This window comes from Anolis sagrei, chromosome 2, assembly GCF_037176765.1.
Source record: "Anolis sagrei isolate rAnoSag1 chromosome 2, rAnoSag1.mat, whole genome shotgun sequence".
Taxonomy (NCBI): Eukaryota; Metazoa; Chordata; class Lepidosauria; order Squamata; family Dactyloidae; genus Anolis; species Anolis sagrei.
This window is the reverse complement of record NC_090022.1, coordinates 25,937,275-26,174,117: the sequence shown is the minus strand read 5'-3', so window position 1 is coordinate 26,174,117 and position 236,843 is coordinate 25,937,275. Positions and strand designations below refer to the sequence as shown.

The 236,843-nt window shown below is 42.7% G+C and overlaps 7 protein-coding genes, 1 long non-coding RNA gene and 1 pseudogene across 12 annotated transcripts; 7 read left to right on the top strand and 2 right to left on the bottom strand.

Annotated features, from left to right (window-relative positions):
* Positions 1-15,042: 15,042 nt before the first annotated feature.
* LOC132766721 (uncharacterized) lies at positions 15,043-15,893 on the top strand. The gene is made up of 3 exons (XR_010909421.1): positions 15,043-15,220; positions 15,314-15,386; positions 15,678-15,893. It is a non-coding gene; the product is annotated as an uncharacterized lncRNA (long non-coding RNA).
* A 15,881-nt stretch (positions 15,894-31,774) lies between these two features.
* LOC132766722 (zinc finger protein OZF-like) lies at positions 31,775-35,780 on the top strand. Its single transcript, XM_060761030.2, has 2 exons — positions 31,775-31,926; positions 34,182-35,780. The coding sequence occupies exon 2, from the start codon at positions 34,244-34,246 to the stop codon at positions 35,186-35,188; it is 945 nt and encodes a 314-aa protein (XP_060617013.2). The 5' UTR covers positions 31,775-31,926; positions 34,182-34,243; the 3' UTR covers positions 35,189-35,780.
* Positions 35,781-43,499: 7,719 nt separating this feature from the next.
* On the top strand, positions 43,500-66,536 carry LOC132769490 (zinc finger protein 271-like). 3 transcript variants are annotated; one of them, XM_067463410.1, is made up of 5 exons: positions 43,500-43,726; positions 45,422-45,597; positions 48,774-49,725; positions 52,214-52,219; positions 62,675-66,527. In XM_067463410.1, the coding sequence occupies exons 3-5, from the start codon at positions 48,792-48,794 to the stop codon at positions 63,010-63,012; spliced, it is 1,278 nt and encodes a 425-aa protein (XP_067319511.1). In that variant the 5' UTR covers positions 43,500-43,726; positions 45,422-45,597; positions 48,774-48,791; the 3' UTR covers positions 63,013-66,527. The 3 variants fall into 3 exon arrangements, with proteins under 3 accessions (XP_067319511.1, XP_060622540.2, XP_060622539.2); XM_060766557.2 differs by lacking the exons at positions 43,500-43,726; positions 45,422-45,597; positions 48,774-49,725; positions 52,214-52,219 and adding an exon at positions 60,405-60,714 and having other exon boundaries at positions 61,925-66,536; XM_060766556.2 differs by lacking the exons at positions 43,500-43,726; positions 45,422-45,597; positions 48,774-49,725; positions 52,214-52,219 and adding an exon at positions 60,405-60,714 and having other exon boundaries at positions 61,920-66,536.
* A 14,761-nt stretch (positions 66,537-81,297) lies between these two features.
* Positions 81,298-92,026, top strand: LOC132765634 (kyphoscoliosis peptidase-like). Its single transcript, XM_067464774.1, has 9 exons — positions 81,298-81,352; positions 82,046-82,087; positions 82,458-82,514; positions 82,736-82,818; positions 84,045-84,153; positions 84,599-84,716; positions 85,176-85,364; positions 88,872-89,062; positions 91,040-92,026. Exons 1-9 carry the CDS (start codon positions 81,298-81,300, stop codon positions 91,942-91,944), a joined length of 1,749 nt encoding a protein of 582 aa, XP_067320875.1. The 3' UTR covers positions 91,945-92,026.
* A 4,265-nt stretch (positions 92,027-96,291) lies between these two features.
* On the top strand, positions 96,292-112,594 carry LOC132769491 (zinc finger protein 11-like). 3 transcript variants are annotated; one of them, XM_060766560.2, is made up of 6 exons: positions 96,292-96,465; positions 103,321-103,464; positions 103,785-103,846; positions 104,000-104,081; positions 107,489-107,752; positions 108,255-112,594. In XM_060766560.2, exons 3-6 carry the CDS (start codon positions 103,823-103,825, stop codon positions 111,425-111,427), a joined length of 3,543 nt encoding a protein of 1,180 aa, XP_060622543.2. In that variant the 5' UTR covers positions 96,292-96,465; positions 103,321-103,464; positions 103,785-103,822; the 3' UTR covers positions 111,428-112,594. The 3 variants fall into 3 exon arrangements, with proteins under 3 accessions (XP_060622543.2, XP_060622542.2, XP_067319510.1); XM_060766559.2 differs by having other exon boundaries at positions 96,292-96,664; XM_067463409.1 differs by lacking the exon at positions 96,292-96,465 and adding an exon at positions 100,807-101,068.
* Positions 112,595-123,725: 11,131 nt separating this feature from the next.
* Positions 123,726-140,563, top strand: LOC132765635 (zinc finger protein 420-like). Its single transcript, XM_067464773.1, has 4 exons — positions 123,726-123,749; positions 133,700-133,826; positions 134,229-134,441; positions 136,756-140,563. The coding sequence occupies exons 1-4, from the start codon at positions 123,726-123,728 to the stop codon at positions 140,091-140,093; spliced, it is 3,702 nt and encodes a 1,233-aa protein (XP_067320874.1). The 3' UTR covers positions 140,094-140,563.
* A 9,228-nt stretch (positions 140,564-149,791) lies between these two features.
* On the top strand, positions 149,792-164,856 carry LOC132769492 (uncharacterized). Its single transcript, XM_067463408.1, has 9 exons — positions 149,792-150,240; positions 153,404-153,487; positions 155,194-155,415; positions 158,081-158,103; positions 158,187-158,299; positions 159,626-159,658; positions 162,000-162,085; positions 163,824-163,938; positions 164,227-164,856. The coding sequence occupies exons 1-9, from the start codon at positions 149,908-149,910 to the stop codon at positions 164,820-164,822; spliced, it is 1,605 nt and encodes a 534-aa protein (XP_067319509.1). The 5' UTR covers positions 149,792-149,907; the 3' UTR covers positions 164,823-164,856.
* A 3,325-nt stretch (positions 164,857-168,181) lies between these two features.
* On the bottom strand, positions 168,182-183,238 carry LOC132769493 (E3 ubiquitin-protein ligase TRIM39-like; annotated as a pseudogene).
* A 2,408-nt stretch (positions 183,239-185,646) lies between these two features.
* LOC132769495 (uncharacterized) lies at positions 185,647-236,456 on the bottom strand. The gene is made up of 7 exons (XM_060766563.2): positions 236,155-236,456; positions 223,613-223,676; positions 219,245-219,371; positions 214,644-214,757; positions 211,176-211,429; positions 198,078-198,351; positions 185,647-187,950 (listed from the first exon to the last, which is right to left on the bottom strand). Exons 1-7 carry the CDS (start codon positions 236,454-236,456, stop codon positions 186,359-186,361), a joined length of 2,727 nt encoding a protein of 908 aa, XP_060622546.2. The 3' UTR covers positions 185,647-186,358.
* Between the last annotated feature and the right edge of the window lie 387 nt (positions 236,457-236,843).

Below are 236,843 nucleotides of genomic sequence, written 5' to 3'. Positions count from 1 at the left end.
CTTGTCCTCCTATAGGAAATCTGGAACTCCCAAGGACCAAAACACTGTAGATAACTCAAAATAGGTTTTATTGTTCACAAAGAGTTATCCCTTTAAGGCAATAAGCTGGAAGTTTCAAAGGGGTAAAGGGAAATATATGTTAGTCTCTGGTTGTCTTGGGTCCAAGGTGTTTTGCAGCTGAGAAGCTTTTCCAGGTCCCTCTTTCTCAATGGCTGTGAATGTCGGAGCAATCCACAACCCCAGTCCAAATGGCCTATGTTTGAAGACACAAAGTCTTCCTCTGGTGCCAAAGAACTGGTTTGAAGGTGCTTGAGACTTCCCAATGTCGTCCAGGTTGATCTGAACATGAAGCATAAGTCTCAAGGGTAAGAACCTCAGAATTGGTGCTGAGAGGTAACTTAATCAAGGGCTTTTAGAGCCAAGTCTCTCTCACGTCCATCTGAAATAAAGTTTGATGGTGGAATGAAAAAGGAAACACTGTCCTGCTCCAGGAAGAGGTGGAGCCAAACAATTGAGCTGAGGAAGCAATTCAACTGGTGCAAACACAGTTGACAGCTATAAATAACCAATCAATCCAACTATACATTTACAGGGTAAAAAGGCAAAATCAGGCATGATACAACAGTTCAAATCCAGCAACTTACAGTTCTACATATAGGTGGCGCCACTCGCGCCCTCACAAAGGGAGGAAGGACACTTTTTTTCCAGCATGACTTGGAATGAAGACATTTAAGAATAGCAGTATCATTATCCAACTGCTGCTAGGAATTGTCACAAAATAGCCTGGAACAACAGTAACATTGCTTAGATTAAAACAACAACAACAGAGGACAGCAAACAACTTTCCCGATCAGTTGGATGGAGATACCAAGTATTGGGGTCCAGCAATCTCTGGTGAGTGGTGCTTTCTATGGCTAATACTGCAGGCATCTGCAACTGCAAGGGCAAGGCAAGCATGAAAAGGGGAAGGGAAGGAGGCAAGCAAAGAAGGTGTCGCAGGGGAAAGTGGTTTCTCACTGAAGTGGCATCCAGAAAGCACACAATTCCTCTGTTATTCCAGCTCCACTGGCTGCCAGTCTGCTACCGAGCACAATTCAAAGTGCTGGCTTTAGCCTACAAAGCCCTAAACAGTTCCAGCCCTTCTTACATGTCCGGATGTATCTCCCTCTATGAACCATCATGGAGGTTGAAATCTTCAACCTTCCTGTTTTGCAAGTGGAGTTGGGGGGGATGAGAGACAGAGCCTTCTCAGAGGTGGCTCCCTGACTCTGGAACTCTCTCTCCCCAGTGAGATTAGATCAGTGCCCTCCCTCCAGGCACTTAGAAAGAGAACAAAGATGTGATTATGGAACCAAGCTTTTGACCTGTAATGCAATACAAGAAGAAAATATGTACTATGTGTAATCAAAATCTGAAATGGCCCAGTCTACGAGTTTAGTAAATTGTAAAGGTTGTCCTCTGTCATTAAGTCCAGTTGTGTCCGACTCTGTGGATCAGTGCTCATCTCCATTTCTAAGCCGAATAGCCGGCGTTATCCGTAGACACCTCCAAGGTCATGTGGCTGGCATGACTGCATGGAGTGCCGTTACCTTCCCACCAGAGCGGTACCTATTGGTCTACTCACATTTACATGTTTTTGAACTGCTAGGTTGGCAGAAGCTGGGGCTGACAGCGGAAACTCATGCCGCTCCCCACATTTGAACCTGAGACCTTTCAGTCAACAAGCTCATCAGCTCAGCGGTTTAACCCACTGTGCCACCGGGTCCCCTCTACGAGTTTGGATCATGTGATTTAAATGTTTTTTATTAGGTGTTTTTAATTTTTATACTTCATGTTTAAATGTCCTATTATCTTACGAGAATTTGTCCTATTGTATTGTATGCTTAGTCATATGTTATTGGATTTATGATTTGGTTTATGTATATAAGGCAATGAATTTTGCCATGATTTTTGTAACCTGCTTTGAGTCCTCCCAAGGGTGAGAAAAGCGGTATATAAATACTGTAAATAAATTAAATAAATTAATAATCCAATGAAAGAAGGAGACAATGAAAGGCTGGAAGGTGGATGGATAAATGTCGCAAGTGGAGAGGGCTGAAGAAAGAGCAAGGTATATGTTATGGTAGTTGGTGGTGACAAGACATTTCCTTTTGCTTCAGGTAGCAGACAGCTTGGATTGTTGTCACTTGATCTTTACACAGGAGTGGGCACAGCCACGTGGGCAGATGAATGATTATGTATTTAAGTGACCTATGTTCGCACTGTTTTTATTTTAAAGCCATGACTAAGTTTTGCCACGGATTGATCCGCATTCAGAAGGAGGCCACTGATGTTTTGTAAGATAGAAGTTTTGTAATATTTGTGGCTATTCTCAAGTGTGTAGGTTAAGCACAAGTGGAGTTTGTGGCTCAACTTGCCTTGTAGCTTTGTAGGAATGCCCTGCTAACGCGAGTGATTAATAGAAATAACAATGACTGTGTGACAATCACTAATATCATCAATCAAATGGGTCAGGGTAAAGATGATGATTACTACCATATTTCTTCAATTGTAAGATGCCAGTGATTGTAAGATGCACCCTAAGGTTAGTACCACCGGCAGCAACAACAATACACCTCAAATTCTAAGATGTGTCCCATTTTTAGAGATGTTTATATAAGAAAAAGTGTATTTTGCAATTGAAAAAATGAAGTATTATTATTGCTATCATGATCTTTATCATCACCATATTTATTTATAACCAGTTTTTCCTCAAAATTAGGACTCAAAGCATCCACATTTTCCTGAAATCTTAGTGTGTGCTATGCCACTTCTCCAAATTACACTATGTAACACAATTTTTGTTCCTGGGTTGCAAATGTCATTTCCTAATTGGTTTGATCATAAAAACATGGAAAAAGCTTATTAAGCTGCAATGCTTTGGTTTTTGCACAACATCCTTAGGGGTTACACTCCCCCTGACGGCACAGGTTTGCAGCTTGGGAGTGATCCTAGACTCATTGTTGAGCCTGGAACCCCAGGTTTCAGTGGTGGCCAAGGGAGCATTCACACAATTAAAACTTGTGCACCAGTTGCGCCTGTACCTTGGGAAGTCAGACTTGGCCACAGTGGTCCATGCTCTTGTTGCATCCCGAATAGATTGCTGCAACACACTCTACATGGGGTTGCCTTTGAAGACTGTTCGGAAGCTCCAACTAGTCCAGGTTGCTCACTGAAGTGACATACAGAGAGCATACAACCTCTGCTATGCCAGCTCCACTGGCTGCCAATCTGCAACCAAGCACAATTCAAAGTGCTGGCCTTAGCCTATAAAGCCCTGAATGGTTCCGACCCAGCTTACCTGTCTGAACGTATCTCCCTCTATGAACCATCACAAAGTCTAAGATCGACAGGAGAGGCCCTTCTCTCATTCCCACAATCCTCACAAGCGCAACTGGTGGAGATGGGAGACAGGGCCTTCTCAGTGGTGGCCTCTCGCCTGTGGAACTCTCTTCCCAGTGATATCAGATTGGCTCCCTCCTATCCTTTAGAAAGAAACCTGGTTATGGGACCGTTCAAACAGTAGAGACAGCTATCAAGAATGAGACCCAATTTGTGTGCATGACAATGGACTGATTGTAAACCTGCATGATTTTAAACAAATGTTTTAGCAATTTAATGCCTTAATGAATTGTTTTAATTGCTATTATTATTTATTACTGTTATTGGCATCAAACAAATGCCTGTTGTGAATCTGCTCTGAGTTCCCTTTTAGGGGTGTGAAGGACGGGATACACATAGGCGGAAAAAAAATTCCTTCAGCACATTTTGCTATAGTTTTTCAATGACTATCTCATAAAGTCTCAGCCAATTCAACATAGTTTGTGGCAGCCACAAAAACAAAGTTTCTGCAGTATAACAACTACTGTCAAAGTAAGTACTGCACGATTAAATAGGAAATAACACTTTCAAACCAGGAACACAACGTTTTTTCAAATTTTGTTATGTCCAAAATATTTGAGCGGTGCTCATTCTCCGTGTGCAAAACACGTGACCATCCTTGACAGCCACATTTCCAAAGCCCTTTGGATGACACCATTTCATGCAATTACAGCCCAGGAATGCAAATCTTGATCAAAAGGTCACACCGCCCTGGTGTACAGGTATCAAACAAACAAAGACATAAATATATCAAGCACATCTATATATTGGATCTAGACTAAACTTGGAGCACAGACAAACAATGTCTTTCTCAAATAACCCAGGCAGCGCCAGGTCCTCAGGCTAGTTTCTTAATATAATGCAAAGCCTTACATGGGCAGGCTGACAAACCCTAATGAAATAAAATTTCCTGCCAAATGCACACCTTTCATAAACAACTATAATCATATTCACCATGTTTCAGGAGTCGCATTCTGCTAGCAAACCTTTTTCTAGTAGCAGAAAACACTGGAGTCATCATAGGTTGGAAATGAATTGAAGGCACGCAACAGCATGTATGAACTTGAAATCGATCATGTTCAAATGTACCAATGATCTTTTACCAACTTTGCCAGCTGGACTGCCCCATGTGGTGGGAATTGATGCACCTCTTTCCCAGGCTGGGAGAAAATAGGCTCAATTGGAGGATCTGGACCTAACTCTTGTAGTCCTCAAGGCTGTGCAGATATTGGCCAAGATGCAGTGGAGAAAGGAAACTAAACTTTAGTATAGGAACTCCTTTCTAAGATAGGAAAGTTACTCAGAGAGCTTATCTATCTACATCTTGGAAGATCAAGAGATGACTCTTAGGAAAGGACAACGATGGAGAAAAGCAATCCTTCGGAGTATCAGTTTGCATCACAGAGATCAGGATAGGCGGACAAAAGAGCGAAGACTCCTCAGGTCACTCAAATTATCTAATCCTATTATTGCTACTTGCTAGGAGGCACTCTTCAATCTTAAGTGTTAAGTGTTGTTGCATTTCCAACAGCCAGATGCTGGAAGTTTCCTTCTACAAGACTGTTGTTTAAAAGGGGGCTTTAATAATAATATTGTTGTTGTTGTTATTATTATTATTATTATTATTAACAACAACAACAACAACAACAATAAACAGAGTTTGGGAACACAATACTGCTGACCTCACGATCATGTTAAAAAACAAAGTATAGATTGTCGGTTGCAATCCCAGATGACAGCAGGATTGCAGAGAAACAACTGGAAAAGCTGACACGATATGAGGATTTAAAGATCGAACTGCAAAGACTCTGGCACAAGCCAGTCAAGGTGGTCCCAGTGGTGATCGGCACACAGGGTGCAGTGCCTAAAGACCTTGGCCTGCACTTAAACACAATCGGCACTGACAAGATTACCATCTGCCATCTGCAAAAGGCCATCTTACTGGAATCTGTATGCATTATTTGCTGATACATCACACAGTCCTAGACACTTGGGAAGTGTCTGACGTGTGATCCAATACAAAAGCCAGCAGAGTGATCTTGTCTGCAGTGGACTCATCTTGTTGTGTTTCAAATAATAATAATAATAATAACACCAACAACAACAATAATAATTTATATTCCACCCTATCTCCCCAGAGGTACTCAGGAAAAACAAACACAAAAGCAAATATTCAATGCCTCAACAACAATAAGTTCAAATATAATAACACAGAATAACCCCACACAAAAGACAACTTAAGCGTATCACGGAATCATAGAATCCTAGAGTTGGAAGAGACCTCATGGGTCATCCTGTCCAACCCACTGCCAAGAAGCAGGCAAATCACATAACAACTATAAATAAAAACGTAATCTATCGAAAATTATAATTAACATAAAATGTGAACATAAAATTTCCAAATTAATTTACAAAAGCACAACAAAGGTCCAAAGGCGGGTGCATTAAATGCATGCTGTACTTTTAAGAAAGTCCCATTTTTAATTATTTTCAGTGTATATTTTCAATTATTGTTAATAATATGATAGTAATGAATTTTAATAACACATTTTTGCATATTTTATTTATATTTTATATGGTTTAATTTGTAAGCCATCTCATAAAGAATAATAGTGATGATGATGATGATGATGATGATGATGATGATGATGATGATGTCCCAGTAGTGATTGGCACACTGGGTGTAGTGCCTAAAGACCTTGACCTGTACTTAAAAACAATTAGCGCCGACAAAATTACGATCTGTCAGTTAGAATCATAGAATCATAGAATCAAAGAGTTGGAAGAGACCTCATGGGCCATCCAGTCCAACCCCCTGCCAAGAAGCAGGAATATTGTATTCAAATCACCCCTGACAAATGGCCATCCAGCCTCTGCTTAAAAGCTTCCAAAGAAGGAGCCTCCACCACACTCCGGGGCAGAGAGTTCCACTGCTGAACGGCTCTCACAGTCAGGAAGTTCTTCCTAATGTTCAGATGGAATCTCCTCTCTTGTAGTTTGAAGCCATTGTTCCGCGTCCTAGTCTCCAAGGAAGCAGAAAACAAGCTTGCTCCCTCCTCCCTGTGGCTTCCTCTCACATATTTATACATGGCTATCATATCTCCTCTCAGCCTTCTCTTCTTCAGGCTAAACATGCCCAGTTCCCTAAGCCGCTCCTCATAGGGCTTGTTCTCCAGACCCTTGATCATTTTAGTCGCCCTCCTCTGGACACATTCCAGCTTGTCAATATCTCTCTTGAATTGTGGTGCCCAGAATTGGACACAATATTCCAGATGTGGTCTAACCAAAGCAGAATAGAGGGGTAGCATTACTTCCTTAGATCTAGACACTATGCTCCTATTGATGCAGGCCAAAATCCCATTGGCTTTTTTTGCCGCCACATCACATTGTTGGCTCATGTTTAACTTGTTGCAAAAGGCCACCCTATTCGGATCTGCACGCATTATTCGCCGATACATCACACAATCCTAGACACTTACAAAAACCAGCATAGTGATCTTGTTTGCTTTGTACTAATCTTGTTATGTATCAAATAATAATGCCTGAAAATTGGTTCACAATGCTTGGAAAAAGAAAACAACTTGTGATGATACGTGTTTCTGGGAGTAATTCTGGGAGTATATTGACAAAACATTCTGAACACATCCCCACAGACAAATCACAACAGCACACAATTACAAAAATGACACCAATGGGGTCTTAATTCTGAGATAATAATAATAATAATAATAATAATAATTTTATTTTTAACCCGCCCTCTCTCCCTGAAGGGCGTCAGGGCAGCTTCCATAAACAAAAGCAGCAAAGATTCAATGCCATGCACAGTATAAAAGTGCAAACATTGAAAACATACAATTAAAGCATACAATTAGAATGGTATTAAACAGCTAAAAAATATACATATAAAAGCATATAAATAAGTCAGTCCAGCATCATAAATAATACAATTCCACAGTTAAAATCAATATAACGTTGTAACAATATAGCTCTTTGATGAATTAAAGAAGGGTAATAATAATAAAAGCTGGCACATGACACATTATCTGAAGATATATAACTGATTTTCTGATTCCTGGATAGAATTCAAATTATGGGTGATCCAAAATTCAAATTGGATGGACAAAGAAACTGAGAAGACAACTTTCGAGTGCTCTAGTGTTTTAGTAGCAAAAGCACATACTTATTTCAGGTACATAGATCATTTAAGGAGAGACATTGTGATCATCATTACAACAAATCTGCATATTCATATTTGAGTTAACACCCCATGCCATCAGTATAAATCGTAGTCACCTACACAAGATTATATGCTGTTAAGCATTTCTAGATGGTCTAGCTCCCAGTCCATTTCCTAATAAGTTCATCTGCAGTAATAGATAGACATGATGGAGGTGTCAGAGATGGAAAGCCTCCTTCTCCTCCTCTCCTTGTTGGGTTTCCCATTTCTCTATCTGAGGAGCATCACCATCAAATATTATTGCAAAGTTGGCTTCTTGTTTTTCTTGGTAGGTTTTGCCTGTTTTTGGACCATCATCCTCTGTGCTTACAAGGGACGCAACATGGACAATGCAAGGTGAGCAAATTGGATCCATGTGTGAAGAGAATCAATAGGAGTCTAGTGTCTAGATCCAGGGAAGTCATGCTACCCTCTATTCTGCTTTGGTTAGATCACACCTGGAATATTGTGTCCAATTCTGGGCACCACAACTGAAGAGAGATATTGACAAGCTGGAATGTGTCCAGAGGAGGGCGACTAAAATGATCAAGGGTCTGGAGAACAAGCCCTATGAGGAGCGGCTTAAGGAGCTGGGCATGTTTAGCCTGAAGAAGAGAAGACTGAGAGGAGACATGATAGCCATGTATAAATATGTGAGGGGATGCCATAGGGAGGAGGGAACAAGCTTGTTTTCTGCTGCCCTGGAGACTAGGACGTGGAACAATGGCTTCAAGCTACAAGAAAAGAGATTCAGCTGAACATTAGGAAGAACTTTCTGATTGTGAGAGCTGTTCAGCAGTGGAACTCTCTACCCTGAAGCGTGGTGGAGGCTCCTTCTATGGAGGCTTTTAAACAGAGGCTGGATGGCCATCTGTTGGGGGTGATTTGAACGTGATTTTCCTGCTTCTTGGCAGGGGGTTGGACATAATGGCCCACGAGGTCTCTTCCAACTCTGTGATTCTATGAATTGTACCATAGCACCTTAGCACTGAAAGTCGTCTTTTGTTTATAAAACAGGAGTTTTGGATGGTGAGCGTAACAGAAGATATATGGTGGCTGGAGTGCCAATGGGGTGGTAAATTTAGTCAAGATTTCAGGCCATTTTTTAAAGGAGATGGCAAAGGTGATGAACCATATGGCCTAACAATAGCCAGCTCTTTGGACAGTTCCTGAGAAGCTTCAACTTCAACCCAGAGGAGCTTTGTCCCTCCAATGGCAGATGCCACCATCCTTCGCTGGAAGATACTTATTGTCAGAGGATAAGTTCTAAACTTTTCAGTGGATGCCTGAAACCTTGGCTACTTCTTGTTGTCTATGGCCTTCAAGTCAACTTTGATTTATTCCCAAAGCAAGTTGCATCTAATAACTTCCAGATTATTTTCATTGTGTCAGAAGTAACTTGAGAATATACTGCAAGCCGCTTCTGGTGTGAGAGAATTGCCCATCTGCAAGGACATTACCCAGGAAATACCCGGATGTGTTACCATCCTGTGGGAGGCTTCTCTCATTCCTGGCATGGGAAGCTGGGGCTGGCAGATGGGAGCTCACCACATCTCACGGATTCAAACTGCTGACCTTCAGGTCTTTAGCCAGCAAAAGGATTTATTTATTTATTTATTTATTTATTTACGACATTTATATGCCACTCTTCTCACCCCAAAGGGAACTCAGAGTGGCTTACAAGTTATATATAAATACAATATATTATATTATTAGCATAACGCAATATTTGTACCATACATCCCCATATTGTACTATACCACTATACTGTAATATTATTAGTAATATTGCATGTAATATGAAATATATAATTATTATATCATATTATTATTATTAGTAGTAGTAGTAGTAGTAGTAGTAGTATTATATTGTATTACAATATAACATTATTATCAATATTATATGTGTGTACAATATATTAACCCGTTGTGCCACCGCAGCTCTTATTTGACATATTCCAAAGTGTTTCAAATTCAATCTGTTTAGAACCCAAACCTACGCGCAATTCTTTGACATAAATTCTCATGAGAAAAAACGTCAACTATGAATAAGAGACGTCAAAGTCACCTTGTGATCAACAGCTCTGCACAGGGCCCATTGCTTCTCTGACTGAGTCTATCCATCGGGAACGCTGTCTTCTTTTCTTACTGCCTTCCACTTCACCATGCTTTATTGCCTTTTTAAATGAGTCATCTCATTTTGTGATAATAATGGTTGAAGTATGATAACCTCAGTTTAGTCATCCTAGCTTATAGGTTGAGTTCAGACCTATTTATTTGTCTTTTTAGCAGTTCATGGAACCTGCAGACTTCCTCTTCTGCAACACATTCTAAAGGAACTGATTTTCCTTCCTATCAGATTTTTTTTCACTCTCTAGTTTTCACAACCATATAGAAATGGGGGATGTGATAGCATAGATTATCCTAAATTTAGTATTTAATAATATATCTTTACACTTCAGAATCTCATCTAGTTCCTTCAAAGTCAGGCTGGATCTGCACTACCATATCATGCTTACTTACTTAGGTGATCCCTCATTGTCCGAGTATGAGTATCCGTCCGATAGATGACTTCCATTCCAGTGGGAAGCTTTCCCATCAACAAGATGAAGTATCATAGTGATGAAAATGGAAAATAAGCTTGGGGCAATAACACATCCCTTTTTGACACCTGATTCCACTTTAAATGGGTCACTTTGGGAGCCAATGATGTCCAAGTCTATTGCCATCATGTTATCATGGAGGAGCCACAGGGTGTTCACAAAGTTGTCAGGGCATCTGATTTTTTGGAGGATGGTCCAGACAGCACTGTGAGTTAATGTGTCAAATGCCTTTACAAGGTCAATGAATGCCATGTACAGAGATTGATTTTGTTCCCTGCATTTTTCTTGGAGCTGTCGTGCAGTGAAGATCATGTCCACTGTTCCTTTGGAGGGCCGGAAGCCATTCTGGGATTCTGGGAGGGTGTCTTTTGAGAGGAGTAGAAGGTGATTTTCAAGGACTCTTGTGAGGATTTTCCCAGCTGAGGTTAGAAGGGAGTTTCCAGTCTGTTCTTTCCCTTTTTTTGATGATGATGGTGGCCATCCTTCTGGGATTTTCTTGGTCACCCACACTTTTTCAATGAGCTGGTAGAGTTGTTGTGTCAGCTCAGGTCCACCCTCTTTAAAGATTTCAGCAGGGATCCCATCAGGTCCACTGGCTTTGTTAATTTTTTTGTTGGCTGATGGCGTTGCTGACTTTCTCCAAACTGGGCAGTGCTGCAAGCTCATCCCTGGTTTGTTGTTATAGGATTTGTGAGAGAACCTCTTCGACCATGTTGGAGCTGTGATTCAGGAGGTTGTAGTAGTGCTCTTTCCAACGTAGTCCAATTGATTTTTTGTCCTTCAGAAGTTTGGTTCCATCTGATGAGCGTAGAGGCTGTAAGCCATGATTTCTTGGTCTGTAGATGACCTTTGTGGCTTAAAAATCCCTGAGCATCATAGGTATCTGCCAGGTGTTGGATTTCTTTGGCCTTCTTTGTCCACCAAATGTTCTTGAGTTCTCTGGATCTTCTTTGGACTTCAGCTTTTGCACTAGTATAGATCTTTTTCTTGGCAGCGCAGCTGGTGTCTCTCTGCCATGTTTGGAAGACTTTCATTTTCTTGTCAATTAACTACTGGATCTCTTTGTCATTTTGGCCAAACCAGTCTTGATGTTTCTTGGTTTGGTATCCAATGGTTTCTTTGCAGGCTGTGATGATGGAGGTTTTCAGTTTGTTCCAATGTTCCTCAATATTTTCAGGGTGTTCTATGGGTAGATGATCCTTTAGAGTTGTCTGGAGAAGGGCTCGTTTGGAGGGCTCTTGAAGGGCTTGGATGTTTATTTTTCACCTTGTCTTTCTTCCTTGGAGTCGGCGTTTTGAGGGCAATCTTGAAGGCCATAATGGATCAGATTAATCTGTGGTCTGTCCACTCCAGCATTCAATAGAGCATGTCATGGCTCTTGTGAGAAGCACATTGCGGCGGTCTCTGGCACATGTAATTACATAGTCTAAGGGTAATGCTTTGACCAGGGGTGATTCCATGATGTCTTTATTTTTTTTTCTGGCGGAAGAGAGTGTTAGTGATGACAAGGTTGTGTTCTACACATTTGGTGAGAAACAGGATGCCAATCAAGTTACTGATTCCAAACCCATCTTTTCCTATGGTCCCTGGCCATAGGTCAAGGTCTTGTCCAACTCTTGTGTTAAAATCCCCCAGGAGGATGATTTTGTCCTCCTTAGGTATCTCTGTTAGGACGGTGTCCAGCTGACAGTAAAAAAAATCTTCGATGTCTTCATCAGCATCTAGTGTTGGTGCATAGGCATTTATGATGGCTGCCTGATTAAAAATACAGCTATTTCATTTTATTCTTCTGGCAGGATTTTTAGCAAGCTACTGGTTCTCATTAAGTATTTCTTTGGCATCAAATTCAAAATCCAAGGCCTTGAAAACCTTCCAGATGAAGACTGCTATGTGATGGTGGCAAATCACCAGGGATATCTTGATTTCATCGGTAGGTTCACAGTAAGTTCTGTTTTTATCTATTTAGAAATCAGCAGCCTTCACACCCTTTGAGGTTTTTCCGCCTAGGTTCCCTCTCCTGCTTCTTCTTCTTCTTGCCCTCGTCAATTTTTCTAGGGCTGACTTCCTTCAAAGCAGGAATAAGCACACAATCTCAAGATGCAGTAGGGTTCATATACTTTAAGAATCTGGTATTTCAGCTATAATATTGTGGTAGGAAGATATAATTTGATATTTCTATTATGGTTAAGGTGACGTAGTGATGATGTTAATGTATGTAGAGGCATGTTTCTTTGTTTGCCTGCATTTGAAGATGTATAAAAGGGAAACCCTTTATCCTCGCTCTGGTTTGCTTTTGGAGGAGATTCCACACCAGGGTTTCAGCTGAAAATAAACGTACTTTTCTGCCTCATACAAAGGATTGCTCTTGGTATTATCTCTCCTATCAGCCATAATATCACAACCTCTGATGATGCCTGCCATAGATGTGGGCAAAACATCAGGAGAGAATGCTTCTAGAACACGGCCATACATCCTGGAAAACTCACAACAACCCAGTGATTCCCGCCATGAAAGCCTTCGACAACACAATAGTCTCTAGATTTGCTAGGTTGTTCCAGCCATTCTACGATATGCATCTCTTGGGCGTTACTGTGGATTTGCATTGGGGGACCTAGCAAATGGCTAGAGACAGCATTGTGGAATAAAGCGTGATTTGTTGTTGTGCTTTTTGCCTTCTGGGGATAGTTCACTGAAAACAATAAAAATGTCATTGAGGTTGCACATGTGACCTGCTGACTACCCTTTGTCCATACCTATATCGAAACCATTATGAAAAGAACACATTGAAGAGCCTTTGTTATTACTAAATATAGGCAGTCCCCAATGCGGTTAGCTGCTGGTCCAAAGAAGGTTGGAGAAGACTTCATCTGCAAGGATTCACATCGGCCCCTTGTCCTTGGAAGGGGCAGCGGTGTTTGATAACAACTCCAGCCATACATACACACAGAAGCTTTGGATAGCATAGAGAAGGGTTAACACCCCTGTGTTGTTTGTTTTGCTGTCTATGCCCCTGTTCAGAAGATTTCACCTCACTTTCCATCTCTGTGATAATTGGAATATGGAAAAAATGGCTTGTCGTGGAAACAAGGATGGGTGATAAAGCTTCAGTGGAAATCCCTTTTCCTATGATAACTCTTCCAGGAGTGAATTTCCCATCCTCAGCCCTATTCTTAACTATGAGGCATTTGTAAGTCTGATGTTTGTAAATTGGACTGCCTGTAAGTGTAATGGTAGAAAAATGGGTGAAAGGAATAATAGAAATCCTATTAGAGAGATCAAACATGCCATGCTCATTTGAATCTCAGTATTTTATATCTTTGGTGTTGGGCATCATGTATCAACCATACAGATTATCTAAACCAGCATACAGTGTATTGAAAATCAGTTTCTGTACTTCTCTGGCCAATCATGAAAAGTAGAAAAGTCACTCTTTTTTTTTTTTGACTCCAAGTCATGTAAACTCCTAGCCACCCTATCAGGTAAAAGATATATATTATACTTGTTATTGATTGAGAAGGTGCTATAACATGTATTCTCTCCAGACTCACATCTTTATGCTTTTTTCCAACAGCACTGTCTGAATTGCTTCCTCCACGATGTGTTCCCCTTACTAAAAAGGAGTTTCGGTTTGTGGGATTATTAGGCCTAACATTTTGGCTGTGTGGCTTCTTCTTTATTGACCGCGAGGAGAAATCCCGGGCCATCAACACCATGTTATACATACAAAAAGCCATGGTGGCAAAAAGGGTGAGCGCATCTCTACATATTTGTGCACACATATATGCATAGAGAGAGAAACAGAAGGGAATTAATGGTATTTGGTAAAGTATTAGCAAAATGGGTTGTTGTAGGTTTTTTCGGGCTGTGTGGCCATGGTCTATTTATTTATTTAGCAATTTTGTATACCGGTCTTCTCTCCTCTATCAGGGGACTCGGGCAGATTTCCAACAATAAAATCACAAAACAATCATTAAAAACATCATATAACATATTCAATTAAAATGTTATAACAGCAAAATGCAATCACATAATAACAATGGTCAGTCGTCATAGTGAATTCGTTGTCCATCATTCATCGTTCATGGTCTAGAGGCATTCTCTCCTGACGTTTCGCCTGCATCTGTGGTAAGCATCCTCAGAGGTAGTGAGGTCTGTTGGAACTAGGAAAATGATTAGCAAAATGATATAACCAAAGGTTGGAAAGTTACTTTTAAATGCGAATTAACTACCATTATAGTTCCAAGAGTCTTCAATAGTTAACTAGTATTATAACTAGAATTTTAAAAATAGTGTTTTGCCTTTCCTCACAAGTAAGTCTGGTTATTTGCTGTCAAGTTGTTGCAGTGGATTAAAGCACTGAGCTGCTGAACTTGTTGATCAAAAGATTAGTGGTTCAAATCCAGGGAGCGGGATGAGCTCCTGCTGTTAGCCCCAGCTTATGCCAACCCAGCAGTTTGGAAACATGCAAATGTGAGTAGATCAATAGGTACCAATCCATAAGGAAGGTAATGGTGCTCCATGCAGTCATGCTGGCCACATGACCTTGGAGACATCTACAGACAACGTTGGCTCTTTGGCTTAGAAATGGAGATGAGCACCACCCCCCAGAATTGGACACGACTAATGTCAGGGGAAATCATTACCTTTACTTTATGTTTAATACTTGTATTTTACATAATGTTTTATAATGGTTTGTTTTTAACTATGTTGTGCCCCTCCTCGAGCCTCAAGAAGAAGCAGGTAAGAAATAATTTTTATTATTATTATCATTATTATTATTATCATTATTATTATTATTATTATTATTATTATTATTATTATTATTTAGGTATTATATGGGAAGGCATGACACAAAGCTGAATTTACTACCTCATTTTCTTTTGCAGTTCCGGGTCTTAATATTCCCTGAAGGCACCAGGAACCACAATACTTCCATGTTGCCCTTCAAGCATGGGGCTTTTCACCTCGCTATACAGGCCCAGGTGAAAACCATTGTGTCCTTGCATGATTTTCTGGGTCGATACATCTTATCCATTCCTTCTTCCTCCTTCTCACTATATTTCTGTCCTCTACAGGTTCCAGTCGTGCCTGTGGTGATCTCTTCATATCATCATTTCTGCAGTACAATACAGAAAACATTCACTAAAGGTTAGTAAATGAAACACAGTAAAAGACAACCAGCTATCAAATATCAAAGCTGATATCCACCATCATGTCTCTTGGGATCTCAAAAGTTAGCATGGTGTGGTGATTTGAGCGTTGGACTACAACTCTGGAGACCAGCACTCCATTCTTTGCTCAGCCATGGAAAACCACTGGGTGACCTCAAGTGAGTCACAACCACTACTCCATGCTGGATCTTTCGTTTTGGCAGTGGGCACAGACAATCATATCTCTCTTTTCTAATCAGCCTCTTCCTCTCTCCTTGTCTGCCCCCAGGGGAATGCACTATTCAGATTCTGCCCAAGGTGGAAACGCAAGGCCTGAAGGCAGACGATGTTCCAGAACTCACCAAGTTGGTGCGGGACACCATGTTGAAAGTATTCTACCAGATTTCAGAGGAGGTCAAGCAGTGAAACCCAAAGATGATGTTAGTGATTGTTTGCACAACTGTAATAAACCACATATTCTTGTCAGATGTGCTTCTTCATTTGAGATTAGCAAAAACAGTATAAGAAAAAAAAATGTGAACTTGTCTCTGCATCCTGAACAACAGGATAGGAACATTTTGCCTTTTTCAGGAAACCCCTATCTTTTTGGAGCTGCCTGTTGTCGAACATGACACCCTCCACCTTGGAGATTTATAGTACATCAAGTACAACCATGAAACCCAATGAAACCATTCCTTCTCTTCCACTATCCAAACTGTACCCACAAACTCCATGATGGACCACCACCACCAGATCCCCAAAGGCTAATCCTCCACTCTATGCATTTATTCCTTTTTTAACAGCACACAGAGATGCTCTGATTTGGACCAGTGTGCATGCAAACGAGGTCTGCGATAGCAGATCTCTCACTCAGGAGCCTTGATTTCCCCCTTGATGAAATATCCGCCTTCTATATCAAATATATCTCCTCTATATGAAATATATCTACAATTGTGTCCCCTTCTATAGACTTTCCAGTATCATTTCCTCGATCTATGATTTCTGCAATAAGATGATAGATAGGCTAAGCGAAGGCCGAGGGGACAAGGACACACACACACAAGACAGGACAGTGGTATATAATATACCACTGTATATTATATATATGTTACAATTACAATGTTATATTTATTATGTATTGTTATTAATTTATTATTATTAAGGTTACTTTTGCTGCCACCATTTATTGATCCATAGGCCGCCTCCTTGCTAAAATGTTCAAGAAGACACAAATTCTTCAGATGAAATAAACAAGAATGCGAGGTTTATTTTGTTCTTGAATGATAAAGATATGTAGTGGTTTCAATCGTCAGGCTTTACTTGTACAGAGAATGGTTTTATATCATGAGTTTCTTGAAAACAATGTTCCATACACAGGAATACAAACAGGTTGTTTTAAACCTTTTGAATTCTCTTTCCACACCAGCACTCTAAACCTATAGAGGCTCAATATATTTCTTACTCCTTCTCCCTGAAGACTTTAATTACTTTCCTCAAAAAGGTATCCATCTGATAACAGTTCCCAAAACTCCTGCCTTCCTTCTTTCCCCTTTCAAATCTCCTAAACTAAACTCTTCAAACTCCAAATTCCAAACTTCAAACTGACAAAACTCTGGCTGTATAGATCTTACTTTTTCCCCTGACTCTGCCCATCTCCAGACTGCACTTCCAGCTATGAAGCTGCCTGATCTCTCCTTAGCTTTTTCAAGCCAGGCCTGTTACTGCCTGTACACCAACTCTGTAAAGTAGGCTAATCCGTTACACCTTCTCATAACCCTGTCTATCAAAATGCATCTACACAGTATTGTTTCTGCCAAAGTCGGTCATGGAGGTCATCACCACTTAATGACCTCCTACTCAGATGCCACAAGCCTCATAGACAAAAGAGAGCCATTGGAATTTCATTTAATCACCACCATATCTGCTGATCCTGAGATGCACAAATGTGCAGTGGTTAACAGAAAGGAAAAGACACAACATGACAACTTTTTCAATAGAAAAATCTAATTTATTATAAATGCATTGTATCCTTTGACTTCCCCCTCTACCTTGTATTATCAAATATATTCTATTTCTAGAGGACTTGCTATTAAATATGTTTTATTTTCTGAGGCAAGCGACATTGGCCTCTTCACTTCTGCCTGATCCAGGTCAGAGGCAGTGACCTCCAGAAATGCCATGCTGTGCCCCTGAGCAGTGGCACAGCCTGGATGGACCATCCAACCATTATGGATATACACATCAAGTGGGTGTGAGTCAGCTATCAATGAACAATATTCAAGCACAAAAAAAATATTTATCTAACACACCTTTGACCATTTCTTTATTTGGTCAGCCTGAGAACGGACTTGGGAAATCATCACCCATTGTTCCTGGCATCCTGGACTCTGTATCTACATCATCGTGTCATCTCCATGTCTGGGCACCCATTGTCTTCAACATATGGACCGTGTTTCCTGGATACTCTCTATGCCCAAGGAGATACATCAGCCACCTGATTGGCCGTCCCAGGGGTTTCCCACCTGGCAAAGAGGGGATCTCATCCATGTCACCAGAGCCTACACCAATCCAAGAGCGGGCCGGCTTGTTCCCACCTCCTGACCAATCAGGAGGCTGGCCACCCTCCATGCCCAACTAATCACAAACAGCGGAAGTGAAAATTAAACGAAGATAATACTAATGCATGAATTTTTACCATATAAAAGTGGTTACACGCTCCAGTACGGTTATGCTTGTACATTTTGGCATTCTTTGCTGTACATTGCATCCTTCTGCAGATTGAAATTAAAGCCTCTGTCATTGTCTTCAGTGCTGATGAGTCTTACTTCATCTGGGAACATTTAGCTGGGCTCACTGGGCACGGTCTCTCGGTATCCGTCCTGCTTAGATCTTTAAATTTCAACTTCATGCCCACCACTAACTTATCATTGCAATGACACAGCAAAGCAATACTGCCAGTGCCTGGATTATCAGCAACATGTTGAAAAGCCCCTTAGGGGTGAAAGCAAGATTTTGAACCAGACTGAACCAAGCAGAAGTTGGTTTTCTCATTCTCAGTTAATGCAGACCCATTGCAAATGGGGTCTACTAAGCTTACTTTGATAACTCACTGACACCATCTCAAAAAGCTGGAAGGAGGTAGGAGCTTTCTAAGGAACTTTGAGAATGACTGGTTCGTTTTAGCATGAGTTTTCATCTCTTCAAGCGCATCAATGGAGTTGCAGCACTGTTGAGGGAGGTGCAAGTCAGAATATAACAGATGCTTATTGTGATTCAAAACATTCAGAGATGGCTGAATTGGAAGGTGTTCCAGTTCCAAACTATTAATATTCCAGTCTTCATCACTGCTCATGTACCAAATAAGTTATCTCAGAAGAAATTCCTCAGAATTCCCACAAAACTGATTGTCTTCAGCATTAGGTAAATGTAAAGATTTTCCCCATTACGTCTAGTTGTGATTGGCTCTGGAGGGTGGTGCTCATCTCAATTTCTAAGCCGAAGCGCTGGCATTGTCCATAGACACCTCCAAGGTCATGTGGCTGGCATGACTGCATGGAGCGCTGTTACCGTCCCACCCAAGCAGTACCTATTGATCTACTCACATGTGCATGTTTTTGAATTGCTAGGTTAGCAGAAGCTGGAGCTAACAGCAGGAACTCACTCCACTCCCTGGATTCAAACCACCAACCTTTCAGTTAGCAAGTTCAGCAGCTCAGCAGTTTAACCCGCTGTGCCACCGGGAGCTCTTCAGCATTACTTCCCCATTTTTCTTGGGCATTGCCCTCAGGAATTGTCTCAGTATTTATGATGTTGTTGCTTAATATTGCTTATATTGTAGTGTAGCTGAGACTTCAGTCTCAGAAGTGCTGCTGGACTTCTTTTTTATCTCTCCACACTTTACTTTTTATACGAAACAGGTTAATTCTGTGAAGAATTCAGATTATGACTCTAATGTTAATAGTTACCCCTTCACCTATATTAAAACAATAACAAAAACATCTGTAGTGATGAAACCTGTGTTTTCAAAAGCTTGTACGGATAATGTGGTGTTTGTGGGTTGGCCTAATAAGTCTATTGCAACAATACTGTGATAAACACAGCTATGGTTACCTACTGCCTCTGCAAAAGGCAAGCTCGGAAAAGACCTCAGGGTGAGTGAGGACACCTTGTAGGAGGAACAGATAGAAACTTTCAGCTTTGGGCAGAAGCCAAAAGGAGCAATCTGCATCTGCATAACCGTGTCTCGGGTTAAAGCAACCCCGGGGCTGTGTGACTCTACAAAAACAGAGGGACTTGTTTGGTTATGTTGTTTGTAGTTTTTTAAACTAAAGACTGTTCTGCCTTCTCAGTTATTATGATAAATAACTCTTGGTCAAAGACATCTTTGTACAGTGCTGTAATTTTTAATTTTAAATATGTTTTGATGGACTTTAATTGTGATTTTTAAAAGCTGTTTGTGTTTAATTCTATTTTAATGGTTGCATATTTATATATTTTAAATTGTATAAGAATGCTTTTATGTCAAGCTGCTTTGAATGTTCTTTGGGGAGATAAAGCAGGGTAATGATGAAGATGATGACTTTCGAATTCAGACTGACAGAGTTTTGGAGCACAATATACCTTACCTCACATTCGTGTTAAAAAACAAAGTATGGATCGTTGATGTAGCAATCCCAGGTGACAGCAGGATTGATGAGACATAACTGGAAAAGCTGACACAATACAAGGATTTAAAGATTGAACTACAAAGACTCTGGCACTAGTCAGTAAAGGTGATCCCAGTGGGTGCAGTGCCTAAAGACCTTGGCCTGCACCTAAACACAAAATTACCATCTGTCAGCTGCAAAAGGCCACCCTACTAGAATCTGCATGCATTATTTGCCAATACATCACTCAGCCCTAGACACTTGAGAAGTCTCCAACATGTGGTCCAATACAACAGCCAGCAGAGTGATCTTGTTTGCTGTGTACTTATTTGTGAATTTGATAAGCATGCCTCCTATTTCATAGTCCAAGTCAGTTGAATGTTGAAAAGCACTGAGCCCAGGACAAAACACCCCTGTGATATCCCCACTGGTCACTCTCTCCAACATGAAGAGGAACCATTGGGAAGCACCCTTTGGGTTCGACCAGTCAACCAGTTCCCAACCCACCTCACAGTAGCATTGTCTAGCCCACATTCTTTATGAGAATATCATGGGAGACCTTGTCAAAAATCTTTATAACATGTGATGGTTTTCCTGGGCTTGAGTTGTCAAGTCCTGGCCTTGTTGAAAGGCCTGGTTCTGGCCTTGCTGAGAGGCCTGAGGTTTCTCATGAACTGAGTGCTTCTCCTGTAGATTCTCAAAGTCAAATTCCTGAAAGGGGCCCATGGCAGCCTTTCTCTGAGAAATTGTCTTCTGAGGATGATTTGCCAGGTGCAGAAGTTAATGAGATTTTGAAGATAGAAGACAAGACTTTTGTGAACTAAGAGAAAATTCTCAGGCTTGTCGAAAGTCAGCCCATCTGCTAGAAAAGAGATAAAATACATCCTTATCCAGTTGTAAAGGCAAACAGAATGTTTTCCTTTCATTTCATGAGACAGGAAAAGCTTTATATGAGACAGGGAAGGGATTTTAGCTCAGTCTGGTCAACGTTGAATTTTCATAACTATCTTGCTTCCAAGTGGATTTCTAGCTTCATTTGCCAGGTTCCTGTTCTGGGTATTGGATCTCCTTGTTGTCTTGTTCCTTTGGATTTTGCATCCTTGGGTCTTGTGGCTTTACCTTTATATCTTGAAGTTCATGAACTATTTGTTACCTTTGGAATATACTGTTTTAGACTATACTATTTCTGTCATTTTTATTGTTTTGCTTACATATATCCTTCAATAAACTGCTTGCTGATTTTACTATACCAGTGTGGTGTTTAAGGACAGAGGTGTCCCTGCTCTGGGATACATAAGTTGTGTGATAGGAACTGCCACCACAGTTATGGGTCCTGCTTCTATACTGTTTTGTCGCCTTTGTGGAATAAAGTCCTTAATCAATGGGAACTGGGGTGTGTTTGCCTGAAAGTGTCTGAAACTTTAAATAAGAAATGTAATCAAGGAATGCAATTAGGGGTTGTAAATCAAGGAGAAAGCTCCCTTTCTCACTTATATATTGAGCCACAGGATGGAGTCAGGGCTGGATAAGTTCTATACTAGTGAGGGTATTATTATAAAACTAACATCATAACACAACAAGAAAAGAGTGCATATATTTGTGTCATGTTTCTACTTTTGCCAGGAATATTTGCAGCTGGCCAGACAAATGAAGTTGGAACAAATTACTCTTCAGACATGGTATCACCTACGTATTTAGCAGGGGTATTCAGAAAGATACCCCTCACAAATCCCGGTGACATTGCACACCTAATCTCAAGACAGGTAACAATACTTTCAGCTTTCAAGGATTACATTTCAACCTGCTTTCTGCAATCTAATCCCTCATAGTTTGCAAACAGTTTTTCTGTTGCCTCTCTAGGATGAAAATGAGAGATAGAACTGAGAATTAGGCTGAGATTTACCACAACCCAAATCTCTGGATGACCTCAGCATTGAATGTCTGTAGAAGTTCTCCTGCCTATGCAATTTGTCTGCTGCATTTTACACTAGTTGTAATTTCTTAACACTTTTCAAAGGCAGCCCTATATGGATTGCATTGCAATAGTATGAGGGAAAAGTAAGGTATGGATCCCTGTGGCCAAGTTGCCCCGACTACAATTGGAAGTGTATCCCGGCTGACTCTGATGCCCAAATCTAGAAAATGTAAGCATGGATGTAACATGCTTGATTTAACTATGTCCACATTATCCGATGCAGCCATGGAATATCTGAAATAGAGCATTTTAGAGCAGTTCACAAATAGTGACCAGTAGATCAAAAGGAGACATAGTTTTAGGAATGGATTACCGTGCCTCAACCTCGAGACAAACAAAATGGGATCCTCAGGTCCCATGGGTGTTATTGTCTGTATAATGGTCCTGTAAGTCCTCAACAAGTGAGTCTAGTGCCCATGCACTAGTTCCCATTGTGTTCAATCTCAGTATATTGTCCAGGATGATGGCATTAGATGATTCATTCTTGGGAAAGGGATATGGCAATTAGGAAGAACAGGAGCAGAGCTTCCCCAAATTCCAGGTAAGATGCCTAAGTGGTTGTGAATATATTGTCCATGTGGCTGGCACAAAACAAGGTTGGCAAAATTCAGAGTCGGATAATCCCTTGCCCAGCCAGTTCCATTGATCCTGGAGATGATGGTTGTTTGAGTCCATTGATGAAGTGATTACTCAGAGGACACAAGAGGAAATCTGGGTCATGGTGTGTCAGTGAAAGGTTATCGAAATGTTATATATAAAATTATAAAGCACAAAAATATTAAACACACATACATAAGGGTCCCGGTATCCACTGACCAGCGGATTCTGGGGGCAGCAATTGCCCAGGACTTTGGGGTTTGGCATTGATCCAGGGATTGGGGGCTTAATAGGGAAGGAAAAAGAGAAAAAGGGAGAGCTTGTTTAGGCAGGGAAACTCAGCCAGGGATAATGGGGTCTGTAAAGGCAGAAGCTGGCCACCGTGGTGAAGAGAAAAGAAAAAGCGAGTCAAGGAGGATACAGAGAGGCAAGCATAGATTAAAGGGATACTTTTTATTGGGAAATAAGTTTCACAATTTGAGGCAGAAAAGGGGTTCAAAACAAATTATCTCCTGGAGCCAGCTCTGCTGCAGGTCCTCTCCTGGTCTTCCGCCAATTCATAATTTTCCATGGAGAGTGGGGTCGTTGCTTGACATCACATCCTTGGAGCACTTCTGGAGGCCAAAAAACTGGCAGGGCTTGTTGTTGAGCAACTTAGAGTGGCTGTGGATAGAGAGGTCCAAGCCATTGTGGGTTGCCTGGTGAGAAAAAAACCCCAGTATTCCAGAATAAATATCACCAAGTTGAAGAGAAAGCCACCAAGGTTTTTATTTCATTCCAACTGAAAAGGATGACAATTGCAGTAGCCTGCCAAAAAATCGACATGCCCGCTGGGCAGAGAAATACAAAATATATAGCCTTCAGATTCAAAAGTTCCCATGCTCACCCCTCTGAGTTGGCTTTGTTATGATTGGCTGTGACATCAGCAAGCCAGCAGGAGACCCAATGACGGCTCTGGCCCTGCTTTTGGCTGCTCAACCAATGAGGTGGAAGGGAGGCGGGTAACAAGGAAACAATAAAGAAATGTCTTGTTGACTGGATTAAGAATGGTCGGTGTTTGCCAAATGGCTGGGTGATAGCTTTTTGGCTCTCAAGCCTGGCCTAGATTATTGTCTGATTCTCTGAATTAAATTCTTGTCTAGCTCCTAGAGGCTAGGTCCTTTTATTATACTGTCCTGCAATATGGAGTTCATTGATAAAGTTGATGCTAGTTTTGGGAGGTCAGGATGTGACACAATGGGGAGGCTGTGGCAAAATCTCTGGTTCCTTGCAGATAGGGAAATGCCCTTTATGTTGGGTAATCCGGTATGCCCATAGACCTTATTGTTCTGGATGGTCTGGCTATCAGCCCTCCAACGTCCAGATTGATAGAGTCATTTATTTATTGTTCATGCAAATGGGTCTTTGTTGAGTCCTTTGTTTACGGAATTACCAGCTCAGGGAGTTTGGAAACTTCAAGAGCCATGAGCTGCTGGTTCCTGAAAAAGGTTGCTTTCCTTCATATTTTTCATACAGGCATACATACATATAGGGAATAAGGAATTGGGCAGGGGAGCATACACAGAGTTCATAGGAAGAGGGGGAATCATGCAGAGTCTAACGGGAAGTCATGCCAGCCCCCTAGAGTCCATAACAGTTCATAAAGTTTGGCAAGAGTTTATAAAAGTTCCTAGAAAGTTCATGAAAGTTCATGGAAAGTCCATAAGAGTTCATAAGAGTTCATGGGGGTGTATAGAAGGCCCTAGGAGCACTGAGTAGCTGGAATCCATTCATAAAACAGGAGTTTCGTTCATTAAAAAAGGAATCTAATTAATAAATAATAGTCAAATTGGTCAGATGCTAGTTTGGGTTACAGGGGCGCTGCCATGTGGGGCCATGGTGCTATGGAAGAAGCCTTAGGTTCCCACATGGAGGAGAGATCATTATGAGATCATTCCAGCTTGGTGTCCTTGGCAAAACTATGAATTTCCTGATTTTGAACGATCTTTTACAGAGTCCTGGGGGGGGGGGGGGGGTCTGAGGCTGCATTGTGACTGCCACCACCATTACGAGGCTTCTGGCAGTGTTGCCATATCCTGCTCACTTGCCTGAGCACCTTGTGATTGCCATCAGAAACCTCACCAGGGAGCTACTTGTGGCTGGTGACACAGTGATGGTTCTATTAGACTGGAATGGGCCAGATCAAGCCCAATCAAATTGTCCACACCTCCAAAACTCAGGTGTCACTCCAGAGCTTCCTGGAAACTCCAGAATAAATCCTGTTTCCCCATGACCCACATTAACAGCTGGATGCATCACTTCTGCTGCAAATCCAGCTTTGTATTTTGTGGACTTTCTGCAACAACTGAGAGGTAATGAATACAGTTTGACACCTCTTGAACTGCCATGGCTCAATGACATGGGATCATGGGAGCTATAGTTTGGTGAGGCACCAGCATGATTTGGCAGAAAAGGTTAAAGAACTATAGCTCCCATGATTCCATCGCATTATGCCGTGGCAGTTCAAGTAGTATTGAAGCTCAGTGTAGATTCACCCCAAGCCACACAAGGTCTAAGGCCCCATCCACACTGTTATTATAATGCAGATTGAACTGCATTATATGGTCATAGAAATCAGCCCAATTGAACTGAGATTGAACTGCATTATATGGTTATAGAATTCAGTCCAACTGTATTATATGAATCTGCACCGATCACATAATACGGTTCAATTTGCATTATAATGGCAGCATTGAAAGAAGGATCAGAGTATAAAAAGGAGGAGAAAGAAAGGGAAAACATTAGAATTTATTTTGCTGTAATGTATTACCGGGCTTGGCCTCCTGTAAGCCGCCCCGAGTGCCCTCTGAGGAGATGGTGGTGAGGCATAAATAAAGATGGTTATTATTATTATTGTTAGGAGCGATGAAAAGCTGGCCAGTTCCTACAAAAAAAAATGATACCAATCAGAAGTCATCTGACAAAATGTCAAGCTTGAGAAGAAACTAATTGGCAATTATTTTGTCTTCCAACTTATTCAGGAAAGTAATAATTAGTAAGCTGTTGCCTTACATGTGATCTCCTTTCAAGACTGATGTTTGGAGCTAGATTACTATGTTGTATATAAGAGCCAGAGAGCCTAATTGTAGTTTTGCAAATCCTAGCTAGGGAGGGGAAGAAACATGGGGATTATGTCTAAGGAACAGCAAGTAGGTGAAAGAGGAGTGCTAAATCAGGTACACAGTTATGATTTGAGTGCCATGTGTGCCTTAAACAAATGTGTGCATACACAAATTCTCACAGAGTTTCCCCCTGTGTTTCTCAAGTTGGAATGCAGTCTTTTTCTTAGAAAAAAAGCATTAGGTACGTGATGTTTGGGTGAAGTCATATGAGCCCAACTTCCATAGTTTTACTTTAATTTGCCTCAAGCATCAGTCTGAAGACTATACATAAAGGCTGATGTAGTCCAGCATTCTGGTCACACAGTGACCAGGCAGTGATCTATGGTGAGGCCACAAGCACAACTACCACATTCATCTTATTTATTTATTTATTTATTTGGTTTACTTTTACCCCGCCCTTCTCACCCCGAAGGGGACTCAGGGCGGCTTACACATCCAAGGCACAATTCGATGCCCATAGCATACATAATACACAATAATAAGCAATAAAACAAAATAACAAATTAGCAAACAACAACAACAACAATACATTGCATCTAAACCCGTTAAAACCAATAAAACCAGTAAAATTTCATACAAACCGATACAACCGCTTCTTCCTTCTTGCCAGTCAGTGTTCGCTATCTCATGGTTCAGAGTTTTCTTCCACATTTATCAATCCACATATATCAGTCCTGCCGGTCCTAATTGCCTGGTTGTCCTATCTAGTTAGCAGACTGCCCGAAGGCCTGGTCCCACAACCACGTCTTTGTCTTTCTCCTAAAGGACAGGAGTGATGTCGATGCCCTGATATCCACTGGGAGTGAGTTCCACAGGTGGGGGGCCACCACTGAGAAGGCCCTGCTCCTCGTCCCCACCAGCCTTGCTTGAGAAAGCGGTGGAGTCAAGAGCAGGGCCCCCTCAGATGATCTTAAATTCCGTGGTGGGACGTAGAGGGAGATACGTTCGGACAGATACGCTGGACCGGAACCGTACAGGGTTTTATAGGTCAAGACCAGCACCTTGAATTGGGCTCGGAACTGAACCGGCAGCCAGTGGAGCTGACACAGCAGAGGGGTGGTGTGCTCTCTGTATGTCGCCCCAGTGAGCAGCCTAGCTGCCGCTCGCTGGACCAGTTGAAGTTTCCGAACCGTCTTCAAGGGCAACCCCACGTAGAGCGTGTTGCAGTAGTCTATTCGGGATGTAACAAGAGCGTGGACCACTGTGGCCAGATCAGACTTCCCAAGGAACGGGCGCAACTGGTGCACAAGTTTTAATTGTGCAAAAGCTCTCCCGGCCACCGCTGAGACCTGGGGTTCCAGGCTCAGCGATGAGTCCAGGATCACTCCCAAGCTGCGAACCTGCGTCTTCAGGGGGAGTGTAACCCCGTCTAACACAGGCTGTAACCCTATTCCCTGTTCGGCCTTACGACTGACCAATAGGACCTCTGTCTTGTCTGGATTCAATTTCAATTTGTTAGCTCTCATCCAGTCCGATACAGCAGCCAAACACCGATTCAAGGTCTGGACAGCCTCCTTGGTGACAGGTGAGAAGGAGTGACAGATCTGGACATCATCTGCATAGAGATAACATCGCAGTCCGAAACTCCGGATGATCTCCCCCAGCGGCTTCATGTAGATGTTAAACAACATTGGGGACAGAATTGAACCCTGTGGGACTCCACATGACAACGGCTGTGGGGCCGAACAGGTGTCACCCAGTAACACCTTCTGGGACCGTCCCTCAAGAAAGGACCGGAGCCACTGCAAAGCAGTACCCCCAAGTCCCATATCTCTGAGGCGTCCCAGAAGGATACCGTGGTCAACGGTATCGAAGGCCGCTGAGAGGTCCAGCAGAACTAACAGGGACACACTCCCCCTGTCCAGCTCCCTGCGCAGATCATCTACCAAGGCGACCAAGGCTGTTTCCGTTCCATGTCCCGGTCTAAAGCCAGACTGTGCCGGATCTAGATAATCAGTGTCTACCAGAAATCCCTGGAGCTGTGTCGCCACCACACGTTCCATGACTTTGCCCAAGTAGGGGAGATTGGAAACTGGCCGATAGTTGTCTAATTGAGTGGGGCCCAGTGATGGTTTTTTCAACAGCGGTTTGATAATAGCTTGTTTCAAGCTCGCTGGAATTTTGCCCTCCTGCAAGGAGGCATTAACCACCACCTTCACCCACTCTGCCAAACCCCCTCTGGCTTCCTTTATCAGCCAGGATGGGCAGGGGTCTAGGATGCATGTGGTGGGTCGCACCTCTCCAAGGATCCTGTCCACATCCTCAAGCTGAACCAATTGAAATGAATCCAACGAAACCGGACAAGCAGATGCTCTCGTTACATCCTCAGAGACTGCATTTAAAGTGACGTCGAATCCAGACCGAATCAGCGCAATTTTATCAGCGAAGAACCGAGCAAATGCTTCACAGCGAGCTCCTGAGCTGTCAGGGATCTCGCTTTCCGGCGGATTTAACAGACTCCTGACAACCCGAAAGAGCTCAGCTGGACGGTTCTTCGCCGATGCAATATTGGCCGCAAAGGATGTTTTTTGTGCTGCCTCTATTGCCACACCATAGGACCTTAAGAAGGCATTCAGGTGTGTTTGGGCTGATTTAGTCCAAGCAATTGGCATATAGATATACTAGAGTAAACATTTAGCCATCATGTATCTTTCTGGGATCATCTCCAGTCATTTATAAAGATGACTGAAGCTGCTGTGAGTCTTCTTTGTGGACGGAAAAATCAGGGTATAAATATAATAATAATAATAATAATAATAATAATAATAATAGATCGCACAGACAGACTACAAGCAGAGGCATAACACTGTTGCTCAGATGATTCATTGGAATTTGTGCCACAAATACCATCTGCCTGCGACATAGAAGTAGTGGAATCACAAGCCTCAAAAAGTTACAGAAAATGAAAAGCTACTCTGGGACTTCTGAATTCAGAATGACAGAGTTTTAGAGCAAAATACTCCTAAACTCACAATCTTGTTAAAAAACAAAGAATGGATCATCGATGTTGCAATTCCAGGTGACAGCAGGATTGAAGAGAAACAACTAGAAAAGCTGACACGATATGAGGGTTTAAAGATCAAACCGCATAGACTCTGGAAGAAACCAGTAAAGGTGGTCCCAGTGATGATCGGCACACTGGTTGCAGTGCCTAAAGACCTTGGCCTGCACTTAAACACAATAAGCGCTGACAAAATTGCCATCTGCAAGCTGCAGAAGGCCACCTTACTGGGATCTACATGCATTATTCACTGATACATCACACAGTCCTGGACATTTGGGAAGTGTCCGACGTGTGATCCAAAACAACAGCCAGCAGAGTGATCTTGTCTGCTGTGGGCTCATCTTGTTGTGTTTCAAACAATAATAATAATAATAATAATAATAATAATAATAATAATACCTAAGAAATAAGTCAGTAGCATTGTACACTTTGACAATGAACTATTGCTGAAGATATTTTGGATTCAGTCCATCAAATCACTCAAAATCCAGGTGAGGTCTGACCAACATAGAAAAAAGTAGAACTATGACTTCTTTTTATACTTCTTGAGTTCGGAGTAGAGCAACTGCTTTGGCAGATGGTGATCGGGCATTCGGACAACGTGGACATCCCAGCAGAGTTGATAGCGGATGAGCATTGCTTCAATACTGGTGATCTTTGCTCCTTCCAGTACGCTGACATTTGGCTGACATGTTAGTTAAAGTGTTGTTAAAACTGAATTACTTGCTTACTTACTTAGGCGATCCCTCATAGTCCGAGGATGATGGTCCTCTAAGTGTAGTATCCTGGCGGTGAGTTCGTAGGTGACTGTGGAGCCCTATTCTTGATCTGCATCTTCTCCCACAGTGAGGGCATCGGTTTCCAGGTGTAGGTCAGTCCCAGTTGGGGTTGGCTTGACGCGCCTTCCTCTTGGCATGTTTCTCTCTGTTTAAACAGCTCCACTGGCTGCCGATAAGTTTCCGGTCCCAATACAAGGTGCAGGTTGTCACCTATAAAGCTCTAAACGGTTCAGAACCTGCCTATCTATGTGGCTGCCTCCTCCCTTACGAGCCCACGCGGACCTTAAGATCTTCTGGGGATGCCCTTCTCTTGCTCCCGCCTTGTCTCAGGGCGGTGGGGACGAGAGAGAGTTGGTTGGGACGAGAGAGAGCGAGGGCATTCTCAGTGGTGGCCCCCCGTCTCTGGAACTCCCTCCCCAGGGAGATTAGGCTGGCACCCTCCCTAGCCACATTCCGTAAGGAATTAAATACGTGGATGTTTTGTTGTGCTTTCAATTGACGACTCCTATGACAAATGGCCTGTATCATGAATTTAATTGTCATTCATTCTGATGTTCTATATTATATTAACTGATCCTGTTAATTGGCTCTGTTTCCATTATTTTTCCTGTGCCTTTATACATTGTCATCTACCTTACTAAACCACTTTATCCTTTAACTAGTTCACATAGTGGTTTTCCTCCCCCCCCCCCCACCCTCCAAAATTAGTCTGCTGTTATTATTGTTGCTAGCTATTTTTGTTATGTTATTTTACGCTGCTTTTATGTTTTAATTGTTATTGCTTTATTTTAATTGTATTCTGCCTGGGCTTGGGCCCCATGTAAGCCGCCCCGAGTCCCTTCAGGGAGATGGAGGCGGGGTAGAAAAATAAAGTTCTTCTTCTACTTCTCTCTTTTGCCCTCCATTCATGCCTTTTCAAATTCTGCAGCACTGCTGGTCACAGCTGACCTCCAACTGGAGCGCTCAAGGGCCAGGGCTTCCCAGTTCTCAATGTCTATGACAGAGTTTTAAGGTTGGCTTTGAGCCCGTCTTTAAATCTCATTTCCTGTCCTCCGACATTCTGTTTTCCGTTCTTGAATTCAGAATAGAGCAACTGCTTTGGGAGACGGTGGTCAGGCATACGGACAAGGTGGCCAGTCCAGCCGGGTTGATGGCAGAGGACCATCGCTTCAATGCTGGTGGTCTTTGCTTCTTCCAGCACACTGACACTTGTCCGCTTGTCTTCCCAAGAGATTTGCAGGATTTTTCGGAGGCAGCGCTGATGGAATCGTTCCAGGAGTTGCATGTGACGTGTGTAGACTGTCCACGTCTCACAGGCATACAGCAGGGTTGGGAGGACAATTTATAAGCTTGTTTATAAAGCTTGTTTGTTGCTGTTCATTCGTTCAGTCATCTCCGACTCTTCGTGACCTCATGGACCAGCCCACACCAGAGCTCCCTGTCGGTCGTCACCACCCCCAGCTCCTTCAAGGTCAGTCCAGTCACTTCAAGGATGCCATCCATCCATCTTGCCCTTGGTCGGCCCCTCTTCCTTTTGCCTTCCACTTTCCCCAGCATAATTGTCTTCTCTAGGCTTTGCTGTCTCCTCATGATGTGGCCAAAGTACTTCAACTTTGTCTCCAGTATCCTTCCCTCCAGTGAGCAGTTGGGCTTTATTCCCTGGAGGATGGACTGGTTGGATCTTCTCGCAGTCCAAGGCACTCTCAGCACTTTCCTCCAACACCACAGCTCAAAAGCATCGATCTTCCTTCACTCAGCCTTCCTTAAGGTCCAGCTCTCACATCCGTAGGTGACTACAGGGAATACCATGGCTTTGACTAGGCGGATCTTTGTTGCCAGTCTGATGTCTCTACTTTTTACTATTTTATCGAGACTGGACATTGCTCTCCTCCCAAGAAGGAAGCGTCTTCTGATTTCCTGGCCACAGTCTGCATCTGCAGTCATCTTTGCACATAGAAATACAAAGCCTGTCACAGCCTCCACATTTTCTCCCTCTATTTTCCAGTTGTCAATCATTCTTGCTGCCATAATCTTGGTTTTTTTATGTTTAGCTGCAGCCCAGCTTTTGCGCTTTCTTCTTTCACCTTGGTTAGAAGGCTCCTCAGCTTGTTCATAAAACTGAATTAGGTCTCCAGGTGATGCAGCCTTACTGGAGCATCTTCATCCCTGGCAGTTCGAGCGGCGGCCACGAGGGGGAGCCCGTTCATTCCCGGCAGCCAAGCTCCTCTCGTTGGCCAAGAGGAGGGCCGGGCTTCCTCGTTTCAGGCTCTGCGCCTAAAGCAAGCCAAGCAGCAGAAGCAGCCTCCCTTCTCCTCCATTGAAGCCAGGAGGGACCTTCCCTTTATTCCTCATCCGGAGGAGCAACGCACAGCCAGGGTAGGAGCAAGCACTTGGAGGGATGCCCTTTGAGGATCCCCCTTTTTTTCCCTTTGATGCCAAGGAGGGAGAGGGGCGCCTATACTGCAGGGTTAACGCACTTTGATCCTGCTTGAACTGCCATGGCTCACTACTATGGAATCATGCGAGCGGGAGTTTGGTGGCGCCAAAGCTCTCTTTGGCAGAGAAGGCGAAAGACCTTGCAAAACTACAACTCCCACGATTCCATAGCATTGAGTTGAAGTGGGGCCAAACTCCATTCAGTTTGCAATGTAGGAACATCCTCAGCTTTGGCACCATATACTCATCCAGGTTCTGAATGCTTTAAACTGGATTATATGGCAGTGTAGACACATAGACCGTGCTGTGGCGCTGCTAGTTAGTAGCCAGCTGCATTAAATCATTTCTGACTGAGAGGTTATGAGTTGGAAGCCAGCCCGGGTCGGAGTAAGCTCCCGACCATTAATAGTCTTGCTTGCTGTTGACCTATGCAGCCCGAGAGACATTTGCAGCTGCCAAGTAGGAAATTTAGGTACCGCTTTATGCTGAGAGGCTAATTTAACTGATTTATGCTAGTTAGTATCCAGCTGCATTAAATCACTTCTGACTGAGGAATCATGAGTTCAAAGCCATCCCGGGTCGGAGTAAGCTCCCAACCATTAATAGTCTAGCTTGCTGTTGACCTATGCAGCCCGAGAGACATTTGCATCTGTCAAGTAGGAAATTTAGGTACCACTTTATGCCGGGAGGCTAATTTAACTGATTTAGGCTACTTAGTATCCAGCTGCATTAAATCTTTTCTGACTGAGTGGTCATGAGTTCGAAGCCAGCCTGGGTCAGAGTAAGCTCCCAACCATTAATAGTCTAGCTTGCTGTTGACCTATGCAGCCTGAAAGACATTTACATATGTCAGGTAGGAAATTTAGGTACCGCTTTATGCCGGGAGGCTAATTTAACGGAGCTATGCTAGTTAGTATCCAGCTGCATTAAATCTTTTCTGACTGAGTGGTCATGAGTTTGAAGCCAGCCTGGGTCAGAATAAGTTCCCGACCATTAATAATCTAGCTTGCTGTTGACCTATGCAGCCCGAGAGACATTTGCATCTGTCAAGTAGGAAATTTAGGTACCGCTTTATTCCGGGAGTATAATTTAACTAAGTTACAACGCCATAAAACCTTCCAGAAGCATGCAGAAGAATGAGAAAGTACTCCATCAAAGGATCCGATGTCACAAGTGGACAGTGAAGCGACAGCTCCCCCTGTGGCCGGAACCGAGCATACTCTCATGAAACCGGAAAAAGCTGGAATGTTATATATGAGTGGTTGTAAACCTGTGGGTCCCCAGGTGTTTTGGCCTACAACTCCCAGAAATCCCAGCCAGTTTACCAGCTGTTAGGATTTCTGGGAGTTGGAGGCCAAAACATCTGGGGACCCACAGGTTGAGAACCACTGCTATATATGTTGTATGTCTAAATGGCATTGAATGTTTACCATGCATATGTGCATTGTAATCCACCCTGGAGGGTGAGAAGAGCAGAATATAAATACTGTAAATAAAATAAAATAAATATAATCCAGTTTGAAGCAGATTATCAGTATTCAAAAGATAGATTATATGGTCACTGTAGATCAGGAGCCCCCGGTGGCACAGTGGGTTAAACCGCTGAGCTGCTACACTTGTTGACTGAAAGGTCACAGGTTCTAATTCAGGGAGCGGCATGATCTCCCGGTGTCAGCCCCAGCTTCTGCTGACCTAGCAGTTTGAAAGCATTCAAATGTGAGTAGATCAATAGGTACCGCTCCAAAGGGAAGGTAATGGTGCTCTATGGAGTCATGCTGGCCACATGACCTTGGAGATGTCTATGGACAATGCAGGCTCTTTGGCTTAGAAATGGAGATGAGCACCAACCCACAGAGTCGGACATGACTGGACTTAATGTCAGGGGGAAACCTTCACCTTTACCTAGATCAGGCATGGGCAGACTTGGGCCATCTAGCTGTTTTGGACTTCAACTCCCACAATTCCTAACAGCGTATTGTGGGAGTTTAATCCAAAGTATGTGGAGGGCCCAAGTTTGCCCGTTTCTGCTGTCCTGTATTTGTCAACTTCCATACAGTTTGAGGTACATGTAAGAGATATATCTCTTTTGTTTTTGAGATGCTTAGTATCCAACTGTTAGTGTTCGTTCTGGATAGATATCTATTAAAAGCAGGTGACTTTCATTTTCTGAATGTGCAAAATTACTCTTTTCTCAGGTACAGAAGAGAAAATTGAACCATGGAAGACAGATTTCGGAGTTTTTGAAAACAAAAGCATAATGCTAACCACGAATCCTGAGTGTAGCCAACCACCTGAAAGTAACTGCAGGGGTAAAACTGGAGAAGAGAGGATGCTGCGGACAAGATCCACAAAACCCGTTCGAGGCATCCGGAAACGCAAAGACTTTGTGGTCTATCAGGGAACCCAGGCGGAGGAGAAGCCCAACATCTGCATTGAATGCGGGAAGACTTTCAGCCAGAGCTCCAGCTTGGTCAACCACCGGCGAACGCACTCCGAGGAAAAGCCGTACACGTGTCCGGATTGTGGGAAAAGCTTTGGGGTCAGCTCCAGCTTGAATAGACACCAGAGAATCCACACCGGGGAGAAGCCCTACAAGTGCAACGAGTGTGGCAAAAGGTTCAACGATAAATCCAACTTGACGCAGCACTGGCGGACTCACACAGGCGAGAAGCCTTATAAGTGCGTCGACTGCGGCAAATGCTTCAGCCGCAGCTCCCACAAGAAGCACCATCTGCGACACCCGCTGGGCAAGAAGCTCGTCAAAGGCACGCAAACCGATGGCGGCTGTGCCACCGCTGACGGGAAGCCCAAACCCAAACGGAAAGCAGTGGTGTTGAACAATTGCACTGAGTGCTGGCAGAGCTTCAGCCAGAACGCAGATCTGGTCAAACACATGCGCATTCACACCGGGGAGAAGCCGTACCAGTGCAGCGTTTGCGAAAAGTGTTTCAGCGTCAGCTCCAACCTTTTCCGGCACCAGAGGATCCACACTGGGGAGAAGCCGTACGTGTGCTCCGAGTGCGGGAAGCGGTTCACAGACAAGTCTACCTTGGTTCAGCACCGGCGAATCCACACTGGGGAGAAACCCTATGCCTGTAGGTTTTGTGGCAAGAGCTTTAGTCACAGCTCGCATCACAAGAGGCACGAAAAGATCCACAAAGGAGAGTACCCCTTGTTGTCTTACTCAGCTTCCCTGAGCTAGCACAATACTCAAAAGAAGAAATCTTATGCACTTTGGTGAATATTTTCTCCAGAAGCATGCTTTCTACTTGGAAAACTTACAGCAGAAGCTTGAGGATGGGGTGAAATAGGATAATAATAACAACAACAACAACACTTTATTATACTAACCTATCTCCCTGAAATAGGATGTTGTTGTCATTCTCCATGGGGTTGCTGGACTTCCAAATATCAGTTCAGCAAGTTTGAATATTGGGCTATGACTCTGGAGACCAGGGTTCGAATCCCCACGCAGCCATAGATAAGCACTGGGTGATCTCAGGAAACTCACACTGTCTCAGCCTCAGAGAGGGAGGCAGTGGCAAACCTGGTCTGAATATATCTCACCAAGAAACTCTTGTGGTAAGAGGTTGGAGGCACACAACAAGCCACAAAACAACAAGAAGTTTTGGATATGGTATATGTATAGGATAAGAACATCCAGTTCACCAAGGGATTTTCAGGGTAATCACAGGAAAGGTTTTCTTGGAATATAGGAAATTGGATATAAGGTTCCTGCATTGAGCAAACCCCTCAAATATAAAGGAGTAGAAATAAAAGCTAGTACATCAGGATGGCAATATCAGTTAGAGTATTTCACCTGGGATGCTAGTTGACTACATGTAAGGAGGTGTTTGCTTCTTAAACCAATAGCTCAGGCATGGACAAACTTGGACCCTCCAGGTGTTTTGGACTTCAACTCCCACAATTCCTAGCAGCCACAGGCCCTTTCCTTTCCCCCCTCAGCCGCTTAAGCCTGAAGCTGTTAGGAATTGTGGGAATTGAAGTCCTGGAGGGCCGAAGTTTGCCATGCCTGGTATAGCTATACCCCAGTTAACAAAGTAGACATGTTCCTGTGCATTACTTCTTTTAAGAGAACAATGTTATTAGAGGTAGAATTAACATGGAAAGAACGGGAGTTGTTTCTTACACCTCAAAAAAGAGGAGCAATCCACATCTTTCAGTTATTCAGAAATTCATGGTGTGCACTTAGGAAATGAAACTTTGAGTCAGATAAATCTTTCATTAGTAAACAAAAGTGTTTTGAACTTTCTAGAGACCACCTGAAAGCTCACTGAAAAATACATTCAAAGTTGCTATTTTCATTTTTCACTGTTTTATTTTTCTGTTATAATAACAATTATTATTATTATTTTACTGACACAAAACCACAGTATGTCACAGCAAACGAGATCTATATGCTGGATTTTGTATCACAAAATCACAAGTCGAACACTTCCCAAGAGTCTAGAACTGCGTGATGTATTTTCGAATGATGCGTGCAGATGCAAGTAAGGTGGCCTTTTGCAGTTAACAAATTGTGATTTTGTCAGTGTTTATTGTGTCCAAATGCCGGCTGAGATCTTTTGGCATGGCACCTAGTCTGCCAGTGACCACTGGTTTATGCCAGAGCCTTTCCAGTTCAATTTTGAGGTCCTAATAACGGCTGAGTTTTTCCTGTTGTTTTTCCTCAACGTGACTGTCACCTGGTATGGCGACATCAATAATCAAATTTCTTTTCTACAATCGTGATGTCTGCTGTATTGTGTTCCAAAACTTGGTCAGTCTGGATTCAAAATAATAATAATAATAATAATAATAATAATAATAATAATAACAACAACAATAATAATAATTGTATTTTGTCAGGATGGATTCCAACAAACAAAAAACACAAAGGCAAACATTCAATGCCTCAAGAAAAGTACAAAAGTACCACCCAATCTCAAAGCAAGCCAACATCAAACAACTACTGTATTTTCTGGCATATAAAACTACTTTTTAACCCAGCAAAATCTTCTCAAAAGTCGGTGGTCGTGTTATACACTAGGGGTTGTCTTATAGGGTGGGTGCTGAAACTGGAGCCGCACTGGAAAATCTGCGATCACCGCTCATGGTGGGGGGAGTTCAAAAACAGCCACGGCCGCATCCCTACTTTACGCAGCTACTGTATGAAAGCAACAAGAACAGTACTGTACAAGTATAGTAGAAGAAAATCCACTCACCAAGATTTGTGGAAAGAAGTGACTTAATGCAGTCCTGATGATGAGGTGAGGGGGCGCCTCGCCGGGAAGGTATAAGTGAAGGGTGGAGCAAGCTGCAGGCATCTGGGATGCCAAGGGGTATGGAAAAAAGAGATAGAGCCGCACTGTGCCCAGAAAAACATGCCTCTTTCACCTGTCTGGCCCGCCCTTGTATCTTATTACCATACCTCCTTCTCTGCCTCTCATCTTGCTCCTGAGGATTGCAGTGAAGCGGCGCAGATCTGAGAGTCAGAGAAGGAGGTACAATAATAGGAAAATTACCATATTGAAATCAAATCTGCTGGGGTTTTTTGTTTTTATTTAGTGTGCATTGGAAGAGGGGTAGTCTTAACTGGAAAAGTTGGAAGTCATCTTATAGACACAGTCTTATATGCCAGAAAATATGGTAATTATAAGACCTAAAATTACATAAATAAACAGTAAAATTATATCTAGCCATAAAACCATGAAGCTTAATTTACAAATGCCTGAATTTGAAACAAATTCATTCATTTTACCAGGCTGGGGTTAGCTGTTGAGACAGGCAGTTCTGTACCCCTCTTTCCTCTCTGTTTTATTGTACTCTCCCGCTCAGGGATTTTGGAGGTGACTGCTGTTTACCTTTTCTGTTGTAGGCTGGCACACACACCTACAGGAGGTTCAGTGAAAATTGAATCTCCCTCTTTCCCAGGCCAAATTTTATTGCATTGTTTACTGTAAATGCACAGCTGCAACCTACCACTTAGGCCTCTTCCACACAGCCATATAACCCAGAATATCAAGTCAGATAAGTCACAATATCTGCTTTGAACTGGATTATCTGAATCCACACTGCCATATAATCCAGTTCAATGTGGATTTTATACAGCTGTGTGGAAGGGGCCTGAAAGTGTGTTTCTTCAGTCCTTTGCCTTTCCCTCAATGCTGCTAAAAAGTGTCCAGTTAAACAGAGGATGAGGAAAGAAAGTGAGGCTGGTTGGATGCAAAAAGACTTTCTTTGTTAACTGAGGTATTATTTACTTATTTATTTATTTATTTACAGCATTTGTATTCCACTCTTCTCACCCCGAAGGGGACTCAGGACACATCACAGAACACATACACGACAAACATTTAATGCTGTTAAACAGACAGGACAGACAAGGTATTAGAGGTATTATGTCAGCATTTTTTCCAACTCCGGCATCCTGGAGGCTGTGCTTGATTCCAGCCGGGGGGGGGGGGGGGGGGTGTCACTCCATCCTCTATGAGGAAGAGTCCATGATCACAGACCTCCTCCTTCCTTTGATCACAGGCATTTTCTGGTATTTCTTTTATGGTGCCGTAAAATGCCTCCCCGCTTAAGCGGTACCTAATTTCACTACTCCCAGCACACAGCTGTTTTCGAACTGCTTAGGTGGACAGTAAGCAGGGCTGAAGGTTGGAGGCTCATCCTGACCTGGGCTTCAAACTTCCAACCTTCCGATTGGTAAGATCTATTGCTGCTGGCGATTGATTGGTTGAGCTAAAGCCCATAATGTGGCCTCCTAGTCAGAATCTGAAAAAGTCCAATCCAAGAAAGAGCATCTGACTGAATACAGATCAGAGATGGTTGTCTTCCTACTGAGGTTGCTCTGATGTCAAATCACCTGCTAAATCTTCACAATGATCTTCTCTATTGAACACCCTTCTTCTAACCTCAAATATTTCCTGATACTTGGGAGGAGAAATACGGAAGACCTTATGTATAAAGCTGTGCAATGACTATGGTCCCAATGCATTGTAAAGCATTTCCTCGATATTTTGAAGACTTGAGTAATGCTTATTCTTTCCACACTTTTGAAACTTTTGCTCCAATTTTTCAATGGGGCAGGGCAGGAGGACAGAACTGGGTCCAGTAACAAGACCAGTCCCAAGATGAACTTTAGTCACATCTTTCAATGAAAGCGGACATATCAGCTCCCCAAATGAACTGGGTTTGGATTTACCTGTTGAAATTCTCCAAGGATGTTTGTTAGATGAAACTATCAAATGTTTACTGGGTTGTTGTGTTTTTCAGACTATATGGCCATGTTATAGAAGCATTGTCTCCTGACGTTTCGCCCACATCTATGGCAGGCATCCTCAGAGGTGAGATCTGTTGGAAGATACCTGCCATAGATGCAGGTGAAATGTCAGGAGAGAATGCTTCTGGAGCATGGACATACAGCCCAAAAAACTTACAACAATCCAGTGATTCCGGCCATGAAAGCCTTCAACAATAAATTGTGTTGTGCTTACTGTTTATGTAAGATCTAGTTTTACAGTCATGCCGGTCACATGACCTTGGAGGTGTCTATGGACAATGCCAGCTCTTCAGCTTAGAAATGGAAATGAGCACAAACACCCAGAGTCGGACACGACTGGACTTAATGTCAGGGGAAAACCTTTACCTTTACTAGTTTTGCAAATGGTTCTCATACACTTGAGTATTACTTATGACATGGACTTCTCTGCCTCCTTCACATTGCAGCATCAGAGTTTACCAAACAGTGGCATGTTGTCCTTTTGTTTTTCTAGCACACAATAGACCAAAAGCCCTTGTGTTCTTTCTACCTGCCCTTTTAAGCACTAACTGTTCTCTTTCTGTAACGGGTTTGGTTGGTTTGAATGAACATGACGGCAGTGTATAAATGGATGGATTACCTTCACCTCTGTCTTTGCATATTTAATTTGCATGTGCTTAACGAAATGTGCGTCAAAAAAGAAAAAGAAGTGGAGGATGCATGTTCCTAGCTTTAGGCTATGTTGCATTTCTTTGTTAAGGTTGTTTCGTGTAATTTTTATGATGAGTTCCCCAGGCCCCCTTGCAAACATTTGGTAATAGAGGAGCCAATCTCTTGCATCATAGAATCCTAGAGTTGGAAGAGACCCCAAGAGCCATCCAGTCCAATCCCATTCCGCCAGTCAAAAACACACAATCAAAGCATCCCCGAAAGATGGCCATCCAACCTCGGCTTTAAAACCTCCAGAGAAGGAGACTCCACCATGTTCCAAAGCAGCGTATTCCACTGAGGAACAGCTCTTACTGTTTATTATTACTATTATTATTATTATTATTATTATTATTATAGATTGTTGTAGGTTTTTTTGAGCTATATGGCCATGTTCTAGAAGCATTCTCTCCTGACGTTTTGCCTGCATCTATGGCAAGCATCAAAGGTTGTGAGGTCACAACCTCTGAGGTTACGACCTCTGAGGACGCTTGCCATAGATGCAGGCAAAATGTCAGGAGAGAATGCTTCTAGAACATGGCCATATAACCCCCAAAAACTTACAACAACCTAGTGATTCCGGCCATGAAAGCCTTCGACATTATTATAATCTGGGATCAGAGAATGGGATCATAGAATCAAAGAATGGGAAGAGACCTCATGGGCCATCCAGTCCAACCCCCTGCCAAGAAGCAGGAATATTGCATTCAAATCACCCATGACAGATGGCTATCCAGCCTCTGTTTAAAAGCTTCCAAAGAAGGAGCCTCCACCACACTCCGGGGCAGAGAGTTCCACTGCTGAACGGCTCTCACAGTCAGGAAGTTCTTCCTCATGTTCAGATGGAATCTTCTTTCTTAGGGCTTGTTCTCCAGACCCTAGATCATTTTAGTTGGCCTCCTCTGGACACATTCCAGCTTGTCAATATCTCTCTTGAATTGTGGTGCCCAGAATTGGACACAATATTCCAGGTGTGGTCTAACCAGAGCGGAATAGAGGGGTAGCATTACTTCCCTGGACCTAGACACTATGCTCCTATTGATGCAAGCCAAAATCCCATTGGCTTTTTTTGCCGCCACATCACATTGTTGGCTCATGTTTAACTTGTTGTCCACGAGGACTCCAAGATCTTTTTCACACGTACTGCTCTCAAGCCAGGCATCCCCCATTCTGTATCTTTGCTATAGGGACAGGGGATATAGGGATATAGGGACAGTGTGGCCCAAAGACTTCCGTAACATTTCTCCATTGCACCAATGGTTTAGCTACGAATGCACCAAGCTTCTGCTGACCACCTTTACCCACAACTTCTCCACAAACCACACAATACTTACAGAGCGCACCTTGCACATGAAATGAGTAGGTTTACCATGGAAATCTGCTGAACTATTTGTGTTGAAATCTGGCAATGGAAGTCTGTGGATTTTGCACCAATTGAGCTTTCACTTGGTCATCAGAAACAGTCTTGTTCATCTAAAGCAGTGTTTCTCAACCTGGCGGTCGGGACCCCTGGGGGGTCGTGAGGGGATTTCAGAGGGGTTGCCAAAGACCATCAGAAAATATATATTTCTGAGGGTCTTGGGAACCCCTTTGGTAGAGAAGGCTGAAAATCTCTCTGCTTGTCCTTCTCTTCCTTTTTGGAAACAGGTGGCGAATTCCCCCACCAAAAGCCCTCCTCCTGTAATTAAATAAATAAATATATATATATTAAGAGCATTTCTATCCCGTCCTTCTCAACGAAGAGGGACTCAGGATGGCTCCCAGTGAAATCGAGGAGGAATTTAAAAGGGTCTGGCCCTGAAGGAGTGACCCTGCGGACCCACCAAAGAGGGCTCGTTACAATGGTGAGCAAAGAGAAGCCACAATTCAAAAACATTTCCTAAGTTCCCAAAAGAAATCTCACCAAAGTTGAAGGAAGTGCCACTGAGATGATTTTATTGGGATTCAGCTGAAAAGGATGCAAAGCAGCAATCTTTCGCCAAGCTGAGCACACAGTGTACACAAATAAAAGCCTTTTTTATACAGAAACAGAGTTGTCAGGTTTGAATTTCCTGCTCCCTGCCCTTCTGGTGGCTTGACGTTTAGGAAGAGGCTTGGCCGCCTCCTGAGTGCCTGGGCCAATCGCTGGGCTTCTGCCGCCTCGGCGTCCTGACGAATCAGGAGAGAGGGAGGCGGGACGAGAGGGAAACAATGGATTCTTGAGAGGATTATTGAAGATAGGAAATTTCCAAGTGGCCAGTGAGTCCTGGGGGCCTGCGAGCCAGCCTTTCCTATTGTCTTTGATTGGCTGTAATAAATGTTGATGTTTGGCAAGCCCGCCAGATCCGGATTTTCTGGGTGCTGAGATATAGAAACAATGAGGGAATTTTGGCTGAAGTTTCAGTGGAAGGAGATTTAAATGAGTAACACATCAGGACAAATGTACACACTAACATGGGAAGGGTCCTTGTTGTTAGGTTCTTGTGGATTTTTTCAGGCTATATGGCCATGTTCTAGAGGCATTTTCTCCTGACGTTTTGCCTGCATCTATGGCAAGCATCCTCAGAGGTAGTCCTTGTTGTTGTTAGTGTCTTGGCAAATTGACCAAGGCTTAACCCTTATTGTCCAGTCTGGTGTCCTTGTCTTTAGCAAAACTATAAGTTACTATCTTTGGGGGGGGGGGGGGTCATGTTCAACTTCACCAGCAGGTACCATTTGGTGCCAAACAATATACAGTATAAAATACATTTAGCCTACATCAAAAACAGTTCTAAATACATGAAAACAATATGCCATTTCATGTCATCCTCCAAATAAATAAAAACAGCACAGTAAATAAAGAACAACACTCAGAAAACCAGGGAATTCCAGCCATGAATCAATCAGGGCCAGCTAACACCTTCCAACAAAGAATCTTTGTTAATTTTAACAATATTAATTTTATCAATATCTGTATGTATGTATTTTTATCCTTTACAATTTTAGCTTGTAAATCGCCCTAGAGCATCTTGGATGGAGGGTGATTAATAAGTAATTAAATGATGATGATGATGATTTCCCCCAGGCAGGAAGCAGCCAGACTTTGAAACTGCTAGGCCAATTGCAACATTCATACTGGCCTCCAACAGACAAAGAGTTCTTTCTCCCACCCTGGCCATTATTCCACAGATATATAAACCCCACTTTCCTAGTTTGCAACAGACCTCACAGCCTTTGGGGATGCCTGCCATAGATGTGGGCGAAATGTCAGGAGAGAATGCTACTGGATCTTGGCCATACAGCCAGGAAATCTCACAACAGCCCTATTTACAAGACGATTCATAACGGGAGCAACATTACAGTTAGTGAAATAGCAAAGGAATTAATGTCATTGGTTTGGGGTGAGCACAACATGAGGGGTTGCATTGGGAAGGTTGAGAGCCACTGATGAGAAGTCCAATGACACAGCTGGCTGGCTGTCTGTCTGGCTGGGTTCCTTCCCCTCTTGGGCCCGCTAGAGGGCCCCGGCGTGGCTGCTCTTGCTGCTGCTGCCGCCCGTCCTTTGTCTGCCGGGCCGGCCTTTCGGCGGAGGATTGAGTTTCCTGGGTCAGAGGGAGGAGGAGAGGAGAGGAGAGGAGGAGGCGGCCAGCCAGCCAGCCTTTGCCTCTGCCTTGGCCTCCTCCTCCGCTCCCATTGTGGCTCCATGAAGCGGAGGGCGGCGAGGGACCCTTTCCTCCCTCCCTCCCATTGAGGACCCCCTGCTTCCTCCCTCCGAGGCTGTGCCCTCTGCTTTCTGTGCATTGCAAGGTAGGGCAACAGGCAAGCCCCCCACCCTCCCATTTGCAAGGGGTAGGGAGGAGCTTCCTTTTTGTTAGGTTTGGTTCCCCCCTCACCCCCACCCCACCCCAATGCAAGGTTTTCAAGCTTTCTTGCATCAGGAGAAGGGCCTAGGGTGCAGCTACACTGTGGGATGGATGCGGGTTGGTACCGCTTTAATGGCCCACGACTCCACGCTAAGGAAGCCTGGCACTAGCAAAGAAAACATAAGGGTAAACTTGGGCCCTTAAGGTGTTTTCGACTGCAACTCCCACCATTCCTAACAGCTTCAGACCTTCTCCTTTCCCCCCTTTTGGACTGCAACGCCCATAATTCCTAATAGCCTCAAGCCTTTTCCTTTTCGCCTTTTTGGACTGCAACTCCCATAATTCCTAATAGCCTCAAGCCTTTTCCTTTTCGCCTTTTTGGACTGCAACTCCCATAATTCCTAATAGCCTCAAGCCTCCCCCCCCCCTTTTGGACTGCAACTCCCACCATTCCTAACATCCTCAGGCCCTTTCCTTTTCCACCTTTTGCACTGCAACTCCCACCATTCCTAACAGCCTCAGACTCTCTCCTTCTCCCTCTTTTGCACTGCAACTCCCACCATTCCTAACAGCCTCAGGCCCTTTCCTTTTCCACCTTTTGCACTGCAACTCCCACCATTCCTAACAGCCTCAGACTCTCTCCTTCTCCCTCTTTTGCACTGCAACTCCCACCATTCCTAACAGCCTCAGGCCCTTTCCTCCTCCCCCCCCTTTAGGACTGCAACTCCCACCATTCCTAACAACCTCACACCCTTTCCTTTCTTCACTTTTAGACTGCAACTCCCACCATTCCTAACTGCCTCAGACCTTCTCCCTCTTTTGGACTGCAACTCCCACCATTTCTAACAGTCTCGACTCGGGCCCTTTCCTTTTCCTCCCCATTTTGGACTGCAACTCCCACCATACCTAACAACCTCACACCCTTTCCTTTCCTCCCTTTTAGACTGCAGTTCCCACCATTCCTAACAGCCTCAGACTCTCTCCTTCTCCCTCTTTTGGACTGCAACTCCCACCATTCCTAACATCCTCAGGCCTTTTCCTTTTCCACCTTTTGCACTGCAACTCCCACCATTCCTAACAGCCACAGACCATTTCCTTTCCCTCTTTTGCACTGCAACTCCCACCATTCCTAACAGCTTAAGACCCTTTCCTTTCCCCCCTTTTGGACTGCAACTCCCACCATTCCTAACAGCCTCAGGCCCTTTCCTTTTCCACCTTTTGCACTGCAACTCCCACCATTCCCAACAGCCTCAGACCCTCTCCTTTTTTCTCCGTTTGGACTGCAACTCCCATAATTCCTAATAGTCTCACGGCCTTTCCTTTCCCCCTTTTGGACTGCAACTCCCACCATTCCTAAGAGCCTCAGGCCCTTTCCTGAAGGGGCCTGAGGCTGTTAGGAATGGTGGGAGTTGCAGTCCAAAACACCTGGAGAGCCCAAGTTTGCAACACTGTAGAATCAATGCAGCTTGACACTGCTTTAACCTCCATGGTTCAATGCTATGGAATTGTTGCAGCTGGAGTTAGGCAAGGTATTTAGTTTGCAGTGCAAAATAGTGCCGGCACCTTACCAAACTTCAGCATTGAGAAAAATATCCCAAACCAATGTGCTGGTAACCTGTCTAACCTTTTCCCTAAATAGAAACACGTTGGTGCTCAGGAATCTCTTCCCAAGTGCAAACCACAACACATGGGAAAGGCCCAGAGGCCCAGGATTAGGTTGTTTGCAGAGACAAGACTGAAATTCCAGTGTTTCTTCTCCACTTAGGAAATACCTGAAGTACAGATAATAGGGGAAGGTCCATCCCTCCAGTAAAGGTAGGTTAAGCCTTGCAGACTTTCTCTAATGGAGGGGTTATTTGTTTATTTATTTATCATGTCAGAAGTGAATTAAGAATACAGTTGTAATGTATTTTTAAAAAACCACAAAGTTAGAAACTTGGCATTATGCTAAATGTCCTTTGGTGTTGTTGTGAGAAGGTCCTCCATTGTGCATGTGGCAGGGCTCAGACTGCATTGTAGTAGATTTTCTGTGGTTTGCTCTTCTCCACACTCACATGTTGTGGACTCTACTTTGTGGCCCCATTTCTTAAGTTTGGCTCTGCATCTTGTGGTGCCAGAACATGGTCTGTTCAGCACTTTCCAGTCACCTAGTCTTCTGTGTGCTCAGGGGGGATTTTCTCATCCGGTATCAGCAACTGACTAAGGCTCCAGGTTTTAGCCTGCCACTCTTGCTTCCTGAGGTGTTCCTGCGAGTATCTCTGTATATTCTAGAATACTATTTCTTGATTTAAGGTGTTGGCATGCTGGCTGATATCTGAACAGAGGATGGGCCAGAGATGTCACTGCCTTGGTCCTTTTATTGTTGGCTGCTACTTCTTGGCGGATGTCAGGTGGTGCGATACTGGCTAAACAGTAGAATTTCTCCAGCGGTGTTGAGTGTCGATATCCTATGATAATGTGGCATGTCTCATTGAGAGCCACATCCACTGTTTTAATGTGGTGAGATGTATTCCACACTGGGCATGCGTATTCATTAGCAGAGTAGCAAAGCGCAAGGGCAGATGCCTTCACTGTATCTGGTTGTGATCCCCAGGTTGTGCAGTCAGGTTTCGTATGATATTTCTAGCATCCACTTTTTGCTTGATATTCAAGCAGTGCTTCTTGTAAGTCAGAGCATGGTCCAGAAAAACTCCCAGGTATTTGGGTGCGCCGTAATGCTCCAGTGGGATTCCTTCCCAGGCAATCCTCAGAGCTCGAGATGCTTGTATGTTCTCAAGATGAAAAGCACACATCTGCATTTTAGATGGATTAGGAATCAGCTGGTTTTCCCTGTAATAGGCAGTAAGAGCACCTAAAGCTTCAGAGAGCTTCTATTCAACCATTTCAAAGCTCCCTTCTTGTGCGGTGATGGCATGATCATCAGCATAGATGAAACCCTCTGTCCCATCTGGCAGTGGCTGATCACTTGTGTAAATGTTAAACATTTGGTGGGGTGAAATAATAATAATAATAATAATAATAATAATAATAATAAACAGTAACAAAATGAGGATAGTTTTAAACAGCTGCAGTGGATTTTTGATGAAGATCAGAATTTGACATGTTGCTCTTTCCTTAAAGTTTTTTAAAAGAGCCAGAGAAGAATGAGATCAGTGTCTGCCGCTTTTCTGTTCTTTTGTGACATTGGCAAACCCACAATCCCAAATGTTATCCTTCAATATAATATGTCTTCATGCACCTTTTCTGCCTGTATTTTGTAGAGCATCCCTTAGACGGTATTCCAAAATCCATTCTTTGATTCTAAAATGCATTATTTTCACAAATATAAAAATCTCTAAAAATTGAGTGCATCTTCAAATTGCAGCTGATGTAGTTTTGTTCTGTCGGTGGTACTGAAATCCGTGTGTCTCACACTGTGTCTCACAGTCAGTGGCATCTTAGAATAAAACAAACGCAGTTCTTCAAAATCCAAAGTCATCCACAAGGGTGGTTGAGGGTGATGCACAAAATTATTTTTAAATATTGTATGAAATTACCTTCAGGCTATGTGTATCGTGTAAATGAAACATAAATAATTTTTTAGATTTCCACATTTCCATGATATCTCATTACATACATAAAGGCAAAAAACAAAAAACAAAAAAAAACCAAAAACAAAACCAAAAACAAAACCCAAAATACAGAACACTTTTGGTCCCAAGGATTTTGGATAACAGATATTCAACCTGTTTTTCTTTTAGTAAAGAGTTCTGACTTCACTCAGAAATAATTGAACAGTCATCTGAGTTGAAATCAGGAAGCATGGAACAAAGTGCTTTTTGTTTCTTGTGGTTGAGCACAAGTTCCTGCTTGTTCTCCTCCCTCCTAGCATTTATAATAATAATAATAATAATAATAATAATAATAATAAAGGCTCCCCATCTTTTTCCACTTCTGGCATCTGGAGGTTGTGCTCAACTCCGGCCACAGGGAGGTGCTGTCGCTCCATCTTCCATGCAAAGGAGCTTTGTTGTCCATAGACATCCTCCCGATTGAATCGCCAGCATGTTCGCATGGGTGCTTTTTATTACCTCCCCACCAAAGCAGCACCTAATTATCTACTAACATTACTGTTTTTGAACTGCTAGGTAAGCAGAAGCTGGGCTGATGGTGAATGCTCACCCCAACCCGGGCATGAAATGCTGACCTTTTGATTGGCAAGAATTTCTGCAGTTGCCGGTTTAATCTGCTGTGCTAAGCCCAGCCCTGTACACAAGTATTTATTTATTATTTGCTAGCCGTCCCCTGCCACGCATTGCTGTGGCCCAGTCTGTATATATGTGTTTTGTGTGTTTATATTTGTGTATATGTGTATATATGTGGTTTTGTAATGTATTTTTGTTTTTGGCTTTTTAAAATATCTTCTGCTGTGTTTTTCAGTGTTTTTATGAGTGATGGCCACTCATTGGCCTGATAGGTGTATTGTGTCCAAATTTGGTGTCAACTCATCCAGTGGTTTTTGCGTTATGTTAATCCCACAAACGAACATTACATTTTTACTTATATAGATGGCATTTGTAGCCTGCCTTTCTCAGCCTTACGGCGACTCAAGGCAGCTTACAGAAATTGTCAGAATTTGATGCCATATATTCATAAACTCAAATTAAAAACATCCAACCTAATATTATAAATACCATGTAAACTTATTATTAAGTTTATATGGTTTTATAATTATTATTAAAACCATTAAAAACAAATCATCACCAGTGTCGTCCTGTTAAAATCATTGTCCAGCAGCATTGCCTAGCTTGGAAAATGATGGAAAAAGCAAACCTGAAGGCAACGAGAGGAGACAGGAAGTGTAGTGTGAATGCCACATTTTCCAGATGTCTGAACTATGTCAGTTCAGTTTGTGAAGGGTTGGGATATGTGTATTTAAGTGTACGTGCTTTTGATATTTTTGAGAGTTGTCTACCCTCTTTAAAAACACAACACTTTTGTTTTCCTTCTAGGTGAGAGGAAGTGTCAACATGAGCCGCATGGAGGAGAATTTTAGCCGCGAAGAGGCGAGATCCCAACTCGTGACCAAAAGGAAACTCCTAAAGATGCTGAGCTTAAGTCCTGGGCACAGCCAAACGCGTGGGACGGAAGGGAGGGAGAAGAAAATCCCTTCCATGACGTGGCCAGTGAAACCAGTACACACCATCAAGAAACGCAAAGCCTTCCTAGTCCATCGGGGGACCCAGACGGAAGAAATCCCCGACATCTGTATTGAGTGCGGGAAAGTCTTCATCCAGAACTCGAGCCTGATCAGCCCGTGGCCCGTCCAGTCCGACGATAAGCCACATAAATGTTCCGAGTGCGGGAAAAGCTTTACCGTTCGTTCCAGCCTGAATCGACACCAGAGGATCCACACTGGAGAGAAGCCTTACATCTGCCTTGACTGTGGAAAACGCTTCAACGACAAGTCCAACCTCACGCAGCACCAGCGCATCCACACCGGGGAGAAGCCGTACGAGTGCATCGACTGCGGCAAAAGCTACAGCCGCAGCTCCCACAAGAAAAAGCACCTGAAGGACTCGGACGAGATGCAGGAGGCGTTCGGCGAAGGGGAGGGCGCCGAGGTCAGCGGCCTCATCGAGAAGCCCAAATCGAAACAGAAAGCGGAGGTGCTGAACACCTGCACGGAGTGCCTGCGGAGCTTCAGCCACAACGCCGACCTGATCAAGCACATGCGCATCCACACGGGGGAGAAGCCCTATAAGTGCAACATCTGCGAAAAGAGCTTCAACGTCAGCTCCAACCTCTTCAGGCACCAGCGGATCCACACAGGCGAGAAGCCCTATGTGTGCTCCGAGTGTGGGAATTGCTTCACTGACAAATCGACCCTGGTCCAGCACCACCGGATCCACACCGGTGAGAAGCCTTACGCCTGCAGGTTCTGCGGCAAGTGCTTCAGCCACAGTTCCCACCACAAAAGACACGAGAAGATTCACAACAGAGAAAACCCTTTATTTGCCTACCCTATTCCATTGTTTTAACACGTGGTTCTCAGAAGGGGAGGAGAGGGAGGATGGAAAGCGGTGTGCCTCGGGGAACTTGTTTTTTTTCCTTTCTGAAGAGCCCAGGAACCATCTTGAAGGATTTTGCCAGTAGGATTTTGGGCGCCACTGAGAGGTTCATCTCCTGACTAAATACAACTTATGGATATCGAAATACATAGCTATAGTATCTTTAATAAGATCGTATTGCCAAAGGCTTTCATGGCTGGAATCATTGGTTTGTTGTGAGTTTTCCAGGCTGTATGGCCATGTTCCAGAAGCATTTTCTCCTGATGTTTTGCCCACATCTATGGCAGGCATCCCCAGAGGTTGTGAGGTCTGTTGGAAACTAGGCAAGTGGGGTTTATATATCTGTGGAAGTCCAGGGTGGGAGAAAGAACTCTTGTTTGCTCGAGGCAAGGGTGAATATTGCAGTTGATGACCTTGATTAGCATTGAATGGCCTTGCAGCTTCAAAGCCTCGCTGGTTCCTAGATATGGGCAAAACGTCAGGAGAGAATGCTTCTGGAACATCGACATACAGCCCAGAAAATTCACAACAACCCTTTAATAAGATCCATATGTTACAATGAAAGCTGAAAAATTTGGTGAATGTTAATGTTCACTTATGAATGCTAAATTATCCCTGACAAATTTTGTGCATATCTGAAAACAGCTGTTTTCTCCACATATATGGCAAATCTCGATTGTCCGTTATCATTTTCTGCCCCATGTCTTTGTTTTGTGGCATTCCTGAGATTTAGCCAATTGTCTTGTTACCAAATTTCCCAATAATAGGGATTATTGGGAAATTTGATAACAAGACAGTTGGATATATCTTTGTGTTAAAGACATAATCATAATCATAAAAATTCTGCAGAGACTCTGACAAATTTTGTGCATATCTGAAAACAGCTATCTGTTTTCTCCACATATATGGAATATTTCAATTGTCCGTTGTCATTTTCTGCCCCATGTCTTGGTTTTGTGGCATTCTTGAGATTTAGCCAATTGTCTTGTTACCACATTTCCCAATAATAGGAGATTATTGGGAAATTTGATAACAAGATAATGGGATATATTTTTGTGTTAAAGATATAATGATAATAATAATGCAAAGACTCTGGCACAAGCCATTAAAGGTGGTCCCAGTGGTAATTGGCACACTGGATGCATTACCTAAAGACCTTGTCCTGCACTTAAAAACAATTGGCGCTGACAAAATTACCACCTGTCATCTGCAAAAGGCCAGTCCTAGACACTTGGGAAGTGTCTGACATGTGATTAAATACAAAAGCCAGCATAGTGATCTTATTTAGTGTATATTAATCTTGTTATGTCTCAATAATAATAATAATAATAATAATAATAATAATAGAAACATAACAAGATTAGTATACACTAAATAATCATCATCATCATCACCTTATTTAGTGTATACTAATCTTGTTATGTCTCAATAAATAATAATTGAAACATAACAAGATAAGTGTACACTAAATAAGGTGATGATGATGATTATTATTATTTAGTGTATACTAATCTTGTTATGTTTCTATTATTATTATTATTATTATTATTATTATTATTATTGAGACATAACAAGATTAGTATACACCAAATAATAATAATAATAATAATAATAATTTATTTATTCATATCCCGCTTTTCCCCCTCAGCAGCTTACAACATATTAAAAACATGTAAACAACAATCCATATACATCGATAATAAGTATAAAACATCAAAAAATAAGCAGTTAAAACAACAATAATATACATTCCCTTTCTTGTGGCATCATGTCAGATTATATCTGGCATACTGTGTTGAAGATACTATAGCGTTATTTATTGATATCCAGTAATTGTATTGAATGGTGCGTGAAACTCCTGGTTGTGTTCTTACTTGGAGTTCCTGAGCCTTCTGTATTGTTTATGGCTCTCCTGACTACCTACCTAGACAAAGTTGGCTGCAGGTCCCTTTGAAGGGGAGAGGGAAGAAGACTCCCTATCTCTATGCAAAGACTCCTGAGAAATAGAGAATCTGCCCTTAGGAGTTAGTGCTAGTAGTAAATTAACCTCAGTAGCCTTTTGCTTCAGGGCTTAAATTTCTCCCCTCCTTTTTGGATGGTAGCTCCTAGCCACTGGATCACACTCTTTGTATTGTCTGCTAAATTAGAAAGCCTAAATGGTAGGAATTGACCTGCCTCATAGGTTTCTACAATTGACGTTAGTCCCTTTTTTATGTCTCATTAGAAAGCTAGGTTGTTTGAGATCTCTGTCGAAGGCATGTTTCCCAAACCTTGGAACTGTATTCCCTCTGCCCCATCACTCCTGGCTCTTTGTTGTGCTTTTTCTCCTTCTTCCTCAAAGCAACGTGGCTCTTAAGGAATGGACATCCCAATGGTGGAAGAGTCCTGTTCTTCGAGAGCAACAGGATGAGAAATTGTGCTGTGGCACTTTAAGAGACTGCGTGGTTTATTGTAGCCTTGGCTTTCCTAAGCCGCAGACTCCCATCAGATACTCATATGATGGACTGAGATGGTGTATGTGTGTATATATATGTATATTACATATATATAGGTTTGTATGCGCGTGCATATGTGGCACATATGCGTGCGCACACGTACGAGTTGAAAACCAAATTAATCAAGTTGAGAAAGGACAATAATAAACAATGTGTCCGGTTATGTGGGCCGCTGGATATTGAAATGAAATGTCTAGCAGAATGGAGAATGCCTTCCCTTTAGTGACAAAACAAACACCTGTTCCATAAACCCTTAACAAATTTGTAAACAAATACCTATTTCTGTTATTTTAAGTATCGCAACCGTAAAGGACAGAGGTCCTAAGTGGTTGCGGCCAGTTACCCATAGGTTTCTGGACGCTCGTTTCTCAAATCTGGATTGTGTTGGGAAGTGTGTTCTCACAAATTCTGATCCTGTCAGCTGATCCTGACAGTTGTGGAGCCGACAGACAGAGTCACTATTTCCGTGCCTCTGGTGTCCCTCTGTTTCAAAAAAGTAAGATAAGGGAAAAGGCAAAACACACTCAACTCCGTCTTCCCCACAATATTTAGTGGCCCACTTAATTGGGTAGTTGTGATAGCTAATTTGCCAATAAAGAAGGCAAAGTCAATGTCTTGAACCACCTGAAATTGGGTGGAAATTTAAAGCTAGATCTAACACAGGTAGCCTGAAATGAAAACTGTTAAAAGTAACACGAAGGGGAACGTTTGGGGTTAGCTGTCCATAGAAGAAGACAGTCGTTTGCTATATCTAAGTAATTTTTGTGGTTAGCTTTTATTGTTTCTGTAGGCATCCTTTACGGAAATGTTTGTCCTTTTTAATAGAGTGTCTGATAGGAAATCTAACCTTTGACCTATTGTAGCAGTTGATTCTACACGATAATTAATACTTTTTTTTTTGTGCCACCTTGAGTGAGATTCTACCAGTAACGGGGAAAACAAAACAAACCCATGTTTCTAGCCCATCCGCATTTGCTGTATTCTGTCCGAACCCATGTTTGTTTCTGCGGTAGGCATTTTTTTGTATTCCAGAAGGGCAATTTTTTTGGTTAATAGGGGCATTTAGAATATTTCTACTATTGTTTGTAGATTTTTTTAAAAAATTGGAGTGTGTGCGCGTTTCTCATTTTGAAGATCTGGGTGGTAACCCCCATTGCAAATATTTTTGGTTGCATTGTTTGTTCACATCATCTCTGAAATATCACTGCCACACTATCGCGTCCTGATCGTTTATTAAATTGTGCCAGTATTATTATTTTTTTATTTACAGCATTTTATATTCTGCCTTTCTCACCCCAAAGGGGACTCAGGGCGGACCACAGAACACATACACGGCAAATATTCAATGCCGTTAAACAGACAGAACAGACAAAAGATAGAGGTATTATGTCGGCATTTTTCCCAACTTCGGTGTCCTGGAGGTTGTGCTCGATTCCAGCCATAAGGGGGTGCTGTCACTCCATCCTCCCAAAGGTCTGGAGAACAAGGCCTATGAGGAGCGGCTTAAAGAACTGTGCATGTTTAGCCTGCAGAAGAGAAGGCTGAGAGGAGACATGATAGCTATGTATAAGTATGTGAGAGGAATTCATCAGGAGGAGGGAGCAAGCTTGTTTTCTGCTGCCCTGGAGACTAGGACGTGGAATAATAGCTTCAAACTGCAAGTAAGGAGATTCCATCTGAACATTAGGAAGAACTTCCTGATGTTCAGCAGTAGAACTCTCTGACCCGGAATGTGATGGAGGCTCCTTCTTTGGAGGCTTTTAAACAGAGGCTGGATGATCATCTGTCAGAGGTGCTTAGAATGCAATTTTTTTGCTTCTTGGCAGGGGGTTGGACTGGATGGCCCATGAGGTCTCTTCCAACTCTGATTCTAAGAGCTCTTAATCACAAAAATGCTCCTTCCTTTGATCGCAGGCATTTTCTGTTATTTTCTTTATGGTGCTGTAAAATACCTCCCCACTTAAGCAGTGCCTAATTTCTCTACTCACAGCTCACAGCTGTTTTCGAACTGCTTAGGTGGACAGTGAGCTGGACTGAAAGTTGGGTGCTCACCCCGACCCAGGCTTCAAACTGCCAACCTTTCAATGGGTAAGATCTCTTGCTGCTGGAGATTAACCAGCTGTGCTAAGGCCTGGTACATTTGAGGCAATCTTAAGTATTTTTGAGACATCTCAGCATTTTTGGAGGGGGAGGGGATCATTCTCCCAGTGATCGACCTGCATTGAAAAAGACAACCAAATAATCCAGAATATTATTTATTTTAAAAATGAGTAGATCAACAATGATGAGTGATTCTATGCCGGTATCTTGATTCAGCAATTTTCTTTTGGCTGATGATGCCGGCTCACATGGATGGTTTTTGATAAAAGGAATTTATATTAATGAATGGATGTTATGCCCCACTGGTTTGTCTTCATGCTCTGACATGAAGACAAGCATACAACTTCAGCACATAAAGGTTTTATTTTGAGATCATGGCCAGAACTCGGGAAACTCAACTTTTCTGATAACTGTCTCTGCTTACTGACAGATTCAGGGTGTTACAATCCCCCCTGCCAAAAAAATATCTTTTTTTGTCAGTGTAATTTTTATTTACATACATTAATGGCTCACAGTGTAAACAACACAAAACAATTAACATTTTACAAACAACCCCTCTACCAAGGCACGAACAAGTATAATTTCCTTTGCCATAAATGTACGAGTCAACCAGTAAACAAATGTCATATCCAAAATTTGTGACCAACAAGGTTGTATTGTTTTTCCCTTTTTACTCTCTAAAACATATTTACTAGTAAAAACTAACCAATATGAATCAAAATCTGATCTATTTGTTCCCTCTCCCCCGAACACTCTCATTTCCACTGATAGTTTATTATTTAAGGCAGGCCTAGGCAAACTTCGGCCCTCCAGGTGTTTTGGACTTCAACTCCCACAATTCCTAAGAGCTGGTAGGCTGTTAGGAATTGTGGGACTTGAAATCCAAAACACCCAGAGGGCCAAAGTTTGCCCAGGCCTGATTTAAGGCTACGTTCCATACCTCCCCATATCACACTTCCAGTGTGAGATTGTTTACTAACTTCCAATTCCTTGCAATTTTAAGCCTCGCCATTGTGAGTAAAATATTCACCAATTCTTCCTTTTCCATTTCTAAATTCAGCTTGGACCCCCTGGTGGCACAATGCATTACACCCTTGTGCTGACAGGACTGAAGACCAATAGGTCGTAGGTTCAAATCTGGTGAGAGCATGGGTGAGCTCCCTCTGTCAGCTCCAGCTCCCTATGCAGGGACATAAGAGAAGCCTCCCACAAGGATAGTAAAACATCAAACATCCGTCTGTCCCCTGGGCAGCATTCTTGCAGACGCCCAATTCTCTCACACTAGAAGAAATTTGCAGTTTCTCAAGTCACTCCTGACATGAAAAAAAATCAACTTTGTAACATCCATTAGTAATGCTATCCTGACATTACTAATCTATCAAATCTCTGATCATCCCTTAAAGCTACAGATAGACGTAAACTCCATTCATTAATCTAAAATTCCAGAATGGCACACTATAATAAAGTTTCCAGGAGCAGTACTGAGTCTAAAAGAGTAATGTTAGAGCAAAAACATTGGATTGAATCCACTGGGGATCTGAACCAACAATGTAGTCAATGTGCTTTTATCAGAATTTGAAAAATGTCCTTTCTTTTGCTGATCAAGGGATTCTGTAGACCAAAAAAAGAAGCTGTTTTCCCAAGCTCTGAATCTTTTTTTTTCACCCAGTGATGAATGTGGATTGTTGCTGTATTTTTCTTTCCAGGATTCTCAACATGTTATTTATACCTGGTTCTATTTAAGCTTTAGTGATGCGCGTGGGTGAGACATGTTGCCAGACTTCTATAATGTTTTGCGGGTACTTGATACCTATGAGTTCCTACGCATTTTCACCAGTATGTTCCCCGCTACACCGCTACCATCCCATCCCACTCTGCCATCCTGTTTCCCCATTGAAAGATTTTCCTCTTAACTTCATGGTGTCAAACGTCATAGAGCCCCCTCTCCTTATGAATTCATGGGGGGCCTGGTTGTGCCGCAGGATCTGAAAAGCATGGCTTTGTAAGGGAACTCGGAGTTCTGAGTGGAAAGAAGGAGTGTCTAATGTCCCCCTCCCAGGTTTTACAACGGTTCATTTACAGCACAACAATAAGTGTGTGTGTGGATGTTAATTCACACTTCTGTTCCTTTGAGAAAAAAAGGTGATGTGTAATGATTTTAAAGAAGTGAATGGAGAGTTATAATAACTTAATCGGCATAGTATCTAAGCATTTCCCTGGTGAATGAAAACTTAAGGAAAAAAATAATAAATTACGGTTTACTACTGTGTAATCTGCCTTCTTGGATCCCTTTATTCTAAATTTTACGATTGCTGTTCGTAGCACCCACCTTCGAAAAATCATTGAAATGGAGGGATAGTCTTCTCTTTGACGATGAAGGCTTATCCACACAGCTGAATACAATCCTACATTATCTGCTTTGAATGGGAATATATGGCAGTGTGGACTCAGATAACCCACTTCAAAGCAGATATTGTGGGATTTTCTGCCTTGATATTCTGGATTATATGGCTGTGTGGAAGGGCCCTTAGAAATCCGTGCCTCTGACCCTTTGTATCACCATGATCTTTATCTAGATGTGGTCTCACTTTATCTTTTCCTAGGACGGAGTTTAAAATAGTTTAGTTGGAAGGGATGTTTAGTCTTCTCCCCTTCATTCAGGAAAGCACTCCAAAAGATGGCCATCAGCCTTTAATTAATGACCTCCAAAGAAGTGTTGCTGTTGGGGAAAACTCCCCCCCCCCCCCCAAAGGAGAGCATCCAAAAAAAAAACAGGATAGTTGTAGGTTTTTTCAGGCTATATGGCCATGTTCTAGAGGCATTATCTCCTGACACTTCTCCTGCATCTATGGAAAGAGGTTGTGGGGTCTGTTGGTACTAGGAAAATTGGGTTTATATATCTAAGGAATATATATATATCTGTGGAATGTCCACCCTGGACATTCCACAGATATATTGGTCTTTCGAAAGATCCTTGAGAAGTTACTACGTGTCTGAAAATATTGGCAGTTGAAAAACCACTTTGGAGTAACTGAGTCAGAAGCTGTCTGACTGTAGATTGCAAGAGCATTCTTGGGTTTTCCCTAGAGCTGTGGAGGTCTGGCACATTTTGAGATGGTTAGCGAAAGAAGATAGTTCCTTCTAATCCTGGTATCCACTGGTATCTGGTAAGTTTGATAGGAATCTGGTTCAGCACTTGGGAGAGCTCCTTTAAAGCCATGAACCTAGAGTGGATTTCTCACTTGCCTGGAAGACACCATTGAAACAGTGATATTTCGGGCAATCAGAGAAAGTTGTAGTTGCTGGGATTTATAGTTCACCTACAATCAAAGAGCATTCTGAACTCCACCAATGATGGAATTGGACCAAACTTGGCACACAGCACTCCCATGACCAACAGAAAATACTGGGAGGCTTTAGAGGGCATGGACCTTGAGTTTTGGAGTTGTAGTTCACCTACATCCAGAGAGCACTGTGGACTCAAACAATGATGAATGTGGAGTAAACTTGGCATGAATACTCAATATGCCCAAATGTGAAGCTTGGGGAAAATAGACCTTGTCATTTGGGAGTTGTAGTTGCTGGGATTTACAGTTCACCTACAAGAGGAATCTGAGCCCCATCAATGAAAGAATTGGACCAAACTTCCCACACAGAACCTCCATGGCCAACAGATGGTGTTTTCTGATGGTCTTTGGTGACCTCTCTGACACCCCATCATGACCCCCCAAGGGATCCCGACCCACATGTTGAGAGATTCTGATCTAATCCAAGCCCTTCCAAAGAAACCATAGAAGAGTAGCAAAATCAAGAAGCTTGTCTTGTTAGACCTTGGACTTTATATGAGCAAGGCTGTTTCTGATGACCAAGTGAAAGCTCAATTGGTGCAAAATCCATAGGCTCCATTGCCAGGATATGTATTTCCTGTGGATAAGAAGAGGCACCTCAGATTTCAACCCTAACGGCTCAACACATTTCCCTGGTTGGCCCACTCATTTTATGTACAAGGTGCGCTCTGTAAGTACTGTGTGGTGTTGTTGCCTCGCCCAACTATGAGGGATGAATTAAAAGTAATTCCTCTACCTTTGTAACTCCTCGACAGATGGTAGTACTGGTATGGGGCAGGTACTGGCTTGTTCAGTAGACTCTCCTCTACAGTTCCATTTTGGCAGGAAACCTTAGCATTGAACGGTTGTGTTGTTAAAGTGTGAAGTATGGGAACCCTGCACAGACGGTCGGTCAATGCGACTTAAGCAACATGCAATCATTGAATTCTTGACAGCAGAAGGTGTCACCCCAAAGGAGATTCATCAGAGAATGTAAGCTGTTTATGGTGACTGTGTTGATGCGAGTACTGTGCGTCGTTGGGTGAGTAAGTTTAAAGATGTTGAGATGAGAACATCTGACTTGTGTGACAAGCAAAGAGTTGGATGTCCTGTGACAGCAACCACCAAGTTTCACAAGCAAAAGGTTGATAGATTGATTCAAGACAATAATTGTATCACTCAGAGAGAAATTTCAAGCATAATCAGCATTTCACAAGAACATGTGGGTCACATTATTGCTTTGCTTGGCTATCGGAAGATCTGTGCACGATGGGTACCCAGGATGCTTACACCTGAAATGAAAGTGCACAGACTTGAAACTTCAGAGACTGGCTCTCACCACCATACGACATCCTCCATACAGTCCAGGTTTAGCACTGTCTGACTTCCATCTGTTCCCAATCATGAAAGAAGATCTGTGGGGACATCATTATGCTTCTGTTGAAGATGTTGAGAACTGTGAGATGCTGGTTGTGGAAACAAGAGTGTTGACTTCTTCCGTGACTGCTTCAGAAAACTTGTTCATTGTTGGCAGAAATGTATCCAATTGTCTGGTGATTATGTGGAAAAGTGAATAGTGGTTGCTAATGAGCACATTAACAACCTCAGATATGCAGATGACACCACTCTGATGGCCGAAAGCGAGGAGGAGCTGAGGAACCTTCTAATCAAGGTGAAAGAAGAAAGCGCAAAAGCCGGGTTGCAGCTAAACGTCAAAAAAACCAAGATTATGGCAACAAGAATGATTGACAACTGGAAAATAGAGGGAGAAACCGTGGAGGCCGTGACAGACTTTGTATTTCTAGGTGCAAAGATTACTGCAGATGCAGACTGTGGCCAGGAAATCAGAAGACGCTTACTTCTTGGGAGGAGAGCAATGTCCAATCTCGATAAAATAGTAAAGAGTAGAGACATCACACTGGCAACAAAGATCAGCCTAGTCAAAGCCATGGTATTCCCTGTAGTAACCTATGGATGTGAGAGTTGGACCTTAGGGAAGGCTGATCGAAGGAAGATCGATGCTTTTGAGCTGTGGTGTTGGAGGAAAGTCCTGAGAGTGCCTTGGACTGCGAGAAGATCCAACCAGTCCATCCTCCAGGAAATAAAGCCCGACTGCTCATTGGAGGGAAGGATACTAGAGACAAAGTTGAAGTACTTTGGCCACATCATGAGGAGACAGCAAAGCCTGGAGAAGACAATTATGCTGGGGAAAGTGGAAGGCAAAAGGAAGAGGGGCCGACCAAGGGCAAGATGGATGGATGGCATCCTTGAAGTGACTGGACTGACCTTGAGGGAGCTGGGGGTGGTAACGGCCGACAGGGAGCTCTGGCGTGGGCTGGTCCATGAGGTCACGAAGAGTCGGAGACGACTGAACGAATGAACAACAACAATGACCACATTCTAAGGACTATTTCTGCGTTTGATTTATTAAAATATCCCCATCCAAACCCAAGTAACAAAGTACAACTCCTAGGATTCTACATCAGGGAGCCATGGCAGTTCAAGCGGTACCAAAGTGCATTCACTCTTCAGTGCAGAGATGTGCAGATGAGCTGGCTTCCAGCCTGTGCAGCCACTAGAGGACTCCAGTGGCTGGAAGCGGCTCTCCTTGGCTCGCTCTTCCTTCGCTTTCTCTCCAATCTGGAGGCTGAGGTTGGGCTTCCCAGGTTAGGAGGCGATGCTGCTTCCTGTCTCCCCTCCTCTTCCTCCCTGGCGACCCCCAAATCCTGCCGCCCCCCTCCCCAAATGCCGGCAGGGAAGAGCAGCCTCCCATCCGAAGCCTCCTCCTCCCTTGAAATCCAGGGGGGAAAGCCCCCATCCCCTCTCAGCTCCCACCCATCTTTCTCGCTTTGCTTCCTGAGACCAGCCACCCGCTTCCTGAGCCAGCCACCCACCCAGCCAGAAGGCCAGGAGTCACTTTTCCCATCCGAAGGACGCCTGGTCCTTTGAACAGCCCTCAAAGTAAGCAATGCTCTCTTTTATTTTGTGCTGGCCTCGCCCCAGGAACGAAACTGACCTTTAACCCAAAACAACAGAAGAAAAGCATGCCAAGGAGGAGATAGATAAGGCAGACCTGGGATCCTACAATTTTCTGTTTTGAAAAGCATGCTTTACACATCACTGGGGTGCATCCACTATAGAATTCATGCGGTTTGACACCACTTCCACACTGCCATATAACCCAGAATATGAAGACAGATAATCCACAGTATCCCCTTTAAACTGGTCCACACTTCCCAACAAAGAATCCCCCAGGCAGCAACCAGCCAGGCTTTGAAGCTGCAAGGCCATTTAATGCTAATCAAGGTGGCCAATTGCAACCTTCACACTGTCTCCAGCAGAAAAGAGTTCTTTCTCTCACTCTGCACATTTCACAGATATATAAAGCCCACTTGCCTTGTTTCCAATAGACCTCACAACCTCTGAGGATGCCTGCCATAGATGTGAGTGAAACATCAGGAGAGAATGCTTCTGGAACATGGCCATACAGCCCGGAAAACTCATAGCAACCCAGTGATTCCAGCCATGGAAGCCTTTGACAACATGTTTGTTTTGTTGTCTGTGACCCTGTTTAGAGTATTTCATCTCACTTTCTGTCCCTGTGACAATTGGATTTTGAACACTTTTGATTATCATGGAAACAAGGATTGGTGAGGAAGCTTCAGTGGAGACCCCCCTTTTCCCATGATAACTCTTTCAGGAATGAATTCACGTTCTTAGGGGCAAATTTGAATTTCCTGTTATATTATCCCTGTTTGTAACGAGATTGGATGTAAGTTGGATGTTTGTAGTTTGGGGACTGCCTATAAAGGTAACACTATCTGAGTTACTCAAATGCACAGTTTTGAATCTTGGAGGATTTGGAATTTGGAATTGCAGATAAGGAATGCTGAGCTTGTTCCTGGGTGAAGAGCTGGGGTGAAGCAATGGGTTAAACCCTTGTGCCTGGAGGTCGGTGGTTTGAATCCATGAGATGGGGTGAGCTCCTGTCTGTCAGCTCCAGCTTCCCATGTGGGGATATGAGACAAGCCTCCCACAAGATGATAAAACATCTGGGCAACATCCTTGTAGGTGGCTAATTCTCTCACACCAGAAGCAACTTACAGGGGGGAAAAAACCTTGTCTCTGGTTGTATCATATTTAAACTTGTTGTCTTTCTTGTTCAGAGCAGGATATGGAACTCCAACCGTGACTTCAGAAGCAAGTATTTGACTTCAGCAGAATCCCATCAAGATGCCTCCAAAACGATCCAAAGGGAAAGGTCCTCAGGCATCAAGCCAAAAAAGACGGCCCAAGGGTCATAAGAAATCTGAAGAACAGCCGCAGAATCTCTTTCTGGTGCACAGTAAGGGGAAAGTGGACACACTTGATAAAAAGTTGAGCAAACGCAAAGGTGCCATTGCTCCTCAAAGAACCTCCTCAGGAGAGAACTTGAACATTTGCACAGAGTGCGGGCAGACATTTGTGCAGAGTTCTGACCTGAACAACCACCAGAGAATCCACACGGGAGAGAAACCCTACAAATGTTCAGACTGCGGCAAAACATTCAGCATCAGTTCCAACCTGAGCCGGCACCAGAGGATTCACACAGGTGAGAAACCATACCTCTGCTCGGAGTGCGGGAAGAGTTTCACTGACAAATCTACCTTGGTGCAGCACGTGCGGACCCACACCGGAGAGAAGCCCTTCCAGTGCATTGACTGCGGGAAAACCTTCAGCCGCAGCTCCCATCACAAGCGGCACCTGAAGAGCCCGCTGGGAAAAGAGCAAAGCAAATGCATCCTCCCCGAGAGCGGTGCCTCCACCAAGCCGTCAGCTCCTGGCAAAGCCAAAAAGGCCAGAGTCTCCAAGAAGCAGCACCCTCCCTTTGAAATCCCTCACACATGCGCTGAGTGCTGGCAGAGCTTCAACCAGACCTCAGACCTTGTCAAGCACATGCGCATCCATACGGGGGAGAAGCCCTTTGAGTGTAACCACTGTGGGAAATGCTTCAACGTCAGCTCCAACCTTATCAGGCACAAGAGGATCCACACCGGGGAGAAGCCCTACACTTGCACCGACTGCGGGAAGAGCTTCACTGACAAATCCACCCTCACCCAGCATAACCGCATCCACACCGGGGAGAAACCCTACACGTGCACTTACTGCGGGAAAAGTTTCAGTCGCAGCTCTCATCACAAGAGACACCAGCGCATCCATGCGGGAGAAAACCCTGTCTCTTTTCTGCCATTGTGGCCTTACCCCAACCAGATGTACTGAGGGGCCCTTTCAACTGTCGCGTGATTGGCTAGAATTTCCATTGGACTTTTTCATGGCTTCGTGGCATTTATTCAGTGTACAGTCAGCCCTCAACATTTGTGGAGTTTGTTTCCAAAAGGTACCAAATCCATATGAACAAATTTTACAGGAGTAAAAAAATGTACTGATGTTACACATTCTTTTGCTATAAAATGCAATTTTCAAAGCTCTGTACTGAAATGACTTGATACATTTCAAGAGTTTTGATCTGTACATAACATTCTGCTCTTAGCCAACAATTTGCTGTCGCCTATAACTATTTTTTAAATATTTTTGAACTCGGTACCTTTTGGAAACAAACTGCATATTTACATGTTTAACATTTGGGTCATTCTATACCAAGTGGTCTAAACCTTCCTGTGATCATGTTCTCAAATTTTGATCAACTTTTAGCTGTAGCACCAGTCAGGTGTTAAACTAAGTTTCCCAAAATCTGAGGTCTCTAACTGTAATAGTTACTGATCTAGACCCTTTATCTGAAGGGTAGTCAATCAGCATGCACACGACATTTAACAAAGTGCCATCTTTGGGGTCTAATGAGGATGCATAAAACATAATGCATAAATGCACAAAATATAACATACTGTGGAGTCTCGCTTATCCAACATAAACAGGCCAGCAGAATGTGCGATAAACAAAAATGTTGGATAATATGGAGTCTCCTACTGTTACCCGTCTAACGTGGCACTAGACACCTAGAATACTAACGACAGGGACTCAAAGTGTTAAGGCAAGGCAACACCTCAGGGCTAGAGCAGCCCAGCAGGAAGTGCCCAGATGTGGAAGAGGAGCATGGACATCACAGAGGGAAGGATGGAGGGCTTTTCCGCTTCCAATCCTGCCTCTTTTCCCCCTTTCCTCCCTCCTCCTCCTCCTTGTCTTGCCTTTTTGACTTATTGGAAATGGAAGAGAGCTGAATAAGAGCTTTGGATAAGACAGAATGTCGGATAAGCGGAGGCCGGATAAGCGAGACTCTACTGTACTTTGACCAGAGTAAATGGATATTTAATAGTCACATTTCAAAACGAAAATGTATCAGTCTTATAAAGCATTTTTTTCTCTTTCTGGTGATACTATTCACAAGCATATTCAGGTAGATGCTTTTTAAATATTTGGCTTTGAACTTTGGTAGATTTTACCATTTACTTGGACAGTGCCAAATTTGAAGAGATCCTGTAGGGTGGTTATAGATACTGGATAGCTGCAAATCTGGTAGTATTATGTCCAACACAATCACAATGCTTGGTCAAAATTTCAAGTCCGTATCTTCGTTTGCATGGAAATGGTTGCAGTCTGCATATTGGTCAAAATTTGTCATGATGAGTCATGACACATTTTGATGCACAATTTGAGTCAGCTTGTTTGACTAGATTTTGCATCCTTAATGTTAAAATTATTTTCATTGAAATCAGCACACAAAAAACCTGTACAGGATTTCTTAACCATTCTTATACATTGTTTCAATTTTATTAGACCCCTAAAATGGCATTTTGTTAAATGGCATGTGTACGCTGACTGCCCTTCAGACAAAGGGGTCTAGATCAGCAAGTTAGAGACCTCACATTTTGGGAATTTTAGTTTAACACCTGACTGATGCTACAGCTAAAATCTGAACAAAAATTAGAGAACGTTATGGAGGGAACTTTTTAAAAATTTAGACTATTTGGCATGGAATGATCCTTTTGGTAGATTTGATAACGCAGACCCCCTCCCAATTTTTTTCGTGTCATTTTGGTTTTTAGGTCTGTTGGTCATGGAGATTCTGTGTGGAAAATTTGGCCAAATTCTATCGTGGTGGGGTTCAGAATGCTCTTTGATTGTAAGTGAACTATAAATCCCAGCAACTACAGCTCCCAAATGTCAAGGTCTATTTTCCCCAAACTCCACCAGTGTTCACATTTGAGCATATTGGGTATTTGTGCCAAATTCGGTCTAGATCCATCATTGTGTGGATGTAAGTGAACTACAAATACAAAACTCAAGGTTAATTCCCACCAATCCTTCCAATTTTTTCTACTGGTCATGGGAGTTCTGTGTGTCAAGTTTGGTTCAGTTCCATCCATAGTGGAGTTCAGAATGCTCTTTGATTGTAGGTGAACTATAAATCCCAGCAGCAGCAGCAGCAGCAACAACAACAACAACAACAAAACTTTATTTATATACCACTCTATCTCCCCAAGGGGACTCAGAGAGGTTTCCAAGTAACATAATCAATACATACAAAGAAGACAGCATAAACATAAAATTAACAAGACAATATAAGCATTAAAAACCACAATAGCACATATATTTAAAATAACTCTGCCTGTTTAAGGCAGTTTAAAAGGTCGGGCTGGGCTAGTGCAATTTTAGAGGGCCCAGGAAATTAGGTAGAGTCTATGGCTGTACATTTCCAGGGCCTAATAATTACCTGAGTAATTGGTAGAAAAAGATATGGCCAATTTCAACAGTTTCTGGGGCAGAGCTAGAACTGGTTGTTCTCAAAGGTTTGTTTAAACCACCAGGTCTTCAGGCTCTTACGAAAGGAGGGGAGGGATGGGGCCTGCCTTATTTCTCCAGGAAAGGCATTCCAGAGGCGGGGGGCCACCACCAAGAAGGCCCTCTCTCTTGTCCCCACCAACCGTACAACTCCTAAATGACAAAATCAATCCGCCCTCCAACCCCACCAGTATTCAAATTTGGGTGTACTGTATCCAGTATTTGTGCCAAATTTGGTCCAGTGAATGAAAATACATCCTGCATATCAGATATTTACGTTTCAATTCATAACAGTAGCAAAATTACAGTTACGAAGTAGCAACAAAAATAATGTTATGGTTGGGGGTCACCACAACATGAGGAACTGTATTAAGGGGTCATGACATTAGGAAGGTTGAGAAGCGGTGGTCTAGAAGATTCTGATGTGACTCTGTGGTCATCTTCCTTCAGAAGTTGACCATAGTGTTGTGTTGGAGGATCTAGAGATTCCTGGGAAAACCACTTCTTTAGAACCTCAAAGTCCTTCAGGACAACTGTATGGTCAATTTCCAGAATGTGTTGTCCATAGAGTTTGACTGGAAGACCTTGAGATTTCTTGAGAGTAGCCTCTCCATTTTTTCTACTTTCATAGGGATCCTGCACCTCAAATAGCAGGGAATGTGGGGGGCTGACTGTATTACTTACACTTCGCCTTAGCACTGACTAAAATACAGTATTTGCCTCCTTAAACTGCATAGATAATAAGTGTTCCATGACAAAACAGAGAACAAATAAAGAATCTCAAATTGTCTGGTGGAGTGCTGTTATCTGGACTTTTTTCATCTTTTTGCAAAGACTATTGTCCAATTCCTTAAGCACTCCGATTTATTTAATGGTATCTGAAATGCATGGGCTATGGACTTTTCTTTAAGAAAGCCCACAATTAATAGAAATATCATTGCAATGTAATAGAACTATATGTTGTATGATGTTCTCATATTTAATTGATATGATTGTACAAAACATGTGGTCTGGTATCATCTGTTGCTGAGCAGGTTAAGAATGCGCCCCGCTCCTTCTCTTCCAAAGTCAGGTTTCTGCTGGACTTGCTGGTTGACTCATAGGAAGCAAGTGGACACTTCCTGGTGATTGGTTCAGTAGCAAATAGACCAGGCATGGGCAAACTTTGGCCCTCCGGGTGTTTTGGATTTCAGTCCCCGCAGGGGACTCAGGGCAGATTACAGTGTACATGGCATACATGGCAAACATTCAATGCCATAGACACACAACATTTATAGGCAGACACACAGAGGCTATTTAACTTTCCAGCTTTCATGAAGGTATTCTGGCCACCTGGGGAGCTGTTGCTTCACTGTCCATTTGAGACACTGATGGAGTACTTCCTCATTCTTTGCTTGCTTGCTTGCTGGAGATTTTATGGCGTCGTAAATTAGTAAAATTAGCCTCGCTGCATAAGCAATACCTAAATTTCCTACTTGACAGATGCAACTGTCTTTCGGGCTGCAAAGGTCGACAGCAAGCTACACACAATGGTCAGAAGCTTACTCCGACCTGGGCTGGCTTCGAACTCATGACCTTTTGGTCAGTAGTGATCTTAATGCAGCTGACTCCCAGCCAGCTGCACCACAGTCCTGATGCTTTTGACATTGGATAGACAGACAGACAGAGGATGGGTAGATGGATAGATGGATAGGATAGGAATTGTACTGGTAAAAATGGGATGATGCAGAGGCCAAATAATCGGCTTATGCAAAGCCCCATTGGGCAAAAGAGTAGCTGGCGCATAGGTGTATGGTGAGCCCATGAAAAGTGTACAAAGCTATAGGTTTTTCTATAACTCTCTGAGGACCATAAGATTGCAGTTTTAGCTTGGTTTAAAATCCCTTTTTATAATTGCCTTTGTCATAGATGTGGATCAAATGTGGTCTTTGGGCAAGTGGGCAACCTGTTCAAGACCTCCATCTTCACTGTTGTATAATGCAGCTTCAGAATGCATCTTAGCTGCATGAATTATTTGAGACCCCTTCTACACTGCCATATAAAATCCAGATTATCTGCTTTTAACTGGATTATATGGCGATGTAGAATGATATAGTCCAGTTCAAATCAGATAATGTAGATTATCTGCTTTGAAGATCTGGATTATATGGCAAAGAGAAGAGGCCTGAGTCTACCCTGCCTGACAGATGGCCATCCAGCCTCTGTTTAAAAGCTTGCAAAGAAGGAGCATCCACCATACTCCAGGGCAGAGAGTTCCACTGCTGAACGGGTCTCACAGTCAGGAAGTTCATCCTAATGTTCAGATGGAATCTCCTTTCTTGTAGTTTGATGCCATTGTTCCGCATCTTAGTCTCCAGGGCAGCAGAAAACAAGCTTGCTCCCTCCTCCCTATGATTTCCTCTCACATATTTATACATGGCTATCATGTCTCCTCTCAGTCTTCTCTTCTTCAGGCTAAACATGCCCAGCTCTCTAAGGTGCTCCTCATAGGGCTTGTTCTCCAGTCCCTTGATCATTTTAGTCACCCTCCTCTGGACACATTCCAGATTGTCTATATCTCTCTCCAATTGGGGTGCCCAAAATTGGACACAATATTCCAGGTATGATCTAACCAAGGCAGAATAGAGGGATAGAGTTCCAAGGCCACTCTAACCTGATATTTCATTCCAGTCTTGAGCTATTCCAAATTGAGGCCTTGGCCAACTGACCTGCAGAACCATCCACGGTATCTAGGATGGCCATCTGTGAGGGGTGCTTTGAATGCAATATTCCTGCTTCTTGGCAGGGGGTTGGACTGGATGGCCCATGAAGTCTCTTCCAACTCTATGATTCTATAATTCTAGTTGACCCATTGCTCTTTATTTATATAGTGCCATAGAAACACATTACACTTTATAAGGAAAACAACCAAAAATAGTGGGCACCGCCAAAGGTGTACAGTGTAAAATATATGTGTACACACAGAGAGGGAGGGAAGGAATAATAAAACTATACTATGCAGCAAATTGTAAAACAAAGACTTGTCAGAAGCATCACAATGTCCAGAGATGGGGCCATCTAGTTGTGATTGGACTACAGTTCCCATCACCACTGGTCACTGGGCTTCCTCTGACCATGATGAGAAGGTAGCAATTTGGGAAAAGAATTTAAAACTTACCTTGTGCTTTGGGGGAAGCCGCAACCTGGACACTTGTACTTAGGTTATGACAAAACACAACACCTCACTCTTTTGGAAGCACCACAGCAGAATAGTAAGATTTACTAGTGAAGTATCACAGTGATATGTAAATAACTTGACTGTCCTCTGGACCTTTATAGTGTGAGTGCTAGGGTGTGGTGTCTATTTATAACTTCAGTACTGGAGCACTAATTCTTAAAGAGGGCACAAGTCCACTTAGGTATCGGCACCTGATGCTGTTCAGCTCTCAGACAGTCTGTATTAATCCTGAGTTTGCCTGGTTTCGATCCATCTCATTTTTAGAACATTGCCTTGGCAGGGCTTTTGAAATTTAGACTTTCTTTGATTCCTTATACTATTGGTGGGATTGCAAGTGCTTTATAAATTACATCCATTGTACAATCTCTGGCTACCATACTGTACAGAAGGTGGAATTCAGCCTGGTTTGGATCTCTTTGTACAATAGCAGTGACATGGGGAACTGTTGCTACATATGAATGCAGAAAGCACGTGGGCATACCTTCCAGCTGTTCCGATTTCCCAGGGACTGCCATGATTAATTTTGTTGTCTTATCACTTTTCAATTGTCGCAGTTCCTTTCTCCTTCCATTTTCCTCCTCTTATTATCAACTAACTTCAATTTATCCAATTAGGATTTTCTACGGGTACATCTATACTGTAGAATTAATGCACTTTGACATCAGTTTAACACCAAAGCTCATTGCTATGGTATTGCAAGAGTTGTAGTTTTGTGATGCAGCATCATAGGAGATCACTCATGGTGAACTTACTTATTTACTTACTTAGGGAATCCCTCATCTGAGTATGATGGCCTTCCAAGTGTAGTGTCTTGGTGGTGGCTCCATAGGTGACTATAGAGCCCTATTCTTGCATGTTGTCCTGCAGTGAGGTCATCGGTTTCCAGGTGGAAAGCAGTCCCAGTCAGGGTTGCCTTGATGCGCCTTCCTCTTGGCACATTTCTCCCTTTTGCTCTCCATTCGTGCCTCTTCAAATTCCACAGCACTGATGGTTGCAGCTGACCTCCAGTTAGAGTGCTCAAGCACCAGGGCTTCCCAGTTCTTGACGTTTATGCCAAAGTTTTTAAGGTTAGCTTTAAGCCCATCTTTAAATCTCTTTTCTTGCCCTCCAACATTCCATTTTCCACTCTTGAGTTGGGAGTATAGTAACTGCTTTGGGAGATGGTGATTGGGCTTTTGGACAATGTGGCCAGTTCAGTGTTGATGGTGTAGGAGCATCCCTTCAATGCTGATGGTCTTTGCTTCTTCCAGCACATTGACATTTATCTGCCTGTCTTCCCAAGAGATTTGCAGGATTTTTTGGAGGCAACACTGATAAAATCATTCCAGACTTGAATTTGATGTCTGTAGACAGTCCACGTTTCGTAGGCGTATAATAGGGTTGGGAGGACAATAGCTTTATAAATATGCACCTTGGTATCTCTACGGATGTCCCAGACTTCAAACACTCTGTGCTTGATTTGGAAAAATGCTGCACTTGCAGTGCTCAGGTGGTGATGTTTTTCAGTGCCAATGTTGACTAGTGTGTGCATTCAGAGGAAGACCTACAATCCACTCTAAATACCTTTGCAGAAGCATGCAAAAAGCTTCACTGAACACCGAGAAAACCAAAGTGCTCTTCCAGTAGTCACCAGCCAATCCCTCTGCAATGCCAGGAATACAGCTTAATGGTGTAACATCAGAAAATGTTGACATTTCTGCTACCTTGACAGCCATTTCTCCACTTATGGTCAAGTACAATGGTCTTCCAAATAGCATTATACTTGACTATACTTGTCTCGGTGGTGAGTTAGAGGGACTGAATCTATATCCACTGGCAATGTACTGGTCCATGGCTAAGATCTTGCAGATTTAACAGTTTTGCCTCCATTATCTCTCACTGATTGTCATGGGATTTTTGTTGGTTTTGCTTTGCTTGGAAGATGCCTGTGCATGAATTTGTGTGGGGATCAGCACACAGCAACCAACACAAATCTTCGCAGTGACCAACACACAATCCAATGGCATGTATTGAGTGATAAGTGGTCACCACAATGATTGGTTGCCTTTTATCTGTTGCAACCTTCATCCACTTTCACAGCGATTGTAATATGCACCATGTTATCATCCGCCTGCTCCACTGTTAAGGATTTCCTTGGACCATTCTAAGGGAAAAACAATGGAGCTGTGTCTTGCTGTCTCCCTCCCTCCCACTCCATGACCAGTGAGCCATCAGTACTCTTTGGCAGAGAAGGTAAAAGACCTTGCAAAACTACAAATCACATTATTGTATTGCATTAAGCAATGGCAGTTAAAGTGGCATCAAGCTGTATTCATTACACAATGTAGATGCATCCTAAATCAATGCCCATGCTTGGTAGGACTGTCTGAGAAATGTAATTTGGTAAGATGGGTGCATCATTTTCTCTTGCTCAGAGAAATATGCAAACAATTACTTTTTGACCCCAACTCTTAAAATACCCAGACAGTAATTCCTAAACTTTTGAGACCCAGCTCACATGCATTTAGATATCAGATACTTCTTTTCCTATGACCTAAACTGGGTTAGACTGGAACTAGGATGGTAGAGAATAGTAGCATGTGGATTGTAGGATGTACTCAGCTCTGACATCATTTTTAAATCCTATCTGTGCTGCCATACCTGTCAGGCTTGATCTCATCCCAGATTATCTGCTTTGAACTGGATTATATGAGTCTACACTGCCAGATAATCTGGAATAAGCAGGTAATCTGGGATCAGATCCTGGAATCCAGCGCAGTATAGACCCAGCCTCAGAAAAAGCATTTCTACCACTATGCCCTTGATAAAAAGTAAATATTCCTGTTTTAAAAGAGGATACATGAGAATCTAGGCTATTAGTCACTGACACACCTGGCTACATAAATACGTTCTCCCTGCACAACTTCTACACATCATTATCGCTTGTGTACGCATTGTTATAGAGACAAAGTTCAGCCTATTCCCAACAAGGAAATAAAGCACTTGTTTCTTCGTTCAATGTGCCTTGGAGATCAATTTTCCCTTTTGCACCATCTTTTTATCCAAGGGGAATAATCACCTGGACATCACCTGCTCGGACGTTCAAGAAATCACAAAGGTAACCAGTGCCTTCTCTTCAGTTATTGTTTTTTTTTGACAGAAGCCATGTTTGCCAAGCTAAATGAAAGAATGTGTCGGTAATAGCAACAGAGTACTTTGTAAAAGGGAAACCCAGGAGAGTTAGCAAGCAGCAGAAGCTCATTTGGGGTGGATCCTAGGAAGAATTGTTTTAGAAGATTGCAAACAATAGATAGTCCTGTGCTCTTATAATCACTGGATGCTGGAGCAAAACAGGTCTGTCTCCTGTTTGTATCTAAGTGTGTGCTGCCGCACGCTGGGTCTGTGCATTAGACTGTAGACAGGACATAAATTCTCTGTGCCCAACAGGATGCCGGGGCTGCCTCAGATTAAAGGCCCTTGGACCTCCCCAAAACAAAGTTCTGTAGAGGCTTAAAGTAAGTCCAACAAAGTTCTTTATTGATGAAAACAAACAGGTAATTTAAAGATTTCTTAACAGTCTATTGGCTCTTGCAATCTTGTTCACTGGGAACAGGCACTATCTTCACAACTATATAATAACTAATGGGGAAATCCTTAACTTCCAATCTGGGCAGTCTGTACTTGCCTCCGTTGGCGTGGAGCCCCTGCACCCGGTACCAACTGCGTCTGGCTTCCGCAAGCGACCCTTGCCAAGCAGAGCTTTGTAGACTTCCAGGGGAAAAGGATTCAGGCTTCCGTGGTGGCTGACTGAAGTCCCTCAGCGAAGAGCTGTAAGGCTGTATAACTCCAGTCAGGCTGTAGGCTGTATATCTCCCCGGCCAAGCCGTAGAAGACGAAGCTTTCTACAGGAGCTCATCGTTTTATGTCCTGTGCAAAAGGCTTCTCTATGTGGACTGACTCAAAAAGGCTCCTATTCCCTCCAAAACTCAAAAAGGGGCGGCACCAGGGAACCTAACTATAACTGACAGGTGGCTTGCCCTATGATTGCAAACTATAACAGGAAGCCACCCTGCTGCAAAATCCCAAGCCTGGGATTGCAAACAAACATTTAATGCAAAGCAAACAGAATTGGAGCTCCTGGTACAGCTGTACCAGCACAAAGTGTATCCTTCCATGAGAGCTGGGAAGACTTGGGGTTCATCTACACTGTAGAGTTGAAGCAGTTTGACATATCTTGAATTGCCATGGCTCAGTGCTATGGGATCCTTGTTCAGTGTTATTTACATATTTGAAAAGCTGTCATGAGGAAGAGGGAGCAGGCTTGCTTTCTGTTGTTTCAGAGACTACAACATAGAGCAATGGGTGCAAATTACAGAAAAGGGGATTCCATGCCTCCTGAATATTGGGAAGAACTTCCTGGCTACATGAGCCAACAATGTCATGCGGCAGCAAAAAAAAAGCCTGATAGGGCCAAATTGGACCTGATCCAGCTATGCACACATCAAAAACACTTGAGGCTATTCCAGAGTTTTTGGGAAACACCAAACTTTTGCATGACTTTCTTTAGTTCATTCATTCATTCATTTCTGTTCTGCTTTTCACCCATATGGGACCCATTAAGTGCCATGACATTTATAAATTATTTGTTTATCTGTGTGATAAATCAGGCATGGGCAAACTTGGGCCCTCCAAGTGTTTTGGACTTCAACTCCCACCATTCCTAACAGCCTCAGGCCTGAGGCTGTTAGGAATGGTGGGAAAGAGCCTGAGGCTGTTAGGAATGGTGGGAGTTGGAATCCAAAACACCTGAAGGGCCCAAGGTTGCCCATACCTGTACTAAATGATATAACCAGTCATTTGATTTACAGGAGGAGGAATGGCTTTTCATGATGATTTATCTCGCACTCAGAAGATCCTACTCGCCATCTTCTGCTTCCCAATTCTTCCATTCTACCTCTGTTACATATGTGAGTAGAAAGTCGCAATTAACTTTCATATATATCAAAGCCTCATTTTGAAATGATTTGCATCCATGTTACAGGAGGCTGGTGCCCTAAATAGTTGTTTGTTTACTACATATTACGGGATGATCACAGCACAAGATTCGAAGTAGTTTAAAATGTATGTCAATGCCCGTAGTTGTGCCATACTGGACTTGAAGAAGTGGCATGAATCAGCTTTAGCACAGCACATTAAACCACCAGCTGTAGTCAATCTTGTCAGCTGAAAGGCTGCCAGTTCAAAGCCAGGTCAGGGTGAGCTCCTGGCTGTTAGCTCGCCTTCCGCATACCCAGTAGTTTGAAAGCAAATGTGGGTAGATAAATAGATACCGCTTATAAAAAGTGGGGGAAGTATTTTGAAGCACCCATAAAAATTGTGGCAATTTGATCCACGCAAAAAGGAGGAAGTTACGAACAAGCTCTTCAGCAGGGAGATCAAGCGACAGCAACCTCCATGGCTGGAATCAAGCACAACACCTTCCAAGATGCCAAAAGATGGAGGAAGCTGAAATATATACCTCTTATCTATGTATAATTGTCTGAGAGAAAATTGCTCCCCCCCCCCCCCCCCGCTCTCTTGGCGTGTCATTTCTACGTGCCGGGAGAGCTGCTCCAAGCCTGTAATAGAGGCTGGCTAAGTTTTCATTACTTTTCTAAGGGGTCTGGGGGTTTCAGGGGAGGGGAGTGGGTTTCCATAGCTTATTTAGCCTGGTAAACTGTAGGAATCATGTCTTGACTGTGGTCCAGACACCAGAAGTAGTGGGTTTATCACACACCTTCCAAGAAGGCGTGGAATAAATCCACTATGTAATTAGTTCGTCAGAAACCAGGGTTTTCCTGGTTTGTGGCGAATTAATTCAGGACTGTTCAGAATGTTGTCTGGACAGCCCCTCTTTTGTTGTGGTAGATACCGCAATAAAGGTACTGACTGGACAGGCCCTAAGAGGTCACATACTTTAGTAAACTTTCAATTTCAGGATGCCATAGGAGGCATCTAAGACAATTAAAGTGGAATCAGTGCTGTACCTGTGTAGTGTGAAAGAGGGGAAAGTTCAATGGAGAATGGAACCTCTTTCTTAGGGTAGCATTAGGGCCCTTCCACACAGCCCTATATTCCAGAATATCAAAGAAGAAAATCTCACAATATCTGCTTTGAACTGGGTTATCTGAGTCTGCACTCAGATAATGTGGGATTTTCTGCCTTGATATTCTGCGATATCGGGCTGTGTGGAAGGGCCCTTAGTTAGGACTAACCCAGCATTAGCATTAATACTAGTTCAGCTCTCTGTATCTGAGTTTGTAATCCCTATTCTATATCTATAGGCTTTACAAAGAGTGAAGATGATGAAGGGACATCAAATAGTGCTGGTAAGGAAATATCAACACAATATATTTTTTCATATATATATATTCTGTTGTATATGGGACAATTGGAATCACGTTTCCTCTCAAATTCTTCCGCCCTCTTTACTGTGCAATTAATTAGATTTGCCTATTGGACTCCCTTGGAGTTAATATTTGGTGCAATAGCCAGAAAGTTGATTTGTTTGAAATTCTATCCACAGAGAAGGTTACAACTTAGCAGGTGATAACAATATTTTTTCTTCACCCCAGGGCCTCAGACTGTGACCCCATCTACACTGCTATATAATGCAGATTCAGAATGCCATTTAATTGGATCAAACTGCATTACATGGTTAGACCACAACTGGAATACTGTGTACAATTGAAGAGAGATATTGACAAGGTGGAATGTGTCTAGAGGAGGGCAACTAAAATGATCCAGTGTCTGGTGAACAAGCCCTATGAGGAGTGGTTTAAAGAGCTGGGCATGTTTAGCCTGAAGAAGAGAGGCTGAGAAGAGACATGATAGCCATGTATAAATATGTGTGGGGAAGTCATAGGGAGCAGGCTTTTTTTTTTTTTTTTTTTTTTTTTTGCTGCCCTGGAGATTAGGACATGGAACAATGGCTTCAAACTACAGGAAAGGAGATTCCACCTGAACATGAGGAAGAACTTTCTGACTGTGAGAGCTGTTCAGCAGTGGAACTCTCTGCCCCAGAGTGTGGTGGAGGCTCCTTCTTTGGAGGCTTTTAAACAGAGGCTGCATGGCCATCTGCTGAGGGTGCTTTGAACGCAATTTTCCTACTTCTTGGCAGGGGGTTGGACTGGATGGTTCACAAGATCTCTTCCAACTCGATTATTCTATGATTCTACATGGCAGTGGAACTGCATTACGAAACTGCAGTATATGGCAGTGTAGATAGGGGCTAAACTCTGTTTCCTCTGAATGTTTATCTGGTTGACAGATTAAAATACACACACAAAGAGAAAAATGATATACAGTAGTCCCTGGGATCTGCAGGACTGGCATCAAGGGTAGATGCAACTATAAAGATGGCATAATGCAAGAACAACATAGCAATGGTGCCTATCATGTTACCCTCTAGTGGCAGACAATAACTTCTGCAAGTGTAATTCTCCTTTTATAGGAAAGTCGCTATGGGATCTCCCAAATACATTTGAGATGTGAAGATGCAGGAATTAACTTCCATATGCCATTGCTCCAATATGATTTCTCCCTTTTGCTGAAGCTGCTTTCACCACTTCAGAACTTAGAAAAAACAACTTTTGAGCAATGAGTTCCAGAATCCCTGGACAGCAGAGACATTGGAATCTAAAAGTTGTGAAGACAGTGGGTATTTGGAGGAATTACCACCCATATGCCATTGCTCCAATTTAAATTTCCCTTTCTTCTGGAGCTGCTATCACTAATATGGGGTGTGGATTTATCACATCCCTTCCGGTCTTAATTTGGCTGGAGTAATCCCTATTAATCCTTTGGTGTCTCACTTTTTTGCTCTGCTTTCAAAATGTTCTAGTTATTCTCCTCTCCCCCCACCTTCCCTCTTTGACCTCAGTTTACTTAAATTGGTTTTATTAATTTAATTATTTAATTTATTTAATAATTTAATTATTGAATTTATATCTCAAAATAGGATGATGCAAACTACCGGGAAATTCAAAGTGCAAATGTCATTTGCTCTAAGGCGCCTTCCACACTGTCTCATATCCCAGGATCTGATCCCAGATTATCTGTTCATCCCAGGTTATCTGGCAGTGGGGACTCAAATAATCCAGTTTAAAGCAGATAATCTAGGATCAGATCCTGGGATATAGGGCCTATCTGGAAGGGGTCTTAGTTAACTTGGCAAGAGGAGAGGAAGGGGGGATTTTGCTTTTCTCAGTGCTGCAGCCTCTCCAAACTTGTGCATTCATCCTCATTGAAAAAATTTCGATCTGTGATGTTGTTGGCCACATTGGCCACATGTGTCCTGGTCTTCATCAATGAAATGTTGGAGGATATGGTGCCTGACAGGCAACATGTGTCTCCTCCAGTTGATAATGGTAGTTTATTTTTCTAGCAACTCAAGTAGAAGAAGGGAGGATTCAAGAAACAGCAGTCAGGCAGTCCAGATTCACAGGTAAGCAATGTGTTTCCTGAATAGTAAAATTTTCCACAAAGAAAATTGTCATTTTTAAGCCAGTTGTTCACTGTGATTGTTGTAGCAAGTTCGCAATTATGGCCCTGCATATTGCCCTAAATCTTTACTGATGGTGCCCTTTAGAGAACCATTAAATACTTTAACTTACTTTATTGTTAATCCATCTGTCTCTATTAATTTCATTAGCAGTCATTAATGGAATTAATAGTGACAGATTGATTGACAGGAACATTTAATAACCTCTGATGTGTTCCACCTGAAAATAGTCTTATCAAGTCAATTATGCATGTTCCATAATTGACAGTATATACCTGAGCATAAGCCAAGTTTTTCAGCCCCTTTTTTAGGCTGAAAAAGCCCCCCTCAGCTTATACTTGAATCAAGGTTATTTATTATTTTACTCTGTTATTATTATTTTTATTACATGTACATTTTTATTCTATTTATTATTATTATCATTATTATTACATTTACATTAGTTTACTCTATTATTTTTTAACATTTATTATTTTACTCTATTATTATTACATTTCTATTAATTTTTCTGTATTATTATTATAATATTACATTTATTGTTTTACTCTATAATTATTGGAAGCATATTTATACTGAAGAAAAATTACATTTTACTCTCTATTATTATTGAAAGGATACGTAAGCATATTTACATTGAAGAAGGTTAGAATAATGGTTTAATCAGAGTTGGACAGTCTTATCTTAAATTAGAGTTTTATGTAAATATTAAAAAAATATTTAACCTACTGATGCCTCATTAATGTAATTCTATTGATATCTGTTTTTATTTTGAAATTTACCAGTAGCTGCTGCCTTTCCCACCCTCGGCTTATACTCGAGTCGATATGTTTCCCCAGTTTTCTGTGGTAAAATTAGGTGCCTCGGCTTATATTCTGGTCGGCTTATACTTGAATATGTATGTTAATTAGAAAGAGATTGTCCCATGGCAGAACTGTACGTTTTTAATCTAAAGTTCAATAATCAGCACTTTTACACACACAAAAAAGGTACATTTCTGAAATACACCTTTCTGCCCTGCAGCTTCCCTAGTTTTCAAGTGTTGCGGGTTCTTCCATGAGATTTTGATGAATCACACGTGAAGTCCTAACTATCAATCAATAAATATGTTTGTTGTACTAACAAAGGCTACGTAAGCTATAAAATATACTTACTATTCAAGTCAAAAAGTATAAAAGACAGTAATCAAAGTTATTGAAAGAAGCTGTAGTGACATCTAAATCTTCCGCAGATGAGATGTCACCTTTTGTGAGAAGTGATTAAATCTGCCAGGGGGCACATCCTTCAGATGGGCTAACTTGGGTTACTCCGAGATCTGAAGGATTATGCCCATTGTCTTATTGTCCATGCAAGAGTTTCTGTTGAGTCCTTTTGTTAGGGTATTTAGTGGGTTTCAGGAAATGTGAGGTTTTTTCCTGTAGCCCTGAGGTGCAGGGTTCACTAAGAGGTGGCATTTCATAATTTATATTTTATATAAAGATATGGGGAAAAGGGAGGCATGCAGGGGGACCAAAGGGGATACATTCATATAGAGGGGAGAAAAAATCATATCAGTCCATCCCACCCACCAGAGTCCATTGACAGTTCATAAATCACAGCAAGAGTCCATGGGGGGTTGAAGGAAAAAGTTTCCAAAAAGTTTTAAAAGATCTCCAAAGTGGGCAAAGGTTTAATAAGAGTCCAAAGGAGTTCATGGATTGAAAGGGAAATGTTCTTAAGAGTCCAAAGAGTTCATACTGGGGTCACTGCAGGGCGCTGAGGATCAAGGTCCATTTATTGGGAGGGGGGACTATAGATCCCATCTCATCGAGGGGCCAGGGTGGCCTGCACTTCCCAGAGATCCCAAGGGATGACCGCATCAGGTTCCCCGGGTCAACAGGCTTCTGGACATCAATAAGACGGCAGCAGGAATGATGTTGCAGCAAGGAGTCATGGAGCTCAATCAGCTGGTCTCCACGTGAAGTTTTGGGGTGAAAAGAGTTATTCCCAGAGCGGAGGGGTCCGTAATGCAAAAAGTGAGATAGCAGTTAGAATTAGTCTAGGAAAAGAATGGCACCAGTTTGGAAATGATCCGTTGACCCGTGGATACAGGGGCCCCATGGGTCTCCGTACCCACGGTTCAGGGGAATGCAGTTTCGGCCTCCCCAGGAGGCTGAAAACGCATCCCGGGCGAGCCAACAGTGATCAGCAGCTCAGGAGAGGGAAAGTTCATGCTGAAGAGAATTAGAAGCAGTAAAGGACACAATGTATCACTATGGAGAGGAAAAAGTTACAATTAAAAGATACTTTATTGGGCGATGTATTACAATGTTAGGGCAAGGGGAAGAAAGCAAGGCAGAAAAAGAGTCTCTTTTTGAAGCTACTGCTGTGGTCACATTCCCAGTGATGCCGGCCCAATTGAACATCCAGGAGCTGCGGAACTCCCTGCTGCATGTCAGATCATCTTGGAGGCAGGGGGCTCCCGTTGTCCCTCATCAGCTTCTGGTCAAAGGAAATTTAGCATAACGCCAAGTTTTTAACTTTGTTTGTGGCTTTTAAATACATCGTAACAGCATTTTCAATTCACTTCTGACACAATAAATAAATAGGTCTAACTCCTAACTTCCTAACTTCAAACTCTCTCACTTTCCAGTCTCTGAGTTGCTCCTTTCTTACTTTGAACAGGCCAGGAAGTGGAAACACAGAACGATGCACAGCCACCAGTTGTTACCTTTCAGCCAAATCAAGGTAGGGTGTCCATGAGATTGTGAAGACCATCTTTTCTCCTGCCTTGCTTTGTCAATGTCCTTTCTGCCCCCAGCAAGTTTTTGTTTACATTTCCTGAATTAGACACATTTTATTAGGAATCATACAGGCTGGATCTACACTTCCATATAATCCAGTATCTGATCCCAGATTATCTGCTTTGAACTAGAGTATATGAGTGTACACTGCCATATAATCCAGTTCAAAGCAGATAATCTGGGGTCGAAAACTGGATTGTAGGGAAGTGTACAAGAGGCCACAGTGAGCTGAATGATATATCAGTACTACATACACAACTGGAGGCATAGTACAACCCTCATGTATGCAAGAGATAAATTCAAAGACTCCCTATGGATACTAAAACTCTAGATGCAAATACTACTAGATTATTTCAAAATAATGTAACTGGGGCTTTTTAAATGTAAAAGATATGGCACTTCCACTTTTGTTGCTAGTTTTTAAAAATGTTTTGCTGTGTAGTCATTCTGGCCTCGCTTTCTGCATTCCACTTAGCTGTTTTGGTGATGTTGGTTGTTTTCTCTGCTTCAGATCATGTCAGTATTGACATACTTCCTAAGTATCCCACACCACATACGCGAAAGAAGTCATCCATCAGAAAAGGTAGGTTGTTCATATGTCCGGAAATTAATTAATTTTCCTGAAACAACATGTTTGTAGGCTCAGGGTAGTCATGACAAAGTTATAGGGTGCATCTACATTGTAGAATCAATGCAGTTTGACATCACTTTAACTGTCATAGCTCTATATTATCTGATCTTGGGAGATCAAGCTTTACAAGGCCTTTAGCACTGTGACCTCACAAAACTACAAATCCCAGAATCCCATAGAATGGTCATCAAAGTGGTGAAATAGAGCAATTTAAAGCAACTATGAATAGTGAGATCCAGGCTGTGGATAGCAAAACCTGAAGCTGCTGATTGGTTGGGCCACACCCAGAGAGCTAGCTGAGCCTGGGAGTGTTGGTAACAGTTTCATTTTTAGACGAGTTGTGCAGGTGCTCTCAGAGAGAGACAGTTAGTGTTTTTGCTTCATAAGCCGCTGAAAAGAGATCTTCCACGTGGACACTGAAAGACCATTTATATCTATCTCAAAGGACATTGTGTAAGTCAATACTTCTGTTCACATGAGTGTATATATGTTGCTCTGCATTACAAAAAGTAAGCTACTTGTTCTTTACTTATCATGTGCATGGCATAATTTCTTTCTCTGGCAAGACAATGTGTGGACTGATAAAATGTGAACTACGCATGATTTTCATTATGCCAACATGACCCATACCCTGGATCTTGTTGTCCTTTACAAAGCTGGAGTCTATGGGGCCAGTAGTGATGGACTGGCCCAAAGATGATGCATAATTGAGTCCTTCTTATGGAAATAATGCCCAGGAAGACAGCTGGGTGGACTTCCCGAGGCATGGAGTGCTGGCAAAAGGTCACTGAAAAGATTGTGATCAGTGACACTGGCAAAAGGTCCCTGAAAAGTTTTTCCTAGTTTCCAACAGACCTCACAACCCCTGAGGATGCCTGCCATAGATGCAGGTGAAACGTCAGGAGAAAATGCTTCTAGAACATATCCATACAGCCTAAAAAACCTACAACCCACTGAAAAGTTGTTGTAAAAAGTATCAAAAAGTATCCTGGGCACTGGTAGCTGCTGCTGGGCTCCTCCAGACCACTGATCATCTGCAAACATGGACTTTCAGAATTAAAAGGCCTCTCACCAGTCGCACCTTGTCCTCCCCACGGCTCAAGTGAGAGAATTAATATATTTTGACCTGGGGTAGGTCTGTATTTGACAACAGTAGTATGCAACTGTATTCGTTCTACAATGTCAATGCACCCATATCAATTCATGTTTCCGTATTCACCTTTGATGGACTTTGTTTTTTAATGTATAAAATATGCATGTTCTCTGTGAAATGATTCATAAATGTAAATCACCTTTGTATTTATGAGCATAAGAATGAATATGTACACTTCATTCTTAACCAGATTTCCTTTCTGTGGTTCTTCTAGGAAAGCAGGTATTTCCTGATCAGATAGGACAGGTTAATAAAGGTAAGGCCTTCATATGGCACTGGATTTGAACAAGGAAGGGCTGTTACAAAAGTACTGATTGAATGCATTATTACTGATTACAAATCTGAGGGCTCTTTCCTTCTTAAAAAGAAGTGGGGTATTCCCCAAGCAACTCATCTTAAATTAAAAGAACAGGGAGCTTGACCATTAACTCACCATTAAGATTTGGTGGCAAAACTGCAAGACAAGGGCGAGCAACAGAAGAGCAGGAGCTGCAAAAATGGGCAGAGGGTGTAAACCCCATGGACTCCTTGTAGTTTACCCCTGCTAACACTTATGTGAGCCTATTGTCATAGGATTTCCTATTTCTGCTTTCTGATTGTTCAAACCCTACAACACTATTCCCTAGGTTTTCAAGATGATGGGGAACAACGACCTACATTGTCTGGGATACAAGACCACTATGGTAAATATCCGTTCTCTTTTGTGATCTTTTATTTATACAGGCAGTCCACAAGTTACAAAAAAGGTTCTGTAGGCTTGTTCTTAAGTTAAATTGTATGTAAGATGGAACAGGTACATCTCTCAGGGGTGCTTTGAATGCGATTTTCCTGCTTCTGGGCAGGGGGATGGACTGGATGGTCCACAAGGTCTCTTCCAACTTTATGATTCTATGTTTCTTTCTAGTTTATCCATGGGATAAATCCAACCTGAAATCAATGCCAATAGATGTGGAACGGTTTAAGAGTCTGGATGCCTATGCATCAAAGGTAAGCTGCATTTTATTATGGTACATGCCAACAGACTTCAATTAGCAAAGCTTCTGATATTGATACTCTGTTTCAGAAAGAGTTTTAATGGCTTTCCAGTTCTTTTCATAAGTTACAGCCTGCAGAATGGTCTGATTGATATCTCCTCTTGGTTTCTTTTATTTTCTCTGTAGCCTCTGGTCTATCAGTTGTCAAATCAAAACAAAAGTGCTGAAAATGCACATTTAATGTTATCCAATCAAAACAGGGATATCAGATATGACATTAATCCAGCCTCCCCCCCCCCCCCCACCACCACCACCACACACATACACAATTGGAGCTTTTTGACTGACTGACATCCTCGTCGTATTAGCCAGTGCTCCTGCTGGGACATTTTATTAACAGCCAAAACTGCTCCTATCTCAATGACCACAGAAATATAAGAGCTCTCATATTAGCCTGTTTCATTGTTCCCACAAACAATGCATATTCTAATGCACATAGCTTTTGCATTATATTCTATAAGTCATATTTCTGTACTCTGTATGTATGCTTCCAGGTCTCAAAGTTAGCAAGCAAAACAAGTCTTTCTTAAAACTCTTTTAGCCATGGTGGCACAATGGGTTAAAACCCTTATGCTGCTGAACTGCTGACCTAAAGGTTGCCAGTTTGAATCCACAAGATGGGCTGAGCTCCCGTCTGTCAGCTACAGCTCTTTCCAACCTAGCAATTAAAAACATGCAAATGTGAATAAATAAATAGGTACCGCTTTGACAGGGAAAATGCAAAGAGACGCTCCAAGCAATCTTGCTGGCCACACAAGCCAGGAAGTAACAATGCAGGCTCCTCATCTTGAAAATGAGGAAGGGCTGCTCCATGGGGCCAGAGATGGGTGCAGCCTCCTGAAGCTGGAAATGAAAGGAGAAGCCTCTGCCCTTGCTTGTGTTTGTGTGTCTCATTGTCTATGATTGTAAAGGCAATGAATGTTTGCCTATGTATGCAAATATTGTAATCTGCTCTAAGTCTCCTAGGGGAGAAGGGCAGAATATAAATAAAGTATATTATTATTATTATTACTATTATTACTATTATTATTCTTTTAAAGAAGTAATACTCAGGACACCTCTGTATTTAAAACCGAGATGAGCTTGTGGTCCTGTATGGAATCTACATGGAAGTAAAGATTTGGGTGGCCTCCTCCTTATTCATGTTTATGTTCCAAATCTGTTTGTTTCATCAAACAGGTGAATGTCAGGAGCAGTGTGGAAAACCTGGTGAATGCCTTACTCCAAAAAGCCCAGAATGATCTGGAGAAAGTCAGAGCCATTTGGATATGGGTGTGCCATCATATAGGTAACAATTTCCAACTTATGGCAACTCTAAGGAAAACCTATCAAGGAGTTTTCTTCCAAGATTCATTCAGAGAAGGGTTGCCAGTCCCTTCCTCTGAGGCTGGGAGAGTGAGACTTGTCCATAGTCTTCTACCTGATATCCAGGCTTCTAGTCCAACACTCAAAACGCTGCACCATGCTGGTTTACTTGTTTTAAATTGTAAACTACCTTAAGCTTCTATTTTGTGAAAAAGGAAGGATGGATGATGATGATCTCCATATTTCTATTTGGTTTTTAAGTCTCAGTTTTTAGCTAAATTGAGGATGATTCTAGCAGAAAGTTTAGATACATGAATAAACGAATAAACACAAGAACCAGCCCAATTCACTGCTGTCACAGCCCCATTTTTATTTCATTCTCCATTCTTTGGGATAGTGACATCTCAGACTTGTCTTCATCTCTCCAGCATATGATGTGGAAGGGTTCCATAATGAAGCCAAGAGGTCTTGTGCGCCAGCAGATGTCCTTCGTTCAGGAAAGAGTGTTTGTGCTGGATATGCAGCGCTCTTTGAACAAATGTGCAGGTACTTTACGTTGTGCTGTTGTGTGCCTTCAAGTCAATTCCAGCTTAAGGTGATCCCAAGATGACCCTATCATGGGATTTCTGGAGTAGAAAGAATGTGACTTGTCCAAGATCACTCAGCATGTTTCCATGGTTGAGTAGGGAATCAAATCCTGGTCATTTTACTATGTTCTTGTATACAGTGGAACTTGAGCAGCCAGAGTTTTTGGTATCCACAAAGAGTCCAAACCCCAGTGAGTACTAGTGCCCCACTTTTAATGCAGACAACCCAGTATGCTATGGGTTTAACCCAGACAACCCAGTATGCTATGACAATGGTAAATTAACAGACTAATTAATTAGTTTTAAAATGATATAGGGAGACACCTTTAAATAAAAGAGTGAATGTCCTGAAGGGTCTTGATAGCATTTTGCTAATGTACCACTTTGCCCTTGTCCTGACTATCTTTCTTCCTCTCAGCATTGCAGGGATACAGTGCAAACAATTGTCAGGCTTCTCCAAAGGGTACAGCTACAGACCAGGAAAGGTATTTAATGGGGAAAGCGATCATGCCTGGAATTCTGTTTATCTTGATGGAAGGTGGCATCTTCTGGACAGCACATGGGGAAGTGGTTCTGTAGATGACTCTTGTACCAAGTTCACTTTCAGGTATGTTACTTTCAGGCAGTAAAAGAAGTAAATTGTAGTTTGGGACACTTTGCTACTTTTATTGCTACTTGACTTGTTTGATTGCTTTTTGAAGCAAGTGCTAGAACTTCCATATCAGCACAGAAATATATTTAGTCTGAACTTTAAAAGAGTAGCCAAAGTGCTCAATCTGTTTGGGAAATAGGATTCAGCTTCAAAGTTTAGACTAAAACCCATAGCCAATTCATTGCCTCATTGGATTGGAATCTACTGTGCTTCTTGTTTCATTTTTTCCGCTGCCATTTATGCTGCAGTTTGTGATTTGATAGCTGCAAGGTTGACCATTGTAAACAGAGGCAATAGAGATGAAATCATCAGTGTAAAATGTAGTGCTATGAAAAGTAAATACATCTAAACCATTATTTATTTCTCCTATTTGATAAACAAATGGATAATAGTGTTTCTAGGGTGTTAAGATGTAAGCCAGCAAAGAAGTCTGACGTTCAATTTGCCTTTGGTTATTTATTTATTTAGAAAATATTTGTAAACTGCTTAGCTCTGAATGGGTTGATCAGTGTTGTTGTTGCTGTTGTGTGCCTTCAAGCCATTTCCATCTTATGGTGACCCAAAATCATGAGATTTTCTCGGGATGGCTCACCCAAGGTTAATGAGTGGGTTTCCATGGCTGAGCAAGGAAGTGAATCCTGGTCTCCAGAGTCCAATACTCACACCATTACACGGTGTTGGTTCTCAGGTCAGCCATGTTGATAGCAAAAAGCCTTTTATCCAGTCTTAATCAGGCTGTTGGAATAAAGAGCACACTAGTCAGAGGAGTTCTAAGAGTAGATTTTTACAAGAAAGGACAAAAAGGTCCAGTTCAGGTGCTGAAGCAAATTCCTGGGCTGAGCAAATGCTCACAAGCATCTTGTTTTGTGCATCTAAGGATTTTAGCACACAAGACTGACAGGCTGTCAATGCAGTTGGACCATCACTTTTGATGACAGTCCCTATAACACGATGCTGGGTACATTCGTCACCAGTTTACTTTCCCCCACCCCCACCTCCAAGATTATCTCATCCCACTATGTTCTCACTACATACCTTAGGGTGATGTGTCCCTTCGTTTTTGGCACCATCATGCTGCCAGTCATGTGATATCAATGGGCAGGATCATCTTCGCCCTCCCTTGCTATTCTCAAGATGGTTAGTTCACTTTGATTTTACACTAGCTTAGGTACCTGGTGATTATGTGTTGGTCATGGGGGGTCTAGATGCCAAGTTTGGGCCAAATCCATCATTGATGGTTGTTACAGTGCTCTCTGAAAGTGGGGGCCATCTTGGAAAATGCGCACAAACATACATTAAAGGTAAAGGTAAAGGTAAAGGTTTACCCCTGACATTAAGTCCAGTCATGTCTGACTCTGGTGCTCATCTCCATTTCTAAGCTGAAGAGTTGACTCCAAGATCATGTGGCCAGCATGACTGCATGGAGCACTGTTACCTTCCCGCAGAAGCAGTACCTATTGATCTACCCACATTTGCATGTTTTTGAACTGCTAGGTTGGCAGAAGCTGGGGCTGACAACAGGAGCTCACGCCGCTTCCAGGATTCAAACCTGCAACCTTTCGGTCAACAAGTTCAGCAGCTCAGTGCTTTAACCACCTGCGCCACTGGGGGCTTCACAAACAAAGATACATACATAGATAAATAGATACATGCATATAAGCAAACTTTGACTTATAGATATATAGATAGATCCAGGGCCAGAGTTCCAGGGCCAGAGAAGCAGATGGCGGAAACAGAAGAACAGCCTGCCTCAGGGGAGCGTGCTTGCTCCATCCATGTTCAACATCTACACAAATGACCAGCCACTGCCAGAAGGGACAGAGAGTTTCATCTATGCTGATGATCGTGCCATTACCACTCAAGCAGGGAGCTTTGAGATGGTTGAAAAGAAGCTCTCCAAAGCTCTAGGTGCTCTTACTGCCTATTACAGGGAAAACCAACTGATCCCTAATCCATCTAAAACACAGACATGCACCTTTCACCTTAAGAACAGACAAGCATCCCGAGCTCTGAGGATTACCTGGGAAGGGATCCCATGGGAGCATTGCAACACTAGACCGTGCTCTGACCTACAAGAAGCACTGCCTGAACATCAAGCAAAAAGTGGGCTCTAGAAACAACATCATACGAAAGCTGACTGGCACAACCTGGGGATCACAACCAGACACAGTGAAGACATCTGCCCTTGCGCTATGCTACTCTACTGCTGAGTATGCATGCCCAGTGTGGAACACATCTCACCACACTAAAACAGTAGATGTGGCTCTTAATGAGACATGCCGCATTATCACAGGGTGTTTGCGCCCCACACCACTGGAGAAATTACACTGCTTAGCACCACCTGACATCCGCCGGGAAGTAGCAGCCAATAGTGAAAGGACCAAGGCAGAGACATCTCCAGCTCATCCCCTGTTTGGGTATCAGCCAGCACGTCAACGACTTAAATCAAGACATAGTTTTCTTAGATCTACAGAGACACTCGCTGTCCAAAAGTGGCAGGCCCAAACCCAGCACCTCAATCCATGGGTGATACCAGATGAGAGACTCCCCCCTGGGCACACAGAAGACTGGGCAACTTGGAAGGCGCTGAACAGACTGCGCTCTGGCACCACGAGGTGCAGAGCCAATCTTAAGAAATGGGGCTACAGGGTGGAATCCTCGGCATGCGAGTGTGGAGAAGAACAAACCACAGACCACCTGCTGCAATGCAACCTGAGCCCTGCCACATGCACAATGGAGGACCTCCTTGCGGCAACACCAGAGGCACTCCAAGTGGCCAGATACTGGTCCAAGGACATTTAACCAACTACCAAGTTTGCAAAATCTGTTTTTTTTTTTTTTTTAATCTGTGTGTTTGTTTTGTTCTGTTAGAATTGTAACACAATGGTATGGTTGCTGATGACACGATAAATAAATAAATAGATAGATCTTTGCTGATTTTTAAAAAATCCTAGAATAATGCTGTTGCTACAAAAATAAAAATATGAACCGCAAAACACACTGGGTGCAAAATAGTGTAGGAAGGCAAGGTTAGGAGCTTTGCAAAGGACTGATGGGAGGGTCACATATTGGCAAACTGGCACAATTGCATAATTGAAAAGAGGTGTGATATCGAAGGTACTCAACTCAGTATGTATCCCTTGCTTACATTAACACATTGTGAGTTGGTGTGATAAAGTTGTTTGTCTTGAACTGCTGTTTTGCATCTGTGCCTGGTCAGTGGATCGCAAAGCTCGGAGCACCTTGGTGGAGAGCGACTAATTAAGAAATAAAGTGAAGTGAAGTGAAGGGTTCTCATGGACTTTAGGGGTCTTGTAAAAAATTTCTTTTGTAGATCCCTCATAAGATTAAAATCTACTCAGCTTTGATCTAGAGTGCATGTATTTTCAAGTGCCATTGTCACCTTCTCCCTAGGACCTGTTACGATGAAACTTGGCAATATTTTGTTTCCTCCTTTTGCAGATACGATGAATTTTACTTCCTCACTCATCCTGCTCTATTTATTAATGACCACTTCCCAGAAGATCAGAAGTGGCAACTTCTGAAGCAGCCCTTAACGGTGCAGCAGTTTGAAAATAATGCCCGCTACAGGCCTAAATTTTATACCACAGGGCTGGTTGAATCCTCTGAGAAGACAACAGTCATAGAAACAGGTAAAAACAAGAAACTCATCTACTACTCCCTTTTGTTTCATGGTTGCACATTACTCAAACAATCACATTGGTGTGCTTATTATTTTAGCAAGCAATGTGTTACCAACATTTTACTACTATCTTATGTCTGATTGAGTTTTTATAACATTTTTTAAAACCTACCACCCCACTTGCAATGTGTTTGAAATAAAAAGCTAACATTAGTAAGTTCACAAATGCACTGTTCTCTCTGATGTTCCCCTTGAAAAGACATATAGAGAGATGCCCATCATATACTGAGATCCCAAACCATTTAGGCCTTTGAATGTCAGCACTGTGAATCCAGACCAGTGATTGAGGACAGATGTGTTAAACAGGCTGGGGGTTAATTCCTTTGGAAACTTCTATCTGAAATATTATAAACAGTACAGGTAATAATTAACAGTAAGAGTTCCCTTGATTCCCATAGTACACTTGACCCATTCTCTCTCTAATGGCAAAGGACAGAAACTTGATTTTGAGTAAAAGCCTGTTGATAGAAAACATTTTAATCGCTGTTCAGAATAGGTAATGGCAGTTTTCAAAACAAACATGCACATACCTGAAACTCCCTATCATTTGTGTGGGGAAAAGACCGAAAGGAATCAGTGATTTGTGGTTGATAATTAATAAGAAACAAATTGTTGTGCAATCAGCTCTACACATTTGCTGAGATTAAAGCATAAGAAGTGAAAGTTAATGAAAACCTACCCCAAAAATTAGATGCATTTTTAACCTGTAACAACACCTCTCTAAGGGTCTTTAGGTCCTCCAGCATGACTCTATGGTCAACTTCACATTGGAGAACCTGGAGACTCCTAGCAAAGTCTTTTCTCCAATGTGATTCTACTGTCAACGTCTGGTGGAAGTTGACTATAGAGTTGTACTTGAGGACCTAGAGATTCACAGAGAAAACATTTTAATCAAATCCTTGAATAATGACATCCACAAAAGTCAAATCTACAAATCTGGAGGGCTGTGCATAATTGTAGCTAGGAAAACTATGAATGTGTTATTGAAGGCTTTCATGGCCTGAATTGCTGGATTGCTGCGAGTTTTCTGGAATGTATGGCCATGTTCCAGAAGCATTTTCTCTTGACGTTTCACCCACATCTGTGGCAGGCATCCTCAGAGATTGTGAGGTCTGTTGGAAACTAGGCTGGTGAGGTTTATATATCTGTGGAATGTCCAGGGTGGAAGAAAGAACTCTTCTCTGTTACAAATGTGAATGTTGCAATTGGCCAACTTAATTAGCATTGAATGGCCTTGTAGCTTCAAAACTTGGCTGGTTCCTGCCTGGTGGGAATCCTTTGTTGGGAGGTGTTAGCTGGCCTTGATTGTTTCTTGTCTGAAATTCCCATTTTTGAGTGTTGCTCTTTATTTACTGTTCTGATTTTAGAGTTAATACTGGTAGCCAGATATTGTTCATTTTCATGCTCCAATCAATGCTAATCAAGGTAGCCAATTGCAACATTCACACTTGCCTCCAATAGACAAGAGTTCTTTCCCCACCCTGGACATTCAGCAGATATATAAACCCCACTTGCCTAGTTTTCAACAGACCTCACAACCTCTGAGGATGCCTGCCATAGATGTTGGTGAAACCTCAGGAGAGAATGCTTCTGGAACATGGCCATGCAGCCCGGAAAACTCACAACAACCCCAAACTATTAATAACTGTATGTATCTACCATAAGAAAAATTAGAAGTCAGCTTTTCTTCTACTTTTCCTTCTTTCGCTTCTTTCTGTTTTGTATTTTTTCCTTTCCTTTTTAATTTTTAAGTGGGTTGTTGTGTGTTTTCTGGGCTGTATGGTCATGTTCCAGAAACATTCTCTCCTGACATTTCGCCTGCATTTTTAAAGTGTCGTTGCACTTCTAAAATTTGCAGTAAAATGTTTTCAAAAGAACACATTTAATTTCTGTTGACTGCATGAACATTTTTATTGTTGTTCTACAGAAAATGGCAAAGCAACCATTTTTATTGAGAGCCGTGCTCCAGTTCTCTTCCTGGTTTCACTGAATGGGGCAAAGGAGCACTGTTTGATGGCGTTGCAAAAGAATGGGGTTCTGCTGGAAGTCTATCCCCCACAGACAGGGACTCACCGTTTGGAGATCTTTGCCAAAGCCGTCAAAGACCCAGAAAAAGAGTACAGCAGTGTGCTGGAATACTCTTTGAAATGTCGCTCTGTAGACAAAAGCATCTCTTTGCCCAAAGCACTCATCCAGCCAGTGGGGCCCAGCTGGCATTCAGAGGAGAACGGGATCCTAGAGGCCTTGCCCGATTGCCCTATAATCCTCAGTGAGGATGGCCGTTGTGTTGTCACTTTCACCCGAAAGAAAAATCTGGATGTCTTTGCTACTCTGGCTTCTGATTCCAGCAAGGTGCCAGAAGATATAAGGAGACGTCATATTTGGAAAACCTGCCAAGGAAGCCAGGTGGAGTTAAAGGTTCATCTCCCTCATTCTGGAGACTTTGCTCTGCATATCTGGGCAAAGAAGGCGTCTGATCCAGGAGGCCATCAGTGTGCCCTCAGCTACCTCCTCTCCTGTCCAAACAAGAGCATAATGTGGCCAGTTTTTCCATTGACGTATCGGAACTGGGAGGAAAACTATGAGCTAGTGTCACCTCTGGCTGGTATATTGCCAGCCAACCGCCAGGTTCAGTTTAAACTCAAGATGCCTGGTGTAGATGAGGCATCTGTTCAATGCGGGAAGACTTACCCACTGACTCACCATGGAAATGATTTTTGGGAGGGAGACTGTCACACTTCAGGTAGCTCCAAGGTTAGAGTGATGGTATCCCAAAATGCCAATGATAACACCTTCTGGTCTGTGTTGGAGTACAATGTAGAAAGTCACTAGAATAGATGAAGAGTGCATTGACACTGTAGAAGAGGGGTCCTCAAACTAAGGCCCCGGGGCCGAATACGGCCCTCCAAGGTCATTTACCCGGCCCTCGCTCAGGGTCAACCTAAGCCTGAAATGATTTGAAAGCACACAACAACATCAACAAGCCTATCTAATCAGCCAAAAGCAGGCCCACACTTCCCACTGAAATACTAATAAGTTTATATTTGTTAAAATTGTTCTTCATTTTAATTATTGTATTTATTAAAATGTTTTAAGTGTTTTTTGCACTACAAATAAGATATGTGCAGTGTGCATAGGAATTCATTCATATTTTTTTTCAAATTATAATCTGGCCCTCCAACAGTTTGAGGGACTGTGACCTGGCCCTCTGTTTAAATAGTTTGAGGACCCCTGCTGTAGAATGAATGCAGCTTGATCCCACTTTAACTGCCATGGCTCAGTGCTATGGGATCAGAGATTTTACCAGATCTTTAGCCTTAATTGCCAAAGAATGCTGATGCTTCACCAAACTACACATTCGAGGATTTCATAGTACTGAGACACTTTCTACACTGGCATATAAAATCCAAATTATCTGCTTTGAACTGGATTATATGGCAATGTAGACTCATATAATCCAGTTCAAAGCAGATAATGTGGATTATATGTTTTGATAATCTGGATTATATGGAAGTGTAGAAGTGGCCTGAGCCATGGCACTTAAAGTAGGATCAAACTGCATTCATTCTAGAGTGTAATTACATTTGAAAACAAGTGGAACCAAATTCTGCAGTGGGACTTCTTGAGCCACCTTTCATGAAGTATGCAAGTCTGATGTTCTCAATGTATATAAGTAAAATAAAGCAAACCTCTCTCTTTCTTTGAGCTTCCAAGCAAGGATATCTCCAGAGACAGGTGCTATCACCATGCCTCGTGGACAGAATTTTTCAAGAGGCGTTATCCATTGTACTCATCCTGTGTTTTTCCTGTTGCTTGTCCTGTTTTCTCTCCTGCTACAGAAAATCAATTGAGGCAGGAAAAGGTATAATAAGAACACTGTTTATGTATTAATAAAAATATTTATATTCTGTGTCAAAAATAATCTCAAGGCTGCATACAATAAAATATATTGATCAATTTAAAACAGGAAACTGTGCTTTACACACACGATTAACTAGAAAAGACAAACATGCTTTTTAATATAGATGATAATAGGAAAAGAGGAACACCACATTCCAGAAAGATAGACTCAGGCCCCTTCCCCACAGCTGAATACAATCCCCCATTTTCTGCTTTGAACTGGAATATATAGTAGTGTGGACTCAAATAACCCAGTTCAAAGCAGATATTGTGGGGTTTTCGGCCTTGATATTCTGGGTTATAGGGCTGTGTGGAAGGGCCCTCAGTCAAGGAAGCCATGACCTTAAGTCTACAAGACTTGAGCGGGGATACTGAGGATAGTGTGACTTGAAAATTCCATTCATTCATTGTCATCATATGTTGAAGATGTAAATAAGCAAATTTCTTATCTCTTCACAAATTGTTTATTCAGGCTCTGTTTAATATGATAAAGACCAAAAAAGAGAGGAATGCTTGCAGAGAGTTCTAATTGCTTTCTTTAGCCTTTCTTGGCAAAGAGTGCTGGTGCCTCTCCAAGCTACAAATCCTGATTCCATAACGTTAAACTATGGCAGTATTTTTATTTATTTATTGCATTTATATACCAGTTTTCTCACCCTTGTGGGGGGGGGGGGGACGGGACTCAAAGCAGTTCACAACATAAACAATGGCAAAATTTAATGCCTCACATGTATATACATCACATATCAAAGTAACAACAAATGACAATAGAATAAATCAAAACTATGAAACTATAACAGTAATCACAGACACAACATAAAAGATTTAGGCCATGCATCAATCCTGATGTCTTAGTAGTGTCAAGCTGCATTGATTCTACAAAAGCCATTGACCCTTCGGATTTCTTTTTTGGACTGCACGTTGGCCAGCTAGATATTGTGAGAGTTGTATTGTGCAACATCTGGTGACCCAAGCAGCCACATAGGTCTCCCTAGCTTGCCTGATACAATGTGACAACAGTGGGTTACAGTGAGTTTCCCGAGCTGTTTGGTCATGTTCCAGAAGCATTATTTCCTGACATTTAAGGTGGAATCAGGCGTCAAACAGGGATGTGTTATTGCCCCGACTCTATTCTCCATCTTCATTGCTATGATACCTTGCTGATGGGAAGCTTCTCAGCAAAGTGGAAGTCATCTATCGGACAGATGGCAAGCTGTTTAACCTCAGCAGACTGAAAGCCAAAACCAAGGTTACAAGAACATCTGTTATACAACTCCAGTATGCTGATGACAATGTCGTCTGTGCGCATTCAGAAGAAGATCTACAAGCCACTCTAAACACATTCGCAGAAGCATACACAAAGCTTGGCCTGTCACTGAACATTGAGAAAACCAAAGTGCTGTTCCAGCAGTCACCAGCCATCCCCTCCCCAATGCCAGAGATACAGCTTAATGGTGTAACATTAGAAAATGTTGACCATTTCCGCTACCTTGGCAGCCACCTCTCCACCAAAGTCAACATCGACACCGAAATACAATACCACCTGAGCTCTGCGAGTGCAGCATTTTCCCGAATGAAGCAGAGAGTGTTTGCAGACCGGGACATCCGTAGGGATACCAAGGTGCTTGTCTATAAAGCTATTGTCCTCCCAACCCTGCTATATGCCTGCAAAACGTGGTCTACAGACGTCACACGCAACTCCTGGAACGATTCCATCAGTGCTGCCTCCGGAAAATCCTGCAAATCTCTTGGGAAGACAGGCGGACAAACGTCAGCGTGCTGGAAGAAGCAAAGACCACCAGCATTAAAGCGATGGTCCTCTGCCATCAACTCCGCTGGGCCGGCCACGTTGTCCGGATGCCTGACCAACGTCTCCCAAAGCAGTTGCTCTACTCTGAACTTAAGAACGGAAAACAGAATGTTGGTGGACAGGAAAAGGGATTTAAAGATGGCCTCAAAGCCAACCTTTAAAACTCTGGCATAGACACTGAGAACTGGGAAGCCCTGGCCCTTGAGCGCTCAAGCTGGAGGACAGCTGTGACCAGCAGTGCTGCAGAATTCGAGGAGGCACGAGTGGAGGGTGAAAGAGAGAAACGTGCCAGGAGGAAGGCGCGTCAAGCCAACCCCCACCTGGAAACCAATGCCATCACTGTGGGAGAAGATGCGGGTCAAGAATAGGGCTCCACAGCCACCTACGAATCCACAAGGAAACCCATAATGGAAGACCATCTTACTAGTCCAACAAAGGATCGTCTAGGTAAGAAAAGTAAGTTACTACCAAGAACTTGCCACAATTTATTATGACCCACAGAGTCAAAGGCTTTAGAAAAGTCAATAAAACAGAAATATATGTTTTTCTGAAACTCCCTGCCTTTCTCCATTATCCAGCGGATATTGGCAATAAACAGAGGCTAGATGGCCAACTGGAAAATAGAGGGAGAAAATGTGGAAGCCGTGACAGACTTTGTATTTCTAGGTGCAAAGATGACTGCAGATGCAGACTGTGGCCAGGAAATCAGAAGACGCTTACTTCTTGGGAGGAGAGCAATGTCCAGTCTCGATAAAATAGTAAAGAGTAGAGACATCACACTGGCAACAAAGATCCGCCTAGTCAAAGCCATGGTATTCCCTGTAGCAACCTACGGATGTGAGAGCTGGACCTTAGGGAAGGCTGAGCGAAGGAAGATCGATGCTTTTGAATTGTGGTGTTGGAGGAAAGTGCTGAGAGTGCCTTGGACTGCGAGAAGATCCAACCAGTCCATCCTCCAGGAAATAAAGCCCGACTGCTCATTGGAGGGAAGGATACTAGAGACAAAGTTGAAGTGAGGAGACAGCAAAGCCTAGAGAAGACAATTATGCTGGGGAAAGTGGAAGGTAAAAGGAAGAGGGGCCGACCCAGGACAAGATGGATGGATGGCATCCTTGAAGGGACTGGACTGACCTTGAAGGAGCTGGGGGTGGTGACGGCCGACAGGGAGCTCTGGCGTGGACTGGTCCATGAGGTCACAAAGAGTCAGAGACAACTGAACGAATGAACAACAAGATGGCCATCTGTCAGGGGTGATTTGAATGCAATATTCCTGCTTCTTGGCAGGGGGTTGGACTAGATGGCCCATGAGGTCTGTTCCAACTCTTTGATTCTATGATTCTATAATACAGCTCGGAAAACTCACAGCAACCCAATATGACAACAATCCCTCAGAAGCAAAAGCAATTCAACCCCTGGAGCTTGGGTGCTGCCTCTTCCTTTACCGCCAGAGGGCGGTGCTGCCACCCGATTGCCTGCGAGGGAGGGGCGCCTGCCTGGCTTGGCTAGCTGCCTGTCGCTGGCCTTGTCTTCCTCGGCGCCCCATTTTTGCAAAGGGGGGGGGGGGTGAGCCTTTTTTGAGCACAGATGCTGGGGACTCCATTGTGAGCTGGGATCCGCCACCTCCTCTTGCAATCTCTATCTAGGTGTGCAATCACTATTACTATTTTTATTATATTTTTTAAAAAGCAGGAGCAGCAGGAGGAAGGAAGGAAGGAGGGAGAGGGAGAGGGAGAGAGAGATCTGCTTTCTTTTGTCTGCTGCAGAAGTTGCAACCGTGCGGGTCTGACTCCGGTTCGAACCGGACTCTGCTGCTGCCATTGCTTTTGGAACTCGAGATCGGAGGTAAAAGAATGAAAATAAAATATGCATCGAGGGAGGGAAAGAATGGGGGTCTTTCTCCGCCATATAAAGGGGGTGGGGGGTCTTGGAGGGAGGCTGGGAGCCAAGCAAAGATGGGGAAAGAGAACAAGAAAGGGGAGGGACAGCTTCCATTTAAAAAGGGGGTCTTGCAAAGGGGGGCAATGCATCAAAAAGAGGTCTCAGGGAGGAGGACAAATCATGAAAACGGGGCCTTATTAAAGGGGGGCAATCGATAAGCACGAGATCTTGAAAAGGGGGACAATCCATTGAAAAGAAGTCTTGCAGAGAGAGATAATCCTGCATTCCCCTTTCTCTGGTGAAAGCACCCTGCTTCCTTCCTTAATTCCCTTCTCTTTGGATACATTAGCCATTCCTTTCATATTTTTTTGCATAATATATATCAAATGTTAAAAAATGCTAATGAAACCCAAATATTAAAAAATGGAAACACATTTAAAGGTGAGACATAACGGGGTTTACATGGCAAGAGGCTGAGATTGGATGGATGGCCCTTGTAGTCTCTTCCAGGATTGCAACCCTCCTCCTCCATAGATCATCTCTTCTCTGTGATATGTATTATTTTTGAGATAGGAAGGTGTCCTTTATTTCGATGGGTTTCCATTGCATATTCCAAATATGCATTGACGTAGGCCCTGTGCTCTCATTTGGAAACTTTGCCCCGCCTTCCCCAAAAGCCACATCTGTGGGGATAAGCCATGGAGACCCAGAGATGAGAAATATATATATTTGCACATGCTCAGATAAAATCTTTGCTTGTTTCTATGCATATGAGGTTCCCTGGTCGTGCAGCAGGTTAAACCACTGAGCTGCTGAACTTGCTGACCAGAAAGCAGGGTGAGTTCTTGCTGTTAGCCCCAGCTTCTGCAAACCTAGCAGTTCAAAACATGCAAATGTGAGTAGAACAAAAAGTTCTGGTCTAGCGGGAAAATAACGGTGCTCTATGCAGTCATGCTGGCCACATGACCATGGAGGTGTCTATGGACAACGCCAACTCTTCAGCTTAGAAATAGAGATGAGCACCACCCCCCAGAGTTGGACACGACTAGACTTAATGTCAGGGGAAATCTTTATCTTTCTTATACAGATAGAGGTTATTAAAGCTTGCTCAGTGTGGGAGAAAATGGATCCATGGTGCCCATGATGGTTAAACATGTGTTGTTACTGATTGCAGACGTCCCTCCATATCCATGGATTCTACATCTATAGATTCCACTCATCATTGGCTTGAAATATTTTTTTAAGGAAAATTTGATTTTGCTATTTTATATAAAGGGTCACCATTTTACAATGCCATTGTCTACAATGGGATCTGAGTATCCATGGATTTTGGTATCTACAGGGGTGCTGAAACACAACCACAGCATATACCAAGGTCCCACTTTCATCACCACTGGTATACACATATTTTATTATTTCATTATTATGGACACATATTGTCTATAATGGGATCTGAGTATCCATGGATTTTGGTATCTACAGGGGTGCTGGAACAAAACCGCATAAGATACCAAGTTCCCACTTTCATGATCACTAGGATACACATATTTTACAAGCCACCTCAGTAAAAGACAGGTTTCTATCTCAAAGGAAAGGTAAAGGTTTCCCCTTGACATGTCTGACTCGGGGGGGGGGGGGGTGGTGGTGGTGCTAATCCCCATTTCTAAGCTGAAGAGGCGGTGTTGTCCATACACACCTCCAAGGTCATTTGGCCAGCATGACTGCATGGAGTGCTGTTACCTTCCCGCCGGAGCGGTACCTATTGATCTCACATTTGCATGTTTTGAACTGCTGGGTTGGCAGAAGCTGGGCCTAACAGCAGGAGCTCACCCCACTCCCCAGATTTGAACCACCAACCTTTCGGACACCAAGGTCAGCAGCTCAGCAGTTTAACTCGCTGCTCCACCAGAGGCCACCTAAGTGACCCCAAAAATTAGACAGGAGGATGGGAAAACCTAGGGAAGTAGCTCGCACCCACTGTAGGAGAATACTTCCACTACTATCATTGCAAAATAATCCCCCCCCCCCCCTGAAAAGTCCTTGCAAGGTATTGAGCAAGTATTCAAGTTTTTCAGGGTGGAAGTTAAGCAAAAGTAAAAAAAATGCTGGAATGGGAAATGTTGGTTTTATACCAAAGACATTATCTTTCTATCTATTTAGTTATTTACTCTATTTATACCCCCTCCTTCTCAACCTCGTAGGGGACTCAAGGAGGCTTACATATCTAGGCAACATTTAGATGCCAAAAACTACACATAATAAAAACATAATCATTAAAACACAATAAAAGCTTTAAAACCAATTCTATAAAATCACACAATCCAGTATCCTAGTTCGCGGCCATGTATGCATTTAAGTCACAAAGTGTAGGATGAGATATGAGACATAACGAGATTAGGTTCTAGATGAGGCACCTATGAGTACTGAGACCAAAATTCCATCTATACTATAGAATCAATGTAGTTTGACACCACTTTAATAATAATAATAATAATAATAGTCATAATCATAATAAACATCACATAGTCCTAGATGCTTGGGAAGTGTTCAACTTGTGATTTTGTGATATGAAATCCAGCATAAATATCTCATTTACTGTGACATACTGTGTTTTTGTGTCAGTAAAATAATAATAATAATAATCACAAATGGAACGTTGAAAAAGGAGACGGGGAGTCTGATTCTGGCAGCCAAGAACAAGCCATTAGAACAAATGCCATCAAAGCCAGAATTGAAAAGTCAGCAAACAGATCTCAAATGTAGACTCTGCAAGGAAGCAGATGAAACAATAGATCACATCCTCAGCTGCTGCAAGAAGATCGCGCAGACATACTACAAGGAGAGGCATAACACTGTTGCTCAGATGATTCATTGAAACTTGTGCCACAAATACCATCTGCCTGCGACAAAGAACTGGTGGGATCACACGCCTGAAAAAGTTACAGAAAATGAATACATCAAACTACTCTGGGACTTCCAAATTCAGACTGACAAGAGTTTTGGAGCACAATACTCCACAATCATGTTAAAAAACAAAGTATGGATAATCAATGTTGCAATCCCAGGCGACAGCAGGATTGAAGAGAAACAACTGGAAAAGCTGACACGATATGAGGATTTAAAGATTGAACTGCAAAGACTTTGGCACAAGCCATTAAAGTTGGTCCCAGTGGTGATCGGCACACTGGGTGCAGTGCCTAAAGACCTTGGCCTGCACTTAAACATAATCGGCACTGACAAAATTACAATTTGCTAGCTGCAGAAGGCCACTTTACTGGATCTGCACGCATTATTCGCCAATACATCACACAGTCCTAGACACTTGGGAAATGTCTGACGTGTGATCCAATACAACAGCCAGCAGAGTGATCCTGTCTGCTGTGGACTCATCTTCTTGTGTTTCTAATAATAATAATAATAATAATGCACTTGATTGATATTCCGTTTCATCTTCCCGGAGGGACTCGGAGTAGATGACAGTTTACATATATAAGGCAAACACTCAATGCCTTTTTACACAGTGACAAAGACATACAATACATAAAGAGAGGTAAAGACCTTCCCTTTTCCTACGTCAGTTGGCGATGCTCAACTCTAGCCATGAGGAGGTGCTCTTGTTCCATTTTTCCATGCTGAGGAGCCTGTTGCCCATAGAGTTTCTTGGATTGTTGCCAGCATGTCTGCATAGGCCAGCCTTTTACCAAGGCAGATGGTATTTGTGGCACCAAGGCGGTACTTATTGATCTCACATTTCATGCTTTCCAACTGCTAGGTATGCAGAAGCCAGTAGCTCACCCTGACTCGTGGCTTCAAACTGCTAAGCCTCCAGTCAGCAGATTTCCTGCAGCTAGCAGTTTTAATCGCTGCGCTAACGCAACCCCTGACTGCCATGGCTCAATGCTAAGAAATCCTGGGATTTGTAGTTTGGTAGGACACCTGGTGGCGCAGTGGGTTAAACCGCTGAGCTGCTAAACTTGTTGACCAAAAGGTCACAGGTTCGAATCCGGGGAGTGGCATGAGCTTCCGCTGTCAGCCCCAGTTTCTGCCAACCTAGCAGTTCAAAAACGTGAGTAGATCAATAGGTACTGCTCCAATGGGAAGGTAACAGCACTCCATGCAGTCATGCTGGCCACATGACCTTGGAGGTGTCTACGGACAATGCCAGTTATTCGGCCTAGAAATGGAGATGAGCACCAACCCCCAGAGTCGGACGCGACTGGACTTAATGTCAGAGGAAAACCTTTACCTTTACTAAGACATCTGATTCTGTGGCAGAGAAAGTGAAAGACTTTGTTGAAACACAACTTCCAGATTTCCAGAGGCTTCAGCTGAGGCATTAAATTGTGATCCTCACAACATGCCTGCAAGGTACGTGTGATGATTCTATCCTGTGCTGAAGGGCTAAGATGATAGTTAAGTTGAGGAACTGTGATCCATGGAGTTTCATGGATGATTGGCAGACCACGAAATTGGGTTTCCTTGTCTTTTGTTGAATGCTCTAACCAAGGAGTGAGGAAGTGTAACCTTGCTGCCTCCCCCCCCCCTCCTTTTGCTGGACCCAAATCACTGTTTTAACACAATAACAACCATACTTTATTTTTAAAATCAGTAGCTTTTAGCTACTTGCAATTTTGTCCTCTTATTGATTAGCATTTTGAGGAATCTGTTGTCCCCCTCAAAGTTACTGGGGGTTACACTCCCCCTTAAGATGCAGGTTTGCAGCTTGGGAGTTATTCTGGACTCATCGCTGAGCTTGGAACCCCAGGTTTTGGTGGTTGCCAGGGGAGCATTCACAATTAGAATTCGTGCGCCAGTTGCGCCTGTACCTTGGAAAGTCAAACTTGGCCAAAGTATTCCATGCTCTGGTTACATCCTGAATAGACTACTGCAACTCACTGTATGTGGAACTGCCTTTGAAGACCGTTTGGAAGCTACAAATGGTCCAATGGGTGGCAGCCAGATTGCTCACCAGAGTGATGTACAGGGAGCATACAATCACCGTTACATCAGCTCCACTGACTGCCCATCTGCTACTGAGCACAATTCAAAGTGCTGGCTTTAGCCTACAAAGCCCTAAATGGTTCTGGCCCAGCTTATCTGTCCAAACATATCCCTCTATTAACCACCATGGAGTTTAAGATGATCTGGGGAGGCCCTGATCTCGTCCTGTCCCCCTCACAGGTGGAATTGGCAGAGACGAGAGACAGGGCCTTCTCAGTAGTGGCCCTCAGCCTTGGAATTCCTTTCCCGGGGATATTAGATCAACCCTCTCCCTCCTGACCTTCCGCAAGAGAGTGAAAACGTGGCTTTGTGATCAGGCCTTTAGAGAACTTGTGCGACAGATAGGCTTGGAACAATGTGCAATGACCATTGAACGGCCCGGACGATGCTCATGGATTACGTGTTTAATTAACTTTGAATGTATTGTTTTTAATGTACTTTTAAATTCTATTTTAATATTTATTTAACTGTACATTGTGTTTTAGGGCATCGAATTGTTGCCTGTACGTGAAGCCACCTTGAATCCCTTCTGGGGTGAGAAAGGCGAGGTAGAAATATCACAAATAAATAAATAAATAAATAAATAAATAAATAAATAAATATTGGAGCAGAAAACTTGTCCCCAGATCCATTAGGTTTGCTCAGTTCCGGTCTAATACCTACATCAAAGTGGGTCTCCAGTTCAGGTTGCAGTCTTACACACACTTTGACATAGTTCACCTAAACACAGTAAGGGTGTACCAGAGCTGGAGAATGAATGCAGTTTGACACCACTTTAATTGCCATGGCTCAAATCTATGGAATTATGTGAGTTATAGTTTGGTGAAGCATCAGCATTCTGTGGCAAAGAAGGGGAAACATCTGGTAAAGCCACAACTCCCATGATCCTATAATATTGAGTCGTAGCAATTAAAGTGGTGTCGAACTGCACTCATTTTACGGTGTAGATGCACCTACAGCTACATGAGTCCCCTCCAGGGTGAGAAAGGTGGAGTAGAAATGTCACAAATAAATAATAAATAAATAAATAAATACAACTGACTTTGATTTGCAGTGCCACTTAGTAATCTTTTCCAGCACACTATCCTAAGAATGTAACCAAAATACAGAGTACACATTTTCTCTCTTTCTCTCTCTCACTCTCCCAGTTCCACTCGCTATTGTCGGATTGACTTAGTATCTATCTTGATAAAGAATTCTAGAGAGCCTGAAAGCTTGCTCATGATTTTGCCTCTCAGTCAAGAGAAACAAGTAATAAATAAATATTATTATAGTAATCATAGCAATAATCATGTAGGCATGAGGAGGAGGAGGAGAAGGAAGAGGATGATTTTGTGTCACTTTGATTAGACCTCAAAATAATATTTGCTGCTTGACTGGAATTCCAGCCCCTCCCCACTGGATCATCACAGTTTGCTTTACTTTTTTTTATTTATGCATATAGGGAGGCATGACCATTACAGTAATAAACTAGATATTTCATAAAAACGTATTTGGAATGAGGAAACGGAGCAGGGAGTAAGATGCAGTCCATGGACAGGAGAAATTGGGTGTTCTAGAGGTTGTATCCATGCTTTGATAGAGCTTCTAATTATCATGCCTCCATTTTAACAATCCAGGGATTTGTAGCTTGCCAAGGTGCTTGGAATTCAATGCTAGGACGCTTTCCCCCAACGACAAGACTAGAGTTTTCTATCAGAGAATGTCTCCTGCTCCTCGCCAAACTTCAAATTCCAGGACTCCGTAGAATGGAACCATCACAGGTAAAGTGGGATGGAAATGCTATAACAGTGTTCTTTGGGTGTTGTTAGACTGCCACTGCCATTACCCCTCACCACTGGCTATGCTGGCTAGGGGTTGCTGGGAGTTGCAATCCAACCTATGAAGGGCCACATGTTCTGAGCCTTTCAGAAAAGGTGATCAGATGATCCCTCCAAGAGCAAGCCGAGTGGTTTAAAGTGGCTTTCAGCATCTCCAGTGGGTTGGAGTGCCAACTGATAGAGAAGATGTAAACGCTTAACACCCCAAAGCCTTTTCTGAAACTTTTGCTCTGTTCCTTCTCAACCACCACTCTTGCATACAGAGACTTTCCATGCGAAGACACGCTGTTTGTGACAGAAAATGGCCAAAACAGTGTCAGCTCAGGTAAATAAGTCTCATCCTTCTCCATGCCCTGCCCTGCGGGGTCATGTTGAAGGGCTAGGGTGGTGGTGGGTGGGTTGGCATTCCTTGATACTATTCCTTTTAGACCTAAGGCTTTTGTCAGTGAACTGGGTGGGCTTTTTTTTCTTCTTTCAGATAGAGCAGGATCTCCTGGCCTCTGATCAAGGAAGCCTCTACAGGGAAGTAATGCAAGAGAGCTACAACACCATCTTTATGGGTGAGATGGCTCCCACCCATTTTCTTCTTTTTCTTCCCCCCTTTTTATTAATTTTTTTTCTTTAGCACTGTGAGTTTTAACGGGTTGTGGGTTCATCTACACTGTAGAAACAATGCAGCGTGACACCACCTTACCTGCCATGGCTCAATACTGTGGCATAATGGGAGTTGTAGTTTTACAAAGTCTTCTGCCTTCTCTGTCAAAGACTACTGGTGTTTCACCAACACCCAGAATTCCACAGCATTGAGCCATGGTAGTTGAAGTTATGTCAAACTGCATTATTTCTACACTGTAGATGCACCCTATGACATGGGTGGGATCCTTGCACACTACAATAATTACAGGAAGGACCCCTGTAACCACAGGGGGAAAATGTCTCTAGAAATTTACTAGGTTATCTAGGCCATTCTATGGTTCTAGATGTTATCATGGGGTTGCTTTGGAGGATATAGCAAATACCTAGAGAGGATACCTCTTTAGAGATGCATCTAAAGTAAAAGGTAAAGGTTTCCCTTGATAATAAGTCTAGTCATGTCCAACTCTGGGGGGGGGGGGGGTAGTGCTCATCTCCATTTCTAAGCCGAAGAGCCGGCATTGTTCGTAGACACCTCCAAGGTTATGTGGTCACCATGACTGCATGGAGCACTGTTACCTCCCCACAGAAATGGTACCGATTGAAAACACTTGGATGTTTTCGAATTGCTAGGTTGGCAGAATCTGGGCCTAACAGTGGGAGCTCACCCCACTCCCTTGATTCAAACTGCCAACGTTTTGGTCAGCAAGTTCAGTAGCTCAGCAGTTTAACCTGCTGCATCACCAGGAGGCCCACCAGGGATGCATCTACACTGTGGAACTGCTGTGGCTTAATACTATAGCATCCTGGAATTTGTTATTTGGTGATACACCATCACTCTTTGGCATGAAAGGCCTTGGAAAAGGACAACTCATATGATTCCACTGCATTGAGCCATAACTGTTAAAGTGGTGTCAAACTGCATTAATTCTACAGTGTAAACACCACCAGGTCCTCCAGTGCAGCTCTGCATTATGCTGGGACTGGAAATCAGATCATTTAATGACCTTGGATCATATTCACAGTTTCAGATAACCACAGTCTGGCCAAGAATATATCACTGTGGATACAGGGGTCTTACTATGTAGTGCAGTACTTCCACTTTCATGCCATGGCTGCATTATGTGGAGTCCCAGGGTTTGAGCTCTCTGGCTGGGAATTCTCAATGCCTCTTCCTAACCTGCAAATCCCAGGATTATTTAGGATTGAAGCACAGAAATTAAAGTGGAATTATACTTTTATTAATTGTGTAGTGTGGAATGATCCCTGGTTTCATTTGAAACTTTTTCCAGGAAAGCCAATGAGGTTGCTTTTGAGAATGGGATAGCTAAACCAAGGGTGGGAATTAGGTAGCCCTTCAGATGTTGTGAAACTGCAGCTCCCACCGGCCATAGCCAGCACAGCCAGTGGTGAACAAGATTGGCAGTTGTAGCTTGACAACATCTGGGGAAGGAAGCATACGGGCCCTACTCTGGATCTGTGTCAGAGACCAAGATAAACATCTTGATGAACTGCAGATCTTTTGGAGTTCATCTTCCTTTTGGTTAGGGATTATGAGACTGGTCACTCAAACGTCTGGAGGCATCAGATTGCCTGTCTTATATACTATTTGTTTAGATGTAAACCCCTGTTGTGTTCAGTCAGCCATATTCTTAGATATGTGTGTATAGTAGCTTTTTTCAACCCATTACCCTTCATCTGGATTAAGATTTCTGCCACTTCCAGACATCCTCCAAGATTTAATTTGGCATGTTTGGAAATTGCCAGGATATTTTAATTTGGAGAATTATATGTCTCTGGGGTATTTGGGTAGAGATAGGGTCATTTTCAGCACCTCATTATATTACAGTTTCCTAAAATATCCAGAGATAGAAGGAAAGGAATGCTTCTTCTTGTGTTTTATTAATGTCAGTTGCTTTGACAATATTTTATAGTTAAAGGCAACAGGCCTATTTGGTCATTATTGAGCATCCCTTATCTGGAATTCCAAAATATTCAAAATGGTCCACATAGATGGTTAAGATAACAACACATTTACCTTCTGATGGTTGAATGCACACAAACTTTGTTTGATGCACAAAATTATTAATAATGTATGAAAATACCTTCAGGTTAGATATAAAGTGCAAATGAATTTCACATTTTGATTTGACTCCTATCCTCAACATATCTTATGTTGTATGTATAAACAAATATAGTCATTCCAAAATTGGGGAGAAAATCCAAAACACTTCTGGTCCCAAGCATTTTGGATAATGAATATTTCACCTATATTTTGTATCATAAGTTTCAAAAGCCATGGTCCTGTTGGTCACAATGCCAACACAGTCATCCCTCCTCATTTGCAGTTTTGACTTTTGCAGATTTGATTATTCATAGATTTGATTAAAAATGTTCTCCCTATGAATCACTGTGTCCTCCAATGCAATTCTTTGGTCATCTTCCAGTACAAGTTGACAATAGAGTCATGCTGGAAGACCTAGAAATTCCCAAGAACTGTTCTCTCGGGCAATAAAGTGGCATTTATTTTGTGGCTTTTCAATTTGATGGTGTTCCTCTGCCCCTAATCCCCATTAATGTGGAGATCTTGCTATATAAATCTGTTATAAGTGGCACCAGAGGTCATAGAATCCTAGAGTTGGAAGAAACCTCGTGGGCCATCCAGTCCAACCCCCGGACAAGAAGCAGGAAAATCACATTCAAAGCACCAAAGCATTTAGGCATTCAAATTTTTACAAGCTTGCACAAGGAGGTAATCAGTATCTAATTATGAAGTCCCCTTTTCACCTACACCACAAGGGAGCAGCTTACTGACTGGCCATTGCTGAAATATAGATATACCCCCCTCCTGTGACTAATTTGACTTTGGGGGTGTACTGTGGAGCCATGACCAAAACTGTCTGAACTACTCTGGGCTGAATATAACTTCACCACTTCCCTATAAGTATGGGGATGGGGCTTTTATATGTGATTTCCATTCTTGTCTCAGGGTGCATCTTCATTGTAAAATTAATACAGTTGAACACCGCTTTAACTGCTATGACTCAATGTTATGGAATCCCGATATGGGTAATTTAGTGAGGCACTAGCATTATTTAGCACAGAAGTGGTTAAAAGATCTTATAAAACTACAACCCCTGTGATTTTATAGCCTTCAGTCATTGCAGTTAAAGAGATGTCAAACTGCATTAATTCTACAATGTAGATGGAACATATATAGACTGAAGCTAGAAAAGGCAATATTTTTTATTTTTTCTGGTTAAATGTGGGAATATGTCCATTACTCATCCTCCCCATTCTCCCTCCTCTCTTTCTCTTTATTTCTTTCTATCAGCCTCTCCACTTCAAACCTCTGAACTGCTAGCTCATCTCGAACGAAGGCAAGAATCCTGGGACCCAGATCTTCAGAGCCCTGAAAGTGCCGCTACTGCTGCCGAAGCTGCTGCTGCCGAAGCTGCTGCTGCCGCCGCCACCGCCGAAGCTGCTACTGAACAAGAGCTGGATAAACAAGTTCTAACAAAATGGCAGGAGAGTGGAAATTGGTGGAATTCCTACCGGAGTCCTGTGAGCGTGCCCAGTTCAGATTCATCTAGTTCAGGTAAGAGTTGTCACTTGAGGATCCCTACACATTCCGTTTTTTCTATGCCCCTTCTAATTTGTTTCTGTATTGGCAACAATCCATAGGTTCACTATGTGTTTGTAAAGAAATAAATTCTTAACCTGCTGACAATCTATATTGTTGGATCTTCAGTTCTAGCGTTATGGAAAATGGGAGAAAACATGTCAGAGGTATATTTACCCCTTGGCCCACTGCAGGCCTCATGAAGTCAGTGGACTTTGTGTCAACTCCCCCCCCCCCCTCCCCAAAGCATCATTGAGACCTTGGCCAAAATGTCAAACTGGCTTCCCTTCTTATATCAAAGGGGATTTTTCACACATGACTGATTTTATAAATCTTTATCACATTCTCCATTCTTTCCTAAACTGAAAAAACCCCCAATTTTTTCCTTGAAAAGAAGATGCATCAGCCTCCTGGTTGTTGTGTTAACCTTTACCTAGCCAGTTCCCAGAATGACTCCCATCTCTCTTTATTCCAACAGATGACGACTCAGCAAGTGAAAAAGAAGAAGAAGGCAGTGTTCAGCGGGAGGGCCCCAGGGTCACAAAGCCACGAGCGCCTTTGTTGGGGAAATGTGACTCCGGCAGCCGGAAAGAAGAAGCCTACAAGAGTTGGCATGGTCCACTACAGGGCAGTATCCACAGAGCTGACAAAAACGACAGGGACTTTGTTGGGAAGCAAAATGGTCAGCAAGGAATAGATGCAGAAGAGGGCCAGAACGAATGTTCTGAATGTGGGAAGTGCTTCAGTAGGAGATCATCCCTGAAGAGGCATATCAAAATCCATAGTGGAGTGAAGCCCTTTAAATGTTCCATCTGTGGCAAGTGCTTCCTTGAGAAATCAAGGCTTTCTGTACATATAAGAAAAGTGCATAAGAGAAAGTCACATTCAGAAGTAGAACTCTGTGAATGCCCCGAGTGTGGAGAGAGCTTTGTTACAAGGGCCATTCTCACTGAACATCAGAAATCGCACACTAGTCAAGCAACCTATCCGTGCCCTGCCTGTGAGAAAAGCTATACAGAAGAGAGATACCTTATTAGGCATCTGATGGCGGTCCACTCGGGAGCTCATCTCTTTAAATGCTCTAATTGTGGAAGAGGTTTCATAAAACAGAAAGATCTCATTAGCCACCAAATGACAATCCATTTGGAGAACAACTGCTATGTGTGTCCTGACAGCGGGACGAGCGATGGGGAGAAATTGTCTGAAATCAAACATGAGAGGCTACAGTCAGGAGAGTGTTCTTGTAAGAACCTAAAATGCACAAATAGTTTTGACGACAACAGATTATTTGACAGTCATTGTAGGATGGACGAAAGAGAACAGCCACATCAACACTTAAATCATCAAATGAATTTTCTAGAGAGTTTGTCCCACTCTACAGATAAGAGCAGTAACCCAGAAGGATATTTCGGGATGTGCCCTGAATGTGGAAAATGTTTCAAGAATGAAAGATGTTTTGTTAATCATCAGAGAAGCCACATGCAAGAGCAAACATATAAGCAAGCAGGCGAAGGAGACATCTTCAAGCAAGAAGAGCCCTTTCCTGCAAGTCAGACAAACCATTTAAATTTGAAACAAGACATGTGCTTTGATTGTGGAAAACCAGTCTGTGCCAATTTAATACAGGCTCAACAGCCCAATACTGAAATGGAACAGAACTTACAGACATGTCCTGATTGTGGGAAAACTTTCCGGGACAGTCGATGTTTTGCTAACCATCAGAGAACCCATGGAAAAGAACAATATAAAATTGAACCCCAGCAGGAAGCCTCTGGGGAAGAAGTGCTGCCTGCTGGTGAAAAGGGTTTTCAGTGCCCTAACTGCAAGAGAACATATGCAACCCACTATAATCTCAGGAGGCACCAGCAAGTCCACCCAGAATGCAGAACGAACAAAAGCTCCAGCCAGGGAAAAGCATCTTCCCATAAATGGTCCTTCAGTGACACACAACACGTCCAAGTCAAAGGAGAACATCAGCACAAATGCTCTTACTGCGGAAAAGCCTTCAAGGCAAAAAGTGTCCTCTATAGACATCAGCAAATCCACATAAAAGGCAAGCCCTATAAATGTAATGTCTGTGGAAAAGCCTTTGCCTACAGATATACTCTTGCCCATCATCAGGAATCCCATATCGAAGAACAGATGTACCAACATAAATGCTCTTACTGTGGGAAAGCTTTCAGGACGCAGTCGTCCCTCCGTCGACACCACCAGCTGCACATGGGGAGCAAACCTTATTCCTGTGGCATTTGTGGGAAAGCCTTTGCTTACAGGTATGCCCTCACTCATCATCAGGAAATACATGTGGAAGGACCATCCCATAAGTGCTCTTTCTGCTGGAAAGTCTTCCGAACCAATTATTCTCTCAGTAGGCATAAGCGCATCCACATGGACACAAGATCCTATCAGTGCTCTGTTTGTGGGAAAGTCTTTGGAACAAAATATTCCCTCTTTCGGCACCAGGACATGCATGAAAAGGGAAAGCCTGATAACGTGTCCACTGCTGGGAAGGATCCTGATAACAGCTTGAGTGCAATTAAAGAAGAAGCCTGTACCGTGGAAAACATTTCTAATAACTGGTCAGACAGTTCAACCTCTGCTGCATGTCAGGGTGTCCAAATGGATGTGAAAATCCCTGAATGCTCTGTGGGCATTGGTAGTTCTGAAAACCAGAGCACCTATTTGGAAGAAAAACCTTCTCAAGGATTTTTATCTGAGAGACTATCCAGAGATAACACGATGCTTCCTAAAAATCCTGTTAGCCATGCCAATGACAATGTTACTAAATGGTTTGAATATTCAATCTCCTCTAGGTATCAGGCTATCTGTGTGAAAGAAGACACTCCTGAATCTTCTGGGAATGTGAACAGCTCGCAGCTCACTCAGAGTGCCCACAATGAAGAAAATTGTATAAAAGGATTGGAAAGTGAAAATAAAATGAGGGATGGCTCAATGTTCACTCAAGAACAGGATAGTCACAGAGAAGGAAATATCAGTAAATGGACCGATAGTTCATTCTACTCAGGATACCAGGATGTCCGTGCAGAAGAAAATCGTCCTGAGTGCTCTAAGGATGGAGAGACCTTCATGGCTAGCTTAACCCTTACTAAACATCAAGGCAACTTGGAAGAAAACACCTTTAAAAGGCCAGAGAGCAAGAAATCCTTGAAGGGCAGCTCAGGTCATCAGAGAACCATCAAGGACAAAAAAAGACACACCTGTTCTATCTGTGGGAGAACTTGCAGAGACAAATATTCTCTCACTAGACATCAGAAAGTTCACACATCGGAGAGACCATACCATTGCCAAACCTGTACCAAAAGCTTTTGCCACTCCAAAGACCTTGCAAGGCACCAGACAACCCACTCAGATATCAGACCATACCTGTGCACCGAGTGTGGGAAACGCTTCAAGACAAAATCGGCCATTGCCAAACATCAGAATGCCCACAAAGGACTGAAGCCTTATTGTTGCTCCTACTGTGGCAAAAGGGTCACAACAAGCTCGATTCTTCGTTGTCACGTGAGAATTCACACTGGTGAGAGGCCATACAAGTGTACAGTGTGTGAGAAAGGTTATATGACAAGGTCATCCCTTAAAAAGCATTTGGAGACACATTTAAAAAATGAACTCTTCAAAGGTTCCCTGTGATGGAAATCAGACTGATCCAATTCTTAATATGTTTTCCTGTGATTATTGGGTGAGGAATTGGGACAATCCTAGATCGTCTAACAGTGGTGTTGTAGGACTCTGCTTAGGATCTGTGGAACTGAAATGCATATTGTATCTGCAGAAGGCCCAGACCTTTTATGTAAGCAATGGTGATAAACTACCTCAGAAAAAGAAACTTGAAGCCTCAAAACATTTGGATGTCTTAGCTCAAATAATGAACATCCATGCAACCTGTGATACAGGAGTTGTTCTTCTGGACCAGTTTGTTTTGCATTACTGAACCTGACTGGAGAGGCAGGGGTACTGGATGGTAAAGAAGGAAAACACTAATGGAAACTATGAAGTGATTGATTGACTTTGTTGCAACTGCGAGGGTGGGGTGGAGGTACTGGGCCAATGGACATCCATAATTCCTCCTAAACTTTGCCTCAAGTGAAAAAAAGTACAAAATACTGTTAAATTAGACAAACTTGGTTTCATGGTGCAATTGTCTGAGTTCTATTTTAGAGCTCTGCTTTCATCATCTGGTCACCATCTTAAGTAGTTACTTTCTGTTCTTGTAAATTAAGGGATTGGGAACATTTGCCTTCTAGAAGTTACATCCTTCAGCTCCCAAATCCTTTAACTTCGGCCTTGCTTGGTAGGAGTGATTACATTTGTAGGCCAAACCATCTGGGGAGCCAGAATTTTCCCACACATACTGTATGTAAAGAGTATTTTTGTTGTTCTTGTTACTACTCCTCTTCTTCTAATCTTTCTGTGTGGTTAACCATTCAGTAGTATGCCAGATAGATTGGACCTACTTAGATAGGCTTCATAAAAATATCAAAGGCATATTTTGTTATTTATTCAGTCAAAATAGGGTCATTGCCAGCCTTCCTTGATTGGTGTGACTATCATATTTCCAGGTGAAGCCTCCAAGAAATAAATAGAAAACGAGTGATTTCCTCATAACTTATAGAAACTTCTAGTACCCTGTCATCAAATCCAAATGTCTTGTGTGTATTTTAGTACCTACAAACGGTTGCTGTGAAAAGCAGAAGCTGAATAAGAAGTTATTTTTAAGTGCATAATCTTTTACCTACCTATAATGAACATCTTGAAATAAACACCTTGTGCAGAAAATAAAAAGAACTATAGAGTGTATGTAGGCTCAGTTAAGTCAAGGAAAACAGATCTGTAAAGTGCTTGAGCTAAATGAAGGGGAGCATTAGCAATTTTCAAATATTGTATAAACTAAGCCATCACTGTGCTCCTTCCAAAGAGGGAAATACAAACCACGAACAATATTCTATCCATAATTTCCCTGAACCTCTCATCCACCTTGCCAAAAAAAAACAAAACCATACCACTGCTGACACTGCAGGTAACCATGTTTTCAACTTTATAGGATGTTTAAGAATGTAAAAACATCTTACTGTATCAGACTAAAGAACTATTATGTCCAGCATCCTGTTTCCCATGCTGGCCATTCAAATGCCTCAAACAAGAGCATAAGATCTACCTTGTCCCACTGATTCCCAGTAACGGTTATTAAGTGACATGCTGACAGTAGGCAGGACCCACAAGACTGTTTTTCATTATGGGACATGTTAACCTTATGGTTGCTTTCAAAGGGACATTGAACCCATACATAGGGAGTGCCAGCTATAAATTTTTTACTTAGTGGTTGGTGTTCTTTAGTTTTTGCTCAATTTGTGTCCTCAGTCCTAAGAACAACAATCACTTATTCATCAGAACCATCACTTATCTGCCATACAAACTGGGGATAATGGGAATTGCAACCCAACAGCATTTGTGGCTCTGGGGTTGGGGAAAGGTTAAAGGGCATTTTAAAATCGGAGAAATCATAGCCACAAGCCTTGTCTCTAACTTCAAACCCCAATATCCTGACTAAACAAACTGCAACCTCCCAGATGTTACTGTGTCCCAACTTTCATTAGCTCTAGTCATGATGTCTAATGATGAGGAATATAGCAGTTGTAGTTCAGCATTTGGAAGGGGGGGGGGTTGCTTATTCTTGGGTACAGGAGGGAACATGGATTTGTCCTCACTTTGATAGCCATCTCATTTATTAAGTTGTCTGTTTTTAACACTATGCAGTTTGGGTTGCTATGAGTTTTCTGGGCTATATGGACATGTTCCAGAAGCATTCTTTCTTGATGTTTTGCCCACATCTATGGCAGGCATCCTCAGAAGTTGTGAGGATGACTGCCACAGATGTGGACAAAATGGATGGCCATCTGTTAGGGGTGCTTTGAATATGATTTTCCTGCTTCCTGGTGGAGGATTGGACAGGATAGCCCACAATATCTCTTCCAACTCTATGATTCTATGAAATGTCAGGAGAGAATGCTTCTGGGCTTCACACAGCCCAGAAAACTCACAGCAACCCAGTGATTCCGGCCATGAAAGCCTTTGACAACACAATACTCAGGTTGGTAATCATCACAGAATCTTGCTGCAAATAACAAGAGCTGCATGAAAAACTTAAGGCATCTCCCATTTATTTATATTACAACACCTGTTGTAATATTTTGCGGAAAGCACTTGATCTAATCATTATAAGGAATTACATTTACTTCTGTAATATCTCTTCTTACCATGTACCTAAGAGGCTTTAAATGTCACAGGTGTTTATTTGCAATCTTTTCATTATTTCAATTGTCCTCTTCTGCGCTGCTCTAGCTCTACAGGGGATTGAATTGGATTGCCCTTCTAACTCTATCCTTTCTGAGATGTGACAGACAAAACTATACGTAACTTGGAAGTGTTTTCACAGATTAAGGAGATGCTTTAAAAGACTGTTTTGTTGTTTTAATCTATCTAGCAAGGCTAAGATCATTCTATTCTTTGGTTTTTCTGATTTCCTCCCTATACATGCTGGCTATTTGTTTAAGTTCCTCTTTAGTGGTTTCCCCTTTTCATTTTTTTGGGACACATCCCCTTTAAATCGTATTTCAGTTGAAAGATCTTTAGACATCCATTCTAGTTTCTCAGTTTTAATGAGAAGGTATTTTTCCTTCTCATTGAAACTGCCTCCAATATCTTGCTTTTCAAAAACTCCCATCCATCATGAACTCACCTCTTTTTAAATATTCCTGAGAATGGGATCATACCCAGCATTTTCCCAAGTTTATTATATTCAGCTTTTTTTACAAGTGTAGAATACATGTCTTTACTGTGCTTGGCTACCCTTTCCCACTATATGACTAATTCCAGGTGAACATAGTCACCCCACCTAAGGATCCCACCCCTTCCTCCCCATTAACCAGGGGTACATCAGCACTGTAGATTTAATGCAGTTTAACTATCATGGCTCAGTGCTAGGAAATCTTTATAGTTTGGGGAGGCAAGAGCATATTTTTGGCAAGAAAGGTTAAAGACCTGTTTAAAGTGATAAATCCCATTATTTCATAGCATTCAACCATGGGTGTTTGGATGTACCTTCTGTCATCACCTCCTTGATGCCTCCTCCACTTTCTGGATAATAAAAACTGTCTGCAAGGCCTGTCAGGCTTTATATTCTTGGCAATTGCTAAAGGTAATTGTAATAAATTAAGTATCACTTTGGCAGAACATTACACACACACACATGTATACACACATACATATTAAGTGCTGTGTTGTCGAAGGCTTTCATGGCCAGAGTCACTGGGTTGCTGTGCGTTTTCCAGGCTGTATGGCCATGTTCCAGAAGCATTCTCTCCTGATGTTTCGCCCACATCTATGCAGGCATCCTCATAGGTTGTGAGGTCTGTTGGAAACTAGGCAAGTGGGGTTTATATATCTGTGGAATCTCCAGGGTGGAAGAAATAACTCTTTGTCTATTGGAGGCAAGTGAATGTTGCAATTGGACACCTTGATTAACACTGAATAGCCTTACAGCTTCAAAGCCTGGCTGCCTCCTTCCTAGGGGAAAATCTTTGCTCAGAGGTGTTAGCTGGCCCTCATTGTTTCTTGTCTGGAATTCCCCTGTTTTCTGAGTGTTGTTTTTTATTTATTGCCCTGATTTTTGAGTTTTTGAATACTGGTAGCCAGATTTGGTTCATTTTCATGGTTTCTTCCTTTTTGTTGAAATTGTCCACATGCTTATGGATTCCAATGGTTTTTCTGTGCAGTCTGATGCCATGGTTGTTAGAGTGGTCCAGCATTTCTATGTTCTCAAATAATATGCTGTGCCTAGGTTGGTTCATCAAGTGCTCTGCTATGACTGACTTTTCTGGTTGAATTAGTCTGCAGGATTCCCCCAGACAGGAAGCAGCCAGGCTTTGAAGCTGCAAGGCCATTCAATGCTAATCAAGGTTGCCAATTGTTACATTCACACTTGCCTCAAACAAAGGAAGTTAAATTTAGATAATATCTTCATTTTTAAAATGGCTATTCCACTGAACCATGAGAGATTTAAATTTTTGTATTCCAGTCTTTCTTGGATTTCCCTAAATCTATCAAAATTTAATTTTGTTAACTTGAGTAATTAACAGGTATTGTCACTCCCAAGTACTTAATTATACAATCACTGGGTTGTTGTAAGCTTTTCAGGCTGTATGGCCATGTTCCAGAAGCATTATCTCCTAACGTTTCGCCTGCCACTATGGCAGACATCCTCGGAGGTTGTAAGGTCTGTTGGAAACTAGGAAAATGGGGTTTATATATCTGTAGAATGTCCAAAGTGGAAGAAAAAAACTTGTCTGTTGGAGGTAGGTGTGAATGTTTCAATTGGCCACCTTGATTAGCACTTAATGGCTCAACAGTTTCAAGGTGTGGCTTCTTACTGCTTCTTACCTTACTACACAAGCCAGAGACCACCAGTCCTTGATTTAAGAGGTACAGAAAGATTTTTATTCCCTCAGTTTTATTGCTGGATGGTCCAGCTCTCCAGAAACAATACAGATGGGAGAAAAATGCTTCCAGTAATGTACAAAACATAATAAACAAGTATAACATTCGAAGGGTTTATGCACTGTGAAGCACACACAAACACAACAAACATGATGAGATGTTTTGGTCCTACCTTTTTATCAGCAGCTGTGGTAGATTAATGTCCTCTGACCTGAGATTTTGACCTTCAATCAACTCAGTCCGTTTATTCTAAGGTCTTTCAATTCTGTCTGCAATAAGACATTAAATCATTTTTTCTAATAACATAAAGTTAATATTATTTGATAACTAATCTAACAAGGCATAAATTCACACTGCTTGAAGCATAGCAGTACTGTTCAAGTTGTTACAATTATGCAGATACTGATTTCTGCCACACCAGTTTCCCACTTCCTCAAAAAGGTAACTTGTATCTACCTTTGAACTACGAATGAAAATAGTTCTACAAAGTGTAACTAACTACCTTTTGTCAGTATTGGAACAATAACTAATTGTTGAAGGCTTTCATGGCCGGAATCACTGGGTTGTTGTATGTTTTTTCGGGCTATATGGCTATGGTCTAGAGGCATTCTCTCCTGACGTTTCGCCTGCATCTATGGTAAGCATCCTCAGAGGTAGTGAGGATGCTTGCCATAGATGCAGGCAAAACGTCAGGAGAGAATGCCTCTAGACCATGGCTATATAGCCCGAAAAAACCTACAACAACCCAATAACTAATTTTGGAGCTCTGATTAAGATGGAGGTAGGAAACATAGTTCTTAAGATATATCAGTAGACTCTTCCAGTTATACTGGTAACCAATTATAGACTGTTCCAGTTATAGGAAACCAATTGTAAGATATACTCTTCATCGGGGATGTTTGAATGATTCCAATTGTATCATTCAATTATATCGATCGGATGTATGATTGGTAACATCTGTTTTGGCCTGTTAGTAGAACTTCGCTGTTCTATTGCTGAGTGTTGCTTTTATCGAATTTGATTCTGCAAGTACTGCTGTCATTGAACACCGTATAGTCATGCTACGGCTATCATTGGTTTGCTTTCAATGCTTTAATTACGCATAGGACCTTTCAAAACAGATGGTAGATGGCTCAGAATCTTTAAACCAGTGTTTCTCAACCTTCTTAATGCTGCGACCCCTTAATACAGTTCCTCATGTCGTGGTGACCCCCAACCATAACATTATTTTTGTTGCTACTTCACAACTGTCATTTTACTCCTGTTATGAATCATAATATAAATATCCGATATGCAGGATGTATTTTCATTCACTGGACCAAATTGTGCACAAATACCTGATAAGCCCAAATTTGAATACTGATGGGGTTGGGGGGCATTAGTTTTGTCATTTGGGAGTTGTACTTGCTGGGATTTATAGTTCACCTACAATCAAAGAGTATTCTGAACTCCACCGACGATGGAATTGAACCAAACTTGACACATAGAACTCTGATGACCATCAGAAAATACTGGAAGGGTTTGGTGGGCATTAACCAAGAGTTTGGGAGTTGTCGTTCACCTACATCCAGAGAGCGCTGTGGACTCATACAATGATGGATCTGAACCAGACTTGGCAAGAATACTCAATATGCCCAAATGTGAACACCGATGTAGTTTGGGGAAAACAGACCTTGACATTTGGGAGTTGTGGCTGTTGGGATTTATAGTTCCCCTATAATCAAAGAGCATTCTGAATTCCAACAATTATGGAATTGTACCAAACTTGGCACACAGCACTCCCAAGACCTACAGAAAATACCGGAAGGGTTTGGTGGGCAATGACCTTGAATTTTGGAGTTGTAGTTCACTGACATCCAGAGAGCACTGTGGACTCAAATAATGGAAGCTTTGGAAGCTTTTAAACAGAGGCTAGATGGCCATCTGTCAGGGGTGATTTGAATGCAATATTCCTGCTTCTTGGCAGGGGGTTGGACTAGATGGCCCATGAGGTCTCTTCCAACTCTATGATTCTATGATGGATCTGGACCAGACTTGGCACAAATACTCTATATGCCCAAATGTGAACACTGGTGGAGTTTAGGGAAAAAGAGAGCTTGACATTTGGAAGTTGTGGTTGCTGAGATTTATAGTTCACCTACAGTCAAAGAGCATTGTGAACTCCACCAATGATAGAATTGGGCCAAACTTCCTGCACAAATCTCCATGACCAACAGAAGATACTGTGTTTTCTGATGGTCTTTGGCAACCCCTAACCCAACTCCCAGGTTGACAAATGCTGCTTTAAACTGAAATAACTAACATGTTTAATCAGAAATAAGGTCCACTTAGCACTGTGGGAACCTTTTGCCCTGCACCAGTGGTTTCCAACATTTGGTCCTCCAGATGTTTTGGATTTCAGCTTCCAATATTACTAACTTTGGTTGGTGCTTGAAGTCCAAAACACTTCAAACTGGATTAATTCTACAGTGTAGATCTGGCATGGGCAAACTTGGGCCTTCTATGTGTTTTGGACCTCAACTTCCACAGCCTCAGGCCCCTTCCTTTTCCCCCTCAGCGTGAGAGCTCACAAAATGGAGGCCTCGAAGCAATGCCTTAAAATGGCTGCTTCATGAGGGAACACTCAGGCTCCTTCCACAGAGATATATAAAACCCACATTGAAATGGGTTATATGGCAGTGTAGACTCAGGGCTCTTCCACACAGCGCTATATCCCAGAATATCAAGGCAGAAAATCCCACATTATCTGAGTGTGGACTCAGATAATCCAGTTCAAAGCAGATATTGTGGGATTTTCTGCCTTGATATTGTGGGATATAGTGCTGTGTGGAAGGACTCTGAGTCTACACTGCCATATAACCCATTTCAATGTGGATTTTATACAGTTGTGTGGAAGGAGCCAGAGTGTTCCCTCACGAGGCAGCCATTTTGAGGCATTGTGTGGAAGGGCCCTCAGATAACCCAGTTCAAAGCAGATATTATGTATTGTCTGCCTTGATATTCTGGTCATATTGCTGTGTGGAAGGGCCCTCAGTCAGCCCCCGGGGTCCATGGATTCAGCCTTCAACCACTTGCAAATTTTCCAAACAAAAGTAGAAAAAGCAAGCCTTGCTTCTGCCATTTTATACAAGGGATGCCATTTTATATAATGAGACTTTTGAAACTAATCCTCAGTAGATAAATATCTCTGTACTTTGAATAAGCCAAATGCTTGCCACGTTTTGTGTTTCATGTAGGGTCCTTCCACATAGCCATACAACCCAGATTATCATGGTGGAAAATCCCACAATATCTGCTTTGAACTGGGTTATCTGAGTCCACACTCAGATAATGTGGGATTTTCTGCCTTGATATTCTGGGATATAAGGCTGTGTGGAAGGGCCCTGAGTAAAAGAAGGAAAGGTTGTTCTTATTGGAAAATTCCTTGCTTGTTTCAAAGTAGCCCATTTTATTTTCCTCTGCAGGATGGTAGTACGAAATCATCTCAGAATTTAAAAATGGCAACTCAGGAAAGCCGACTCAAGCAGGAAACAGGGCCGTCGAGGCGGGAAATACATTACACTATGTAACAAAAATTGAAACATGTTCTGTTCCTGGTTTGAAATGTGATATTTCCTGTTTAACTGTGTGATACTTACTTTGAAAGCAGTTGCTATACTCCAAAAATTTCGTTTTTGTAGCTACTAAAAGCTAAGTTGAATTGGTTGAGACTCAATGAGACAGTCATTGAAAAACAATAGCAAAACGTGTTGCAGGATGTCTTGTAGAAACAAAGTTCCAGACAGGATACAATCAGGGCCAGCTAACACCTCCCAACAAAGGATTCCCTGAGGCAGGAAGCAGCCAGGCTTTGAAGCTGCAAGGCCATTCAATGCTAATCACGCCAGCCAATTGCAACATTCACACCTGCCTCAAACAGACAAGAGTTCTTTCTCTCACCCTGGACATTCACAGATATAGAAACCTTACTTGCCTAGTTTCCAACGGACCTCGCAACCTCTGAGGATGCCTGCCACAGATGTGGGTGAAACGTCAGGAGAGAATGCTTCTGGAACATGGCCATACAGCCCAGAAAACTCACAGCAACCAAGTGATTCTGGTCATGAAAGCCTTCACCAACACATTGTACCTTCCTCTGAAAGTTTTGCACCGATTTATGGATGCCAATTATTCTCTTGAGGTTTGCAAATGCTCAGAGGAATATCTCCTTGATAAAAGCTCCTTCTAATAGGAAAAAACCTGTGGATTTGGTCATTTAGTAGCAGGGGCAGAAGAGACTGCTAATCTCTGAGGGTCCTACCACACAGCCCAATATCCCAGAATAGCAAGGCAGAAAAATCCTACAATATCTGCTTTGAAGTGGGTTATCTGAGATAATGTGGGATTTCCTGCCTTGATATTCTGGGATATAGGGCTGTGTGGAAGGGCCCTACCAAAGAGTGCTGGTGCCTCCCATGATTCCATAGCATTGAGCCCTGGCTTTTAAGAGGTATCAAACTGCATTAACTATACAATGTAGATGCACCTAAGGTATGTTGTGTTGCCAGGTCTCTGTGATCTCCTGGGGGAGAAAATTAAGAGAAAAAAACCCACCACTTTTGATAAGTGGGTCCCCTTTTCCCTGGAAAATCAAGAGGAAAAGAATTTGCATTATTCACTTCTGATTGGATTTAATTTCAGATAGAGCAAATGTATTAAGTGAGAGAAAACCTTCTCTTGTTGATTCCTCGCCCACTGGAAAGCACAGGAGCCCTGCAGGTAGAAAAGGTAGCCACCAGGGGAGCTCAGGTGGAAAGGAAGGCCATTATTGGCTGGGGTTTTTTTGCCTCTGGGATCAGATGCTGCTGCTCCTGTTGTTTAGGCGGATCTTTGCAAAGCCTGGCCCCAAGGCTGGCTGGTGAGCAGGGTGAGATGGATCTGTAAGCAAGGCGCCTTCTCTGCAGCTCTGTCTGATTGGAAACGAAAGTGGAAGCTCATCTCTCTCTCTCTTAGGTAAGGGAAAAAAAGCCAAGGTAGGAAAGGCTAGTAGTTAGTCTCTGTCCTTCTTCCAGCAGTAAAAGTACTGAATGTAGAGCTCGTCCCCAAATCCATCCAATTCCCCTTTGGGTGGCTGTTGGGTTGAAAGAAGGAAATGCCTCTGAAGAAACTTGGAAGAACTTCTGTCTCTCTTGAAGTGGACATTTGTGGGATATAGAAAGCTTTCCAGGGTATGTCTTTGGTTTAAGTACTATTATTATTTGTAAGGCGGAGAAGCATCTTTTTAATAATTAAAAATAATGGTAATGATAAAAATAATTAATTGTATTTGTTACTTGCCTCTCCTTACCAAGGGCCCTTCCACAGAGCCCTATATCCCAGAATATCAAGGCAGGAAATCCCACATCTGAATGTGGACTCAGATATCCCAGTTCAAAACAGATATTGTGGGATTTTCTGCCTTTATATTCTGGCATATAGGGCTGTGTGGAAGGGCCCTGGGATATCTGAGTCCACATGCCATATATTCCAGTACAAAGCAGATAGTGTGGGATTTTATGCCTTGATATTCTGGGATTTAGGGCTGTGTGGAAGGGCTCTGGGATATCTGAGTCCACATGCCATATATTCCAGTTCAAAGCAGGTATTGTGGGATTTTCTGCCTTGATATTCTGGGATATAGGGCTGTGTGGAAGGGCTCTGGGATATCTGAGTCCACATGCCATATATTCCAGTTCAAAGCAGGTAGTGTGGGATTTTCTGCCTTGATATTCTGGGATATAGGGCTGTGTGGAAGGGCTCTGGGATATCTGAGTCCACATGCCATATATTCCAGTTCAAAGGAGGTAGTGTGGGATTTTTCTGCCTTGATATTCTGGGATATAGGGCTCTGTGGAATGGCCCCAAGTTCCATGATATACAATGATGTAGTGAAATAGCCAAATCAAAGTGTTTTAAAAAGAAAGAGCAAGGAACCTTCTGCACAGCCATATAACCCAGAATATCAAGGCAGAAAATCCCACAAGATCTGCTTTGAACTGGAGGTCCTTCTACACTGCCTTAAACCCCAGAATATCAAGGCAGAAAATCCCACATTATCTGAGTGTGGGCTCAGATACCCCAGGTCAAAGCAGATATTGTGGGATTTTCTGCCTTGATATTCTGGGATATAGAGCTGTGTGGAAGGGCCCAGGGATATCCTTGAGCCCACACTGCCATACATTCCAGTTCAAAGCAGATAATGTGGGATTTTATTCAGCTGTGTGAAAAGGGCCCAAGAAACCTCATGCTGGACCAGGAAATAGGTTGGGTAAAATCCACCTATGTAAGGAGGCCTGTGGGGATGAAACATGAGTCAAATACCAATAACAAGGGGGAACTCCAAATTATGCTTTATATAAGACAAAAATGTATATAAAATTGTAAATCTCGGGGCCCTTCCACAGAGCCATATAATCCAGAATATCAAGGCAGAAAATCCCACACGATCTGCTTTAAACTGTGTTATCTGAGTCCACACTGCCATGTATTCCAGTTCAGAGTTTATATTGTGGGATTTTATTTGGCTGTGTGGAAGGGGCCTTAGCTGTTATAGGATCCTGATTTGCCTTTGTGCCTTAAGACTGCTATAAACTAACAAAACAAATTCTGGTGGAAGACATTTTATATTCAGTTGCTGCCTCCTGCAGAATTCTGGGCTTTGTAGCTTAGTGAGGAGCCTTTAACAGCCTCACTATATTACAAACCCCAGAACTTGGGCCCTCCAGGTGTTTTGTTCTCCAACTTGCAGAATTCCTAACAGCTGGTAGGCTGTTAGTAATTGTGGGAGTTGAAGTCCAAAATACCTGGAGGGCCTAAGTTTGTCCATGCCTTATATAATACATGTTTAAATAATATATTTTCAAGCCCCAGATAGTTGAATCTGTGGATAAAGAGGACTGGCTATATATTAGTTTGTTGGTGACCTTACATGATATCTGTTGCCCATGAGATGAAACGAATAAATTGATAAATATGGTACATTTTGTTACCTACCTCTCCTCGGGGTTCCAGATACATAGAGAAAATAAAAGACGATAAAATACATATATTACAAAACATAGAACAGCGATTAAAACACCAGTGCTAAAAATACTAATACTAAAATCAGGTTTTGCCAGGAGATGTTCTTGTTGAGCTAGAATAAATGGGAGGAGATTCTGTATGTTGTCCAAAAGACTACTTTTTCCAACCTTTCGGAAGCTCTGATGTGAACCTGCTGTGCCCCAAGGCTTGTGATTATGACAGCGTAGTTGAATGTGAGGGATAGATAAATATGAATAAACCTTAATTGCTTGGAAGGAAGACTGAAGTCTTATTTCTGAAATGTTGCCCTTCTTGCTCCTCAACAGGCTGCAGAATGTGTATCCTCTACCTGTTTTTTGACTCAGGATCGTCTTAAACTTCTGGAAGATGGGAGATGGCTGTTGTAGATCTGGCTCAAGTAAGGGTGGTGTAGGGAGGGGGGCTTTGATTGATTTCCTTTTGTGGTAGGTCTGATGGAGGACAAAGAAAGGGGATACAGAACTCAGAAAGGTTACTTTTTGGACAAGAACTCTCACGATTGTCTGCTGGCTGGAGGGTTCTGAGCGTTAAAGTCTAAGAAAGTAAACTCAAGGAGTCTGAGGATTGTAATCCCAAAACAAGCTAATGTTTCTAAACTATATTTGAGGAATTCAAGGAAACAGAGGGAAAATTGCCACTTGCCCCCACCACTTTTAAGTGCAATGTGTGGGGGTCTTCTGGCACATATTTCTTGATGTGGTCCAAATATGGTAGACTCAGTAGACCAGGATTCAAGCAACCAAAACTCTTTAAGCAACCAGCAAAGAAATAATACTTTAAATATAATTTAAAATAAAATAATTTTTGTAGTACAGTATAAATGTGGTTTTGACACTCCATGCAGTCATGTTGGTCACATGACCTTCAAGGCATCTACAGACAGCACTGGCTCTTCGGCTTTGAAATGGAGATGAGCACTACCCCCCAGAGTTGGACACGACTAGACTTAATGTCAGGGGAAACCTTTACCTTTATGATTGTGTTACATTAAATTTGTCCTTATTTGACTTCATTTGCTTCTAATTATTGCATTTCAGTATTAAAATCAAGTCAATATGGAGTTTATGATGTGGCATGGGGCATAGTATTAGTTAAGCCTATTTTAATAGTAACTCTAAAGCAACCAGGAACTACATTTTTCTAGCATCTGCCAATCTCCATTGTGCTGGTTAATGGAGTCTACAATACATGAAAAAACAGTTTGACCCCCATATCTGCAGGAATGGTATTGATAGTTTCGTTTATCCACTTCTGACAAAGTACGGCTTTTCTACATCCTACAGCACAACGTTATGATATACTTGGGCCAAGGATCCTTCAGTTCAAAAGAGTTCACTATAATTGTAGCCACATGATGTCTAGGGACACATAGGTCATATTGTAGTTTGTCCATCATTTTGGGGGCATAAAACAAAAGTAGAATTTTATAAAGTATTTCAGGTCATTTCACACACTGTAGTTCCCAAGGTATTGTTGCATCTTTGCCTTTGCTATAGCTGCCTAATGAGTTTATTTTATTATCACATTTTAATAAACCCAGGAGCACGAATCACATGACCCTTTGTAAGTTGCTGGACTGTACATCCCAGTGGCCCTCAGCCAGCTTAGGCAATGACAAGGAAAGTTTGGGGTTGTATCCCAACAGCTTCTACAGAACCATGGGATTCCGAGCTTTCTAAGGAGATCTGCCTCCTCCTAACCCTTCTGTTTTCATAATAAATCCATACTCACTCAACTAAACTTTCTAAAGTTATCATTGTAGCTGCACCTCACAGCTCAGGTGACATTTGAAATGGGGGTTTCCTAGCGCTAGAACAATGTTTCCCAGACTTTATAGTCTTCCAGCTGTTTTGGGCTCCAACTCCCAGAATGCCTAATTATTGGCAAATGTAGCTGAGGCCTCTGAAAATTGAAGTCCAAAATACCTAGAGGGCTAGAGTTTGGGAACCACTGCCCAATGTGTAAGGTATATTCATGACATCTATATGCCATCGTTTGATTACTGGGAACACAGTATAGGCCTATTCCTATTCTTTCAAGACCTTGCAAATATTTGAATTTTCCATTAATGGGCCATCAGCGGGTTGTTTGTCACATTCCAGGGATTGCAAATTATCTGGACTTGCTTTTTCGGACCTTTGGCTAGGCATATTTATGAGGTATTGTTTGTTGTGATCTTCCTTTCCCTGCTCAGAGTTTCTGATAATGTTTTAATCACACTTGTTGACTGCAACTGATACCATGAGCTGGCAACTCCAGTTGAAAAAGCACTGCTGTGAATGTTTCCTTTTGTTGTCTCTTGTGTTGACACAAATAAGTCAATGAAGAGGAATGAACAAAGCTGAAGCCACTGTTCTCAGCTTCATATAAGACAGGTATGGGCAAATGCAGGCCCAGGGCCCGGATGCAGCCCCTTCGGCTCTTTTCTCAGGCCCTTCTCTCTCACCCTCATATACTTCCTTCCTTCTTTTTTTCCTCCCTTCCACCCCTTCATCTCTTCCATCCCTTCATCCTTCCCTCCTTCCCTTTCTCCCTCCTTCCTTCTTTCCCTTTTGTCTTTCCTTCCTTCTTTCCTCCCACCTTCCCTTCCTTTCCATCATTCCCTTCCTCCCTTTCTTCTTTCTCTTTTTCCTTCCTCTTTTCCTCTTGGGAGATGTTTCGCTGGGAGAAGTTAGAGTGACAACATGAGAACCATCTTTCAAGATTTAAAAGGTTGTCCCTTGTGGAGAAGGGAGGGGGAAGATTGACTTTCTGCTGTGCTGAACACCAGGGCACAAGGGAGTAGGAAAAATGGCAGGGAAAAAGTGTGGTAGAATCCCCTTCTCTGGAAGCTTTTCTGCAGGGGCTGTTGGGAGTGCTTTGATTGTGCCTTCCTGCATGGCAGGGGTTGGACTGGATGGCCTTTGGGGGTCTCTTCCAGCTCTAGGATTCTATATCAGGAGTAGGCAATACAGGGTCTAATGGACACACTTTTTCTCTCCTGTCCACCATCTCATCCTGACCAAGGCAAACCCTTTTGGGATTCAAACGTTTCCGTCTTTGCTTCACTTTCTACTTCCAACAGAGGAAGGGGAGGAAAGGGCAGGGAGAGAACTTGGGGAGAAATCCCTCTCTCCCAGCCTGCCCACCCCACTCTGGCCCACCATATGGCCCCCAAATTAGAAAGTTTGCCCACGCCTGATATAGAATCATAGAATCAAAGAGTTGGAAGAGACCTCACGGGCCATCCAGTCCAACCCTCTGCCAAGAAGCAGGAATATTGCATTCAAATCACCCCTGACAGATGGCCATCCAGCCTCTGTTTAAAAGCTTCCAAAGAAGGAGCTTCCACCACACTCTGGGGCAGAGAGATATAGAGCATCTAATTTTGAACATCCAATCAGTGCAGAAAAGGGACAAGAAATTAGCTTAGAGAAGTGTGTTTGTGGCACATTGATAGTTTTTGAATCCTTAACTATCAAGCATCTCATAATAAAAAGCAAGAATCTGAACATATTACAATAAATAAATTAGATTTTTTACTTTTCTCCTATCATTTCTGCAAGCAGCCTGAAGTACCTCTCACAACCCAGTGTGTGACTCTGGATCCAGTCACACACTCTCAATCTGACCCACCCCAAAGGGTTGTTGTGAGGATAAAGCAGGGAGCAACAGTTGTGTAAAGTTGTGTAAAGATTGGGTGTAGTAAATGCAAGAAATTAATTTGTGGTGGTTCCCCCTCCTGTAGCCATTTGCCTTATCACCGACCACACTGGCCCTGAGCTGTCTCTGGTCTAGCTAGAGAATTCAGTAATTTCACTGCCTTAATTAGTAGATTGTTGATTAAGCTATAACCTTGAAATTAGGCAATTGTTTCTCTTGAGTCTTTTATGATGTTTTTCACCTGGCTTGGTGTGAACTTGACCTTGACCCACACTTTGTTTTTAACAGTTCAATGATGTCCTTGAGAAGCATTCCAGAAAATAGACAAAGATCTAGTCAAGCTAATACCTCTTCCCCTGTCTGCTAACTTGCAACCTATAAATGGCGTTGTAAGTTTTATATTACCACACATTTTTTTACACAATTCCCCACCCCAGTTCTTCAAGAGAGAGGAAAACAAAATGTGATTGGGGTAAAATAGTGATCAGTACTGGAGGGTCTGCAAGTAATTGCAGTATATTGGCAAGTGTTCCTTGGATGTCTAGCTAGTTGTGGAGGGAATGTGCAGTTTACCAAATGTCTTTGGACTGTGATTCCCAATATTCCTCATAGTTACAGGAGCTGTGGCTTCCAGGATTTGCAGCTGAACTTCTGGAAGACTACATTATTGCTGTCCCCGATTTATAGCAGCAACAGGCTGACCGTCCCTCATTCAGGTTTTACTACTGAAATGAACACAATTGAGAAGTATTGTCGAAGGCAATACCACAGATTCCACAGATATATAAACCCATTGTCCTAATTCCAACAGACCTCACTACCTCTGAGGATGCTTGCCATAGATGCAGGCGAAACGTCAGGAGAAATGCCTCTAGAACATGGCCCTATAGCCTGAAAAAACCCACAAGAACCTAATAATTGAGAAGTGATAGGTAAACAGACATGCATTTTTTTCTGTGAAAAGACTATAACTATGCATGGCAGGAGGTTAGACTAGATGGCTCATGTGGTCTCTTCCAACTATGATTCTGCTTAATTTTTGGCACTTAGAAACAAATGCTACAGATATGTCTTTTTCTAGACTTTGACTGGTGGATCATAAGGTTTTAGATTTTTTAAAAAAAACCCAAATGGAAGTAGATCCAGCAAGCTCCAGGCTTGTTGAGAGTTTTAAAAAGTTACTTTGGGGAATTGCACCTCCCAGAAGCCCCAGCTAGTATGGCTTGTTTTGGCTGGAGGATTCTACAACTTGCATGCTTAAAAGTAACTTTCTCATTTTCTGATTTTGCCTTCCCCATACAAAGAATATTCATCTTCTGAATAGCTCTAATCATCTAATTTTAATCTGAAGCAATTAGCATAAATGTAAACAACATGAAAAAATTATCATATGAGTTCTGAAGATCAAATATCAGTTAATGCTTATTAGTTAAAAGGATTGAGTCAAGCTAATACTTCTTTGCCTGCCTGCTAACAGGTAATCTGCAAATAGGCTTGTAAATTTTATGTTACCACAATATTTGTTGTTTAGAATTCTCAAAATCTTTAAGACAGAAGAGAACAGAACCAAATATAAAATAAGACAGTCATCTTGAGTTATTCTATGGAGAGTTATTCACTTCTCTCTCTCATTTGAATTATTCATTTTGTCTTTGGGGCATGCATGTGTGTGCGCACAGAAACAACCCAAATAGAATAAAAGGCAATTCCTTTCTGCAGTAGGGCCTCCACTTTTGTGGCAATTAGGGGCACAGGATCCCCATAAAAGTGGGAAAATGTGAATAAAACAGTATTTTTTTTAATCTGAGAAAACACCTCTTGGAATCTCTGGATCCTCCAGTGCATATCTATGGTCAACTTCCAGTAAAATTCAACTATAGAGTCATGTTGGAGGACTTAGATATCACAATTGAAATCTTTCTGTTGGGAAATGTTCAGCCTAACCTCTGCCGCTCTCTTTCCCCTTGTAAAGCAAAGTCAATAGTAGAGTCTGGGAGATGCAGAAGATTGCAAATCACCAATTTTCTCACTACCTCACAGAATCTAAGGTTGCTGGACTGCAGTTCCCAGCAGCCCTAAGCAATATAGCCAATGATGAAAAAAATAGGCTGGGAGGGGGCTGCTATCCACCGATATTTGAAGAGCCACACATTCCATTCCCTTGGCCTTTTATTTATTTGTCGTGTCAGGGCAACCAGTCAATTATATTACATTTCTAACAGAACAAAGCAAACAGACAAAATACAAAATTTGTGAGTTTGGTAGTTGATTAAATGTCCTTTGACCAGTATCTGGCCACTTGGAGTGCTTCTGGTGTTGCTGCAAGAAGGTCCTCCATTGTGCAAGTGGCAGGGCTCAGGTTGCATTGCAGCAGGTGGTCAGTGGTTTGCTCCTCTCCACACTCGCATGTTGTGGATTCCACTTTGTAGCACCATTTCTGGAGGTTGGCTCTGCATCTTGTGATGCCAAAGCGCAGTCTGTTCAGCGCCTTCCAAGTTGCCCAGTTTTCTGTGTGCCCAGGGGGGGATCCTCATTTGGTATCAGCCATTGGTTGAGGTCCTGGGTTTCAGCCTGCCACTTTTGGACTCTCACTTGCTGAGGTTCCAGCGAGTGTCTCTGTAGATCTTAGAAAACTATTTCTGGATTTAAGTCGTTGACGTGCTGGCTGATATCCAAACAGGGGATGAGCTGGAAATGTCTCTGCCTTGGTCCTTTCACTGTTGGCTGCTACTTCCCGGCGGATGTCAGGTGGTGCAATACCGGCTAAGCAGTGTAATATCTCCAGTGGTGTAGGACGCAGATACCCTGTAATAATGCGGCATGTCTCATTAAGAGCCACATCCAATGTTTTAGTGTGGTGAGATGTGTTCCACACTGGGCATGCGTACTCAGCAGCAGAGTAGCACAGCGCAAGGTCAGATGTCTTCACTGTATCTGGCTGTGATCCCCAGGTTGTGCCAGTCAGCTTTCGTATTATATTGTTTCTAGCACCCACTTTTTGCTTGATGTTCAGGCAGTGATTCTTGTAGGTAAGAGCACGGTCCAGAGTGACTCCCAGGTATTTGGGTGTGCTGCAATGCTCCAGTGGGATTCCTTCCCAGGTAATACTCAGAGCTCGAGATGCTTGTCTGTTCTTAAGGTCTTGGCCTTATATGTGGAAGATAGATTGAATTTCTTGCCTTACCCAGGGGATTGGATTACATTGTCTCTGAAATTATTTCCATTTCTGTACAAGTTAGTTTTCTGTATCCAGGAATTTAATCATACATGGGTTGAAAAATGTTTTGTTTAAATCCCAAAAGTGTGCCTTGATTTTGCCATTTCATGTAAGGGACACAATCTTATTTAATGGAACTTAAGCATCCATGGGTTTTGGTACCCACAAGAGTCCTGGAACCAAACCCCAACAAATACCAAGGGTCCAATCCCCTCCCCCCTCCAATCTAGTTTCCTTGAGAAGCACAGAGTGGTTAGCACAATCTCCGCATATACATACACCTTTAATGCTACTTCTTCATATATTTTGAGATCTGGGACTTAAAGTAGGTGTGAAGTTTTAGGCATAGTTCCTGCATGTTGTGGGTACTATTGTAACTTCAGGAGCTGTGTCTGGAAAATTGGCAAGTCTGCAGGTGAGTATTATGCCAGATGGGAAAAACAGGTCATAGGTGGGATTTGCTACTTTGCCTCTGGAGGTCTTTCATTGTACATGAAACTGCAGGAATAGAGCTGATGTCAAAGCAACTGTAATTACTATTGAGCATAAGATTCGAGGGAAGTCATAGTCCCACTCTAGTCTGCTTTAGTCATGGCAGAATAGGGTTGGGCTGGATGGCCTATGTGATCTCTTCCAGCTTTGTTTCTATAATACACAAAATACTTTCAAATCACTTTGAACATTCCAGAAAATAAAGGAAGAAGGGATATAGCAATATCTTCCTTATATCAATTTTAATACTGTATGCGTCTTGGGAAACAAGTTGTCATTCTGTTTTCCAGATGCATAGATCTAATTTCAGTCCCCTTAAATCAATTAGCACTTTGGTAAAGCAATACTAATGTATTCAAAAGTTCTGAATGGATCCAAAAGTTCTAATCTTGTAGGACTTTGAAGTTACATTTAGACCTATAACATAGTATTAAAGACATTAAGGGAGGATCTTTAGATCTGCAGTTTAGTTCCATAGTATATTAGTTTGAATAATGGTCTATGACTCTGAAGACCAGGATTTGATTCCCTGTGGAATCCCATAGGGTTACGTTGGGCAAGTCACACTCTCAGCCTAGCAAACCTGTGAAAGGTTTGTTTTAGAGTCGCCTTAAGTTGGAAACTGACCTGAAATTCAAAAGAATTCCTCGCATTAAGAGACTGAAGGTGTGAATCCCCTTTAGCTGTTTACTATTATGCAGCAATTAGGATGCACAGACTAAAGGCATGGAGCCTCTTATCTGTAAAGAAAGGGAGTCATCTCTCAAGTATATAGATTCTACCTGGGCAATTTCCTGTTGTTTTATTTTCTTTTGGCCCCAAGGTATACTGTTACATCTGCTTTTATTGAAAACCACCCCCACTTAGAGCTTTTAAACACATTTCTTTTTTGTAGATCTTTGTAGATAAGGCCACATTTGGGCTCTTTGGCTTACAGTGCATGGGGTGAGTTTAATTTCTCTGAAGAGGAAATTTCTTTGAGGAAAATTGGTATTTCTAAGCATTAATGTTCATATTCAGCGTGTGGCCTTCTTCGTAAGAGTCATAGGTTTATATCTTTCATTACATACTGATGCGTCTTCAATTTCTCTTTGTGTTTAATAAAAAAACCCTATAAAGATAGTGTATGAACTGTTATAATTAACATATTGCGTTTAGTACTTAGTGCCAAGTGTTAAATATTGAGCTGAAGGTTCTTTGTCTTGCAAACCAAAAGACCAACAGTTGTTGTACACATGTACTCTGTGTTACTCATTTATTACATTACTGAATTGGTGATTCCCACTCCTATTGTTGTTTATGTGTATGTGTGAGTAGCAATGCAGTTTCCATAACTTTTGAAAACAGTCCTAACCCAATGTTTGAGAAGAGGTGGGATTGATATTCTAGTGAAAAATATGAATATAATATGAATTTACTTAGGAAACTCACATTTATCTCTTGAACACCATGGTTTATATTGTAGTATATGAAATTGTACTGTTTGAGATATTTGTGAACTTTTCCACAAATCATGGCAAAACCCACTCCCCTTGAGTGGTCCTATCCTCAGATGTGCAGAAGAAAAAATATGACAAGTCAGTAGTTGAAACCATATATTAGGTATACATAAATTGAACTGGAGCCCCCGGTGGCACAGTGGGTTAAACCCTTGTGCCGGCAGGACTGAAGACCGATAGGTCACAGGTTTGAATCCAAGGAGAGCACAGATGAGCTCCCTCTGTCAGCTCCAGCTCCCCATGTGGAGATATGAGAGAAGCCTCCCACAAGGATGGTAAAAGATCAAAAACGTCCAGGTGTCCCCTGGGCAATGTACTTGCAGACGGCCAATTCTCTCACACCAGAAGCAACTTGCAGTTTCTCAAGTCACTCCTGACACCAAAATAACTAAATAAATTGAACTATTATTTGGGAAACAGTCAAAATATTAAAGACTCGTAGCATATTTGGATTTCCAGTGAAAAGTTTATAACAACAATGAATCTAACAGAAAAGTTAGTCTTTGTCATATAATTTCCAATATCATTAACATGCACTGGCAAGAGTCTCGGGATAGATCAAAAGTACCTTTTCCAAAATTCTTAATTGAACTCTTGGTGTATATATAATCTGTAAGGAAGTGCTTGTATTACTGTAATTGACAGAAAAAATGTCAAGCACATGTGAATTAATTACTTTAAAAAACCCAGGAATATCCATGAGTACCATGAAATAAAATATTTATAAAGCCAAGCAGAAAGTGAAAAGAAAATTGTACCTGATTTAGAAAGTTGCAGGCTTCTTCATCATTTAAAAAATATTTTTAGTAAGAAAATAAGTCACCTTTAAAAAAATTATATGGTTAGGTTTACATGTTAATTATTGTGTTACTTAGTTAAATAGGTATCCGTATATATTTTTGTGAATTATCTGTATATTGGAGGGAATTTTTTATGATTGCCATGTAAAAAAATTAAAACAATATTAAAAACCTTGGTATGAGATTCAGATCTTAAAAAACTAGCATGCAGAGCAAGCATATAAAGGCTAAGATAGTTAAGATTGTGTTTTCCTGTTCTACTGAGAAAACACAGAAATAAGTTGATCTTTGGGGAAAATGTAAACTTAAAACAATACAGTATAGTATATTTTCATTCCTAAGTAAAGAACAAATAAAATGCATGCAGTGGACAATGATAAGTATATGAAATCATTGCATACATGTTACAGTGAAGGTTGGTTTTTTAAAGAAACAAAAACTAAAAGACAGTGTAAGACTATTTTTATCCTCCTAGTAACTCTGTAAGGTAAATTAGGTGCCAAGAAAATGAATGATCGATGTGCTTCACAGATGGATGCCAATTCAAAACCACTTTTCCTTGATTCTTGTCTTTACACTGTAAGCGTTATACACTGTTGCCTCTTACCAACCATTGAATGAGTAGCACTGCAAATTCCAAGTAACAGGACTTCTTATTCTATTTTTATTGCTCTTCTAGGTTCCTGAAGCCTTTGTGGAGGTAACTGTACGTTCAAATGAGTTGCATTGTTCACTGGTTGGCCGTTGTCGGAGAGCGTTGTGCAGGAAAGCCATGGAAGAGAACTACAGGAACATTACCTCTTTTGGTAAAGTCTCCCTAACAATATTTGTTGCCACTCCCAGGGAGGTCTGGACCAGGAATGGGCAAACTTTGGCCCTCCAGGTGTTTTGGACTTCTACTCCCACAATTCCTAACAGCCCATACCTGGTCTAGACTAACTTGTTGAGGAACTCCACATGTTGTGATTGCTGTGTTTGACACAAATAGATCATCAACACAATCTGTGAATCCAGAAAATATGGGGCGAATAAGGTTGCTGTTTTTTCTATGTGTAGGAATATGAAAGACAGGCTTGCCTAAGAAGATGTCAAAGTGAATTCGTGGCAGAAGTAAATGCAACACAGAAGCTTTCTGATTTATAGCGCATCCTCTGATTCCTATGCCATATGATGTTCCTCCCATATCTCTCCCTTCCTCTCCACTTTAGGAGGGTTTTCTGTTCATACCTCTGACCTGCTGAGTCGCCTAAACCGTCTAAACCGAGGGGAAGAGGCCTGGGTTCCAGATCTCCAGAGTTCTGATGAGAGTGCAGACGAAGGTCCAGTGAAGCCAACACTGAAACGATGGCCAAAGGGAGGAGTGTGGTGGGATCGGTATAGAAGTCCTAGAGAGTACCCTAGTTCAGAGTCTACACTCTCAGGTGGGAATTGTTTTTAGAGGGTTGAATGAAAACAGTGGTGAGTGGGTGATTTCTTAGGGTGGTGTAGAGCAGAGGTTCTTTAACATTTCCACCCACATCCAGTTGCTGTCTGAGAAATGTTAGGTGACCCCAGATACTGCATATAAAATAGATTCAAAAATGAAACATTTACTTTAAATAAATCTGCACTTATGAACAGGCTAATTTTCCTTTTTGTGGGTATCTTCTGCAGAGTCCACTGTAAACACTGCAGTAATAGATTTCTCTAAATGTCTAGGTGGCATTAATAATAATAATAATAATAATAAAAATAATTGCACAGTCAAAAACACAAATACTATAAAAATTCTACAAACACAAATATTAAAATACAGTTCTATAAAAAGATACATATCAAAGCATTTCTATAAAATACACATTAATAACACAGGACAGAGACCAAAACACAGGACGTGAATTTAAAATTCGTGCTTTCAACTGGCCCATTTGGGGTCAGGGCTCACAGTTTAAGAAGCAGTGGTTAGAGTGCATAGGGAGGAGGGCTTCAGTATGCAATCGTGTTACTGAATCACTAAAAAGAAAAAAAACAAATTGTGTATAGGGCACAGACCTTCATCTTCAGCTGACTTGCACTTTTTTAAAGCTCTTGCAAGTGCAGTTTGGTTGGGGAACATGGTACTTGCTCCATGTGCATCTTATTTTAGTTGGAAATTGCTGGGAGAGGTTTGGGTCTCCCTGTCACTGCACGGTAGAAATGTGTGGTGTACTGGCAGATTTATCTAAATCACCAGGGCTATAAAGATCTGTAGGTTAAAGCACCAGCTGGCAAAGTGCTGTCTACTGAGTCGCCTACGGGCTGAGAGAGTGCGGTATACAAATAAAGTAATTAAATAAATAAATAATACTAGCTGCATGTGGCCTTTAAACCCTCCCAGGAGTCAAAAATAGGAACTTTTTGGTGCCAGAAAGTTTTGTACTGAAACTCTCTAAACTTTCTTCTAGGTAACATTGGTACATTCCCACCACACTTTCTGGACCACTTGGTCTAATTTAGATCCAGGAGAGTCCTTTTTTGTGGGAGCTTCCAAGTCTCCTAGGAGGCTAATGTGGCCCCAGGCTTCCATGGAACACTTTATCCTTGTTGAAATCCCTCCATTTTAAGAGCATTAATGGGAAGGACATTACTTGTTGTATGATGTCTAGATCATGTTTAGAGGAAAGCAGTATTAAAGCATTTTGTTATTGTTGGGCGATTTCAAGCTGAGGCCAACTTAATGATGATCCCTATCTTAAAGTTTACTTAACAAGATTTGTTCAGAAAGCGCTTGCTTTTGCCTTGCACCGAGATTGAGAGAGTGACTTGCCCAAGCTCACCCAGCACATTGACATGGGGTTTTGAATCCTGGTTTCTCAGAATCCTAGTCCAGGACTCTAACCAGTTCACAGCATTGGATCATTAATCAATATACTGCATAATGAACCAAAAGAAGTTTCACATTTGTCTTGCTGACTGAATGCTATTTTATGTATACCTCTGGTCTTATCTTACATTACAGTTTTATGTAAATATTCAAAAACATTTAACCTACTGAAGCCTCAATTAATGTAATTTTATTGGTATCTATTTTTATTTTGAAATTTACCAGTAGCTGCTGCATTTCCCACCCTCGGCTGATACTCAAGTCAATACATTTTCCCAGGTTTTTGTGGTAAAATTAGGTGTCTCGGCTTATATTCGAGTCAGCTTATACTCAAGTATGTATGGTATTTCAAAATCCAAAAAATACAAAACACTTCTGATCCCTAGCATTTTGGATAAGTCATACTGTAATATGATGGTAACAGTAGCACTGTTACACTTATACTAAAAGGCATTATGTGATCATTTAGGGTTTTTTACTCAGTAACTCCTTGTTTTCAATTTAATATATTTTATTGAGGACTATTTTCTGTTTTTTGCCCCTTGTGTGTGCCTGTGTGTGTGTGTTGTGTGTACACGTACACACACGTCTATCCAATGAGGAAGACTGGTGGTGTGGTGGAAATCCTACTATTATCTCTGAAGAATTATCAGAGATTATTTATTTACTTCATTTCTACCCTGACTTTCTCACTCGAAGGGACTCAAGGCGGCTTACAATTCTGGCAAAAATTCAAAGCCGGTAAAAACCAGTACTAACAATACAAAATAAACAGTTAAAATGATTAAAATTAAGCAATATAATATAATTCAGGTTGTGTCCTCCCACTATTTTCTTTTACTACTCTAATAATTACCTACCTCTGAATATTTTCCTCCTTCTCTTTCCTTTAGCTGACGAACAGGGAAGTGAGGCTGAAGAAGAGAAACCTCAGCATGGAAGTCACAAACAGACAATACTTTGTGGAAATTTAGTGGACATTTCTAAAGGGAACGGGTCAAATAGTCTCAAAGAAAAAGAGGCCTGTAGGAATGGGTCTCAATTGAAGAAACCTCCTCGAAGCCAGCAAGGAAAGCTAAAGGTAAATTTAGCAAATGTCAATGACATAACCAAGGAGAAGGCTGTGGGAGAGGAGCAGCAAAATGCCTGTCTCCACTGTAACAAGGCTTTCAAATCAAAACAATCCCTTTCCAATCATCTGAGAATACATTTTAAAGAGAATACCTACGAATGTTCTTCTTGTGGAAAAACGTTTACAGCAAAAAAGAAGCTTATTGAACATTTAAGAAGCCATGAAGAAAAAAATATTTGTAAATCTCCAAGCAGTTCTACAAAGCATCAGAATAATCCCTCAGAAAAAATGCCTTATAAATGCCTGGAGTGCAATATGCGTTTTATGGAGAAGGACCTCCTTTTGGTACACCAAACGGACCATGGGGCAAAACGGCCCCATATCTGCCCTGAGTGTGGGACAGCTTTCATTCAAAAAGCACATCTTGACAGGCATCTAAAAACCCATCAGCGTCGAAAAATGGATAAACCTCCCGAGGATGAGAAAGAAGCAAAGGTGGAAGAGTCTCCTGAAACACCTGAGAAGGAAGCCTCAGCAGACCCAGTTTGTGAGGCAACAGTTTTGCCAGAGAGTCCCACCAAAGCCCAGGAAGATGAGACTGATCTCTATAAATGCCAGTTTTGTGGGAGAAGTCTGAGGTCCAAAAGTTTGCTGGTTGATCATGAGAGAATCCACAAGGAAAAGAAAGCTTATCCGTGTACCCACTGCAACAAAAGCTTCCATTTCAAACATGTTTTGTTGCTGCACGAGACAATCCACAAAAGACCAGCAGCTGGCTACAAGAAGAGGGGAAGATCACATCCTTCCTCTGGTTCCAAAATGCTCCAAACACCAGAGAACCCTTCAGAAGACTCCACTGATGGGAAAACAGCTACTCATAGCAATGAGGTGGTCCCTCACTCAAGGAGAAACATGCCCAGGTTGCTCTATCAGTGCCAATATTGTGGCAAATCCTTGAGCACGATTGTTACACTTGCTGATCATGAGAAACTCCACATAGAAGAGAGACCCTATAAGTGCCATGACTGTGCAGAAAGTTTTGTTCGAAAGTACAACCTTATCCGACATCAAGAGATCCACTCAAAACAGGAGACTTTAAAGCCTAACAAGTATTTGAGAAGGTTGAGGATGAAGAGCCACCGTGTAGAACATTATACGAGTCTTGGACGCGGCATCACTCACAATGTGCAACTTTTTAGGGACCCCAAAACCTTCCTAGAGGGCAGGTACTATAAGTGTCAGCATTGTAGGAAATATTTCAAAACAAAAACCTCACTTGTTAACCACAAAATAATCCATAAGAGAAAGACGTCATATCAGTGTGTAGAGTGCAAGAAAAGCTTCTCTCAGAAGCAGCATCTTTTTTCCCATCAGAAAAAACACGCAAAGAAAAAACTGTCTGTGTGCTCAGATTCAATGCAAAAAATAAGCAAAAAATGTTTGCATACATCTCTCAAACATGGAAAATCGTGCAGAAAAAAGCTGACATGCAGTTGTCGTCATTGTGAGAGGAATTTAAATTGTAACGATGCCCTCTCTAGGCATGAAAGTGGCCACTCAGACCACAGATGTGTTTTCTGTGGGAAAGGTTTTTTTCATATGTGGAATCTGAAGAGACATGAAATGATTCACCTGAAAAAAGATGTCTTACCTATAACAGGGGAAAACAATGTTTTGCAGGACTCCGAAGAGGAAAAGATAAAACCACAGGAAGTATTTGGAGAAAGATCCAAGATTGGAACTCTGGAGGATTCTGGCCAGGGGGAAAGACATGTTCAGGTGCAAGCAAAATTATCCAGGACACCACACAACCGTGTTCTCCACAGCCACGGGGAAGCAATCATTCCTGTCAAGAAGGTTGTGAAACCAGAAATGAAGCTAAGCAGACAAAACATTGCTATTCTACCTTATAGACAGGACAAACACTACATCCACCAGCAGTTTCAGCCAAAAAAACATTCCAAGAAGAAACATCTCCAAACTTGCCAGAAAGAAAAAATCTGTGTTGACTTGCAGTTGAGGTCACAGGCCCTGCCACCAAGAAAATCGAAGAGAGAGAAACATCTGCCTAGCTGGTGGGCCAGATTTGGCTTCTGTCAGCAGGAGGAGATAACACCAAGAAAGAAATCCCCAAAGGCTACAGTCTGTAAGAATGTAAAAGATTGCAGTACTCCCAAAAATAACTCAAATGCAACAGTTCCCTCCACGTTATTGAAAAATACCACCAATAGCTGGAAGCAAGAGAAATCCTGTTTCAGTTTATCACACCACAGAACATTTTCTAGAGAATCCAAAATGGAGACTAGTAAAAGAATTGTTCAAGGGAGTTCAGTCTACCTTGAACAGCAAAAAGGTCTACAAGACGTTCTGGAGAGGAAACAGGGAGACCCTCAGAGATGTAAGCCAGATGTTTGTGAGCCCCAGTCTTTGTCGTTGCTCCCCGAAAGCAGTGTTCCTCAAAACTGTGAAGGAATCAAACCCATAGAAGCACTCCAAAATACAGTTTCTCAAAACCAGGAGAAGCTGTCCACCAGGCAGCAACCAGAAGTTCAGTTAATGCCATCAGAAGCAGTTGGAAACCTCACTCCACAAAGTCACAGGGAACAAAGAAATTGCTTTGAACCATTAAGAACAAAATTGTTTGAAGTGCAGAATGGAGCTCCTGAAAGAGAAATGGCTACTTGGCATCAATCTGAAGAAACACTAGCTAAACACGCGTGCAGTCAGTGTACAAAATCTTTTTGGAGTGAAATAAACCTTCTCATACATGAAAAAACCCACAAAGGAAACAAGCCCTTCACTTGTTCTCGGTGTGAGAAAAGTTTCTATGCTATACACAGTCTTTATGTTCACATGCGGGTCCACACAGTAGAAAAGCCATTCAAGTGTTCCAAGTGTGACTTTCGCTGCAATGTGAGTTCTAACCTCAGGAGGCACAAGGAAACCCACGTCCGAGAGAAACCCTTCCCTTGCCTTCAGTGTGAGGAGAGCTTCTGGTTCAGCCACAGCCTTTTTGCCCATTTGAAAATCCATAGTGTGAAGGAGCCTTACAAATGCCCTGAATGCAAGCAGATGTTCTCAAGGAAAAATAAGCTCAAACAGCACAGGAAATCCAAACACTATTCAGGATCCATATCAGCCTGTTCAGATACAAGTTAGTGCCTCCCTTCTTCTGTTATGGTGGATCATGTGCATGCATTCTTAGGCCATGTGCTTGGTGTGGCAGAGAAGCATTATAACCTACCTCTGTATGCTGAATCTGAGACTGGGTATGGCAGAGTCAGGACTTTCTTCCACACTAATGGAGCATCAAGGGGCAAAGGAGAGCTCCTTAATGTAGTGCAACGGGTTATTCACATGCCTTGTGCTCAAGCAAACTTTTCTTGCACCCACCTCCTGTAAACTGCATGCGGACAACCCTTTAGAAAGTGAAAGAGTTGAAGTGCAAGATAAGGTTAACAAAATATTAGGTTCTGAGTAAGTTTTTTGATGAAGGTAGGATTTTAAATTTTCTCTGTATCTCTGGAAGCCTTTCCCAGAATGGGAAAGACTTCCTTTATTTTTTTTAAACCTTGTGTCTTTTGGGGTTGATCAATAGCTTTGACAAAAATACATGGACGGACTCAGTGTTAGCCATTATAATGAGGCTGAGGTTTGTTGTGGATTTCTTAGACATTTGAACCCTGCCGTGGTCTGTTCTATTATAGAAAGTTATATATATGTATCCTCTTGAAATTTGTCTTCCTTTTACTAGATAGTTCATAGGTATATGTGTGTGTAATAAAAATTCATTTACCCTCAATTCACTGTCATAATTCAAATTTCTCTCTTGCTTCTGCCATACAGAATTATTGTTATCAGTTTATATCGTTGGTTGACTCTCTGGCATTCCATTTACTGTACTGTGAATTAGCAGCTAAATTTCTTAGAAGTGTTCATTGTTTATCCATTACAAAGGAACCCTGTTCTTCCAGCACAGAAGCTTTTAATGGCCAAAGGTAAGCAAACTGTCAAAACGAAGAATGTTTTGCTAGCATTTTAAATTCAGAGAGATTTGAAGCCACAAATCCCACAAAGATAGCCACAGAATAAGAAGGAAGAAGAACTCTTTCTTCATAAAGGCCAGTTCCGTGTTTCTTATGCTTTTTTGATGAAAGTAGAAAACCTTTGGCCTTTCTGAGGTTTTGGATCACGGTTCACCAAATTGTGAGAGGTGGAGAGCATGTAACTTTGTCCTCAGTAGCATAAATTAGCTAAAGGTTTAGATTTTAAAGATTCACACATACCAAATATTGATTTGAATATGTGAATTGGGTTTTATGTTTCTAAGTACAAAATCTATATGATTGTTGAATCCTGCCTTCTGGGCACTAAATTATAATAATTCCGGGGTTTTTTTGTGTCAGGAGTGACTTGCGAAGCTGCAGGTTGCTTGTGGTCTATGCTAGGAATTGCCCAGGGGATGCCTGGATGTTTTGATATTTTACCATCTTTGTGGGAGGCTTCTCTCATGTTCCTGTAAGGGGAGTTGGAGCTGAGAGAGGGAGCTCATCCACACACTCTCCTTTTTCAAATCTCCAACCTGTTGATCTTCAGTCCTGCTGCCACAAGGTTTAACCGATTGCGCCATGGGAATCCTAAAAATTCTGATAAAACCATAATAAAAACCAAACAAAAAGTATTACAATATTACCTAACACTAAATCAAACAGGAACACAGAATCAAATACAATTTCAATTTTTTTATTTATTTACTTACTATATTTATATGCCATCCCTCTCAGCCCACAGGCGACTCGGGGCGGTTTACAATTGGTGCCAAGACCATAAAATACAATTTCAATACAATAAAAACAATTAGATAATAAAACCAAAAAAGATAGTAAAACCCATTAAAACGACAATTGAAAAGGTGTAGTGCTTTGGGTATTGGACTACTCTCTGGACACTAGGGTTCAAATTCCTGCTTAGCCATAGATATCCATTGATAGGATTATCTTCGAGTCCCCATTAGTTGGAAGTGATTTGAAGGCCGACAACAGCATTCCTATGTTCTTATCTTCCTATGTTTTAATAGAAGGGCACAAATCAAGCTAGCATTCCTAGGCAGTGAGCTATAAAACAAGCCTAATGATCAGAAATTTGGAGCGGATACAGAACCCTTATTGCACCTTTGTTTCTCACCTTGGATACAGTATGGCAGAGCCCTGCAGTGTCAGCAGAACCTGCAGCACTTAGTATTTTCACTGGTCAATCGGATGTGTAGCGCCATTTGATCTGGCAAGTCAGGGATCAAATCCCCATTCAGCCACAGAAACCTGCTGGGTGAACATGGGTGAGTCACAATCTCTCAGCCTCAGAGGACAAAGCAAGGACAAACCCTCTCTGACGAAATCTTACCAGGAAGAGCCTGTGATAGGTTCACTGAGGGTTGCCATTTGTCAGAAATGACTTGAAGGCACACTACAACAATATACAGGAAGAAACAGCAGATGGCATCTTGATTGGCAAAGGGTTAAGTCCACCTTGTGCCCTTTGTAGCTGAGCAGGGATATAAATCCTGGTCTCCAGAGTAATGAATACTCAAATTATTATACCTCACTGGGTTGTGTCCCTGTGCCTCCGTTAATCCCTTTTGTTGTTGTTAAGGAGGTGAGAATTTATTGATTGCAAATGTAAAGCTCCCCACCTTTTTAAGTTGCTGCAGTTCATCCAATGCATCAGCTTCCTATCAGGTGTAGAGTGCGGAGCGGTGACAGAGCAGTATTAGGTGCCTTAATTTGCATTTCTGGAATCATATTAGCAGTTAGTGTCATGATGGTCTGAGTTATTAGTCTAATTTCTGAGTTATTAATTTGAAACTTTGTCAAAAAGTGCATATGCTTGTGTTATGTAATATGCACGCTTGCATATTTTCTATATTTTCTATAATATTAATCGTTCAGTATGAACTTCAGTACTTTCAAGGAGTGCAGTGCTTACAATGAGAGCAGACATGGTGTAGTAGCATAGACATTGCAGAAAATGAGTAGAAACTCACGAGTGATTTTGGGTGGTTCACACTCTCTCAACCCTACAAAACCTGTGATAGGTTCACTTTGAGGTTACATAAGTTGGAAATTACTTGAAGGCTCACAAGAACAAACTTGTTAACAATCTGCTGATGAGTTTTGAAACACCTTGGGAAGAGGATTAGCCTCCAGCAACAAATCTAAACAGAACTTTGAATGTGTTGTCAAAAGCTTTCATGGCTGAAATCACTGGGTTGCTGTGAGTTTTCAGAGTTGACCGGCCATGTTCCAGAAGCACTCTCTCCTGACGTTTTGCCCACATCTATGGCAGGCATCCTCAGAGGTTGTGAAGTCTGTTAGAAACTAGGCAAGTGAGGTTTATATGTCTGTGGAATGTCCAGGGTGGGAGAAAGAACTCTTGTTTGCTGGAGGCAACTGTGAATCTTGCAATTGGCCAGCCTTGTTCGCATTGAATAGCCTTGTAGCTTCAAAGCCTGGCTGGCTCCTGCCTGGGGGAATCCTTTGCTGGGAGGTGTTAGCTGTGCCTGATTGTTTCCTGTCTGGAATTCCCCTGTTTTTTGAGTGTTGTTCTTTATATACTGTCCTGATTTTAGAGGGTTTTTTTTTATATTGGTAGCTGGGTTTTGTTAATTTTAATGGTTTTCTCCTTTGTTAGAGTGGTCCAGCATTTCTGTGTTTTCAAATAATATGCTGTGTCCAGGTTGGTTCATCAAGTGCTATGGCTGACTTCTCAGGTTGAAGAAGTCTGTAGTGCCTTTTATGGTCCTTGATTTGTGTTCAGGTGCTATGTTTGGTCATCTCTATGTTTTGAATGCATCTCCAAAAACTAGAGGCAGGCATCCTCAAACTGCAGCCCTCCAGCTGTTTGGGCCTCCAACTCCCAGAAGCCCTAAGGAGCTTGTTCAGTTGTCAGAAATTCTGTGAGTTGAAGGCCCACACAGCTGGAGGGCCACAGTTTGAGGATGCCTGACTAGAGGCATATACATTTGCCACCAACAGTGAAAAGAGGAAAAACTATCCTTAAAAATAAGGAACCATTGGATCAAACAGGCACCCATACTTGTTTCCAGGCCTTGAATGCTTCCTGTAGATACCAAAATGAGCCTTCACAGTATAATAAAATAGGTGCAAAATAATGTGTTTTCAAATGCATATAATTGTTGTCCTTGAGACTGGCATTTTTTAAGGTAAGTCAAACAGTAGGGAGAAGCATTGTGTTCCTTAATGCCTTCCTGGCTTCTATTATTTTGCTGAGCTGCCATTCAGCCACCCTTTTGTTATTTGAGTAATCCCTAAAGCCTGGATAGTTAGTTCATAATGACTTTCCTGGGGTCTGCAATGGTTTGGAGGTCTGGGATTTTCACTTCCCCCAATTCATAGTCTGTTTTAGGCCATAGATAGATTCAGAGGAATAGTAAAGCCTCTAAAACTTCTAAATACAGGGAGACAAACCCCTGTCAGGAGACAGGAGTCTGGTACTGAAACATTTGTTTCCCACACAAATTAATTATTTCACAATAGAGATCACTTGTAAGGATAAAGAAATGGCAGTCAAGCCACCTAATTTGAGAGATAGAGAATGCTTAGAAAGAGTCACACTGAGGAGGCGGCATGTTTTCTGCTGCTCTGCAAACTAGGACACAGAGCAGTGGATTTAAATGGCAGAAAAATATATGCCAGCTAAACATTAGGAAAAACTTATGTAAGAACTACTTGGCAGTGGAATATGTTGTCTGGGGACATAGAGGAATCTCCTCTGGGGTTTTTTAAACAGAGGTTTCAATGACCACCTGCAGAGGCTGTTTTTATTATGTCTTTCTGCATGCCAGAATGGGTTGGACTGGATGGACAACTACATGGTTCAATGACATTTATGTACATTTTGCAAACTAGGATTTTGAAGATCCTTTATAGGACCTGTGAGGAAAATGTGAAAGAAAACACCTGGAACAACAAGTCTACACCAAGAAGTTTTGGCTGGATGAGATCAGTGTTGTCTAGAGCCCAGTCTTCTGTTATCACAAAGGCCCAACTAGATGCCTCTGAGAAACACAGAGCAATAATAAGGTGGCAATAATAACCTCCCGGCTTTCAAAGTTCCCTAGCATTCAGAAACATACTGCTTCCAACCCTGAGAAGTGTAATTAGCTATGAGAGCTGTGGATAGCCTTATTTTCCATTAAAGCAGTTAATCTTGTGGACAATAGCATTAAATGACTGTTGCAATGCAGAGAGAGAGAGACTGCATTACTTTTGATATCCTTCCCAAGTCTTTGACTTTAAGACTTGGCACCCAAGGCAAGCAAACAGGGCATCTAAGGTTTGCCTTTGAGCCTGGTGACTGAGTCACTGAAGCAGCAGAACACAAGCTTGCTCAACCTTCAACATAATATCCTTTCAAATATTTAAACATTGCTATCCTGTCCCCTCTTAACCTTCACCACATCAACATACTCCAGTCTTTTTAAGTTGCTTCTCACAGCGCTAGATTTCCAAAACCTTTAAATACCATAATGTTGTAATAATATATTGGAACCGTCTCAGAAATCTTACTGAAATGTCATCTATGAGCTCCTACCCCCAAAAAACCATTTCAGGTTTTAACTGTAAATTAATCTTGAGTATTCTCTGAATCTAGATATGTATTTTCACTCAGTATCTTTTAGCTTTATTGTATTTGGAAAAATGTCCCTTCTTGTTTATAAAATTCCCAATAAATATTTGGAGGACTACTCTTGAGGCCTAAATACTCTAAAGCAGGCATGGGCAAACTTTCGTCCTCCAGGTGTTTTGGACTTCAATTCCCACAATTCCTAACAGCATAGGCCCCTTCCAGTCCCCCCTCAGCCTGAGGATGTTGGGAATTGTGGGAGTTGAAGTCCAAAACACCTGGAGGGCCAAAGTTTGCCCATGCCTGCTCTAAAGGTATAATCCATCTGATCTTGGAAGCCAGGGAGGATCAGCCTGGGTTGGTACTTGAGTGGGAGACTGCTAAGGAATACCAAATGCTGCTGGCTAAATGTCAGAAATCCCTGGTAGAATAACTGAATGTGAAATGCTGAAGACTATGGATTTGCCATCCTTAAGTGAGACTCCCAAGTGGGGAAGGAAGAGCAGGTGTGCACCCTGCATGGCAGTGTGGTGTGCATGTGTGAGGGAGAGTGTGCGAGGATGGAGGAAGGCTCGCACTAGCGAGTCCCTTCAAGACAGGTGGTATGCGCCCGCATGATGTGGGACGACTCAGCAGCAGCAGGAGGAGCAGCAGCAGCAGCTTTGGTAATTTGTAACGCTACTTATTAGAAAAGAGTCATTATTACTGCTCCCATTAGAAAATGCACAAGGATGTGAGTGAACTACAACTCCCATATACCAAGGTCAATCATCCCCAAACCCTGCCTGTATTCACAGTTGGCTATGTTGGGTCTGTGTACCCAGTTTAGTTCAGCTCCTTTGGTGGGAGTCACAGGGTTCCCTGGATGCAGGGAGAACTACAATTACCATCATGTTGGGTCAGCCCTCCCCAAACCCCACCAGTATTCAAAGTTGGTTATATTGGGTATTTGTTCCAATTTTGGTCCAGATTCATCAGTTGAGTGCACATAACTCCTAACCTCTGAGGTCAGTCCCCATGAAACCCCACCAGTATTCAAAGTTTGGCATGTTGAGTATGTGAGGCAAGTTTACTGGTTTCATCACTAGTTTGGTAAAGAGTGCTCTCTGAGTGCTGGTGAACTACAGTTCCCAGAATTCAAAAACAGCCCATCCCCAACCCCACCAGTATTCGATGTTGGCCATGTAGGTAGTGTGCCAGGTTTGGTACAGATCCATTGTGGGCTGGGTTTAAAGTTTTCTTTGCTTGTAGGTTAACTATAAATTCCAGCAACTACAACTCCCAAATGACAAAATCAAAATTCCCCCCACCCCAAACCCGACAAATATTCAAATACAGGCGTATCAGTTATTTGTGCCAAATTTGGTCCAGATCCATTGTTGTTTGGGTTCACAGTGCTCTCTGGATGTAGGTGAACTAAATCTCCCCTAAATCACGGTCAATTCTTCCCTTATTCCTCCAGTATTTTCTGTTGGTCATTGAGATTCTGTGCAGGAAGTTTGCCTCAATTCTATCTTTGGGGTTCAAGAGGCTATTTGATTGTAGGTGAACTAAAAATCCTAGCAACTATAACTCCCAAATGTCAAGGTCTATTTTCTCTAAACTCCACCAGTGATCACATTTGGGCATATTGAGTATCCGTGCCAAGTTTAGTCCAGATTCATCATTGTTTTGAGTCCACAGTGCTCTCTGGATGTAGGTGAACTACAACTCTAAAACTCAAGATCAGTGCCCACCAGAACCTTCCAATATTTTCTGTTATGAGAGTTCTGTGTGCAAAGTGTTGTTCAATTCCATCATTGGTGGAGTTCAGAATGCTTTTTGAATGTAGGTGAACTATAAATCCCATCAATTACAACTCCAAATGACAAATCAATCCTCCCCAACTCCACCAGTATTCAAATTTCGGGATATTGGGTATATGTGTCAAATTTGGTCCAGTGAATGAAAATACATCCTGCATATCAGATATGTACATTACGACCCATAACAGTAGCAAAACTACAGTTAAGAAGTAGCAACAAAAATAATGTTATGATTGGGGGTCACCACAACATGAAGAACTGTATTAAGGGGTCACAGCATTAAGAAGGTTGAGAAACACAGCCTTACCTCAATGTTGGGGCCACAAAAATTTGTCAACAGAAGAGAGCTTCTGAATGCCACCTAGTGGCTATTTTTGACATTTAGACAAAGCTGTGCAGTGTTTACAGTGGACTCTGAAGAAAATGCCTCAGCTGTACTTCATAAATCAGCCTGTTGAGCAAGCCTTGCAAATGCTGGTTTATTCTCTGTATAATTTGGGTGTTTTTAAAAATAAAAAAACGTAAAAAAGTTCTAAGGCCAAAAGGGGTTTTAAGTGGAAAGGTTTAAGAAGCTTTACTCTAAATACTCTTTTGATAATAGTATCTTCCACTCTTTCCTGACCTAGCCAGCAGAGCAAATAGCAAGGATTTATGGCATCTTTAGGCATCAAATCCTAATTGACCCTGGAAACTAAGCATCAGCTTGGTTGGTAATTGGATGGGAGACCAATAGATGCCAGTTTCAGAAGGAACTGCCAAACCTTTGTGTATTTCTTGGCTAAGAAAATAATACGAACTGCCCTGAATTGTCATAAATAGATAACTTGATCCAAACACACACACAAAGGCACCAGATTTATCTGATTTTGGAAATTAAGCAGGATCATCTTTTATTGGAAATTGGATGGGAGACTACTGAATGCCGTATTTAATTGCTCTCTTTCGAAGGAAGAAATGAGCAGAATTCTTTGGCTAAGAAAATATTAGGAACTTCATTGGGTGGCCATACATCAACTGGGCTTGAAGGCACAAACACCCAAAGTCTCACATCTTGCCTGAACTTGGAAGCTAAGCAGGGCCAGCCTTGGTTAGTCCTTGAATGGGAGTCTGCAAAACAAATCTTGGGTGCTTTCGGTTATATTGCAGAGGGAGGAAGTGGCAAAATGTAACTTGCTTAAGGGTGAATCAACAGTGCAGAATGAATGCAGTTTGACACCACATTTATTGCCCTGGCTCTATGTTCTGGAATCTTGGGTTGTAGTTTCAAAAGGTCTTCTGGTGTCTCGTCAAACTACAACTCCCATGTTTCCATGGCATTGAACAAAAGCAGAATATGATTTATTGTCGAAGGATTTCATGGCCGGAATCACTGGGTTGTTGTAGGTTTTTTCGGGCTATATGGCCATGTTCTAGAGGCATTCTCTCCTGACGTTTCGCCTGCATCTATGGCAAGCATCCTCACTATCTCTGGGGATAGATGCAGGCGAAATGTCAGGAGAGAATGCCTCTAGAGCAGGCATGGGCAAACTTGGGCCCTCCTGGTGTTTTGGACTTCAACTCCCACAATTCCTAACAGCCTACCGGCTCTCCCATTCAAGGACTAACCAAGGCTGGACCTGCTTAGCTTCCAGCCGGTAGGCTGTTAGGAATTGTGGGAGTTGAAGTCCAAAACACCAGGAGGGCCCAAGTTTGCCCATGCCTGCTCTAGAACATGGCCATATAGCCTGAAAAAACCTACAACAACCCAGAATATGATTTCATGACAAGCCTTTCCTTTGGATTGACCCATATAAGAAACCCCGCCCTCCTGCCCTAAGCCCCGCCCATTCCCTGGATTGATCGTTTGTGTGCCCTATAAGCTTCGCCCCTTCCCTTAAGCCCCGCCTTCTGCGGGTGAATCTTGTAGACCAGCAGCGTCATGGAGGCGGGACCTCCAGCTCAGGCCACGCCCACCATCCTAGGCCACGCCCCTCATTCGGATAGATCCTTTCGGACCAAAGCTGCGAGAGCGGTCTGATAAGCCCCGCCCACAAACCTAAGCCCCGCCCACTTGTTCGGATTGAGGCTTCTGTACTCCGCTCGCTGGACCAGAAGCCATGAAGGATACGGGAGCGACACTTAAGCCACGCCCGCCGGCCTTAAGACACGCCCCTTCCTTTGGGATTGATCCTTTTCTGCTCTTGCGGACCAAAGCCGAAGGAGCCCAGACTTCCACCCAGGCCACGCCCACTACACGAAGCCACGCCCCCTCCGGATTTATCCTTTTCCGCCCTCTCCTTGGGATTTCTCCTTTTGTGCTCTGCTGCCTATAGGACCAGAAGCCCCGCCCCGCCGCTCTAGGCCCCGCCCTGAGCCACGCCCACCACTTGTCTTGCTTGATAAGCCCCGCCCACCGCGCCAGGCCCCGCCTCCTTTGGCTGGATCCTTTTGTGCTGTGGACCAGAAGCCCTGCCGGACAGGCCCCGCCCCCTGGCTAAGCCCCGCCCCCTCTCGGGCTGGATCCTTTTGTGCTCCGCGGCGGTGCCATGGAGGAGGCGGAGGCGGGGCTCCTGGGGGAGTCTCTGCGCTGCCCGCTCTGCCGGGACCTCTTCCGCGACCCGGTGCTGCTCTCGGGCTGCGGGCACAGCCTGTGCCGGGCCTGCCTGGCCCACTGCTGGGCTCCCCTGGCCAGGCGCCTGCGCTGCCCGACCTGCCGGGAGCCTCTCCCGCTCCAGGGGCTCCTCCAGCCCAACCCGCTCCTGGGGAGCCTGGCCCAGCGCCTCCGGAGCACGGGAGCCCCAGCAGAAGCCCGCACGGCCCCGGGTTCGGACGCCAGGATCACGGCAACGGCGGCAGCGGGGGTGTTTGGGGGAAAGTCTGTGAGCAAGAGGATGGGGGAAATATATATATATAAAACGGGGGTCTGGGAGGAGGAGGGGGTTGATGGGAGTTGTAGTCCATCACATTTGGGGAGGGGCTTCCTTTGACAGTTGCCCCTCCCTCTCTCTTAAGTATGGTTTTGGAGCTCTTCTCAAGTCCATTGTTATTGTTATTTCACCCTCTCCTCCGCATTCTTCTTCCTCTCCTTGATTTCTTCTCTTCTTCCTTTCCTTACCTCCTCCTTTTATTACCATTTGGAGATCATAACCTTTTGGAAAAGCATGGCCTATCAGAGAAGAGCCAAAAACCCGTTGGAGTAGAACCTTCTCAAGTGGTACACAACCAGGAGTAATTGCGCAGGGCAATTTGGCTTTCAGTTGTTAGACTGTCCTGATAGCCTGTTATCTCTGATCTGTTAGGAAACGGAGACTATGCCAGCACATAAAATAGCAGTTTTTCAGAAGTGTTTTTCAATGTCCCAAAATATATCAACCCTCCCATAAAGCAACTTGTTTTATATCATGCACTCAAGAGACAAAAATAAGGTATTTGGTTTACTCTCAACCTTCATGTGTTCGACATACACAGGTACACAACTTATCAGTCCAGTTTCAGATATGTTTAAGATTGTTTCTTTGCCCACTGGACAAAGCCAATGGCACAGGGCATCTTTCTTACAATCAACAGCAGGCAAGTGTTGGTCTGAGCAGTCCCAAAGTCTAATGGAGTCTGAGTTCAGAGCAATCTCAGAACCTAATCATGAGGTCTACAGCCCCACCTACACCTTCGCAGGAAACAGAGCAAGGAAAGGAAGCTGCATAGCAGAACATACATACAATAAGATTCTAGAAACAAATTACTAGAGGAAGCTTGAGGAAGCTTGTAATTTCCAACATCTTCTTCTCTTTCTCTTTCTTTCCTTCCTTTTTCTCATCTCTTCCTCTTCCCCCCCTCTTCCTATTCATCACCCTATCCTCCTTCTCTTTCGCATCTTCTTTTCCTTCTCTTTCTCTTCCTCTCCTTCCCTTTTCCTTCTCCTCTTCCTCTCCTCTTCTCCTTCATCCTATTCTCTTTCTCTTTCTCTCCTTTCTTTTTTTCTCGTCTTCTTCTCCTCTTCCTTTCCTTGCTCTCCTTCCCATCTCCACGTCTTGTCCTCTTCTTTTTCATCTTCCTCTCCTTCATTCTGTTCTTTTTCTCTTTCCCATCTTCTTTTCCTTCTCCTCTTCTCTTCCTCGCCCTCTTCATAATCTTCTCCTTTTCATTTCCTCCTCCTCCGCTCCATCCTGTCTTCCTTCTCTTTCCAGTCTTCTTCTTTTCCTTTCCTCCTCCTTTTCTTCTGCTCTTCTCCTCCTCCCTCTCCCTCTCCTTCCTTTTTTAAATCTTCTCTTCCTCTCCTTCATCCTCTCCTTCTCTTTTCATTCTTTTCCTTTCCTCCTCCTTTTTTCCACTCTTCTCTTCCTCTCCCTTTTTCTCACCTTCTCTTTCTCTTCTCCTCTTCCTCTCCTTCATCCTCTCCTTATTCTCTTTCCAATTTTCTTTTCATTTCCTCCTCCTCTTCTTCTTCTGCTCTTCTCCTCCTCTCTCTCTTCCTCTCCTTCCTTTTTCTCATCTTCTCTCCCCCTCCTCCTCTTTCTCCATTTCCTCTCCTTCCCATCTTCTTCTCCTTTTCATTTCCTCCTCTTCCTCTCCTTCTTCTCTTTCCAATCTTCTTTTCATTTCCTCCTCCTCTTCTTCTTCTGCTCTTCTCCTCCTCTCTCTCTTCCTCTCCTTCCTTTTTCTCATCTTCTCTCCCCCTCCTCCTCTTTCTCCATTTCCTCTCCTTCCCATCTTCTTCTCCTTTTCATTTCCTCCTCTTCCTCTCCTTCTTCTCTTTCCAATCTTCTTTTCGTTTCCTCATTTTCTTCTTCTGCTCTTTTTCTCCTCCCTCACTTCCTCTCATTCCTTTTTTCTATCTTCTCCTCTTCCTCTTTCCTTCTCCACTTCCTCTCCTTCACATGTTCTCTTTTTCATCTCCTCCATCTCTTCTTCTCCTTATGGTCTTATCCTTTTGTTTCTCTTCCTCTCCTTCTCCACTTCCTCCTCACTCCCTCTTTCCTCTATTTATACCCAGTTTTTCACTTTTTCTTTAGATTAAAACCCAAAGCAGCCCACAATATTAAAAGCAGTACAATTAAAAACCTACCAAATAAAACTCAAACAGCAAACACAGCTTCTCTTTTACATAAAAAACCAGCATATTGTATATTTTTGAATGTCTTCAATTTAATATCTGTATTATTAAAAGCGTGCCTAAAATAGTTAAAACATTGTAAACATATTTTAAAGCAGTAAGATCAAAACATTAAGAACAGCACACTACTTATGCACACACTCACTACAATATACTTTCAGTTTTAACTCATTGTGAATGGATACAGCCTAAATCAAGGATAGAATCCTGCATCTCTGATTCTCTCACAAGTGTTGTGGGACTATGACTCCCAGTGTTCATCACCAGCAAAATCTGGAGTGCTCACACATAGTCCCCACCCTTTATCTAAAAGAGAGTTTTCAAGTTTCTTTATATTTAAACATACCTCTCCTGAATGGATCTGCTAAGTATAATTAATGCAGTTTGATGCCACTTTCACTGCCATGGTTCAGTGCCCTGGAATCCTGGGATTTGTAGTTTTGTGAGAGCAGCAGTATTTGATAGAGAAGGTGAATTGCATTGTAAAATGCCAATTCCCAAGATTCTATACCATTAAGCTATGGCAGTTAAAGTGGCATCAAACTGCATTAATTATACTTTACAGATGCACCCTGGGCCACCATTGTTAAATGCACCGGTAAATATTTAAATTACTTCACTTCATGCCTGTCCACTTCTGATGGCATCTTGGGGCAGGTAATTAACTTCTCTCTAAGGATCACTGAACTGGAAGAGATATGAAATTTCTTCCAGGTGATGGGATTGGCGTCTGACCAGAAAAATTGCAGGGCAAGCTGACTGGCAGTTGTGATTTTGGCAGCAGCTTGAATGATAGAAATCCGTAGGTGAGGCTTTTGGAGACCAGAATGAACACAATCAGCTACCAAATGTTCAGGGGCAAGTCTTGGTAACAAAATCCACCAACCTTCTTTGCTGCTGTTTACAAAAATAGCCATGTTTTCATTTTCCAGGAAGAATCACCGGAAAATCAGGCTCTTTTGGAAAGAGAGAGAGAAACCCAAATTAGTGAAGGGAAGCAAAGGGAGGAACTGCTGGTAAGTTTTATTATAATGTTTCCAACCACCTCCTCTTCTCATTATCCTCTCAGCAGTCTTATGAAGTAGACTAAGCTATGCGACTATGGGTGTATCTACACTGTAAAACTAATGTAGTTTACCACAACTTTACCTGCAATATTTATTTATTTATTTTATTTACAGTATTTCTATTCCACCCTTCTCACCCTGCGGGGGACTCAGGGTGGATTACAATGTACATATACATGGCAAACATTCAATGCCATAGACACACAACATATATAGACAGACACACAGAGGCTATTTAACATTCCAGCCTTTTGACGAGGGTATTCTGGCCGCCAGGGGGTCCATTTGTGACACTGATGAAGTACTTCCTCATTCTTTGCATGCTTGCTGGAGATTTTTACAGTGTCGTAAAGTAGTTAAATTAGTCTCCCTGCATACGTGGTACCTAAATTTCCTACTTGACAGATGCAACTCCCTTTCGGGCTGCAAAGGTTGACAGCAAGGTACACAAATTGGTTGGAAGCTCACTCCAACCCGGGCAGGCTTCGAACTCATGACCTTTCGGTCAGTAGTGATCTTAATGCAGCTGACTCCCAATACTCTCAATACTATGGAATCCTGGGATTCATGCTTTGGTGAGGCACCAGCACTCATTGGCATAGAATGCTAAAGACCTTGTCAACTTAGAACTTCCAGAATTCCATAGTTAAAGAGGTATTGAAGTGAATTAATTCTACAGTGTAGATCACCCTGTGACTGGCTAGGAGCAATTTTTTTCCATGTCAGGAGAGACTTGAGAAACTGCAAGTTGCTTCTGGTGTGAGAGAATTAGCCGTCTGCAAGGATGTTGTCCAGGGGATGCTCAGATGCTTTTTAAATGTTTTACCATCCTTGTGGGAGGCTTCTCTCATGTCCCCTCATGGGGGGGGGGGGGGCAGAGCTGACAGAGGGAACTCATCCGCACTCTCCCTGGATTTGAACATGTGACCTGTCAGTTTTCAGTCCAGCCGGCACTAAGGTTTAACCCATTGCACCACTGGGGGCTCCAATGGGTTTAAATGGGTTCAAATAACAGGACAGGAGATTCCACCTGAACATTAGGAAGTAGTTCCTGACCCTGTGAGCTGTTCAACAGTGAAACTCTCTGCCTCAGAGTGTGATGAAAGCTCCTTCCTTGGAAATATTATTATTATTATTATTATTATTATTATTATTTCAAATAGACATACATTTGTGTTTGTTGCATACAATACAATACTTTCCAGCTATTAGTATTCCATATTCAATTCTTAATATGTTTTCTTTAAGGGGTCACAGTCTTCTATTTAAATAAGACATATAAAGGTATATAGGCTCTTATTTAACATTTCTCCTTGTCTACAGTCTTATAGGATCGTCTATATTCCGAATAGACAAATCAAACAGAACACAAGATGCCTTGCTTGGAAACTTTTAAACAGAGGCAGGGTAGCCATCTGTCAAGGATTCTTTGATTGTGCTTTTCCTGCATGGCAGGGGGTTGGACTAGATGGCCCAGGAGGTTTATTCCAGCTCTGTGATTCTATGAATGGAGATTTAGTAGACGAAGTTTTTCTGCACATTAGGCTTTCGTTAGGCAAAGCTTCACCTACTGGACATCTGCCTAACTGGTGATTGGGGTGGAGAAATGTAGGTGTTGGGATTTCTTAAGTTTCTTCTTGATTCTGTGGCTGCAGAAGCAAATGGAGATGGAAGAGCAGCAGGTTATCTGGGAATGGAAGGAGCTGCGAGGGTTCTTGGAAGAGTGGGAAAAGCACTGGCTGAACCATTTGGAAGAGCTCAAGAGAGACGTCCATGATGGCTACAAACGAGACTCCAAAGTGGCCAGTGAAGATTCACTTCTACAGGAACTTCTGGGCGAGCAAGAAAGAGAGACGTCGCTGACTCAGTCTTTGCAGGTGGGTCAGTTACCTCAATAATAACACTATGTAACATGATGTGTGTTCCTGGATTTAAAATGTCATTTCCTAATTGTTTCTGTAATAAAAACATGGAAAAAGGGGCCACTGTGGTGCAGTGGTTAAACTGCTGAACTTGCTGACAGGAAGGTTGGCGGTTTGAATCCGCAGGATGGGGTGAGCTCCTGCTGTTAGCCCCAGCTTCTGCCAACCTAGCAGTTCAAAAACATGCAAATGTGAGTAGATCAATAGGCACCACCTCGGCGGGAAGGTAAACGGCAATCCATGCAGTCATGTCAGTCACATGACCTAGGCGGTGTCTACGGAAAACGCCGGCTCTTCGACTTAGAAAGGAAGATGAGCACCATCCCAGAGCCGGAGATAAAAGGGGAAGCCTTTACCTTTATTTGTGTATCTGTTTCATAGTTTCAATGCACTGAATGTTTGCCTTTGTGCCTGTATATGCTGCAATCCACCCTGAGTCCCTTCGGAAAGTACAAATAAATTATTATTATTATTATTAAAGTTTATTAAACTTGTTTTTGTGGGACATTCTGCAGCACATTTTGCTATAGCTTTCCAATGAATATTTTGTAGAGTCTCAACCAATTCAACATGGGTTGTGGCAGCCACAAAGACAAGGTTTCCGGAGTATAACAACTACTTTCAAAATAACTACTGTACAATTAAACAGGAATAACATGTTCAAACCAGGAACAGACATTTTTTCAGATGTCGTTACATAGTGTAATGGCCTTAAGAGACCAAAAACCTCACCTGTTCTTAGAAGATCTGACTGTTTTGCTAGCACTTTTGTTGATGCTGATGGAGAATCCTATAGAAACTGCCTAGAACTGATCACAGAAATAGATTGTGACAACAGACGGAACATGCTTGTAAAACTTGCAGATTTGTAAAACCTGAAGGCAGCCTGAATGGAGTATTCAGTTTGACAGCCTGTTTCTGTCAAACTGAATACTTTGAGGGCAATGTTGGACAAACTTCTAGGAGGCAAGAGCCATATTACTTTTGAGAAAAGATATTAGTGGAATTGAAACCAACAAGTTTGCAGGGATGCCCTTTTGTCCTTCCTATGTCACCTTTTTGTGCTCATTTGGGTCACATGCCAACCTGTCTATCTGTGTTTCATGTGTTGGCCATCAATGCTTCACGTTTACACAAATCATCAGCCACTGCTGAAAGGGACAGAGAGTTTCATCTATGCTGATGATCGTGCCACCTGGGGCACAATCAAGCAAGGAGCTTTGATATAGCTGAACAGAAACTCTCCGAAAACTTAGGTGCTATTACTGCCTATTAAAGGGAAAATCAGCAGATTCCTAATCCATCTAAAGCACAGACATATGTTTTTCATCTTAATAATAGACAAGCATCTCGAGCTCTGAGGATTACCTGGGAAGGAATCCCACTGGAGCATTGCAGCACACCCAAATACCTTAGAGACCATGCTCTGACTTACAAGAATCACTGTTTGACTATCAAGCAAAAAGTGGGCACTAGAAATAATATCATTCGGAAGCTGACTGGCACAATTTGGGGATCAAAATCAGATACAGTGAAGACACCTGCCCTTGCGCTTTGCTACTCTGCTGCTGAGTATGGAGTATCCCAGTGTGGAATGCATCTCACCACGCTAAAACATGCCGCATTATCTTAATGAGACATGCCGGATTATCACAGGATGTCTGTGCTCAACACCGCTGCAAAAATTATACTGTTTAACTGGTATTGCACCACCTGATATCCACCGGGGAGTAGCAGCCAATAATGAAAGGACCAAGGCATTAACATCTCCAGCCTATCCCCTGTTCAGACATCAAGCAGCAAGCCAACACCTTAAATCAAGAAAAAGCTTTCTAAGATCTACAGAGATACTCGCAGGAATACCTCAGCAAGTGAGAGTCCAAAAGTGGCAGACTAAAACCCGCAACCTCAATTAGTGGCTGATACCAAATGAGAGACTCCCCCCTGGACTCACAGAAGACTAGGTGATTTGAAAGGTGCTGAACAGGCTGCACTCTGGCACCACGAGATGCAGAGCCAATCTTAAGAAACGGGGCCACAAAGTGGAGTCTGTGACATGCGAGTGCAGAGAAGAGCAAACCACAGGCCACCTATTACAATGCAGTCTGAGCCCTGCCACATGCACAAATGGAGGAACCTTCTTACTGTGACACCCAAGGCCTGCTTCTGGTCAAAGGAAATCTAGTATAATGCCAAGTTTTTAACTTTGTTTGTGGTTTTTAAAATAAATTATAACTGTATTCTCAATTTGCTTCTAATGTTATAAATAAAAAATGTGTTGACTTGTGGTAACAGCAGAAAGGAGAAAAAAGGTGGTTGAGGACCAGTTTCAGTCTTCCTGTTCCTCTAGAACTTTTGTGCTATTTTTTAAATGATAAGACTTATAGAACCAAACAGGATTTCAAGGACCATTGCTGCAACTCTCTGCCAGTGTAGGAATCTCAAATGAAAGAAGATCCACCATCTTTCTTGGTACTCTATTCCAATGTACACAATAAAAAAAACCCCACCTTTACAGGCACCGTGTTTCACCAACATCAGAGATTTGTGGCTTTGTGGTCTTGCTTCCTCTTGTGGCATGCACCCACTATCTCTTCTTTTGCTCTTACTCTCTTTGCAGGGTGTTGAAAGCACCAAAAACAGGTACATTTTGAGCTCGTCTGCTAGGTTTGTAAAGTGCAGAGGATGATGGACTTCGGGATCCACTGTTTCCTTTCCTTCCCCAGCATGGAGTATGGAGTGTTAAAGGTAGACTCAGCTGTAGCCGAGCTCAAACAGAGGCTCCACAGGTTCTCCTGGAAGCGGGCCATCCTGCAGGAGACATTGCTGCAATTCAAAGGTAAGGGTGTTATTGCCATAATAGGGCACTGTGATGTGTTTTTGTGCACACCACAGCCATGTGCTGAGGTGGGAGAGAGGGCTTTGACGTTCCTGTTCCACTCGAACTTTTGCACCTAGTCCCACACTTGTCTCTTTTCTGGCTGTGGTTCTCCAGGAAGAGAGCCTTTTGAACTGTATATGTCAGATAAAGAAAAAAAATCATTAAAAGCTCTATCAGGTAACAACTGCGTTATTGTACATCTCAGTGGCCTTGATCATTAGTCCACTAGAATTGTATTGCTTCATAAATAGTGGCTTTAATCATGATAATACTGTGTAACGCAATTTTTGTCCCTGGGTTATAAATGTTATTTCCTAATATGTTCTATCATAAAAACATGGGAAAAGTTTATTAAACTATATTAAAAAACTGTAAAATCATAACAGTAAATAAAGACCAATACTAAAAAAACAAGGGAACTCCAGACAAGAAACAATCAGGTCCAGACAATCACTTTCCAACAAAGGATTTCTCCAGGCAGTAAGAAGCCAGACCTTAAAACTGCTAGGCCATTTAATTCTAATCAAGGTAGCCAATTGAAACATTCACACCTACCTCAAACAGGCAAGAGTTCTTGCTCCCATTCTGGACATTCCACACACACACACACACACACACACACACACACACACCCAACTATCCTAGTTTCCAACAGACCTCAGAACCTCTGAGGATGCCTGCCATAGATACAGGCAAAATGTCAGGAGAGAATGCTCCTGGAACATTGCCCTACAACTCAGAAAACTCACAACAACCCAGGGATTCTGGCCATGAAAGCCTTCAACAATGCAAAAACTTTTTTTGGGACATCCTGTAGCACATTTTGCTATAGTTTTTCAATGAATATCACATCAAGTCTCAATCAATTCGACATAGTTTGTGGCAGTCAGAAAAATGAAGTTTCTGGAGTATAACAACTACCTTCAAAGTAAGTCCTACACAATTAAACACAAATAACACTTTCAAACCAGTAATAGATTTTTTCCAAATGTTGTTACATAGTATAATGACTAGGACAAGGATTGGGAAAATGTGGCTTCTAGGACCAGCCTATAGAGTTCTCCTATGCACAATCTCCCCCCCCCCCCCCCCCAATAAAAATTCCCACCCTGGAGAACTTTTGAAACACCCCATAGTCATATCGGAAAGGTAGGCAAAATCTGACCAGTTTTAGATTGGGGCAGTTTTGAGTTTGGGTTGATCACTTGGCCCTTGCTGCTGTTGCCTTCATATCCTCCATAATGTGTCCTCTTGCCTCCCTGACTCTTTTCTTTTCCTCCGCAGAACAACTCCAGTTGGAAATGAATGGCGATAGAGGTATGTGACATTCTGTGAAACAGTGACAAGATCTGATCTGGCCGGGGTGGTCCACGCCTTGGTCACCTCTAGAATGGACTACTGCAATGCGCTCTACGTGGGGCTGCCCTTGAAGACGGCTCGGAAACTTCAATTGGTCCAGCGGGCAGCGGCTAGGATGCTAACTGGGGCTCATTATCAAGAGAGGTCTACCCCTCTGTTTAAGGAGCTCCACTGGCTGCCATTTATTTTCCGAGCCCAATTCAAGGTGCAGGTGCTTACCTACAAAGCCCTAAACGGTTTGGGACCACCCTACCTGCGCGACCGCATCTCCATCTACGAACCCTCACGTTCACTTCGATCATCTGGGGAGGCCCTGCTCGTGATCCCACCTACGTCACAAGCGCGCTTGGTGGGGACACGGGACAGGGCTTTCTCTGTGGTGGCCCCCCGACTTTGGAATGCCCTCCCAAGAGATCTCCGACAGGCCCCTACCTTAGCAGTTTTCAGGAGGAATTTAAAAACTTGGCTGTTCCGCTGTGCCTTCCCAGAATAGGAATCCCCATCCCAAGCCTTAGTAGCACTTTAATCACAACTAATGTTGTTGCACACTGCACTTTTATCCTACGTTCCTCCTACCATTTCAGCACTTTTAACCCTGTACCCCATCGCACCGGCCGAACCAGTTTTAATATTGTCTTGATGTATTGCCATTGTTGTTGTTTTTGCTTAACTGTTTTGATTTGCTTGTTTATTGTTGTGTTATGTTTTTATTGTATTGTTTTGAGGCTTCGGCCTGTGTAAGCCGCATCGAGTCCTTCGGGAGATGCTAGCGGGGTACAAATAAAGTTAATAATAATAATAATAATAATTTTGCTCTTCTTCTTTATATAAATATAGAAAAGTAACCTGGGGGTCTTTCTGGGGAAGGAGGATTAGTCCATCTAGGTCAGTGATGCTCAACCTTCCTAATGCCATGACCTCTGAATACAGTTCCTTGTGTGGTGGTGACCCCCAACTATAAAAATTATTTTTGTTCCTACTTCATAACTGTAATTTTGTTACTGTTATGAATCATAATGTAAATATTTGATATGCAGGATGTATTTTCATTCACTTGATCAAATTTGGCACAAATATCCGATACGCCCAAATTTGAATACTTGGGGGGGGGGGGATTGATTTTTGTCATTTGGGAGTTGTAGTTGCTGGGATTTATAGTTAACCTACAATCAAAGAGCATTCTGAACTCCACCAATGAGGGAATTGAACCAAACTTGGCACACAGAAATCCCATGAACAACAGAAAATACTGGAAGGATTTGGTGAGCATTGATCTTGAGTTTTGGAGTTCTAGTTCACCTACATCCAGAGAGCACTGTAGATTCACACAATGATGGATCTGGACCAAGCTTGGCCCGGATACTCAATACAGTATGCACAAATGTGAATGCTGGTGGAGTTTTGCCCAACGACACACAGAACATACTATGTTTTCTGATATGGCCTTTGGTGACCCCTCTGACACCCTTTGCAACCCCTCTAGGGGTCTCAACCCCGGATTGAGAAACACTGATCTAGATTCAGGGTGTTTTGGCAGATGCTTTCTAAGCTTTCAGACAACTCCTGTCCTGGACAAACCAAGGTTTAAACATGAAACCATCTGTATGCAAAGCATGCTGCATTATTACAGGATGCCTACACCCCACACCACTGGAGAAATTATACTGTTTAGCCGGTATTGCACCACCTGACATCTACCAAGCATTAGCAGCTAATAATGAAAGGACCAAGGCAGTGACATCTCCGGCCCATCCCCTGTTCAGATATCACCAGCATGCCAACACCTTAAATCAAGAAATAGCTTTCTAAGATCTACAGAGATACTCGCAGGAACACCTCAGCAAGCAAGAGTCCAAAAATGGCAGGCTAAAATCCGGAACCTCAATCCATGGCTAATACTGGTTGAAAAACTCCCTACTGGGCACTCAGAAGACTGGGCGGCCTGGAAGGTGCTGAACAGACTACACTTTGGCACCATGAGATGCAGAGCCAATCTTAAGAAATTGAGCCATGAAGTAGAGTCCACGATATGCAAGTGTGGAGAATAGTAAACCACAGACCACCTATTACAATGCAACCTGAGCCCTGCCACATGCACAATGGAGGACCTTTTTACAGCAACACCAGGGGCACTCCAAGTGGCCAGCTACTGGTCAAAGGACATTTAGTAGAATGCCAAGTTTTTTAACTTTGTTTGTGTTTTTAAATACATTACAGCTGTACCCTCAATTTGCTTCTGACATGAAAAATAAATAACTTAATTAATCCTTTCTTATAATACCCTCTTCTTAACTTCCAGGTTACAGGATAGCATCCTCATTTCAGTCTAAAGTAACCAGTCATCCCCAAGAAAACAGAGAAGAAACATCTGCAAAAGAGTTCCAGGTACCTGATTTTTCAGAGAGCACCAAGAGGTCTTAATTCACTGTGTACAGTGCGTAACATGAAGCTTTATGTATACAAAATGTTACCATTTAAGCTTAGAGGAACTTAAATTTACAGAAAAGAAAAGTCAAGTTTTTGGGACACCAAATAGCCCAATGTGCACAAAGTCTTCTTAGTGGCAGTGGAATGCTTGGTGAATTTTTGGGGTAGAGAAAATATGATGGAATTTACTGGAGGAAATTGTGGCTGAATTGCAGGGAGTGAATTGAGGGAGTGAAACATAAATCCCTTGGACTAAATATGACATGCCAGAGTCATTTAGTTTAGTTCCCATGACACAGCCAAGAATGGTAAAATTGGTGGCAAATTGGTGGCAGGGTGGTGGAGTGGGTGGAGTTAAAGAATAATTGAGTTAGAAGAGACCTCATGGGCCATCCAGTCCAACCCCCTGCCAAGAAACAGGAAAATCACATTCAAAGCACCCCTGACAGATGGTCACCCAGCATCTGTCAGAGTATACTCAGAGCAAGTTCAGAGTATAAGCAAAGAGTTTATTGTAGAAACACATCAAAATATATGAAAAAAGCAGGAATAATGAAAGAAGGGGAATAATTCAAATGTACAGTAATACAGTCCAGGAATAGCCAAAAACCACAAATACAACATAAGGTAAAGGTAAAGGTAGTCCCCTGACATTAAGTCCAGTCATGTCTGACTCTGGGGTGTGGTGCTCATCTCCATTTCTAAGCCGAAGAGCCAGCGTTGTCCGTAGACGCCTCCAAGGCTATGTGGCCGGCATGACTGCATGGAGCGCTGTTACCTTCCCGCCGGAGCGGTACCTATTGATCTACTCACATTTGCATGTTTTCAAACTGCTAGGTTGGCAGAAGCTAGGGCTGACAGCGGAATAAAAGGAATACTTAGAAAAACTTAAGCATGAATAATGTAACAAGAATATAGAAAACTTCCAAGATACTTGAATCCAAAATTAAGACTTGTCTTGACCAGAGACTCAGGCCTTGTTTCTAACTCAAAAGCCAATATTGCCTGAAATGACTGTAAGGTAAACACTGGCTGTTAATAAGCAGTCATGAAATCATGTTGTTTCCCACAAATTTTCTCTATCTCCTTCCCACAAAGTCTCTGGGACCTATGGAACCAATTCTCTGTTCTTATGTGTAAACAAAGATTCTTGCTTATCTCTGTAACACCAGGTGCTTTCCCTTGAGTGTTTTCCTTTTCACCTAATTCTTCTTCACTCAACCTCTTATCTAATGATGTTGTTTCTGGCTCCTGTAACTGACCTTGGAGCTCAGCACTGTCTGAGTCAATTTCATTTCCCTGGCCTGAATCTTCAACACTTTGAACCTGGCCTGAATTGGATTAACTTTGAAACCCTGCAAATCCTTTAATCCCTTCTGAATCAGCAGTGAACCCATCATCCCCTGACTGCCGAGCTACAACACTTGTGTCCCAAGCATTTTGAGTAAGGGGTACTCAACCTCTGTATGATGAAGTCAAAGACTGTGCCCATTCTCCACCATAGTGATGAACTTCTGTTCTTCCTATGAACTCAAAGACTACTGAACATTCATCCTTTAATCTCCATGTTAGTTTGGTAACATTTCATCCTTCTGTTTCATGGCAGGATATATTTTCCCTTTCAAGGAAATGAAGGATTTTGTTTTGTCTTCTTTCATGAACATTCGAGGCTGACTGAAAGCTTTTGATGTTTTAGGAACTGATGCCCTTCAAGAGACATTCGGAAGAGCCATGGGTGGGATTGCCACACATTACAGCTGCCCTCCCTAAGAAGGTCAAGGAAGAAGAGGAAGAAACGGGAATCTCTGCAGGTAGGAACCTCCTCAGCCCACTTGTCCCACAGCAATGTGGACAGCATGCCAGGCCTCAAGTCACTCATTATGGTGGCTGGGAAGATAATGGGAATTGTAGTTCCACCCACCCAGAGATTTCCTTCACTCTCATTGCTGTATGGTTTCAAAGTAACAGTATAGTAATGGTGAGGCTGTAGATCATATTTTTGTTCTTGTGGTCCACCGGTGGTTCATGGACCACAGGTTAGGAATCACTCCTGTCTCCTGCTGTTCCCTTACCTTTCTTTCCATTTTTAAAAATTCCAGAACACATTACACAATTACATGGAATTAAAGAAGAAGATCCTCTCCAAAGTGGTCCTGAGATGGTGGAGCCGCCAGCCATAAGACTGCAAAGATCAGAAGGCAATTTATCCCCGAGTAACCAGCAGATGGATGGAGACGGTCTCCGTGGAAATAGTCTGGCCAAGAGAAGTGGTCAGTCTGCTTGTTCCAGGAGAAACTATGGAGAAGCAGCTTCTCAGAAAAGGAAAGACAAATGTTACCCCTGTCCTGAATGTGGGAAGATCTTCCGCCAGTTTGGGGTCTTGATCACACATCATCGGCTCCACACGGGAGAGAAGCCCTACAGTTGTGCTTACTGCGCAAAAGGATTCAGTGATTATTCCAATCTGATTGCACACCAGAGAACCCACACTGGGGAGAAGCCCTACCGGTGCACTGACTGTGGGAAGAGCTTCACGCGTAGCACAACCCTCACCATTCACCAGAGAGGCCACACGCGGGAAAAGCCCTACCCGTGTCCCCAATGCGGGAAACGCTTCAGTCGAGCCTCAAACCTCACCATCCACCAGAGAACTCATGCAGGAGAAAGAAACTTGCCATATTGTGGTCCAGAATAAAATAAAAGCAGTGGAAAAGGGGCAGGGAATTAAATGCACAGCTTGAACTTAATAGTGTGGAAAATGCACAAAACTTTGCTGGTAGAAGGCTAGACTCCTTTCCCAATGGAGCAATCAATTCAAATTGCAGGAAAAGAGATTTTACCTAAAATTATTCCTGAGAGTAAGAGATGTTCAAAGGTGGAGTGTGCTTCCTGAGAGCATAGTGGAGGTTTTTAAGCAGATGCTAGGTAGCCATCTGTTGGGAGTGGTTTGATTGGGTGTTCCTGCATGGCAGAATGAGGTGGGATTGGACAGCCCTTGGCAGGCATGTAGCCGGGGGGGGGGGGGGGGGTTTGCCCCCCCCCCCCCCCAATTTTGATGGTGGTCCGCGAGAAGGCCTTACTGGTACATTATTTAAACTGTTATGTTTATTCATATCATGATCTGATCACCATGCTCAATATATCCCATATGCATGGGGGTATTGGGGTAACAATACAAAAGGTTTGCTAGGGTAGCCCCTTTTCACTCAGACTCAGCCCCCCCCCCCCCCGAAACAAAATCCTGGCTACGGGCCTGGCCCTTGGGTTCTCTTTGACTATGTTTCTGTGATTTATAACCTGCAGGGAGGATTCTGGAAGTCAAAGTTTGACTTTTCCAAGTTCTCACTCAACCTATGCAAAGAGGGAAAGAGGGCCCAATGGTTGGAAGGCTAAGATGAAGCATTTTCTTATATATTGGAGGAAGTGGGCTGCCCAACTTCCATTTTGTTAAATGTTGCAATCAACCTGAATCGTATTGGAGTAGCATATTAAGAGAAGAGCTGTGCAAGTGGTTGCACTTGGTTTGTGTCGGTGCAACTGATTATTGTGCAAACAACCATAGCTACCTCCCTTCCTTTTTTTGACTTGGTGGATACAGAGCGAGTTGGCTATTTTTCAAGGGATGTGCTTTAGCTTTTGGTGCCCACTCTGCCACTGGCTGAGGAACTGTACAATCCAGCAGAAGGATGTTGGCAGACATTTATGCTTTGCTTAAAGTGTTGATTACACTAGAGAAAAATCCAGTTAAAATCTGGTTTCTGTCTCCTGCAGAATTCTAGGATTTGTAGTTTGGTGAGGCTGTTAAAGACACCTTCCTAAACTATAAACCCCAGAATTCTGCAGGAGGCAGAAACCAGATTTTAAGTGGATTTTTTTCTCTAGTGTGATGAGCCAGTGTGGTGTAGTGATCTATGGTTTGATTATGACTCTGGAGACTAGAGTCATAATTCCCCATTCAGCCATGGAAACCCACTAAGTGACGATAGGCAAGTCACATTCTCATCCCCAGAAAACCTTGTGATAGGGTTGCTTTAAGTCAGAAATGACTTCAAAACAAACAATATTCAAAATGTCTGAGGATCTCAAGCTGAGTATGCAGAGGCTGGCCAGGGGTTTAAGAAGCCGTGAATAATTGGATCCCCCCCACAAAGACACATTCCTCTTTATCCTGGAAATATGTGAATAAATGAGTTTTTACATAATTGTTTTATAATGGTGTTTCTTCCAACTTCTTCCACCCCCACCCCACAAATAAAAAAGGTAGAACTTTATTTATTTATCTTGTCAGAAGCAAATAGAGAGTAGTTATAATCTATAAAATTCCATAAAGTTGAAAACTTGGCATTATACTAAATTTCCTTTGACTGGAAGCTGGCCACTTGGAGTGCCTCTGGTGTCGCTATAAGTAGGTCCCCCATTGTGCATGTGGAAGGGCTCAGACTGCATTGTAATAGGTGGTCAATGGTTTGCTCTTCTCCGCACTCACATGTTGTGGACTCCACTTTGTAGCCACATTCTTAAGGCTAGCTCTGCACCTCATGGTGCCAAAGCACAGTCTGTTCATTTCCTTCCAAGTCACAAAGTCTTCTGTGTGCCCAGGGGGGAGTTTCTTATCTGGCGTCAGCCACTGATGGAGGTTCTGAATTTTTATCTGCCACTTTTGGACTCTCGCTTGCTGAGATGTTCCTGTTAATATCTCTGTAGATCTTAGGAGGCTGTTTCTTGATTTAAGTCATTGGGGTGCTGGCTGATATCTGAACAGAGGATGGGCCGGACATGTCAATGTCTTTGTCCTTTCATTACTGGCTGCTAGTTGCCAGAAGATATCAGGTGGTGCAATACCAACCAAACAGTATAATTTCTCCAGCTGTATTGGGTGTAGACATCCTGTGATAATGCAGCATGTCTCATTAAGAGCCACATCCATTGTTTTTACATGGTGAGATGTATTCCATATTGCGTGCTCAGCAGCAGAGTAGCAAAGCGCAAGGGCTGTGTCTAGTTGTGATCCCCAGGTTATACCAGTCAGCTTTTATATGATATTATTTCTAGCACCCACTTACAAGAAGCAGTGCTTCTTTTAAGTCGGAGCACAGTCCAGAGTGAATCGCGGGTATTTGGGTGTGCTTCAAATCTCCAGTGCGATTCCTTCCTAGGTAATCCTCAGACCTCATGATGTTTGTCTATTCTTAAGATGAAAAGCACATGTTTGCATTTTAGATGGATTAAGAATGATCTGGTTTCCCCTTTAATAGGCAGTAAGAGCACCTAAAGCTTTGAAGAGAGCTTCTGTTCAACCACTTCAAAGCTCCCTGCTTGAGCAGTGATGGCATGATCATCAGCATAGATGAAACACTCAGTCTTGCCTGGCAGTGGCTTCTGTAAATGTTAAACATTGATGGAGCTTGAATTGAACAATTCAGAGGTTGAACTGAAGTGTACATATTCTCCTGCATTCCCTATGCTGTGGCTTTTGGATGCCTTACGGTATGGCTCCTCTATCCATGCAGAATATGTATCTGAGCTTACTGTGGACATTGGCTAATAGCAAACTCTATTGTAATTCCTCTCTAGGGATTTGCTAGGTCCTCTGGTATAGAAATGCCTGGAGGACCTCAAAAATTCCAAGAGGAGAGATATTTTGTTAGCTGTGTTTCAGTAACACTGGGTGCCCGGCCCGCAGGAATGAGGGTTGTGCTGTATGACATGAAAAAAAAATCTATCTTGCTTGTTTTGTTTAAAGAAATAGACACCTCTGGTTCATTGTGGATGACACTGCCAGGCCTCCAAACAAATTTATTAAGTAAAATGTACATCAGGCAATGATCTGTTTGTAGTGTAAAGAGGAAACCCATTGTAGTACACAGATCTTCCAACTCTGCCTTGATCTGACCACATCTGAATACCCTGTACAGTTCTGGGCACCACAATTGAAGGGAGATGTTGACAAGCTGGAATGTGTCCAGAGGAGGGCGACTCAAATAATCAAGGCTCTGGAGAACAAGCTCTATGAGGAGCAGCTTAAAGAGCTGGACATGTTTAGCCTGCAGAAGAGGAGGCTGAGAGGAGACATGATGGCCATGTATAAATAAGTGAGGGGGAGTCACAGGGAGGAGGGAGCAAGTATGTTTTCTGCTGCTATGGAGACTAGGGTGCGGAACAATGGCTTCAAACTACAGGAAAGGAGATTCCACGTAAACATTAGGAAGAACTTCCTGACTGTGAGAGCTGTTTAGCAGTGGAACTCTCTGCCCCAGAGTGTGGTGGAGGCTCCTTTGGAGGCTTTTAAACAGAGGCTGGATAGCCATCTGTTGGAGATGCTTTGAATGGGATTTTCCTGCTTCTTGGCAGAATGGGGTTGGACTGGATGGCCCACAAGGTCTCTTCCAACTCAATGATTCTAGGATTCTGTGACCCATTTGAAGTGTTTTAATTGTGTCTTCCTGCTTGGCAGAATGGGGTTAGACTGGATGGCCCTTGGGTTTTCTTCCAAGTCTATGCTTCTTGGCGTGCTTCTCTCCCAGTAGTACCATTCCTTGGACCTGGACAGATAGCTAAGGGATATGCTTTCTCCCCTTTCTGATAGTGGCCAGGACTAAAGAAAGGCCTCAAAGGGGTGTAAAAAGTCCCCACATATGTGTAAATGTGGGTCTTGTCTGTCACATTGTAAAAAGAAATCTCACCTTCTGAATAGTCTAGGAAAATCCCTACCCTAGTTGGCTTCACATTAATAGGGAGCAGAGTTGGACGGGAGATCACAGCTTTGTACTGGTCTCTGTTCCGAAGCCAAAGTCTCCAGAACCCGCTCAAGGGGGACATGATGCTCACTTGGCCTTTCCTACTCACCATTTCCCTACAGACTCCCAGATCCCACTCTGTACTCTCCCCCACTTCCACCTCCCAGTAGTGCCTCCCCGAAGTGAATCTCTCAGAGCCCAGAACAATAAGATAAGTGTCAAATCTCTCTGCATTCTCTTTTGCAAGCAGTTCTGGTTGTTGTCGTCCTCCATGTTTCACACTCTTCTTGTCCTCTGAGATGACAAGGCTGGGATGAGCAGTGGCAAGATCGAGAGTCACATCCACTAGAAGATGGAGATATACAACAGGTGAGGGAGAGAGTTTTGGGAAGGTGGGATCAGGTTTTTAATAAAACCCTAAAGAATGACATTTGTGATGGCTCATAAAGGGTTACTCAGACTGCATCCCCTCCAACTATCCCTTTTGGCAGCCACAGGTGCAGTTAATCCTCTACTGTCTCGCTTTCTCGTCTGCTTTTAAAATGTCCCAGTTTCCCCTCCTAATTTACTCTTCACCAGGCCTGTAGCGAGGGGGTGGTTTTAAGGGTTCAACCCCCCCCCCCGAAATGTTTCAGATTTTTTTTTAAACCTGGTTTACTCATGAATTTTAACTGGTTAACCAAATCCCCATGCTAAGTCTATGAGATGTAAAAAATTAAGAGTTCCTCCAGAACTGTAAGCACTATCTCAAGCAAATATTGACAATTTATTTACACTGTCATTACTTGCAGCAATAGCCGATGTAGTGAAGCAACCAAGTTGGGGGGGGGGGGGGGTGTTGAATGCTCTCATTAAGGAGGCCAGACTTGGTGGAGGTAGTTGACAGGGTCGGAGCTGCAGGCTATTGAAGGTTGCTCTGCCCCCTGCTGTGCTCTTTGCTTCAGCGGAGGCAGGTTTCAACCCCCCCCCCCCCCGAAATTTTCAACCCTCCCCGAAATTTTCAAACCTCCCCCCCCCCCGAAATTTTCAACCCTCCCCGAAATTTTTTTCTGGCTACGGCCTTGCTCTTCACCCCCAGCTTACTTCAATTGCTATGAATTAATTCAAAGTGCAAAAGTAGTTTAACTTTGCACTCAGTTCATGAAGGAGGAGGAGAGGAACTTTGCCAGCTTTTCTAAACCCAGAATTTCATGATTTCTTTGCTTAAAATAGTAGATGCACATATGATTCCTCATTAATAGTTTTTGCTTTTTTGATACCTGGCAATGCATCCTTTTGCCCATTCCCTCATGTGGCTCAGACACATCTAACCAGCTTTTCCTTCATTAAACAGAAAGTGGGTTGCTGTAGGTTTTTCATGCTGTATGGCCATGTTCCAGAAGCATTCTCTCCCGATGTTTTGCCCACATCTATGGCAGGCATCCTCAGAGGTTGTGAGGTCTGTTGGAAACTAGGCAAGTGAGGTTTATCTGTGAAATGTCCAGGGTGGGAGAAAGAACTCTTGTCTGCTTGAGGTAAGTGTGGATATTGCAGTTGGCCACATTGACTAGCATTGAATAGCCTTGCAGCTTCAAAGCCTAGCTGCTTCTTGCCTGGGTGAATCCTTTTCTGGGAGTTGTTAGCTGGTCCTGATTGTATCCTGTCTGGGATTCCCTGTTTTCTGAGCATTGTTCTTTATTTACTGCCCTGATTTTAGAGTTTTTTAATACTGGTAGCCAGACTTTTTATTTTTATTATTATAATAAGTTAATTTTTATATCCTGCCACCATCTCCCCAAAGGGACTTGAGGTGGCTTACATGAGGACCAAGCCCAGTAATATGGCATTAAAATATAAGACAATAAAATACATAATAACCATAATACATGTTACAAAACATCACAAAAACATAAATATCAATCAACAACCAGTAACCTGTTAGATTTCCTCTTTCTGTTGAAATTGTCCACTTGCTTGTAGATTTCAGTGGTTTCTCTGTGTAGTCTCACGTGGTTGCTAGAGTGGTCCAGCATTTCTATGTTCTCAAATAATATGCTGTGTCCATGTTGGTTCATCAGGTGCTCTGCTATGGCTGACTTCTCATGTTCCTTGATACTTCATCAACTTCCCAATGAGGTCAGTGGTTCCCTTGATGTATGGTAAGAACACTTCTCCTCTGTGTGTATCTTTGTCTTTACACCTGTGGCTTGTTCTTGGTCTCGCAGCTCTTCTGATATATGTGGTAGAGTATCAAGGAACATGAAAGGCACTGCTGACTAATTCAACCTGAGAAGTCAGCCATAGCAGAGCACCTGATGAGCCAACCTGGACACAACATATTATTTGAGAACACAGAAATGCTGGACCACTCTAAAAACCACCATGTCGGACTACACAGAGAAGCCATTGAAATCCACTAGATGTGCCTTCGGAGAGTGGCCACTCAACCCATCTGGTTGCTTCCATTCACAGCTGCCCTCAGAATAAAGCACCTTCTCCCTGCCCTCTATAAAGGCCAAATCCCATTGCTCCTCTCTTTCATTTTACAAATGCAGTTTTATCCCTATCTCACCCAGGGTTTTAACCTTTTCCACATACACATGGCCCACCCTCTGTGTTCGGTTTTATTATGTTATTTTATATTGTTTCCTGCATTTGTTATTTTATATATTTTGTTATATTTTGTCTTGTGTTTAATCATGTTGTATTATTTTGGGCTTGGCCTCATGTTAGCTGCCCTGAGTCCCCTTTGGGGAGATGGTGGCAGGTTATAAATAAAGTTTACTATTTATTTATTTATTATTATTATTATTATTATTATTATTATTATTATCCACAAGCACGTGGACAATTTCAACAGAAAGGAGGAAATCATGAAAATGAACAAAATCTGGCTAAAATCAGGACAGTATATAAAGAGGAATACTAAAAAATAGGGGAATTCCAGACAAGAATCAATCAGGACCAGCTAATACCTCCCAACATAGGATTACCCCAAGCAGCAACCAGCTACACTTTGAAGCTGCAAGGCCCTTGAATGCTAATACAACATTCACACTTGCCTCCAACAGACAAGAGTTCTTTCTCCCACTCTGGACATTCCACAGATATATAAAGCTCACTTGCCTAGTTTCCAACAGACCTCACAGCCTCTGAGGATGCTTGCCATAGATGTGGGCAAAACATCAGGAGAGAATGCTTCTGGAACATGGCCAAACAACCTGGAAAACTCATTGCAACCCAGTGATTCCAGCCATGAAAGCCTTCAACAATGGTATAAAAAGTCTCCTCTTCCATTAAGGAAACATTCATGATGGTCGCATGGCTCTGCCCTTGGCCCACTAAAATGTATGTTTACTGAAAATTCAGAATCCCCAGTATGCTGTTTACCTTTGAATTTTGTCAGAATTTCAATAATATCAATGCAAGGAATGTTATAGACATTCTTCAGCTCCACAGAAACGGTTTCTGTTTCTACTCAGGTCACATTTCTAGTTCTGCAAAGAACCACAGCAGAGAAAAATGCTGAAATGTAGTTTTTCATTGACAATGTTGAGAAAGTCTGGAAGGAAGTCTCACATGAAGTCAAAATGCCTTCACTACACTGAACTCTGAAACCATGGCTTCCGCCTGATTTCCATGCTGAACTCACTCTTAAATGCTAGGAAGGGGTGGGGGAACCGTTCCCCCATTCCCCGTGTAAATACAAAGAAGGGATTTAACATGTTCTTTCTTTCCTGGGATCCTAAAGAAAACCCGTCCGTTGAAACTTATGTTTACTTTGTAAGGAACAAGCATTTAAGATATTTAAGTCCGTGATGGGAATCATAAGAGCCCCCAGTGGTGAAGGGTTAAAGCACTGAGCTGCTGAACTTGCTGATTGAAAGGTTGGTGGTTCAAATCCGGGGAGTGGGGTGAGCTCCCGCTGTTAGCCCCAACTTCTGCCAACCTAGCAGTTTGAAAACATGCAAACGTGAGTAGATCAATAAGTACTGCCCTGGCACAAAGGCAACTGTGCTCCATGCAATCATGCCTGCCACATGACTTTGGAGGTGTCTATGGACAATGCCAGCTCTTCAGCTTGGAAATGGAGATGACCACCAACCCCCAGAGTTGGACACAACTGGACTTAATGTCAGGGGAAAACCTTTACCTTTATCTACGGGAATCATATGGCCCTCCAGATTTTGGTGGACTGCAATCCCCAGGAATTCTAACAAGCACAGCCAAGAGAAAGGGATGCTGAGCACTGCGGTCCTACATCTGAAGGGCTACATTATTTAACTTAGGATAATGATATTTTTGACTGGCATCTTTGCATTAAGGAGGGAAAACAAACTGCAAACCTCACCTGCTTAAGATGTTTTCGACATCCTTGTGAAAAGAAAAACAGAAAAAAAAAAGAAACGTGGTTATTTTCTGAATTGAAAAAAGGGAATAGTTGAGCACTTTAAAAACATTAACCTTTTTATCCATGACTTGCTACCAACTGTACTTCGGTAATTTTGCAGTTTTAAAATATCTAAGCTTTACAAAAACTCTGTGAAATTAATGGGGGTTCCATAAACTGACAGAAGGCACATACGTACTCACACTTCTTTGTACGACTTTGTACGATAAGAGTTGGAAGAGACCTCATGGGCCATGCAGTCCAACCCCCCTGCCAAGAAGCAGGAAGGCACATTCAAAGCAATGGTTATGAGATTCTGGGCACTGGTTATGAGATTCTGGAGGTGGTAGGCCAAAGAAGTAACTTTCTCAAACCTTGGACTGACCAGAGATGGAAAAAGTTGTCTTTTTAGACCTTGCAGGACAGAATTCCACAGTTTCAATTACCAGTGAAAAGGAAATTCTGGGAGCCATAGAGTCAAGCTAGTAACTTTCCCCACCTCTGGGTCCTACAATGGGCCCTTGGTGCCTACTGTGGTTTCAGGACCCCCCTGAAGTTACCAAAATCCACAGATGCTCAAGTCCCATTATATGCAATGGTGTAGTAAAATGGTATCCCTCATATAAAATGGTAGAATCAAGCCTTTAAAATATTTTCAAGCCATAGATGATTAAATTCATGGATATAGAGGACTGACTACTACTGAGCTGTGGTTCTTTATTTAATATTTAAGGAGACATCTCCACAGTTGAAATAATGCAGTTTGTTGTTGTTGTTGTTGTTCATTCGTTCAGTCGCCTCCGACTCTTCGTGACCTCATGGACCAGCCCACGCCAGAGCTCCCTGTCGGCCGTCACCACCCCCAGCTCCTTCAAGGTCAGTCCAGTCACTTCAAGGATGCCATCCATCCATCTTGCCCTTGGTCGGCCCCTCTTCCTTTTGCCTTCCACTTTCCCCAGCATAATTGTCTTCTCTAGGCTTTCCTGTCTCCTCATGATGTGGCCAAAGTACTTCAACTTTGTCTCTAGTATCTTTCCCTCCAGTGAGCAGTCGGGCTTTATTTCCTGGAGGATGGACTGGTTGGATCTTCTCGCAGTCCAAGGCACTCTCAGCACTTTCCTCCAGCACCACAGCTCAAAAGCATTGATCTTCCTTTGCTCAGCCTTCCCTAAGGTCCAGCTCTCACATCCATAGGTGACTACAGGGAATACCATGGCTTTGACTAGGCGGATCTTTGTTGCCAGTCTGATGTCTCTACTCTTTACTATTTTATCGAGACTGGACATTGCTCTCCTCCCAAGATGTAAGCGTCTTCTGATTTCCTGGCCACAGTCTGCATCTGCAGTAATCTTTGCACCTAGAAATACAAAGTCTGTCGCGGCCTCCACATTTTCTCCCTCTATTTTCCAGTTGTCAATCATTCTTGTTGCCATAATCTTGGTTTTTTTGATGTTTAGCTGCAACCCGGCTTTTGCGCTTTCTTCTTTCACCTTGATTAGAAGGCTCCTCAGCTCCTCCTCGCTTTCGGCCATCAGAGTGGTGTCATCTGCATATCTGAGGTTGTTAATGTTTCTTCCAGCAATTTTCACCCCAGCTTTGCATTCATCCAGCCCCGCACATCGCAGGATGTGTTCTGCATACAAGTTAAAAAGGTTGGGTGAGAGTATGCAGCCTTGCCGTACGCCTTTCCCAATCTTGAACCAGTCTGTTGTTCCGTGGTCAGTTCTGACTGTTGCTACTTGGTCCTTGTACAGATTCCTCAGGAGAGAGACAAGGTGGCTTGGGATGCCCATCCCACCAAGAACTTGCCACAATTTATTATGATCCACACAGTCAAAGGCTTTAGAATAGTCAATGAAGCAGAAGTAGATGTTTTTCTGAAACTCCCTGCCTTTCTCCATTATCCAGCGGATATTGGCAATCTGGTCTCTGGTTCCTCTGCCTTTTCTAAACCCAGCTTGAACATCTGGCAACTCTCGCTCCATGTATTGCTGGAGTCTTCCTTGCAGGATCTTGAGCATGACCTTACTGGCATGAGAAATAAGGGCCACTGTACGGAAGTTTGAGCAGTCTTTCGCATTTCCCTTTTTTGGTATGGGGATATAAGTTGATTTTTTCCAGTCTGATGGCCATTCTTGTGTTTTCCATATTTGCTGGCAAATGGCATGCATCACCTTGACAGCATCATTTTTCAAGATTTTAAACAGTTCAGCTGGGATCCCGTCGTCTCCTGCTGCCTTGTTGTTAGCAATCCTTATTAAGGCCCATTCAACCTCACTCCTCAGGATGTCTGGTTCTAATTCATTCACCACACTGTCAAAACTATCCTCGATATTATTATCCTTCCTATACAGATCTTCTGTATAGTCTCGCCACCTTCTCTTGATCTCTTCAGCTTCTGTTAGGTCCCTGCCATCTTTGTTTCTTATCATACCAATTTTTGCCTGAAATTTACCTCCAATGTTTCTAATTTTCTGGAAGAGGTCTCTTGTCCTTCCTATTCTGTTGTCTTCTTCCACTTCCATGCATTGCTTATTTAAAAATAGTTCCTTATCTCTTCTGGCTAACCTCTGGAATTGCGCATTTAACTGGGCATATCTCCCCTTATCACTGTTTCCTTTTGCTTTCCTCCTTTCTTGGGCTACTTCCAGTGTCTCAGCAGACAACCATTTTGCCTTCTTGGTTTTCTTTTTCTTTGGGACGTACTTTGTTGCCGCCTCCTGAACAATGTCGCGGTTTAACACCACTTAAATTTGGAAAACAGCATTCAAAATGTTTTGGAAAACACCATTTGGATATTATAACTTTTAAAGAAAAGCATGACCTTTCAGAGAAGAGCCAAAAACACTTTAGAATATATTATCTTGTGTTATACAACCAGATATAATTATGCAAGGCAATGGTTTCAGTTGTTAGACAGAATAACCTGTTATCTCTAATCTGTTAGGAAAATTTGCCAGTGCATAAAAACAGCACTGCTTTATAAGTGTTCTAATGTATGTTTTATGACGGCGATGGCATCGTATGGTGCTTGTTGTGAGGCCGCCCTGAGTCCCCCTCTGGGACTCCCATAAAACAACTTGTTTTATATCGTGCACTCCAGTGACAAAAATGAAGTAGATTTTGATAAAAATAGCATATTTGGTTTACTTACAACCTTCATGTGTTCAGCATACACAGGTACAAAACTTATCAGTCAAGTTTCAGATATGTTTCCTGTGCCAGCCCGCCAGGGCATCTCTCTTATAACAAAAACAGCTGTCAACAGGTCACATAGTCAAAAGGAGAGAGTGAGAGAGAGCATGTGGGTTGCAGACCCTTTAATAACTTCTCAGGAACCATAGAGCAAAGGAAGCTGCATACCAGAACATGCATACAAACAATAATCAACAGGATCATAGATAAATGGATGACTAGAGAAGGCATGAAGAGGGTTTGTCATTTCTAACATTAAACTGATGTTACTCAATGTTATGGATCCTGGGAGTTGTAGTTTGGTGAGGCACCAGCACTCTTGGGCAGAGAGGGCTAAAGACCTGGTAAAACTACAACTCCCAGCATTAGACATACTCCAGACACACTCCCAAATTACAGTAGCAATCTTAAGCATGAGCTCACCTTCAAGAGTTCTGTGTCTGACTGCTGGCTTTTCTTCTTGACTTCTGCAACCAGCTGCTTCAAGGAGGATCTTTGCACTGAGAGCTGTTCCAAATTCTTATGCAGCTTCTTCAGGGTCTGCCTTTTCTCTTCCTTCAACTCTTTCAAGAGCCTCTCTTCTTCATCACCCAGGAAGTCGTGCAGCTTGTAAAACTCACTCATGATCCTCTCTTTCTGGCTGTGCACCGCATCCTTCATCACCATATCATCATCATCATCATCATCAGAAAGAAAGAAAGAAAGAAAGGTCAAAGCAGTTTGGCATGGCTGTCTTACACTACAGGGATCATCATAGATACTTCGCAACAGAGGATCACTTAATGCCTCCCCCATTTTGTATCCAAGAGCAGAGGAACTTTCCATCAACATTGGTAATGAAAAAGGCAATTCCATCACAGCTGATGGAGGAAGACAAGCTACAAGGGTTACAGGCAGACACTGCAGAACTGAAGTTGTGTGCCATCAAACAACTTCTAACTTATGCTGACGCATTTATCATGGGGGTTTCAGATTACCCAATAGGCTTCCATAGCTGAATAGAGATTCAAATCCTATCTCCAGAGTCATAGTTAACCACTCAGAATTAATGCAGTTTGACAACACTTTAACTGGCATGGCTCAATGTTAGGTAATAAGGGGAGCTGTTGTTTTGTAAGATCTTTAGTCTTTCCTCCCAAGGAGTGTTGGACCCTCACCAAACTACAACTCCTAGGATTCCATAGCAGTGGTCAGTAGATTACCCCTAGTAAAGGTCAACTGGAGTGTCCAGATCATGAATTTTAAACTCACTATATTTTAATCTTTGTTCTGTGTATTTTAGCATATGTATTTTGTAGAAATATGTTTCAATATGTGTATTTTATATAATTATTATAAACCACAAGGAGAGGCAGATAAGAAATAAAATTGATAAAACTTTTCATGCCCTGCATGGTAATAATAATAATAATAATAATAATAATAATAATAATCATAATAATATACTTTATTTATATGCCACCCTATCTCCCTGAGGAGACTCAGGACAGACTACAGTACATGTATACAGCAAACATTCAATGCTGTTATACAATTAACAAGGACAGACAGTACATAAACAGAGGTAAAGGCTTCCCATCTTTTCCATCTCAGGCATTTTGAGGCTGTGGTTGACTCCAGCCACAGGTGTGTGTGTGTGTGTGTGTGTGTTTGCTGTTGCTCCATCTTCCATGCCAAGGAGCTTTGTTGTCTTTGAATGCTCTCCTGTTTGAATCGACGGCATCTTTTATTACCTCACTGCCAAGGCGGAATCTATTTATCTAATCACATTACAGTTTTTGAACTGCTAGGTGAGCAAATGCTGGGCTGACAGTTAGGAGCTCACCCCAACCCGGGTTGAACGGTCAACCTTTTGATTGGAAAGATTTTCTGCAACTGGCAGTTTAACCTGCTGTGCTAAAGCCCAGCCCATCTATGCATCTATGTTTCCTACCTGCCTTTGCATAATGATAATTATTGTTATCATTACATTTGCATTAGTATCCAATTTTACCTTATTGTGAAGTAGGTAAAGAAGTAGGCTGTTAATATAGGTTTGGGGGTGCATTTGCTATTGTATCCATAGTATCAGAATAGGAAATATTCATATTTACCATTCAGAAACTACTGCTACAATAACAAAAGAAAAATTACCAATGTTAGCTCAGCTTATACACAGAATCATAATATCATCCATACTACCACCTCACCCGCCTCATAGGAAACCTGCTACAAAACAGGAGCTTTTTTGTTGAGTTCCAGGGCCAGAGAAGCAGATGGCGGAAACAGAAGAACGGCCTGCCTCAGGGGAGCGTGCTTCCTCCATCCATGTTCAACATCTACACAAATGACCAGCCACTGCCAGAAGGGACAGAGAGTTTCATCTATGCTGATGATCATGCCATTACTGCTCAAGCAGGGAGCTTTGAGACTGTGGAACAGAAGCTCTCCGAAGCTCTAGGTGCTCTTACTGCCTACTACAGGGAAAACCAGCTGATCCCTAACCCATCTAAAACACAGACATGTGCCTTTCATCTCAAGAACAGAGAAGCATCCCGAGTTCTGAAGATCACCTGGGAAGGAATCCCACTGGAGCATTGCAGCGCACCCAAATACCTGGGAGTCACTCTGGACCGTGCTCTTACCTACAAGAAGCATTGCCTGAACATCAAGCAAAAAGTGGGTGCTAGAAACAATAACATACGAAAGCTGACTGGCACAACCTGGGGATCACAACCAGATACAGTGAAGACATCTGCCCTTGCGCTGTGCTACTCTGCTGCTGAGTATGCATGCCCAGTGTGGAACACATTTCACCATACTAAAACAGTGGATGTGGCTCTTAATGAGACATGCCACATTATCACAGGGTGTCTGCGCCCTACACCACTGGAGAAATTACACTGCTTAGCCGGTATTGCACCACCTGACATCCGCAGGGAAGTAGCAGCCAATAGTGAAAGGACCAAGGCAGAGACATCTCCAGCTCATCCCCTGTTTGGGTATCAGCCAGCACGCCAACGACTTAAATCTAGACATAGTTTTCTAAGATCTACAGAGACACTTGCTGGAACACCTCAGCAAGCGAGAGTCCAAAAGTGGCAGGCTCAAACCCAGCACCTCAACCAATGGCTGATACCAAATGAGAGACTCCCTCCTGGGCACACAGAAGACTGGGCGACTTGGAAGGCACTGAACAGACTGCGCTCTGGCACCACGAGATGCAGAGCCAACCCTCAGAAATGGGGCTACAAAGTGGAATCCTCGACATGCGAGTGTGGAGAAGAGCAAACCACTGACCACTTGCTGCAATGCAACCTGAGCCCTGCCACATGCACAAGGGAGGACCTTCTTGCAGCAACACCGGAAGCACTCCAAGTGGCCAGATACTGGTCAAAGGACATTTAACCAACTACCAAACTCACAAGTTTTGTATTTTTCTGTTTGTTTGCTTTGTTCTGTTAGAAATGTAATATAATGGACTGGTCGCTCTGACACGACAAACAATCCATTTGTAACTGCTTGAGAGGATGGCAATCTATGATTTGCAACAAACGTTTCTTTTTAAAATACAGACTTAACCTCACTACTTTTATTTTTGAAGAATTTTTGAAAAGCAACTATGCTGTCCCAGTCTCAGAAATAATTCCACATCAGGACCTTACACCAATTTCCTGCCAAATTTTCCACTCTCTAGTTCCTATTTTTTCCTCTCAGTAGTAACCTGTTTGCAGGAAACTAGGATTTGCATGTACCCTCCAATATAAAGAAGTCACTGGAGACTTGAAAAGGGGCACTTGCCTTCCAAATAGCTGTTTTCTTCCCTTCTTGGTATGCCTGCTTCTCCGACTCTTCTAGATGCTGCTTGAGCAAATCTACAGCAAGCTGCAATTTCCCCTGGAAAAAATAAAATAAAATAAAAATGCATTTTTATTTATTGCATTGAAAGCCATCCTTTCTTTCCCCAGATCAATACTGGATGTTGTTTATCAAGTCTATAATGCCCAGTTTTGAAGCGAACTCTAGGAGTTCATGGTCTAACTCTGGAGAAATTCTGCTCAACTGGCCCACTTGAGAGCAATTTATATCCTCTTTACTATGAGATTCCTGACAAATTGGAATAACATAACCAGGGTCAGCGTCACTCTGCTTCTTCACAAGGCAACAGAATCAGGTGGCAAATACTAAGGGAAATTTGGAGAAGTGCTCTTCTCTAATGGATGTCAGAGCTGGGCATGTTATATAGCCTGTCTTGTACTGTTGTGCCCTAAAGAGAAGCTGGATGGCCATCTGTTTTTAGTGCTTTGATTATGTCTTGCACAGCAGAAAGGGGTTGGATTGGATGGCCTTTAGGGCAATGTTTCTCAACCTGGGGGTCGGGACCTCTGGGGGAATCATGAGGGGGGTGTCAGAGGGGTTGCCAAAGACCATCAGAAAACACAGTATTTTCTGTTGGTGATGAGGGTTCTGTGTGGGAAGTTTGGCCCAATTCTATTGGTTGTGGGGTTCAGAATGCTCTTTGATGGTAGGTGAACTATAAATCCCAGCAACTTCAACTCCCAAGTGTCAAGATCTATTTTCCTCAAACTCCACCAGTGTTCACATTTGGGCCACGGTGGTCCATGCTCTGGTTACATCTTGTATATCCTGCAATGCACTCTACACGGGGTTGCCTTTGAAGACTGCTTGGAAGCTACAATTGGTCCAATGGGTGACAGCCAGGCTGCTCACTGGAGTAGTGTACAGGGAGCATACCAACCACCCCCCCCCCCCGGTTGCATCAGCTCCACTGGCTCCCAATCTGCTACCGAACATAATTTAAAGTGCTGGCTTTAGCCTATAAAGCCGTAAACGGTTCCAGCCCAGCCTACCTGTCCAAACATATCTCCCCCTATGAACCATCTCGGAGATTAAGATTGTCTGGGGGGGGGGGGGGGCTGCACTTGGTCCCACCTTTTTTGCAAGCGTGCTTGGTGGGGACGAAAGACAGGGCCTTCTCAGTGGTAGCCCCTCAGTTGTGGAACTCCCTTCCTAGTGATATTAGGGCGGCCCTCTCCCTCCTAGTGTTTAGAAAGAGAATCAAAACCTGGTTCTGGGTGCAGGTGTTTGAAAAACAGAGCAGTGCAGAAATGTTACTATGGAATATGTGCAATTTGACTACAGATTGATCTTTAGACTATGATTCTGGATGATATGATTCATTGAAATTCCATTGTTGGTGAAGTTCAAAATGCTCTTTGATTGTAGCTTAACTATAAATCCTGGCAACTACAACTCCCAAATGACAAAATCAACACCCCCTCCCCAAACCCCACCAGTATTAAAATTTGGGCATATTGGGTATTTGTGTCAAATTTGGTCCAGTGAATGAAAATACATCCTGCCTATCAGATAGTTACATTACAATTCATAACAGTAGAAAAACTACAGTTATGAAGTAGCAACTAAAATAATGTTATGGTTGGGGGCCACCACAACATGACTGGAGCCCCCGGTGACATAGTGGGTTAAACCCCTATGCTGGCAGGACTGAAGGACAGGTAGCAGGTTCAAATCTGGGGAGAGGCGGATGAGCTCCCTCTATCAGCTCCAGACGGCCAATTCTCTCACACCAGAAGTTTCTACAGTCGTTCCTGACACGACAAAAAAAAAAAAAAACAACAAACCAAAAAAACCCACACACACAACATGAGGAACTGAATTTATTTATTTATTTGCCATATTTATATACTGCCTTTCTCAGCCCAAAGGCGACTTAACGCCCCACCTCCACTATCTTGTTCATGCCCAGCATTATTTTTTTAATTTTAATTACATTTGGCCCAGCCATAGATTTTAAATGTGTGTTGTGCTATTGTTCAATGTTTATGCTATTTATGTATTTATGTATGAGATTTATTTTAATTGCTTTGTATTAGTATTTGTATTTTGCTTTGTATTGTGGTTGTATTGCTTGTATTGATGTATTGCGGGCTTGGCCTCATGTAAGCCGTACCAAGTCCCTTGGGGAGATGATAGCGGGGTATAAATAAAGTATTATTATTATTATTATTATTATTATAAGGGGTCGTGCATTAGGAAGGTTGAGAAACACTGCTTTAGGATCTCTTACAGCTCTACAAACCGCATTGAGTTGCCTGATTGGGCTGAAAAATGCGGTATAAAAATAAAGCAAATAAATAATAAATAAATAAATAAATACAAGTTCATGATTTTTTCTTTTTTGGAAAATGGCATTTATAACCTTTTGGAAAAACACCTTTTGGAGATCATAACTTTGAGAAAAGCACAGCCTTTCAGAGAAGAGCCGAAAACCCTTTAGAGTAGAAACTTCTCCTGTGATATACAACCAGATATAATTATGCAAGGCAGTGAGGCCATCCCTATCAAACCGAGACACATGAAATAGATGATTGATAAGTGCTCCTACCTTATATTCCTGGGCAGCATCTTCCACGGGGACCACAGTGTGAGACGCGTGGTCTCCTGATGCCTTGCAAACTTCACAGAGGAGTGCGGTTTCCTGAACACAGAACCAAATCAGGTTCTCGCCATGTTCAGAGCACTGTCTACAGACTTCTTTCTCTTCGGTGTCCTTCTCTTCCTTTCCAACCTCCTCTCTCTTCACCTTGCTGTCATCCTCAGGGGACTGCTGGTTAATTGCTCCCTCGTTCTTCAAGTGATCAAAACAGAAACGGCAGAATGTCTGTCCCTTGAAGACCACAGGGATTCTGTAGGGCCCTTGGCAAAGGGCACAGACAGCAGGTCGAGTGCGCCCTTTTGATCTGGAGGCTGGCTTCGAAAAAGGAGTAGCAGCCATAGCTCCTTAGGAAGCAAGGGTACACTTAAGTTTCACTTTCCCTGTTATCTCCTTTATTGCTACAGGAGGCTTATTGCCACTCCCCTGGAACTGTGCCAGGATGACAAGGGAGACCAGACTAATGCAAATTACTGGCAAATCTATTTAACGACTGTTGTGCTTGGTTTAAAAACTCCTCAATAAACCCAGTAAGCTTGTTTGGAGGAGCCCTGACACCCTCAGAGATCCATCATTTGGATTGCCATGGCTCAATGCTATTGAATCCTAGGAGTTGTAGTTTCATGGCTTTAGCCTTTCTTGCCAAAGAGCAGTGCTGCTTCACTAGACTACAACTCTCATGACTCCTTAGCACTGAGTCATGAAAGTTACATGGCATCAAACTGCATTAATTCTACAGTGTAGATCAGTCACAGGCAAACATGGGCCCTCCAGGTGTTTTGGACTTCAACTCCCACCATTCCTAATAGCCTCAGACCCCTTCCTTTCCCCCCTCAGCCGCTTAAGCTTTAGTAATCTCACCTTAATTGGACCAGAGATTGTGAATGAAATCAGAAATCCCAAAATTCCATATAAAGGAGTCGTGACAGTATCATGGTATAACTACATCATTTGACACCCCTAATTGACTGGTATGAGAGAGAAAAACAGGATGGACATAGTTGAGAACCTGGATGTGGGAAGAGGCCTAGTTGACTGGGAGGCATACTGAAACAGGAGAGCTCACCATTGCCACATTTTACTACTGCAGAACTTACTTCTACTTCTGAATGCAGTATGATCCCGTGTCCACAATTTCACTTAGCTGTGTCCAAAATATATATTTTCTCTAGGCATGATATAAGTCTTCTAGTTCTGTGGACGCTTCCATTAGAAGTTGATGACAGAGTCTGCTGCAAGCATCTTCTAGATCAGGCATGTGCAATCTTCAGCCCTTCAGGTGTTTTGGACTCCAACTCCCAGAATTCCTAATTGTTAGGATCTGTGGGAGTTAAAGTCCAAAATACCCGGAGGGTCAAAGTTTGCCCGTGCCTGTTTTAGATCCTCCAGAATAATTCTATGGTATCTGGGTTGCTGTGAGGTTTTTGGGCTGTAATGCCATGTTCCAGAAGCATTCTCTCCTGACATTCTGCCTGCACCTATGACCTCACAACCTCTGAGGATGCCTGCCATAGATGCTGGTATCTTTCTGCTGGAAGTCATTAATTTCAATAGTATTTGCTATTATCTATGTTTCACATTTCCATGGTAAGTTCAGGAACATATCCCCTGGGGCTACAGAGATGTACTGTGTTAGTTTCTGGGTGACAATAAAAAAAGATAGAGAAGGGGTATGTTAATAGGCCTCCCAAAAACATCCAGAAGACACCACAAAGGCAACTAACAGGGATGGCAACTTAGAATCATAGAGTTGGAAGAGACCTCATGGGCCATCCAGTCGAACCCCCTGCCAAGGAACACCCCCGACAGATGGCCACCCTTCCTTCCAAAGAAGGAAGAGGCTAATCTCTTATATATACCTTATATATACCTTGGAAAGGACTATATTTGGCACACACCTCAGTCGTACTGTGCAAAAAGTACGCCTAAAATGTACTTGAGATGTACTTTATCTGTACAATTAGCCCTCCACAATTGTGGGTTTGACAGATGCAGATGTGATTGTGTTTGATTAAAATGTTCTCCCAAGGAATTTCTTAAGTCTTCCAGCTTGTTTCTATGGTCGATTTCTGGAGGAAAAGTATTCCTAGAAAAGTATGTGTATGTGTGTGTGTGTGTGTATGTGTGTATGCACTTTTTTGACCCTAACCTCAGTGAATGTGGGTGCTGAGTGTATTCCACATTGACTTGAAATGTGCTGGATAATGCAGTTTCTTAAATCCACTTAAAATGTACTTGAAATATACCTGGGAAAAGTTGATTATCTATACAGTATATACCTTAAATACATTAAAGACTGCTGCAGCTCCCTGGTGCCACAGTGGGTTAAACCGCTGAGCTGCTGAACTTGCTGACTGAAAGGAGCAGGGAGAGCTCCTGCTGTTAGCCACAGCTTCTGCCAACCTAGCAGTTAAAAAACCTGCAAATGTGAGTTGATCAGTAGGTACCGCTTCTGTAGGAAGGTAACGACGCTCCATGCAGTCATGCTGGCTACATAACCTTGGAGGTGTCACTGGACAATGCCAGCTCTTCTTCTTATAAATGGAGATGAGCATCACCCCTCAAAGTGAGACACGACTAGACTTAATGTCAAGGGGAAACCTTTACCTTTACTTTACCTGCGTCAGCCTCATTTTCTTGACCATTTTCCCACCTTGAAAGAAACTTGTTCCTGAATTTTTCATTCTCTGTTCTCATTGATGAAGTGTTTCTAATTAAATGTTGGTAATTTCTGCACAAAATAATAGTTCACAGAAGTAACTACTTTTTCCCATTTCCATATTTTACTGGGAATGTTTCCCATGAATTCAGCCATTACTAAAAACACAAAAGTGACAAAACAAGGCATAGATTTGTTTTAAGGAAAAAGACACCCCTTTGCCCCCAAACCCCCACCCCAAACTCCAGAGCAACCCCCAGGTTCCTTCAAGCCTCCCTATGCTAGACATTTTGTTATAGTCCAGCCTATTCTCCCCCTTATTGTCCATTCGTGAGTGCATAAATGTCTGCTTCCCCATCACAAGGGACACATTGCTTCTGTCCTATGAAGCAGTTTGAGACATTGTCCTCATAAGCCATGAGGAGGTAGATCTTCTACTGCAGAATGTAGGCCTCTTTGCAGTTTTGACACCAGAAATACCTCCAGTGCACCATAAGGCAGGGCAAGCACAGCCTAACAACAGCGCTGTCTCTGTAGATCTGGAGGTGGCCTTGGGCTTCAGTTCCTGCTGTCCTAAGAGCTAGCAAGGCAAGGAAGGAAACTTGGCACAAAGACTGTCCATAATAAAACCAACCTCGGGTTTTTTGATTTGGTTTTCGCCATACAATATTCCATATTAAGGTCCAATCTCCAAGTATCCTAGCACTTTGAGACTTCAGGCAGAACATGAGGCTGAAGACCAAAATGCTTCCCTCCAGGAATGGAGGAGGTGGCACATTGAAGTCCAGACTAGTGTTAGCCCCCTATCCTTCCATCAGTCTGCTCCCGAGTAGATCAACTGAGTGGGAACTGGCTCAGAGGGGGTGTCTGTCTCCTCATCCCCCCAGAAATAGGTGACTAAGTTATCAGAATCCAGGATGGTGGCGGGCATACTCTTTGCTTTGACGGGGTTAAAGGGCACCCCAGGGTGGGCTTTGTGGTGATGCCTGGCCAGGTGGCTCCTCTGAACGTAGCCCTTCTCGCAGTGAGAACACATGTAGGGACGCTCTGCCTGGTGGAGCATCTGGTGCCGGGTCAAGGTCGACTTGACAGCAAAGCTTTTCCCGCAGATGTCACAATGGTAGGGCTTGTCCACCATGTGGATTCGCTCATGCCTGTAGAGCTTCGACATGGAATAGAAGCCCTCCCCGCACACGACGCACTTGTAAGGCCGTTCCCCTTGGTGCATCCGCATGTGCCGGCTGAGACTCCCGCTGTGCATAAAAGCCTCTCCGCAATCGGGGCAGACATAGGATTTTTCCTCCACTGGAGGGATGGGGAAAGGAAAAGGGACCGGGCACGGGTAAAGAAAGCTCTCTTCCCATGATTCATTTGTACATGGGCCCTCCTCTTGGTGGCTTCTCTGATGCCTGGTGACGCTGGTGCTACGGGTGAAGCTCTGCCCACAGTCAGGGCACTTGTAGGGTTTCTCTCCTGTGTGGGTCATCTGGTGGGTGAGGAGGTTCAGGTTGAGGCTGAAACTCCGCCCACAGTCCACGCAGGAGTAGGGCTTCTCCCCAGTGTGGGTCCGCCAGTGTCGCGTCAGGGTGGACTTCCTGTTGAAAATCCGGCCACACTCCGAGCAGGGGTACACCTGGCCCCCGGAGTAGAACTGCTCCTGGAACGACGTTTCAAAGGCATCCCCCAGACTGTCGACGGAGGCATCCCAATCCTCTTTCGGATATTCCTCTTGATACCCCGCTGGTCTAAAGGGGCTTTCCCACATGGGGTAATCCTCAGGCCCTTGGGGAATGTTGACTTCATTGGGGTCATCGAAAATGGTGAAATGGAGCTCCACCTGCTGGTCTGAACCATCTTGCTGAAGGACTTCCCCTTTTGATTCTCCATGTAACCTGTCCTCCACTGGTGGGGAATCTTTCTCCACCATTAACGGCTGCATGGGTTTCTTATTCAAGCTAACAGGCCCATCCCAATGGTGTGCTTGGTAGTCTATCTCCAGTGGCTCATCCAATCTAGAGTCACTCGCACAGAGTTTGCCCTCAGAAATCCCTCCTTCGGACTCCTCCAATATGGTGAAGTGCAGCTCAACTTGTTGTCCTGAATTTGGCAGAGGGTATGAAGCAGCCCTGGGCCCTTCGTCTCTCTCATCATCGTCAGGTTCTGGAATGACGTCTTCGAGTTCAGGGGAAGGAGACCGTGAGAGGTCAGAGTACATGGATTCATCATCTTGGGGAGAGGAGCTCTCTGGCTGTAGCTCTGCGTTGATCTCACAGTGCCAAAGTTTCCCTTGAGAAATGCCTCCTTCTGATTCTTCCAAGATGGTGAAATGCAGTTCAACTTGGGGCTCAAAGTCTTCTTCTTCCTCCTGTAGGCTCTTCCCTTTTGTGTCCTTCATTGTTCCATGCCCTGCTGGGAGAAACAACAGCAGCATTCAGAAACCACCCAGGGCCAATGACTCACATGCACCATGACTGACCTATATGGAAACCTTGACTAGAGAAGTGGGAAATCTTAAACGTTGGGATCAAATTAGACTCCAGATAACTACTTCCAATTTTTGTGACTCAAACATTTGGTGGTTTCCCAAAGTCCTGGGGCCTGAAAAGTCAGTAGGAAGAGTTTTAAATAACATATGCTAGTATTTTCCACCCTACCATTTATCTTTTAGGGCTTAGAATAACAGAGTTGGAAGAGACATCATGGGCCATCCAGTCCAATCCCCTGCCAAGAAGCAGGGAAATTGCATTCAAAGCACCCCCAACAGATGGCCATCCAGCCTCTGTTTTAAAGCCTCCAAAGAAGGAGCCCCTGCCACACTCTGTGGCAGAGAGTTCACTGCTGAACTGCTTTCACAGTTAGGAAGTTCTTCCTCATGTTCAGGTGGAATCTCCTTTCCTGGAGTTTGAAGCCATTGTTCCACATCCTAGTCTCCAGGGCAGCAGAAAACAAGCCTGCTCCCACCTCCCTATGAATTCCTCTAACATGGTCCTCATCATGTCTCCTATCAGCCTTCTCTCCTGCAGGCTAAACATGCCCAGCTCTTTAAGCCGCTCCTCACAGGGCGTGTTCTCCAGACCCTTGATCATTGTAGTCACCCCTCTCTGGACGACTAGTGGCTTGTCCAGCACTAGAGTATAACCCATGAAAACTTCAGTGAATTGAATTCTGTCTTCAGCTGGAAGGACCTCCTCAACCTTGCACTGGTAACGTTATTGCTGTATCCAAACCCAAAGGTCACGAACATGAGAACAGGGCCTCCCTCCTCCATGAGCTCACCAAATATGTTCATCATCTAGTACATTCTAAACTCCTTATTGCAAACAAATCAGGGCATGTAAAATTTTCTGTGCCTTGACATTTGCAGAATCTGGCACAAGACTGTAAGATGATTGCAAAAGATAGCAAACATGTATCTAGTCTTATGGTTATTCAGAGATAACAAATCTATATCTCAAAGATGCTGGAGTCATGCCACAGCCTTTTCAAGATTGGTTGCCGCACACACAAAAAGTTAAAATTCTAGATGGTATCACTTAAAAAAGCACGAATCAAAGGCTGCTGTATATTCTAAACTTAATCATTCTCACTATATAATGATATTGAACCACAACATGCCCTTGTTGTGGCACACAAAAGAGCTTGACTTCCATTCTTGTAGTGACTTGATCAGCATTTGATTTTATCAGGGGAATCTTAATAACCTAATTCACGTGGATGTTGGTTTGGATGCATGCAGGCCAAACACAAGAGAATTTGCTGCCTCAAGCGAAGCAGCAAATACGTAGTACCCGACTCTACAAAGTCATGGTGTATATAGCGTGAAACCAAAGCAATTGATTTTGGCACTTGATTCAAAAGAAGAAGAAAAATCCCACAAGTATGTGTCTCTATATCACCCAGCAGTAAAAGGACAACAATAATAAAACTAACAGATAGCAACTATTGCAAAACCAGAATCTCCATCACCTTTTAGAGAAAAATGGGATTCACAACCATTTAAAAATCATAACCTTTTGGAAAAGTATGATCTTCTGGAGAAGAGTCAAAAACTCATTTGAATAAAATCTTCTCTCCAGAGGTATATAACCACATGTACTTATGCAAGGAAATTTGATAAACTGATAACCTAGTTGTCTCTGATCTGTTAGGAATAGAGATTATGCCAATGCACAAAATATAGCAGTTCTTCCAAAGCCTTTTTGTTTCAGTTGCCTAAAAATACACCTACTCTCCCATAAAATATCTTGTTTCTATATCATGCTCTCAAGAGACAAAAATGAAGCAGACTTTGTTAAAAGTAACACATCTGGTTTACTCACAACCTCCATGTATTCAGCATACAGGTACATAACTTGTCACTCCAGTTACAGATGGATTTGAAGTGGTTTCTCTGTGCAGATAACACAGGACACCCTTCTTACAATCAACAGCAACATGAATTTGCTGTTAACAGGCATCATGTCTGAGCTGATAAACGTTGAGCACTAGATTGTTTTTAGGGACTGTGATATATAATGGACTGTTTAATTGTTTTAATTGTTTAATTTGTTAATTACTGTTTATATGTTGAATTTGTTTTACCTTGTTGTTGTGCCGGCATCAAATTGTGCCTTTTTGTAAGCCGCCCTGAGTCCCCCCTCGGGGGTTGAGAAGGGCGGGGTAGAAGTGCAAGAAATAAATAAATAAAATAAATAAATGTCTAATGATGTCTCTGCTCTAAAATGAAATCTGAGCTCTGAGCTGTCTCAGATCTGATCATGTGGTCTGCAGCCCTTCCCACAACCTCAAGAAACAGAGAGCAGGGGAAGCTGCATACCAAAACATACATATACAATACAGTAAGCAAACAGAATCATATAAAAAACAAATAACTAGTGGAGGCTTGAAGAAGGCTGCTGTTTCTAACAACAATGTGCTGCCTTTTTGTCAGACTCAAAATCTACAGCCAGAGACGACTGTCATGTATGGTCTGTTTGCAGGGTCAGCAATGAACACGTGACAAAATGTAGTAAGGATTTGGAAAGGAAAGATTTTGGAACCCTAGGAGGACAGCTGAAATGAAATGTCAGCATGGATGTACTAATTAATAGAGAGGAAAATAGTGTTAAAAGCACCAAAAAGTTGGGGGCACTGTTTCATTGGGTGAGCCACTTCTGCTCCTATGCCATCTTCTAATTGCTGCATGACAATAACAGGTATGCCCAAAGCTCGAGGTGGGTTACAGAATAATTAAAACACATAAACATTGTAAAAACAGCACAAATACACATACTGAAATGTACCATATATACTCAATGCTCCAGTTCTGTGGAACTCATTGCCTCCATATATTAGAGCAATGTCGGAGTTGCAACCTTTTGCAAAGGCGTTCAAGACTTGGCTGTTTGGCTGTGCATTTAAGTAACTGGATCAAATTTTGCCATAGTCAATGCTGAATGTTTTTATGTTGAATGTTTTTATGTTGAATGCTTTTATATTGAATGTTTTATATTGTGTATAAACTGTTTTAAATTGTAAGTCGCTCGGAGCACCTTGGTGGAGAGCGACTAATTAAGAAATAAAGTGATGATGATGATGATGATACTCAAGTATAAGCCAAGTTTTTCAACCCTTTTTAAGGCTGAAAAAGCCCCCCTCGGTTTATACTCAAGTCAAGGTTTTTTATTTGCTCTATTTATTATTATTATTATTATTATTATTATTATTATTATTATTATACATGTACATTACTTTACTCTATTATTATTATTATTATTATTATTATTATTACATTTAGTATTTTACTCTATTATTACTGTTATTATTACATTTCCAATAATTTACTCTATTATTATTATTATTGTTATTATTGCATTTATTACTTTTACTCTCTTTATTATTATTGGAAGGATACTTAAGCACATTTACATTGAAGAAGGTTAGAATAATGGTTTAATCAAAGTTGGACCATCTTATTTTAAATTACAGTTTTATGTATATATTCAAAAACATTTAACCTACAGATGCCTCAATTAATGTTATTTTATTGGTATCTATTTTTATTTTGAAATTTATCAGTAGCTGCTGCATTTCCCACCCTCGGCTTATACTCGAGTCAATACATTTTCCCCTGATTTTTGCGGTAAAATTAGGTGCCTCGGCTTATATTTTGGCCGGCGTATACTCGAGTATAGATGGTATTTCTATAAAAGATACATATTAAAACGTAATTCTATAAAATACACATGAAAAATCACAAAACAGAGATTAAACAAAGGACATGAGTTTAAAATTCATGCTTAAACGCTGGCTTTAACTGCCATGGCTCAATGATTTCAAGTCCTGGGATTTGTAGTTTGGTGAGATACTAGTACTCTTTAGCAGAGAAGGCTAAAAACTTTGTAAGATTACAACGCCCATGATTTTACAACACTGAACCATGGCAGTTAAACTACTGTCAAACTATATTCGTTCTGCAGTATAAGTGCACTCTACGACATTCAAACTTTCAATTAATCAATGTGCATTGCAAATGTGTATTAAATTTAAATTTGCTTTATTTCTATACCGCGTTTCTCAACCTAAAATTAGGTGACTCAATGCGGTTTACACAATATTAATTACCACAACAATAACAATTAAAACACAGCATACACAATGGCAAACACACAACATTCATACCAATGCCTCGATCACAAACAAGATCCAAGATTATTTTAAATATTGCATAAAATTACCTTCAGCCTATATGTATATGGTGTACATGAAAATGCCTGTAATAGTTGTAGAAATATAGAGTTGAAAGAGACCGCATGAGCCATCTAGTCCAACCCCCTGCCATGCAAGAAAAGCACAACCAAAAGCCCCTTGAAGCGAACACTAACATTCAAGTGTTAGTTCTTAAAACTAACACTTGAATGTAACAGGAAATCATTAACCGATACAGTCACTTCACTTTTTCTTGCTGTTTTACTTTTGTAAAGTAGCAAAAGCAGAAAGCAAAAGTGGTGTTACTGTACTGGATAATATATACATAGTTAAGGTAATTCCAGTTCACTATATTACTTGCAACATGTTAACTTCTGAGTTCTGTATCCTTTGGAGTACAAAATAATTCCACCACTTTATTCTAAAGCTTCTCCTTCTGGATCTCTGGAGTAGTTCCAATATCTAGGGTGCTACTTAAAGAGAAAACTCTATTTCATCACATAGTTGTTGCCAGCGCATATAAATCACACACCCATTTTTGGGGTGCCAAAATTGGTAAATCTTATTTTCCTCACATAATAGTCGCACCCACCCACCTGCACACCTGCATCTCAGAGCTATGGGGTCTTTAAGGAAAATCAGTTTTACCAATGTGTGCCTATGAGAGCTATGGGACCTCCCTCAGGGTGAAACTATTACGTGGTGGTGACTTGTAGCTATGGGGCTTCACCTGGTTGCAAAAAAAATCCTGCATAATAGTTGCCACGGCATAAGAGTCTCAACCTTTTTCTTCCCCCCAAAAGAGGAGGAAAGTGCTACTGTTATGTGGTGAAATATGGCATGTTTCAGCTGAGACCCTTCTTCAGGGATTTCCTCCTCCAAATACAACACAGTTGGTCCTGCAAAAGATAGCAACGGGGCCTTTGCTTTGGATTTGATCCATCTTCTTTTGGAAGGAAGACATCTGGTACGGCAACTGTCACAAACTTCATGCCAATCTCAAGTTTTACACCCACGCAACAGCAGAAATGGCTAATTCGCCAGTGGAAAAAAATAATTTTTCACACCAGGTGTTTATCAGACCACACAGCTTCCAAGGATACCAACTAGCTCACTTTACCTAACCACTGATCTCCTTTATTGAACTTGCAGGCTGTCAAGAGGAATCATCTAGCCAAGAAAATGTGTCCAAAGTCTCATGCCAATCTCCACTGTGGCAATGCTACTCAAAGTGGTGGTCTGCGGATTGGTACCCACCACAATTTTGACTTATGGCAAGCCTATCACAGGGTTTTCTTGGAAAAATCTGTTCAAATTTTGCCTTTTTCTGAGGCTGAGAGTGAATTGTGCAAGATCACCAAGCCGGTAGCCATGGCTGGGTGGGGATTTCCATAGTGGGTGGAGCCACGGTGGCACAATGGATTAAACCACTGAACTGTTCAATCTGCTGACCTAAAGGCTGGCAGTTCAAAGCTGCAGGTTGGGGTGAGCTCCCGTTGTTAGCTCTATTAATAATAATAATAATAATAATAATAATAATAATAATAATAATAATGTAAAGCATTTATATTCCACCCTTCTCACCTCAAAAGGGACTCAGGGCGGAGCACAACATAAACGGCAAACATTCAATGCCGAAACATACTAGATCATACACATACAAAAGCATTAAAATCACTTATCTTAACATTAAAATCCTCTAGTTAAAACTGTCTCAACCACCATATCGAATTTGGTTGGTATACTAAGGGTTCCTATTGCTGCCTCATTGCACAATCCTAAAGTCTCAGTCCCACAGCCACATTTTTCTCATCCTTCTAAAGGACAAGAGGGAGAGGGTTGACCTGATCTCATTACAAAGGGAGTTCCATAGCCGAGGAGCAATCACTGAGAAGGCCCTGTCTCTCGTCCCTGCCAAATGTGCCTGTGATGGTGGCAGGACCGAGAGCAGGGCCTCCCCAGAAGATCTTAATCTCTGCAGTGGTTCATAGGAGGAGATGCGTTCAGACAGGTAAATTGGGCTGGGACCATTTAGGGCTTTATAAGCCAAAGTCAGCACTTTGAATTGTGCCTGGTGGCAAACTGGCAGTCAGTGGAGCTGGCATAACATGGGAGTTGTGTGCTCCCTGTACGCCGCTCCAGTTATTAACCTGGCTGCCTCTCCCTGGACTATTTGAAGCTTCTGAGCAGTCTTCAAAGGCAACCCCACGTAGAGGGTGTTGTAGTAATCTAACCTAGATGTGCCTCTAGCTCCTGCCTACCTAGCGGTTTGTAAACATGCAAATGTGAGTAGCTCAAAAGGTACTGCTTCAGCGGGAAGGTACTAAAAGGTGCCCATAGAGCCATGCTGGCAACACAACCAGGAGGTGTCTACAGACAACAGGCTCCTCAACTTGGAAATGGAGAAATAGCACCTCCCCAAGGCTAGATTTGAGCATCACCTCCAGAAAGTCAGAGATGAAAGTGTTCTGTGTATTTGTATGTCATTGTTATGTCACTGTATTAAAAGCACTGAATGTTTGCCTATCTGTGGATGATGCAATCTGCTCTGAGTCTCCTTGGGGAGATAGAGCAGAAAATAAATAAAGTGTATTATTATGAGGATCCCCCAGTGGCACAGTGGGTTAAACCTTGCTGAACTTGCTGACTGAAAGGTCGGTGGTTCAAATCTGGGGAGTGGGGTGACCGAGCAACCTACCTATTTTTCTCTATAGTTTGGTCAGCACAGCAACAGGGATGTTACAGTCAGTCCTCCATATTTCCTGGGGTTATGGGCACAGGATCTCTGTAAAAGTGAGAGAAAAAAACATGAATAAAGAAATCTCTCTTTTTGTCTCAGAGAGCATCTCTCTGGGAATTTCTAGGTCTCCCAGCATGATTTGGAAGCTGATCACAGAATCACACTGGAGAACCCAGAGATTCCCAGAAATGTGTTCTCTTTAATTATTTTAAGGTCCTCCTGGATGCCCAAACGAAGATGCTTGCAGTCATACTGGAGGGTTTACAGCAGGCCTGGGCAAATATGGGCCCTCCAGGTGTTTTGAACTTCAACTCCCACAATTCCTAACAGCCTCAAGCCCTTTCCTTTCCCCCCTCTCCTCTCCCATTTTAATGATGTGACACCACATCAACTGGGGGTGTATCTACACTGCCATACATCCAGATTGTCAGATGAGATAATCCACATTATCATCTTTGAACTGGATTATATGTGTCTAAACTAACATATAATCCAGTTCAAAACAGATAATCTGGATTTTATATGGCAGTGTAGATCCAGCCTGACTGTTTGATTCTTAATCAAGGGAGGAAAGTGGGGTATAAATGATAATAATAACCACCATTAATTTGAGACTCAAGCCAAACAGTGACTGCACAAAAGGTGGGACCTGTAACAGGAGAGGCCAGTACTATACCAAAATTATTATTGTTGTTATTATTATCATTACTTAGTATTCTTTAGTATTTCTCCTTTCTCTCCAACAAATCTGATCTCTCCCACCATGACATGAGATTGTTAACTGCTCCTTTGGGTTTTGATTAGGAGGGGAAAAAGTGGAATAGAAATAAATATAATCCTAGCAAGTGCCATGAACTTGGAGAGTCCATGCAGAAACTGGCTGTGCAAAATAACAACAATAATAATAATTAATAAATAAATAAATAAAATGTCAGAGGCATTCTCTCCTGACGTTTCACCCACATCTATGGCAGGCATCCTAAGAGATTGTGAGGTGTGTTTGAAACTAGGCAAGGGAGGTTTATATACCTGTAAAATAATGTCCAGAGTGGGAGAAATAACTCTTTGAATGTTGGAGGTAAGTGTGAATGTTGCAATTGGCCACCTTGATTAGCACTGAATAGCCTTGCAGCTTCAAAGCATGTATGTTGCTGCCCGGGGGAATCCTTTGTTGGGAGGTGTTCGCTGGCCCTGATTTATTCTTGTCTGGATTTCCCAGTTTTTGAGTGTTGCTCTTTGATTAGCATTTAATGGTCTTGCAGCTTCAAAGCATGGCTGCTTCCTGTCTGGGGGAATCCTTTGTTGGGAGGGGAATTCCAGTCAGGAAACGGTCAGGCTTCAAACCAAGTTGTTGATTGTAGAACTCAGATTAGGTTTGGCCAACTAATTGAATTTGCACTATTTTAAATGGTTTTAATTTATATTAGTGTTTTATCTATTTTGTAATTGCTGTTTTATCTGTGTGTATATTGGGAGGCATCCAATTGTTGCCAGCTGTAAGCCGCCCTGAGTCACTCTTCAGGGGTAGAGAAGGGCAGGGTACAAATATCTGAAATAAATAATAAGGGCCAGCTAACACCTAGCAGTTTGAAAACATGCAAATGTGAGTAGATCAATAGGTACCGCTCCGGCAGGAAAGTAACGGCGCTCCATGCAGTCATGCCAGCCACATGACCTTGGAGGTGTCTACGGACAACACCGGCTCTTTGGCTTAAAAATGGAGATGAGCACCACACCCCAGAGTCAGACTCGACTGGACTTCATGTTAGGGGAAAACCTTTCATAGAATCATAGAGTTGGAAGAGACCTCATGGGTCATCCAGTCCAACTCCCTGCAAAGAAAGCAGGAATATTGCATTCAAAGCACCCCTGACAGATGGCCATCCAGCCTGTTTAAAAACTTCCAAAGAAGGAGCCTCCACCACACTCTGAGGCAGAGAGTTCCACTGCTGAACGGCTCTCACAGTCAGGAAGTTCTTCCTCATGTTCAGATGGAATCTCCTCTCTTGTAGTTTGAAGCCATTGTTCCACTGTGTCCTAGTCTCCAGGGCAACAGAAAACAAGTTTTCTGCCTCCTCCCTGTGACTTCCTCTCACATATTTATACATGGCTATCATGTCTCCTGGCCACATCATGAGGAGACAGCAAAGCCTAGAGAAGACAATTATGCTGAGGAACATGGAAGGTAAAAGGAAGAGGGGCTGACCAAGGGCAAGATGGGTGGATGGCATCCTTGAAGTGACTGGACTGACCTTGAAGGAGCTGGGGGTGATGACAGCCGACAGGGAGCTCTGGCATGGACTGGTCCATGAGGTCACGAAGAGTCGGAGACGACCAAACGAATGAACAACAACATCATATCTCCTCTCAGCCTTCTCTTCTTCAGGCTAAACATGCCCAGCTCTTGAAGCCGCTCCTCACAGGGCTTGTTCTCCAGACCTTGATCATTTTAGTCGCCCTCCTCTGGACACATTCCAGCTTGTCAATATCTCTCTTCAATTGTGGTGCCCAGAACTGGACACCTTTACCTAACACCTCCCAACAAAGGATCTCCAGGCAGGAAGCAGCCAGACCTTGAAGCTGCATGGCTATTCAAGGTGGCGAATTGCAACCTTCACACTTGTGTGAAAAAAAACAAACATTTTTCCCCGACCTTGGACATTATTCCACTGATATATAAATCTAATTTTCCTAGTTTCCAACAGACCTCACAACCTCCGAGGATCCTTGTTATAGATGCAGGCGAAACGTCAGGAGAGATTGCTTCTGGAATATGGCTAGAACAGGCTGGAAAACTCGCAGTTACCCAGTGATTCCGGCCATGGAAGCCTTCGACAACACAATATTTTGATTTTTTTTTTCAATGAACGTGGCAGTGAGTCAAGGCAGAAGGGAATGCGCCAAAGGAGGTGGCAGTGGGTGCCTTTGGGGTGCGGGAGTGGGCCCCCTTTTGCTCCCTCCGAGAGCCTAATCTTTCCCCCTCTTGCCCCCCTGCAGTGTTCCCCCTCCCATCACAGCAATGGGGGCCAAGGAGCCCCTTCCTCTCCATCATCAAGAGGCGGCCAGCGTCGCAATGCCCGGCCGCCGCCCTCTTTCTTTGGCGCACCTCGCTGGCCGCGCGACGGGAAAGCCAAGCAAGCGGTGCCAATGGAAGCTTCTCCCGGGTAGATCGGGGCCACCAACGCCGCCGCCGAAGCCTCTCCCTGGCTGGGCTTCTTCTCGGGCTTCTCTGCCTCTGCCTCTCCCTCGGCCCGCCTTCGCTCCGGATGCAGCAAGCGGCGCAGACAGGAAACCCATCCCGACCCCCGGCTGGCCGCAGACAGCAGACACACAAAGAGGGAGCGCAGCCTCCCAGTCCTTGGCGAAGTGGCCAGGGCCCTCTTGCGGCGGGAGAGAGAGAGAGGACCACACGCCCGGGAGACACAGCCAGGCAGAGGCACACGCCGGCCTTCCAGGGGTTTTGGACTCCCTCTCCCACCATTCCTGCAAGGAAGACTCCAGCAATACATGGAGACAGAGAGAGAGGGTTGCCAGATGTACAAGCTGGGTTTAGAAAAGGCAGAGGAACAAGAGACCAAATTGCCAATATCCACTGGATCATGGAAAAAGACATCTATTTCTGTATTGTTGAAGGATTTCATGGCTGGAATCACTGGGTTCTTGTAGGTTTTTTCAGGCTATATCTCTGAGGATGCTTGCCATAGATGCAGGCAAAACGTCAGGAGAGAATGCCTCTAGAACATGGCCATACAGCCCAAAAAAACCTACAACAACACACATCTATTACTGCTTTATTGACGATTCTAAAGCCTTTGACTGTGTGGATCATAATAAATTGTGGCAAGTTCTTGATGTATTGTCGAAGGCTTTCATGGCCGGAATCACTGGGTTGTTGTAGGTTTTTCCGGGCTATATGGCCATGTTCAGGAGAAAAATTGCCTCCAGAACATGGCCATATAGCCCGGAAAAACCTACAACAACCCAAGTTCTTGATGGTACAGGCATCCCAAGCCACCTTGTCTCTCTCCTGAGGAATCTGTACAAGGACCAAGTAGCAACAGTCAGAACAGGCCACGGAACAACAACCGGTTCAAGATTGGGAAAGGTGTACGGCAGGGTTGTATCCTCTCACCCAATCTATTCAACTTGTATGCAGAACACGTCATGTGATGTGCAGGGCTTGATGAATGCAAGGCTGGGGTGAAAATTGCTGGAAGAAACATTAACAACCTCAGATATGCAGATGATACCACTTTGATGGCCAAAAGCAAGGAGATGAGGAGCCTTCTAATTGAAAGAAAGAAGAAAGTGCCAAAGCTGGGTTGTAGTTAAACAACAACAACAACAACAAAAACAAAACCCCAAGATTGTGGCCACTGGACTGATTGACAACTGGGAAATAGAGGGAGAAAATGTGGAGGCAGTGACAGATTTTGTGTTTCTAGGCGCAAAGATTACTACAGACACAGACTGCAGCCAGGAAAATCAGGAGACTTCTTGGGAGGAGAGCAATGACCAATCTCGATAAAATAGTGAAGAGTGGAGACATCACACTGGCAATGAAGATTCGCATAGTGAAAGCAATGGTATTCCCCATAGTAACCTACGGGATGTGAGAGCTGGAAGGCTGAGCAAAGGAAGATAGTATATTTGGCCCTCCATGCCTTGAGGTTTGTGTAACCATCAACAGGACTTCAATGTTTTCAATCATAGTTTTATTTCTACATGAATCTAAGATTACAGACGACACCAAATTGGGAGGGACTGCGAATACTCCAGAAGACAGGAGCAGAATCTAAACAGATTGTCCGTATAACAGTTGTGCCCGTACCTTGGGAAGTCTAACTTGGCCACAGTAGCCCAAGCTCTGGTTACATCCCATATAGACTACTGCAACACACTCTATGTGGGGTTGCCTTTGAAGACTGTTCGGAAGCTCCAAATGGTCCAATGGGCAGCAGCCAGGTTACTAACAGGAGTGGTGCTCAGGGAGAACACAACTCCTCTGTTGCACCAGCACCACTGGATGCAAGTTTGTTACAATTCAAAGTGCTGGCGTTAGCCTATAAAGCCCTAAATAGTTCCAGCCCAGCTTACCTGTCCAAACGTACCTCTGCTTATGAACCATTTGGACTGGATTGACCTTGAAGGAGCTGGGGGTGGTGACTGACAGGGAATTCTGGCGTGGGCTGGTCCATGAAATCACGAAGAGTCAGAAATGACTGAATGGATGAACAACAACAGGACTCCCGGTTCTCAGTCCCGCCTTCTTCGCAGATGCGTTTGACTGGAACGAGGGAGAGGGCCTTCTCAGTGGTCGCCCCTCGGCTGTGGAATGCCCTTCCTAGGGATATTAAATCGGCCCCCTCCCTCCTAATATTATGTTAAAAAGTTAAAACTTGGCTTTTCAAGCAAGCATTTGCAAATGCGGTGTAACAGGCAAATATAGATCTACAGAACGACTGGACGATGCGAATTGGAAAATGATTTTAGTAAGGAGACGCTGAGGATTTATGTTTTTATTGGTTTTGTACAGTTTTTATATTATATGCGAAACTTTGTAGTTTCATGTTGTTGGGGGCATCAAATTGTGCCGACTGTAAACCGCCTTGAGTCATCTTCGGGCTGAGATACGGTAAATAAATATGGCAAATAAATAAATAAATTAGAGAGATGATTGGCCAAAACCAACATAATGAAGTTCAACTGAAACAAAGGCAAAATACTCCACTTAGACAGAAAAAAAGAAATGCAAAGAAACAGAATGGGAGACAATGTCTGGCTCAATAGCAGTACGTGTGATAAAGATCTTGGGAATCCTCGTAGACAAGTGTAACATGAGCCAACAATGTCATGCGGCAGCTAAAAAAGCCAATGAGATTTTGGCTTTCATCAATAGCAGTATAGTGTCTAGATTCAGGTATCTCATGCTCCCCCTCTATTCTGCCTTGGTCAGACCACACCTGGAATCACACTGTGTCCAATTCTGGGCACCGCAATTGAAGGGAGATGTTGACAAGCTGGAATATGTCCAGAGGAAGGCTATTCAAATGATAAAGGCTCTGGAGAACAAGCCCTAAGAGGAGCGGCTTAAAGAGCTAGGCATGTTTAGTCAGCAGAAGAGAAGGGTGAGAGAAGACATGATGGCCATGTATAAATATGTGAGGGGAAGTCATAGGGAGGAGGGAGCAAGCTTGTTTTCTGCTGCTCCGAAGACTAGCATGCAGAACAATGGCTTCAAACTACAGGAAAGGAGATTCCACCTGAACATGAGGAAAAACTTCCTAACTGTGAGAGCTGTTCAGCAGTGGAACTCTCTGCCCCAGAGTGTGGTGGAGGCTCCTTCTTTGGAGGCTTTTAAGCAGAGGCGGGATGGCCATCGGTCGGTGTGCTTTGATTACGATTTTCCTGTTTCTTGACAGGGGCTTGGACTGGATACCCCACGAGGTCTTTTCCAACTCTATGATCTAGGATTCAACACAAGAGGCGTCCAAGTGGCCGGCTACTGGTCAAAGGACATGTTATTTTTTTTTAAAGAAGACTACTTTGTTATTGTTTCTGAGTGCATATTTTAATTAAGAGGTTTCAACGGAGTCTATACCTTTTGGGCAATTGCAACCACAAATTATACTTCAAATAAACAAACCATCCTCTGCTAACGAAATATATTTTTGTAGTGGCATGTCTTTATCATTGGCAGTTTAAAGACATGGTTATTCAGTTTAACAGCTGAGTTACCTGTGTGCCATTACATTAATGGAGCCCCCGGTGGCGCAGTGGGTTAAACCCCTGTGTGCTGGCTGGACTGAAGACCAACAGGTCGCAGGTTTGACTCCGTGGAGAGGCGGATGAGCTCCCTCTATCAGCTCCAGCTCCTCATGTGGGGACATGAGAGAAGCCTCCCACAAGGATGATAAAAACATCAAATCATCCAGGCGTCCCCTGGACAACGTCCTTGCAGATGGCCAATTCTCTCACACCAGAAGCGATTTGCAGTTTCTCAGGTCGCTCCTGACACGACCAAATTACATTAATGCTTGTGAATATCACTTATTCAAAGGGCTGACTTCTAACAATGCCAGGCTTTCTTGACTAGTGGTTTTCAAAAGGTGTTCATGGAGATTCACATTTGCCAAATAGATGTGACATCATTTTTACCTTTTCAGTAAGGTTATGGTACAGTTATTTCCAATAGGTTATGGAATTTCGAATAAGATCCAGATTAGCCTTTTTCAATTAAAAAATCAAGCCATGTATGGTTGAATTTTGGGGTGTTCTTTGTAGCTTTGAGTAATGTCTCCCATTATCAGGTAATTTTTAATATTTTAAATTGTACATTTTTTAAAAAAGGAACATACGTATTTGTAACATAGGCTTAGCACAGGGACAGGGCTTAGCACAGCAGGTTAAAGCATTAAGCTGCAAAAAAATCCTGCCGATCGAAAGGTTGGCAGTTCAAGCCTGGGTCGGGGTGAGAACTCAGCCCCAGCTTCCATTCACCTAGCAGATCGAAAACAGAAATGTGAGTAGATAAATAGGTACCGCTTTTCGCGGGGAGGTAATAAAAGGTGCCTGTAAGAACATGCAGGTGATTTGATCGGGAGGACGTCCATGGACGACAAAAGCTGCTTTGCAGAGAAGATGGAGCGATAGCACCTCCCTGTGGCTGGAGTTGAGCACAGCCTCTAGATGCTGGAAATGGAAAAATATGAGAAAAGCCTTTACCTCTGTTTATGTATTGTCTCTTCTTGTTAATTGTATAACAGCATTGAATGTTTGTCATAGATGTGTTCTGTAATCCACCCTGAGTTCCCTCGTGGAGATAGAGAAAAATATAAATAAAGTATATTATTTATTTATTATTGTTAGGTTACTAAAACAATAAAATCCAGAAAGAGTATAGCCAGCACAAATGATTTTTTTTAAAAAACAACACCATTATAACAACTTTAAGGCAATATGCTTATCTGGGTGAAATATTGTGTGTGTGTGAGAGAAGCCTTGGCCTGCTATCTTTTGTACAAGATTTGTTTAAGAAGGAACAAGTATGACAAACTTGTAAAGGACCGGATGGTGCCAGGAAGAGACCTGAATCAGGTAGTGGCCCATCAGCTGAAAACATAGACACACTATGTCATACATAACAAGTGCCCTCCTAAAATGTAATGAACAACTCCCATCATCCCCAAACAATACATTTTGTAAAAAATACTGTAGTCACTGAGATATACAGGGAATATAACTTTCAGTAGTTTTAAAAACACTTCTCAAAGTTTTCATAAAGAGAGACCAACAATTAAGATAAAAACTAATTTAAAGTTAACATAATTTCTTATAAAGCCTGGTTGTGAAGACAGAAATTTCCAAAGTTCTAATGTGACTTGTCCATGGCTTAGATAACCATGGCATCCCTATCACAGTACTAGAAAATAACCCATATGTTTTGTGGCCATATCAAATTTGTTGCCACACACAGAACACTTGTGGTTAACAGTGGGCATCCAAGGGATCTTAGTCTCAAAACCACTTGAAACTGGTAACATTTGAATTTCAGCTTTCAGTAGGTTCAGAAGCAGGTCCTGCAGGTCCAGGTAAACAAAGCCAAGAGTATGCAAGTCCACGGCAATGTGCCTTTAGATCCAGACTTATAGTAACATTTATTGCAGGCAAGGGCAAACTTTGGCCCTCCAAGTGTTTTGGACTTCAACTCCCACAATTCCTAACAGTCCGTAGGCTGGGTTGTAGGTTTTTTGGACTGTATGGCCATGTTCTAGAAGTATTCTCTCCTGATGTTTCACCTGCATCTATGACAGGCATCCTCAGAGGTTGCAAGGTCTGTTGGGAACTAGGAAAATTGGTTTTATATATCTATGCAAAGTCCAGGCAAGCATGTGGACAGTTTCAACAGAAAGGAAGAAACCAAAAAATGAACAAAATCTGTATTGAAAAACTCTAAAATTATAACAGTAAATAAATAACAAAACTCAAACACATGGGAACTCCAGACAAGAAACAATCAGAAACAGCTAATCACCTCTCAACAAAGGATTCCCCCAGGCAGTAACAGGGCACATGTAAAAACTTTTACGCCATCAAATGCTAAATTGAAACATACAAACCTAGATCCAATGGACAAGAGTGCTTTCTCCCATCCTGGATTTTCCACAGATATATAAACCCAATTTGCCTAGTTTCCAACAGACCTCACAACCTCTGAGGATGTCTGCCATAGATGCAGGCTAGACGTCAGGAGGGAATGATTCTAGAACATGGCCATACAGCTCGGAAAACCTACAACAACCCAGCCTACAGATTGTTAGGAATTGTGAGAGTTGAAGTCCAAAACACCTGGAGGGTCAAAGTTTGCCCTTGCCTGATTTATTGTAATGTCTCAAACCCTTTAGCACATATACCTTCTTCCTTGAGATATTGCAGAATTGCAACCCATACATAAAATGTAGCCAACATGGCCAATGGGGAGGAATATTGGAAGCTGTCATTCAACATTTAGAGAGTTGCAAAATCACCAATCCCTTTTAACCTATAAGGCAGTTGTTCTCAACCTGGGACCCCCAGATGTTTTTGGCCTTCAACTCCCAGAAATCCTAACAGCTGGTAAACTGGGCTGGGATTTCTGGGAGTTGTAGGCCAAAAACATTTGGGGACCCCAGGTTGAGAACCACTGCAATAAGGCATTTTTCATTATGTTAACAGTGGATGGAGCTGAATGCTGTTTGTAGGCCATCTGCACTATTGTGCTGTCATGAGAACTGCTCCGTCTCTTAGAAACAAACACACCATTCTTTTCTCGTCAGCTGTAAATATTGTCTATCTCCCTGCAGCATCTGGAATAGGACACCTGCCTGGCTTATTCACAATGTGTGGCTATCAAAATAGAGCACATCTATGGCTGCATTCAGGTCTCTCCCCAAATCACAATTGTTTGTGGGTGAGAATAAGCAAATGGGTCAAAGCAATATAGCCTGGAGCCTTTGCATGGCCTCTCTGAATTTGGGAAGCTAGTTTGTGCATCTGATACTCCAGAATTAAGTCCCTTTAAATTAAGTTGGATAGTTTTTCAGCTTTATGTTACTTTACAAAAATAGGATATGAAATCAGGGCTCAAATTATCCTACCTTTTTAATTCTGGGAGGGTGGTCATGTTAGTTCTCTTAAGCTAAGAGAAAAATAACAGTGTTCTGTGATACCTCAAAATAAAAAAAGTCTTTAAGGTGCTTCAAGACACTGTGTTTCTCTAGGTTTATAAGCGGCCGTGGTGTGTACAAACCAGCTTCTCCACATTTTGATAAAACAAGAAGGTGCCATTTGTTGCAAACTGTGAACAGAATTGCTATATTCTGACTGCTGTGCCAAGAGCATGGAGTGAGATCCATGTTAGCTCATGGCTTGTGGTTGCTTGATCTCATCACAGCAAACCCTTACAGCCCTTTATACTCTATGCTTGTTATCAGAGCTGTCGCGATGATCATATATACCAGGCATGGGCAAACTTTGGCCTTCCAGGTGTTTTGGACTTCAACTCCCACAATTCCTAACAGCCTAATGGCTGTTGGGAATTGTGAAGGTTGAAGTCCAAAGCTCCTGGAGGGCCAAAGTTTGCTCATGCCTGATATATCCAAATCCCCAATGTTGTGACATTGAATGTGACCAGATCCGGTCTTGGTCTTACATTGGCACATTTTCCAAACAGAATGGTCAGGACGTTTTGAAGCCCTTGATTAAGTTATAGTCTGAGCTTGGCAAAATAATTTTTGAATGTCAGACAATTGTGGTTCATAAAAGAACACTTTCAAGCTATGCCATTCAAGCATCTGCCATGGCATTCATGTAGCTTGCAGAGAAAGGAGGAATGTTTCTCTCTCAAGGAGCAGCTGAGTGAGTACTGGAAAGGGGGACAAAAAGGTTGCCTTGAATCCGTGTACTGTCCCAGCCAGGTTCGTGCTATACACAAATCCACCCACTGCCTGTGCGTCTCGGTTTGCTCCAAATTCTTGTGCCATGGATTGATCACCTTGTTGTGCGTTGACATAATAGAGTCTTGCAAAGGTTTCCTGAGTTGTTGTGCTGAAATTCCAGCTTGAATTTAAACAGAAAATGAACTGCTTCTCCATGCTTGTTTCAACAGCTACCTTGTTTTTCTGCAGAAGAAGAAAAAATCAAAAAGGAAAACAGCTGGGAGAATGGAAGGAAACTGCAACTGCTAAAGCCCTATCCAGCAACAGGAGGAGCTCCAGTACACTCTGAGGCCCTCACGCAGCTGAATATAATCTCACATTTTCTGCTTTGAACCAGAATATATGGCAGTGTGGACTCAGATAACCCGTTTCAAAGCAGATATTGTGGGATTTTCTGCCTTAACATTCTGGGTTATATGGCTGTGTGGATGGGCCATTAGACTGCATCTATTTATTTACTATATTTCCATACCGCCATTCTCAGCCCGAGGGCGACTCAGGGCAGTTTACAAAATGGCACAATTTGATGCCCACAATAATATGAAAACAGTTAAAACATTTTACGTAAATAAAATTCACTAAGTAATAAAACCTATAAAAAACATAGATCCTCCACATCTCGTTATAAAAAATCACATTGTACAGTCATTCCGAGATCAGGGTTTGTCTGCTACACTGAATTTGAGAAAGCCTGCTCAAAAAGCCAGGTTTTGACTTTTTTACGAAATGTTAAGAGGGTGGGGGCCAATCTAGGGAGGGCGTTCCACCGCTGAAGAGACACTGCTGAGAAGGCCCTGTCTTTCGTCCCTGCCAACCAAACCTGTGAAGAAGGTGGGACCGAGAGCAGGGCCTCCCCAGAAGATCTTAAATTCCTAGCTGGTTCATAAGGAGAAATACATTCGGACAGAAAAGCAGGGCCAGAACCGTTCAGGGCTTTATAGGCTAAAGCCAGTGAAAGGGTCTTTGAGTGAAATTTGCAAATGCTAAGCAAGGGGCCTTGAATGAAATTAACAGCAAAAGAGAAATATACCCTTTCTCTGTAGAAAAGGAGCAACACAGAAGAAAATGTTTTAAAAACAATAGGCATCATGTAGAGGTCATACAAAGTTCAAGCTTACATAGGAAGTTAGGTTGTGGTTAAGCCAAAGGTTGTGGTTAAGCGCAGAGTCTGCAGGTACAAGAAGGTACTTTCCATCAAAAGGTCAAGGAAGGGGGGTTGGAAAGAGAGTACTTTCCATGACCTTATTTGAGTATAAAGGTCGGCAGAAACAGAGGAGGGGGCGGCAGCCTTTGAAAGCACAAAAAGAAGTGCTTCTGTCTGTCTCATGTTGATCAGGGTGGTGTCCCCGCACCCTAAACCCGTGATTCCTTACACCAGCACTTTGAATTGTGCTTGGTAGCATACTGCCTGCCAGTGGAGATGGTGCAACAGAGGAGTTGTGTACTCCCTGAGTGCCGCTCCTGTTAACAACCTGGCTGCAGCCCCTGTTGGACCATTTGAAACTTCCGAACAGTCTTCAAAGGCAATCCCATGTAGAGTGTGTTGTAGTAGTCTATATGGGATGTAACCAGAGCATGGACTACCGTGGCCAAGTCAGACTTCCCAAGGTATGGATGCAGCTGGCGCATAAGTTTTAATTGTGCAAATGCTCTCCCGGTCACCGCTGAGACTTGGGGTTCCAGGCTCAGCGATGAGTTCATCTACACCAGTGGTTCCCAACTGTTGGGCCTTACGGTATTTTGGACTTCAGCTCCCACAGTTCCTAATAGCTGGAAAGCTGGCTGGGTTTTCTGGGAGTTGGAAGTCCAAAACAACTGGGGGCCCAAAGGTTGGGGATCGCTAATCTACACTGTAGAAGTAATGCAGTTTGACTCCTGATTATCTGGCATGGCTCACTGCTATGGAATCATAGGTATTTTACAAATTCCAACATTTCACAAATGAAAACTGGGACAAACATGTCCAAGCAACATTAGATACTAATGGAGAAGAACACATAAGCTAAGAGAGACTGTAGCACTTTGCTTTTGCCTGGCCAGAAAGGCAAGATTTCGCACAATGCCCCCCTCCTCCCTGCCGAGTTAACTGAGCGCAAACTATACTTGAATACAATTTGCAGCAACTGAAATCAGCTGAGGACAAAGGAGGAGGTTGGGGAAAAACTGGGTCATTTTAAAAGCAGCTAAAAAGTGGAATGAAAGGGCTGTCCTCAGGACAATTGGAGGGTATACAGAATATATTTTCCAGTCATTTCCAGGCTATCGGGGTAGGATTTTCAGAATGGAGGAAGGCACATAGATTTAGGAATGAGAATTATTCTTTTAGGAAGCGAGTCTCTATTTTGCAAAGTTCCTTGCCCTCCACAAAATAGCATTCCCACCCTCATCCTCTTTATTTATATTCTGCCTTTTTCTCCAGGACTGGGACTCACCAACAATAACATTATCATTAGTTTTCTGCCAATAAGGATGGACCTCCTGACACATTTTAGCTTGGAAAATTTCTGAGGCTTATTGCCAAGTATAGTTCCTTCAGTCTTCAATGGGAAAAAATAGCTTTTAGCCAAGACATACAGAACATAATGAAACCATGTAAAAATCCTCCAAACACTACTGGGAGCTTTGTAATGTGAAGTCAGTCTTTGATGCGAGGAAAATTTAATAAAAAGGGAATTTCAAGCTAAATTTTCCACATATGAGGGACTGACTGCAGAGTTAGAAAGCTAGTGATTTGTGTTTTTAGAATCTAACCTTATAAAACAAGGCTGCCAAGTGTCCTACTTTGGATGGTACATGGAAGGAGAGAAAAGAAGGAAGACAGCAATTAAATACAGAGATATAAAAAGTCCACCTATTTGAGCTAATAGTTTATTACTAATTTAACCAAAATCTTTAGTTTAGACTACATGCAGAGACAATGCCTGAAGGAAGAGGATTTAGCTCTGATTAAATGCAATTAGAACAACAGTGAGCAAGTAAAATCTTTGTTGTTATTATCTTCAAGCTGTTTCTGACTTATAGGCACCCTAAGTGGTTTCCTTGGCCATTTTTTTCAGTGGGTTTCCATAGCTGAGTGGGAATTCGAACCTTGGTCTCCAGGGTCATACCCAGGGTTGGATTAACCATTAAGCAAAATAAACATCAAGGGAAGGGGTGGGAGACCGCAGACATTTCTCATTGCCGAGTTTACCATGGACCATGTGGTGCAAAACCGAAAACAGTGCAGCTGAACCAAATTCACAAAAAGGGGCTGCCACAATCAGAAAAAGTATAAAACATTTTGAATAAAGTGGAAGTGTACAAAAATAAACATTATTTTCATTTTACTGTACATTTTGTTTCATTTCCAAAAAATAAAATGATATTTTATGGTTTATTTATTGTTTCTATTTTGATTTCCATATACATGGGGACACCAACATCTTTTAAGTGCCTAGGAACTCTTAAAAAGGTCTTAATCCAACCCTGGTTATAGTTCAATGCTCAATCCACACCAGGCTGGCTCTCTGATTATTGTCTAACTTGTGTAGTAGTAGTAGTAGTAGTAGTAGTAGTAGCAGTAGTAGTAGTAGTAATAATAATAATAATAATAATAATAATAGTTATTTTAAATGGTATAATACACTGTACTTTGGGTTGCATTTGTTTATTGTTTATTATTATTACCATTATTACCATACCGCCTTTCACACAAAATGAGGACTGAAAGTGGCTTCCCACTGAAAACAATATAGTTTGGTCTTGTTGGAAGCCACTTTGGGAAATGTGAGATGTAAACTCAAAACCAAAATGAAAATACCTGTTTGGCAAGGATTCTAGAGCAGTGGTTCCCAACCTTTTTTTGGCCAGAGACCATTTTGACCAGGGACCACTTTCCAACATCAGTACCAAAAGGGTTACAAATCAATTTTTGGTCAACTTTAGATTTGGCTTGGTTCTTTGGGGTGCTGATTCAGAAAATTGCATTGGATAGATCACATCAGCTCTAGTTTCTGATACAGAACATATGCCACCCAGTAGTCACCATCTGCTTGCCCACAGAAAACCATATTTAATAAGCCTCAGCACTATAAGAGGGTTTTGCAAGAGCAGTCCTTCTCGTTGCGATAGTGTAGTAATGGTGAGGCTGCGGACCATATTTTAGTTTTTGCGGACCACTGGTGGTCTGCGAACCACAGGTTGGGAACTACTGCTCTAGAGTATAGATGAACCCCTTGACTCAGCAGGGATTCAGACCCTGCTTCCCAAGGTCCTAAGCCAACACTCAAAGCAATAGATAATCTTGGCTCTCAGGACGAATACAAGATATGAACACAAATGAACAAACTGGGGAAGAGACCCAACTGGAAGAGACAGTCCTTACCTCTTTTCCTGGGTCAAGGTGCCTCTCTTTGTAGCAAATGGTTGCTGTGTTTTTGCTGGTGGTGCCTATTCAGGTGGCTCCTCTGCCCATAGCTTTTGTCGCAAAGGGGGCACTTGAAGGGCCGCTCTCCTAGATGCAGATTCTGGTGTTTCCTCATCTTAGACTTTTGGTCGAAACCCCTCCCACACTCAGAGCAGTGGAAGGGCTTTTCCACACTTGCATGCTTTGTACAAGGCGCTGAAGCTGGGGAGTCAGTCTGTACACAAACACTACTCAGAGTAGAAGCACCTTGACAGCCAAGGTCACTTTGCTTCTTTGCCTTGCCTGTCCCACTGACAGGATGGTTAGTGGGTATCTCCTTTCCAGGGAGGAGACTTGGATAGGAAAGAGGCTTCAAGTGCAGGTTGGGGCTTCTTTCCTGCCCAAATATTGGAGAAAAGTTTTCTTTCCTGTGTAATTTCTGATGCCTCGGGATGCTCGATCGGTGAACAAAGCCTCTCCCACAATCTGGGCAATTAAAGGGCTTCTCTAATGGGGCATTCTTCAAATTGAGGGAGTGGGCAAGTTTGTCCCATCCCTTTGCAGGAATCTGGTCTTCAGTGGGTCCTGCTGGGCACCCATTAAGTGAGTGGCCACAATCTGGGCATTTAAAGGACTCCTTTTCAGAAGGGGATGGCTGAAAAGGAGTGGGGTTTAAGCTTGGCAGACACTTTCTCCCGCAGGTAGAACACAACTCTGATGGCACCGTGCTTTGAGTTTCCCCATACACCAAAGAAGGTTGTGAGTCATTAAGAGGACATTTTTGTTCCACGACCGGCTGAGGAGACCCTTCTTGTGACAGAACTGTGCCACTGAAATCTCCCACCTGCCCTTTCCGGGCTGCTTGGATTTTCAGTGGTTCGGAAGGCTTGCGGAAATTGCTTCTGGCAGAAACCAACTCACTCCTCTTCTCTGTTGCCGGTTGGAGCTCTGAAGCAGTCAAGGAGCCAGAAAGGTTTCCCTGGAGAACACCTTCTTCCAATACTGGTGCAAAATCATACTGCATCTTCATCAGTGGGAGAACGTCACTTCCTTGCAGCAGAGATTCAAGCAGTTTTGTTTGCGCGGTACCATCAACACCTGGTAGGAAAACAAGAGAAGACAGGTGTGAGTCATGGCCTAGTTTTTAAAATGGATTTGGAATTCAGTCTCTAGCCTGAAGCATGCAAAGGGGACAGATTGAACTATTGAATGCACATTCTGAAAACAATGATGTCAAAGGTTTGAAGCTGACACTGGTGTAGAGCAGACATGGGCAAACTTTGGCCTTACAGGTGTTTTACAAGGTGGACAGAAGAGAACATAATATTGCAGGTAAGGTCTGATCACAACACATTAAAGTGAGACTTCCCTCCATCTAGATCAGGCATGGACAAACTTGGGCCCTCCAGGCGTTTTGGACTTCAACTCCCATAATTCCTAACAGCTTCAGGCCCTTTCCTTTCACTCCTCAGCATCTTAGGTGGAACAGGAGAAAAGAATTGGCCTGAGGCTGTTAGGAATTGTGGGAGCTGAAGTCCAAAATACCTGGAGGGTTGAAGTTTGTCCATGTCTACTGTAGAGCATGGGCAAATGGCTATGGGCACACAAAGTATTATGTTATGCTACCTGCAGGGGCGGCTCGTCCATTACGCGAAGTAAGCGGTCGCAGAACACTTTTTTTGCCAGGGGCGCAGAGGTGCCTCTGTAAATGCCCCTTGATTGCCACGTGAGGAGCGCCCCCTCAGCTCACAACAGCCCTAGCAGTCCGGGGGGAGCCTCGGCTTTCTTGCCTCGCTGCCGGGCGATCCTCTTCCCAAAGGGGCCGGGCCCTTGAGCCCCGCCTAGCCCCTCTCGTTCCTGCTCCACCCAGCCACCGGGTGCGCGAGCAGAGCCAGTGCTCAATTGTTCTCTGCGTTCGATCCCTTCCCCATGACTGGCCCCCTTTCCCGATCCCCCGGCACTCCACCCGCCTCCTCTCCTCTCCGCAATCCACGGGTGGGCCAAGGGGCGGAGCCGCCGCGCCTGGCCTGCTTTGGGTCCGGAGGCGTGTCTGAAGACCCCAGCGTGCGCACCAAAAATCGCCTCTTCTCCTGACTTTCTCTTCAGTCAAGAGAGAGAGAGAGAGAGAGCCCCTCCGGCTGGAGGTATCTCCCACCTCCGCTCCCTCCTTTGTTTTTGCGCCTACCTTCAGGAAAGGTGGGCATCTCCACCTCTCTCTCTCTCTCTTGGTCCCAATGGCTGAGGAGAAAGTCAGGAGAAGAGGTGACTTTTGGTGCACACGCCGGGGTCTTCAGGCATGCCTCTGGACCCAAAGCGAGCCAGGCAAGGGAGCAAGTCCGGCAAGTGTAGTTACTGGGATGTATAGTTCACCTACAATCAAAGAGCATTCTGAACTCCACCAATGAAGGAATTGAACCAAATATGGCACACAGAACTCCCACAATGAACAGAAAATATATATCAATGATTTGGGGGGGGGGGGGGCGCCAAAATACTGTTTGCTTACCGTTGAAAATTACCTAGGGCCGCCTCTGGCTACCTGCACGACCGTATTTCCGTCTACGAACCCACACGACCTCTTCGATCTTCTGGAGAGAGTATTTTCTCGCTCCCGCGCTCATCGCAAGCGTGACTTGTGGGGACAAGAGAGAGGGCCTTCTTTGTGGTGGCCCCCTGGCTCTGGAATTCGCTCCCCAGAAATATCTGGCAAGCCCCCACCCTTGCAATCTTCAGGAGGAACCTGAAAACTTGGGTTATTCCAATGTGCCTTCAATGATTGAATGTAAGATACTCCCTGACCAAACTCTGCATAAAATAACCTCAGAAGCACTTTATTTTATGGTTTGTGCAATCAAATCCTACCTCATCCTTGGATCCCCTCCCTGATTTTTACTTTGTCCTATCTCCCAGTGTTTTCAATTTTATCTTTGAATTTTGCCCTGTCTAGTGTGATCATTTGTGTTTTAATGTTTGATTTTATGCTGCTGTGTCACTTATTGATATTGGCTTTGCATTTTATGTAATTTATTTGCTGATTTTCTCTTGTGTTTTTGTGTTTATATTGTGTTTACTGTATTGATGGGCGTGGCCTTATGTAAGCTGCCCCGAGTCCCCTCGGGGGAGATGGAGGTGGGGTATAAATAAAGTTTTATTATTATTATTATTGCTGTTATTGTTGAAACTTCAAATATGTCATATGACAGATTTATTACTTATAAACACAATACAGAGGAACAACTTCTTAGTCATGGATAAATGTCCATATTCATTTAGATAAACATAATAGTCCAATCTGTCTGATGATTTAAAGAGTCACTTGTAGATGTTTCGAAGGACTATTTGTGGCCTCTAAGGTTGTGTCAGAGAAGAGTTCTACACGGTGACCAGGTTACAACAACGTATCCTGGGTGTAGTTCCTTGTTTCGGTGTTGGTGATGAAAACACCTTCTTTAGGCAATGAATTCTTCTTAATATTACAACAGGAGACAAGTCTCTGGTACTACAATTACATGTATGAAAGGAACAACAACATACATAAAATAGATATGCTATAGCACCCCTATTGTTATGTTACCATTAAATCAATACATAACTAATACAAAATAGTCAAAGTAATGTTCACGTGACTTACATTTCATTAAGTAACCACATGCTCTGCTGCAGGAGATTCTGTATCTTGGTAATAGATATATCTGTGTTCTATATATAAATGGCTGTGGGTTCAACATTGGTAATCCAAAAACACAGTCAACCTTAGCCTAGAGTTAAGCAAACAGCAGCATGTGGAGCTTGGATTCTTTTTATTAGTGTGAAGTCTCCCACCAGCTGCTCAAAACCTCAACCCCTCCCTGATTTTGATGTATATATCTATATCTGTATGGAGAAACATATCGGGCCCCCGGTAGTTCAGTGGGTTAAAGCACTGAGCTGCTGAACTTGCTGACCGAAAGGTGGTGGTTCAAATTTGGGGAGTGGGGTGAACTCTCATCCTTAGCCTCAGCTTTTGCCAGCCTAGCAGTTCAAAAGCATGCAAGTGTGAGTAGATGAATAGGTACCACTTCAGCAGAAAGATTTCGATTCTCCATGCAGTCATGCTGGCCGCATTACTTTGGTGGCGTCTACAGACAATGCAGGCTCTTTGGCTTACAAATGGAGATTAACATCACGCCCCAGAATCGGACACGACTGGACTTATGTCAGGGGAAATCTTTACCTTTACTTATCTATATCTGTATCTATGTATTTGTAACTTGAGGCCTACCAATGTCAACCATTGCTTGCTTCTTCTGAGATTGAACCTGCTGCTTCTCACCTTGGTACATGCCTCGAGAAAGTTCAAATTCTTCAGCAATTTGGACCAGAGAGAGTGGCACTGAGATGCCTTGTGGTGTCTCCAAGAACATTTCAGGCTTGCATTTTTCCTGTTCTGTTCAGCCAAACAGAGAGAAAGAATTCAGCAAGACCAAATCCACACATGATTGAAGTTGTCACACATACTTTTCATTCAGTAACGCCATCAAAGATAAAGTGGGCAACAGGATATATCTGGCTAACAAATTCTCATTGGTTCTACCCATCATAGGCATTATGCTACCCCTCTATTCTGCCTTGGTCAGACCACAGCTGGAATACTGTGTCCAATTCTGGGCTCCGCAATTGAAGGGAGATGTTGACAAGCTGGAATGTATCCAGAAGAGGGCGAGCAAAATGATCAAGGGTCTGGAGAACAAGCCCTATGAGGAGCAGCTTAAAGAGCTGGGTATGTTTAGCCTGAAGGAGAGAAGGCTGAGAGGAGACATGATAGCCATGTATAAATATGTGAGGGGAAGTCATAGGGAGGAGGGAGCAAGCTTGTTTTCTGCTGCCCTGGAGACTAGGATGCAGAACAATGGCTTCAAACTACAGGAAAGGAGATTCCACCTGAACATTAGGAAGAACTTCCTGACTGTGAGAGCTGTTCAGCAGTGAAACTCTCTGCCCCAGAGTGTGGAAGAAGATGGGGATTTTAAACAGAGGCTGGATGGCCATCTGTTGGGGGTGCTTTGAATGCCGCAATGAGTCGCCATTAGGCTGAGAATTGCGGTATATAAGCGAAGTAATAAATAAATAAATAAATAAATAAATGCAATTTTCCTGCTTCTTGGCAGAGGGTTGGACTGGATGGCCCATGCGGCCTCTTCTAACTCTATGGAACTCTCTGCCCCAGGGATGCTTTGAATGTGATTTTCCTGCTTCTTAGCAGGATTGGTTCATAAGGAGAGACACATTTGGACCGGTAAGCTGGGCTGGAACCATTTAGGGCTTTATAGGTTAAAGCTAGCATTTTTAATTGTGCCCAGTAGCAAATTGGCAGCCAGTGGAGCTAACGCAACAGAGGAGCAGTGTGCTCCCTGAGCGCCACCCCCAATAGTAACCTGGCTGCCACCTGTTGGACCATTTGAAGCTTCCGAACAGTCTTCAAAGGCAACCCCACATAGAGCACATTGCAGTAGTCTATATGGGATGTAAACAGAGCGTGGACCACCATGGCCAAGTCACATTTCCCAAAATATGGGCGTAGCTGGCGCACAAATTTTAACTGTGCAAATGCTTCCCTGGTCACCCCAAAACCTGAGGCTCCAAGCTCAGTGGTGAATCTAGAATCACACCCAAGCTGCGAACCTGTGTCTTCAGGGGGAGTGTAACCTCATCCAATACAGGCTGTAACCTGTGTAAAGAACCCCATCTATGGTTCTTTGAAATGTATCTCCCACTCCGTTTCATTTCATTTCCAAGAAATTCTTTTCTTTTGCCATCCCAAAACATCTCCAGCTTTTTATCCCTTCCAATCATATTGGGTCTTTGAAAGTATCTGTTTTTTACTTTCTCCATAACTAACTAGAAATATAGTCAGCTGTAGATTCATGATATTTTGGGCTGGCATTTCTCTTCCACATTAAGGGCTAGGTATACACACATATTTCATGAAGTGTTTCTTTCTAATTCACTACACCATTGATTTTTAATTCTACACTGTCTTTTTACCTTCTTGGGATTGATGCTCTTGGACAGGCAATTCTAAATCCTTTGATGCATGACTGAAATAATATGTCGTGATTCATTGCAAAAGATTGTAATGATTGGTAAAACTAAAATGCAGTAGGGGAAGATAAAGCTTACATTACAGGTGGATTGACTTAGGCCTTCCATCTACAATCTTATGCAATTTCTGTTGCAGCATGCAAGAAATCAGTTAGTGTGTCAACTGAAAATAAGATGTACAAAGCTAATTGGTTGAGTTTCGAGTGGGGAGCTGGCTGAGCCTGGAACTTTTGGTTACTGTTACATTTTTCAGGATCGAGCTATACAGGTGCTTGGAGAGAAGCAGAGAGAGACAGTTTGGAGTGTGCTCTTGCTTCATGAGCTGCTGAAGGTGTTTATCTACATAGACAAAGAAAGACCATTTTAAATTTCTCATAAAAGGACATTATGTGAGTTGATAAAACGGATCACATTGTTGTTCTGAACTACAAAGAGTAAACTACTTGTTATTCATTGTTCATTTGCGTGGCATATTTTCTTTCTCTGGCAGGGCAGTGTGTGGGCTTATAAAACGTGAACTACAGATGGTTTATTTTACATTACACCACAGTTTCAACCTGCATTATATAGTCACTGTAAACTCATATAAGTTGAACTGCATGATATGAGTCTATTCTACACTGACCATATAATGTAGTTTAAATCCAAGTCCTTTCTGGGAGATTGTGGTGGGGTATATATAAAGTTGTTGTTGTTTCGTCTCCCAGGAGCTTGGTTTGCATTGCCCTTTAGTTGCTTGAAATAGCACCCCTTTGGTTTTTCCCCAGGGTTGCTGCAGTCTTAGCAGCACCCTGGAAGTTAATTATTAACAGAGGCTGGAAGCAAGCCTGCAAGCCTTTTTGCAGCTATTGGTTTAAAAAGTGTCCTTTTGATCTAGAGACCGCCCTTTTTCCTGGGGATTAGTTTTGGAGATGAAGTAATGGAGCCTTTCTCAATGGCAAGGAAATCCGGAGATATTCCGTACCCCAGCACTGAGCTACTGCCCTTTAGAAAGAGCACGTCTTTCTCTATCTGAACTCAATGCCAGTTTCTAAGGCGAGAGGGTGACTTTAACCCTAAATCTCAATCGTACTCACAATGGCTTGTCCAAGCTTCCTAGCTGGCCACCAGCACATCTGAGGCTTTTTCTAAACTAAAGAAAGCAGGAGAGCTTTTCCATTTTGAGTACGACTGAGATTTAGGGTTAAAGTCACCCTCTCGCCTTAGAAACTGGCATTGAGTTCAGATAGAGAAAGACGTGCTCTTTCTAAAGGGCAGTAGCTCAGTGCTGGGGTACGGAATATCTCCGGATTTCCTTGCCATTGAGAAAGGCTCCATTACTTCATCTCCAAAACTAATCTTGAGCTTAGATAGGGGAAGACCTGCTCTTTCTGAAAGATAGCAGCTCAGGGTTAGGGTAAAAGATCTCAGGATTTTTCTACCTTTGTGGATAAATTAACTCGGTAACTGAAGGAAAAAGGAAAGAAAGAACATCTATATGGTCTCCCAAATTGACTGTTTGTGTTTGTAACTTCATCAAGCTCTGCCAAGTCTGCCAAGGACTTTGAAAAATAAATGTTCTGTTGATGTTCAATTCTGAACTGACCTCAGTTGCTGAGAAATTGGAGCTTCTAAGAAAGGCTCCCGCAGTTCTCCCAGATAAAGAGAGAAGCACATCTTAGTTTTAACTTCATAGTGTCTGTGTGTGATGGTACAGTTGTTGTTGCTGCTATTATGACACTATAAATGGGGCCTTCATCAAGGAAGTCACAGACCTGAGTTTGCAAGACCTTAGTGGGGCAGTTTGTAATATAAGTTGACAAGACAACACATAACACAGAAATTCATTGTAAATCTTGGTAATAAACAAATAGTTACTTTAACAGCTCTCATCTGTGGTCTTCGGCTTAATTCTGGCACTGTAAGATTTCAACCTTGTCATACAGTTAAATCAAAAGATGCAGCCCAAAAGTGGGCTTAACATTCAGGTACAAATATTAATTATGGGCAGTTGGTCAAACCAGTGGGATGTTGAATCAACTCCAGGTTTTACGGTGGGATTTAAGGGAAATATCCAAGGTACTGTATTTATTTGAGGGTTGAAATCATCACCTTGGGTAGAATTTTTGCAGTTTGACCTCACTTTACTTGCCAGAGCTCAGTGCTGTGGAATTGTGGGATTTGTAGTTTGGTGAGGCTCCATAATTTTTTGGGATAGAAGGCTAAAGAGCTTGTAAGATGATAACTCCTATGATTCCATAGCATTGAGCTATGACAGTTTAAATGGTGTCAAACTGCGTTAATTCTACAGTGTAGATGCACCTTTGGGTAGCTTCCTTAACTTCAGAATACAGTTGGACCTCTATGTATTCATGCATTCAATCATATACAGCTTGAAAATACCCCTCTTCCCAAACTGCAAAAATTAATTTGGATTTTGCCATTTTCTATAAGGGACATCATCTAACTAGGCCACTGTATATAATGGAACTTGAGCATCCATTGATTTGGGTACCTATGGGGGTTCTGGAACCAAATCCCAACAAGTACTAAGGTTCTGGTGTACAATTCAAAGCAGATCCAACACTCCAGTGATACGAAAGGGACTATCTGTCACCAATAACAGGGGCATGTTTTGGAAAAGGACCAGTAGGCCTTTTTTATTGTTCTTCTGTACTCAGCATTGGGTTCTCTTGAGCTAAACATCCTCTCTCAACCTGCACTACCTTTCAGGAGTTGTTAAATAATAAATGGAAAGGAGGAGAGCCATGTACACTGCCTCAAGCTTGAAAAAGGAACACCTGAAAATAATTTCAAAAATAAGGATTTTATTTTCGAAGACTCAAGGCTTACCCAGCAGGGACAGAATACTGCAATACTGTTGGATGTCATTCCCGCTGAGAGCAAACAGGTAGGGATCCAAAGCGTATTCCTTCTCCTCCGTGAAACTCACAGATACCTCTTGAAAAGTTGTTGGCTCCTAAAGCAACAAGAGGGAGAAACAAATCAACATGTGCTCAGACTCAAAAAGGAAATGCCCACAGTCCATCTCTCTTTCATCATTCTGCTATTTTGCTCCATGGGTGAACACAGTTCAGAAACAAAGGCTTCCATAGTCCCTTCACTGTGCATCGTTCGTTTCATCCAGAATGGATTCCTGCAGTGGATCAGCCCAAGGCATGTTTTTGTCAAAAAGGCAAGATAACATTTCCCTCCTACAGCTCCACAACACTCCACAAAGAGAAGTCGATGGGCCAGAACTAGTAGCATCACTAAGTTCAGTGTTGGCCAGTGCAGTAACTCATGGTGCCAGCTACACGTACCTTTCCCCATGCCAGACCATGCAATATTTTTGTACTACTGTTACTCATAAATTGTAATTCTCATATACCATTGAATGCAATAACAAAATCAGTAATTCATTTTTTAAAAAACCCAGGAGCAATGAAAACAATAGTGTGTGCTTATTGCCAGCTGTGCCCATACCTTGGGAAGTCTGACTTGGCCATGGTAGTGCACACTCTGGTTACATCCCGTATATGCTACTGCAGCACCCTCTATGTGGGGTTGCCTTTGAAGACTGTTTGAAAGCCTCAAATGGTCCAGCAAGCGGCAGCCAGGTTGCTAACAGGACAACGCTCAGGAAGTATACAACTCCTCTGTTGCGCCAGCTCCACTGGCGGCCAGTTTGCTACTGAGTACAATTCAAAATCCTGGCTTAGCCATATAAAGCCCTAAATGGTTCCAGCCCAACTTACCTGTCTGAATGTATCTCTCCTTATGAACCACCCAGGAATTTACAATTGTCTGGCTAGGCCCTGCTCTCGATCCCACCTTCCTTGCAGGTGTGCTTGGCAGGGATGAGATTCAGGGCCTTCTCAGTGGTGACCCATCAGTTGCGGAACTCCCTTCCCAGGGATATTAGATCGGCCCCCTCCCTCCTGACCTTTCGGAAAAGAGTAAAAACATGGCTCTTCGAGCAAGCTTTCGGCATAATTGGATAAATACAGTATGATGAAATAACAACACAAAGGCTTAGGCGATGCAAATAGATAAGGAGTCGAACTGATACATTAATTATTATAGTTTTAATTGGTTTTATATGGATTTTTATTATGTGATATTAAATGTTTTTAATTGATATATATGTATGTATGTTTATGGCATCTAATTGTTGCCAATCTGTATGCTGCCCCGAGTCGCCTTCGGGCTGAAAAGAGCAGGATAACAATGCTGTAAATAAATAAATACTGCATGTAGAAGAAGCCATATTATTCAAAGCATCATTGTAACTGGGTAGTAATACACTGCACAAAAATGTTACAGAGAGTATTTTTGAGAACCTCAGTGGCTGAAGAGTGGGGTATAAATAACATAAATAAATCAATTAATTGATCGATAAATGTGGGTGTCTGCTCCTCAGATGGTGTCACCTGGGACTTTCCATATACCATGCACCACTCTTGTGACACTACTAACACCAATTGCAGTTGAAGACAGAAGGCTGGATGCCCAATTGGATACTAGTAACTCTGTCCTCTAACAATGTTCTATGCACCACTTTGCTATGCCCCCCCCCCCACCTGCCGCCTGAAGCAGCGGCCTCATTCTGGCTAATGGTAGGTTCATCCCTAACTTGATATTATTATCCTTCCTATACAGATCTTCTGTATAGTTTCGCCATCTTCTCTTGATCTCTTCAGCTTCTGTTACATCCTTGCCATCTTTGTTTTTTATCATGCCCGATAGTTTTGATGGTGTGATGAGTGAATTAGAACCAGACATCCTGAGGAGTGAGGTTGAATAAGCCTTAAGAAGCATAGCTAACAACAAGGCTGCAGGAGATGACGGGATCCCAGCTGAACTCTTTAAAATCTTGAAATATGATGCTGTCAAGGTGATGCATGTCATATGCCAGCAAATATGGAAAACACAAGAATGGCCATGAGACTGGGAAAAATCAACTTACATCCTCATACCAAAAAAGGGAAATGCTAAAGAATGCTCAAACTTTTCTAAGTGGCCCTTATTTCTCATCCAGTAAGGTAATGCTCAAGATCCTGCAAGGAAGACTCCAGCAATACATGGAGAGAGTTGCCAGATGTACAAGCTGGGTTTAGAGGCAACCAGTCCATACTTCAGGAAATAAAGCCCGACTGCTCATTGGAGGGAAGGATATTAGAGGCAAAGATGAAGTACTTTGGCCACATCATGAGAAGACAGGAAAGATTAGAGAAGACAATGATGATGGGGGAAATGGAAGGAAAAAAGAAGAGGGGCTGACTAAGGGCAAGATGGATGGATAGTATCCTTGAAGTGACTGGCTTGACTCTGAAGAAGCTGGGGGAGGTGATGGCTGATGGGGAGCTCTGGCGTGGGCTGGTCAATAAGGTCACTAAGAGCCAGAAGCGACTGAAGGAATAAACAACAACAAATCCCCAACTCTTGCTGCCAAAGGAATTCAGGACTGCAACTCAGGGCCCTTCCACACAGCCATCTAACCCAGAATATCAAGTCAGAAAATCGCACAGTATCCGCTTTGAACTGGGTTATCTGAGACCACACTGCCATATATTCCAGTTCAAAGCAGATAATGTGGGATTTTATACAGTTGTGTGGAAGGGGCCTCAGCTAAGAACTGACCCTGTTTTTTTCAGGATGCAACTGGAGAAGACAGTTTTCTAATGTTCTGCATTTCTGATTGCACAGAAATGATCGGCTTAAACAAATATGTGTACTTAGGCTGGTATTAAGAGCTCTAGATAAACACATAGCGCTCAGGGACAGTGCATATAATCCTGCTTCCCCACCTTTATGTTTGCAGTACAGCTGAATAATACTCTTGAGGTCATTTTCCTATAATTCTTAGGAATTCCCTCCTGAATAAACAGTGTTGTGTAATTATATTTCTCAGGTTTGTCTATGCAGAACGATTGAGAGGTATGCCACTGCGCTCACTGCAGAATGACTGCCATTTAATAGTATTTTACTGCCATGGCTCAATGATATGGAATTCTGGAAGTTGTAATTTTACAACAAGCATGGGCCAACTTGGGCCCTCCAGGTGTTTTGGAGTTCAACTCCCACAAATCCTAACTGACTGAGACCCCTTCCTTTCCCCCCTCAGCCACTTAAGTGGATGAGGAGGAAAAGAAAGGGCTCTGAGTCTGTTAGGAATTGTGGGAGTTGAACTCCAAAACACCTGGAGGGCCCAAGTTGGCCCATGCCTATTTTACAAGGTCTTGAGCCTTCTCTGCCAAAGAGGCTGGTGCCTCACCAAACTACAACTGCCAGGATTCAATAACATTCAACTATGACCATTAAAGTGGTTTCAAACCACATTAATCTGACAGTGTAGATCAGCATTTATCAATCTGTGGGTCGGGACCCCTTGGGGGTCATGAGGGGGTGACATGGGGGTCACCAAAGCCCATCAGGAAGCACAGTATTTCTGTTGCTCATGGGGGTTCTCTGTGGGAAAGTTGGCCCAATTCTATTGTTGGTGGGGTTCAGTATGCTCTTTGATTGCAGGTGAACTATAAATCCCAGCAACTACAACTCCCAAATGTCAAGGTCTATTTCCCCCCAAACTCCGCCAGTATTCACATTTGGACATATTAAGTATCTGTGCCAAGTTTGATCCAGATCCATCATTGTGTAAGTCCACAGTACTCTGTGGATGTAGGAGAACTACAACTCCAAAACTCAAGGTCAATGCCCACCAAACCCCATCTAGAATTTTCTGTTAGTCATGAGAGTTCTGTATGACAACTTTGGTTCAATTCAATTGTTGGTGAAGTTCAGAATGCGCTTTGATTGTAGGTTAACTATAAATCCCAGCAACTACAACTCCCAAATGACAAAATAAATCCCCCCTCAACCCCATCAGTTTTTAAATTTGGGCATATTGGGTATTTGTGCCAAATTTGGTCCAGTGAATGAAAATCCATCCTGCATATCAGATGTTTACATTATGATTCATAACAGTAGTAAAATGACAGTTATGAAGTAGCAATGAAAATAATTTTATGGTTGGGGGCCACCACAACATGAGGAACTGTATTAAGGGGTCACAGCATTAGGAAGGTTGAGAACCACTGGTGTAGATGCACCTTTCCCTTGTCCAGTTTATGCCCAACCTGGTCTCTCTTTCTTGTACTCCAGAGACAAAATACAGAGATCCTCAAACACCCTCCCCTTTAACACACCTCTTCTTCTCACCTGTAAACATTCTTCAGCAGACATCTCTTCTGCTTCTTGGCAGCTGGAATCAATTGATGGTGATCTGCAAAAAGACGACATTATTTTACTCCTGCATTCATCATTTGTAAAAATCTGCAATACCAGATCTCTACTTCAACTATTCTTACACCTCCCTAGACCCTTCGTTACTTTCAGTTTCTGTTTCAGTTTGGTGGAGAAGGATTCCAAGTGTAGGAAACAGTAGCTCAATGAACAAATGGATCTATGGTGATTGCAGCTAACTGTTCAAATATTTCCATCTTTCTAGACTTCTGGAGATGGAGATCAAGGATAGGTCTCCCAGCCCCATCATTATTGTCATAGCTTTTGCCATATAATGTCACAGAGACATGGCATTAGGAGGCTGAAGCCAAGACATTCCTTCAGCAAGAACTCCAAAGAAGCCTACTCAGAGGTAAGTCACAGTGAGGTCAGTGGGTCATGTTGGTGGACAGGAAAAGAGATTTAAAGATGGGTTCAAAGACAGCCTTAAAAACTCTGGCATAGACACAGAGAACTGGGAAGCCCTGGTGTTTGTGCACTCCAACTGGAGGTCAGCTGTGACCAGCAGTGCTGTAGAATTTGAAGAGGGACGAATGGAGGGTGAAAGAGAGAAATGTGCCAAGAGGAAGTTGCGTCAAGCCAACCCCGACCGAGACCGCCTTCCACCTGGAAACCAATGCCCTCACTGCGGAAGAAGATGCAGGTCAAAAATAGGGCTCCACACTCACCTATGGACCCACCGCCAGGACACTGATTTTGGAAGACAATCCTACTCGGACAATGAGGGATCGCGTAAGAGAGAGACAAAGAATCCTTAGAATCTAAGGGTGGATATGCAGTATATAATTAATGCAGTTTTGTACTATTTTAACTGCCATGGCCCAGTGCTATTTGTAGTTTGGTGTCTCACCGAACTACAAATCATGGGATTTGTAGTTTGGTGAGACACCAGAACTCTTTGGCAGAGAACTTCCAGGATTCCATGACATTGAGCAATGGAAGTTAAAGTGGGCTCAAACTGCGTTAATTCTACAGTGTAAAATAAAATAAATAACAAAAACTTCATTTATATTCTTCCCTATCTCCCCAGGGGAACTCAGAGCAAATTCCAACATACAAGGACAAACATTCAATGCCTCCATAAACAAACAAGTACGACCATTATATAACACAAATCCTATGGAAAATCATACTACGTATTTTGACATTAATATTGAAATCTGAAATATATGCAGAATGTCTGTATATATTTCAGATTTCAATATTAATGTCAAAAATATGCAGTATGATTTTACATAGGATTTGTGCTACAACATGGTGGTACTACTACTTCATCATACTAGAGAAAAAGTTCACTTAAAATCTGGTTTCTGCCTCCTGCAGAATTTTGGGCTTTGTAGTTTAGTGAGGCTATTAAAGTCTTCTCCCTAAACTACAAACCCCAGAATTCTGCAGGAGGCAGCAACCAGATTTAAAGTGGATTTTTTTGTCTACTGTGATGAGGCCTTCGTAGTTTGTTTAGTTGCTCCCTTAGATACAATTGCTAGAAGGAAAAGGGGTCAAAGATAGTAACAATGCAATCCTATTAGTTTCAACTGAATGAAGTAGAATCCACTGAGCTGAGGATATTAACTCTTGAGTAGTAATTTCAAATGCCCTTTTAGATCAAATAAAATCTACATTAGCTTCTGCAGATCAATTCATCAACAGGGAGTCCAGCAGCTACCATATACAACTGCATGCTGTTGAACATTACCCATTTAAAATGCTGGATTACTATCTATTTCCACTTGGAAGAATTAGGAAAATTGCATCTTTATCTTTGTCAGAATATTTGTAGGTTGGGAGTCATTCCCCACATTTATTTATTTATTTATTTATCGTGTCAGGAGCAACCAGACAGTTGTATTACATTTTTAACAAAACCAATATTCCCCAAATATTCCTAGGTAATGATTTTGTTTTTATCATCTCCCCCAGCCAAGGCTTTCTTTGGTCCCATTTACACTGCCACATAATGCAGTTTGAAGCTGCATTATGTGGTCAGTGTCAGTTCATATAAGGTAGTTGAACTACATTGAATTGCATTATATTACCCCGACCATACAATGCAGTCTCAAACCACATTAAATGGCTTTCTTTTAGGAATTTGGCCTTGAAATTGCCTGCTTGAAACTACACAGCTCTCCCAAACAAGCTAAACAATTAGGTTCCCAATTCCCCACTGCAACTCACAATGTCCATTGACAATGGAAACCATGGTTATACAACACAATATATTCTTATTGTTGTAATTGTTTTTATTGCTATTCCACTCCCCCTCCCAATACTGAGGCACAAGGCAGCTTACAAGAATTAAGAGTAGAGACTGATACAAGCTAATGCAAGGCCTACAGGAAGCTATGGTCAAATCCAGGAATGAAAACAAACCCATTCAAGAGGGTAAAGACAGGGCATCATTAGGAATCTCATCACACTAGAGCAGGCATGGGCAAACTTTGGCCCTCCAGGTGTTTTGCACTTTAATTCCTACAATTCCTAAAAGCTTACTGGCTGTCGAAGGCTTTCATGGCCGGAATCACTGGGTTGTTGTAGGTTTTTTTGGGCTATATGGCCATGTTCTAGAGACATTTCTCCTGACGTTTCGCCTGCATCTATGGCAAGCATCCTCAGACGTAGTGACTACCTCTCACTACCTCTGAGGATGCTTGCCATAGATGCAGGCGAAACGTCAGGAGAAATGCCTCTAGAACATGGCCATATAGCCCGAAAAAACCTACAACAACCCAGCTTACTGGCTGTTAGAAATTGTAGGAGTTGAAGTCCAAAGCACCTGGAGGGCCAAAGTTTGCACATGCCTTCACTATAGCATGGATCCACTTTACATCCAGTTTCTGCCTCCTGCAGAATTCTGGGGCTTGTAGTTTAGGGAGAAGGCTTTAAACTGCTCAGCTAGACAGGACCTGGGCCTCACTAAACTACAAACTCCAGCATTCTGCAGAAGGCAGAAACTGTATGGATCCATGGTCCAGTGTGATGAGGCTGTTAATCCTTTGCAGTCAGTAAAAATGCCTGTTGAAACAAAGAGGTTTCTGCTGGCAGAAATAGAGCAAGAAGGAATTTCTAAGTTGTGAAGCAGCTACAAGGGAGGTCCTTTGACTTAACAGAGGAAGATCTGAAAAATCTGGGCCAACCAGATCTGATCTCTCAAAGCCAATGCCCTCCTTTCTACCTGTCCTGTTTCAACTCTCCTCAAAACCAAGAAAAGTTAACACTGGAGTTTTGGTGGCTTTCAGTCTGCCAAAGAAACAATCCTTTGCTTCTACACTGTAAAATTAATGCAATTTGACACTACTTTATCTGCCAGGGCTCAGTGCTATGGATGGCTTGGGATTGGTAGTTTAACAATAATAGAGTAAAATAATACATGTAAAAACAACTATAAATAAAATAAAATAATAAAAATAATAAAAATAAATAGAGTAAAATAATACCAGCATTCTTTGGGCCCTTCCACATAGCCATATAACCCAGAATATCAAGGCAGAAAATCCCACAATATCTGAACAGGGTTATCTGAGTCCACACTGCCCTGTGTCCCAGTTCAGAGTAGATAATGTGGGATTTTATTCAGCTGTGTGGAAGGAGCCTTTGGCAAAGAAAGACAAAGTACAACTCCCACAATCCTATAGCATTGAGTCATGGCAGTTACAGTGGTGTCAAGGTGCATTAATTCTACAATGTGGTTGCCCCCATATATCTCCACCCCACTCCACAGCCTTGGAATCAGTCACCTGAATCTTCCTGCTTGGTGGAGGCTCCCTTCAGTCACAGGAGAGAAAGCAGGCAGAAAGAGACTAGCCAGACCAAGCATTGGGGATGCTGGGCAAGCCCCCTCCTCCAGTCATTATCACCATCCTTTGCAACAAAAGGAAAGGAAGATGAACAACAATTGACAAGTCAATGTTGGGGAGGGGATATAGACTCAACTTGCTTGCAAGAGGACTTGACAACTTTTCTTCCTCCCCAGGAATGGAGAAAAGATCTATTTTCATGAAAAACAAGTAATTTATGTGTTTCCTCCATTTCAAAAGTACTGTAACAGAAACTCACACTCCTTATTGGCCTTCTAAAACACTTTAAATCAGGCAGACTTTTAAAACAAAATAGTTTTGAAAAAAGGGCCTAAGGGGTGCTGTGCTGTTTGAACTGTTTTCAAGAGCTTTTTTATCTTTTATAATTGCATTTTATTCTTTCATTGAGGGCATGAGTTGCTTTCATGCTGTCAATAGTCTGAATTCTATCTTTTATGTTCTTTTTTGGTATGTTTTTAATTGTACAGTCGGCTCTTCATATCCAAGGACTCTACAACAGTGTTTCTCAACCTTCCTAATGCCGCACACCCCTTAATACAGTTCCTCATGTTGTGGTGACTCCCAACCATAAAAGTATTTTCGTTGCTACGTCATAACTGTAATTTTGCTACTGTTATGAATTGTCATGTAAATATCTGATATGCAGGATGTACTTTCATTCACTGGACCAAATTTGGCACAAATACCCAGTATGCCCAAATTTGAATACTGGTGGGGTTGAGGGGAATTGATGCTATCATTTGGGAGTTGGAATTGCTGGGATTTATAGTTCACCTACAATCAAAGAGCATTCTGAACTCCACCAACGATGAAATTGAATCAAACTTGGCACACAGAACTCCTATGACCAACAGAAAATACTGGAAGCGCTTGGTGGGCATTGAGCTTGAGTTTGGGAGTTGTAGTTCACCTACATCTAGAGAGCACTGTGGACTCAAACAATGATAGATCTGGACCAAACTTGGCACGAATACTCAATATGCCCAAATGTGAACACTGGTGGAGCTTGGGGGAAAAAGACTTGACACTTGGGAGTTAGAGTTGCTGGGATTTATAATTCACCTACAATCAAAGAATATTCTGAACCCCACCAATGATAACATTGGGCCAAACTTCCCAGACAGAACCCCAATGCCTTGAAGTGAACCTCCCTCCAACCTCACCGCTCTCCCTCGCCTGCACATGTGTACCACGCTGCCATTTGTGGAGCATGCCTGCTCTCCTCTCCCCTGCTTGAAGTCTCAGAAACAGTCCTTCCCTTAGCTGAGAGGCCAGCCAATGCTGGACCACTCTAAGAGCCGTAGCAAACTAGGATTTTGCGAGAGCAAACTAAGCCAGCACGAGCGATGCTCCGCCTCTTTCTCCACCTATTTCCCTTTGCTAGGGCAGCATTGCGAGCATACGCTCGTGCCGCAGCAAACTACAGGAAGCTTGCGCTCGGGCTTGCTCCGAAGCCCCGCCTCCCCCCCCCCCCCCGAGGCTGCTCTCTCTCTTGCTAGCGTGCCTGTTTTCCATTGCAGAGGGCAGGGATGCAAGCGTATGCTCACAGTTGAATTCTGCCAACTGCAAGAGTACACTCGCATCGCTTCCCTAGCAAGGGAAAACAGGCGCACTAGCAAGAGAGAGAGCAGCCTCGGGGGGGGGGGGGGGGGGAGGCGGGGCTTCGGAACGAGCTCGAGCACAAGCTCGCTCTCGCTTCCAGTAGTTTGCTACGGCTCTAACAGCCTGAGGTCTGATCACAACAGATTCGAGTTGGAGTTCCCTCCATCTACACCAGGCATGGACAAACTTCAGGTGTTTTGGACTTCAACTCCCATAATTTCTAGCAGCTTCAGGCCCTTTCCTTTCCCCCCTCAGGGGAACAGGAAAAGAAAAATGAGCCTGAGGCTGTTAGGAATTGTGTGAGTTGAAGTCCAAATCACCTGACGAGCCCAATCCTGGTCGAGACACTATACTCCTATAGATTCAGCCTAGAATTGCATTGGGGTTTTCAGCCGCTGCATCACAGTGTTGACTCATGTTCAGCTTGTGGTCTACTAAGACTCCTAGATCCTTCTCAAATGGACTGTTTTCAAGCCAGGTGTCACCCAACCTATATCTGTGCATTTCATTTTTATTGCCAAAGTGTAGTACCATATTTTCATTTCTCTCTATTGAAATTAATTTTGTTAGTTTTGGTCTAACTTTCTAATCTGTTATGGTCATTTAGGATTTTAGAGTTTTAGCTGTTCCTCCTAATTTGGTGTCATCTGCAAATTTGATAGGCATTCCTTCCCTTCCATCATCATAGTCCTTAATAAAGATATCGAATAGCACTAGACCCAGGATAGATCCTGTGGCTCCACATTGGTCACCTCTCTCCACCAAAGATAGTTCCAACATGTATCAGGTTGTATTGCCAAAAGCTTTCATGGCTGGAATCACTGGGTTGCTGTGAGTTTTCCGGGCTCTATGGCCATGTTCCAGAAGCATTCTCTCTTGACGTTTCACCCACATCTGTGGCAGGCATCCTCAGAGGTTGTGAGGTCTGTTGGAAACTAGGCAAGTGAGGTTTCTATATCTGTGAATGACCAGGTTGGGAGAAAGAACTCTTGTCTGTTTGAGGCAAGTATGAATGTTGCCATTGGCCAGCTTGATTATCATTGAATAGCCCTGCAGTCTTGATTTTAGAGTTTTTAATACTGATAGCCAGTATTGGTAGCCAATACTGCAGACTAATTCAACCAGAGAAGTCAGCCATAGCAGAGCACTTGATGAACCAGTCTGAACAGAAATGCTGGACCACTCTAACAACCACCATGTCAGACTACACAGAGAAGCCACTGAAATCCACAAGCATGTGGACAATTTCACCAGAAAGGAGGAAACCATGAAAATGAACAAAATCTGGCTACCAATATTAAAAAAAAACTCCAAAAGCTGGTCAGCAAATAAAGAGCAACACTCAAATAACAGGAGAATTCCAGACAAGAATCAATCAGGGCCAACTAACACCTTCCAACAAAGGATTCCCCCTGGGCAGGAAGCAGCCAGGCTTTGAAGCTGCCAGGCTATTTGATGCTAATCAAGGTGGCCAAATGCAACATTCACTCTTGCTTCAAACAGACAAGAGTTCTTTCTCCCACCCTAGACATTCCACAGATATATAAACCCCACTTGCCTAGTTCCCAAAACACCTCACAACTTCTGAGGATGCCTGCCATAGATGTGGGTGAAACATCAGGATACAATGCTTCTGGAACATGGCCATACAGCCTGGAAAACTCATAGCAACCCAAATACCAGGTTTCTTTGTACCTAAATATCTAGATCTTGCCTATTTCTTTATGTGCCAGGAGATGGAGCCATTACCACTGACGAAAGTACTTGCACTATATAAAAAAATGAAATGGCCTGTTTCTTTCTCAGGATTGAAGAAAAATGCAGTTGAGGTTTGACCTTGACAGCAAAGGAAGTGAGAAGATGGTATAAAAGCAGGCTTCAGCCATCCATTACCACCTGTTTTCTAGGATGGGTAAGAGCAACCCAGTGCTTGGAAGCAGGCAGAAGTTCAATAGTGCAGATTTCCTTCAGAGAGTTGTGGCAGCATGAATCAAAGTGTACCTGTTGTCATGCTGTTTGGCATCTTTTATGGGCAATGACTCTGTCAAAAATCTCCAGTACCACATATAAGCGAAGGGAAAATGAGTTCAGACAGAAATATTGGACTTTTAAAAAGATTAGGCCTTCTCATAGAATCATAGAATCATAGAATCATAGAATCATAGAATCATAGAGTTGGAAGAGACCTCATGGGCCATCCAGTCCAACCCCCTGCCAAGAAGCAGGAATATTGCATTCAAATCACCCCTGACAAATGGCCATCCAGCCTCTGCTTAAAAGCTTCCAATGAAGGAGCCTCCACCACACTCCGGGGCAGAGAGTTCCACTGCTGAACGGCTCTCACAGTCAGGAAGTTTTTCCTAATGTTCAGATGGAATCTCCTCTCTTGTAGTTTGAAGCCATTGTTCCGCGTCCTAGTCTCCAAGGAAGCAGAAAACAAGCTTGCTCCCTCCTCTCTGTGGCTTCCTCTCACATATTTATACATGGCTATCATATCTCCTCTCAGCCTTCTCTTCTTCAGGCTAAACATGCCCAGTTCCCTAAGCCGCTCCTCATAGGGCTTGTTCTCCAGACCCTTGATCATTTTAGTCGCCCTCCTCTGGACACATTCCAGCTTGTCAATATCTCTCTTGAATTGTGGTGCCCAGAATTGGACACAATATTCCAGATGTGGTCTAACCAAAGCAGAATAGAGGGGTAGCATTACGTTCTTACATCTAGACACTATGCTCCTATTGATGCAGGCCAAAATCCCATTGGCTTTTTTTGCCGCCACATCACATTGTTGGCTCATGTTTAACTTGTTGTCCACGAGGACTCCAAGATCTTTTTCACACGTACTGCTCTCGAGCCAGGCGTCCCCCATTCTGTATCTTTGCATTTCATTTTTTCTGCCAAAGTGGAGTATCTTGCATTTGTCACTGTTGAACTTCATTTTGTTAGTTTTGGCCCATCTCTCTAATCTGTCAAGATCGTTTTGAATTCTGCTCCTGTCCTCTGGAGTATTGGCTATCCCTCCCAATTTGGTGTCGTCTGCAAACTTGATGATCATGCCTTCTAGCCCTTCATCTAAGTCATTAATAAAGATGTTGAACAGGACCGGGCCCAGGACGGAACCCTGCGGCACTCCACTTGTCACTTCTTTCCAAGATGAAGAGGAAGCATTAGTGAGCACTCTCTGTGTTCGTCCACTTAACCAATTACAGATCCACCTCACCGTAGTTTTGCCTAGCCCACATTGGACTAGTTTCCTTGCCAGAAGGTCATGGGGGACCTTGTCGAAGGCCTTACTGAAATCCAGGTACGCTACATCCACGGCATTCCCCGCATCTACCCAGCTTGTAGCTCTATCGAAGAAAGAGATCAGATTAGTCTGGCATGACTTGTTTTTGATAAATCCATGTTGACTATTAGCGATGACTGCATTTATTTCTAAGTGTTTGCAGACCGCTTCCTTAACAATCTTTTCCAGAATCTTGCCCGGTATCGACGTGAGGCTGACCGGACGGTAGTTGTTTGGGTCGTCCTTTTTTCCCTTCTTGAAGATTGGGACCACATTGGCCCTCCTCCAATCTGCTGGAACTTCTCCCGTTCTCCAAGAACTCTCAAAGATGGTTGCCAATGGTTCCGAAATGACTTCCGCTAGTTCCTTCAGTACTCTTGGGTGTAGTTGATCTGGACCTGGGGACTTGAACTCATTAAGAGCGGCCAGGTATTCCTGGACGACTTCTTTCCCAATTTGGGGTTGGATGTCCTCCAATCCCTCATCCACTCCATCTTGCTGAGGTTGAAGACTCTCTTTTTGTGAGAAGACCGAGGCAAAGAAGGCATTAAGTAGTTCTGCCTTTTCCCTGTCCCCTGTCAGCATTGCCCCATCTTCTCCTCGAAGAGGTCCTATCGCCTCCTTGTTTTTCCTTTTTCTACTGACATAAGAATAGAAGCCCTTTTTATTGTTTTTAATGTCCCTGGCAAGCCTGAGCTCGTTTTGTGCTTTAGCCTTGCGGACCTTTTCCCTACAGGTGTTGGCTATTTGTTTGAATTCTTCTTTGGTGATTTCTCCCTTTTTCCACTTCTTGTGCATGTCTCGTTTGTGTCTTAGCACAGTTAGAAGTTCTTTGGACATCCATTCTGGCTTCTTTGCACTTGTCCTATTTTTTCTTTTTGTTGGCACGGTTTGCAATTGCGCCTTGAGTATTTCACTCTTGAGAAATTCCCATCCATCCGTAGCTCCCTTGTCTTTTAGTATCTGTGTCCACTGAATGCTGCTCAGCGTTTCCTTCATTTTTTGGAAGTCAGCTCTCCTAAAGTCCAAAATGCGGGTTTGACTTGTCTTAGTTTCGGCCTTCCTTTGTACCTCAAATTGCAGGAGCACATGGTCACTTGCCCCTAAGGATCCTACCACTTCAACCGCATCGATCAGGTCCTCCGCATTTGTTAGGATGAGATCAAGAGTAGCCAATCCCCTTGTTGCCTCTTCTACCTTTTGGACCATGAAATTGTCTGCAAGGCAAGCGAGGAATTTGTTGGACCTTGTACTCTTGGCCGAGTTTGTTTTCCAGCAAATATCGGGATAGTTGAAATCGCCCATGACTACTACATCTCTTTTCTGTGCCTGTTTGGTCAACTGTTGGCAGAAGACTTCATCAAGATCTTCCTCCTGGCTTGGGGGTCTGTAGTAGATGCCTACAACGACATCTTTTTGAGTCCCAGTTCCCTTGATTCTTATCCAGATGATTTCAAGCTGGTTTCCCAGATTGCTGTCTTGAATTTCTTCTGCCGCATAAGAGTTTTTGACATATAAGGCTACTCCGCCTCCTCTCCCTTTTGTTCGGTTTCTGTGAAAGAGGTTATACCCCTCGATATCTACATTCCAGCGATAGGAGTCATCCCACCAGGTTTCAGTGATGGCTATGATATCATATTTGTGGTGTAGTGCTAGAAGTTGGAGTTCATCTTGTTTATTTCCCATGCTCTGTGCATTAGTGTAAAGACATGTGAGCCCCTGGGATCTTCCCTTGAGCTGTTTAATTGGGATTATTGTGCTTTTGGTACTTGGTCCTTGTTGTGTTTGTGCAGCCCTCCGTTTAGCCTTCTGGCGATTCCCAGACATTATGGGTAAAGTAGTGTTCGCAAGGCTGTTGTCCCCCTCCCCCGGTGGACCTAGTTTAAAGTGCGTCTAATGAGGTTTGCGAGTCTGTGAGCAAAAAGGTGTTTTCCTACTTGTGTGAGATGCACCCCATCCCTTGCCAGTAGGCCATCCTCCTGGAATAGCAGGCCATGGTCGAGGAAGCCAAAGCGTTCCTCCTGACACCATTTTCTAAGCCAGTCATTGACCTGTACTATTTTTCTGGCTCTTGTGGGTCCGTGTCTTACAACAGGGAGGAGGGATGAAAAGACCACCTGTACATTACATTCTTTTAGCATTGCTCCTAGAGCTCGAAAATCATTTGTGATCTTTTGAAATGTATGCCTTGCAGTATCATTGGTTCCTACATGAATCAACATGAGGGGAGGACGGTGATAGGGCTTGAGGAGCCTGGTGAGCCTCTGAGTGATATGGTGTATTTTTCTCCTTCCTCTTCTAAACCTATCCACATATCAGTACAACTTACCTTTAACAGAGATTTCTCATTCAGTAGTCAAAATGTGAAAATTTACATGGCTAAAGCAACACATTAGCACCTGCTAATTGCAGTGGTTAAGGGAACACCAGGCAATTCAAATGCTGGCCTTTTGAAGCTCAATGGAACACAGCCCGTTCAATACTTCTTTTTAAAACAATGTAAATAAACTGATTAAAATGTATATTCCCTTATTTTAAAACATTAGTTTTTTGAAATCTCCATTTAAAAACAATGGGGAGACATGTTAAACCAGCCCAAGTGGTGCACGCATATGTTCAGTCGCATATACAGATGCAGAACTGTGAGACTTAAGGCATATTTCTTATGCAATGACTTTGTTAATAGGTTGTACAATTAGTATGCCTATTATATAATCTTTGTTTCAAGATGAGTTACATTGTGGGCTTACATCCAAAATGGTATCCATAAAAAATCTGTTTGAATAAAATATGCCCATTCGTATGCTGTTTGTCTCTCTGAATTAGAGGGATAAGCCTAACTATTCCTTTTCCGTCTGCCATAACTACTTATTTTGCCATTCATCTGCAGAGAGAGAGATTGTTTTTCTTCCATTAGCTTGCTATTAATATATGAGCAGTAATTAACATCTTTTTAATCTACTCATAATACTTTCTGCTCACAACTTCTTTTATGTAACCCAGCCAAACTATGATTAAAAAGGAATATTGTGTCCACTTATCTTTTGAAGGTCATGGACAGCCTCTCCCAATGAAAAAACTTAATTAATGATTTTTTCCCTAGCCATAAAAGAGGGCACTCTTTTTTTGTATTATGTTCCCATCCTTCCAAAGAGCTGAAGGCAGGGCAAACCATTCTCTTTTCTCCCATTTTATCATCCAAACACCTTTATGGGCCCTAACGCACAGCCCTAACTCAGAATATCAAGGCATATAATACACAATATCTGCTTTGAACTGAGTTACGGAGGGCGTCCATTAAAAATTTCCCCCGACCCACTTCCTGTGGACTGAGAGCAATGGCCCAGTTATGAATCCTTCTCTCCATAGGTGCCACCTAGAGACACACACTTCTCCCATCTTGTAAACACCTCACTTGTAGATGTCGATATGTTGCTCCAAAAGCCATGTTGTGACTTTGGAAATCAGAATCTCACTGTCTGAAAAATGCTTGCCCTTCAAAAATAATTCCATTGTTGGAAAGAGGTGGAGGTCTGATGGTCAAGGTTGGGGGAATAAGAGGGATGCGGTAGACTTTCAAAGCCACAGGAGCAAGCTTTCATTTGGACAACAGGTGAGTTGTGAAATGGTGCAGTGTCTTGCAGAAGTGTCTTGCAGAAGTTGGACACCTTTGGTGAACATGCCACGTCTCTTGGTTTTGATGGCCTCCAGCAATTTCCACAGCAGCGAATCATAGTATGCCCCAGTGATCATGGTACCCTTTGCTAGGAAATCCATCAATACTACTCCGTGCTGGTCCCAAAATACTGCCTGCCGACAGTTGGGCACGTGCCTTCTTTGGAGGCCGTGAGTCACGATGCTTCCATTGCATCGACTGGACTTTAGTCTCAGAATCAGAGTGATGGACCCAGCTTTCATCCTGTGTGAGCAGTCTGTTGAAAAAGTCCTCCTGGTTTTCAGGGCACATCATTGTCAACAGAGCCTGAGAGTATTCAACTCGTTCCTGCTTCTGGAAAGTTGTGCACAGCCGGGGGACCCAGCGAGCTGATACCTTATTCATGTGAAGATGGTCTCAGATGATTTTTTTCCATAGATCCCACACTAATTTTGACATTTTGGGCTAGATGGTGAATGGTTGCATGACAATTTTCCAAAATGGCGATCTCTACTTGCTGGGCGGTGTGTTCATCAATAGTAGAGTGGGACGCCCTGGAATTGGACCCATTTGCACCGAAGTCCGACCATATTTGAATTGACGATGCCAGTTCTTGACTACATCATATGATGGGGAATCATCACCATAATCCTTTCATCTCATCAGACATCTCCTTTGGTGCACGGCCTTTCAAGTAAAGGAACTTGAGGACTGCTCTGTATCCCGCTGGGTCCATTATCAAATCTCACACCACTTCAGCATCTGTAAAGTCAAGACCGTTATCAGTTTCGA

Bases quoted from the DNA above. Each gene is read 5' to 3' on its own strand.
- LOC132769495 (XM_060766563.2), bottom strand. From the start codon at position 236,456: ATGAATAAGGTATCAGCTCGCTGGGTCCCCCGGCTGTGCACAACTTTC. The intron at 223,677-236,154 runs GTACCATGATCA...GTCTTTTTGCAG, and splicing joins GATGGATTTCCTAGCAAAGG to ATCACCATCAATTGATTCCA. The intron at 198,352-211,175 runs GTGGGAGATTTC...TCCCGCCGCAAG, and splicing joins AAGCAGCCCGGAAAGGGCAG to AGGGCCCTGGCCACTTCGCC.
- LOC132769490 (XM_067463410.1), top strand. From the start codon at position 48,792: ATGAGCCGCATGGAGGAGAATTTTAGCCGCGAAGAGGCGAGATCCCAA.
- LOC132765635 (XM_067464773.1), top strand. From the start codon at position 123,726: ATGGCTGTTGTAGATCTGGCTCAA. The intron at 123,750-133,699 runs GTAAGGGTGGTG...TTGCTCTTCTAG, and splicing joins CTGTTGTAGATCTGGCTCAA to GTTCCTGAAGCCTTTGTGGA. The intron at 133,827-134,228 runs GTAAAGTCTCCC...TCTCCACTTTAG, and splicing joins CAGGAACATTACCTCTTTTG to GAGGGTTTTCTGTTCATACC.
- LOC132769492 (XM_067463408.1), top strand. From the start codon at position 149,908: ATGGAGGAGGCGGAGGCGGGGCTCCTGGGGGAGTCTCTGCGCTGCCCG. The intron at 162,086-163,823 runs GTACCTGATTTT...TTGATGTTTTAG, and splicing joins CATCTGCAAAAGAGTTCCAG to GAACTGATGCCCTTCAAGAG. The intron at 163,939-164,226 runs GTAGGAACCTCC...TAAAAATTCCAG, and splicing joins AGAAACGGGAATCTCTGCAG to AACACATTACACAATTACAT.
- LOC132769491 (XM_060766560.2), top strand. From the start codon at position 103,823: ATGGCCAAAACAGTGTCAGCTCAG. The intron at 104,082-107,488 runs GTGAGATGGCTC...TCTTTCTATCAG, and splicing joins CTACAACACCATCTTTATGG to CCTCTCCACTTCAAACCTCT. The intron at 107,753-108,254 runs GTAAGAGTTGTC...TTATTCCAACAG, and splicing joins TTCAGATTCATCTAGTTCAG to ATGACGACTCAGCAAGTGAA.
- LOC132765634 (XM_067464774.1), top strand. From the start codon at position 81,298: ATGACCCATACCCTGGATCTTGTTGTCCTTTACAAAGCTGGAGTCTAT. The intron at 82,515-82,735 runs GTAAATATCCGT...GTTTCTTTCTAG, and splicing joins TGGGATACAAGACCACTATG to TTTATCCATGGGATAAATCC. The intron at 89,063-91,039 runs GTAAAAACAAGA...GTTGTTCTACAG, and splicing joins GACAACAGTCATAGAAACAG to AAAATGGCAAAGCAACCATT.
- LOC132766722 (XM_060761030.2), top strand. From the start codon at position 34,244: ATGCTAACCACGAATCCTGAGTGTAGCCAACCACCTGAAAGTAACTGC.